The 275,353-nt window shown below is 38.4% G+C and overlaps 2 protein-coding genes across 6 annotated transcripts; one reads left to right on the plus strand and one right to left on the minus strand.

Annotated features, from left to right (window-relative positions):
• Nucleotides 1–22,655: 22,655 nt before the first annotated feature.
• col5a2a (collagen, type V, alpha 2a) lies at nucleotides 22,656–69,936 on the plus strand. Its single transcript, XM_042494419.2, has 54 exons — nucleotides 22,656–22,900; nucleotides 44,772–44,996; nucleotides 45,536–45,555; nucleotides 45,654–45,686; nucleotides 45,783–45,815; nucleotides 46,073–46,126; nucleotides 47,223–47,315; nucleotides 49,516–49,587; nucleotides 51,649–51,693; nucleotides 51,823–51,876; nucleotides 52,089–52,142; nucleotides 52,633–52,686; nucleotides 52,823–52,876; nucleotides 53,028–53,081; nucleotides 54,133–54,177; nucleotides 54,454–54,507; nucleotides 54,683–54,727; nucleotides 54,918–54,971; nucleotides 55,173–55,271; nucleotides 55,383–55,427; nucleotides 55,511–55,609; nucleotides 55,724–55,777; nucleotides 55,873–55,980; nucleotides 57,113–57,166; nucleotides 57,320–57,418; nucleotides 57,535–57,588; nucleotides 57,698–57,796; nucleotides 57,905–57,958; nucleotides 58,334–58,387; nucleotides 58,482–58,535; nucleotides 58,694–58,747; nucleotides 58,893–58,937; nucleotides 59,021–59,119; nucleotides 59,716–59,823; nucleotides 60,134–60,187; nucleotides 60,387–60,440; nucleotides 60,736–60,789; nucleotides 60,882–60,935; nucleotides 61,057–61,164; nucleotides 61,405–61,458; nucleotides 61,670–61,723; nucleotides 62,084–62,245; nucleotides 62,637–62,744; nucleotides 62,942–63,049; nucleotides 63,158–63,211; nucleotides 63,292–63,399; nucleotides 63,655–63,708; nucleotides 63,892–63,999; nucleotides 65,641–65,694; nucleotides 65,856–65,963; nucleotides 66,220–66,532; nucleotides 67,033–67,214; nucleotides 67,488–67,730; nucleotides 68,715–69,936. The coding sequence occupies exons 1-54, from the start codon at nucleotides 22,810–22,812 to the stop codon at nucleotides 68,859–68,861; spliced, it is 4,494 nt and encodes a 1,497-aa protein (XP_042350353.1). The 5' UTR covers nucleotides 22,656–22,809; the 3' UTR covers nucleotides 68,862–69,936.
• Nucleotides 69,937–71,359: 1,423 nt separating this feature from the next.
• On the minus strand, nucleotides 71,360–204,146 carry gulp1a (GULP PTB domain containing engulfment adaptor 1a). Of its 5 annotated transcripts, XM_088082964.1 has the most exons (14): nucleotides 203,936–204,145; nucleotides 150,315–150,402; nucleotides 128,394–128,485; nucleotides 120,243–120,323; nucleotides 101,935–101,996; nucleotides 95,930–96,001; nucleotides 91,704–91,802; nucleotides 91,428–91,565; nucleotides 91,138–91,254; nucleotides 89,838–89,924; nucleotides 88,561–88,791; nucleotides 88,241–88,379; nucleotides 87,321–87,415; nucleotides 71,360–72,173 (listed from the first exon to the last, which is right to left on the minus strand). In XM_088082964.1, the coding sequence occupies exons 4-14, from the start codon at nucleotides 120,268–120,270 to the stop codon at nucleotides 72,102–72,104; spliced, it is 1,140 nt and encodes a 379-aa protein (XP_087939090.1). In that variant the 5' UTR covers nucleotides 120,271–120,323; nucleotides 128,394–128,485; nucleotides 150,315–150,402; nucleotides 203,936–204,145; the 3' UTR covers nucleotides 71,360–72,101. The 5 variants fall into 5 exon arrangements, with proteins under 5 accessions (XP_087939090.1, XP_042350401.1, XP_087939091.1 ...); XM_042494467.2 differs by lacking the exon at nucleotides 128,394–128,485 and having other exon boundaries at nucleotides 203,936–204,144; XM_088082965.1 differs by lacking the exons at nucleotides 128,394–128,485; nucleotides 150,315–150,402 and having other exon boundaries at nucleotides 203,936–204,146.
• Nucleotides 204,147–275,353: the final 71,207 nt, after the last annotated feature.

Below are 275,353 nucleotides of genomic sequence, written 5' to 3' on the forward strand. Positions count from 1 at the left end.
ATAATTTAAAGTGTAAAAAGAAATATATATCATTGATCACCAATCAAATCATTAAAATAAATTAAACCATAATTAATTTTACTTGCATATTTACCTTGTATCAACTATTTTTTTTTATTTCTCAGCTGTTTGTTGTAAAGCCAATAGATGACATTTTTCTGTAGGCCAACGCAAATTTGCATTTCCTGGAATAGCAAAGGATTGACCTGCCTCTCCCTATTATTGGCCAGTACTCATTGTCTTCATTGGTTGGGGTAATTGGGTTTGGGTAAGAGGAGTGGGATTGGTTAGAGTTAGGATAAGAGTGTCAGGGTAGGGCAGAGTAAAACAGAGTAAGGCGGGCCACTCCTTCAACATGCTAACAAACCCAAATTCACTTCCTGTGGGTAGTAAAATAAAAATAAATTGAAAGCAAAAATAAATATGTCATATAAGTTCAAATTATTTTAAACCATTTAGTAGTAAAGGGACAAAATGCAATATTATTTATTTTCTTTTATTTAATGGTAGGGGTGGACACATTATTGACCTGGCCGATTATGACATTTGGCATTTTGCTGATTATCTGTATCAGTGTTTTATTTTAATGATTGCCGATAAAATGTATTCATTAAAAAGTGCAACGACAGTGTCAGCATGGATTGAACTTTTACTTTGTCAAACCTTAGGGAGCTATGTTTATCTATTAAGTTTTCAAATACATTTTTCACCTGACTTTATAAAATAAAACAGTTGCTGGGAACTTTCTGTATATGATGTTGAAAGATTCAGTACTGAATAAGTATTTCCCAAAGGCATTTAAACAAAGTTTTGTTATGAATATTCCAGATTCTGAATATTGACGGAAAGATTTTCAATTTTAATCCGTATCAGTCCTGAAAAAACAATATTGGCCGACCCCTATTAAATGGCTGAAGGTTAAAGACAAAATATAAAGCTTTAAATTTTTCTAACCTCTTCTGCCTTTTCTTGGTTTGTGGGGTTCTATGATTTTAATGCTGACTCTCTTTTTTACTCTTGCACCCAAAATTCATACGTTTCCTTAAATTGCTGATTGCATCTTTAAAGTATATCCTTATGGCAGTTCAAGCTTAACAAGAAACATTTGTTGACCTCAGTATATTTTATGAGTCAACCTAAATTGTAGGGGACATTGATGACAAACGCTGAATGTTACTTTAAAGTGCAACTTTTTCCCCACATGTGAGCCATACATCAAGGCGTCTGCTGCATCCTGACACTTTTTACTGGGCCGGCAGTATAAAGGCCTAACTCCTGCGTAAACACAAACCCAGACACTTCTCCATAGAGGAAAACATGGCCCGCTGCCAGAGAGGAACTCTGTAAACAGTGTCAAACTACTCCCTTGTCCGAATGATGTTGTGCACGGTGTGGCACAGCCTCATATATCTGCTCGGGCTAAACAAGGCTAAACAAGGAGTTGAATTACTGGCCGGTCTAGCAGCCAACAAACACTAAAAATCTTTTATTGTTGTGTGAATCTTCAGAAGTGCTGAAATTAATAATAATAAAAAACTGCAACATAGAGGCAGTTTTAAGAACATTTTCTTGCCATTGCACTTTTATTATGCTCCAAAAATTGATGTTATACCACATCCTGCACATGCAGCACGCTCCACACTAACCCCAAACACTTCAGCAACACATGTTGAAGTGCTCGCCATTCCTTTGTACTATCACCAACTCCAGGGACTGTGAGTCAGCAGCTAAACTACACTTTATAGGGGGTAAACTGATTCAACTTCACCATACTCAGGGAGTCCAGCCTAAGTCCCTGCATCTCCAGAAAATAAGGATAATTATCTCAGCCTTTCCAGTCTAATGTGGTGAACAGATCTGAGCTCTGAGGTCATCGTAGAGCAAGCGTTCATCTTGGAAAGGGGTCTTCCTCCCTCACTCTCAGTCCCTCCGCCCCTGCATGTGAGGATTCTGAATATTTTTTCAAAAGTTTTCACTGCGCAAACTCAAAGTGCTTAAAAAAATAAAAAGCAAGAGTGCTTGAGTTGAAATTTGATATTTTTACTAACACAAAAAACGGCAGCAGCACAATTTATACAAAAGACGGTTTCTGATGAAAGAGACACAATGCAATTAACTGAGGATAAAAAGACACAGTTTAAAAGATACAGTCATAGACCACTACTGGCAGAGTATAAAAAGGCTGTAGAAGGATAACACAACTCAGCTCCTCTATTTTAAAGAGAGGAACGCAAAAAAAGCATGTTAAAGTGTTTTAAACGTCCTCTGTGCCTTTAAAGAGAATACAGGAAATGTTGAAATAAAACGTAACTACAAATTACTCCAGGCAGACATTTTAAATTCATGGAAATAAGTATTACTTACATGTCCAGACCCCAAAAATGCAGATCAGAAAGACTGCGCTCAGACATAAATGAGGCGCACATATCAAAACAATTACGCAGAAGCAAGAAGGAATGATTCCAGTGCTAACTGGCCAGCTATTAGTCTTGCAAATCACAAATGATGCCTTAATTTCTGGTATATGATTTTAAGGTCTTCATAATATTAGTCACAGTGCACCCGTTTTTTTGGCATTAGAATCCAAAGTAATACAAAGTGTGAAATGTTCAACTAGTACTACTAAGTAACTAGTACTATTATCTGTTTTATGCCTAGGTCATAGGACAGTTGTAGATTGACAGGGAATGTGGGAGAGAGAGGGGGAATGGCATGCAGCAAAGGGCCACAGGCTGGAATCGAACCTGGGCCGCACATTATAGCAGGTGAGCTAGAGGCTGCCCTGCCTTCTTATTCTTTTGAACACGATATTTGAGGAACACCTTCAGGAGATTTTTTTTTCCAAATTTGGCACACATGACTAAACAATGACCTGATTAGATTTTGGTTGTCAAGGTCAAGGTCCATGTAACACACTGGTCTTATTCTCGTGACATGATATTTCATTAAGGCCTTTGGGGAGCTTCCTCAAATTTAGCACAAACATCCACATGGACTCAAGAACAGGGGTGTGGGGGTGGTGGTTTAGCGGTATCCACGATTTTTATAGCTAACTGGTTGCTTTCTTTTTATTAACCCATGACCTCACGTGCACACTATGCTCAGGAATGTCCCAACTGCAGCAAAATAAGGAGAAAATAAGGAAATAAGTCAGATGGCAGAATCTCTGCATATAATTACACCACCTAACACATTTAGTTTGTCATAAGTGATAATTAAGAGGCATTGCTTCTGTATAAGTCTATACATTGTTCTTTAGGAAAATCCTGCACCGTATACCTTTAAGGTTGTACTAAAGTATCTTATATCACACTGCAAGACAGTATCCCATAAATATTCTTTATGGCATTGCTCTAGTTCCTTATTAAATCCATATGATGTTTATACTGAGTCAAGCTCAAGACTGTGTTTTTTTTATGGCTATACCATTCAGTCAAAAAAATATTCTACATCTTTCCCAAAAAGACTGTCATATATGATATTTTTTGGAAACTTTAGTAAAAATAATACAATCCATTTGAAAAAAAACGTTGGCGGCACACCATGAGTTTGCACTGACTGTCCTGCTATCAAGGCAGTGGGATTAAAAATGATAAATTGGACTTAAATTTGTGTAGGGGCATGAATAATGGCTGACTTTTTTTTTGTTTTTGTTTTTTGCATAGACCCCACATATACGTGTGCATGTGTAGATGCACCAGCATGCATGGCTGCATGTGTGTATGTATTGTGGTTTGTGTGTGAATAAACCTGTAGATGTATGAAAAATGATAGGATATGGTTCAGATGGTGGCCCAATCACAACATATCATGCTTGCAAGCTGAAAAACATGGCTTCACTCAAAACGCATTTCCAACCAACAACTCAAATATGGGCTTACATCACAAATGGCAATAAAGCTAATTTAGCTGAAAATAATTATTCAATTATTTGTTGAGAACGTACTTTGACTTACATAATTTCACCCTAGCAGCATAGAGCTTATTAAAAAAGAGTTCCAATGTGAAAATTAAAACCATAAAAATGGTTATTTTTGAAGAGAAATAATATAAATAGAGAGAAAACAGATATATAAAGTTATAAATCAGATTGATCTACATAGATGATAAAACAACTTGCTGAACTTCTCTCTATCCTTTGAAGCTTTACAAGTTGGGACAGGATGAGGAAGGTGTACTCTGTGAATTATTGGCAAGGAAACTCAACACATCATCAATGCCTCACAGTAGAAAAAAAAAAAAATGACAAGAGACACATACAGATCTGTGCGTGCAGGGTCGAGGCAGGCAAACACTCCTTACCTGCACCGACTACAACCCGACACGGTTGAATAAATAACTTTTTGAAGAGCTGTCATTACTCAGCTGTCAGCTATTTGTAACACTACCTGCCCGAGGTTAGCTCGGCTTCTCCATCACTCAGCTCTGTAGCAAAGGTGAGTCACTCTGCTTTCAGGCTCCTGTATACATTAAGGAGAGTCTGCACAGGCATGCAGCAGGCATGTTACTAAGAACACATAAAGGCAGAAACAGATACTGTTGTCAGGAGTCCAAGGGGGATGAGGGGATAACTTTTGCACCACTGCTAATTAGGATAGCTTGATAGCTTTGATGATTTACCACCAGACTGAGGCTAAGAAGTGGTTTCAAGTTCCCATTTCCTGTTGATAGCAAATCAGATGAGTTACCTTTTGCATTAAAGAAACAGTGTGTGAGGTTTAGGGGGATTTAATGGCATTGAGCATTAAGGATTGCATATAGCAACCAGCTGAAAATTCTCCTGGTTAGAATTCCTACATTGTGTATTGTTAAGGAGGTTTTTATCATTTCACTATGTAGATTTAAGTCATCCATTTTGATAATATTTTGAAAGTCTGGAAGAGTTGCAAGATCACATTTTTTAGACCACCATTTAGGCTAGCGAAGCACTAAACCTGAAGTCAGTTACTCCATCGGCATAAGTTACCTTCTTGTGGGCCAGTGGATGGGCCTGGAATCTGGGAATTTTACACTTCTTTTTTTTGCTTCATGCGCCACTGAGCAGCTCTCATTGGAATGAACGGGGCCCCGCCCCCATGGCTGTACCCAGACTTCCCATGATACATTGATGCTATAAACAAGGACCTACTCCCTTTAAAGATATAAAAGTTTGTTCTAAGTCAATAAAAACACTATAATTCTCATTATCAGGTGATTAAAGGAAACAAACTTATTATATTGTCTCTCAATGCACATCCCCACTACATCCAACACATTGGACCTTATGGTATTTTTGTAGTATGAAGGTTTCTTTGTAAGTTTTCATTGTGAAACGCTTCACACAGATTTCCGAAACCATGGTGGGTTTTTTTCCTAAGAGAATTATACATCTTCTTTCCTCTTGACTCAGAGACCTCAGAGTGATAAATGACTCTGGTACATTCCAGTTTGGGTTGGAGGAGACCCCCACTCACCAGACACACAGGGGTGGTTTACCCATCTGTAGAAGAGACTGGAATATGATGGCCAGTTACTTTTTTCCCCCCTCGGCTGTGGAAAGAAAAGGCTCACGTCCTAATAAAAGTGTGACATCACCAGAGTGCACGCATTTGTTTTATACCCAGTCATTATCCCCGTGTTGCGGACTATAACTTTCTCATAGAAAATAGATTCCAGCTTCTTACCTCTCACTTCCCTTCGTTGGTTTCAGTTAGTAAAGGATCACAAATCAAACTCTATTATATTTATTTTAATGCTACCAGAGTTGCGCATTTATCAGGAAATTGTGTCGAAGAAGTTTACCGCAGTAAATGTATAGCACCATATTTCTTTGTTCCATACATTTGCTAACAGTGAGGGTTATAGTCATAAGTTGTAGCCCGAGGTGTTAGTTTTATTACAGAGAATTTCACATATTCACATTCCCGGGGACTATGAAGTTCATTCGACCTCATCTGCAGTGCATTGTAAGGAGAGATGATTTTACTGCCCGAGCTCCAAGAAGCCTGGAGGTTTTCTGCCTCCGTATGCAGAATTGCTCCCCAGCTTGTGGTCACAGGGGCTTGGATGAAAATTGCCCCTGCTATTACACCAAATACTCCTAATTTGACCAGGGTTCTGTGCATAGCATGGTTTATAATGGAAGTGAAAGGTTCAGATTGCTCATATTGCTGAGACGAAACTGGGTGTTCTGGTGGTGAAAAGGGTGGGACCCATCACTTAATGGGCACAAATTAGGCTCAAATGTGGGTGGACTACGTTTTTTTATTTACCTGATTATTGACTTGTGTTCATACATTTATACATTTTTGCATCAAAGCACTTAATGCAAACTTGATTCTGTCAAAATTCAGGGTAAACCAAGATTAGGTCTCGCTCAGTAGGTCAGCAGACAGAGATTGACAGAGTAGAGGAAGACAGGAGAATAATACATTTGTAAAAGCAACATGAAATGAAGCCAATGCACAAGTGCCAAAAACTTGGCAGCTCCCTTGATGGCCACTTGATGTAGGCTCTAAAACAGAATAAATCTCCTTAGACCCACATGTTAAAATGTCCAACTTTGCAGAAATCAACAAAAAAATGGTTTTGGTCTCTATAGCTAATTTCAACATTCAAGACAACTTTATGGTTGTGATTTTTATATAACTCACCGGTTTTGTTTTATTAAGGCCCAAAGTTGAGCATGTTTAAGGACAGGCCACTAGAGAGACAGGCTATCTGCCAATCGTTTCCTCAGGTTCTCAGTCAGATCCACCCCCTCACTCCTCCACAGCGCCAGCCCCTTGCCTTAATATGGTCACTTCTGGCTCCAACAAACCAAGATGGCCACGGCTGAAAAAGGTCGTCTACAAACCAATGGGTGATGTCACAGAAGCTACGCCCATTATTCATATAATCTATGGTCCTTGCTTCCATCTCTGTATCCTGAAACACATCAGGTGGGGCAACGTCCCCCCAGCTCCATATCCATGCAGTGATTGGCTTAGTGGAATGCATTAGCCAAAATAGGAAGAGCATAATAAGAAAATGCAGTAAAATATAAATGAAAACAGTCCTTAAACAGACATGCCAAAGAAATATGTAGAAGAAATGTGCTCCCAAAGTAGCATTCCAAAAATAGATGTTATTAAATAAAAAAAAACACAAGAAGGCATACAGACCACATGCTACAGCCTGACATTGCTTAAAACATTCTTCTCCAAAGATAATTAAAAAAATTCTGATCTAAATACCAAAATATTTTTCTGTATGTGGAGAGCCTCTGCAAAACATACTTTGGGGGCTTGAGGACACTTGAAATAAAGAGATGAGCATGGCTAACATAACAAGGGAACGGTCTTATGTGATAGCACGAGTGCCTCTCAGCATGAAAAAACAATGATGTGATGAAGTGCTTTGATGCGGCGTGAAGTCCCAGACTTTCCCTGATCCGTTGGTACTTTCACATCCATCAGTGTTGAAACTCTTCCCTGTATGACCAGTGCCCGCAGGCATGTGGCACACAGCGTGTCAGATTAGACTGGAAAGTAATGAACTGAAGCATTTCTTCACCTCTCAAAGTCAGGCCTGAGCCCCCATCAAACATCAGCACACGTATTGCTAACAGCCAAGAGTCCTGCCAGTTTCCAAACAGTTTGACAGCCGAGCTGCAGGCCCAGAGGACATGCAAAGTGCTTTAAGCCGATATAAAGCCTCCGCTGCACTCACAAACATGCAAGTTCAGTCCTGTTCCATGTGAAAGGCCTTTAGTGTGATGCTTTGGGTTGGAAAAGTTAAGGCTTTGCAATTTTTTATTTAGCTTTTGATAATGCTCAAGTGGAAATTTTGCAAGAGGGAAGATTGGGAGGTCATTAAAATATGTTATGATTATTTCTCTGGGATCAGAAAAATCCACTTAAAATCCAGCCCATTGTTTCCAAGATTCTTTATCTCAGATGTAAGGTCAAGACCATCTAAATGAATCATGCTCTCACAATCAAGAATAGGCCTATCTGTTGCAGCTGTCAAAATGCTATTCTCTGGACCAAGAGTTGGGCCTGCTAACCAATGATCATATGTTATCCATCACTAGCAGGACAAGTAGCCATGCAGCCATGAGCCTATACTGCTTTTAGCTCAAAATACACACTGTATTTTGAGCTAAATACTAATATCATCATACAAAGGTGCTTGCAGTAACTGTGTTGACATGCTGATGTTTTGTAGATAATATTGACACACTTTACCATCCTGGGTTAGCATATTAGCATGCTAATATTAGCAAATCAGCATTTAAAACAAATTAAGCCTATAAATTGCTGTAGGCTATGTTTTGCTAATTACAACTACCAGGTCTGTCACAGGATGCCCATAGATGTATTATAAAAAGTAGAAGCCAGACCCCAAGTTGACATCTATTCAGTCCATTGGAGTTGCTCATCTGACACATACACCAAAAAGTTTTCTAGCCTCTGGGTTTACTTAACATTGTTATAATGTCTTAGATTTTTAAATTGGTTTCCTCAGCTTGAGGAAACAAATTTTACAAATTCATTACATTCAATACATTTGTAAAACTCAAATTTTACAAAAAAAGTGAAGCAGTAATTACAGTCTCACACCTTTAGTAAAATCCATGGTTGAACAAAGAGGGCAAAGGCTTGGATATGGCCAAGGAGGGTCACTCACGCAGTGACACCAAGATTTGGAATTAATAGGCTGAGACCTATGTCAATCAAACAAATACATCTCAATCTTCCTTATGAGACAGGCTGGATGCTCATTCTCTTTGTTATTAACAGTTTAATGAACAATATGAAAAGTGTCACCATTTGGTGAGATGGATGCTCCTTTTAAAGTTGTCTAATGGCTGCTCACAGTGAGCAGTCTTCACATCTCACTAAAGAGCTGGATGAGCTCCTAAAAGGTAGTCATACTTTCCCCAGTCTGTTGCATCTTGACTTTCTTCTCGACAGACACTAAGATCCTCTGACTAGCCATGATCTCATGGGAACTCCATCCACAGAGGCAAACCACAGGTTAAGAAAAAGAAAAAGAATTAAGGATCATCGAGAACTGCCCACATCATAATTTTGTTAGAAATGAAGATACATGAGAAGCCATTTTTATACAGTCATGGCTTTGCTCATTGCACCAAAACTTTTCATTTATCATTAATGTGTATTCCTTATTGTCATTTATTGGAAAAACATGTGAACTTTATTAAGGCTGTCTTCATGTGATATGAAGTGAGTCCACCCCCAGCTGTTGAAGTGGGTGCAGGATTGCTACAGAGAACTCATCATCATATAATTTCTGTAACTGATTAACATGAGCTATTGCTGAAATCTGAATTAAAACACTCTGAAAGTGTAAATGAGTTTAAACATTAAGTGCAATGATAATGTGTGCAATCTGAGCAGTGCACATAGCTCATAGTGCTTCAAGGTTTAGTGTCCTCACATTTGAGGAAATCTTTCGATGTGGAAACATCATTTCAGTAAGCAGTTTAAATGCACGAATATTTGGTCCAAAACCAATGCTTGTAACACTGAAACGTGCTACGTGACGTTTCTGTCCACCATTTTCCCCTTCTTGTGCCTCTCAGCTCCTCTGTCTGGAAAGTAAACAAATGTCTGAGTCCGGCTCTCAAAAGCAGGACTTCCATCCCCCCTCAAAGATAGCTGGCCAATGACTCATGCTCAGTGGCCTCAGCCCTCCTCACATTTTCCACAAGGTGCAAATCATTTCCCCACAACCATGTAAAACCAAATGTACATGTGGTTAGGCATTAGGCCACAGTGAAAAAGCTTTATACCACTTATTTGCTCTGGTTGTTCCAGTCCTTTGGCTGTTCCTGCTAATATAAAGAAGCACTGAATAGCTGAAGCCATTTGGCACGAGTGCAGCCCACCATCCTGAATCTAGCTTTAGCAGAAGAACAAAGTAAGAAATCTTGGACCATAATAGATGTATAATTATTGTGTCCAGCCATATCAGGTCTAAACCAGGGCATACCCTAAGCGACTGCCATCTTGTTTTTACATTCAGATTAGTTCATTTTAAGCTTGGGGGGTAATATCTCGTATAGGGTATATACATGTATACAGTATCATGGTAGTAAACCCCCTACATACAAAATAATACACATTGGAAACCCTCAAAATCTTAAAAAAGTAATATTCTCATATTCTCGCACACATTTTCCTTATTAAACAGAAATACAACTGTACACCTTTTTAATTCAACTTTCTCGTAGTCAAGGGAGACTAAACTGCCTTGTTAAACCATTAGAAAACACTCGTCATTCAAACTCAACAGTAACAAAATAAAACTCACCCAAACAATCTTGGTTACTCTTGCTAGTAATCTAGTTAGTAAATCCAAATTATTGCTATGTTTTGGCCATTTGTCCACTAGAGTTTTGTATTATAGCAGGGTTCAGATAAGCCTTACGCTGATGGGTTTGTCTTGTACCAGTGTTGCGCGTGGTTGTTAGGGGCATGTGGTGTAGGTTTGGGCAGTATGCAATATTTCATACCTTCACAGCATCCCCAAATTACAGTAGATGATTGTATAAATGTGTGGCACTCACCCGCACTCAATAGAAGCAAATAAAAACTCACCAAAACATCTTAGTAACTCTTAATAGTAATCTAGTTAGTAGTCCACTGTTCCAACAATCACCAGCCCAGGTTTGGTTGAAATGAACCAACTTTATTCACCAAGATAGATGTAAAAGAAACATGCTGCTATTTGCCACGGTCTCACTCGGCCATTGCTAGCCACCGGCTGTTTACACTCCTGTAATTTATCCCACAACCACTAGGTGTTGCAGTGACCCTCAACTCAGCTGTCTGTTTCAACAGTAGAGACCAGAGACTAGGCTCTGGTTGTGCATACTGTGCAATACATACAAATAGTTTTATAGAAAGAGGAGTGCCTGTATTTATGATGGTATTGTACAGCATACCTTTGGGATTTCTAAATACCAAGGCATACCATAATACCCTGATGCTGCACAAGCTTAGTTAGATTAAACATCAAGAAGAGTCATCCTCATCCATTCTGCAGATAGAAGGCAGGTTTCTTCATTATCTCTTTATGTAACATCATAAATATGTGGCTGTAATGCAATGACGTGATATACACCCCTTTACAGACACACACTGGGGAATGGATGTCTTTCCATAATGCCCTTCACTGACATGAATTTATTTTTTGCCATAAATGAGATCTTCAGCTCACATCCCATGTTAGTCCTCCCACATTACCGAGGAAATCCCTTCCCCAGATCTGCTCGCTGTCCGCCCGGAGGAGCCTCTCTGAGACTGTGACTGATGACCGGTGTGCTATGGCTTCATTTTCTCATTTGTCACTCGACATTCCTATTGGTTGCTTTCTTTGCTTGGACTTGTTCTAATAGCTCCTTGACAATCTATTGAAGAGCATTCATTACCATTATGAAGTCAAAAGCATGCTTTCAGCCGACATGAGAAAAAGGCAGTGAAGAGAGAGGGTAAAATGGATACATATTTGGCTTTAGCCAGCTGAGAGGTCAGATCTCTTAAAATGGCCTAGGGGAGTTTGTTTTTGTAAACAAATAAAAGTTATGTTTATGTTCAGCATTACTCAATTTGTTTTGTGTATCCTTGGAGTCTAACAAATTAGTTGAATGCATTTTCTTCCAAATCATACGTGTATGTTTACTTGCTAGCCTCTGCTGTTGTATTGCTGTATATCCTGGTGCATTACAACCACTCGTATATCAGTGGAATAGTATGAAACCATTTGCAGAAATATGCAATGTGTGGAAAACCTTCTGGTCATGTCTCAGTTTTGTGGAGATGAGGAGAATTCAGTGACAAAAGAAAATATTCAGCAGCTATATGGATATGCCAATCAATATGCATGCTTATTCTGTAATGCCAGCATGGAGAGAAATCTGACAGCTTTGCTGTCTGTACTTATGACATGAGGGTGTGGAATCAATAAAAAACTCTTCAATTACTAGACTTAAAAGAAGAGGGAAGAAAAAAAAAGACTCAACAACCACGAAAAGGTCACTACATACATATTAATACAAAGTAGTTACACATCATAAAATGTCTGCTTGGATAATATCACATTTATCCCTTGTGGTTTAAGTGTGTGGACAACATCTTGCAAGTTAGTTTCCTTTCCGCAATAACATAACCTTATTAGGACACAAACCTAGTATTATACATGGCTACATGACTCATAATGTTTCGTGTTCACTAGAAGTGACTTCAAGATGCACTTTAACTTCTGCAAAACAATATCAAGTATTTATGCAGCAACGGCTTGATAAGTTGTGTTTTTACTTTGCAAACAACACTCTTCATCATGTATTTTCCAAGGTTAAATCACCTGCATGTGCATGCACACATACAGTATACTCACTAAAAAAACAAACAAACATGAATGCATCATAGACTGTATATCTGTTAGACAAGCTCTCCAAGAGTGAAGCCAGCCATGGGTGATCATTCTTTAGATTAACTGTTTAAGCTAGAGATGGAAGGTGATGGCTTTCAGTGAACAGAGAGTAGGAGCGATGATTAAAATATTTCAAAACTTTCCAAAAAGCAAGGAAAAGCTTTTTTTTATTCAACAAAACCCTTCTTTGATGAGGAAATAAATCATTTCCGCACTGTATTAGCAGACAGATTGGAGCAGAGGCACACTAATTGTGATGATTCACTCATTGCCAAGGATTTCCTTGGCCTCTTTTCTTCAGGATACGTTGCCCTTCCATCGAAAGTTCAGTCGGAAGACTGAGGAAACAATTCATTTCTCTTTGGGGTAAAGGAAGTTGACCCTAGGTTCACTGCAGCATGCGGTGTTCATATGTGGGCACTGAGCAGGGCCCCTGATGTAGGTTTCAAAGTTCCCTTCACTCCCTGCTTCCCGGAAATGTGTTTCAGGCTAAAAACAACAGTTCCCTGCTGTCCAGATGAGTTTTGAATTGCATGATCAAAGAAGCCAATTTGGTGAGAACACCATTTCATCCTCAACTACAGTGAGAAAACAAGAATTAAAGACCATGACATAATGATGTACATTTTTCAAAATGGTTTTAAACTCAGAAGATTCATACTAAAATATGTATTGCAAACCCTCGAACTGTAGTGACACAGCTTTTGTACTACAATATTTATTGAGTCTTTGTGGCTCATTAATCCCACTTGACAATAGAGGATAAGTACCATGAATCAAGAGGATAGATCTGTCCCAAAGTGGCTGATTGATATTATGAAAAAGGATATTATATCATTTCTGATGACAAGCCCATGGCTGTTGTTTCACCAGAACAGATTTACAGCTCACATTGTAGTAACAGAGGAAGAAAAAGGGCTTGATATTGTGAATGTTTGTGTTGGACATTTTGTACCTTCAACGTGCGTTTTGTTCTGTTAAGAAAATCAAATTTTCTTGTTTCAAGTTGTCTCCTGTTATTGTCTCCTGTTTTATTGGTCTCAAAAGTCTTCTGGGTTTGGAAGGCGGGGGGAGGGGCGGCTGGGGCGAGATGACTTGAGCAGATGAGCCAAGACCATGAAACTGCATGTTAGGAAAGAAGGGAAAGTCATCACAGCCTTGGCAGTCAGAGGCTCAGGCTTAGTTTGGAGTGGAGGGAGGATTGTTGAAGTACAAGTAGGAGATAGCACAGAGGAGTTTTTTTTCCACTGTAGGAAGTCCGTTCACAGCTTACATTGCCTGGGAGAATTCTGTCAAGTCTTTCTGCCTGTTTCTGCCTGTCCAATCAGCTCTTTCAGGAGTTTCACTTTCAGTACAACAAAACACAGGTTTTGTGTGATTTCATCCAACAACGGCATCATCTGGATCAAATTTAACAGACTCAAGGCCAAAATACAACGGCATTTCCAAAACAATCCTCAACGAGATCTTTCATATTTGTTAGAAAACTTAGAAAAGGTAATTTATGCCTAAATGTCATTTTGCCTAAACTACCTCCGGCTCTGTTTACCCTGGCATTACATGGAAAACACTCCTGTTTACAACAAGCCCAAAACATAGCAGCCAGGCTCTTAACAAACGGCAAGGATAGACAGGTTTCCAGCTGATTTTGGAATTAACTTGACACAATTTTACTAATCAAATATATAGCGGTTAATGGCTCAGCTTCAGCCTACATTTTGGACTCCTTGCGCTCTGGAATGTACCCTTAGGTCTGCCAATAAGTTTCTACTTGAGCTTCCCAAACATTCAAAGGCTAATCATGCGTTTGTGGTCAAAGACTCCAAACTGGAACAGTCTGTCCGAATCAGTACGAATTTGGTGTTTTACTTCTAAAGTAAGATTATCTTAACAGGCATTTTGTGCCTTTATTAGAAAGCCAATAGTACAGAGATGACAGGGAATTAGAGCAGGAAGAGATGGGGAATGACATGCAACAAAGGTCCCTAAAGAGATGTCAGCATGGAATGTTCTGTTTTATTTTTACAGCATACGGAAGTTGTCTATAATGTACAACCCCATTTCTAAAAAAGAAAAATGTGGGATGCTGCGCAAAACATAGATAAAAACAGAATGCAATGATATGCAAATCCTTTTTAACTGAAACAATATTCATAAAAGTACAAAGACAGATATTTGATTTCCACATTTGATGCCTGTGACACGTTCCAAAAAACATTGGGTCAGGGGGCGTGTTTACCACTGCGTGACATCACCTTTTCTTGTACACTCAGTAAATGTTTTGAAACTGAGGATACTAATTGTTAACGTTTGGAAAGTGAAATTATTTTCTATTCTTGCTTGATATATGACTTCAGTTGCTCAACAGTCTGGGTTCTCCATTGGCACATTTTGCACTTTATAATGTGACACTTATTAATGGGAGACAGGGCTTGACTGCAGGCAGGCCAGTCTACTCCCTGTACTCTTGTGCAGAATGTGGAGTGGCATTGTCTTGCTGGAATAAGCCACGACATCCCTGAAAAAGCATGTCTGGATGTCAGCAAATGTTGCTCCAAAACCTGTATTTACCTTTCAGCAATAATGGTCGCCACACAGATGTGCAGGTTATCCATGTTATTATCCGTTACATCTGCCCATACCATCACAAATGCTGACTTTTGAACTTTGAGCTGGTAAAAATCTGGATGGTCCTTTTCCTCTTTAGACAGAAGGATGCATTGATGATTTCCAAAAACTCTTTCACAGTCTTTTGTTGCTCTTATCCCAAATGTTTCGAACGTGTTGCTGGCATCAAATTCAGAATGAGTGTAGGTTGACAAAAAAAACAATTCATTTTATTAGTTTAAACATTAAATGTCTTCTTATTTTATCTTAATGAAATGAATAAAGGTCAGAAAGGATGTACAAATGATTGCATTCTGTTTTATTTACTTTTCACACAAGGTCCCAACTTTTTTTGCAATCGGGGTTGTACAATGGCAATGTATCCGTATTCTGGTCACTTGCAGAATTGTGTTCGTTTACTGATTCCTCTTATTTATGCGCTTTTATTTCATCTTTTAATAGTGATCTCTAAAGGAGTTCTTTGAAAAGTGCTACATAAATAAATATATCATTAAAATGAGTATTATAGTACAGCTGTGACAAATATTTACAAAAATGTAGGTCATCTGGAGGTCTTTCTTTTTTTTATCTCTGGGATCGTTTGACAGCGCCATATACTCTGATATACAACACGGAGGTCTGCATTTTACAATAGGCTCCATATGCATTCCATCTGCTCCAGCATTCTTCCTGTCCAATCCAATAGCTCCGTTTACAAGAAAGTAAAAGGAGTGAAATAACTCTGTCTTGCGGATTCAAATGTGATCTTTGAAAAGCCAAGGTGGAAACAATGTTAGTCCTTGGTTATGGAGGGTTGCGTCGTTCGAGGAATGGTAGGCTTGCTGATGGCGGTGTGAGCTGAGGCTGCAGAGTCTGTTTATTGCAATATTTTGGCAGCTGTAGCCTTGGAGACTTAGACACTGATAATTATTTCCATTCTCTGTTACAGTCCAAAGCTAAGGTAAAAAAAAAAAAAGCACCTCTATGTCTGTCAATATATCACCAGATCCATGTGAAACTAGGATGTCTGAGGAAGGTGCATAGCTGTTGCATGGTCCTTCTGCAACAGCGTGCAGAAAGCTTGCAACAGTCTGGAAACCAAAAAATAACATTTTAAAACATTTTTCAGAATTGCCAAACATGCGTGACTAAGCCTAAAGCCTTTAAAAACTATCAATTAAGTGTTCAACAGACGTTTTCAGTAACTGCTGCAGTCATCAATTTTAGCTCCAGAGACATTTTAATCATATTAGAGGAGGAGAATGTGTGAAGTATGCTGTGACGCGGTTTAGGCACAGTTACAAACCCAAAATAAACGACCAATAGGAGGAGTTTAATCGTCTGGGAGGTGATGGAGGAGTGAAATGGAGGATGGTGCCACTGCCAGTTGTACCATTGCAGGGTTTTTGTTAACTGCTTCGTTCTGTGAGTAGCTTTATAAAAAAGAGGACCTGGATCAGCAACAATTGCTATGCAATTGATTTCCCTGGAAACATACTGTATGCGAAGCAAAGTGGTGTAGAAGTTAAGTTGCATAAAATGTGTGTGAATGAATACATACATTAAAAACTAATGCTTTCTATATTTCAAACAATCTGTGCAGACGTACAGAATAACCTGCATGGAATATATCTGTGTGTGAATAGACAAGTCAGTGTTTTTTGAAGCAGATTGACTCATGTTGACTTTAAGGTGGGACTTCGTATGGAAAAGGACAGGCCACGGAAAAGAGGGCGAGGAGGTTGGTGTCAGTTTGTTTATAACTCTGAGAGGTTTTGTCAGTTGTTTACGAGTAAAGGTTGCAGCTGTAGGTGAAGATTAAAGACCCTTTAGTGATTAATTAGCTTACATAAAGTTCAGTCTTAAGTTAGCTATGAAAAACAGGCTGTGGAATCTTGCTAATGTTCGCTCGCTAGTGTAATCATTCCTTAAACAATTTGACAATGGTAAAATGTTTGAAGCTAACCTTACAGCAAACAGCTATTTTGCAAATTTAGCAATTTTTCTTGTGTTAACATTATTGTAATCTTTGTCGCAATATAATTTCACAATGTTGTGACTGACAACCATAAACTGTTCACCAAAGAAAAGAGAAGAAGCAGCACACAAGTATTAAGGTAGAGACCTGTTGGTTAATTTTAGCTAATGCTTATTTAAAGTTAAAATATTGAATAAATAAAGTTAGATGAAAAAAAGCACCCTCTGGATTCTTGGTAACTTAATTAATTAATGATTTTCTCATGTTTAAACACTTGAAGCTAATGTTACACCTTTACAGCTACTTTGCTAATAACACTGGCCTCCTAATTGTAATTTTTCCCGCGTTACATAATTTTGCAGTGTTGTGCCGGCAGCAGACCACAGAAAGGAGAAGAAACAGCAAAAAGGTGTTAAGGTAGGCAACAACTCACACCATTTCTGCTGTTGTCTTTCTCTCTTTAAAGTTTAACGCTTTTATTTTATCAGTCCCCATGTAAGTATATTTTGTGCCAAGGCAAAGTTAAGCTCTTAAATTACACGTAGTTTATGTGTTTTATTTTTGTTCATGATGTATGCAATTAAGCTTTAAAATGCAGAGATATTACATTACGTTTATAACTTGTCAGGGATAATTGACTCAAAATTATACCCCTTTCCCCCCAAAATTTAGTTAACATGGGGGTTTTTCAAACGGGGGTAAACCCACTAAATGTAGACTGCATTCCCACTACCAATGAACACACTCGAGTCAGCCTTTCTGTCAGCTTCTGTGTGTGTGTGTGTGTGTGTGTGTGTGTGTCTGTGTGTGTCTGTGTGTGTGTGTGTTGTTTTGTTGATGTGTCTGTGCGGTGTCACAGACAGGCAGGAATTATTCAATGTTTTAGCGCTGCTTAGGAGGAGACAGAGGGTAATTGCTGCCGGTTGAGGAGCAGAAATTACAGTGTGAACCCAGATGTTGTGTTCCCATCAATGCCGATTGGCGATAAAGACCCATGTCCGCTGCAGAGTGATTTGACGCGAGTGTGAACACCGATCGTTCGCATTCTCATTGCATTAAAAAGCCAGCTGTTAGCGGGTGTTTGCTGAGTTTTTGTGCATTGGGAATGAGGCTTTACAGAGTAAAAATTTGGTTATTAAATCAATGTGGATGAAGGCCCTAGGTCTTAACTGGGGGCCTAGGACCCCTGGTTGGTCCTCAGAGTTACTGCAGGGGGGCCGCCAAATTACTGCTTGATAAAAAATTATAATGTGTCTGACAATACACATAAATCTAACATATTAGCCTTTTAGTGAAGATAAACTGCTCTATTTATGAAACCTATTGCATTTACAGAAGCCTACACAGTATAAACGATAGGCCCTTTTGCAACCATGTTAGCTAAGTCACTGTTTTAGGCACCTTTTTTTTTAAAAAAAAATGTATTGTCTACTGTGTGGTACCTATCAATGACCAGGTAAACTAGTTAGCTAACAGTTATTATTGAAACATATTGGCCAAATAGCTGTATCATTGTTCCAAGTGTACAGACATTTTTGGGAGCCATAGTTGATTGTCTTGTAACTTTACGAGTAAGAGACTCTGACATGCTGTCCACCTCAGAAACCACCAACAAAAGTGCAGAGAGGGAGGCTAATGCCATACTCCAATTATTGCTGACTTAGCACCTCTCTGCAAACAAGTACAAAAGACCCAGAAATTTTCACTGAAATATCAAGTGCATTTTTTGCAAAAATAATGGACCCCTGATATAAGCTATATGCTCTGTAATTCACATAGGTAAATGCTGTGGAGGAGCACACAGTACCCAAAGGAAAGTAATTTTACTCATGCTCAGTCTCTGTCCCTTTGGCGACACCAATATTTATAACCCTGACCGAATATCTTGTAGCAAATCTGACCTGTAAGAATGGAGAGGATTTTTTTTTACAGTCCAGTCAAAGAAAAGCATTTGTGATGTATTAAGGCAGGAAGCAGAGCTGGATAATCATCTCCAAACCTACTGAAATTTGAATCGAAATATTCCGTCTCTCTTTTGAATAACTTTTCGTGATGACAGCATAATGTTTGTAACTGTGCCTTTATGTAAAAGGAAACCAGCAGCTGTAGACTGATTTGCTAGGGATCGCCCGAGAAGATATATATGCACACTGTACACACAAAGCCTTTGTGTTAGGAACATTTGATTTATTTTCATTTTCCCTGTTACATTAGTAGTAGCAGTGCTAATACTAACAGCACCATTTTGATCGTTTCGTTGGATTTGTTGACAAGAACAAAACCAGAATACCAACAGCCTTGTCATTTACAAAAATGTTGAACCGTAAATAGATTTAAAGGCTTCCTGACAGAAGTACAGCAGCCTTTGCACTAATAGCCAGGCGTGCTGGCTCTGCGTGCACTTACGTTGTTTACTTTCCAACAATCAGTTGCAAAGCTGGTTTGTTTACAGAGCAGCAGGGGACAAAACATAAATTGATTCCCAGAGCACCTTCCCTCCCTTTGGCAGCATGTTCTATAATGACAAAATCTTTGGCAAACAGGCGCCAACTGGCAGTATTTGCAGTGCACCAATGTTTCCTTTTTTCACCGTTTCCACTGAAAATACAACGGATGCTTCTTGAGAGTCTTGTTCAGAGGATCTGTGTGTTGGCTGACCTGGTTTGTGGGCAGGGCCAACAAGAAAACAGCTGTCTTTCTCATTAGCTTTGCTCTAGTGTCTTGAACCCCCCTCCTCCTTGCTACACACACACTCACACACATACGCTCACACACACCCTGTCTGATAGAAGGCCAATCACCTGATGCTTTTAGCGCCTTGTGAACATAGCACACAGCTGTTTCCTGCCACACACTTCAGGGTTAGATGTGGGTGGCAAAGCTTGGGCAAAAAATGTCATTTTAATGACTTGAATATGAATAATGTTTAAAATGAATTTGCTAAGAGATTTGATTGTGTATTTAAAAGGGACCAACAACCCATTTTTAAAATTCACTTTATTCCTCTGGTCTAAGGGAGTCCAAAAATTGTTCTGGGTACAGGTACATTTTTTTATTTCAGACTTGAGAACACTACCGTAGAGTAAAGCCCAGTTGTGTTTTAAAAAAAGAAAACCAACATTCTGTTGCACCACAAAATTGAGACCAATAATGTTGTCACGCTACAAGCGACAACGCAACAGTTTAACCAGCTACATTATCACAGAGTCGTGGTGGAGGTGTTGCTCAAGTGCTCATTACTGTTGTTATGTCGTCATGGGCTTATGCTACTTGCCACAAAAAACATACCTGATCTTCATTTAGAGTGCCCCAGGGATGATGATGTTTTTCTGTAAGCCAACATGGAAGGTAATATCTTCAAAAAGCCTGTGGGATTTTTCCCATGGATTTTGGATCATTGCAGAAAATAAGCTCTGAGGTAAATAAACTTTATGATACTTACACGTTTTTTTCAGCAAGGTATTCCTCTTTAAGGATTTCTGAAGCCTAAATGTAATCACGAGAAGTAAAAAGCCATTGCTAGGCATTCGCCACCGCTTCGAGACTGTAAAGACGTGTTTGGTGCAGTTTGGCGTGATGATGTTCTGTAGTATTAGTTAGCCACTTGTTAGCAACAATCTTTTTTAAGACACATAAAAGTTGCAAAGTTCACGAGTGGTATTTACTGACATATTTTATGTTGTAGAAAAAAACATTTAAGTCTATTAAGCTTGTTTAACCACAGACCTTATTTAAGGTTCCTAACCAAAAACCCATAAAAAATTAAGTAAAATGTTTTTGAGATGAGGAACTGGAGGTACTAAAATACTGTCATTTCCAGGTTTTATGTCCCTTTACGGGAGTTGTCGATATAGATTGTATTTATTCATAACATATCTGTGCTTTTGATCAATGTCTGAGTCCCATTTTAACATCACATTTTGCCACGCCATTGCATCCCTTTGTGCACCGCAATGCACATATAGCCAGCGTAATGTCAGCAGACTAAGAAAAATAACACAGCACCAGAGATGGAAACAAAAACATGATTGGTTTAAGCTTCACCGCGTCATTACAGCTCAACTTTCATTTATAGCGTCACGCCCATCAGCAGCGACAAATGTCGGGCTTCAGTTTGTCACTTTTTGTCTCCGGCTTCCATTGAAAATGACTTGCTGTGTCGCTCGTGGTGTGAACACAGAATTACTTCTTTGGCTTCTGCTCTGAGAGAGAGTAGCTCATGTTCACAAATGCTGATTCGGCTTCTCTAGGTCCTGAAAATAACATACTGGAAATCTTATTTCAGGTGATGTTCCCTTCTAAGGTTAGGTATTTATATAGATGTTTGACCAGTTTGATGAGCTATAATTTATAGCTAAGGAATAAGCTGTAAAACTTACTATATATCATCACATTACTTATGTGGTCCCTCTTTTGAGATTTTACAGTTGTTCAGATGGTAACATCATGTTTGCAACTAAAACCCTTTGTTCCCGAACATGACTTGCCACAACTGAATGAAATAGTGAAAAACTGCTCCGTGGAGAATCCCTCTGCTGGCTTTTTTAAAAAAAAAAAAAAAAAATCCTCCTCCTCCTAATTTTCCCATCGATGAATCAATGGTTTCCCTTTGACCAATTTCAGTGACCCAGAGAACTAAACAAGGGATTCCTTCATCTCTTTTGGGAGGAAAAGGGATGGCTCATTGCTCCAAGTAGTCTCACTTGGCAGAGGTGGAGTCAAATTAAGAGTTGAATCTATAAACTAATTTTGCACCATATTGGATTTGGGTTTACATGCGTCAACAATTTAAATGATCAGAGTGTGACGAGGTATATCTTATATTTTTGTACAATGCTATATTCCAGGGTCCTGATAAAAACTTAATAAATAGCCCCACTGAAGATAGACACTGACATTATATGATTCAGACAGTTTTGAAACAGCTAATATTGCTCTTATTGATCTAAAACATTGCACTCTGTGATTGGATGTCAAACTGGTATTAGCACTGTGGTCAGATTCCATGTTCTCACCGTAAGTCAAAAGGTGTTGACCCCAAATTTCTCTCTAAATTTACACTCCAGATTCCCCATCATGACCACCTACAATCACGACCACCCACAGTGACCGTCACACACAGTTTCACTTTGCTTTTTATCTCTTTTTCTGCACTTTAGACTAAGCACAGTGCAACTAAAGAGATTCAAGAAGCAAACAAGCGATGCCACATTTTCTTGACTTCAATATCTCATCAGAAAAGAGCAGTTATAAACTCTATTCTTACTTTTAACTGCCCAGTAAAAAGGGACTCCGAGCTTACTGTGTGTCTTGTTTGGTGCCTCAGAGACAGCAATAAAACCACACTTTTTATGATCTTGCTTAGCAACCACTTCTGAAGAGAGGCAAAACTCTGTGACACCTCCAAACAAGCAAATTCAGTTTTCCTTATCTGTTCCCTTGCATCTTTTACTGTAAGGCAAAGTTATTACATTGTGAGATGGCTATAGACGCAAAGAATCGCTGGAAAGTATGAGAACTTGTGAACATGGGTGTAGTTCTCCCACAGCCACAACAGCCTGTGAGAGGATGGTTATGGGAGAGGGCTGACAAAAGGGGGAGGAAAATTAGGCTGGCCAGCATTCTTCTCATTTAAAGCTGTAACTACACAAAAAAGCACTCACGCAGTCTGGGCTGGGTCTGCTTGCTGCTTACAAGGAGAGGTTACTCTTGTATTCATGGTGGTGCAGTGATAACCTGAGCATTTTTTTTCCCCTTTTCATCCTTTTTCCCCTGCAAGGAAGGCTCATGTCTTTTTTATAGACATGATGAGCTTTGTGCATTTAAGGACTTTCCTTTTTCTGGTAGTCTCCGTAGCCCAGGTTTTGATTGTAACATGTCAAGACGGGAGCAGTGGTAAGTGAACCCCTCTGCTGTTTGTTTTAACACCTAATCGCTGTTGAGAATAATGTTTGAAGGTGGCTGGTGGAATGGACTGATCTTAAGCTTTGGGTATTTTGTGCAAGTTTTACAAGTTTTTTTTTTGCTAGTGGTTTAAGTAACATAAGCTCCTTTATGTGCCCCCCTGATTGAGGGAGAAGTCACTTTTAATAAGAAAGAATGGTCAGATATTGTTAATTTCCTACATCCTGTGTTTGCATTTTTTTTGTGCCAAAGTGAATCCTCCTCGAACATGACAACTTCATTTGTTCTACCGCCTCCAAGGATTGATGGAGGATGATTAAAACAAACCTTTTGTGCTTATTGGAGACTAGATTAGAGAAGATTTAAAAGCGATGAGAGTAGCTCTAACGCAGATTATCTGAAATTGGCAAACAAGCCGTGTATGTCAGGAAACAGTCCTGAAGACATCTGTCAGTGATTGCAAGTGATGTCACCCTCAGGCACCGAAAATGTGCAGAGGAGGGAAATGAGCACCTTTGCGGTTTTGCACCACTTCAGCACTTTGGAACATTCATTACCGCAACCATTCTCTTCCCCTTCGGACTACATTGTACATCTGCAAAAAGAATTTCAGCACCAGGGCTCACGCGCCTCTGAGGGAACACAGACTGCAGCATGTTAATTCAGGCCAGATGTGAGGAGACATGAGATGCTGTTGGATTCTCTGAGTCACCCGGTGTACTGCGGGGCTGCTGATGTCTTCCGCTGGCAACCCCGAGAGCTGGAACACCTGAGTGTTCCTGTTTTACTTGAACTGTGCTTCCCCTTCTTTTTTTCTTCACCCAGAGTGTTTGATCTCTCGTGTCGTCACAGGGACTGTGTTGTCTCTACGTATGATGTCATGGGCCACACTGAGCACTGGAAAGTTCATTTGATGGGCCCCTGATGGTGTGTGGAGTTAAGCAGGGCAGCACAGACAGTACTGTTTATTATTTTAAAGCTGTCACTCCCTCTGGATAATTTAAGTTTTTCTTTCATTATGTCATTAACTAAAATGGGTTGGCTGTACTCCTTAAATTTCACATTAAGCAGAGACAGTTGAGTGATAGTGTGGCACCAGATAGTGCGCCATCCTGTGGTGAGTGCAGCATAGGGCCCCAAACAAGTCTCTGAGTGTTTGTTCACAGTTTAACCCTGCTGAAAAAATGATTGAACTCTAATACTGATGATGGCATTTTACTTATAGGACAAAACTGCAGTTGATCACTGAATTGATCAAGCTCAATGATGGATCTTTTATGCGACTGTGAAAGAAGATACAGCTTTACTCAAACACTTTTTTCTGATCTGACATAATCATCAATCAAAGATTTTATGTTACTGTGCGTTTGTCTTATGTTGTTTAAAAGTTATTCAAGGATGTGTTCCAATGAGCTTCTCCATCCTTGCTGGGGGAACTGTCTCTGTCCATATTTGTTCATGTGAAACAGCGCAGTGATCTCGCAGGCTTCTTTCCATGGAATAGTGGTGGGTGAGATGATTGCATTTTGACCGAATAAAAACAGTGGAAAGTTCATGGTTTTTGTAGACTAAGGGAAAATGTGGTTCACCAGCGCTTTGAGACAATGTACATGTGTGTGTGTGTGTGTGTGTGTGTGTGTGTGTGTGTGTGTGTGTGTGTGTGTGTATGTATGTGTGAGGGGCTTTCAAGACTTGTTTCAAGTAATGACCAGTTAGTATTCTATGGAAGGCCTTTTTTATGTGCAGATTTTTTTTTTTTTTTGCCATTTTATGTATGCAGACTCTGCATGCAGCGGGACAAGATTTCAGTATCGAAAGTATTCTAGTTTCTGATTTTAGTCAGTTTGTAGTCCATGTTATCTTGACCAGTCACATTTAATAGGTCATGTAAAAAATGTGGATCTACCAATATATTGGGCCAAGCCTCCAAAAACTTATCATCATCAGACCAATAGCCAATAGGTTTTGAGACTGCTTTTTGCTGAGCTAATGTGCTTAGACTGAATAGAAAATATGCTAACCACCAATAAGAGGCTGTGAGAACGACAGATGAATACCATGCTAAACCAAGAGCTCTGACACTGCTTAAAACAATGAGCAGCTCTGGGGTACTGCATATGCCCACAGCTACAATCACTAGTGTTTTATTGGGACTTTTATATGGAAAGTTGCACCATCTAATTGTGTGTGGTTAAATGTTGTTGAAGCTATGTCATTGCAAACAGTGTCAGTCTCTCAGCTAACTGCCAACACGATTCAAGTTTCTTCTGAAAAATCCAAAGAAGTCAGAAAAAGTCTGTAGAGGACCTTGAGGTTATTGGAAAGATATCAGAGCAAACAGACTTTTGTGGAATTTACAAAAATCAAACATGGTTCTTTGAAGACTGAAAACATGTTTAAAATGAATGTTGAGTTTTGCAGTCAATGTAGCTGTACAGCTAAGAATCAAAGTCATATGGCTGGCTGCACATGTGCGGAAAGTTTGCAGAGGAACATAAGTTGGCAAATGAGATCAAGGAGCAGACTTAAAGCTCACAATTGGAAATGGTGACGCCAGTATAGATTACCAGGATAAAAATACAGTATGGCCCTTATACAAAACCTGTATTGGAAAGAGCAGAAGTGTTCAAATAATATTTGGAGTAAGGTTTAGGGATGTGAACATGGAAAAAAGAAAAAAAAAAGAAATAGTTTAGCAACTCCAATAACAAAAAACAGGAGTCTGTGCCCACAGTTTTAGCCTGAGAAGAATTATGCCTCTACGTGTGTGTGTGTGTGTGTGTGTGTGTGTGTGTGTGTGTGTGTGTGTGTGTGTGTGTGTGTGTGTGTGTGTGTGTGTGTGAGTGTGAGAGTTTGAGCATTACTCCTCCCAGACGCTGACATAGCTGTAAAACATCCTCAAAGATGCCACTTAGCGCCTTACATCAAAGGGACCAAACACTCAGTCTTTGTGAAGCCAGTGGATTACTTGAGCTTCTTAACAGAGTTCCATTTGTCTCATCATCACCAGGGTTCTTGAGATTCATCAGAGCCAAAACGCAAATCAACTCAAAACGTTTTTCCCTCTTTCTGAGAGAAACGCTCAAGCAGAAAGCAAAAGAAAATCTGGTATTCCAAATCAACAAAACCTACATGAGGTCACTCTGTCTTCTAAATTGGTTCCAGTTGTTGTTGCCACATCACTGACATCGCAACAAATGGGCTGTTTTCTACCAAAGCTGAAACGTCCAAACATGTGAATTCAACCAGGTCCACAGACGGCTCTGATTAGAAACACATGCTGCATTTTTGAGCTATGACTTGATTACACGCCTCTTTTCTTCCACAGTTTAAGGGGGTCGGCCTCAGCAGATTGTACATTGTCTTGAGTTACACGTCCGAGAAGGGCAGTTTTAACAGTGTGTCTGGCGGTGAACCTGGGGGTGTCTTGGTGGCACAGACGATGGAGCTGATAGATTGTTAATGCAGATTGTGCCTGTGCGGACTGCTCCATGGGAACTGCTTATAAACCAAATTATTGCAGTCAGCAAATGGAGGCTTGGGGTGGGGGGATGACTTCCAGATGTTAAAATAGTTGCTTTGGCAGTGTTTGGAAAAAAATATTAAAGAAAAACATCTTAGCCTTTAGATATAGTTGGAAGGGGTGGACGTTAACTGACTAATGTAAGACATAATGTGTCAGTATTGCCATAGGGTGGCTTGAGCATTGAGAGATTTCAAAACTTTCTGGCTTCATGGTTTGCCTTGGTTCTTCCTTTTTTTCCCGCATCTTTACACTGGACACCTCCGCAGGTTCAAGTTAAAGTAACTGTTTGTTTAAAAGCCATGCAATTATGGCTCCCCCTGACAGGCTTCCTGGTCCTTGATTGGCACTTAGTCCCCAATCTGCCCTGTGATCCTCTCAGCCTGTCCGTGTGGGAGGATGACAGGACGGAGCGTAAACACACAACGGGCTGAGTCTCTTGAGTGTCTTAATTACCTTTATTTCATTATAATTAAGAATGTGCCAGAATTGCTTATACTGAAAAAGCATGGCCACTAAATCCACATATATGTGTGGCATTTGAATAAATAAAAATATTTCCAAGTTGATATTTGGGCTGTATTCTGTAAATGTTGAAAAAAAGTTAAAAATTAAAAGCACACTCCTCTTAACTTGTGCTTAAAACTTTCTTATTGTTAATGAAAAGGCTGTTTGAAAAAAGTGGGCATATTTGAGGCAAGGAGGGTCTGAAGAGAGATGATATCCTGTTGCATCATAGGAAATGTAGGACCCAGCATTTTTGTAGCTTGACCATAGAGTATATAAATAATGGACCTAGCTACTGTGACGTCGGCCATTGGTTTGTAGTATGTGGTTTTGAAGCCTCAAGTTTGGCATTTTGGCTATAGCTGTCTTGGCTTTTTAGAGCCAGAAGTGACCATATTTGGACAAGAGGAAGGAACTATGGAGTAGTGAGGGGCAGATCAGACTCATACACTCAAGCAGCCCCGTTTTTAAATATTTGTAATTTTGGGAGGTTGAGTTGAAAAATAAAATCATTCAACCCCTGTATAATTGTCATAAATGTTGAAATAGAGACCAAAACAGTGGTCTGTTTCAGGCTGTATACATGCTTATTTCTGCTGTAAAGTTGAGCATTTCAACATCGGGGTCTGTTGGGTGTGACTCTGTTTTGGAGCCACCCCCAAGTGGCCATTAGATGAGCTGCAGTTTTTGGCATTTCAGCATTTGCTTCATTTTTCAGCCACAGAGGTTACTGAGGACTAAAAGGCTATCTTGGCCCCTGCTTCTGAAATTTTAAACATTCTTTTTTAGTCTGACTCTTTTTCATCCGCCATCTTTATGAAAGTGCAATCCTAAATTGGCAGAGTACCTATTTAATTGTTCATTAAAGTAATTGTTGATAAAATAATGACAGGCGATTCTTAGCTGTGTAATTTAGGCAAACATTATCTCTCCTAACAATTAAAAAGTAATATTGTCCTTCCCCAGATGCCAGGAAAACAAACATAAACATCGTGTAAATGCTTTTGCGAAGGCCTGCTGTTGCTAGTTTGCCTGTACAGTGAGTGTTGATACAGCTGGTTGTAGTTTTTCCAGAGGATCAGGAGGACTTTTGCCCTCTGGTGCTTATCCTCGGTAGGTTGGCGGGTCTCAGTGTAATATAGCACTCCCTCTGAACATGTTCTCCGACCCTCCCCCGGTGACCATTTCAAAGGCTGCTGTAATTGCTTTAAATCTTCCAATTTCATGAGATGTTACGTCCCATCTGGGAACCCCTCTCTCTCAGTGGGGAAGCGCTGTTGACCAGGTAATGACTCAGCAAAATTAGATTAACGTTGCTGATGAGAGTGAATTTTCATATTAAGCAAAGAAGAGTGCCATTGTCAGTAATGAGCAGTGCTTCACTCACAATGCATTTCTTCTTGAGTAGCATACTTTGCTGAATTTGGCAACATTTAAATATAATTGACGCCCAGTGCTTCCCAGCAAACTATAAACTCAACAGTAGAATTGAGAATGTGGTTATATTGTTTACTTGAAGCTAAAGCTGAAATTGTACTGTAATGAAAATCTGTTAATAGACCAGGCAAGCAAAGTTGGGTTGATAGATTGTTGCAAAAAAAAAAAAAAATACAACACTTTTTTATAAGATTTGGGGCACATTCATTATCTGGAGGGGTAAGAAAGGCCTTGTGGTGAGTTACTGCTAAGTTTAATTTATGTTTGACTTTTGAGCAGCTTCGTTGTCAATAATTTTTGGATCATTTCTCTTTATTTTCACTGATTTCAGTGCCTTGTCCAGAAGTGCAACAGCAGAACGTACTTCATTACAGTCAAAGGGCCTTTATATGCTACATTTAAGGTTACTTTTTGGTATCTTTTATATTCATTGTCAAGTGTATGGTTTTTATTTTGTGAATTAAAAAAATCAATAGATATTTTATCAAATCAAAAGCTCGTCTTTTAGATATAACCTTATCTACATAAATTCTTAAAAATGTGATAAAATTGTCTGTCAAATCCTCAAGCACCGCTTGTTTTAACTACCACAACATGGTGACTGTCAGCCATAATTGCAGGTTGTGGTTCAACCTAAATTCTAAGTTGTAGCGAGGTTGTGTACATTACAGCTGCAGAGGGTGAACAAGTGGAGCTACATGGGTGACAAGGGTCAGAAATGTAGCATAAGTTATGTTTAGGCTCTTAACAGCTTGTTGGACAGCTGAGTGACTTGATGGTGAAATGCCTCATATAAGTGCGGCGAAATGCCTCAAGGTGGTTTTTGAATCCAGGTGGTCTAGTGAAGCTGAAGTGAGAACTATCTTACTGAAGTCTGTTAAAAGTAAGAATATTAGACTGCATGTTGTCTTACAAATGGTTAATTTCTCGTTAAGAAGCACTGTGCTGTATGTGATTAAATCCGGGTGTTGCATAATTATCAGCGAGCTCTGGCGTGCTCGGTTTCTCAGAAACAAGTCGAAGTCTTGGATCTCTTTGACTTTATGGTGATTGTGTTTGATGGATGCCCCCTGACTGAGTTGGACCGTGTATTTTGGGATTCCCCTGTTCACTGTCAAGACGTGTCTTGTGGAGGACATTTCTCTACCAGATCAATGGAGTACAGTCTTTAAAGGGAGTCTGCCTGGCAAAATGAATCATTGTAATGAATGTACAATGGCCCTCCATAGTACACAAAGAGATAATCTCCAAGAGGCTCATGTTCAGAGAGGAAAATTATTAGGTTTAGTACAGTTCCAACACACATACTGCTGGAGTCTTTACTGTGCAGAACTGCCAGGACTCAGCAGAGCGACCAGTGGATGATGTTTCGCAAAATGTCAAATACTATTAAATTCAAATGGAGCGCAAAGCAGATATACTTTGTGTTAGCTGAGAGCTGCAGTTCTGTGAAAGACAATCAGTTGTGCTGAGAAGGAGATTGGAAGTATTTAGAAAGCTTTTTTCCTATTGGATCATGGTCTGTTGCATCAAAATCGGCATCACTCAGACTTTGGACTGAAAAGATGTCCAGTGAAGACGTAAGTTATGCAGTGAAGAGAAGGGTACATTCTTTTAACACAATGTGAGTCTGTGCTGCCCCTTTACCCACTGGCCGCAACGTCCAGTCAGTGTTCCCGAACAAACACTTCTCACACAGAGCCAGACCAGCTAGATGTGGAAATGTCTGCTTGTAGTCGGTGACTCATGGCTACCATTAGGTGAAAAAAACTATTAAGCCGTTGGTGCAGAGAAGCGGCTGAAAGAGGTGAAGTTTTGGAGAATGACTGGCAAAGCTGTACTGTTTACATCAGCTGATTCAGTTCGCCTTCAAGTTGTCAGCGAGCTGGCTTTGCATACCAAGATGCTCCAGCTTTTAGTGTTTACAGTACGCAAAGAGTTAGAAACATTTCAACCAGAAGAACAACAATTCCAAATGCTGCCATGGTCATTTACAGTCGGCTTGCTTTCAAATTATATCCATGTGAATGACATTAAATACCAGTAGTTTGCATTTTTGTAAATATACTTGGAATTAAAGCAAAGCTGCATGGGTTTTCTTAAAGAAACAGTATCCTGCACGATAACCTTGTAATTGCTGTAGTGTGTATTAACATTTTCTCTCAGGCTTCACTTAATCAGCCACTCCGGTTCCACCCCGACAAATACACACAGCTGGAGCAGCGTTGTGCATCATGCCAGTCTTTATTTACCTGAGCTAAATTACAGCTCTTAAGTACAGGCTTTGAGTCTTGATTTCTGTTTAATCTCACGCTCCCTCTTGTTTCAAAGCCTTTCACTGATGTGGCCTGGTATTTAGGGGGTTAAGCTTTAAACAAGGGATACAAACGGAAAGGAGGGGACCTCATTTCATCATAATTTCATATCTATTAGCAGAGGGGGATTGAAGGGGATTGAAGGGGAAGAAAAGCACAGATGAGAGGGGAAAGAACAGAAGGCTGAAAGAGAAAGGAGGAGGAAGGGGACAGAGAGGAGTCAAGGCAGGGGAGGAGGATAAAAGCTGGAGTTTAGAATGGGGGAGCAAAATCAGAGAAAAAAGAGGGTGAGAATGTGAAAGGATGTGGGAGACACAGCAGCGAGGGAAGCCCGTGTTTGATACAAGTCCATCTCTAGAGTGTCATTCTCTATCCCTGTACATCGCAGTAAACTCATCCAACTGCAGCACAGGAAGTCGTGTTGAATTGGAATTTCCTCTGGAAAAGCACATGTTTCAGCTCTGCTTGTTGTTGTTAATGACTATTTTGATTCACGGTCAAGAGATAAGACAAAAATGAGGTCAAAACAGGTTGTTTTTTTTTAGATTGTTTGACATATTTGAGTATAAATGCCTGTGTTCCCCTTGTACCTATAAGCAATTAAAATAACAGCAGTAAATTTTATTATGGACAAAAGAAAGGAAAGTGTGCACTGTTACTAACGTAGAATGTAGAAGCAATTTAACTTTGCAAAAGGTCACTTTATTTATTTATCAAAAAATTAGGTCAGCTGGCAATTTTTTAGCTCTTCAGAATTGAAGACAACTAATATTACAGCCTTTTTCTGGTCAGAATTGGTCTTTTGGGAAGACATTTCCAAGGCTCACCCAGCTGTTGATGACATGTTGAATAAAGTATGCAGCTGTTCCAGATGGAAGGGAGGAGTTTCTGCAAACAAACTGCTGCAGATCTGCCAAGAAATAATCCTTCGCTTGGCACTGATGACACTGCAGGACCGCTCTCACGATGCCTGTAAAATAGTGCTTCATTGGTTGATGCAGTTTGGTATTTTGCCATAAAGTCACAAAGACATGGATGGGAATATTCCCCTCACGCTGACCTCATTAGGGAAATACAGGTCACTGTGTGCGTCTCTGAGTGTGTGGGTGATAGAGGGCATTTACTTATAGGTAGATTTAACTGCAATTTGGACAAAACACGAAATGTTGTTAAATATATGGTATTTTATCATATGATTAGGCTTTTCATAAGTCACAAAGAAAGCAGTACGGCAGATTCTGTCAGCTAGCTTCAACTGCACACTTACTCCATGCCACACAAGTTTATTAAAGACAATGTTTCGATCCTGCCTGGAATCCTCGTCTTTGACCTGACGAAGATCCAGGCAGGATCGAAGCATTGCCTTCAATAAACTTATGTGGCATGGAGTCAGTGTGCAGGCATTACCATGTTCCCACATGACATTTGTTCTTTATAGCCTTGCACAAGCGCGATGTGCGTATAACTATCCTTTTTTCAACTAAATTCAACTGGCAAGAAATGTTAACGTGATACATTGAGTCTGAAGTCCAGATTGTAGAACTTTCTCCTACACAGCAGCTCCTTCTACAGCTGTAGACTGGCTATATTAGTAACGAAGGGTATATCATATACTTTCATCATTTTTGAACAGATGAAGACAGTTTTTTTTACAGTGCTTTATTTGTAGTTTTGCCATTATTGCCATTGGTTATGATCATATTTTACTTACCACTGTTATTCCTGTCATTTGAAGACATTGTAACAGCCCTCTCAGCTTTAAAACCGAACCCACTAAGTCAGTGCAGTGACTGTGCAGCTGTTGGTGAAATTAATGAGTAACAGCACAGTTCCGTCAGCGTTATTGCAGGCAGATGGTCAAGACTGTGAAAATAAGTGTCATTATGTGAAACAACGTAACTATTGGTTTCAATGCAAATTGTGCTACATACTTTCATTTTCTTCTTTCTTGCATGCAAGATGCCTGTTGTAAATTCATTTTTATGAGTTTTGGAGTTTAACCTTTTGGAACCTGGAGTGACATCAGTTGTCTTGTGCTGTTTTCAGATGCTTTTCACAAGTATTTAAACCTTTTGACCTGGAGAAAATTAGTTCAGTTTCTTTCAAAACATGGAAAAAGAGCAATGAGCAACTCGGTAAAAAATGCTCCACAAATTGCAAGAAATTGGTAGATTTTGAAAATCATTTTTTTGAAAAGTGGGGGGAAAAAATAAAAAGTCAAGAAAAATGTCAAGGGAAAAAGTTAGGGAAAAATATGTATTATAATTTATCATAATTACACGTTCAAAATTATGTTACAGAATTATTATAATTTGTGAGTACTTTTTCCAACTTTTGTTTGCCTTTTTTTGTGTTTGTTTGTTTTTCCAAGTAATATTCTTGTACCGTTTTGTCTTGTACTAATTGCTTGCTATTTTTTGGGTCATTTTTTCCTTCGCTGCTCATTGCCTTCTCATGTTTTTAAAGAAATCATGCCAATTTGCTCAGGTTTCGAAGTCTTAAAGATGCTGATTTTCTGGATACTAATATCAGTATATATATATTTACATTAACATATAGTAAATATTGCACATTACATACATTTATTTGTCAATAGTCTTTTGTGACTCCTGGGGCACTGAGTGGTGATGGGGGCGACCTCTAGCTCACCTGGAAGAGTGTGCGCTCCATAGTGGTTTGATTCAGCCTGAGGCCCTTGGCTGTGTGTCGTCCCCCTTCTCTCTGCCACCTCTCCTGTCCTTCAGGGCAGCAGTAGCTCAGACCATAAGTGCATAGGTTTAAGTCCCCGTATAGGCCAAGTAAGGAGTGTGGACTGGTAACAGAAGAAGTTTGCACTGAGCAAAGAACCAAACCACCAATTGCTCTTCATCTCTCCATTTTAATGCTGTTTCCTGTTTGTGCATGTGTGTGTATTTCAAGCCTGTGTGTATGTAACATTAAACACCAGGGTGAAGAAATTGAATTTACCCCTGGGGATGAAAAAAGTATGCCTTCTTCTTTTTCTGGTGAGAGAGAGCAGACACTGTTTCTAAAATATCTCAAACATATGTTCAGCCTTTCTGTGTTGCAGTTTATTTTTATTAATCTGTCAACATATACACATAAACCTAAAAACCTGTGATTAGCATGGTGCAGGTTTCACAGATGCAGCTATTTCTGAAGAGATCCACGTGGCTATGGGCCTCAGTGACCTCCCTAAGCTAAAATGTCTTCTCACAGATCCCCTCTGACCTCATCACCTCTCTCTGTCTGTGTCTGCCTCCAGCATTTACAAAAACGCAGGCTGCAGCCGACTTCAAGGGCTCCATTTAGCAATAAAGAGAAAGTGATAAATTCTGTGTCGTGTCCCCCGGGGCCTCAGTGATGTCACCACAGTGAGGGGCCTCATTGTGCTGACCCCCTCCCTCTCAGGCTCTTTTCTTCTTTTCTTCAGTATTAACCACAGCTATCACTGGCTACTGGCCAGCAGAGCCACCACACTGTTTCTCTTTAAACACAACTAATGTCAGACCCAGGTGGTTTGTACCTGTGGAGAGATAATCAGTGGAAACTGCCCAAGCTGTTCTCCCTCCATGTTTTTAGTTAAACTCACACGTCTCGGTGCAATGTTTGAAAAGCTCGGGGAACAGTTGATGTAGTTCACCTGGAATTAAGTCATGGTTTCCATTTCACAGATGACACTGGGCGAACGCCAACTCAAGCATATCTCTAAATGTTTTGAGGAATCTTTGGCCTAAGCATCTGCTCAGACACTGTTTTCCTCACAGAGTCAGTCTGTGCTTCCAAAAGCCTCACCATAACACTGGCTTTGTGTTTGAGTTTTAGGGCTGCAACCCATTTGTTAAATTGCATTTCTGTAAATACAATCATGTCACATCACTTTTAAACAAGGATCTTCCAGCAGTGTTTTGGATGGATCTTGATGCAATTTTCTGCATTAAAAAAAAACCCAAAAAACTATTATTAAACCCTGCAGTTACTCCCCGGAATACTTCTGTTTTTTTTTCGTTAAACCCCTAATCCTATAAATGTCTAATTGAAACAATAATGTTTCATGACTCATGATTAACCCTTTGAAACCTGTAGAGACATCATGTTTCATTGTGTTCTAGGCACCATTAGTATTTAACACTTTAAACTCATGCTTCAAACTTCAAATTGGTGGGATTTGAATTTTTTCCTTGTCATGTCATTTTTGAATTTTTTTTTTCTTTTTAACGAATTTTTAGGTCATTTTCTTGTACTTTTCAGTAATTTCTAATTATTTTTATTATATCTAATTTTCGAGTCATTTCTTTTGTTTCTCATCGCTCTTTTTCCCATGTTTTAAAATAAAGCAAGGCTTTAAGTTCAACTTTCAAAGGGTTAGATGGACGACTCTTGGTTTACATGAGGTATGTGCAAATCTTAATAGATGATAAAGCCCTTTTTATTTAAGTTTTCCCAAGGGAAGTTGGTCCCATTGTGGTTACAATTGTTTAAAACGTGTTTTGAACTCGCAGTCTAACATAAATATAAATAATATTAAGCTTGTAACCTCACACTATGCAGCCCAGTTGAAAATATAAATATTTAAAGACGACATCCTTTGCCGAGGGGCTGCTGACATGATAGAGTGCTTGCCGGTGTCGTGCCCTAGCTGTTGCATCATTTCTCTGAGCTTTTAGAATAACAAACTGGAAAAGAAAAAAAAGAACAGAGCAGTGAAGGGGAAAAACAGAGGAGTGTGGAGGAAAAGTCCAAAAAGCAGACAGCGTGCTTTGATAGGGATAAGAGGAAAGGAAGGGAGATTGGAGAGCTTGACGGGGATATGAGAAAACACAGGCTAATGCGAAAGAAAAAGTGGGATTTAAAAAGGAGCCTGCGGCAGCCATTTGGTTTGTGGAGTGGATGCAGCATCCTTAAACTGCTGCAGCACTGAGGTCAGACAAAATGAGGGGGCAATAAATCCCTTTTGCCTTTGGGGTTGCTCCTCACCAGAAATATAGGGTGCCTCATGAAACAACTTAGAAACCTTCCAAACCTGAAAAACGGCTGAACATGAGTATTTTACAAAGTCAGCGTTTTGATCGTTGTGACCACATGTTGTGCTGTGTCGCCTGATGAGGGTGATTTCGCCGCTGTATTGATTTAGGGACTAAAGCCACAACACTGCACAGGGGAAATAGATGACAAGATGTGTTATGCAACCACCTGTGATTATGTTCCCGTACGAACATATTCAAAGTGAAATGTCAGAGAGGAGACGCTTTGCGCCAGCACCTCGGTCTGCGCTTGAAAAGGCAAACAGATGTGATGTGATGGGAGTTGCAGACAGTGGTTAACTGTGCAGACCATGAATTTTAATGCTTTTAACAGTTGGTTAAGCCAAATCATATAAAAAAAAACCCACACATTTTCTTATTTACCCCATTGTGTCTAACCATGCACACCGTTTCAGAATTATATGAAGTAAATGTCTTAAATTTCTGACGTTTGAAGAATTTTCCAGCAAAATGTCTATGATAATAAATCTACAGAACACACTGTCAGCAGTTTTCCAGGAACTGTTTCTAGCACAAATGAGAACTGTAAACACTGTTGAAGTCTGTGGATTATCAAGAATAACTCAGACTGTCTGTTGTCGTACTTTGTTTTTCGATTATTTCAGTAAGGGAAAAATGTACTAGTAATTAAATTCCATTTTATTTCGATGGCATCAGGTTTTTAAATACAGAACCTCAGGAAATGATCTACATAGCTACATAAAACTTGGGGTGGATTGTAGACCGAGTCATTTATAGACGAAGCTCCTGTGGTGTCACCCATTGGTTTGTCTGCTGCCATTTTGAAGATTCTGGTTTTGGCATTTCGGACTATCTCCTACTACATAAAATACATCAGTAAATACACCACTCGTGAACTTAGAGGCCTAATTTTTTGGGTTATTTTCACAGTCTTTTTTGGGTGTAAAAAAAGTGTTGAGTGATTGAGTGGCTTATCCGAACCTTTCACATCTCAATAAGATTAAGGGTATTAAGATTTAGGGTATATTTTTTGATACGTTTTGATAATCAAACATTTTTTACCCCCCAAGTTGGTTGTCAATAAATTCAAAAGTTGTGCTGAGCTCTTAGTGGAACAAAGATGAGAATGTGTAAAGAAGGCATGTACAGTGATGATAATAATGCTTCTACCATGTCACTCCAGATAAATCTACAGCATGTTGTGAAATGTTCTCTAGTCACATCTCTAGGTTATGATGTTCTCCTGCCATTTATTTTTTTTAATTCCCAAGGCCTGAAACATTTTGTCTGTATAGTATTTCACTGTGTTTCGGTCAGACAGCTCGGCATACTGTGCTGGAAACATCTTTCCTCTGAGTTTCTCTGTGAGCAGGGTCCACAGTTTATTCTTTCACATCTGGCTATGTGCTCAGTTGATGTAAAACACCGGGGCGCTCTGACCCCTTGTATATGTTAACGCTCTGCTCTGCAAAACTGGAATGTTTGACGTCATTCATTTTCCTTTGTTGTATACCTGCTTTATCTGCACATGGATTGGCCAAATGTGATATTGTTAATTGGTACACATCATTCATATTGATTGGAGCCTGCTTTTCCACCACGTTTTGTGCCACCAAATGTGGGTGTTTTATGCCAAAAGATGATCTTTTTCTAACCCTGTTTTTGTACCTTCATCGCAGGTACAAAAACGTAAAGAAACGTAAAGTTTCAACATGTACAAAATAATGCACAAATGCAACATATCTGTGGTTTGCAAAAATGTAAAATGCCAGCATTTTTTTCTGGCAATTGGGTTGAGAATTTTCAACTTTTGCAGTAAATTAAACTCCCTCTCTGTGTTAGTCGCGACAACAGGAAATGTCACAATGTTTTGTGTGTTTGATTAGATGTCAGATCTGATGGCCAAGCCGTCTACATTAACTGCCTCAGTGGATTATATATATGTGACTGCAAATATATTCGCTAGTTTTGGTCTAATAGGTACATCTCATACAGTAAGTGTTAGACAGGTGGTGCGGCACATTGTTCATATTTAGTTAAGTGTGTCAGTGTGTTTTTTTAGCTTGATCAATGTGCACTGGATCTGTCTTGAGAGGATATGAAAGCCACATGTTTGACAGTTCACCAGGACTTTGTGTAAGATTTGATTTCAAACAGCTCCACCTGGTAAAGTTGAATATTCATGGTGGTGCTTTGTTCTGCACAGAGATTTAAAAAAAAATAAAAATCTGTTGTCCACAGTTTCAGACAGTTAAGTCAGTTTAGTTTATTGTGTTGCAATTTGAAGATGCTATTTTTAAGGTAATCTGTGTGGCTAAATGTGAAATAGTTATCTTTGTGTAGAAGTATGAGTCTCTTTTAAGTCAGGCCGAACTGCTGAAAGTCATCAGACCATTAAGTGCGCTTTACTGAAGTCGATGAAGGTTTAAGAACTGGAACATAAAGAGGGACTGTGCAGTTTGATGGTTTAAACGCAAGTTTTTACATTCCACATTTGTTATTAGAAAGTACTGAACCTGCCTTCTATAGTCCCGTCTGCAACATGTTCGACGTAGAAAAGCAAAGAAAGCAAACATAAAGAATGTATGTGGTCACACAGTGACCTGAACACTATCAAACTTAAGCTACACAGAAACAAAGAGAGAGGGACACTGACTCTAAATATGTCCTGTTCTGTGGACCTCGTCTCCGCTGCTGTACAGACATTTTTGCGCAAAGTTTACTGTGAGTGCATTTCATGCCTGAACAAAAAAAGACTGCCCCGGTTTTGAACTTTGACCCTGACCTTGGTGATAACCTCCGGCTAAAGAGGCTCTAGTCTTTGCTGTTTGTCATTAAGAACATTCTCTGTTTGGTTGCTTGCATTTTAATTTCAATAGCTTGTGTTTTCTGATTCTCTAATTACACTAAATTACTCGTTTTACAGCACGCCATCTTTCGCACTGCATATTTATTTCATAATTTGCACATGCACATGCTGTAAATTGCATTTTCCATTTGGCATGGACACACAGAGATTGTTTGAGTCATACAAGCTAAGGACTTAAGGATCTCTCTTTTGTCACATTTCATGGCAGTGAAGGATGAGAATATGTAGCCAAATGCTTGTTTTTGACGTTTCCCCTCTCATAGCTATCTACTTTGAACTCAGAAAACAGTTATTTAGTAACTTTGAGATGCAGATTTAGACAATAACCAGTTCTGCTTTAATATATGCAGTCAGTAGATGGAGATGAATCAAATCCAAGGCAACAGAGAGCAAAGAGCCAGTCAGCCAAACAGATAAAGAGACAAGAAGGAGGGGGGGGGGTAATTTAGCAGGACCACAACCCTCCCAGGGTCGAACGTGGGATGGGAAAAGCTCGTAACTGTGGTTGCTTCTTTAAAGGAAGAGCCATCGGAGATGGGGGCCTGTTGATGGAAAAGCCTAGACATGTAATCAGCAAGCTACTTATTCATTTCAACTTTTCCTGGCCTGAGCTTCCTACCCCTCCCTCGAGATACTGAGCTTTGTTTGTGGAAGCCATGGTAAAGAGCGAGCATGTTCAAACTAGAGCGTTATTTCAAATTTCAAGGCCTGTTAACACAACACAGCAAATCCTGCATGCAGCGGATGATTAAACGGACAGGAGGCTTTTTTTACAAATTAAAATTCCTTTGTAAGTTATTCAGAAGAAGATTCACTTTGCAGCAAAACACTGTGTTGACATGTTTTTGACCCGTTACATCTCAGGCTTTGGGCCAATGTGGCAAAGACCTTGACTGATGTTTTAAGGACAGCTTCATCGGCGGACCAATCACAGGTTGAGCTTAAGGTCCTTTACAGAGGGAAGATTTATGTTTGGCCATGACACCAGGGGTTTCAGAGCAGGAAAGTGCAGCTGCTGCAGAGCCACCCCTCAGCAGCTGTAACTCATATGCATCTGGACAAGGAATCAGGCTGCGCTCCTCACGGCATTAACCATGTCAGTCACTGCACTGAAGAACGTGTTCACAGCGAGAGTGGAAACAAACGTCAGAAATGGCATGATTTTATAAACTCACCGTGCAGCGGGCACTATCTCTGAAAACGAGAGCACAGTGTGGCCATCAGTTTGCGGTTTGCATCTGGACCAAACTGCACGTTTTTTTCTAAAGGAAATGAGATTTCCAGCCCTCATGTGAGTCATTGTTTCCATCAGGTCATTTTCTAACCCCTCCACTTGTGGCGGCAGCAGATTCTCCCCAAACACCGTGTGTTATGAGTATTTCCATATTAGCCAAGGAAAATCCATAAACTATCCACTTTTTTTTCTTTTGTCTCCTCACATTTGCCTGCTACATCACATGTGCGGCAATGCAAGAGTAGGTTTCCCAGATTTTGTCTTCTTTTTCTGATGTGTGCCATGACACATGAGACAGAATTTTGGCTTCTTTGTTATCTGGCTGATGTGTGGTGAACTGTGCTAAATGATGGGTACAAGCAGACACATGAGTCATGCTGAGGAGCTCCAGACTCCCATGTTTTGAACTGGGAGAGGAAACCGTCTGCCCACTTAGCTGACTAGTGGAAAATCCAGATCAAGCAGTCGCCGTCGGAAGGCGGCATGCCTTTTCACCGTTGTCATGGTTAAACGGTGCTTTTACGGCGTCTGTGGAAAAGTGTGGAACCTGCAATGAATTAGCTGAGAGGAGGGGAAAAAGTGAACGTCCCTCTGCTCCTCCTCCTCAAGGCTTGCGGTGGGGTTTCTAAGACCGCTCTGAAGACCACACTTCTCTTCCAGTAAATTTCAAACTGTCCCGACACGCAGTGTTTGAGAACTCTCAGAACCCAACAGGAAAAATCACTTTCCGGGCCAGGCATCCCAGGTGGGACGCTTTTATGTCTCGGCAATAAAAGGGACTAAAGTTAGGCAGTTTGACTCCTGTAAAGATAATACTCACCTGAATGAGATCCCAATAAGAGATAATGAGGCGTGTTTGAGGCTGAAGACACACACAATGTAAGGACACGTTAAAGACGGTTCAAATCCAGTCAGTCCTGAATACCGAAGCATTTCTATGGGAACAGCTATGCTTGTTTTAGTGGAACAAAAAAAGAGAACGTTATAGTAGAAAAAGAGCTTACTTTCCAAAAATCAAGATTTATGGCTTAAGTGATTCCAAGCATTTCCACAAATGAAGAGAAATGCACTCTTGCGTTCCAGGAAGTGCTGGTTTTCATTTTGGAGTGGCCACAACTCAGACAGAGAGATGTTACTGGCTGTTAAAAAGCAGGAAATTTCACAGCTGAACCGCTGTTGTGTTTTTATTGTTGTCAAATACCTTTTGGCCGACAGCACAAGGATGGCTGAAAAAGTCTGTCTTGGGGGTTGCATTATCTGGCTGGAGTGTTGATCTTCTGTGCTTCTATACACAGATATGGCCTGTAGTCCACTGCAGCCCACACAGCTGGCTGCGAGATAAAGAGTCTGTGTTAAAGTCTGGCTGCTGTTGTGTGTCAAGGGGCCATTTACAGTTGTGGCCTTCTGTGTGGGTAAAGGTGACTGTGTGTTCTTACATATGTTAATGTGAGTCAGACCCCAATACCACAATGCTTTAAAATTCAATACATCCACATATTTTGAGGTGGACATGTCTCGTAGAAAAAATCTGATTTAAGTTCAAGTAGAAATGCCACTGTTAATTTTCATTTTTAGAAGTTTACTGTAGTACTATGTGAGCATTTTCCAATGATCAGTTATTTGATTCTGTTTTTTCATACTTTATCACAAGAGTGTGTAACATAGATTTACACTTGCTTGCATATGATAATTGATAATTCTATTCTTAAAATATTTGTAAGTTTTATTGTGTATGAGAAAAAATAGGAAAAGGGCAATAAATGAATAAACAAAAGTAGTAGGGAAAAAAAAGAGCAGAAAATACATTAAAGCAAGAAATACTTTATGCATAAACTGAAAAATAAAAAATCTTGACTCTGTATTTTAGTGTACAAGTATATTTTCCATGTCATTATCTCAGGTATTACCTAAATCAAAGCTACCTGTACTTGTGAGATTAGATGTAATGGGCTTAAGTGTCTGATTACATGGTGCATTTGTACAGCATCCAAACCTCGACTTCCTGTCATTTCACAGGTCCCAATTATGTCTTGAAAAATTTAAATGTTATTTATCACTCCTCAGTCTATCTATACTTTAGCTTTCTTTGATCTCCCACCAAGAGTCTCAATGTGTGCTAGCTAGAAGCTCTCTACTTATTTATATACAGAACCCATTATATTTATTGACTTAAAGATATGTATGTTCATAGTCATTTGCTCAATAAAGTAATGGAGTGTTTGAATCGGGGGGGTTGAGGGTGCTTTGCTGTTTGACACAGTGCATGTTTTGCTACAACCAAACATTTATTTCATTCATTTTCAGTTTGCAAAATGATGTCTTATATATTGTTACTATTGCTAATCTTTATAATCTTCTTTCTGTTTATAATCTAACCTGATCAGATTCCTGTCCATTCCAATGGACGTAACTTTTCTAAGATGTCTAGATCTATGAGTACTGTCCTCTGACTCCATAAATGCACAGACTTGCTAGATGGGATGTCTGTCAGCCAATCACAGCCTTCCACATCATCTTAAGTGACCTTCAGTAGAGCCAGACCCCCCATTTAAAACAAGTATGGCTGACGTTAGGCGAGGAGGAAGCACAAGGCATGTTACTGTCCATTAATCATTTTGTTAAAGTACTACAAGTATCACAGTAAGTGATTTATGTTTAAACAGTGGTTAAAGTTAACATGAGATGTCACATTCTACACATAAAAAATGTATTATGAAAGATTTCTTTTACTAATGAAAACTGAATAGGGGAAAAGGTGTTTAAACGTGATGTTTTCAACACTGTTTTCTGGAGATACTTCAAAAATTGATTATATTTTCTGTCAAGAGGACAAACGCAATGCAAAATATTTTTATAATGTGCATCACTTTATTCACTGATTTGTGTTAATCATTCATGAAAAACAAATAATTTAACATCTTTGGATGAGAAAAGGATTGTTGAGACCATTTATTTCATGTAGGGCACAAATCTACCATTACTGTGTTGTAATGTGTTGTTTTTTTTATGTGTGTGTGTGTGGAACTAAGTGGGTTCTGAATGGGTTAACAACCAAATTAGAGGTAAAAGTGTAGTTTGTTTTATGTGTTTATGTAAAAACAGAATATCAGGCACTTCTTGTTTTACTCTAAAGCGCTGACACTAGTGCCTGTAAAATGCAATTCTCATCAAGCGTTGACCTACACCACCGTGTTGTGCTACAGGTGAGCTGTATGCTGCCGCATATAAGCTCAGAACATTTGTTACACATCTGTATTCGTGTCTTTCCGTCCTTGGCAGTGTGTATACATTCCCAGGCTTGTCTAACACAAATGTAAATATGGGACTGAGCCATGTTAAAACATGTTGTCTGGTATCTTAAGCCCTCAGTATAAGTGGACCTGTATGTTTACCTGATTGTTCCTGCTCTTTGGCTCTGTTTCGGAATCATCCAGACCATACAGTGAGATAGATTTAAGTCAATGATGCATCTTCTCTTTGAATAATACTAGATGATAAAAACCTTTATATCAGCACTCAGGGCTCCTCTCTGCAACTGTGTTTTCCTGCAGCTGACTAACCTGACTTACCTGCAGTGTGAGGCTCAGAGCTGCCACCTGCTGTTTATATCAGGAACAGGTGAAGCCTTCAGAGGCTCCTCTGTGAGAGATGTCGGCTCAGATTACAGACTCTTTACAAACAGAATTCCTGTTGAAGCCAGGCACAACCCACAACAAGCCCTGGGGCCTCCCACTACACTCACATCTCTTATTTCATGACCGCATATTCTGAAGAGGATCAATTTCGTTATTCATACAGCAAATAGTTTCAGGGTTGTTGTGAGTACAGTTGTGTGTATAGCTGTCATTTGATAATTTACAGCAAGTGTAAGGTACTGCAGGCCACATTATTCTATGGTTAGTCATTTGTTAAACGCACATTAGTAATATAAAGTAATCTTTTAAAAGTGGATAATAATAATAATAATAAAGTTTGAGCAGCAGCTGCTTCACAGGAGGCTGCAGGTTTTCTCTTTTGAACTTGTGTCAAGTTTTTGAGACACTGCCTCTGGAGGAAATGATGTCATGTCTAACGACTGCAGACACAGAACTTTTGCTGTTTTTGTTCATAATGTGGTGGAAAGCCTTGTTTTATATCACTGTGAAATGCATTGAGCAGCATACAGACAGCATATGTTGTTTTTGTGAAGGAGAGCGCTGTATAAAGATGTGTTTGGCATGTTTTGGGGTTTTTTTTCTCTCCAATGCGACTTTTTTCGACTCTTTGTTTGGATTCATGGTTTACTTTAAGAGCAGATGTTGAACACTTCCACCTAAGATTAAAGTTGTATTAGCATTAAAAATGTATCACGACTTCTTAAGCAGTTACAATACCCTGTAGAGTTATCAAACAGGAACATAACTTAGAACTTCTCCTGCCTGTGGCAGCTGCTTAAAGGACCAATGCATAAATTTAATGCAGCATAGTTTTATGTTACCACATAGAAAGAAGATGTTCTCTGAGTTTGTGTTGACTTTTCTCCAAAGAATCGGGGTCAACCTTTTAACCCCGCAAACTTAATTTTGTGCAATGCATGCTGGGATAGACCTCAAACCCATAATTGCAAACATAAAAAAAGAGGAATGTATGTATGTTTTTCTGTTTGCTTGCTTGAATGCTTCAAGAATGTGTTTTTTTTCCTCAATATTTTGTATCTTCTCACATGAAGTTGTTTCTGTATGTTGACACAGTTTTCTTTTTTTTACCTTGGCTAAACACTTTCATGGAAGGTCCATTTTGTCTTTTTGTCCTGTCTTGGCAGTCTTTGGCTAAATGTCTCATAAGTATCGTAATAAAGAGCAGGTGTGTTTTGAAGTCTTTTAGTGGATAAACACAGGTTTGGCAAATCACAGTCCACATGTTGCTTTTGTTTTTAATTTGATTCCCACACAGTTGGTAAAATGTCCTCCACCTGTGTGCTGTGTGTTCCAGGAGATGATAAGAGCTGCACGGCGGACGGCCAGGTGTACACCAACAGGGACATCTGGAAGCCAGAGCCATGCCGGATCTGCGTTTGTGACAACGGTCAGGTCCTCTGCGATGAAATCCAGTGCGATGAGCTGAGTAACTGTGAGAAGCTGGTCATCCCTGATGGCGAGTGCTGCCCTGTTTGCCAAACCGACTCGTCGAGCAGCGGAGGGCAGGGCGCTTTTGGTGGTAAGCGGACAGCTGCTCTCAGTGATTCTTTGTTGGGTTAATTATTTTTAATTTGCTTATTTATAATTTATGTGGAGAGCACAATCACACACCCATGTTTAACACTGGTAAAAACCCTGGATAAGAGCCCCAGTGAAAAAGGAATAGTGTGCACATTGGAATCAATAATATTATATCATCACCTTAAAATATGTCTCAGTCTTGAGAGGTCTCAGTGTTGCCAATGAAATTATTTATTGATCTGTCACGAACAATCAGCAAATTACTGCCGCTGTCTAACTGTTGCACATTGTTAGCCTTGTGCAAAGGATGAGCTACATCAGGCTGATTGTGTTAATTGACTATGTTGCCTTTGTTTACCTTGACAAAACCTGTATAATGATGACAAATGAGTCCGTTTTAAACAGCTTCACTGTCCACTCAACATTCTGCACTTTCACACTGATGATTTATTGATGATTTTATGACTTATTCATGACATATTCACAATGCAGTTAAGATTATGTGAACATATAATGTGATGTTTTTCTTCATTGCAGGTGGGGAGAGGATCTATAAGGTGGGCCATGGTTTTGTGATGTTGCATAATTCATCTCATGTTATCACTGCCATGGGTATATGAGTTTGAAAGGTTTTGTCATTTATCTGTCTATTCAGGGTCAGAAGGGAGAACCCGGGGATGTCCCAGTTGTGAGTGTTAACCTTTTAAACAGGCTTACACTATTAGTCAAAAAGCCACTGTGTGAATACAGGTTGTAACTGGTGTGTTTGATGACATTCCTGCAGGTCACTGGTATCAGAGGCCGCCCTGGACCTATGGTGAGCATCTTTATTTTATCTTTTACCATTTTCCTCCTGTGCAAATGACATTCTTTGTGTGAATGTTCGGCTACCTGAACTGACACTAGATGGCATAAGAGGACAGTTACCTCGAGCGTAACATCGCCTTACAAGGACTGGTGCACAGCGGGAACAGTCCTCTAGTCGTCTGAGTCAGTGTGACATTTGAAGCACCCCTGTGACAGCTCTTGTTGTGATCAGATCTTTATCGGCTCTTTCTTTGTTTATCACAACAGGGACCTCCCGGCTCTCCAGGAGAAAGAGGATCTCGGGGAAACAAAGGAAGGCCTGTATGTCTCAAAAAAATCAGAACTTTAACATGACATTAAAACAGAAAATAGTGAGGACAAATGGAAATTTTACCCTCTCAGCTCTTGTTGCTTATTGTTATCAGATATATCAGGGAATAATGCAAACATCATATAGATTAATGCAAACACCATATAGATTTAATATTTTTTTGTGCTTTTAAGAGCTTATTTGGTGGTACACAACATAATAAGCTATAGCAGTGTTTTATGAGTTAAAGTATACATGAATGGGGGAGACACTTAGGGTCCAATGTTTTATTAGCTTAAATATACAGTACAGTGTTAGTCTTAATCTTTTTTCTTAGTCTTTATATGGACATTTCTGCAAATTTGCAGCAGTATTGTGGGATGGAGCCTCTCAGCCTTGTGGTGTCTTAGTTCAGACCGATACATGGATATTTGTTTTTATATACTTTTAAATAATCCAATAAAATGCTTTTAGATATAATTCCATGACAGCATAATCCATTTGAAGCTCACTCTGTGCTCTTAAAAATAGCATTCACATGACAACTTGACGTGACTTTATTCTTGCTGATGTCTCCTTATTCTGTCAAATGAGCCAAAGTCTTCAAAATAAAATGAAAATACTGCAGTATATATATATATATATATACATATTTTTTGGTGGTTCAAGGGCAAAGAACTTACAGTCAAAATATAGTGTAATGTGCCAAGTTGATGTATAATGTGCTCTGCAAGCAAAACTGTAGCAGGGTGATAAATGAATGTGCCGCTCTTGGTTGAGTTACAATCCATTGGAGGGCAGCAGCATTGTGAGGGTGATTTATTAGTACATAGCCAATACTGTCCACGCTTTACAGCCCATGGTTCATAAACAAACTGAATTAAACTGCATCATTTATATATTGTAGCAGAAACAGGTTCATCTCAGCTAAAGCAAAAGTATCTTAGCTTTACTGGTCATTTGATCAATCTATATTTCAGTTTATTGGGGAAAAACCCATCAGTGAAATCTGAATACACAAGTGTACCCAAGTGTTTTCACAGTCAAAAAATTAATAAATTAAACTGAATCAGTTTAAATCAGCACTTCTTTCTGTTTACTCCCTAGGGACTGCGGGGGCCTGCCGGTTATGATGGAGAGCCTGGTGTACCAGGTCAGCCCGGTGAACCAGGACCTTCAGGACAACAAACGCACCCAGGAGTGAGTTGCGCACTGAGGGCTTTCACATGCTGCAAACACACATATGCACATGTACATGCACACACACAGGAGCGATGACATCACAGGACAGTTGATGATCAGAATTATTGCTCAAACACCTTAGAAACACATGTTGCCATGTAGTAATCCTTATTCATCCTTCATATTGTCAAAACCTATTGCAGAGGTGTGGACTCGATTTAAATGACATGGACTTGAGTCAGACTCAAGTCACAAATGTGTTGACCTTAGACTTGTCAAATCAAAGCATTCACAAAAGACTTGCAACTTGACATGGACTTTAAAATCAGTGACTTGTGACTTCGCTTTGACTTGAGTCTTTTGACTCGAAAAAACAACTGATACCTTCATCGCAAACCCTAATGTGAAAATAGGATGTAAAAAGACTGCCATGAATCTATTAATTTTTCATCATAATGTGAATTATTTAGCATTAACACTATTAATTTGAAGCCACTCAACACTTATTTCCCAAAATGATCTCTTTTGATTGATTGAATCACACAGCATCTAATCAGTTGCAGGAAAGAGTCATTAGGAAATAATGTCAGGTGACTGAGTGCCAATTGGAAAAAAATAATAAAAATAATAATTTCAGTTTCATACAAAAAACTATGTAGTGGTCAACAAAAATGAATTGCAGTTTGCAGAAATGCAAAATGTATGGGTCAGAAATTACAGACGAAGACACAACAACTTCCAACAAACTTTCTTTATTAGATGAAAACATTTGTAAAGCATGCATGATTATATAAACTGAATTTATTATCACTCTGATGGTGAGGGTTTGGGTTAGGTTAGGATTTTTGGTAAGTCACATTTAAACAGAAACCTACACGAAGACTTCAGATTGGGTTATTAGTGCGTGGACAGAGGGCAGACTGTACACATGGGGCCATATTCATGCACAAAAGGACCAATAAAAACCCAGGGTCTCATTTATAAAACAGCGTGTAGAATTCATACTAGACGTGTAGATTTAATTGCAAGTTGATATACAAACAATCAACTTGCAACTGTCTGCATGTGGTTCAGCCTCATATCCCGCCCCCTACACAACTGCATTCAACCAGAAACGATCAATGCAAAGGAGCTCATGAATGTCAATGACCCAGCAGATTGATGAGGGATTGTTTCGTACCTTGCCAACTTATCCCCAACTCTGGGATATCATTTCAAAATGAAAGTGTGATAAATGAACACAGTTTAATTTTCGCACTTTTTTCACATTTATTTCCAGAGTTTATTCAGTTACACAGTCCATATGTGCAGGTGGTGAAGGTGTGTCGGGTGAAGTGACTGGAGAAGGCACGGTGTCTATGACAGCCACGGTGGTGTCTCCAGTGTCCTCTGTGTGTGCACATTTATGTGCACGGCAGCAGTTTTACACACAAAAACTATGTGAAAATAAAAGTTGTGCTTGGTGATATTCATCAACAGTATTAGACAATATTTAACGCTGTTGATTCTCTGATTTGCAGTTATTTAATGCAGTTGATGTGCGCTTTTCGCTTCCCAGCTGACCACGAGTGTCATCACTCAGTCCAGCTGTGTCATCTGTGCTCCAAGGATGAGGGAATGTGATGATGAGACAGTGCTAATGAAATAATAAGCGGAAGTCAGTTAGATTTGAATTGGCTTAAAATTTTTGCAACTGAAAAGCATAAATAGAACGGCTGGACAGATTCTTTAGGATAAAGTGGATCTATAAGTAATGTGTGATGTTACCAATTAAACCAATTAAATGCAAGATGCAGCATTATATGTATAATGAGTCGTGTCACATTTAATTTGTACAATCTGGTTTTTAATCGCTTCAAAATGTTTGTACACATATGTCAGAGTTTCTCTACAGGTGCACACATTCTCCCATCAAGTTCATTATAGATCACAACTTTTGCATGGGAAGTGGCGTATGCTTGTTTCAGGGCTTGTTTTTTGTTTACACAGTGTTTCATTTAAACATTGTGTAAACACAAAACGAGCCCTGAAACCCCTAGTACTTTGAAAAACTTAATTGATTATTTTCTTGAATTTTCATTTTTCAGCAATTTCAGAATTCAACCTATGTTTATGTTTGTATCGTTTGAACCAGATTTGCTTTTTTGCCATGATACATGTAAAATACAAACTGAATAAACCCAGTTAACCTAAATGAGGAGCTGTGCTTTACCTGCAGGGTCTGGGATCCCAGATGGCTGGAGTGTTTGATGGAAAACAAGGACCTCAAGCCATGTTGAGCGGCTCAAGGGTGAGAGGACGTTCTTAAACTTACCAGCTAAAAAGTAGAGTGATGCACTATTTCACTTAAAACTTAAAACAACTAAATTTTGTAGCTTGTAGCTGTGGCAGAGAACAGTGGCAAGTTAGCATTTAAGAACGGCCAACAGGAACAGCAATGTAAAATTTCAAACTGGTTTTCTAGTACTCTGTTAATACACTCAAAGCTTTAAGATAGAGCGTGTCTTATATTGCACATTTTGTAAAGCACTGTGAACAATTTAGTAATTTTGGACCATATATATTAAGTTGACTTGATCTGACTAGTTTTTCAGCTGTATAAACAAATCTGTAAAACAAACAGTTAGCTAATCTAAGGTCTGATGTTAAAATTTAAATAGTTTCAGTTTCTGATTGACCACATTTCTTCTTTCACTTAATCTGATTTTTTGTTTTTTTAGGGCAATATAGTATTATACTTCCATATCCAGATTCTTGAAATAGAGCTTAAGATATATATATCTATATATATATACACACACACACACACACACACACACACACACACACATATATATATATATATATATATATATATACATACACACACATATATACATATATATGCACACACACACACACACACACACACACACACACACACACACATATATATATGTATATATATATATATATTTCCCCTATAGTATAGCTTGATGCATCTTGATGCATATTTAATTTCCTGTCTAGCAAATCTTTACTAGGTCGGACGTGGATGCTGCCTCCAGACTACCAAATGTTACAGATGGCAACATTGTACAGATCGATAGACTCATTTAAAACAAACAGACAAAAAAATAAACTAAATTAAGTTTATATCTTTGCTCCTCCTTAGCGATAACATAAAACATCTTATTTAATAGCTTGTCAGCTACTGACTTCAGATTAAGACTTGTTTATTCTTGTGTTGTACATTATACATTACATACATTTTAGAAGGAAAACAACCACACCATTTTGGCAGACTTGAAATTGAACTCTCTTCAATTTAGTCAAAATGAAAATAATAGTGAGTAACAGTGAGCACTTGGTATAACAACAAGAAGAGATGAATATTCTGGCTGAACTTTTTTGAATGTTTTTAAACCCAGTCCAGTAAAAATCAATCACCTTGTCAGCATGTCCATATAGAATATTACAATGTGCTACAAGACATATCATGAGTGAAATTAGTAGTCAATGCCATGGCTAAGCATTTTCACCTCGGAACTGCAGTGTAGCGACCGTCTCAAAAAACACTGATTCAGACACTACGGCAAAACAAGGGGTACCAGAGGAAAAGCATGAGTAGCTAAATATTGGTACCTTGCAAGTTAAGTTTCACCTCTAAGAGCAAGCAATCAGGAACAAGGTGTATCTAACATTAGCAAAACATTATTAGCTGTTTGGTAAGTGAAGCTGAAGGCTCCTGTTATTGGTTTCCGTCTTTGAGCAGAGGTTTGTGTGTTTGATGAGCAGGGTACGCTGAACTTCAGGCGGCGCTAATTTGCATATTCATATTTTGTGCATACTAAATAAGGTAAAGGTGGAGAGTCACATCGAAGCCATTTTAAAGCAAGAAAGGAGGTTTTCATGGAAAAAAATTCTAATATTATTCAATTCCTGGAGAGGAACTTTAAACAAACAGTTAGACAATAAATATATTTCATATAACTGTCATTATGTTTTTAAATTTATTACTACTACAACTACTTTTACAATATACTCATAGTTTATGCTTGTATTCTGTGAAACTTGAAAAAAATATCTGATTAAGCAGAATATTTCCTTGGACATTCATCAGGTGGGAACATTAATTAAATGACTACTGTTTGTGCTTTGATAGGTTTTAGCACACGAGTCCTTAGAGTTTCTCCATTAAAAATGAAGCCACCCTTGCTCTACGTGTCTTAGAGACTGTAAATCAGTTGAATACTCCCCTGTATTATTCTCACGCTGGTGTTCTAACCCTAGGAAGGTCCAAGTATTTCTGGCCTTTTATACGTATTAGGCTGAATTCTAATCATTTGATCTTGCATACTGTTTATTTTAGGGAGAGGCTGGAGCAAGAGGACCTCCCGGACCAAATGGCTCACCTGTAAGTCTACATCTTCACCAAGCCCTGACACTCACTCTCTCACTGTGTAGAAAACCTTGATACTAGTAGCATTTTATTATTTAATTTTGCTCCCTGCTTAACTTTTAAATGTTCCCTCAATACTCTTAGGGTCAATCTGGACCCCAAGGACCTCCTGGAGAAGTTGGTGATCCAGGGCACATGGTATAACATCACTCCTCTTTACAGTTTGTGTATATCATCAAATCCCAGATACACTTGATCTTTGCATGATTTTAATGAGAAATCAGAACAGCACTACCACATCTACTGTATATACACAGCTGGGATGGACTGAATACAATTTAATTGACTGTGAAGGATTTCAGAGGGATGAGTTTTTTGTTGGATGTTTACAATATGACTGACTTTTTCAGGGTCCATCTGGGCAAAGGGGACCTGAGGGCCCTTCAGGGAAACCAGGTGAAGATGTAAGTCAGATCATCAACAAGATCACATTTTGTCTTAAACCAACACACTAGTTTTATGGCTAAGTTAACATCACAAGAGCATTTACTGGTACCTTTCTGTTAGACATGCTGTAATTCTAAGTTTTCTGCTAGAGTACTGTAATCAGTGGGAAAGTTGGCAAAAGGCTGATTAATCTGTAACCTGTAATCATAAGTGAGTCTCCCCTACAGTCAGCCAGGCCATGCTGCAGTCATACAGTAATAATTTGAGGAGGAAGATCCTGCAGATACTTGGTGATTATAAGCTGACAGATGGTATACTCACAAATGTTTACTGAGCCTTTAAAGTATCAGCAATCCCCCCTCCCCCTTTAATCAAAATACATTTTTAACTGTTTTTTAAACATTTTTTAGCACTTTATTATAAATCTGATGTGTGGTTTGTGTCATTTTTACATGTAAACTGCTAAACTTTTTGCAACCAAATAATGGGTAAATTTCATGTCCTCAGGGAGAACCAGGCAAATCAGGAAATACCGGAGAAGTTGGATTCCCTGGATCAGCGGTAAGTTTCCAGACTTCTAAAACTCCATCACTCACCTGCACACAATTTTTCCTTAAATCTGTCATTCACAGGAGAAAACACCATCATGTGTGTTGTCAGTACACCTAACAATGCTGTTCAATGTCAAATATTTCAGGGATCCAGAGGATTCCCAGGAACACCCGGGCCTCCTGGACTGAAGGGACACAGGGTGGGTAGAACTTCTGAATCATTAATGGACGTGTTACTGATGCTATATTGTGTCTAACTGGTCTCATTTTTCTGCTTTTCTACTCTGCTACATGCATGCCAAAAAATACATGTCAATGCAGGTGTTAACTGTTTTTCGTCTCCATTATCAGGGCCATGCTGGAATACTCGGCCAAAAAGGTGAAACTGGAGCTGTTGGATCCAAGGTATAAATGAATGAAAATAAAACTGTTTTCAGTCTGCCTGTCACTTTGTGTGGTTGGTTAGTTGAAAAGATGATTTCCTCTGTAGTTGGTGAAGGGAATCCTGTTGGATTTATACTGTATTAATCCCCTGCCTCGCTCGAAGGCCTGTGAAACATCTCGCCATGTGGTAGTGCTACCAATCTTCGAACCCATTAGATATTGGTCTAACAACAATTTAAGGAATAAACAAGGTAGTAGGGCACGCACATCCAATGGACTTGCACAGGTGCAGTATCAAAAATGAGACAAAGGTGAGAATCAAACAAAACAAACAAACAGCAATTTAACCTTAGTGGGCAACAGCCCAATATTTGGGGGGTTCCCATATAGCCAGTATATATCTGACCAAGATTTTCTCTTCCATGTGCTTTCCATTGTTTACAGTCCAATTAGCAAGTCATAAACAGTGTCGGGGTGCTATTTAAATATGCATCTGCATATGAATAGAGATACAATTTTTTGAAATAGAAGAAAAAAAATTTCTATTGCATTTTAGCCACTCATTCTGCCACTTTGTCTCTCCACATGGACTGTTTACCTGCATGGAACCGGAGCCTGATTAAACATGATTGGTCAATAGTACTCAGACTAAAATATTCTGCATTCATTTAATATTATGGGCGGCATGGTGGTGCAGTGGTTAGCACTCTGACCTCACAGCGAGAGGGTTCCGGGTTAAAATCCACCAATCAGCTGGGGAACCCCATCTGTTTGGAGTTTGCATGTTTTCCTTGCCTCAGTGTGGGATTTCTCCTAGTTCTCTGGCTTTCTCCCACAATCCAGAGACATTCAGGTTGGATAATTGGCAATGGACACTAGTTGCTCGTAGGTGTGAATGTGAGAGTGAATGGTTGTCCGTCTCTGTTTCAGCCCTATGATAGTCTGGCTTCCTGTCCACAGTGTGCCCTGCCTGATACCCAGTGTCACCTGGGATATGCGCCAACATGAACTAATGAATGTTTATAGGGATTGTCTTACATACTAAACAAGTACCTTTTCTGTGGTTTTGCAGGGTGCTACAGGGCCCCCAGGTCCCATGGGAGCACCTGGACCCATGGTATGTTAAATTCCAATGCTTTCTTTTTTAAGATTTCCATGAAGCCAATGAATCCCTCAGGGGGTCTGACACTTTGAGTTTCCTGGAACATCCTGTACACATTATACAGTTAATTATATGCAAGTGTATGTGGACTGCAGTAAACAGGCTGTTCTGAATATTCTGCCTGTTCTTTTCTTGAATGAGGCTACATCCAGTATATGTAAATAATCCAGACTTTAAACTTTTGAGTTGAATGGAGGAGAGCTTTAATTCATCGCTGTCTGTGTGTAACAGGGCCCTGCTGGGATGCCAGGGGAGAGAGGACGCTCTGGACCCGGAGGCATAGCAGTAAGGATAATATCACTGTGCATCGCAAACATCCACTACCAGGCCTTTTTCGCTCTCAAATAATGGGTGGTTTTATCGTACTAGTATATGTTTTGTTTCTTCAGTGGCAGCCGCCTGTAAACATCATTGTTTAATTATAATTTACAAGTCCAAGTGATATTGCTGTGTCTTTTAGGGTAAACGAGGGACACCTGGAAACATCGGAAAGCCCGGGCCAATGGTAAGTCAGATTTACCTTACCGTCCAGTGACCATCCTACATAGTTTAGCATGGATACTCATGTTATGGTGGGTGTGAATGGGTATTCTTGAATGATGTATATTTTATCCGCTATATCTGTGCGATTGTCATGTGGATGCACATTTCTAGCGTATATAGCTTTAGTCTTATGTCATTGTCATGTTTAACAGGGTCCCTTGGGTCTCAGCGGACCACCTGGATATCCTGGAACCCCAGGGATGAAGGTGCGAATAATAGAACACTCTTCCTTTGGCTATATGCTCATGCTAAATTGCTGTTTAAATAACTTTCTAATGGAATAAATAAATGGTTTCTATCAAAGCAATTATTCACCCTAAATTGTCATATTCACTGTTATTGCTCTATGATATTACTTATTAACATTGTCTGTTATATTTACTGTATTTGGTGATTGTCTTCCAAAGGGACAACCTGGTCCTACAGGAGTCCGGGGTCCAGAAGGCCCACAGGGACAGAGAGGAGAGACCGGTCATCAGGGCAGAGCTGGACCACTTGGCCTACCGGTATATATCCGACTTGACTCACACAAAATATACAACACATAAAGAAATTAGGTTAACATGTCAGCAGTGCACTGCTTTGATTCTCTAAGCAGAGACATGTCCTATTCACAGGGACCCCTGGGTGGGGATGGTGGCCCGGGTGCCAAAGGACCATTGGTACGTAAACAGTTATTTTAACAACATATTCTCTGTTTGTGATAAGGATACAGAAAGATCATATACAACATGATTCTTTGCAGGGTAATCTTGGTCCACAAGGTCCAGGCGGCCATCCTGGACCCCCTGGCCCACCAGGACCTCAGGGAAGCACTGGTCAGCCTGGAATCAAAGGACAACTGGTAAATTGGATTTACATTTCGAAGACTGCTTCAGAAATCCTTTTAAATACTGAATAAACACTGATAATTGCTTGACATGCATGAGACTCACATTTTTTGCATTTTGTGCTACAGGGAGATGTTGGTGTTCCAGGATTTAAAGGAGAGGCTGGACCTAAAGGAGAACCTGTAAGATTCTTGACAAGACCAAGCAATTTAATACAAAAATAAGATAAACTTGGCTTCATAGACTTTATTTTCTGGCTTGTATTTCAACTTTCTAGGGTCCTCCAGGCTCCCAGGGAGTGATTGGACCTCAGGGTGAAGAAGGAAAGCGAGGACCCCGTGGAGACTCTGGCTCTGTTGGCCCACCCGGTCCTGTGGGAGAGAGAGTGAGTCACATTCTGCCTCCCACTGTAACTTTGATCAGTCAGAGAGCTGCTCTTAAAGGACAGTGGTTATCTTCAGGAAACGAGATAAAGAAAAGTAATCACTCTTTGGGGGCGGTGGGATTAGGATATGCAATGAATCACTTTTGGTAAAATACATTGTGAAATTGGAAATGCTCCCATTTATGCAGGGATCATATTGGAATATATTGACTCATATGGATAACAGCAGTATGGATAACAGAGTTATAACCATTGGGCCACAGCAAGAATGTTTGAATCCCTGGCAGCTGTGTCTTTTCTGTATGGAGTCTGCATGTTCCTCCCTGTGTAGGTTTCCTCCTCTGGTTTCCTGCCACAGTCTGAAAATTAGGTGAACTGATGAATTTAAATTGCCCATAGAGTGGCGACTGCTCTCTAATGAACCTGCATGAAATAAAGCCAGTGAGGAAAAAGGATTAGCGGTGGGATCCTGTTTTATTTGAAGTTACTGAATTTCTAGAAATATATAGGTGTAACCTTTTTATGTTAAGAACTTCCCTAGGAGCATCCAGGCCCCCAGAAAAGCTTCTCAGCCTTGCCTCCATTTTTCCGGTGGCCACTTGCAGTATTGCAGTGACAAAATCGCTTGCAGCCCAAAAAACTTTTCCCATAGGACACCATTTTAAAACAGAATCTGTGAAGCCGTTGACAGAACACCTCAAACTGCAAATAAAGGCAGTTGTGACTCTCTCTTATGAATGTTTGATTCATGGAGGTTTTATATGATCAAACTCTCCTGGAGACGAGAAAAACGATTTAAAAATCTGTGATGTAAAGTGTGTAAATTGAGCGAAAAATCATGGACAGGGCCAGCAGGTGAAATAGTACTGCACATATTCAACGGGCTACATGGCAGAAGTAAACCTGGAAGTTAGAAACTTTTTTTTGGCTTATGCACCAGGCCAGCCACCCCATTGGAATGAATAGGTGTCATTTTGGATCCGGAATCTAGTTATTATTATACTATCTATGGGAGCATCACTAGAGAATTTGTTTGCCTTATTATCTGGTTATACACTGTTGTAACCCATCCTTTGTGTACAAATAAAAGTATTAACATGATGCAGAATTTAATTAATGATGTGTTTTTCAGGGATCGCCTGGTAACAGAGGATTCCCTGGTGCTGATGGGTTGCCAGGACCGAAGGTAAACTATTGTCTGCTGCAAAATACAGTAACGTTTTAATCAAATGTGGAGAGATATGTTAGTATTCCCACAGGAGCTGATATTAGTGGATTATACCCAGATGTTACCAGAGATTGTCAACTGAAAAAGTTCTCATCATTTGTCTTCCTAAAGGGTGCTCAAGGAGATCGTGGAACCTCTGGCCCACCAGGGCCAAAAGCTTCTGTAGGAGACCCTGGGCGTCCAGGAGAACCTGGTCTACCAGGTGCAAGGGTAACACTGAAGAGCTCGCTATTCCAGTTTTGAGCAACTATATTACTTCATTTACTTTGTTTATCTGTATCCTACATTTCCATTGCTCATATTTTCATTTTATCTCCTCATCAAAGGGTCTCACTGGTACCCCTGGAGTCCAGGGAGCAGAGGGCAAGCCAGGACCATTGGTAGGTTGAACTTCTCAAACATATTCACAATCAGACAATAGAGTTTGCCTCCAGCTTATGATAAATGATACGAAATGATGGAGTCAAAGTGTGTTTTTACTTTTTTAAGGGTGCCCCAGGTGAAGATGGTCGCCCAGGCCCTGCAGGGTCCATTGGAAACAGAGGGCCTGCAGGAATCATGGGAGGGCCAGGTCCCAAGGGCTTTAGTGTAAGGCTGCAGATTCCTTCCAAACTTTGCATAAATAGTCTGTCAGGCCAGTCTGTTCTTTTCCTTATGAACATTTAAAAATAATAAAAAATATTTTTACACTTGAAGGGTGACCCAGGAAAGACAGGTGAACAAGGATCTGCAGGAGTGCCAGGTCAAAGAGTGAGTACTGTTTATGTATGAGCAATTGTACAGTACACTATGTTTTGCCATCAGCATGGAATGGGAAGGCATAGATCAGACTCATGCAGGTGATTCATTGATCTGTCAGAGGGAAGCATAGCAAGAACACAGAACATATATGCATTATAAAGATACTGCCTCAATCAACAGCATGTTGTGTGTGTGTGTCTGCGTGTGTGTGTTCTATTGACTTCAATATGTGGTGCTTGATATTCTACAATGATCCACTTCATCGCACAATCATTAGTCAGTTTTTTAGTTATAGAAAAACCTCACACAGCCTCAGGGTATGAAGAAGCCCTTCACACGCCAGATTTGCAATGGACAGGTTGTTACTTGTCTCTTTGTCACAAGGGTCCCCCTGGAAAAGATGGAGAAGTTGGCCCTGCTGGTCCCCCCGGCCCCCTTGTAAGTTTCTGATTCCTGTTTTGTTGAATTCATTTGTTTACTTGTTTTTTACTGCTCTCACAAATGACTGAGACATAACTGTGTCCTCTCAAAGGGAGTCGCAGGAGACAGAGGAGAGCAGGGACCCCCAGGTGTGAATGGATTCCAGGTGAGTAATTGTTTTTGGTTGGTAGCAAGACACATGCAAAAATATTACTGAGTTTGAGACTGTAGGTGTGAAAATGTAGCAGTATTCAAAATGCTTAGGCTTTAGTCTATGCTGAGGAAATGCTCCATTGATCATGTTTGACTGTCTTGTGTTCATAGGGTTTACCTGGAAATCAAGGTCCTCCTGGAGAAGCTGGAAAACCAGGTGACCAAGTGAGTGTTACAGAAGTTAGACATCCTGTTTTTGGCTAAATGACTGAAGCATATCCTTCTCAAACATCTGATCTTATCTTTAATGACGCTCTCTGTCCTAACACATAGTCTGAAAATTAATAACACCAGTGTTTGTTTCTTTCAGGGTATTCCCGGAGAGCTCGGTTCTGTGGGTCAGATTGGACCAAGGGTAGGGGAATTTTACTCTGCTAAATGATTCAGGCGGGTGGTACAGTTGAACACCTGAAACTGATGATGCTTCTTCTTCTCCAGGGAGAGCGCGGCATTCCAGGCGAGAGAGGAGAGCTGGGTTCAACTGGTCTGCAGGGACCTAAGGGCATCCCTGGAGCACCTGGTCCAGATGGGCCAAAGGTATTTTCACAGAGGCCTCACCTGCATGTACAGCAAAAGATTTTTGACCATGTGATAGTTCAAGGAGATTAGGAATATTTAAATCATTGTCAAGAGAAGTAGTAACAGAGCTTGTTTAGTGTCGGGATAAAAAGGACAGCCGGTGCGACATTTTGACCGCATGTGATTTAAAAAGCAGTTAGCAGCTAACTCGAAGAAGAAGGACAGTGTTCGAAAATGTCTGCACGGAATGAATAGGAAACCATTTTTAAGTTTATACTGGAAACATGGGGCACCCAGCAGTTCAGCTGGTAGAGTGGGCGCCCCATGTACAGAGACTACGTCTTCGCCGCAGCGGTTGCAGGTTCAATTCCAACCTCGGCCCTTGGTGCATGTCATCCCCTCTCTTTCCCCCTTTCACGCTTCAGATATCCGAAGAATAATATTGGCAAAAAAAATAATCTTATACGTTTATACTGGAAACATGAATGTCAGCAGGCATCCCCACAATAAAATAATAATAATAAAGTATGTTTGGTTGATACTGATTTTAGGCTGTACTGATGCTGAATGTTGGTAAGTAAGAAGCTTGCTAACCTTGATGTTTGTCACTGAAGGGCAGTCCTGGTCCCCCTGGTGCACTCGGTGACGTTGGTCCTCCAGGTCTTCAGGGAATGCCAGGAGAGAGGGGCATCTCTGGCCCTTCTGGGCCGAAAGGTGACAGAGTAAGTCCTTAATTATTCTCTCTTTTTAGCTACCAATCCCTACATATAATGTAGGGATTGGTAGCTAAAATACAATATATGGTAGCTACATACAAATATATTGTGCCTGCAGAATGAGTTTACTTATGTGGGTGGAAAAATTATGATGATGATGATTTTTTTTTGAAGTTACAATTAAGACATCTGTCAGTCAAATCCATGTCTGAGTTCAATGGATGTCTCTTCAGGACATATTGACAGCTTGAGCACTGATGCCTGCCAATAACAGTAAATAAAGGAGCCTTTAACCTTTTCTTGCTCTTTTTTGTAGGGAGCAATTGGTGAGAAAGGATCCGAAGGTACACCTGGAAATGATGGTGCAAGAGTAAGTAAAATATCTGTCACTCAACCAAGGAAGAAAGTTTCACTAACACTCATGAGACTACAAAAGAAGAAAGCAGTGATTTATTAATGCGCATTCGAGACTTGTCACTGCTTGTTTGAAGAAATGTGTCCACTGACTTGACTGCACAAGTTGCTGTAATGAGCAGAGATCCCCAACCAGATCTGTCCTCTGTCAACAGGGAGCCCCCGGTCCTGTCGGCCCACTAGGATCTGCTGGACCCAGTGGTGAGAAGGTAAGAGTCTTCTTTTTATTTCTGACACACATAAGAAGGCTGCTGTTCACATCACACTGATTCAAAGTGATGACAAGTTGTTTTTAGGAAAGCGTCAGTTCCCAGGATGAGCACTATGCTCTTAATCCTGCTTTTATTTTCTTGGCTGCGTCTCACAGCATCCTCCAGTGAAGGACAGTCTTTGGCTTGTGTTGCCTGTTCAAACATAAAAAAAAACACTGAATTTATGGGGCTGCCCACGCTCAATGAGTGGTTGTAGTGATTGTTGTCAATAAACGTTCTGACATCTTTGCAGGGAGAACCTGGACCCAAAGGACCATCCGGACCCCCAGGATCCAGAGGAGTGCCAGTGAGTAGACCTGGCCAGTGTTTATAGTGGTGATACAGGATAGATGTCCATTATTCGAGCACCCCAATATAATAATCTCTCTCCTATGACAGGGAGCAAGAGGTGACCCTGGCCCCATTGGTGCAGTGGGATTTGCTGGACCTCCTGTAAGTAGTCACACGCGGCCATGTTGTCATATTTTATTTTTCCTAAAATGGCTCTTCGTGATGTTGTTTCCACTGAGATGAATTAAGAGTAAAGACAGATAATGTAACAAATGTTTTACAGGGTCCTGATGGACAACCTGGAGTCAAGGGAGAGCCTGGAGAGCCAGGCCAGAAAGGAGACGCTGGATCACCAGGACCTCAAGGCTTGTCTGGTGCTCACGGACCTCCTGTGAGTTTCAAAAATGCTGTTGAGAAATTAGTTTGAAAGTCGTTGCTGTGATGTATTTTTCTGCAGGCTACAGCTTGATGAGGCGTCCCAGTACTTTTATTTGGTCCACTGTGGAAGTTTTATTGAGTTGATTCCTGCAAAACGATTTATCATCAGTGTACTTTTTCTTCAAGGGTCCAGAGGTCTGCTTTGCAAATTTGATGCTGATAAATGCCTCTCTAATAAAGTGTTGTTTTTTAGGGGCCGGCTGGTGTTGCTGGATTGAAAGGCGGAAGAGGAACTCAGGGTGCACCAGTAAGATCATTTCATCTTTACAGAATTCTTAGGATAAGGGGAAATTCAAGATTTAATGAGAACAACAAGGGTGTCACTGCTATTAATACTTGATGTATTTAAATGATAACTTCAAACACGATATTCTCTTGTCAGCTTTTCAAACAGTAGATGTTGCCTCCTGTTGTTGTAAAGCAGTATCTGAGGACCTTGTATCATTTTCTGCTTCCAGGGTCCCACTGGTTTCCCTGGATCTGCAGGACGAGTCGGCCCACCTGGCCCAACTGTAAGTACGGCCCTGAATTTGTATGAACACACAGTTAGGGTAATAGGAAGAAATATTTGTCATACAAGCTTAAAATTATAATATAATATGATATAATTTAAAATCAGTGTGATGATCTAAAAACTGTGAAGATGACATTTCCACCTGATGAATTGTCTGTCACTGTAATGACCTGATGTTGACACAAAAAGAAACTTTATAGTAAAAGGGTAAATATGTTAATACCTTTTTAAATAGAACGAAGTCACAAAGACTCATTTGTTTTCTTGTGTAGAAGGGCAGCACATTGTATGAACATTTTTATTCAAAACACTTGAACATACAAGTGCATGCATCTATCTCATGTCCATTCCCTGCCAGGGTCCAGTCGGAGAACCCGGACCCATTGGACCTCCTGGGAAAGAGGGTCCTGGTGGTCTCCGTGGAGACCATGGATCCCCCGGAAGACAAGGAGAGCGAGGACCTGCAGGACCACCTGGCAGCCCAGGAGACAAAGGAGACTCTGGGGAAGACGGACCCACGGTAAACTGATGTTACTGTTGATGATGTTCCATTTTAGCTGCCAATTTCATCCAAATGAATGCAGAGATAAAACCAAAGATCACTGATATGCCAGTTCCTAGTTGTTAGTGTCTATTGCAATTACTGTAATAAAATTGAAATATTTGATTGAAAATAAGAATATTTGAACTGAAGAAACCCGCTGTGCCCTGTAGCTGCTGCGAGGAAACGGATTAAAGTTGTAATGGAAAAAGGAGAAAGTGCTTCAGTTAAACTTGTACTGCTTTTTATTGTTCCCCGCACACTTTTAAAATTTCAGAGTCACGTTATTGTCAGCGAGACACATTACGTCAAGGCTGAACACACACTGTCAGAGTCTCATCTAAGTGTTGTTTGGTGTTGTCTGCTTCAGGGTCCTGATGGTCCTCCAGGCCCAGATGGAACTACAGGACAGAGAGGCATTGTGGGTCTTCCTGGTCAGAGAGGAGAGCGTGGGATGCCAGGCCTTCCCGGCCCTGCGGTCTGTATCCTGCACATGAGAATCCGTCTTCATGTAGTCTGAACATGAATCATATTAATCCTGCGACTTGTTTCTAAATCACTGCGTGTTACTTTAGTGCTTGTGCACAGCACTGGAGCTGATCCTGTGACCAGTGTGTGTCATGTGAAATGGTCCTGTTTGTGCTGCCTTGTGAGTTGCCTGTTTCTTTTTTTTAGGGTCCACCAGGAAAACAGGGATCCACAGGAGCATCTGGAGATAAAGGCCCCCCAGGTCCAGTTGGTGTTCCCGGTGCTAACGGACCTCGTGGTGATCCTGGTCCTGATGTAAGCACAACTCCTCAACTGGTCCTGGTTCTGAAATGATATCACCAGAGTGTGTGTGTGTCTGTGAGATGTTTCCAGCTGTCCTAATGTTTCGTGTGTGCTCCTCAGGGCCCTGCAGGATCTGACGGCCCGCCAGGCAAAGATGGTGTTCTTGGACAAAGAGTAAGAGACAAAGAGATTACAAAGTTTGACCTGTGTTGTCTAGCATATTGCATAGTGTCTGACAAGTGTTTATTCTCCAGGGAGACCGAGGCGATCCTGGTCCAGAAGGTCTGATTGGCCCTCAGGGACATCCTGGCCCTCAAGGTCCTGTTGGTGTACCGGGTGATGCTGGAAGGAGAGGAGAGGCTGTAAGTGTCGCCCAGAAGTCTGCGTGTTAGTATGTCAGTCAGTTCATCAGGAAACAAGAGTGTAATAACAGATTTACACATGATTACATTCTGAGGGTGTTATGATGGAGGCCCTGAGGGCGTGTTGGAACATGTATGAACTTCATACTAAGTGATAGGAATGATGTGCTTGTTTATAATAAGCAAGCGAGAGTTTCAGTGCTGGCAGAGCTCTGCACTTCCTCAGGGCCTCCTAATGATTTGACTCATTTGCAGGGCTCCAGAGGACCCGTTGGCCCACCTGGCTCTGCTGGAAAGAGAGGATTAGTGGTGAGTCTTCAGCTGAGAACATCTGGTAGTCACAGAGTGCATGAACATACATCACATGCAATGTAGATTTTTATAAATGATAGACTTAGATAAACGTTACAGCTGATAAAAGCCCAAAACCACCATAAAAAAATCCCCAGTTCAAAATAAATATTATGAAAAATATCAATCTTTCTAATTTAGGGGCCCCAAGGACCAAGAGGAGATAAGGGTGACCTGGGAGATCACGGAGAGAGAGGACAGAAGGGACATCGAGGCTTCACTGGTTTGCAGGGTCTTCCTGGACCTCCGGTAAGTGAAAGCGCTGACTCACTTCACTGTGGATTCCTCTCCTGTGTGCACACGGTTTCTCCAGAGTTCAGAGCCACTTCTGCTAACTGCAGGGCAGTGATCAAAAGTTCACTTTTAATGGCTTCTAGTTCTGTCAACACAGTCCTCTACACTTTTCACACAGCTCTAATGCAGAGCCTCCAATACAAGTTCAGGCACCAGGTGATGCCTCCAGAGAGTCTCCTGCTGACGCTGCATTTCAGAAGAGGCTCCAAAACCCTATATTCACCCTTTCTTTTTTTTTATATAGATCTGAAAGTTTATAAAATGTATAAGGACAGATATCATGTCCAGGTAATTCTGACTGAGGACAGAACAGCAGTTCTGCCAGTTTTAGTGATCAGTGTTTTGATTGGAGGTGTCTGATAATAGATAAATGTTACAACAGGTGTGATGTGAATGTAAATCTACACCTTAAATGTAACCTAATATATATATATATATATATATATATATATATATATATATATATTAGGTTATATATATATATATATATATATATATATATATATATATATATATATATATATATATATATATATATATATATGTGTGTGTGTGTGTGTATTAAGTTGTGTTATTGGCTGAGGCAGGTCCAACTCTTGCCATTTGCTAAGTATTAAAATTCTACATATTGTGTGTAAATATTCATAGATTCTGCCCTCTAAAGGTTGAAACCTGCTATTGCACTTTAGTTTTGTTATTGGGGGGGTTAGTTCCTCTTCAATTTAAATGACAGAAACTGGAGGAGCAGTAACAGCTTGCCTATTTCAATTTGTTTTGCTGTTTGGAGTGGATAATTATTGCCATATATTTTTTCCCTTTTAAAGCCCCTTAAAGACAAATCTCAAAGCCTGAGTATTTGTATTCAAAATTAAATACTTCTGAGTAAATGATAACAATTACACTTAAAGTCAGTGGAAGATGCCAGAGGATGCCAAACATTTCTAGAGACCATTTCCAAACAAACAAAATATTCTGCTTCTTGATGACATTTTCACTGCGGTCCTAATCACTTGGTCTATATTTCTCATAATGCCAAGTTCTGGAGTGAGTCATTTTTAGTTTGTTTATTATGTTCATACATGCAAATGTCACATTTGTCAGAGTTTATAATCTGTCAGTTCAGAACCTGGTAGTTAATGTTCTTTGATACTGCAGTGGTTCTTTTAGTGATGAGGAAGGTGTGCTGTCATGCAACTTTTGAGCACATTTTAAATGTCTTGTTGACCAATCAGAATTTTGCACACCACTTTGTATAGAATGCATTTCTCTCCCAAAAACTAGAACATTGAAATTCAGCTGTTTTAGAAAACTGAACCTTTTGTTTCTAAAGTGCATCAGGATGTGCAATATTATACACTGTGTCATTTAGAAGCGAGAGAGGAGCAGAAAAACAGATTTGTTGTCATTACTTTATGAAGTGTTAACTAGTGTACGGTGCTGTTACAAACTTAGAGGTTCTCCAGCTTCAGAATCCTCCAGCAGGTCTTAGCCATCAAGAGCAGGAACTCTTGTTCATTGTGTGATTTCTGGGTACATTTTGAGATGTAATGTATAAATGTTTAAAGACACTAATTAATATTTATTTCTTGCCTTTAGGGTACAACAGGTGAGCAGGGAGCTCCAGGAATAGTTGGACCAAGTGGACCGAGGGTAAATGCTCCTCCTCCATTAGTTTCTCCTAAATCTTCTATGATAATATAACAAGTCTTAGTCTGTCTTAGAGCAAACACAATATATATTTTAGAGTTTGAAATCAAACTCCTGATTTGAAGACTAAAAACCCATCTGTGTTTGATCTGAATGTGATTCAGGGGCCTCCTGGACCTATCGGGCCTCCTGGAAAGGAAGGATACATGGGACAGTCAGGGCCGATGGGACCTCCTGGAACTCGTGGAATCAGTGGAGAGATTGGACCCGAGGTATTTACTCATTATTCAGAGTTGAGCTGTCGGTGAGCCGGACTAATAAAAAGACTGCAGCAAATGTATTTAAAAAGCAGCAGCCAGCTGTGAGGAGCGATCAGAGCGCCATTAAACTGTTGAACATGTTTTCAGCAGATGTTCAGTGAGCAGGGAGGAATAAGTGTCTTATTATTGTGTGTACAGAGTTCTGACCAGGAAATAAAAACTATACATACAAATCACAGTAAAAAAAATGTGTTTTCTTAATCCACAGGGCCCTCCAGGAGAGCCTGGACCCCCAGGCCTCCCTGGTCCCCCAGGACCTCCCATGGCTGCTATGGATGACCTCTTTGACGGCGGCCCTCAGGATTACGACTCAGGCCCCCCTCCCCCTCCCGAGTTCAGCGAGGATGAGGCACTGCCCAACAGCAACTCCTCCACCATAGTGCCCGTGGACCCCGGCGTTCAGGCCACCCTGAAGGCCCTCAGCAGCCAGATCGACAGCATGAAGAGCCCCGATGGCAGCAGGAAGCATCCTGCCAGGACCTGCGACGACCTCAAGAGATGCTACCCCGCAAAGAAGAGCGGTGCGTGTCAGTCACAATCACTGAGTGCGAGAGGAGATTTAAACTGCCCCTAAAAAAATAATATAAAAATTAACAGGAGGTCTATATTCTGTACCTATCATGTACAAAACTGAAATAAGAATAATGATAAACTTTCTTTTTATAGCACTGTGATAGCAAGTGCTTTCCAGGACAATATAAAATAGTATGTAGTAATAGGATAAAACAGTAACACAATGTGTAATACATACACCACATATACAAGTATAGACAGTTATATAGATATATGCACATACATACAGAAACGTATACTTATATACAAATTATACAGTCTTCTAGTTCATTATGCTCTTAGCTGTTAATTAAACATGTAAATGTAAGAATACTCTCAGGGCAAAAATGCCTCTGAACTGTAAAACAAACTTGCTTGTTGCAATACAACTGACATCTGTTACCATCACATCTGTAAAATAAATCAGCAAAGCCACACGTCCATAATTCCTGCTGGTTCTGTCGTGTAGGTGAGTACTGGGTGGATCCAAACCAAGGCAGTGTGGAGGACGCCATCCAAGTGCACTGCAACATGGACACCGGAGAGACCTGCATCTCTGCCAACCCATCCAGCGTACCTCGTAAAGTGTGGTGGAGCTCTTCCAGGAACAAACCTGTGTGGTTCGGAGCTGACATCAACGGTGGAACACATGTGAGCACTTAGATTTGGATGGTGGGGGAGAGAGGGAGGGGGGCGGGGCTGTGCACGGCGAACGCTCAGTGAAGTTGTGTTTGGATGCTATAGAGAAATGTATGATGTAAAGAATGTGTTTCTAAACGTTAAGAGCTACATGTGCTCAAAAAGCGCGTCATGCAACCACATTTTTGCAGAAACCAGTGAAACTCATGTTCTATCTGGGTGCATCTTGGCTCACGTATGGATTTCCGTGACTCTCCGTATTGATCGCTTTCTTTGTTTGTCTAGTTCTCGTACGGCAACAAGAATCAGCCAGCAAACTCCGTCACTGTTCAGATGACTTTCATCCGCCTGCTCTCCAAAGAAGCGTCTCAGACCATCACCTACCACTGCAAGAACTCTGTGGGCTACAAGGACGAGAAGATGGGCAACTATAAGAAAGCCGTCATCCTCAAAGGCTCCAACGATCTGGAGCTGAAAGCAGAGGGAAACAACCGCTTCAGATACACAGTGGTGGAGGACTCCTGCTCAGTGAGTGGCTGCTCTTTCGTTTTGAACTGTAGCAAACAACACTGTAATGAGACCATAACAGAGCGAGAATAGAAACTTTTTTTCTGTAGGCCGACGGGATTTTTTCATTGGATTATTACAGAAAATAAGCTCTGTGGCAAACTCAAAACATTTATGGCGTTTTCATGTTTTGTTCAGGAAGATAATCTTCACAAATGAATGCCACTTTTAGGATTTTTGAAGCCTAAATGCCAGAAGTAAAAAGGAAACGCTAGGCTAAAAACAAACAAGACTACAGTTGCACATCTTCACGTCCCAACACAACAAGACTGTAAAGCAGTGTATGACATGGTGATGCTTTGTAATCTCATTTTCTCATTGACTGTGAGACGAGGGAACCAGAGGTGCTAAAATGCTAACTGAACAGGTTTTAGGATTCTTTCCTGTGGTACTCTGAGAGTGAATTTTGTAATTTAGAAAATTTTAAGAGAAGTGAAGCATCTTTGAGAAGTGCATTTGTTAGGGACTACTTTTAGTCATAGACTAATACACATGTGGTGCTCCAAGGAGCATTTTTCGCAGCAGGATGCTGTATGTGACATTGAGTAAAACCAAACTACAGTATTGGTGTTCATGGTAATGAAGGAAAATATCATCCAGTGCAATAATTTCGCTAAGTGATATGTTTTTGATCATTTCTGGACAGCAGTGGAGCTCTGTGGCACAGAGGAATCAGATATATCAGATTTTGGATACACAGACAGTACGTTTTAGAAGCATCAATTCATTGCTGGTTTTGGTCTTTGATGTGTTGGCAATAAGAAAAATAACAAATACTGAGCATCTTTAGCTCATTTGCCCAGAAGAAATCAGTACAACACGGCAGCATCCAGCGACTGCAGAGCAAAGCCACTCGAATGTTTCGTGTTTCACTGAGATGGATTGCTCTCCTTGTAGAGATTTATTAAATTATTTACTGACCTTGTATTTGTTTATCTCTTACAGCAAGCAAATGGCAGATGGGGCAAGACAGTGTTTGAGTACAGGACACAGAAAACAGCAAGACTTCCTATAGTGGATATGGCCCCTGTGGACATTGGTGGCACAGATCAAGAGTTCGGCATCGACATCGGGCCCGTGTGCTTCTTGTAAAACCGTCAGCAGGGAGCGTCGAGGAGAATCCTGAGACTATTGAACTGACAGCTGACCCGATCAGCCACGTTGTACATACGAGTACTGAGGACTATTCTGGCCCTGTGGCAAGATATTTATTGTGCCTTTCGACCCAGTTCAAGACATCGAAGATTTGTAAGTTAGAATGAATGTTTGGAATTTTTTTTTTAAATTGGTGAAAAATCAGAATCATTCCTCTGTCTTCTTGTGTATGTTTGACTCCAAATGTGATTTCGAGGCTCACTATCGTGTAGTTTGCTCCAAAGATATCACCCTTTAATTTTATTTCAGAAAACATTGCCAAAGATTTATATGAAAGATATCAAAGAATATGAAAGCTTTAAAATTATAACTGCTGTTAATAGGCCCAGAAAAACCCCACTGAAGCTTCGTCAAATGTCCCTCCGCTCCTATTTTATACAGATTTGTCTATTCATTTTTTTGTTTAAAATGTGTGCATATACAACAACATTGTGGTGCTATTGAGGAAACAAATACGGCCTGTGATGCGTTCGCAGGCGTAGGTATTTTATCAAGACAGTTTTGATGAAACAATGTCTGTATCCAGTTGTTTGAAACTCTGTACTGACCACGGAGAACATTAAAAGACACATTCAGACTGTCCATTCCTCAGTGTTAGCTACCTCGTCACCGAAACTGAGAAACAATGACACTACATGTACTTTTTTTTCACAGGTGCTGTTTTGTAAGTAGTGTGATCCTTGTGCACTTCTCCCGGCTGCGCGGTTCAGGGCAGGGTGTGGGGATACCAATAAAGATCTTTCTGTCAACGACGGAGAGACCAATAAGGTGTCGTGTGAGTGGTGTGTGGTGATTTGTAACCTTTTTTCCCCCGTCGGTTTCAGTACCGTTCAGTAAAAGGTCGCACAGAATATTTTATTTTTATGCATGTCGGTTCCCCCTTTGCAGTATCTTGGACTTATATGCTCTTGAACTCCTTTTTTATAATCCGTTTTACAGAATAAGGTGGCTGTCTGCTTTGTATTTCTTTGCTCTGCAACAAATTAAACAATCTGCTTGTTAATCCCCCCAAGCTCTTGTCATATTACTTCAGGTGTAGTTAGGTCCTGTGTCGCTGTGCACACAAACCCATTTTTAGACAAAACTCTGTCGTTTAAAAAACAAAGTTTTGTATTTAACATGATGTTCGCAATTGTTCTTAATCTAAGCTGTTTGTTTTCAATTTTCATGAATGTGCCTTCAAGTAATTCTATTGTGACCATTTGGTTCATATTTGAGTATATTTATTAGAGATTTGTAACATTTGCGAGGTTAGACTGCCTGCTAAAACCCCAGAGGCAGAGAGGAAGTAGCAGATGAGGAGGAGGAGGAGGAGGAGGAGGATTGGGCTCTCCATGCTGGAAGCAGATGCAATTCATCCTTGAAAATAAATATTGAAAATATTTCTCTCTGCCTGTTCTTGTTTGAGAAGAGTTCATTTGGTCCTTTAGAAACGTATAACAGAAACACTTTAGCCTCAGGAGGGTTTGAAATCCTGAAGCAAAAAAGTAAAAAAAATGAAACAAATGAAAAAATGTGATGTTGGACCACAAAATGAACAGATGGAAGTGAAGAAGTAGGACAACAGCAGAGTGAGCAGCTCCTGAGACTTTGTCAGTATTAAAAATCACAGACGTTTCTATGGCAAGACTAACTGTAGTCACAATGGCCTGTATAAAAGAATGGGTGTAACCACTGTGACGTCAAATGATGGTTTGTGAGCTGCCGTTTTGAAACCTTGAATTAAACATTATGACAATTTTTGGATAAGAGAATGGAGCTGTGGAGGACAAAAGGCTGGATCTGACTCATAGACCGAAGCCTGTCACTCATATCAGCCACACCCTTTATTAAACGTAACTTTAAGCCTTAATTAAATGTAAAAAGCTGAGTTAGTAAAAATTAAACCCCATACAGTTGCCATAAATGTTGAAATTAGATGTAGAGATGTAGTTGCTTTTTAATGTTGCATTTGCGTCTAATGGGATCGACTCCCTCTTGGAGCCAGCCTCTTGTGGCCATTTGAGGAACTGCGCTTTTTGGCACTTCGGCGTTTGTGTTGTTTTTTCAGCCCTCTAAGTTTCAGCTAGACAGACATGCTAGTATTGTAAGGTTGTGCTTACAGCTAAGTGCTTACAGTGCTTTGAGCTAAATGCTAATGTCACTATGCTAACATGTTTTTTTTTGTTGGGTAATATTTGATCAGTTTGCAATCGTAGTTCAGTGACAGCATGCAAACATTTGCTGTGAGCACAAACACAAGTTAGGCCTATTGGAACAGAGTTTTAGCATACTACTGTTTGTATTTGGTCATAAAAGTAGCTGTTGTTCACGTTAGGTTCATCATCTGGTAACTATGAATGTCTGTACAACATTTTATGGCCCTATAGATACAGATTCAATTGCAAACATTTAAAACACAAAATCGAGTCATGTAAATAACATCAACGAGTAGCTTTTTTTGCAGTAAGATTTTCTTTAATATCTGTAACAGCAAAGTCAATGCAACCAAAAGTAAAATAAGGGAAGAGTACTGTGTATGGACAGAGACTGCCCCCCCAAAAAAGTGCCTTCTGGTGCAAGAAAAGAGGAGACTAAAATAATGACAAAGTAAAAAATATGACAAGTTAATACTGAAATGGCAAATCATACATGTGAAATGCAAATAAAAAACAGAAATCTCATGGAAAACAAAACGTGGAAAGGTCAATGAGGAAAAAAAAAAGATCCGACTGGATTATTAGCTACGTAACGTGTGACTTCGTGTAAAATAAGCGATGTGATGTTACTGGCAAGCAGAAAAGTTTGCATTAACGATACAGATTCCATTTAATTTCATCGCCAGCTTGTGTTTGGCATACAAACAGGAATGTGTTAACAATACAGAATTCAAATGGTGCATACACACAAACGTCTCATATGAAAAGTCTGCCACAGAGTGTACCATTGGACATATTCCACTATTTACATCTCTCATAGACTGTGCAAGCAAAAGTACTTCTTTTTTTTTTACAAAAATAGTTCTTTTCTATAATGGATCTGAGTTAACCTTGAAATATCGAAAAACCAATCTAAATGCAAATGCATATAAACCTCAAGATGAAAAGTGTGACATCTTGACTCAACCCTAGGAGTGGATTTTGGCACTTCTTCATACAAACGAGTTAAAAGTACGCGACAAAGAGCATCTTCTTGGCATCAGCAGCGGCTGTCGAGCGGGTCCAGAGAGAAGACAGTGCCCTCCAGGGTTAGTCCCATTTTGAACCCCTCCTGAAAAAAAAATAAATAAAAGTCAGAGAACAGCTGTGACCACACACACTGACACGCTCAGTCTGAGATTACATGTCCCAATTTAGGTGAAAACAGGAGGTTGTGTTCAGATTAGAAAGAGAAAAGGTTAATAAAGCTCTGAGGGAAACAGAGAATGAACTGCTGAACCAAACAGATTACAGCATTTGTTGTTCCGTCACGCTTAGCCATGCGTTATGTACAAGACCATAAACTCAGGCAGAGACAAAAAAAAGCATGCAACTAATGAAGAAACACTTGTGAAACTTATTTATGTCAAATAAAACAGTCAAAAGATTGTTTATATTGCAAAAATGTGATGTCTGTTGCAAAAGCTATAGTACACTTATTGGCTGAAAATCAACACTGCGGGTGATAAAAAAGTGTTTTCTTACATTAACTAATGAGCCAATCTGAGACAAGAACAGCTCATTAACTACAGAGCAAGAGAGCTGAGAAAACAAACTGCTAATTAAAGACAATGAGGCCCCGAGCTCAATATACCGAATCTCCAAGGAGAAAACGACGAACATTTCAGCGAAGGTGGACGAGGTAAATGAAATCGTGCGCTGTGTGGGAGCATGCAGCATGCAAAGACACAGCCACAGTCACAGGAGCAGAGCAAAGACTACGAACCATCTCTGACGCTACAGGTGGAAAAGAGATGCATTCAGAAAGAAGAAGGAAAGAGAGAAAAAGGTTAAACAAGTATGTCAGTGCAATACTGCCTCCTACTGACAATGTCCTGCAAAGACTAACAGCAGTTATATTGCAAAATTAATCACACAAGTTGCAGCTGATTTTTTAATTCCTAAAACCATTTATTTTCTATTCAGACAGACCGGGCTGACAACGACTGATTGCTGTGGATGTGGAAGAAACTGTGTTTCGAATGTATTTGTCTGATTTCATGTTAACTGAACCGTTGTCACCATTAACAATACTGAGAGATTATTTCCAACACACTATTTGGACATAGTTCTCAACATACTTTACTATGAGATTTTTTTTGACATACTAACCTGTGAATTTTTTTTTGACATACTGAACGACGACATGCTATATCACGTCCCTTGTAGTGATTTTTGGGGATATTATACTATGACGTCTTGTTGTGATTTTTGGACGACATACTATACTATGTCATTTATGATGCTATTTGGACAGCATACTATAGTATGTTGTTTTTGATGATTTTTGGAAGACATACTAAACTATGTCATTTTTGATTATTTTTAGATGACACTATACTTTGATGATTTTTTGATGGTTTTTGGACAACAAACATAACAAATCTGTATGTCTTATTATGGTTTTATATTTTAGTGCTCTGTAAAGTACTTTGAACTGCCCTGTTGTATGAAATGTTCTATGAAAGTGAAGCTGCCTTGCCTTGACTTTTTTCATTATTTTATGAACAACATACTATACTGTGACTTCTTTTCTGATTTTGTCATTTTTATGTCATTTTTTCAGGTTGCAGACTTGCCATGCCACAATGGAGCACTGATTCGTACTGACATCCCCCAAGTGTCCGTTTTTGTCTTCATGCAGTGTCTCATAAATGCCTAAATGCACACATACGCAGTACATCACTTTGATCGCAACTGAAACATATGAGCATCCTCTATACAGACTGTGGGGACATTTTTAATATACATACAGTACATGAGCCCCACAGGATGAATCATGATGATGCCACCATTAGGTTGAAATTTGTGGCTCTCACTGTTAAATAAAGTGAGAAAAAGAAAATAAATAAATAAATAACGCTGTCAATAGGAAGCAAGAAACTTCAATAGAAAAATGCCAGATGTCTCTACTGATATAGATTTATCTGTTCCAAGAAAATATAAGCTTATTTATCGGTCTGACCCAAATATCAGTCGTGCTTTTTGACAGACATCAGTGCTGATACAGAATTTTCGGTTTCAACACCATATGACCCTTATATCAGTAGAGCAGACAGATATGAGCAAATATTTCATTTTATTTATGCCATAAAATATCATTTGGCTTTAGATTAGATTATTGCAGAACAAATTAAGGCACGTAAAGTTGAGTGATATATCGTTTTGACTGATAAATCAGGTGAAGTTGTCCCGATACAGGTAAAACCAACATCGACAGATGCGTCTGTCGAAATCAAGGAATATCAGTTAAGAAATGTCAAAGTAACATCTGAGTTAATTTAAAAACTGTGATGTAATAACCAGTCATAATAATTAGTCCATGAGAGAGTACTGACATGTTTTAATATTCAAGTGTATGGTATTTTGTTTGTTTGTTTGTGTTTTTTGTGTTTATGTAAAAACTGAATAATAACATTTATTTTGTTACCAAACATATCAGTTAGGCTGTAAAAAAAAGAATAAATGCACTTTCCTCTGACTTCCATTTATTGCCATGAGGTACAGAAACATACATTTATTTTTAAAATGTATATAAATACAATGAATGTAACATATGACACACATATTGCATTTTATGCAAATTGTTGTAATTTTTTTTCTTATATTATAGTTTCATATTGTGAAGCACTTTTTAGCTCTGGTTTATAAAAGCGCCACAGAAATAAAATGTATTTATTTATTTATTATCATTATTATTATTATTCAGTTCTAAACTTTTTACTAACTAGTTTTATACATTATAATATAGCAGAATTAGATAAGAGAATAAGAGACATGGAATGATTTTTGGGTGACATAGTATACTATGTTGTTTTTGATAGTTTTTGGATGAGATACTGTGGGATGTGTTTTTTGACAAATTTTAGTCAACATACTGTACATACTTTTTTTTACAATACTTTTTTTGTAATTTTTAAAGGACATACTGTACTATGTGTTGTGTCGTGTCTCGACATGCTTTACTATGTGGTTTTCAGCTGTTTTTTGGACATGTCATATTTTGATTTTTATTTTAACTTACAATACCACGGAATTTTTGGTAATTTTTTAGACATGTCATATTATGATATTTTTTGACGTCTTTTTTTTTTTTTGAAATTATATACTTTGAATGTCTCCACATGCTATACTATGTGGTTTTTAATTGTTTTTTGGACACGCAATGTTTTGATTTGTTTTTCGGTCAATTTTTCCACCTGCAATATTACGATGTTTTTTTTTTTTTCAACATTTTATACTAGACATGTCTCAATATACAATTAAATTTGGTTTCCAGCAGTGTTTTGGGCATGTGATATATTGTCATATTTCGAGATACTATGACTATGACATATGATGTTTTTGGCCTTTTTGGGCCATTTTTTCCACTTTGTATATTGTCAATATCTCTACAAGCTATAATTTTGGGAAATTCTTTAGACATGCTAACTAATGACGTTTTAAGTCTGTTTTGGCATTTGTTTCAACATTGTATACGATCATGCATCTCTATAAGCTATAATAAGTCGTTATCAGCCACTTTTAGGACCTGTCAAAATTTGACGTTTTTCGACATACTATACTATGGCTTTTTGTGGCCATTTTTTCAACTTGCTGAATTATGATGTTTTTGGCCTTTACTTCAACTTTGTATACTTTCAGGCATCTGTAATAGCTATGAAAAATTGTTTTCAGACATTTTGAGGTAATGTCAAAGTTTTTGGACATTCAATACTATGGCTTTTTTGGCAATTTTTTCGACATGCTAAATTATGATGTATTTGGCCTTTATTCCCACTTTGTATACTATGACACACATTTACAAGCTATAATAAGTTGTTTTCAGCTATTTTTTGGACTTATCAACATTTGAGGTTTTTTGGCCTTTGTTTCCACTTTGTATATTATGACCTTTGTCTAAGGGCTACAATAAGTCATTCTAAGCTATTTTTAGGACATGTCACATTTTGACATTTTCGACATACTATACTATGGCTTTTTCTGCCATTTTTTTCAACATGCTAAATTATGACATTTTTGGCCTTTTTTGGCCTTTGTTTTCACTTTGTATATTGTGATACACCTTTAGAAGCTATGAAAAGTCCTTTTAAGCCATTTTTTGGAGATGTCAGAATTTGACATTTTTGACATACTATACTATGGCTGTTTTGGCAGTTATTTCGACATGCTAACATGTGAAGTTTTTGGCCTTTTTTGGCCTTTGTTTTCACTTTGTATATTATGACCCATTTATAAGGGCTACATAAGTGCTTTTCAGTAATTTTTTGAAGATGCCAGAATTTGAAATTTTCAACATACTACTATGGCTTTTTTGGAAATTTTTTCGACATGCTAAATTATGATGTTTTTGGCCTTTTTTGGCCTTTGTTTTCACTTTGTATATTGTAATACACCTTTACAAGCTATGAAAAGTCCTTTTAAGCCATTTTTTGGAGATGTCAAATTTTGACATTTTTGACATACTATACTATGGTTGTTTTGGCATTTTTTTCGACATGCTAACGTATGACATTTTTGGCCTTTTTTGGCCTTTGTTTTCACTTTGTATATTATGACCCATTTATAAGGGCTACAATAAGTGCTTTTCAGTAATTTTTTGAAGATGCCAGAATTTGAAATTTTCGACATACTATACTATGGCTTTTTTGGCAATTTTTTCGACATGCGAAATTGTGATGTTTTTGGCCTTTTCTGGCCTTTGTTTTAACTTTGTATGTTGTGATGCACCTTTACAAGCTATAAAAAGTAATTTAAGCCATTTTCAGGACATGTCAAATTTTGACATTTTCGACATACTATACTATGGCTGTTTTGACAGTTATTTCGACATGCTAACGTGAAGTTTTTGGCCTTTTTTGGCCTTTGTTTTCACTTTGTAAATTATGACCTTTGTCTAAGGGCTACAATAAGTCGTTTTCAGCCATTTTTTGGAGATGTCAGAATTTGGAATTTTCGACATACTATACTATGGCTTTTTCTGCCATTTTTTTGACATACTAAATTTTGACGTTTTTGGACTTTTTTGGCCTTTGTTTTCACTTTGTATATTATGACCCATTTATAAGGGCTACAATAAGTGCTTTTCAGTAATTTTTTGAAGATGCCAGAATTTGAAATGTTCGACATACTATACTATGGCTTTTTTGGCAATTTTGTTGACATGCTAAATTATGATGTGTTTGGCCGTTTTTAGCCTTTGTTTCCACTTTGTATATTGCGGTACACCTTTTTCAAGCTATAAAAACTCATTTTAAGATATTTTTAGGAGATGTCAAATTTTGACATTTTCGAGATACTATACTATGGCTTTTTCTGCCATTTTTTCGACATGCTAAATTAGTACATTTTTGGCCTTTTTTGGCCTTTGTTTTCACTTTGTATATTATGACCTTTGTCTAAGGGCTACAATAAGTCGTTTTCAGCCATTTTTTTGGAATGTCAGAATTTGACATTTTCGGCATACTATAGTATGGCTTTTTCTGCCATTTTTTTGACATACTAAATTTTGACTTTTTTGGCCTTTTTTGGCATTTGTTTTCACTTTTTATTATTATGACCCATTTATAAGGGCTACAATAAGTGCTTTTCAGTAATTTTTTGAAGATGCCAGAATTTGAAATTTTCGACATACTATACTATGGCTTTTTTGGCAATTTTTTCGACATGCGAAATTATGATGTTTTTGGCCTTTTTTGGCCTTTGTTTTAACTTTGTTTATTGTGATACACCTTTACAAGCTATAAAAAGTCATTTAAGCCATTTTTAGGATGTGAAATTTTGACGTTTTCGACATACTATACTATGGCTTTTTTGGCAATTTTTTCGACATGCTAAATTATGATGTATTTGGCCGTTTTTGGCCTTTGTTTTCACTTTGTATATTAATACCTTTGTCTAAGGGCTACAATAAGTCGTTTTCAGCCATTTTTTGGAGATGTCAGAATTTGACATTTTCGGCATACTATAGTATGGCTTTTTCTGCCATTTTTTTGACATACTAAATTTTGACTTTTTTGGACTTTTTTGGCCTTTGTTTTCACTTTGTATATTATGACCCATTTATAAGGGCTACAATAAGTGCTTTTCAGTAATTTTTTTAAGATGTCAGAATTTGAAATTTTCTACACACTATACTATGGCTTCTTTGGCAATTTTTTCGACATGCTAAATTATGATGTTTTTGGCCTTTTTTGGCCTTTTTTTCACTCTGTATATTGTGATACACCTTTACAAGCTATGAAAAGTCCTTTTAAGCCATTTTTTGGAGATGTCAAATTTTGACATTTTTGACATACTATACTATGGCTGTTTTGGCATTTTTTTTCGACATGCTAAAGTATGACATTTTTGGCCTTTTTTGGCCTTTGTTTTCACTTTGTATATTATGACCCATTTATAAGGGCTAAATAAGTGCTTTTCAGTAATTTTTTGGAGATGCCAGAATTTGAAATTTTCGACATACTATACTATGGCTTTTTTGGAAATTTTTTCGACATGCTAAATTATGATGTATTTGGCCTTTTTTGGCCTTTGCTTTAACTTTGTATACTATGACACACATTTACAAGCTATAATAAGTTGTTTTCAGCTATTTTTAGGACTTGTCAAAATTTGAGGTTTTCAACATGCTATACTATGGCTTTTTCTGCCATTTTTTCGACATGCTAAATTATGATGTTTTTGGCCTTTTTTGGCCTTTGATTTCACTTTGTGTATTATGACCTATTACTAAGGGCTACAATAAGTTGTTTTCAGCCATTTTTTGGAGATGTCAGAATTTGACATTTTCGACATACTATACTGTGGCTTTTTTGGCAATTTTTTCGTCATGCTAAATTATGATGTATTTGGCCGTTTTTGGCCTTTGTTTACACTTTGTAAATTATGACCTTTGTCTAAGGGCTACAATAAGTCGTTTTCAGACATTTTTTTGGAATGTCAGAATTTGACATTTTCGACATACTATACTATGGCTTTTTCTGCCATTTTTTTGACATACTAAATTTTGACGTTTTTGGACTTTTTTGGCATTTGTTTTCACTTTGTATATTATGACCCATTTATAAGGGCTACAATAAGTGCTTTTCAGTAATTTATTGGAGATGACAGAATTTGAAATTTTCGACATACTATACTATGGCTTTTTTGGAAATTTTTTCGACATGCTAAATTATGATGTATTTGGCCTTTATTGGCCTTTGTTTTCACTTTGTATACTATGACACACATTTACAAGCTATAATAAGTTGTTTTCAGCTATTTTTAGGACTTGTCAAAATTTGAGGTTTTCGACATGCTATACTATGGCTTTTTCTGCCATTTTTTCGACATGCTAAATTATGATGTTTTTGGCCTTTCTTCCAACTTTGTATACTACGACACACATTTACAAGCTATAATAAATTGTTTTCAGCTATTTTTAGGACTTGTCAAAATTTGAGGTTTTCAACATGCTATACTATGGCTTTTTCTGCCATTTTTTCGACATGCTAAATTATGATGTTTATGGCCTCTTTTGGCCTTTGATTTCACTTTGTATATAATGACCTTTGTCTAAGGGCTACAATAAGTCATTTTCAGCCATTTTTTGGAGATGTCAGAATTTGACATTTTCGGCATACTATAGTATGGCTTTTTCTGCTATTTTTTTGACATACTAAATTTTGACTTTTTTGGCCTTTTTTGGCCTTTGTTTTCACTTTGTATATTATGACCCATTTATAAGGGCTACAATAAGTGCTTTTCAGTAATTTTTTGAAGATGCCAGAATTTGAAATTTTCGACATACTATACTATGGCTGTTTTGGCAGTTTTTTCGACATGCTAAATTATGATGTTTTTGGCCTTTATTGGCCTTTGTTTTCACTTTGTATATTGTGATACACCTTTACAAGCTATGAAAAGTCCTTTTAAGCCATTTTTTGGAGATGTCAAATTTTGACATTTTTGACATACTATACTATGGTTGTTTTGGCATTTTTTTTCGACATGCTAAAGTATGACATTTTTGGCCTTTTTTGGCCTTTGTTTTCACTTTGTATATAATGACCTTTGTCTAAGGGCTACAATAAGTTGTTTTCAGCCATTTTTTGGACATGTCAAATTTTGAAATTTTCGACATACTATACTATGGCTTTTTTGGAAATTTTTTCGACATGCTAAATTATGATGTATTTGGCCTTTATTCCCACTTTGTATACTATGACACACATTTACAAGCTATAATAAGTTGTTTTCAGCTATTTTTAGGACTTGTCAAAATTTGAGGTTTTCAACATGCTATACTATGGCTTTTTCTGCCATTTTTTCAACATGCTAAATTATGATGTATTTGGCCCTTTTTGGTCTTTGTTTTCACTTTGTGTATTATGACCTATTTCTAAGGGCTACAATAAGTTGTTTTCAGCCATTGTTTGGAGATGTCAGAATTTGACATTTTCGACATACTATACTATGGCTTTTTTGGCAATTTTTTCGACATGCTAAATTATGATGTATTTGGCCGTTTTTGGCCTTTGTTTTCACTTTGTATATTATGACCTTTGTCTAAGGGCTACAATAAGTCGTTTTCAGCCATTTTTTGGAGATGTCAGAATTTGACATTTTCGACATACTATACTATGGCTTTTTCTGCCATTTTTTTGACATACTAAATTTTGACGTTTTTGGACTTTTTTGGCCTTTGTTTTCACTTTGTATATTATGACCCATTTATAAGGGCTAAATAAGTGCTTTTCAGTAATTTTTTGAAGATGCCAGAATTTGAAATTTTCGACATACTATACTATGGCTTTTTTGGCAATTTTTTCGACACGCTAAATTATGATGTTTTTGGCCTTTTTTGGCCTTTTTTCACTCTGTATATTGTGATACACCTTTACAAGCTATAAAAAGTCATTTCAAGCCATTTTTAGGATATGTCAAATTGTGACATTTTTGACATACTATACTATGGCTTTTTCTGCCATTTTTTCGACATGCCAAATTATGACGTTTTTTGCCGTTTTTTGGCCTTTGTTTTCACTTTGTATATTATGACACACATTTACAAGCTATAATAAGTTGTTTTCAGCTATTTTTAGGACTTGTCAAAATTTGAGGTTTTCAACATGCTATACTATGGCTTTTTCTGCCATTTTTTCGACATGCTAAATTATGATGTTTATGGCCTCTTTTGGCCTTTGATTTCACTTTGTATATAATGACCTTTGTCTAAGGGCTACAATAAGTCATTTTCAGCCATTTTTTGGAGATGTCAGAATTTGACATTTTCGGCATACTATACTATGGCTTTTTCTGCCATTTTTTTGACATACTAAATTTTGACGTTTTTGGACTTTTTTGGCCTTTGTTTTCACTTTGTATATTATGACCTATTTATAAGGGCTACAATAAGTGCTTTTCAGTAATTTTTTGAAGATGCCAGAATTTGAAATTTTCGACATACTATACTATGGCTTTTTTGGCAATTTTTTCGACATGCTAAATTATGATGTATTTGGCCGTTTTTGGCCTTTGTTTTCACTTTGTATGTTGTGATACACCTTTCCAAGCTATAAAAAGTCATTTTAAGCCATTTTTAGGATATGTCAAATTGTGACATTTTTGACATACTATACTATGGCTTTTTCTGCCATTTTTTCGACATGCCAAATTATGATGTTTTTGGCCTTTTTTGGCCTTTGATTTCACTTTGTGTATTATGACCTATTTCTAAGGGCTACAATAAGTTGTTTTCAGCCATTTTTTGGAGATGTCAGAATTTGACATTTTCAACATACTATACTATGGCTTTTTTGGCAATTTTTTCGTCATGCTAAATTATGATGTATTTGGCCGTTTTTGGCCTTTGTTTACACTTTGTAAATCATGACCTTTGTCTAAAGGCTACAATAAGTCGTTTTCAGCCATTTTTTTGGAGATGTCAGAATTTGACATTTTCGACATACTATACTATGGCTTTTTCTGCCATTTTTTTGACATACTAAATTTTGACATTTTTGGACTTTTTTGGCCTTTGTTTTCACTTTGTATATTATGACCCATTTATAAGGGCTAAATAAGTGCTTTTCAGTAATTTTTTGAAGATGCCAGAATTTGAAATTTTCGACATACTATACTATGGCTGTTTTGGCAGTTTTTTCGACATGCTAAATTATGATGTTTTTGGCCTTTTTTGGCCTTTGTTTTCACTTTGCATGTTGTGATACACCTTTCCAAGCTATAAAAAGTCATTTCAAGCCATTTTTAGGATATGTCAAATTGTGACATTTTCGACATACTATACTATGGCTGTTTTGGCAGTTATTTCAACATGGTAACATGTGAAGTTTTTGGCCTTTTTTGGCCTTTGTTTTCACTTTGTATATAATGACCTTTGTCTAAGGGCTACAATAAGTTGTTTTCAGCCATTTTTTGGACATGTCAAATTTTGAAATTTTCGACATACTATACTATGGCTTTTTTGGAAATTTTTTCGACATGCTAAATTATGATGTATTTGGCCTTTATTCCCACTTTGTATACTATGACACACATTTACAAGCTATAATAAGTTGTTTTCAGCTATTTTTAGGACTTGTCAAAATTTGAGGTTTTCAACATGCTATACTATGGCTTTTTCTGCCATTTTTTCGACATGCTAAATTATGATGTTTATGGCCTCTTTTGGCCTTTGATTTCACTTTGTGTATTATGACCCATTTCTAAGGGCTACAATAAGTTGTTTTCAGCCATTTTTGGAGATGTCAGAATTTGACGTTTTCGACATACTATACTATGGCTTTTTTGGCAGTTTTGTTGACATGCTAAATTATGATGTATTTGGCTGTTTTTGGCCTTTGTTTTCACTTTGTAAATTATGACCTATTTCTAAGGGCTACAATAAGTTGTTTTCAGCCATTTTTTGGAGATGTCAGAATTTGAAATGTTCGACATACTATACTATGGCTTTTTTGGCAATTTTGTTGACATGCTAAATTATGATGTATTTGGCTGTTTTTGGCCTTTGTTTCCACTTTGTATATTGTGACACACCTTTACAAGCTATAAAAACTCATTTTAAGCTATTTTTAGGACATGTCAAATTTTGACATTTTCGACATACTATACTATGGCTTTTTCTGCCATTTTTTTGACATACTAAATTTTGACATTTTTGGACTTTTTTGGCCTTTGTTTTCACTTTGTATATTGTGATACACCTTTACAAGCTATGAAAAGTCCTTTTAAGCCATTTTTTGGAGATGTCAGAATTTGAAATTTTCGACATACTATACTATGGCTTTTTTGGCAATTTTTTCGACATGCTAAATTATGATGTATTTGGCCTTTTTTGGCCTTTGTTTTCACTTTGTATGTTGTGATACACCTTTCCAAGCTATAAAAAGTCATTTTAAGCCATTTTTAGGATATGTCAAATTTTGACTTTTTTAACATACTATACTATGGCTTTTTCTGCCATTTTTTCGACATGCCAAATTATGACGTTTTTGGCTGTTTTTGGCCTTTGTTTTCACTTTGTAAATTATGACCTATTTCTAAGGGCTACAATAAGTTGTTTTCAGCCATTTTTTGGAGATGTCAGAATCTGAAATGTTCGACATACTATACTATGGCTTTTTTGGCAGTTTTGTTGACATACTAAATTAGTACATTTTTGGCCTTTTTTGGCCCTTGTTTTCACTTTGTATATTATGACCCATTTATAAGGGCTAAATAAGTGCTTTTCAATAATTTTTTGAAGATGCCAGAATTTGACATTTTCGACATACTATACTTTGGCTTTTTCTGCCATTTTTTCAACATGTTAAATTAGTACATTTTTGGCCTTTTTTGGCCTTTGTTTTCACTTTGTATATTATGACCTATTTGTAAGGGCTACAATAAGTCATTTTCAGCTATTTTTAGGACTTGTCAAAAACTGAGGTTTTCGACATGCTATACTATGGCTTTTTTGGCAATTTTTTCAACATGCTAAATTATGACGTTTTTGGCCATTTTTTGGCCTTTGTTTTCACTTTGTTTATTGTGACACACATTTACAAGCTATAAAACGTCATTTTAAGCCATTTTTAGGATATGTCAAATTTTATGATTTTCGACATGCTAAATTCTGATGTATTTGGCCTTTATTTCCACTTTGTATACTATGACATATCTTTAGATTTTAGGACAAATCAAAATTTTACAAAATTTGAAATTTTTCGACACACTATACTTTGGCTTTTTTGGCATTTTTTTCATCATGCTAAATTATGATGTTTTGGGCGTTTTTGGCCTTTATTTCCACTTTGTATACTATGACACATCTTTAAGTCAATTCAAGTCAATTTTATTTATTGAGCCCATTATCACAAAACATGGTTTGCCTCAGAGGGCGTTACAGTGTATGACATCCCTCTGCCCTTAGACCCTCACATCACCCAAGGAAAAACTCCCGGAGAAGAACCCCTGTAACAGGGGGGAAAAAAAAGGAAGAAACCTCAGTAAGAGTGGTAGAGGATGATAAGGGATCCCTCTTCTTGGACAGAAGAAGTCATGATAAGTTGTTTTCAGACATTTTTAGGATATATCAAAATTTGTCATTTTTTGATATCATGGCTTTCTTGGCCATTTTTTGCCACGCCAAATTATGACGTTTTTGGCCGTTTTTGGCCTCTTTTGGCCTTTTATTCCACTTTGTATACTATTACGCAACCTTGCAAGCTATAATATAATATAATATGTCGATTTCAATCATTTTAACGACATGTCAAAATTAGATTTTTTTGACATACTATAGTATGGCATCAGTCAGTCATTTTCTGTAACCCCTTGTCGTGGGGGGGCTGGAGTCAATCCCAGGTGTCATCGGGCGGAAGGCGGGGTACACCCTGGACAGTTTGCCAGTTCGCCCCTTCCAACCGGGTCTCGAACCAGGGACCTTCTAGCTGTGAGGCAACACAGCTAACCATGACGCCACTGCACCGCCCATAGTATGGGGTTTTTGGCCATTTTTCAGCTGCTAAATTATGACTTCTTTGGTCTTTTTTCCACTTTGTATTCTATGACGTGTCTCTCTTTGGACCAATTTGTACAACAATCTACACTAAGAACTCTGTGCGATTTTGGATGGCATACTATCCTATGACAATTTTGTGCAATTTTTGATGACATACTATACTAAGAGGCTTTTGTGTGTTGGGGCCTACACTACAGTTTTTTTTGGGCCATTTGGACAACATTTCATGATATGATGTTTTTGTGCGATTTTGGACGACATACTACACTAAGAGGCTTTTGTGTGTTGGGGCCATTTTGGATAACATTCTATACTATGCTATTTTTGCGAGATTTTGGACGATGTACTACACTATGATGTTTTTGTGCATTTTTGGGCCATTTTGGAAGACATACTTTACTATGACATTTTTGACAACACACTATATTATACTATACTATACATACTATATCTTTTTGATGTTTTTTTTTTTGTTTTTTTTTTCCATACTATATTATGACGTTTTTTTTGTGGTTTTTGGACGACATACTATACTATGTCTTTTTTGATGATTTTTTTGGATGATATGGTATGTGGTTTTTGACGATTTTTGGTCAACATACTGTTCTATATATTGTATATTATTTGTGATTTTTGGACAACATACTATACTATGACATTTTTTCTGATTGCTTTGACAACATACTTCACTTTTTCATTTTTGCTGATTTTTGGATGACATACTTATATGTTATATATGTTGTTTTTGATGATATTTCGAGGAAACACTTTGTCGTTTTTAGTGTTTTAGTATATTTTTTAATGATTTTTGGATGACATTCTATACTGTGTCATTTCTGGTGATATTTTGACAACATACTATACTTTTGGATGATTTTTGCATGACATAATATTCTGTGTTGATTTTACTGATTTAACATACTATTCTACAGCATTTTTTCTGATTTTTGAACGACATACTATATTATGTCATTTTTGAAGATATATTATGGTATGTGGTTTTTTGACAAGCTTTGGTCAACATACTATACTATGTCACCATAAGCTACTGATACTTTACTTACTACTGATACTTTTTTGTGATTTTTGAATGACAAATGATACTATGACTTTTTTTTCCTGTTTTTTTTACAGACATACTATACTATGATGTTATTTGTGATTTTTGGATGACATACTACACTTTGTTGTTTTTGGTGATGTTTTGGGGGCATACTATACTATGACATTTTTTTTAGATTGTTACTATACTATGGCGTTTATTCTGAGTTCTTATTTTGTTTTTGATGTTTTTTTGACATACTATGCTATGACTTTTTTTTTAAAAAATGATGACATACTATTCTATGTTTTTGTGATATTTTGACAAAAAACTATACTATGTCATTTTTTGTCCTTTTTGGACAACATGCTATACTGTGATGTCTTGGATGATTTTTGGAGGAAATACTACATTATGTCCTTTTTGGTAATTTTTTGACAACATACTATATTACGTTGTTTTTGATGTGTTTATTTTGACATACTATGCTATGACTTTTTTTTTAAAAAATTTTGATGACATACTATTCTAGGTCGATTTTGATTATTATTGGACAATATACTATACTATGTCATTTTTGGTGATGTTTTCACGACCAATGTGGGACGTTTTTGGGACTTTTGGATGACATGCGATTGTATGTGGTTGTTTTAATGATTTTTGGTCGGCATACTATACTTTGTTGTTTTTGATCATTTTTAGAAGACAAACTGTACTACATCATTTTTGGTGATTTTTTGACGACATACTCTATTATGAAGTTTTTTGTGATTTTTGGATGACATACTATACTATGTCGTTTTGATGATGGACAACATACTATACTATGACATTTTTGATGATGTTTTGACGACATGTCATATGTTTTTCATTATTTTTTGATGACATACTATACTATGTAGTTTTTCATGAATTTTGGACAACATTCTATACTATACTATACTATACTATACTATGTCGACCTGCTGTTATAGAGAGCTATTTCCCTTCACACAGCCAAAGAATGTACTTGCGAAAAGGCTGTTGGCTGTAGTCTTTGCGGTGTGCTCATTTGCAACATTTTGGCTAAGACACAGGTGGTGTGAGGCAACATAGCAATTTGCCTTCATCACGACTGGTTCTTTGATGTTGGGTTGGTGTGTATGAGCCTTCAATCACAAATCTTTACTCACCTGCATCTCATCCAGCTTTGATTGAATATCTGGAGGGAAGTCAGCTGAGCCGCAGGTGAACGGATCAAATGGCTCAGCCCCAAACAGGTCTTTCCCTACAAACCCAGACAGTAGATAAACATCACACTGACCGAAAAGCTTCAACAGATATATGCAATGCTCCAAATATTTAAAGTGAACAACCCTAATCCTTTAGTTCTACAAAATAGATCTTACAGGAGCTCGAGAACTAATCAAAACCTGTAAACCATGTGACTGGAAAGCTACGGAAGTATAGAAATGCCAGACGAGGTAAAAAAAAAAAAAGAAAAAAAATACTCATCAGTATCAGGTAATTACATGAATAGTTTTTTGTTAATATATGTTTTCATGTTTTAACAAGAGATCTTCATGTTATAACAAGATCGTTTCACCTTTTTACAAGATATTTTAATGTAATAGTAAGAAACTTTTTATAACAAGAACAACATACATTTTATAACAAGAAAACTTATTCGATACTTTTCACGTTTTTACAAGATGTTTTCAGGTTATACCATGAGACTTTTGTGTTATGACAATATACCTATTTATCTTGTTCTATCGAGAAACATTTAACTAAATGACTCTGGTAAAATGTCATAAAGTGAAATGTTTCATGTTATAACAAGATAATTTGGTATATTGTCGATTGTTATTACGTGGGTTTCCATTGCAGTTTTGCAAAATATGGCTTTTTGGAATTGCCTGAAATACGACCTCAAGTGAGTGTAAAAACGTTTTTGCGATAAATGTGAGATTTTTCAAAATTGTTGTGTTTCTATTCGGCGTATTTCACAATTTCAATTTGCACAGTTTGAAGGCTAATGAAAACCTGCCTCTTGTCACCTGATACTGATCAGTTTTTCTGGCCTCGAGAAAGTGACAAAGTAACCTCTCACTTATATCTGGTGGTAATGTGGTCGGTGGTGGTGGTGGGCAGCCGTTGCTGGCCAATGTGGGTACCAGTGGTGTCACAGGGGAGAAGGGAACCATGTCAAAAACATCCGTAGATTGTGGTTTCATGGAGATGCTCCCTGCCTGTATATGAAGTTTTGGAGACAGTTAAGCTGAGGTCAGACTTGAGTCAGCTCGCACACAGACAAACAAAGCCATTTTAATACAAAAGCGAGAGAAGAAGCAGAGAAAACAAAAGCAGGAGACGCTGAGGCCTCAAGGTCAGAGACAGAGCAGACAAAAAGAAAAAGCATAGGGTTTTTACGCGAGGCCGCGGGATGCTGAAACCCTCGGTAGGCTTAGGAGGAAGCAGAGCAGGTTTGGCAGGCGGAGGAGTTAGTAGCCCGCTGGACAAGTTAGACTCCGGCGAGCTCATAGGGGTGAGTGTGACAGAAGAGATCTCCAGACAGGAGAGCGACTTGATGCTGTGACACCAGAAGAGAGCGGAGGGCCTCTGCAGCATGTACGCTTCATTAGCTGCGTTTATGTGCAGCGGCTGAGAAAAGACGGCAGACAGACAATGAGCAGAGGCACAATATCATTCAGTCTTGTAGAGGGGGAGAGGTTTGGGTAATGCATTCGCAGGAGGCTGTCACAAGTACTGGCATTTGTCCCAGTTACATAGTGAATGTATCACATTCCTCATCAGACCAATCAGGTGTGTAATTGCTTTGCTTCAGACACAGCTTAGACCCCCGCAGTCTCCCTCCAGACTGCTTTGGTCAGTCCAAACCAGAGTCAGAGGCAAGGCATTTAATCACAGAGGCAATATCTAGAAAGCCAGCTGTCCTGAAAAACAATTTGAATACTTGCAAGCTTAAATTTGATAAACTTTTATAATTAAATGGTTGCCTACTTTTGGCTGATGTGGAACATTTGAATCCCAAACATTTTGAGAGTCACCTCACAATGAGTTAGTTTGTCTGCAGACGCTGCAGTTAAAATGCGACCTTATGACTTCTGAATTATGACATAACCAGATCTTTGTCCCACAATTATTTCTTTAATTGAGTGGTAAGTAAACTGGTAATGGTTGTTTGTGCACTAGTTATAACGAAATTTGGGAATTTGTTGAAATAATATATAAGTTAAAGGAAAAAAAGTGAGAAAGGGTTAGATATATATAAGTTATACTCCTACCTTATACACTGTACTTTTATTTTGTTTATTTATTATATGTCCTAATTTTGGTTCGAAATAAAGCCATACATATATTCAAAAATAAAGCCATATCCTGAATGCACCTTTGTTAAGTTCACTTTGCTCAGGGGTTTTGCAACCACAGCCTCACTTGGTCTGGTCTGATCAGTAGCTTATGGTGACTAATGTTAACTAATATTAGATATTGCTACATGGTAGACATAACATTGCTGACTTCATGACTCTACATGTGTTAATGTTTCTTTAAACACATAAAACTTTGCCTTAATTATGGCCACAAAGACTGCTGTTAAGATGACGTCACAAAGACTTGCTTTGATATGTTTCATTTTTTTAACTCTCTGAGCTGAAGATGTGTGTTTTTGAGTAGTTTGTTCTTACTGGTGGCACATGAGCGATCATCAGCTGCTCCTCAAGATCTTGAAGCTGTTGCTTTAGCTCCGAGTTTTCTGTTTCCAGTTCTTGAATCTGCAGGAGAACAACAGCCTTTCAGTACAGGTGGTGTGAGAAAGGAGGGTGATCGCTAAGCCATCACCCCTGCTGGAGAGTGACTCCCGACCCACGCGTGACCCTCTGACTGCAATGGAAAGCTCCTTCGGTGACACTGCTTTAGCAAAAGTGTGTGAAGGAGCGATTCTGCAGGTCCTACCTTCCTGCTGCTCTCACACTGTACAACGAGCAACGCCAATATTTAATGGTGATTTTTTTTTCTAATAATTTAGTAATTAATTTTACCTCTACACTTACACTCTACAAATAGAGGCCTGGGCAGAGACCTCACTCTCTTTGTCTGCAGAGGCCTGCTGTCACCTAGATGGAGAGTTGATGTTTGCCATGTGTATTTTGTTTCACCTACAAATGTGAGTGATCCTGTTTTATTGATTAGTTTAAGTTGCAATATTGATTTGATCATTATTGAAGTGTTTATGGCACTTTAAATTCGAAATATTGCACATAACTTAAGGCAAATTCATGTTTTGCTTTGTAGTCTTTGTAAATTTGTTTCTCTCTTGTTTTAGAACCATGGCAATTATCACATAATCCCTATCTTCATCATCGTGAAAATGAAGCATTTAAATTGAAGAAACCCATTTTTCTTGGTGCTTTGTGGCTCCAATCAGAACCTTTACACTCAACACTACAATAAAATAAAGCTAATTTGGGATTAAAAAAACCAGAACAAACATCCTGTGGGTTCACAAAATCAGACCCCTGTTCTTTGATTCCTTGGTCTTTCCCTTTGATTCATTTAATATGTTTTTAAAAGCTTTTTCCACGTATCTAAAGCACCAAAATGACAACCATTTGAGAAATCACTATAAATTAACCTTAAACTACAAATAAAATCTGTGCACAGCTACCACTTTTTGAACTTCATTAAATCAAGCCTTATACGAATGTTTTAATGAATCACCATTTAACCAAATACAGTGGGAGAGCTGCACACTTTGAGCAGGGTGCTGGGTCTGTAACAACACGGCTCATTGATATTCATTACTGACATTCTTCATCAACGCAGCTTAATTGTCCACACTGCATAATTGAAAGCAGTCAATAGAAACAAGCCTTGCATTAATTAACAAATATATCAATGTGTCAGCACAGTGGTACGAGTTTTTAAAGTGAATTACAGACCATGTGAGAGCAAACAAGCTAAAAATCAACAGGATGTGAGACGTACTCTTTTCTGTAGGCTTCCGATCTGTTTCCTGGTCTCCACATCTTTGCCTCCAGACTCCAGGAACTTCTTGTAGGCCAAGTCGAAGGCCTGGCCGATGGTAAGGGTTATCTCTTCCGCCTGCAGCAAGGGAGCAACAGACATGCTCATGATATTTACCTAAATGTCACTACAGCTTATAAAGAAATGAGGGCATAGTAACAAATCCAACACATGTACTATAATTCTAACCTTACGTCGATTGTGCTCTACATTTGTCTCACTGAGAAGACAAGGAAGCAGGAGGCACTTACACACTTTTCACTGTCAAACACGTAGCAGAGGTGTTTGTTGGACTCTGAGTCTTTGCAGATGAAAGTAAATATCCTTTTATCGGTTTTGTCATCCGCGCAGAAGGATATCCGGTGTAACTGACAGTTATGCTGCACATCCTGGGAAACAAAACAACACATTTATTATTTATTCACTTCATGTTGACTACAAACACCTTCTTTTCCCACAAGTGCATGGTGTATTTTTGACAGTGCAACTTCAGGTGATGAGACAACATCTCTAATCTTTGGACTTACTTTTGTCTTGGGGTCTAAGATCTTCACACCATAAATGGAGATCTGTAATTCCACTTTGGGGGTCTTCTGTCCCTCTGACTTCTTGATATGTCTCTGAAACTGCCGGTGAGACAAACCAGATTCAGCAAAAAATGGATTATTCTGTCCTGTTAGTGCTCTGATAATGCAAAAAATAAACGGTACAAGCAGAAGCCTTGTAACGAACCCTGTCAAAACATGACACCCACACCTTTAAAACTGCTGATTTCTTTGGCCACAAGGGAACCACAACAAGCTTAAATAAAAAAAAATATATGTCTCTCAGTGTTGCCAATTTAGGTACTTTCACTAGATTAGGCAACTTTAAAGAGTCCTCTAGTGACTTAAAAAAAAATGACTACCTCATAGTTGCTTGACCTTTAGCCACTGAAATTCTAAATAATTTTTTAATGTGTTTTTTATGCTTTTTTTTTAGCTCTGTTTTGATCTCCACCAGCTCCTGAGGGAAAGTATCTGGCTCTTCAGCTGCTAAATGCTTCACTATGTTCACGAGCTTACAGCTAAATTTGTCTATTTGCTGTTGGTGCTGAGCAGGTAATGTGCGGTGGGTTTATCAGAGCCTCATGCTGTAACACTGATATAATAAGCTAAAGGAAGATGTGACATTGTTTAGGACTTGGAGTGGCTGAGAGGGATGAAATTTCTCTGAAGGTTGGTCAGTATGAGTGTGTACTTTCAAATCACAACAGTCATTTGATCCATATCAAAGTAAAAATATAAAAGTGTGCAGCTTTAAAAGTGTCTCTTGCATTTTGCCCAACCTGAAAGTACTTCCATAAATTAAGAAAAAGCGCAGAACACCACAGACGTACTTGGAAATACAACTGCAGCATGTTCTCTTTAAAGGGCAATGGGGATATTATCATTAAGGTTAAGTGTTTTACAGAAGACTCCAGGGGGAATTAAAGGAATCTGTGAATCATGCTGTGGGTCACTCCTTCAAGCACTGCCAAAAAACAATTTGAGTCTTTCACGGTGATGTTGCCAACTGACATAAATACCAACAGGACTTGGCAGTGAGACTGGGTCAATAACCAATCAAAGTGTCAGTTAGAAGGGGAGTGAACACTGTCAGTTAAGGAGACAGTGTATCACTGTATATAAGGAAACCTGCAGGAGGATGATAATACCTTACAAACATTTCTATTTATTTATATCTATATATGTAAATGTTTAGGAAGTATCCACTATAGAAAATGTAAGAGGACTGAGTCTGTGGCTCTAACATTTGACTTTTCAATGTTATATATTTATGTGTATGTGTTTGTGTGTGTGTGTGTGTGTGTGTGTGTGTGTGTGTGTGTGTGTCTAACACGATGGGACTTCAAACTTATGGTAAAAATTCTGCTGTAATCAAGCTTTTTTTACGGCCTTGAGTCAAGCTTATATAATTTAAGACATTTACTTTTCAGGGCTTGCAGATATAAACATGAACAGACACACAGAGAGAACACTACTGTGAGTGTTTGTTTTAAAGAGATTTATCTTGCTGGAGTAAAAACACACATAATCTAACTGATATGAGATTCCAGTATTTGACCTAAACCGTATACACATGCCTTCAAGGGCTGTCCCTCCATTTTCCTCATGTGATCTCTGAAACAATAACTAAGCCTGTCCTGATTGCCAGTGTATCTGGGAGAGTAACCATGGAGCCTTGGTCTCCAAACAGGCTTTGGAGATCAAATGTAATGTAACAATAGAGGTACGGGTTTGGGAAAACAGTCCTCCCCTACAAGCGGCCTCACAGATTCAACTCTTGGCAGGAGAAGACAGAGGCGAGGCCAGCAGGCAGTGAGCACAGCCACATTACCAAGGAGCTGTGAGAAAGGAGAGTGTTTGCTGCACTTTAACCTTAATCCTTAAGGACATACCTCTGCTCTATGGTGACCAGGGACTACATTACACCCTGTCAAATTTCATTTCATTAAACACTGAAATATCCAGTATTTCTCAGACTTTGCTTTTTAACACTGTTCTGGTGTCAAACAATGATCTGTAACAAAAAACTAAAAAAATCTGATATTTTTCTCTTATAAGCCTAAAGAAGGTTTTAATTCACAGCATACTGAACGCAAGTGATTTTCTCCTGTTTGGCCACATGGTAGCACTGCTGTCTCACTGTTACTGTCAATAAATGTTTAAATTTTGGTGCTATACTATCTTACGTTCAATACTTAATCTGATATTGGAGAGTTTTAATGACGGTTTGGATATGAAGATGTGCATAAGGCTATGGATGAAGAGGAATTTACCTTAACCTGTCCAGCATCAAACAGCACACACTACCTGGTGAACACCGTGGAACATTTCGCTGCTAATGAGAGACATTTCTCAAGAGCTGGTGGAGACCAATCACAGAGCTAAAAGTGTCGTTGGGCTGTGACACACCAAGCTGACGGTAAGCCATTGTTCAATGTCAGGTTGTCAGTGAGACTTTGTTGCCTTTTTTCCAGCTGATTCAGCATGTTGATTTGGTGTTGCACCTCACTGAGCATGTTGATGAGTGACCTCTTTAGCAGAAATGTTTTTTAATAGCTTGTGTTATTGTTCGCTGGTGAACAGTAAATGTAATTTGGTCTTTCAAAATCAAGTTGCATTGTTAGTGTGCTAACTGGCTAACTGGCATTTTAAATTGTGACGGTCGCCTGGTTTCCCTTTTTTAATGATGGATACAGACTACTTTCACCTGCTCTCACTCAATTATTTCCTCTCATACAGGTCAGAAGTGTCAGGTCTTTTTTAAAGATAGATAGTCAAACCAAACCCACTAAAATAACTAAATGGATGGTTCTGATATGACCACAGGCACTCAATCTAAATTGTGGCATTCACATCACATTGTTTTTTTTGTTTTTTTGTTTGTTTTACAGCCAGATGTGCTCTATCCATCATTATGATCGAATCAACAAGAAGCACTCATACGGAAAATTAGATGTCGAGGGTACACAAGCTTTTTAATTCTCTCATAGCGAAGCTGGACGATATAAATACCAGTTTAGAAATGTACCCTGCAACTATTACACACGCCATAATTAGTTGTTTGTATATGATTGGAGACCAGATACACTGATGATGCATCAGGAATCCATCCTGTCGGTCTTTTGGTTTCCCTTTGGACTGTCGGACTATCGCTGCCTGCTGGTATAAAATAGTATTTCTTCTCATCCAGGCGCAGAAAATACATGCTAGTTGGCTATTTGCTGTAGTCTTTCTGGTGAGTTCAAGTGCAACATTTTGGCTGAGACAAAGGCGACATGAGGCAACGCAACAGTTGGCCAAAATTCTTTGATGTTGGGTGGTATGTCTGGGCTTTCACACATTTGCCATATCAATTTCAATGTTGTGTTTACAGTTTGTTTCACCAAAGTGGCCAAAAAGAATCATTTAATGCAGATTTGAAGCACAATTTAAAGCAAACAGCTGCCTATTTACATATGGAGCTGACAGAGCAGCATCAGCCTTCATTCATTCATTGGTGATAATTCTCTGTGGGAAGTTACCACAGCGACACCTTTCACATTATATAAAGTAATTTGAACCATTGTTAAAAGTGCCACTTAAATCAATGCATTAATCAGCAAATAATGTAGTGTACTTCTCTTACACAGGTGGAATTAACACAGTGTAACTTTATATTATAGGATTATATAGATCTAAAAAAAAAAGATCAATTCTTTCCCATTAATATGCAAATTTAGGCTCTCGGATCTAATTAGATCATTTATTCACACTCAGAATCAGTGGTGGGGAATATTAAGTGTCAAGAGTTTTTATGATGTGTCACTGAGTTCTGTAAGTGTGTTTTAAAGTACCCGTGCTTCAATAAAATTGGCTTATTAAGTCAAAGTGCTATGTTGGTATTTTAAGAAAAAGTTATGGTTGAGAGAATTCAGTTCAGGGTGAGAAACAACAGGTTCAATGGCATATAAATATCCCTTTTCTTGAATACTACTACATCTACCCAGGGAAGGTTGACTGAGCAAACTGCTGTGCTTATCCAGCAGTTATAGACATCCACACTTGCTGAAAAACTCCAAGGGCACCTTGCTGGTAACTGATGAGGGAGGGGAGCATTTGTCACTCACTCCCACCTCCCCTGCTCCGAGTCTCCTATCCAATCCGGTCACTCAAGAACAAACTCTCCTATCCTTCAGGCTACAGCTCACCCTGAGGACTGGCTTTACCTTTAGCTTTCTGACGGCATCCTTCACAACTTCTGTGCCTTTCGGGGCTTCAACCTCTGTGTTTCCAAGGAACTGGAAAGAGAACAGAAAAACATTTTATGATGTGACAACAAAGACATATAATATGTTGCATAAAAGCAGGTGTTTGGACCATAAAGGTCACAAAGAAATGATAAAAGGGACTTTAATAAGAAGTATGCTTTCATTAGACACGATAAACAGTGTTCACAAATCAAGCCAGTCAGAGTAAATTGTGAAATAGTGTTTTGGTCATAAAATGACAGAACTCTTAATTTACATACCAATCACTGATGACATTTCAGTCGATATTATCTGGTATTTTTTATTCAAAATTCAAATGTAGCTAACATTTTTATCAAAATTATTCATCCTCACATCCTTCAGAAACATCAATTTATCATTTTAGACAGACTTTTGAGGAATGTATGTCTGCAAATGCACAAACACGCACATATGCACACACTGGAGGAGCACTTCAGCTGCTCTCCAACAGATGGAGCCATTAACCTTTGTGCCTAAACATGGTGTTTTCCATCTGGCAGCAGCAACAGTAATTGTTCCAGTCAGACACACTGCTTCAGTGCCTCCTGAGCTTAATGTGTGGAGCCTGTTCCAATATCAGACTTCATAAACACTGGTGTCAGTCCCTTAAAGGTTGGAAAAAAAACAAAATAACAATGTCTCCCAATGGGGCTCAGCAAACAGCTCAGACTGACATGGATTGTCCGGATGACACAACAGAGTCTGTGTGAAGCTTTCCATGACTCGGCTTTGCTAATGTCCAGGTAGTCTTACAGCCTGGCTTGCACACAAATTATCATGTATATTATTTATATGGAATCATGCTATACTCTATAAGCAACGTCTGTTAAGGGCATTTAATGGACTTGGACATTAGCAAGAGTTTTATTCGGACATTTTGTGAAGCAGCATGTTCATGCCAGCATTAAACTAGAATTACAGCCTCACAGTTGTATGCCTCAGTGAACCAGTCAAGTTGCACTTACAGTTTACAGCCGTGTCTGTGAAAACATTGATGTTTCACACAGATCTTCCCCCCAGCAGCAAAGAACATCTATACAATCAGCACAGTTTGAGGTGTCACCAACACCAAAAGTCTTCGTCTCTATTCCTGAGTTATAATGTTGAATAATGGCCAGAAAAGTTGTTTTTTTTTTGCAGAACATTATAATGTCACAGAGATATTGACTTCTGACCTTTAGCCATAATAATGTCATCACGTCATTGTTATATCTTATTAAACATTTTTTGTGAAATTTTGTTATTATAAGCATATTATTGAGGTGAAAAAAAAGTTTTTTGAAGTCACAGTGACCTTGAACTTCGACCATCCAATTCCAAATTTGAGAAATCTTCCTCAAGGCCTTCTAGGATGACCTTCAAGGCCTTCTAGGATAGAAGGCCTTGAGGAGATTAATAATGAAGATTAATAATGCATACTATTGTTTATCTCAAATCACGACAGCTGACACAAAGGCATACAAGGCCTAAAACCCTTTGTGGGTCCATAATTTTAGACCTGACTGGGAACACAACTCCAAAAAGTCAACCCAAATTTTATGTCCACTGATTCATTTTCAAACTAAAATTTTACGACCTTGCAGTTGTATGCCTCTGTGGAACACTCAACTTGCCCCCCCCCCCCGAAATATGTCATGAGTAATGGCCAAAAAAGTGTTCTAATTAAATGAATTCTAATCCGTTCATCTGTTACTCAAAGTAGACTTTTGAGCCAAATTTGAAGAAATTCCCTGAGGTGTTCCTGAGATATCACATTGACGAGGAAGGCATGGACTTACAGAAGGACACATAAAAATGCTAATGTTATGTAAAAAAAAAACAACAAAAAAACAAAAGAATGTTTATAATGTTTAGCTTATTAAACCTGCTATATCTATTTCTAAAAATATTTGATAAATAACAGCCAATGTCAACACAAAACCTTCAACTTCTATCCATGTGTCTAAATGCGATGAGGCAGGAGAAACAACAGCACAATGGCAGTTATCAATAGAGCCAGGGAACAGATTGAGGCTTTATACGAAAGTGTCAGCACTCTGCGCCGGTGTGACAAATGCACTCCACACACTTAAGGACATGTCTGAGAGCACCACTGACAGATGCTCGGAATAGAAAGGAGGAGCACTCGTTCCTGACCAGCGAATTCTGAGCTTCGACTGGGGAGGTTTCGCGAAGGTAGACCAAACTCGGAAGCTCATCCATCAAGCGGTGCATGCAGCTGAAAGACGAACCACCCCTGACCCTCAGTCCCCATGGTGAGAATCAGGAGTTAGCTTAAAGGGAACTGTGCACAAAAAAAATAATCTAACAAAATATGCACACCCAGAAATTTCGACCCCGTGGCAGGTCTGAAAAGTTAATTGAGATGATACGACGAGGAGTGAAAACTGCACTCACTTCCACCTTCATTGTCTATGCACAGCTCACTCTTGAGTGAAAGGTTTGATCATTTTTTGGGACACAATTTTAGAAAGTGTGTCTGTGTCGTGCAATTTAAATGACTTTTGAATGTGATATGACTGTCGATGGCAGACATACTGAGCCCACCAGCTCAGGAATTCACCTCTCAATATTCTCCTTCCTCCTACAGTTCAGAGGTCAATGCCGATTACAGAAATCAGCAGGAACTCATCCAAAAACACCACAAGCAGATTTGCACAATAAATGCATGTGGACATGTTGAAAGAAGTGGCAGAGCACTGAGCTATAATCTAATCTCACCTCGTAAAATAAAACTAATCAAATTCAAAACAGTAAAATGGACTCGCAAACACTGATTGCTGCTAATGACAGGGTAAATATTTGGCAATATTTGTAGAGGCAGGTGGTGCTGGAAGGTCTCTTAATACACATGCGGTCCCTCACTATCAATTTGGGCAGCAACTAGCACATTTTTTTTTAATTAATCAATCTCATTATAATCCTGACTAATCATTTTGCCAATAAACCAATAACAAAAGCCTGTAATAATTCCTAGCAGCCCAAAGAAATGTATTTCAGTAGCTTATTTTATTAAACCAACAGCCCCAAACCCAAAGATATTACCTTTTTTTGTATATGACAAAGAAAGCAGAAGCAGCGAACAGTCACATTTAAAAAGCTGACACCAGATAATGTTTGGCGTTTTTGCTTGAAAAATGACTAAAATGATTTATTAGTTATCAAAAGTTTGCTGATTAATTTTCTGTCGCTTGACTAAACCATTAATCATATAATCATTGCAGTTCTGGTATCAATGTAGCATCACTGAGCACAGCAGAATACCTAATGTATTCTCTGTGAAAGAGGTGCTTTCAAGCAGGGCCGTAGCAAAGATTATTACATACTCAAGTTGTCCCAATGTGCCCTCAAATCTTATCCCTTCTAATTTCTTTATGTATTTATATGGATGCACTGAATTAGCAGCAGAATATTGGTATCAACTGATGTTCTTCTTGTTCACTGCCATCAGCCTGTCGACAAATAAGATGATATTCACTAATGGCTGTGGCAGATGTTTGTTGTCGTTGTCTCACATCATTTTTTTTGTCTAGGTTACATTATGATGTGTTCAAGCATAACTCAGTAAACACAAGTATTGAAAAAAAAGGTGTGTTTCACGTGAAAGGCTACTTTGAAGGTTGTTTAATAAATTTGTATGGCTGAATCTGTGCTCATTTAAAGATAGTGTAATGAAGGACTGGATAACTTTAAAAGCATTATTTTCTATAGTGTAGATTTCTGTGTTTCCCTTGCACAAAAGAGGAAACAACTAACAAAATACACAAGAATATATTAAAAAAAACATTGGTATCTGTATTGGTATCAGTATCAGCTATCAGCTACATTGTAGAAAAATCAGTATTGATATTGGCCATGAATTTCAAAACTGGTACTTCTTTACTTTACTTTTCTTTTTTTTTAAATCTAAAATGTATTTATTTTGCAAACTCATTACATTTTCACCACATTTTATTTCAAATAGAGCAGTTCTTTTAGGGCAATTTCAGCTTTTATAAACTCTGACTGCAGAGAAGTTTTTGAACTTTAGCTCTTATTTCCCTAAATAATTCCTGAAAGTCTACCAAAATTAAAAAATTCTTTCAATGAAACCTTTTTTTCAGAAAATAAGCAACCTGTTGAATGAGGCCTTTATAGATGAAACAATCATTTGATAGGGTGCCACAAAATGATGCCTCTTTTGTCAGTTACAGATAATTGGAAATTAAATATCTTTGGACTGTTGGTAAAAGAACACAGACGTCACCTTGGGTTTTGGAAAATTAGAATTTTTCACCTTTTTACCGACATTTTATAGACTAAACAACTAATTAATTAAATGAGAAAATGATTAATTAGTGAGTTACAAAAATAAAGTTACAGTCCTAAAAGCATAACTGTTATTTCCAAAAATGAGGATCTTAATGGTTTTTATGAATGACTCAATCCTTTACAAGTGTCTTTTTCTGTTTAATAGTAGTAGTCAAAGTTCAGACAAGTCTAAAGATATTAAAACTAACTTAAGAAATACAAAGTCTATGTTTCTAACTTTAAATTGAAAAACAGAGACAACATGACTTTAGTGTTCTCATTCGTAATTACACTCCTCATCTTAGTTTAAGAGAGCCTGGAGCAAAACCTCAAGGATCAAGAGAAAATGAAAACATTGCAGGTTGGTCGTGCCATAAAATCAAAAATGATTCAAGACACGATATTTTTATGACTTCTTTGAATCAGTGAATCAAATAATTTAAAAATTCAAGCTTTTCTGGGGGGGATCCTTCTCTATTTTAACTAGCCAGAAGACTGCAGTAAATTAATAACTAAGCTTATTTTCAACTATTCGGAGCACTTTAAAACCAGGGAGAACAGGCCACGCCGCCTCAGCACTTTGGCTGACTCATTCCCTCCAATTCCTCCAGTGATGAGTGGTGTACTCAGATCTCAGCAAATTTAGCCAGACAGGCAACTCATCAGCGAAAGCAGACAATATGCAGACAGTACGGGAACTGACAGTACTGCTTTGATTCTAGAGATGTGTCCTCTGCCAGTTCCGCCTGCTACTTTGCTGCATACAGTACCGCAGCTCCGGCAGTTTTGGGGGATACGGTAGTTCCATCATAACATTTCTGAAGCTCAGGATGCAGGCTGACAGATTCAGTGGCTCACAGGAGAGAAAACTCTTTGTGGAAATGAAGCAGAAAACCCATCTGACAGACAGGGAAGTGCTCCCTAAGTTCGACAGGCTTCCTTCAAGACATGTTTGTCTGAGATTTGAAAAAAAAAATCTTTTTAAAAGTGTTTTGTCACAGGCCGCTTTTGGAGCGCGCTGTTTCATTTCAAGCTCTCGTGGCAAGACCAGTTCAGGCTGGATCTGACAGAAGCGTGAGCTGCTTTTCATAAACACACCCAACACTCACGCTCTCATTAATAAATAAACAAATCAAGAAAACGGAGAGAGACTTTCAAATTAAAGTTTGACAAGTACGACTTTCTCCTGTCACAGCACCAAGGGAAAAACAGCTGCTCCATCTGATAAATACTAGAATATACATCAAAAGCAGTTCTTTCTGAAGGTGTGGTGGCATCCAAAGAAAAGTCATCTAACACTGAACATCCAAATATTTCTAAGTTCTTAAATAAAGTATTTTCCGAAATCAAATGATGTAATGGGTGTGTTCCAACAGACTTTGAGCTCCTGCTTCATTAAAAGGCCTGTTTATCTCGGGAAAAATGCATCATGGGACACCTGCACCTGCGACGTGTGGGTTCGGCAGGTCTGACAGAGCGTGAGCAAATGAACAGGAGAGTGGTAGCCACAAAAGGAGGGATTCTGTTTGGTTTCTGTCTTCCAGTTTAAACACTGTTATTAAAGCCCCTCAGTATTGTTTGGCTGCAAAAGCCCCTCTGCTGTTTCTGTGTGCAGTCACAAAGCTCTGCCACAGTCTGATGGAGGAACATACCTTGGCATTGTAGGGGATGTAATGCTTGGCCAGTGCTTCCGGGGTGTGCATCCATGATTTATCTGGAATGACACAAACAGCTCACTCAGTAAAGCACTCTGAATCAACAGTCTCTTTTGATATGGCAGAGGTACAATCAACATCAGTAGTTAAAGGGACAGTCTGGATTTTTTGAAGTAGGGTTGAGTGGGGTACTTATACATAGACAGTATGTTCAATGCAGTAGAAGTCAGTTGTCACGCCCCCAGTTTGTAGAAGCAGGCTGGAGTACTGACACTGAAGCTAAGCAATGTACTACTGTGGATGGGGGGCAGCAGAAAAACACATTTTAGCCACCTAAAAGACGTCCTACATTTAAAAATCTATATCTGTTTAATTATTCGCTCTACTGAGAATATTTTAATCACTTTACCTTTCCATCAGACAGCTCATTTCAATGGGAAAGTCATTAAAGGCTTCAATTTCCCATGTATGCTCTCAAAGCCACCAGACTCCACTGAGAAAAACAGTAATTTTAGCTCACTGAACACTGCTGGTCTACAGCTACTTCAGTCCATTTGTCAGTTTGTGTTATTCTGTGACTTTAGTGACTTCAAACTAATCTTTTTAAACACAAAAGTCATATAACAACACAAATGAAATAAGTGATCTAGGTCGCAGTAGATCAGCAGCTCCTGTGTTCAGCAATGTTAAATCGCTGTTATACTTAATGGAGTCCGGCTTTAAAGAGAGAGCAATATAACAGCTTCATTTTTGACAAACTAAAGAAGTGAAAATACCCCAAATATAGTGTACAGTTTAACTGAAATAATTTTTTTGGGGACTGTTTTTAGGTGGCTAAAATAGGTTTTGTTGCTGACCCGTCCACAGCAGTATATTGCCAAGCTTCTTACTCCTGCCTGCTTCTTTAAACTAGGGGATGCCAACTTACATCTATTATATGTAATACACTGTCATACATTATAGAACTCCACTTCAAATCATCTTACACAGGAAAATGTATTGAGAATGAATATCTACCAACAAAGCACGTCCCCACGACTTTAACATCACAGAAAAAAGGAAGAGTTGAAGTTAACAACAGAAATATGTATCAGGTAGCCAGCTTCCAGAACCAAAGAGAAAGATCAAAACTGGCTCTGATCAAAGCCTCTCTTTTTTAACAGATATCTTCTTTATTTTTTCAGTCTTTATTTAACCACGTCAAGCAGCACTGAAGGAAACTTCAGGGACAGCTTCACTCTCACACAGTAACGCACACTCACACCTGAAGGTTGCCCGGTGCAATCACGGTCTGATTTGTTGGTCACTGAACAGCTTCACTGCACAGTTGGGGGGTTATGGGACATTCTCAAGGGCACATTAAGAGTGGCAATTAGGCAAGGGGGAACACTGCTTTCATTTTTCCAGCCTCATTTGTCCCGCTGATATGGTAATTGAAGTCCACTTCTCAACTTCAGACACATTTATGGAGTAAATAGAGTACTGGGGCCTCATTACAGTCATCCTATCTGTTTAGGATCACTTTAGGTTTTTTGCTATTACAAAAATATGCCTAACTGGATTTAGAAAAAGACAGTTTAATTTTATAACTTAATTAGTTTTTGGATACCCCCAAGTTTGGTATCCTAAATTAAGTGGACATAGATCCTGCCCTAAATCCAAAACAACTTTCAACTAGAATATGCCTCCGCAAACCAGTCAGGCTGCGGTTTAAATCCATGTCTGTCTAGACTTGTATGTGGCCATGACAGTAAACAGTTGTTTACAGTTGGATGTTGCTGCAAAGAAGCTACATTTTTTTAAAACATGGATGCTTCACACACATCTTCACCCCGGCAACGCAGAAGATTGATAGAATCGGAACAGTTTCAGCACCCAAGTTAGTATCTGTCCAAATGTCTCCACTTTTGTTCCTGAGATCTGGCTTTGAGAAAAGTGTTTTTTGCAGAACATTATGACAGTGAAGATGACCTTTGCTGTTTTAGATCTAGACTGTCATCACTTCATCTTGTGTCCTATTAAACATTTGTGGGAAGTTTTGTCATAATTAGAATATGAATTCTTGAGGTAGGACCCAAAACATGTTTTATGAGTCAGTTACCTTCAATCACCAAAATTTAATCAGATCTTTCTTGTTTGTGCCAAATTTTAGGTAACCCTCAAGATTTAACACACAACTTTGACCTCTGACCACCAGAATCTATTCATGTTATCCTTGAATCCAAGTAGATGTTTGTGCAAAATTTGAAGAAATTCCCTCTACAAGTTATTAGCGTATGAATACTTGATTTATTGCCCAAAACAAGTGTTGTGAGATCACAGTGACCTTTAAACTTTGAACCACATCTAATCAGTTCATCCTTTAGTCCAAGTGGATGCTTGTGCCAAATCTGAGGCAATTCCCTCAAGGTGTTCTTGAGATACCATGTACACAAGAATTGGATGTACAGATGGATGACCAGACGGACAAATATAATGCCTCCGGCCAAAACTGTAACCAGCACTGAGGCATAGACATGGCAGCAGCACTGTGGTTGGGTCTGTACGAAGATGGGGAACAACATGAACACCATAAGTATATTGATTAAAAGGTTACCAAAACCATATGATGATGCTTTAAATTCCATGTTTTTGTTTCGACTGCAAAAACAATAATTCTGAATTTATATTGACTATTGATTATATTAAATTTTTATTATAATCAGTGCCTCATTTTCCTTGTTGCTAAAATGAAACAGACATTTCTTTTTCCCATGATATTAAGCTAACAAGCTTGTCTATCTCGGTTAGCCTGCTGGTACATTCTAATCATTACTATAGGATGAGTGCTGATGAAAGAATCAGTTTCAAAGTTATAGCTTGTATTTCTTCAATTAAGATAAGAAAGGAGGATTTGATAAGATAGGCAGTCTATCGGACACAGCCATGACTTTAGGAAATGCTGCTGTAATAGAAAGACAGAATTTGTGATGTGAACGGGCTCCATATAGTAAAAATAAGGGTAAGACAACATACATTGACAGTTGCTGGCAATTAGTAAAAATCAGACACTATACTAATACTAATACTACTACTACTAATAATAATATCAAATAAAACAAAATCAAAATTAAAATTAAGAAATTAAAAACATATTGAAAGAAGAAAATGTAATAAAATAATATGTATACTAAAATAAAAATAAAATGATACAATATTATCTCAACATAAATCTCATTCAACCCATGAGGAATGAGGGTGTTAAGCTGATGAATCCAGTAAGTCTCTTTTTAAAGAAGAACTGTATCTGTGTTTCCACCTCTCCGTGGTACCTTCATTGTTTTAGTTGCTGGCACTAACACACAAAGAAGTGTTGTAACAATCCAACAAAGGTAGTAAAAAACAAGACTGCAGGCTAATAAAAGTGGAGGTAAACATTGCATAATTTAAAATATATTTTTGAAAAAATAAACTTTGCATGTGTTTTCCAGGGGAGGAAATACACTGTTTGCCAGTTATGGGTTTTGGTGAAAAACACTGAATAAAAAAAAAGCACTTCAGTGAGAAATGTGTACTTGTAACCCAGACTGACAAAAGGAAAAAGAAGAGACACTGAAGATCACATCAACACGAAATGAGCAGTGGGTCAGAGGTCACTGCAGATCATTGAAGGTTTCCAGAATTTCTTAATCATCCCCTGATTAAGCATCCTTTTCTCACTTCATTTCCTTTTTCATAGACGGCTTATCGCCACGTTAATGAATCCTGTGACAAAAGACGCATGACTGTGACCTTGGGGGCACTCAACTCCTGTAGACTGATTGCGTTAATCAAGACTTTGCAAGGTGCAAACCATGTGAATCAACTTCGCAGTGTCCTCTGCGCAAGTATGCTAATGACTTTGTTTACATTGATGTTGTCGGCTAAGTGGCTTGATGAATTCAAAGTCTCTTCTAATTAGTGTTCATTTGGTGCCCCGCATTTGCTTAATTGTGATTGCTTATGTTTGCTAATCTCCCATATTACTTACAAGGAAACCAACAGGCTTAGTGAGCTGACTCGCAAAGGAAGTCGCGTATAATTCTTCCGGATATCAGTTTGATGGCAGGAAGCAAGGATGCAAAGGAAAACAACCAACTCGCAGAGAACTTTGTTTCACTTTTCAGACACTGCACGGTCAACTGGGAGCCTTTTTCCCCTACTTACATTGTCCTCCTTTTAAGTTTACTTAACAGCTGTGCAATGAGATTATCCCTGCTTGCACCTTGCAACAGTCTCCTCCAAAGTGCAATCAATTTCCTGCTGGGACTCTTGAATGAGAGTTGATAGAGGGATGAAGCATCTCCTCCTTTCTTGTGCAGCTAAGGAGGCTTATAAACTGTAAATTCCAAGAAAGAGGATAGAGGAAGTGTGGAGGAGAGTGGCGAGGGCTGACACAGCGGCATGGCAGGTAGGCTGACATTTTTTCAAGGCGTCAGCACACACTGTTCTGATTAAAAGGCAGGAGACTGAGGGGGGGAGGGAAGGGCGTACTTCTTTCTCTCACTTTGCTGCATAAAATGGAAACTCAAGTACGTCAAGAGCGGCAAAAGTTACAAGTGGTATTCCGGAGGTTGCCAAAAAAGGGAAGATGAACTGTCGGGGCGTGAGGATGAGTCGTGGCGTGTGAAGGTCACTGTGTGTGGTTGACTTGTCAGGTGTTGGATGAAGATGAGAGAAAATTGAAGAGATGACAGGCTGAAAAGTGTCGGTGGCTCTCTGTCACACTGTTGGTGTGCTGCATGCAGGTCTCCAGAGACAGACAGTGCAATGCTGCTCAGTGCTTTGCCGCTTCCTGCAGGACCAGTTAGGACGTGTGACAGTAAAAGGTCACACGTCCTTCATGCATGTTACACTCCAAGGATTTATAAAAGCTGCCTTCATCTTTCCTTCACAGCGTGGGATTGACTCTGTCTAAAAACCACTATTTTATCATTTTCCATCCGGTGATTACAAATCAGGGAGGTTCTAACCATACACAGTGGCTGCAGAAGTATTCACTCCCTCCTTGGCATTTTTCCTATTTTGTTGCACAACAGCCTGAAAATGGGTGAAGTGAAATGAAAAATAAATAAATAAATAAATAAAAAAAACTTAAATACAGGGCGGCACGGTGGCTTTGTGGTTAGCACTGTTGCCTCACAGCAAGAGGGTCCCTGGTTCGAATCCCGGTTGGAACGGGGTTCGGTCCGGGCGGGGGCCCCTCTGTGTGGAGTTTGCATGTTCTCCCCATGTCCGCGTGGGTTCTCTCCGGGGTCTCCGGCTTCCTCCCACGGTCCAAAGACATGCAGCTCAGGTTAATTGATGACTCTCAATTGCCCTTAGGTGTGATTGTGAGTGTGTATGGTCGTTCGTCTATATGTGTCGGCCCTGCGATAGTCTGGCGAACTGTCCAGGGTGTACCCCGCCTTCCGCCCGATGACAGCTGGGATTGGCTCCAGCCCCCCCGCGACCCTTACGAGGACAAGCGGTTACAGAAAATGACTGACTTAAATACAGAAAAATAAAATAATGAAAAATGGTGCATGCACAGGTATTCACCCATGCCTTTGCTGTGACACCCCCAGATAAGACCTGGAGCTACCAATCACCTTCAAAAGTCAAATAATTGGTTAAATAAAGTCAACCTGTGTGCACATGATCGTAGTTCTGTTATTCTCTGTAGATCCATTACAAAAAAAATCCCAACAGAAATCCCTTGAAATTACAGGCTGTAGTGCAACAAAATAGAAAAAATGCCAAGGGGCAGGGGGGGTATATTTTTGCAAGGCACTGCAGGGCTTTTTTGTTTTTCTCACTCCCCCTTCTTTATCTGTCTTGTTTAAATTCTTCCTGATGTATTGGCAGTCTGTGGACTCGAGCCTACAATGCTTCCCGCAGATACCCGCTCTAATTAAACAGAGCAGACGGATATAAATGGTTAGTCGTTTGGCATGGCAGAAAGAAAACAAAAGAAGGAATGTGTACCTTTAGTTAACAAGAGAAGCTCATTCCTTAGCAATGCAAATGAAAAAGGCTCTGGTGGCTCTTATCTGCCTCGGCTGCAGTAACACAAATGTTCCAGCGCATTACTGTATTACTGTATGTGTTGTGGTGAGCAGTTTGACTAAACTATGTATCAGACAATACTATTCCTTTTTAAACTAACATTTAAAATTCCCTACAGGCCTAACAAGCATTTGTATTGTAGTATGCACAAAAGTAAATAGACCAAAAGTCCAGCACATTTTGTGCATTTGTTGATGGTCTGATCTATTAGACCTTTATCTCCAACCATGTCTTCTTATCTGCAAGCTAACCGATGTATTTCCCTTTATCTCACATTCTGCTGTGAATTCAGGCAAAGGGTCTTTATAGTCAGTGAGATACACATCCAAACAAACCAAGAACTGCAGTTTTTCAAAGTCCTCCACAAAAAGAAGCAAAAAAAAAGTAATATGGATTATTACATATCATTCCTCACTTTTAAAGATACTGTAAGTAAGGTAATATCTCACTGAAAGAAAAGGTGAAACTATGAAACCGGTGCCAAAGATCAGCCAAAAAGAACCTTTCAAGGACGAGATGTAAGTTCAGGGGCTTTGCTTTTATCAGGGCTATATTCAAGGAAAATCTTGGTCAGCTGAATTCTACAAGCCCTTCAACACATCCATCAGTTGATGGAGGGAAAAAAAACTTTATATTTTTTCCAGATTAAACTTTTGCAACCTGGAGCCAACATCTTTTTTCTTTTGCTGCTTTTATATGCCTTTCGCTAGTATTTTAAGCTTTGAACCCTGAAGCAAATTGGTGCGATTTCTTTCAAAAACATGGGGGAAAAGGCGATGTGCAACTTAACTGGTAAGAAATGCTCCACAAATTGCAAGAAAATAGTAGATTTAGAAACTGATTTTAAAAGAAGCTAGAGAAAAATGTTGCGGGAAATGAAAAAAATATATGGAAAAATATTTTTTTAAAAATATATAGAATTATCATAATTACATGTTTAAAATAATGTTGCAGACAGAGTTATTTTAAACTTTTACACTCTATTTCCTTGTCATTTCCTTTTTTTTTTTAAACTAATTTTCAGGTAATTTATCTGTACTTTTTATCAAGTTCTGGCCATTTCTATTTGTATTGCTCATTGCTTTCTTCCCATGTTTTTGAAAGAAATCAATTTGATTAGCTTCAAAGGGTAAACTAATTCTCCATAGGTCACTGAGTGCACTCTACCTGGTAGCATTGCGTTTCCGCCAAAGTGGGGTTTTTTTTGTCCCCTCACAGGGTTCGAAATTAATGCTTGCCTCGGGCAAGTAAACTCAAGTGGAATACATTGAGTAAAAAATAAATGTGATCTCCACTGTATTGCTGAATATTTAAATGTAGGCAGCTTAAGTGACAGGCAGTCTGTGAGGCATTACTACAGTCTGTAAGTCAGATCCAGCCCTCACTCCTCCACAGCTCCACCCTCTGTTTAAACAAGGTCACTTCTGACAAGATGTCAAACTAAGAAAATAGGGGTCTTATCAACATCAGGAAAAGTTGTGTGGAGTTTGGACTGAACGCAGCAGACTGCGAGAGGATCCCCACAAATGGCATATGCTGAGCTGCCAGTCAAACCAGAGGAAAGAAACAAAACCGAAAGCGCCGCTTGATGAGAGGGAGGAGAGCCGGCATCAGGGCGAGGCTGACCCGACTTGGACCAAGAGCTGTTTCTCTACCAAGCCCTCTTTTGTCAAGTGTCCGGTCGAAGGAGAATTAAGTGGATGAAATGTGATTTTGGCTCACTCAGCAACAGGAGATCAGAGACTGCTCTGCGCACATCTTCACAGAGACATGGTTAACCCCTAACATCCCGGATCAAGCTATTGCACTGGATGGACTGACCTTGTTGGGAGCCATAAGCACAAAAGACTCTGATGCCAAAAAAAATGCCCTGCAGGAATTGAATGATACCACCAGGAGCAGCAGCATCATCAAGGAACCAGATGGAATCTTCATAGTAGCTGTTGATTTTAATCAACTCATTCTTCAACTCCAAAGATGTAACAGGATCAAGGACGAATAAATCTACCTTGTACCTTCTAAAAACCAATGGGTGACATCACAGTGGACTAAATCCATTATTTTATTTTGTCTATGATCTCCGCCAATGGCCAATACTTAAGTAAATTGGCCATCCCTTCGTAAAACAATATCTGCTCTAATACATATCAATAAGTGTTGTGGTCGCCCCTCTTTAACATTCTCCGTGTTCAGCTCTTACCCTTTAGAGCTTGAGTGCGGCGCTGTAAGTGCACAATTTTTCTATAGGGCCTCCAGAAGTGAGCAGGCAATAGCCTAATTCACTGCAGTGCTCAATCACTGACACACAGTGAATTTGCTGGGTATGCACAGTTCTCCATCATGCAGAAGACAACTTCAAGCAGAAAGGACCTGCACCGCACTCCCACTAAGGCCCAACAAGACAGTGCTACTCCATTTGAAACATCCATCTGCTTCCAAATGTTAACCACTATTTGACATAAAGAGTAAAATGCTGAATGTTGCGATGGCATAGAAACAGTGACAGTGTGTCCTTTGAGACAATCTCACTTGAGGTTTTGTCTGCAGCATATAGAGCAGATTACATTTGGGGGTAAAATATCACAAGTTCTCTGTGATTGAATTTATTACAACAACACTGCAATCTACTTGACAAATTGAACCTCTCTTGACAGTGAAAAGTGAATATTCTTAGATCCGTGCTGGTAGTACTTATTGCAGGGTTACTGTATTGGGTCAAATTACACTGTGCAAGCCTTCATGCTTTTGTGTCAGGCTCCTGTAAGTTCATCTAATGCCACTTCTCTGTTACGTTGAAAAGCTCTTGATAGGGTTCACTCAATTTAATGTGAAGCTCAAATGCAGAAGAAATTGCTGCAAAGGAGAAATTCAGGATCCATTCATGACTAATACGGATTACTTGGAGCCAAAAAGGGAAATGCTTAAGGATCATGGACATGGTCATATGGCTTTATAAGCCAGCGTGGTCAGAGCAGACATTCAGACAGTGACACATGCTGAAAAGCTCTGGGCTCTCCTTATACACCAGAGTGTCCTTCCAATCAGACATGTGTTAATTGCATTTGGGGGTTGGAGGAGAGTGGGGGGACACCATCAGTGTATCTGGTCTCCAATTATATACAAACAATTAATTATGGCTTGTGTAATAGTTGCAGGGTTTATTTCTAAACTGGTATTTATATTGTCCAACATGGCCATGAGGAAATTAAAAAGCTTGTTTATCTTGAACATCTAATTTTCTGTATGAGTGCATCTTGTTGATTCGATCATAATGATGGATAGAGGACATCTGGCTTTAATAATTTTCCAAAAATTGCTTAAAAATTATGTGAGTATCAAGATTCAGATGAATAAGTGCTAGTGATTTTATCAGAATGATCCATCCAATCATGTTAGTGGGTTTGACCAGCTGTCCTTTACTGAACCGCACTGAACTGACATCATGGAGATGGAGGGTGACTTTTGCCTCACTTTGCCTGTGTCTACGCCAAAAAGTTATACTTGAACACACCGTAAAGACTATAGCTAAAAGCCAGCTTGCACATTCATTCTAAGCCTGCTTCATCCAAGAAAGTTAATCTTATTTAACCAATAAGCACATGAGCACTACAACTCTATGCTGAAAGAACAAATAATCTTTACTTTGGGCTAGCAAACACTAACACAAACAATTATGAATGGAGCTCAATCTATTACACTAAAATTACTCCATCGCTGTTGTATGTCTCCACAAACCAGTTAAGTTGAAGCTCACAATCATGTCTGTGAAACATGGATGCTTCACACACATCTTCAACCTGGCAGCACACAAGATCTACACAATCAGCACAGTTTCAAGATTTTCTGGCCAAATGTCTCCCCTTATGTTCCTGAGTTATGACATTGAGTAACAGCCAAAAAAGTGTTTTTGCAGGACATTATGAGCTCACAGTGACTTTGACCTTCGGCCATCAAATTCTAATCAGTTTGTTTTTTGAGTCCAAGTGGACATTTGTGCCAAATGTGAAGAAATTCCCTCAAGGTGTTCTTGTGATATCACATTTAAGAGAATGAGAACAGTGTGAGGTCACAGTGGCCTATGACCACAAAAATCGAGTAAGTTTATTATTGAGTCTAAGTGGACGTTTGAGCCAAATGTGAAGAAATTCTCTCGAGATGTTCTTGAGTTTTCACATTCACAATAATGAGACAGAAGAGGTCACAGTAACCTGGACTTTTGACCTATGACCACCAAAATCTAAACACTTCATTGTTTCGTAATACAGGAGGTTTGTGCCAAATTTTAAGAAATTCCCACAGGGCCTTCTTGAGATTCATGACATTCATGAGAATGGGGCAGATGGACAGGTATGAGGCCAGAGGCAATATGTTGGTGCAGAAGCATGAAAATAATCTTAACAGTTATAATAAGTTTGTCATGATCTCACGCTCTTAACTAGCCTTTTGTTTGCATTTTTCACTTACATTTCTCTCTTAAACTAGTGCCACTTGTACGGGACACACTTCAAAAATTATGGCAAAGGACTCTCAGCAACGGCTTGATCAGCGTCTGACTGTCAGCTTGGTCTGTCAGGGCCCTTATATGTAGCTACTGACAACAGTTCTGAAATTGGTCACTGTTCAAGAGCGAATAAAACAAAAACATGTAAAATAAAATCAGTCTATTATTTTGTTCCAGCAGTTGAACAACGCACAATAAAAACAGATTCGCCATGACTGCATGCATGATTAGAAGAAAACTCGTGTCACAATAAAACAGAAGAAGCTCCAGCTACCGCTGCTGTAAGAGAATCTAGGGCAAAGGGTGCACTGTCCTTCTGTATGATCACAGCAGTGTGGGCCGTTATATTTAGGCTATTCTTTTACAATGACATGACTAATCTTCAGCGACCATCTGTTGGTGTGACAGAATTGTAAATTAAGTATTACTACAGTCAATCAGCTCAGATACGATGTAGCGCAGTACAGTGACCTGCAATGGAATTATACCAGATATCCACCAAACACGCTGTGGATTCAGTGCATGCTTCCAATTACTAACAGAGTGAATAAATCTGGAAGTTTCTTTATACATCAGCAGGACATTGTTACATTATTACAATTACGTGTTTTTTTTTAATCAACCTTTGCGGTGGCTCAGAAGAGCAAGCAAACTATTCTTTATACCAGCATTAACCATTGTATTATTGTTATACAGTATATATGAAGATATAATCCAAAATGTGCTTCTTGTTACTTCAATGTGCTGTTTGACCTTCACTGTGCAGAATGATGCATGTGCAGAGTCTTTTTTCATAATTCTCTGCTGAAGGTGGAAAGTTCATCTGTGCTCACCTTAAATCTCAACACATGAATGTATGAGATTTTATGACATCACAACTTGTTTAGAATCCAATCCTTCAATATGCAATCAGTGATGTGGAAACTTGAAGCATCCTGTGTGCATACAGAGAACCATCTTTCTGTAAGGTAAAAGGCATTTTGTGTAAAGTAGTACAAGTTTTGAAATGAACAATATATGCATATTCATAGATTCTGCATTGTTTCATGAGGGAGAAGGAGTAGGTGTAATTTCTTAGATTTTTTTTTAGTAGTTTTATTTTTTTTTTAGTTTTTAAGTAGGGAGCTGGGGGTTTTTTTGTGTGGGAAAAACATCAGCAGAAAAAAATATTTTTTTAACTGTCTTGAACCAGTTCTGATATTTACATTTCACAAATTCTGTTTTTCAGACTTAACAAATACAGGAAATATTGTGCAGCTTTTGCCAACTCAGCAAAAGCTAATTTATATAGAACCTACACATAATGCCTCTATGTGGTAAATCAGTACAGTATATTTGGTATTTGAGGCAAAGCAAGTACAGTGCTGCAGGTCAGTCAGAGGTAATGAATCACACTCAGTTGCCAGTTCATAGCTGAGAGAAATGCTGCCAAATACGTTTCAGATTTCTCCCCTCGTGAAGGTTATAGTGTCCCTGTCTATTCCTATCAATGAAGTTAGACTAAATCTCAGAGGCATCTGTTATATAGCTCAATACAATACAACAGCATCACAAACTACTCTGAAAAAGATCATTAAGTTGATAAAAACCTCATTAAAGAGCCAACAAAAAACTTTTTTATTCAGCTACAGCTATTCATTATGGTTCTCTGTGAATGTCAATATCTATGCAGAGGTCTGATTGATTGAATTTTCAGAATAAAGCCAAAAACAGATGTTTTTAGATGGATTTCATACTTAAAGTGACATATAAGTGACACATAATGAGTTTTATATTTACTTGGGAGCAAAAGAGGGTGCACAAATGTATCTAAAAAAGGCCAATTTAAAGATTTTGCATCAACGTGGAGCAGGAACTTTGAAAACCTCTCTAAATGTGTTCTGCATTGTTTTATTAGCATCTGGCCACGCAAAGGTAATATTCAGATGCTGTGATATGGTGTAGTAGAAGTTGTGTGCTGCAACTGCATAATTTCAAAGGGATATTCACTCTCAAAGTGTAAAGTTTTGTAAGGCAAATAAATCTTTCATTTATTCTCTCTTATTTCTTCATTTAATATGACCCAGTTGCATCTATACTGATGCTTATACCTCTACAGTAAATCTCCAGTATTAGAGAACAAAATTATTTATATAGACCATGTAGTTTTATTTTTAGGCAGGCAGAATTGCGTCATGAAAGCGAGGCTTATAGGGAACAAATACAGATGGCATTAATGTTGTAAAGCCATACCTTGTGTATTAACATTTACTTCAGAATGATCAGTTAAAGCAAAACATTTGTCTATTTCTTCTTTTGACTACAAAAAGTGAACATTATAAGAGTTATTCATGCCTGTTTTTTTCCTTCCTTTTTTCATTTCAGCTTGGTGCACGTAATAGATTGAATGTAGACATGATACAGTATTCACAAGGTCATCAGCTGCCAAGTCACGAAATCACTTTAAGAGGTCAGAGTAGGTTATGTTGCTGGTGCAGCGCATGACATAATAGATGAGTCCTGTTTTCATAACTGCTGCTCTGTGGCTCACCGGAAAGGTGCACACGAAATCTGTCCAACTACTCAGTGCAAGTCACGTCCTAGAGCATGGGGCAATAAACATGGGATATAAAAATGATCAAGATCCCCTTTGGCATTACCTGCTAGACGTGATCAAGTCCACAAAACACAGCCAGACCCAGAGATAAAGGGGGAGCTAAATCAGTGGAGTGGGCCTGCTGTCAGTGCCAGCTTCACTCTCTCACCCAGAGGGAGTCACAACGGGTACAAAACATTATAAATACATGAACCTTTGCTACACACGTTTGACCGTTCTTTGACTTTTTCAGATTTATGAGTAACTATTACACATTAAGAATACAAAGAAAACAACGACTTACAATCTGGAACCATTCTGAGCTTTCGTCCAGACTAGGGGTGGGCATGGGCACTCAAGTACTTGTCTGGGACATTGATTTTCATTCAACATGCAGAGTAATCGCTGCCCAATGTCCATCATGTAACCATTACTTTAACATCTGTTTTTTTACTATTTGAAATGGGTAAAATCATATTTTATTGTAGAGCTGCGAGCAGTGTCTTGCTATGCTTAGCATCTCCTTACCATGCTGTTGCTCTGTCTTTATCATGAGACTACTGCTGCAGGAGTGTGAGCTCAACACAGAGGAACAGTTGATAAGAGTCAGACTGCACACACACACACACACACCCACACACACATATACAATGTCAGGGCTAACTGTAGCATCACACAGCTAATGTTACCTAGTGGTTATTAACAGGACAGAGTGGAGCTGTTTTGGTGTCAGTTTGTAAGAACGTTGGGGCAGATGTTAAACTGACTTCGAGGAGAGTGGCTAGGTGACGAGCTGTCAGTGCTGCTCTGCCAGCCGGCTGAGAATAATAGTCAAGACATTTACAACACAAAACACAAAACTTTTACTACCTCTGAAAGGAGAGCCAATCACATTATAAAAGATCCCACTCACACTCTGCATAAGTCTTTCAGCTACTACCATCAGGCCGCCGCTATAAACTCCCCTTGGGCAAGAAGACACTTAAAAAACTCCTTTATTCCCATTACCACAAATATCTTAAATAAATGGTAATGATGCACACATCTACATGAACACTCATGTCATTTTGCACACAGTAGTTTATTGTAATTTTTCTATTGTCTAAATTATTAGTATTAGGTATTTAATCCGTTTTTGGAAAATAATGCTGTATGGTTATTGTCCGAGTTTGTTTTTGCACTTTATGTTGTATGTTGAGCTATGTCTAAGACAATTTTCTGTCACGAAGGACAATCAAGTTTTCTGAATCTGAATCTGTAAATGGAGAGTACTTTGAAACACACTGTTAAAGCTCACTGAGTCAGTGGAGTGCTGGACTAAAGGCAAATGCTGTTTTGTATTTCATGTCTGTTTTTGTTTTTGTTTTGTTTGTTTTTTCTTAAAAATTAGCGATTAGTTTCCAGTGAGTAGGTGTCAGCCTATTGAAAGCTAGTGTGTCTGAGTACTCGAGCACACTATAATAATTTAATGCAAGTACTTGAATATTTAAGTTACTTCAAATGCCCATCCCTAGTCCAAGCCATCCTTTTGGTATTAATGAATAAATAAATAAAAAATGTGCAAATGATAATGGAGGGGGGCAATGTTAACAGCATCAACAACACAAGGCAATGATCCTGTTTTATACCTATTAAGAGTTCAGCAGAGACTGAATCATTTACTCTAATGTGAAATCACTAGCAAATAAACCTCTATTCAGCCCATGTGGGAGGTTGTCAGCTGCAGAGCTGCATATCAGATGATATTTCCAATTAGGTTTCATCCACAACTGAAGTCAAATTTGGTCAGAAATTGAAAAAAAAAACTTTTCTAAGGAATCACATTGTTGCATAATGAGACCAGAAACAATCTAGCAGGCCCGTCTAAATCTATTCTAACACGATTCAGAGTCCTACCCAGACGAGTAATTGCACTGTGCATCTTCTTATCGTCCTCATCATAGGATTTTCATTAGGAACAGTTCGAGATACCAACTAATTCAAAACTTGTACAAAAGGCCTTGGTTCAGATTTTTATATTAAAGTGTCTGGAGGATAAACTCTGAAGTGACATTTAATCCATTCATCGACATTCACTTTGTTTGCTACAGGAAACTCAGAATACCGAGGTCCACTGAGCGTGCATGCCACTGGCTAAATATACCGTGCACACACATGAATGCCTCCAGATATTTTTGTATATTATGGTTCATGCTCTCAAATAAAAAAACATTTTATCTTTCAGGAAGGAAAAAGCTTTTTGTTATGCTATCTGTTGCAGACCTTTTGGCACCATTTGCTACAGACAGACTGTGACAACTGTTGCAGAAATTAAATCTAGAGAGAAGCCTAGGGGTCAGGCATCTGTTGGCGTTTAGATATAATAGTGCATGATGGAGGTCAGCGAAATGTTTTGGGTCTTTTGGTGAAAAGGCTTTAACACGCTTTTATGGCAGACGAGTGCATGGGTGCAGCTCCTCGCAGTTGCAAAAGAGAAGGACAGTGTGTGCTCGCCTGTCTGGAGGAATTTGTCGAGAGAACTGTTTACTGTCTTTTTAACCGTCCCTCCTTTTTTGAAGAGGCCCTCATTATCTTCTGCTGCCACTTTAAGATTGTGCCTTGTTTCAGCTATAATTTCCTTTTTTTCCCAACATGCCCCCACAATATAGCATGTGTGTAAATGTGCAAGCTGAGGTATCAGCTGAAATTCACTGACATGAAACGCTCGTTAAAATCAAAGCTATTTCCATTATACGCAGTCAAAGGGAAATTTAATGTGAGGTGAGTAGGGACGATCCTCCCTCCTTCCCTGATCACCATCTTTAGCTCCTAAAATAGAGGGCTTAATGGGAAAAAAGTGAATTATATCACCCAAACGTCATTAAAGCCCGATGCAACACCTGGGCCCCGGACACTTTCCTCAACACTGTCCAAGGCTCCTCCAGGTCTGTTGAGTCACAGCAGAGGGAGTGGGACAGATGGTGGTAAACACATCAAGCTGTTATGCAAACTGCACTCACAAATATCCTTTCCCGTGCATTTGGGCAGGGTCACCTCAAGACTCTGCTGTGCCGCACAACCACCTTCACTGTCTGACACTTACATGAATGCATGGAAGAATGCATGTTTTGTATTCTGTTTGTATTGACGGTTCTTTCATAGCTTTATGGGAATTAATGTCTTTCTCTTTGGGCTGTTTTATTACAACCAGTGTTGGGTAAACAACCTTTGAATTTTCCCGGAGTATATGATTTTTATCTAAATAATAAAGTCATTTCATCCGCCAAACTAATACAAACATCACACAGTTTTGTTTTCCATTTGGAGCCTCCGAGCAGGAAGACTTTTTAGTGTTGCCAATTTAATGAGCTGCACAGGGCTAAAATAAAAGATTAAAGGCCGGTCAAATCCACATGTTCAGACATGGTGGATTCATTTAATAGTTTTATCGCACAAGATTCACTAAATGTATTTCTATGAAAACCAGAGAAAGAGAAAACGAGCAAGCACCCTATTTCGTCCAAAAATTTGCTGTGGTGTGTACAGAAATTAAGTTTCTTTTTTAGAAGCTTGTGAGAAAAAATACAGAAGAATTGCTTCAAAAAAGGACCTTGAAGATTTAGAGACTCACAAGGGAGGAAGGTAGGGTTAGGAGTTAAAAATTATAGCAACAGTCCAAATAAAGCCCAGTGTGAAATGCCCAACTTAACAGCAGAAAATAAAGATGTTTATGGAGAGGGAAAAAACGTATTTGTCTCTGTAGCTAATTTCAACATAAATGAAAACGGTATAGGGGTAGTGAATTTTTATATAACTCAGTAGTTTGCATTTCATTAAGGCTTAAAGTTATGCAAAATGGCCACTTTGAGTGCCATCTGTTGACAAGTCGTTACCACAGGGACAACGTTGGTTTTGGTAACGTGACCAATGCCTTACCCCTGATGCACAGAGTAAAGGCTTAGCAGTAGCTGTCGCTATTGCGGTCTGTTTTTAGACCGCGAAAGTTAATTTAAACATTTCAGTCACCTTAAAGTCTTATATAGCGTTTGATACTAAAAGACCCTCGAAATACTCATTTTTGGTCAATCCAAGATACATATAGTGACACAGATGGAGACTTCATTTCATACTCTTTGCTCATTTTGTCTGTATTTGTGCATGTTTTTTTGAAAGCTTACAAATGAAATGGAGTGGTACCAGTGGAATTCTTGGTGGCAGCGTGTCATAGGTCAAGTAAGATTGACCACAGGAGACAATGAAGACGTTTAAAAAATGGGAGGACGGAAAAAATTGGTAATAAAGCAAAAACAATTCTCTGTCCACCTGTATCCCTGTACACTGCCTCTGTTAAAAGGTATATTAATACACCCCCATCCACCATTACACCATTTGAAACAGATCTATTTTTGTATGTGAGTATAAATCAACTCTAAAGAGTTAGATGTTTAGGTTTTCCAGGAATTACATTTTGTTTTAATGTTTTTAAGACAGTGAGAATCAGCATTATCACAGTGAACAGTACCTGTAAATGCACCATGCTAACCAAACCAGGCTTAGCTCAACCTTTTCATCCAAATATGGTCACTTCTGGCTCCAAAAATGTGGAGTCCACAAACAAACTGAGGAGGTCAGTGGCTAAATCCATTATTTATATAATTTCTGGCCAGAACACCACTGTAAGAATGTTCATCATTAGGTGAGTTTCCATTATCCCTCAACTTATGCAAATTTAAATTGCGAGTATAAAATAACCGTAATGGAAACAAGTAAATTTAGAAAAAACTCCCATTTATCACTTACGCTTTACGCTCGCATGAGGTGGTATTGCACAGGAAACACTTTTTTTTGCTACACCCACGTATAAGGGGCTTGCTTTTCCATTATCGCCCGCATATCAAGCCTATGATTGGAAATAATGACGGCTAGTGCGGTGGCTGCAATAGAAATAAAGCTGCTAATGTTTTAAACATCCAGGTTCCAGCAAAAAGTTGCATAAGTGATAAAATAACATATCATTTTTTGTTGCAACTTCCCATGAAAAAGCAAAATTTGCATTTGTCCAAACAGCAGTGTTCCTCTCTCATACATCTCAAAGAGTCAGTGTGCAGCCTGTGGCACTGCTGGAGCTAAAACAGGCTATGCTAAATTCCAGCAGCTAAATGAGCATCAGTTATTTCTGCTCACCTTTTTTCCTGTTGAAGGCGCGGTTCATAGTGGAAAATGTGCGTCTCCGAGGTCCCTCTGGAGTATCTGCCTATATTCCACCTGGAAAAGCAGCGGGGAGAAGGGAGTTAAAAATGGCTCTGACCTCAAGCCTTCACTAAAAGGCAGCAAGTCTGAAAACAAACCATCTGAAGTTTTTTTCCCAGCAAAAACTCCCCACCCTCTGAGAGTGAGGCAATGTTTAGCTGTCAGAATGTGTTCCCATTAAACTCCCAGACCATCTGCATTACAGTTGTTTACCGCTGGGCCACATCATACTCATCATCTGTGGAGGCTGTGGTTCTTATCTTGTGGTGATAATAAAGTGCTGTCATTATTGCACTACAGCGCAGAACACGTAGTATTGCACGGTACAATATAACATTGTTTACGATGATCCCCTGCTGCATTATTTTCTAATCTTTCCAACAGAACTAGGGCATATTTTTCTGTCAAGGTTCTCCGTGTTGAACTGCATCACTAACACACATCCAGCTACATACTCAGTGTAAGAGAACAAAACTAGAAATTGAGCTGTTGTTTAGTCATCACATAAAGTGTCAACATTGACCTTCAGTGTTTTCTTACTAATCATCTCAAGATTTGTGTCAGACAACGATCCCACAAAAAAACAGCATCATTATTATTCTTGTGCGAGTATTTTCTGGGTAAAGCACAAGATGGTGCATTGCAGGAAAAAGAGCAGCTTCTTTAACGAATGCAAAACGTCCACCTCCGCAGCACCTCTAAAATGTGACACCTTGCTGTTGACTGCTTTCAGGCCTTTGCATCAATTCCTCACGAGAGTTCAGCGATCAGGAGGACTGCAAGGGCAAACTGTCCAGGACAGAGGTAGCTGTCAGCCCGCCGCACAATCAATATTCTTTACTGTGGAAGAATATGCAAGGCCTGCTGCATAACAGCTATTTCAATCTTTGCCTTTGCAAACAAATTAACTTGTGCTCGGGCAATTTAGAAAATGAATTGAATTTTTCCATCTTTGGCATTTTCCATCTATCAAGGGAAGCCTGAGCTATTACAAGTTTTTAGAGAATGGAAAAGCAAATCCTGCTCGAGCCTCGGAACCAAAGGGCCAATATGTTGTATACTACGACAAACTGCTGCATATTTAGACACAAGGTTTAATGTATAAATACTGTGATAGCTCTGCAGTGGATCCATTGGATCCGGTTAGTCACACTGAAAAGAAATTATGGCAAAAGTGCATGAAATAAGTATATCTTTCTGCCTTATTTATACCTACAATGAAACTAGAATTTCAAATGTTATCATTTTGTCATTATATCATTTGACACCAAATTCCAAGTGAATGATTTGCCAAATTTGAGGAAACTCCCTTGAGGCTCTGTTGAGGTAATTCATTTCCGAGAATGAGATGGATGCAAAGTCAAATTGACCTTGACCTCAGACCCCAAATTCTGAACAGTTTATTGTTGAGTCCAAGTGGACGTTTGTACCAACTTTGAAGAATTCCCTCAAGGTGTCCTTATGATATCGGTTCACAAAAATGAGACAGACAAGGTCACGGTGAGCTTGAGCTTTGACCACCAAAATGTAATCAGTGTATTGTTGAGTCCAAGTGAATGACCCAAGGCCAGTCGGACTCCATTCAAACACACCTGAGGATAATTGAGGCTCAGTCCAACATGCATGGAAACTGAAACCAATCTCTCTCTCTCTCTCTCTCTCTCTCTCTCTCTCTCTCTCTCTCTCTCTCTCTCTCTCTCTCTCTCTCAGAGATCTGTCCAAGGTGTATTCCACCTTTTGCCCATTGTCAGCTTGGATAGGCTCCAGCCCCCCTGCAACCCTTAAGCTGATAAACAGTTACAGCTAGTAAATGAATGAATGCGTAACTTAATGCTCTCCAAAGACCATAAAAAAAACAAACACTTTTTTTCAGTGATGACTTTAACACACCACGTAATCACAGCTCAGATCTAGTCAGGTATTAAACATACTGATGCACACACCCAGAGCAACACAACTGGATCATAACAGACCAGACTGAACTCAACAGACTTTGGACCCAGGCCAACTCAGGGACCAGGTTGGGTCACAGTCACTATGTTGACCTCTAAAGGTTTTAATGATGGATTACACACGTTCCACTATTTGGATATTCAGTCATTAGTTTGGAATCTGGTTTTGGGATTCGGATATTATTTTTTCTTTCTTATTTTTTTAAAGAAATGACCAATAACAATCAATATAAATTATGTGTTTCACGTGAATTAATTTGGCAGCCTTATGAAATAGGTAAAATCTTACGTCCTTTTAGAGTTGAGCACAGTGTATTGATTTGCTCAGCCACTGCCCTTTCCTCCCTCTCTCTCTCTCTCTCTCTCTCTCTTGCTCTTCATCATGAGAGCTCCGCTCTGTGCCGGGAACAGTTGGTGAGTTCACCCGCACACACAGTGATAGGGTTGTCCATTAGCATTACATTGTAGGAAAAAATCAACACTGCATAGTATTGTAATATTTTGTGTGCTAATATTGTATCAACACAAAAGAAAAGTATAGTTTCCTTATTAATATTAAAAAATATATAAATGTAAATATTGTTTTTTACTAAAATACTAAACCCAATTACTTTTTTAGTCCACTAGATAAATTTTTTTCTGTAATAAAAATGACTGCAATTAGCAATGTTAACTTATTAGATGTTGACATTTCTTTTTCTTTGGGGAGATTATGTACAGTTGAAAAAAGGTAATATATTGCAATTTATGTTAACACAATACTTACTATCACAATGATATTGTATCCTGACAATGTGATAATTTCATATTGAGGTACTTCTTGAGATTCCCACCTGTTCATTCTGCTAGGTCTAAAAGTTTGCTTTCACTTACAAACATCTGCAAACAGCTCCTCTCATATAGTGATCCCGTGGGTGACAAACTGTTGCTGAGGAAAAAAAGTAATGGAGACTCTGCCTGCTGCACTCTGTTCACAGAACCGCAAAAATGCTAGGCTGTCTCTGAGCTTTTGTTTCAAAGCGTTGTCAGGCACTGTCTCAGATCCAGAACCTATTATTTTGAGGATTCATGTTCAACACCAGCTCCAGAGCCCAAAAATATGTATGTATTATGGACAGCCCAAGTGTACTGAAGTAAACTCTCCCTTAGCACCTTCTGCTTGTAGATATGTACTGTACCTGAACGCTTAATTGCCAAATGTACGGGGTTACAGTGGTCAAATGAAATGTACCAAATGAAACCACATTTTTGATGGTGAGTACTGTCGCCTTCCTCTCATTCTGCTGCTGCTTCCAACAATAAATCCTGCCTCGTTACATCACCTGCTACCACAACAAACTCTGAAAAAATTTATTCTGCGTTGTGCCTTTATGAGGCACAAACACCAATTACGAGTGTGACACAAATGATGCCATTCAGACAATGAGCCGTTATGTAAAAGACATTATCACCCCATAGTCCTTGGGGCTCAGATAAAACTGAAGTTTGTGAAAAACAACTCTGACTCTGACATGGGAGGTTAATGGGTCATTAGCTTAGACTGAATCTCTGTGAGGTGCCTCAGCAAAATGATGGAGCTGGTTATCGAGTCAAAAATCTTGCTGTATAATACTGCTGGGAAAAACTGGTGACAAACAAATAGACAACAAACCATCATTAAAAAAAGACACATCTATGACAGAGCTCCAATTATTTCTAAATTTGAATAAAACCGCTCTGCAAGATAAGCAACTGTCTACTCAAAAGGAAAAATGAAAAGCCCTTAGCTGCGGACTGCAGGCGCATAATGATATATGGCACATAATTGAGGAAAATGTAGCTCACAGATACAAATACAATGTATGTGGGTTCTTGCAGTAAGGGGATATTTTACTGCAACAGAGGCCCTGGAAAGGGCTGGAGAGAAGTTAAATGGAACAAGCTTCAGGGTGGGGACTAGGACATTCCTCAGTCTGCCAAAACAGAATATCTTTCCTGCTGAAAAAGACAACTTGCACTCCTTATTTACAGGTCCAACATGCTGTTGTTGACATTGCATGGGCAGATGAACGAGGACACAGCTATTGTTTACATTTCACCAAAGACAGGGAGGCTGGATTCTGCAGATCTCAGCACCAAACTACTCTGCAGCATCTGGAACTAAGACCTTGGGCAGTGGTGGCCTTAGTGGTGAACCTTTGTCTTAATTATGCTGCCTTATCTTTAAAGAACGTAAATATCATATGCCGCCAGATAAGGGGTTGACGGGAATTATCAATAGTCAGGGCAACATAAAGTACGTGTTGGTCAGCATGCCTAAGTTTTGAGAAGCAGGCTGGAGTCTGATGTGGAAACTAAGCAATGTACTGCTTTGGGTGGGGGCCAGCAATAAAATAATTTAACCACCTAAAAAAAAAAAACCCACCTGAAAGAATCAAGTATTAATTGTACACTATATTGGGAGTATTTTTGCAACTTCACCCTAATGTCTCACAGTGATATCCTACAGAAAAATTAAGCTCATATAACGCTTTTTTTCAAAGCCAGACTCCATTTAGAAAAACAGTGATTTAACATTGCTGAACACAGGAGCTTCTGGTCTACTGCTGCCTGGTTCAGTTAGCTTGTTTGTGTTTTTGTGCGTCTTTGGCTTTTAGAAGTGTAAGTTTAGATTCAACAGAGTCACACAATAACACAACCAAACTTACTGATAGAAGTAGCAGTTGATCAGCAGCTCCAGTGTTCAGCAAGCTAAAATTACTGTTGATCTAAATGAAGTCTGGTAGCTTTGACCACAGCATAGACGGGGAACTGAAGTAGTTTATGGCTTCACCGTCAAAATGTAATGTCTGAAGGATAGGTAAAACTCCTAAAATATTCTCAGTGTAGCATACACTCAAACTAATTTGGATTTTTATTTAGAAGCAGTTTATTTATGTTGCTAAAATACATTTTGTTGGTGGCCCCCATCCACAGCAGTAGACTGTTTAGCTACTGTTTCGGACTCTAGCTTGTTTCTCCAAACTGGGGGAGTACCAACCACCATCGTCCGGAAGTAATAAACTAACTACAGACACGTAACTCATACAATTCCACTTTTTAAAAAACCTGAACTATCACTTTAAGGGTTTGTGCAATTTTGTATAGTGGCATAATGTTTTATTTTTATAAAAATCTGGGGGGAGAGAGGCATCAGTGGGAATCTTTTGTGGCAGGAAGTATGGAGGGGATTCTAACTGTCGCTCCTCATTTCCATCATGAACATAAAAGTAGTATTTTTAACCAACTGCAGCACAGAGGTGTGGTGCACCTGAGAAATGCGGCTAAAATGGGCCCGCTCTTAAAACATTAAAATAACCTCCCACTGGAGCTCTGTCCCTGTGATTTAAAAAGGACACAGAAGACATTTGACAGCTGGCACTAAAGAGAAAAATTAGACACAACAAACAAATGTTTGGATATTGATGAAGCTTTTTATATGCAATACTGAATCACTTAAAAAAAATGCCCTAATTCGCCCCGATCCTGTGCATCAGCTTAGGACGCCCCTTAAAGTCACCATTAAGAGCTTTAAGTTCTTAAAGCAAAGAGTGGCCTCATTCTGGCATCCACTGCAGAGAGGTCTGGCAGCAGCCACAGCCTGGCTACCTTACTGTTTGTTTGTGACATACTGGGGTGTAATGCAATGCCTCGCCTCGACACCTGACTGTGATGTCACTCACTTTGATTGGCAGCCGCAGCATTCGGCCTGTTTTAATAGCTTCCTGTCTGGTGAATCAACAGCACCCCTTTGGGAGAGCTGTCGACCCTAAGACACACACACGCACAAACACACATGCACGCACACACACAGACTTAACACTGAGCTGTAAACTTCCTCAGTCTCCCTTTCGATGTTTGCCAGCTGCAGTGGAAGCACCAGGTTAGGTCTGCTCAATTCCTCACCGGAAGAGTGTGTTGTACATACGAGCACACATGGTACAACACACTCACACACTGCTGTACACATGAAATGCGCTCTGTGTCTCAACAGCCTGACTGATCATCACATTATGCTCCATTATCATTATGAGGCCTAATGAGAATCGTGAACAAGCACACAAACCAAATTTAACCCTTTTAAACCTCAGCAAATTGTTTTGACTTCACTCAAAAACATGGCCAAAAAAGATGCAGATTATTTTTACAGTAACTAGAAAATTACCTGAAAATAAGTAAAAAAAGAAAAACAACAAAATGACCCACAAAAATGCTTTAGAAAAGCCTTTTCACAAATTAGCAGGAAATTACTTTTTAAAAAGTAAGAAGAAAACTACCTGAAAATAAGCAAAAAAAAGAAAAGAAAAAAGAAGACCCACAATGATCGAGTCTGGGATTTAAAAAAAACCAAACATATTTTTTTCTGCAACATAATTTAAAAAAATATGGTTATAATAATTGCACATATATTTTTCTGTTTTTTTAAATCAATTTCAGGTCATTTTCTTGTCAACTTTTATTGATTTCTATAATTTGCTGGACATTTCTTGCCAAGTGGCTCATTGCCTTTTACCTCAGGTTTTCAGAGACATCCAACCAATTTGCTCAATAGCCGCTAAAGGTATCAAGAAAACTGATGCCGATCCAGGCTTCAAAGGAGTAAATGGTGATTTAAACCACATAATGCAGTAACAGTCTGTTAAGAGTAGTGGTGGGATGTAACTAAGTACATTTACACAAGTACTGTATTTTAGTACAAATCTGAGGTACAAGGATAATAAAAACAATTACTTTTCCAGTCCACAATAAAAAATACTAAAAAAGTCCCAACCTTATCGCGCAGCTAAAGTCACCTCATGGTTATTAACAGGTTTAACGACAGTCAAGTGTCGGACATTAGCTGCTGCTGTGTTAGATCGAATTTGAGCTACTTGTATTTGACCTTTTTTTTTTTTAAATGCCACTTTATAATTTTACTGCTCTAAAATATACATTGAAATATATGTTCTTTTTACTCAACAACAATTTATCTGTGCTGGTTACTTTACAATAGGACAACAGAGACTTTTTGTTAATTATTAGTCAGTTAATACATTTGCAGATTGAATAAGAATGAATTGGGGACTATTTTTGATCAACATTGAAGTTGTTTTCTAATTTGTTTTTAATATTTGTTTTTTTTTGGCTGTGTCCTGTATTGGGTACTTCAATTTTTAATGCTTTAATGCCATAATGCTCAAGATTATACTAAATTTTTACTTAGGTAACATTTTCAATGCAGGACTTTTACAATAAAGGACATGAATACTTCCTCCTGAACCATCTAAGACACTTAAACACAGTCTAAATATGACACTAAGAAATAAATATAAAAACAAAACAAAACATTTTGATATAAAACCCCTCACATACACACTTTTAGTAAAAACAGTGGAGCCAGCACTTTTCTAACTTGGAAAATCATCCTCCAAAAATCCCAGCAAAGGCATGTCTACAGTCTAACAATTCATCTTCAGTGACTCAAACATTTGGAATTTAGCTTGGGAAAGACTCTTTCTGGAAATGAGCGCGACCTACTTTGACCCTGTGGAGTCCACTCTCTCTCTCTCTCCTTCTCTGCAGCCCAAACAACAAGCTCCAAATGAAAACGCAGCCAAATGCACAAGTTTGACAAAAGTTAATGTTTAAAAAGGCTTATTAAAAAAAAAAAGGAAGAAAGCAAAGTTAATGTTTATAAAAGCCTCTCAGTCAGTCACTAATCTGAGCCATATGCACTAAAAAGGCAGCAGGCTTTTAACATGGAATAGATGCAGAGCATGCACTGTGGTCCCAACATAATGCCTCAGAAAAGAAAATCAACAAAGATCCTTTGTTTTCTTCACTTTGCTCTCACCCCGGCTCTGGAATCTCGCTGGCTAAGTGCGGCACATAAGGCATCGCAAACTCCAATCTGTTTATGAATTCAGTCCCAGAATTCCTCAGTCGAAACAACCGTGGTGTCCTGGTGTTTAAATCTAAAAGCCAGACTCTCACAGCCCAGTGCTTAAACTCCTGTGGATCAAATTCAGCACTCTGACACACTTTATCGCACTGCTGTTATATACAGGGAGGAGAAAAAAAGATCTATGGAGAGAAACATGCAAACAACAACAGAGCTGAGATAAAAGCTACTTACTTTGCCTTCAAACTGGGGAGGAATAGTGAGGAGGAAGTTCCAGCGGATCTTAATAGTTTTCAGCTGTGGGCCAGATGGTGGTACACTAAGAGCTGCAGCAAGGAGAAATGATGGGGTTTGCAAACTCAACAAGAAGCTTTTGCCTTGACACATGATACTTGACATTCAAACCCAACTTCCTCCGCCCACAGTTTGTCCAAAAGAATTCTTTGGGAGGTTTGCATGTGCACAAAAAGAGACCCCTTTCGACGGGAGCTGTTCCACCGAGACGCACTGTAGCGGAGCAGAGATGACCTATAAAAGCCAACATGCAAGAGGTTGCAGGCTGACCCTTTTGTTGCAGTATGTGATTCATCATCGCACAGTGTGCACTGGCAACAGCCTTAGGTCAACATCTTGGCATCAATTGAAACAGCAGTGTGGCCAAAGCATTATGAGGTAAAAGTCACAACACCTTTCCAACACAAAGCTTTTAAAAGCCTCCCTGTGAGATTATGTCAACTTAATAACACCCCTCTTTTTCTTTTCCACTGCACTGCAGAAAAACTTCAAGGCGCGAAAGTGTGTATCACAGCCCCTTATGACAAAACGTGACACTCGATTGTCCTTTTTATCAGATACAGATGAACTGTCAGGGAACTCTCAAAGTGAAGAGCAGAGGGCAGGCGGATCGCAAAAAGCACAAAATTGGAGCTGACAAACACCTGAAAGGGAAGCCCAATTATTCTGCTAACTGATAGAACAGCAAAGGGCTCCTCAGTTTTGTTTTGTTTTTTTAACTTCTGTCTGAAAGCTCATGCAAATGTTGCTTTCTTAGGGTATAATCAGGGAAACAATCTGTCCGACGCTGCATCCTTTACAGTGCCCTGATGAAGTACAACAACTTAAGGAAGGGCAACTGACCACTTTTATCAAGTGATTCTTAAAGTGTTCTTTCAACAAAGACACACAATACAGGGAAAAGGGGATAAAATTGTATTAAAGGCTGGTTTCCATTTCAGATTTGCACAAAACTAAAGTGATATTTTCAAAATGTCAATAAACATTTACTGTTTCTATTGAGTGATTTTTTGCACTTCTCTCCTCGAGATAAAATTCCAAGAAGCATAGCAAATGGCTGTTGAAAACAGGGTTAATGGAAACCTGCTTAATGTGGGAAGTATGTGTAAATGAATTGTTGTAACTGTAATTGCTGTCTAACCAGCACTCCTGCTCCTGTCTCTGCTCAGATCCATGAGATGATAAGTTTCGTGTCATTTGATGATTTTTTTGCTGGCTGTTGGGCTGTGGCTCAATCTACATATTGCACTTCAACATTTTTGTATGCCCAACACCACAGACACAAAGAACATAGAAATGGCTTTTTCTCTCTCTCAAACTCAGTCCAAATCAGAATGCCTGGTAAAACTAGACAGTGCTGATGAAATATGAACCTGATTCTGTCATTACTTTGCCTGTCTTTCCTAAATATCATCAAAAACACATTTTAGTGCACTGTTTGGCTTTAATATAAGAACTTGAAAAACTGGAATCAAATGATAAAACTAGGCAGTGCTGATTGAATATAAATCAAGGTTCTGTTACTGCAATATCTATCCCTTGCTGAAATATCTTCATAAACATATTTAGTGCCCTGTTTGGCTGTAATATGGGGTCTGATCAAGAAATGATCAACATACTGTTTCTTTTATTGTAAAAAAGGAGTCTTAAAATACTTGTGCGTAGTGTAGTGTAAACAGTAAAAGTAAGAATTGCTGATCAAAACAATACTCTGTTACTGTGTTGCTGATTTCTTGTATAAAAGTCTTCAAAAACATGTTTTAGTGCACTGTTTAGCTGAACAGGGAGACCATACTGTTTCCCGTACTGTAAAAATGGAGGTTGAAAAGATTTTGTTACTGTATTGCTTATTTCTTAAATAAAATGTCTTCAGAAACATATTTTAGTGCATTATTTAACTAACTGAATAGGTTTTGTGAACAAGAAGCGCGTGCCCAACTATTTCCAGCATAGTGAAAACAGAGGCTGAAAAAGCTGATATCAAACATTAACACTAAGAGGAGCTGATCAAATACAAACCGAGATTATGTTACGGCATTCCGGATTTTACCTAAGATGACGCACCAGTGGGTGCTTTAATTGGGCTGGTATGGTGCAGTGCATTCTGGTAGTTGTAGGTTTTCTGCCTTTTGAGCAGAGCAAACACCACAGCCCTTTACTTTGGTTTTCTCTGGTCATACAGAAGCAATTTCAAAAGGTAGTTGTCTTTCCAGACCCTTTTCCAGCAGTGAAATTCTTCTTTGAGAAAGGATGAAAAAGTTAATAAACTCTGATATACAAATGGCTCAAATATCTTCGGAAATATGTTGGAGATGCACAGCTGTCTGCGGTCAAGACACAAAGTGGAATTTGAAATATGGGGCTTTAGCTGGTTTCACAACAACGGAGGCATTAATCCAAATATAATGAGCATACTTTGAACCCAGATGATTTCAGGTCTATATTTGCATTGATGAGAATACATAAGTGTGTATTTTGCTTGATTTGTTTGGGTATATTAGTTAAAAAAAAAAAAAAGACATCAAAAGACAAGAAAGGTCACAAATACCAGCCAATCTACAAAGGTCATTCAAATCAGTGGCAGACAGGTCTTGTTCTTTAAATGGTATGTGGTTAGAGATTTAGCTTGGTCAGGGGCCTTGGGTGGTGGTTTGTTTTTGCTGGCCAGCACACTTTTGGTTTCTGCCTGAGAGAGCATTTATAACAGGGAGGGTCTCTGGGTTGGGGCTGTTCTGTTCACACTTTATTTTTCTAGGGTTTTTCTTTGCACTGCCCTGTATCATTTCATGTTTGTGTCTTGTATTAACAGCTGTGGTGGGGTAAGGGAAGTGGCTGGCCCAGACACTTTCCAGGAAAGTGGGGCCCTTCATGCTACACAGACGTGAATAAAACTGGGTAAAAAAAAACTCAAGGAAAAAATGTTCCGTTACATATGAGGTGGACAAATTTAAGCTATGATTGATGATATATGTTACACTTTCCACAAATTTGCCTTGGTACAAACATGTAGTTACCCTGCCTGTTTAACCCTTTAAAACCTTAGTGACTTGGCTCAGTTTCTTTGAAAAACCATGGGAAGACAGCAATAAGCAAATTCAGAAAAACAACAAGCCAAAAATTAGAACAATTAGTACAAAAAAGTACCAAAAACCCTTGAACATTACCAAAAAATAAAGAAAAAAGAAAAACTCAAATAAATAAACAAACAAAAAACCCTGGCGTAAAAAAAGAAAAAAAAAAGAAAGAAAAATCAAGCAGAAAAAAAAATAAAAAAGCTGCTTGAAAATTATAACAATTGTGTAAAGTTATTTTAAATATATAATAAGATGAATATTCTAGATATAGAGAGCTTCACTTGCTTTACTATAATTTTCCAAGTTACCATTTTTTTTAGATTTGCGAGACACGTCTTGCCAAGTTGCACATTAAGTTGCACTTTTTCCCATAATTTCAAATGATTTCAAAACCATTTGCTGCGGTTACAAAGGTTTTAATACTTGTGAAAGGTGCCTGAATGCACCACAAGAAAATCAATGTCGACCTAGGTTTTAAAGGGTTAATACAGCAGCAAAGAAACTCCACAGACAAAACAACTCAAATGCATCTAGGTCAACAGTTGAAAACAATACCAATGAGTCATCTGTTCAGACTTTGTTTAGTAACTAGGCTACAGCATCATACTTTGATTTTTATTTTTCATGTTGTGCAGCAAAATGTACAAGGAGTAAAAGTTGGACGACGATATGAGGAATAAATACACAGCAGATTTGAAGCAACTACATCTTGCTTCCAACTACTTCAGCAGTGTGTTTGCTGTCCTTATGGTTTACACATTTACACAAGTTCAGAGTCCAATTATTTCACTGCTCGCCTGGGATGTGTGTGTGTGTGTGTTTGTGGGAGTGTGGAGTGGGTGGAGAAGCAGGAATATGCATCTCAATGAGAAGCATCTCAGTGGATTTTCATTGAGATTTGCAGCCTCCACATGATTTGTGTTCCATCTAAGCAATAATGCAAAGTAGCAAAGCTGCTATGTATTTTCAGTTGGCGTGGCTAGTGATCGTCCCAGCACCTCCCACTGCACCAAAAATTATGATGATTATAGCCAAGAAGAAAGCAATCATTTCCATCCACTCCTACTGTACACTGAACACATCTCAACCACATTAACAAGCAAATACTAAGATGATATTATTTCTATCCAACATTCCCTTGATTCAAAACCTAATACAGCAGCCATGAAATGAGTTTGAATTTCTGGCTACACCGCAAAATGTTTTGAATGGCCAATTGCCTGAATTTAGCAGCTCATTTTTTATTTCATTTTATTTTTTATTTTTTGGCTCAAGTTTGTGAAGCCAGACTTCAGGGGTACTGTCCTCTTCCAGGAATCAATGTCAACACATGCTGCATGTTTTTGTAATAAGACAGCATCAAAAGACAAACAGTGTAATCCCCGGGTAAGTGGTCTCACACAGCTTGTTATCGAATCCTTCTGTCAACCTTGGAGTTTCAAACATAAAAGGAAGGATTTGTATGTAACTGCCAATCACATGCAACATAAACACAGAGTAATGTATTGAAGATTGGATCAAACCATATAGGATCAGCCCGTGAGGCCGTACTTATGTGGGACTTTGAGGGGAAAAAAAATTAAATGTCAATATGCTAACATGCTCACGATGACAGTGTTGATGTACTCATGTTTATGTATTGTTTTCTGTGGCTACCATTTTAATTTAGTGTTGGTCTCAAAAAGTCTGAATTGAAAAGTCTGGTTTTGTTTGCAACTTTTTATTTCTCAGTAATTGATGATGTACCTAAATTGGAATCGACTGTATTAATCTGTATAAAGAAATAACTTTTTTATAAAAAAAAAAAGAATTGAAATATCTTTGAGGCCCCTCCTACTGTTTACAGAAGCAAAATGGTTTAGTCCACCCCTACACTAGGATTTGTCCCCAATCTGACTTTCTAAAAAAAAAATCTAAACTAAAACTTGAGAAAAAATGAATCACGAATGAATCACAAAAGGAAGGGGAGGGGGCCACGAAGACTGCTTAAGCATGAGGCCCAGAATTTTGTGCTACACCCCTGCATATGGCGCTAGCATGGCTTAAGACGGAACCTAATACGTTCTTATGTCCATATGAGCAAAGCATTTCTGTAAATACCCATGAATAAATAGTTGCTGATAATGTCTATTTTGACTGTCATTTGTTTCAATTTATAATTTCTTTGTTATTCTATTTATGAAGTGTTTGTCCATTTTACACCAATTATGCAGGATTGCCACTAGCAACAGAAACAGGAAGCAGGAAGGAACAGATTTGCTCTATGTGTTCAAAAACTATAAGTACCCACCCAAAACCTTAACATAAATGAAAAGTTACTAAAAGACATACGGCAAGTATTTTCTACTTTAACTACCAACATGTTAAATCAATCAAGCTCCATTCTAACTATTTAGTGGTAAAAAAGCTATTTTTTTAGGATTGGGTCAGTAATTAGAGACTGCAACTGCAAAACTGTGATATAGGGCAATCTAATACATAATCTTATGGCTTTTAATGAGCATCAGTAGGAAAAATAATATACCAGTGCTCTACTTAATTTATTCAATCTCCAACGGTTTCACAAGACCTCTTCAGACTGTTTATTATGCCTCTGTTGAGGGAGTGGGAGGAGAGGTATACATCACAGGATTGCCAGCATGTCTAAAATCTGCACAGCACAGCACTTGTACACACGCCCACAATTCAGTTCAAGTTTAATATAAACTAGCGTACCCCCTAACCAGTTTTACTACATCCCACTCATTTGAATGCAGATATTATACTGCTCTATTTTACTGTAAATATATATATAGTATAATATAGAGAATGTGTTCATCAGATGGAATTGTACAAGGTACTACTCTAGGGAAATATAATCCCATCAGCTCCTTTAACTTGTGCAACTTTTCCCGCATCTTCTTACATTGATGGCTGCAGCTTTACAATTGTCCATGTTTGCGATGGTTCTGGTAATCCATGATTTCTGGTTTTGGAATGATTTAACTCTCCACACATCATGGCCTCAACAAGACAGCTTTCCCGAACAAAGGCAGCGCTTCTCAGGCGCCTCTGAATGGCATATAGCTGTCACTCACAGCAGGAACGTGATAGGACAGGAACAGCGCCTAGCAGGATGTAAGTTCGGCTGGTGACCATTCTTCTTCATCTTTTCCTTGATGTCTACAGACATTTAAAAACCTCAACCTGTTTAGCTAGTAGCTGGCTTGCTAAAAGGTCGGTCAGAAAGACAGCGAGTCACTCATCATCCGGATGAGTGACTTGCACAACCAGGCCACAACCATCCACAGCCAACCTCAGAAAGTAAAAAAGCATCACCAACACTTGCAAAATAGACACAAGAGCCTAAATTTTATACAAATTTAGTGGAGCTGACAGAGGCTACTGGAACCATATGTGCCTCCTACTAGTGGAACAGGCATCTGAGCTTAAGACACCTCAACACCTAGTGGTGGAGGGAGAAGTTACAGGTCTGTAAACAGCTGGTGGTCAGCAATGGCAGACAGTGTGGGGGGGGGAGGTGAATTACAGGTTTATTTTGACCAAACTGGAGCTGATGATTCTTGGAACAGTGGACTTACTAACTAGATTACTAGCATGAGTAACCAAGAGGGTCTGGGTGAGTTTTATCCTGTTTCAGTCTAATTTGAATTAGGTGTGTTTCATGGTAAACAAGTGGGACTCCCAAGGATATTGTTGGCTTTATTAAAGATGAAAGAAACTGGCTGGCTTCTCTAGAGCCTCCATGTCAGCTCCTGTTCACAGGTAAAATATATCGTCGCCTGGGGAGCAATCTATAGACTGGAGAGTGTGTTCTCTGTGTTCTCATCGTAAACTCTTGTCTTAAGCAGTTTAGCTGTTGGTAGGCAAAACGCATTACCATTTATTTAAAAAAAGGAACACATCACACTGAAATCAATTTGCCTCCTAACTGTACAACAGGAAAACTCAATAGGTCATGAACTGGCCTTTTTTGCTGAATCTACACAAGGAGGCTAATTAAAAGCGACAAGCCATGCAATATCATGAGGAGCAGGGTGGAAGCAGGAAGGTCTCGACTGCTAATGCTTGTCTTGTCACTGCAGAGCTACACACTTGCTCTAGACAGCTCCAAAGGTCATGTTGTGTCTGCTGTACTGTTATTATGAATACATTAACTTTGGTTTGTTTCATTCAACTGGTTTTTGTAATTTACTTTTAGTCCCTGTAATTCCCCTCCATGGTGATATCAGCAGAAAAAGACCCAGCAGCACTGGCTTTCAGAATTCTAAGGGAATTGTTACTCATTGTGGTTCTGTGCTGATCTATTCCGTATCATTAGCCACACAGGTGTGAAACCTGGAACAGATATGCCTGCTGAACAGTATTTTCAGGAAGATTAATGTCCACTATAAATAAATTACAGACTGTCTTGCTTTGTTCCCCTTTCCTTTTCTTTCTTCCTTTCTTTTATTTTTTAAGAGTACTGTTTGGCATTCCTGCTTTATTGATAGTAAGAGAAAGACAGAAACAGAAAAGGCAGGGGAGAGAGAGGGGTCCCTACCCCAAATCAAAAAGGACGTCCTTTTTGCTGTTCACCACCTTGGTTCTGTTGAACTGCACTACGCTAATCCCGTTGCTTGTCTGGAGCATCCCTGCTCCCTTGTTTCCTAGTTTTCCCGGATCCTGGCCGCAACCCTGGCTGTGCCTGACTGTGGTGATAGCTGTGCTGGTGCTGTGACCCTGCCTTTGGTTGTGCTCGTGCTGTGGCTGTACTGATACTGTATCCCTCGCTCGCCCTGATCGTGCTCTTGGTCCTGGTTGCGCCGATGCCGTGATCATGCCTTTGGACACCTCCATATACGCATGAGACTCTTATCAACACCCACAATATCATCATAAAGTGCATTTGATAATTTCGCACCTATCATTATTGTAATATGACATGCGTCTGATTCCATTATTGCTGTGCCTCTCTCCCCCTCTCCTCCCCCATCTTTCTTTCTCTTTCCTTTTTGCCATGATTGTATTTCATTTGTTATTTATGACATCTATTGCACGTCTGTCCATCCTGGACGAGGGATCCCTCATTATCCTCTGCTGTTCTTCCTGAGGTTTCTTCTTTTTTTTCCCCATTACAGGGGTTCTTTTTCGGGAGTTTTTCCTTGGGTGATGTGAGGATCTAAGGGCAGAGGGATGTCATACACAGTAAAGCCCTCTGAGGCAAACCATGTTTTGTGATAATGGGCTCTATAAATAAAATTGACTTGACTTGACTTTTCTGGGGTGTGAGAGCCACTTCATTACATAATTTATTAGGGATGCACCAATTTGTGGGTTGGTAATTTGTTAGTTGTCATACTAATCACTGTAAGTGCATTTTTGTAAGATATCATGCAGACCATTATATGAGGATATGTTAACACAGTGCAGCATTTAGCAGTTATAGAGCCAGCATTTCCTCAGGCATTGGTGGAGACCAAAACAGAGCTAAAAGAGAGTTCATACTGGGCCTACATTCATCAAGTGGCCAGAAACAACATTTCTGAATAAAAAGAAGTTTTTTTTAAAAAAATAAACAGATGGATATAAAGAGACAACATTTACAAAGTGTTGTGTTGTGATAATAAACTCCAGTTTCACAATTCTTACATTTCTACAGTGTCATTGCAACACTTATTGTGTTGCTGACCTCAAGCACAACAATACAAACAGCTAAAGATCTGATTACTGTAAAGTGAACCATAGCCTTGTGAAACACTTCGGCAGGTTTTTCTTGACATTAGTTGTAGACATTTCCCACAAGGACGAATACAAACATGTTTTCGTAGTCAGAGAAAACCTCTGTGTTGTGTTTTTCTTTGAAACATCGAGGTCCTATGAATTCACATCATCTTTTCTTCAACCCCTCTTCAACCCCTCGCACATTTCACCTCAACAGAAACTTGGAGGCATGTCAGATGGCGCAAGGCCCCTGCAGTCTGTCTGTTTTGTATGTTGTGTGGTTGAAATATGACAGCACCACTCAAACAAATCTTCTCACAAAATGTCCAACTTTTTTAATATCAATACTGTTTTCTTCACTGGGAAATCTTCTTTGGCCAAGTCTGTAGGCTAGACACATTGTCTTTGTGAGTTTAGCAAAAGGGTTTCAAGTTAACATTAAGGTTAGACCTGAGAAAATCTGTAGGCAGTGGTAGTTATTTCAGCTGATGTAACTGATGGTTAACAGCTTAAATGAGATTCCTACATGTGAGTGATACATATTATTTCTGAGGTATTTATGCAAGGCAGGGAGGAAGAGATTATTATGGATTTCATCTAAATCCTGTATACATATAACCAACTTACTTCAGTACATCATAGATCAGAAAGCCATTATGTGAAAGTCAAATCTGCAATTTCTACATTTGTACAAGAGCTCTCAATAAAAACAGGACTACCCATGAGTGCCTACTGTACGGCCATTTGTTTTGACCTTACTATTTCTCTACTCTCACAATGTCACATATTTTAATAGAGCACTGCAACATTTATCTATTTCTCACCAACCTTGAATTCCAACAATGACAAAATGTTCACTTCATAGTAGCACATGAAGTGTCAACATCTGTAGGCCAAACCACTCAGGAGAAAAGTGTATTTTATGTTAATCACACTTTTTAGTTACGTGGTATCAAACCCTGAAAGAATAATTGGTGTAATTGACTATCCATCCAAACTACATGAAATTGGACAAGTTATGATTACAAATTCTGACCTTTTCTCAAGGCATCTCTTTTAATCCCATTAGCTTATTTTCTAAGGAAGTTCAAAGATGCTTTATCCCTCCATTCTTTTTTTTTTTTTTAATCAGACCAGTAGTGACATAGATTTTAGTCAAGAGACAATAAGCATTTTTGGACAGGAGGAACTTCTCATTCTTAGAACTCCCATTTTGTTGTGTCAGCACCATCAAAACTAAGAATGAACTCTGTACATAGAATGCAGCTTTGAGGTACTTTTTAATCTCTGATTTTACTGTAGGAACTATAACTATATAATAAGTATAAACACAAGAAGAACCAGGTGCGCTAAGTGGTTGAACACAGCCAGCGCAGCAACAGCAACAGGCACTAATGTTTGGGTTAAATTTAAAGAAATTCCCTCAATGTCTTTTTGAGATATCACATTTGTGAGAATGAGACAGATGCAAGTTCACAGTGACCTTGAATCTTTGACCACCAAAATCGAATCAGTTCATCACTGACCCAAATGAACGTTTGTCCCAAATTTGAAGATATTCCCTTGAGGTGCTCTTGAGATTTCCTCAAGGTGTTCTGAGATATCGCATTTACAAAAATGAGATGGACAAGGTCCCACTAACCTTTACATTTGACCCGTAACCACCGACATCTAATCAGTTCATTGACTCCAAGAGGACGTTTGAGCCAAAGTTGAAGGAATTCCTTCACTGCATTCTTGAGATGTCACTTTCACAAGAATGGGACATATGGATGGCAGGATGGATGGACACCCTGACATGCGTCTGGTCTTGGTTATTGAGGAATAAAAAGGATTGCTTGAAGGTATGTAGTTCAGGGAGTCCCCCAAACTGTTTTGTTTTTGGGTAATATTAAATGGGTGGACAGCCAAAGCCAAAGTCCAAATTTTGTTTTACAATATATGTAAAATTGACTACATGCAGACATAGAGACGGGAGCAGACACATGGTTACATTTACGCACATTCAGGAAAACATGCACACATACAAATGATTCTCAGCACATTTTAAAATCCAGGTAAATTGAAGCGCAACTGGAGGTTAATACTACACTGAGAAGCTGTATATGAAATTTTATGAGTCCTGTTATTCCACACCTTTTCCGGGAAGATGAGGACCACCATTTGTGGTTCTGTTCCTCACTACACAGTTTGAGGCTATAATAATGTCAGAGAGTCTCAATGGGGAGCAGCAAAAGTCATGGAAAATTATATGGCTCTCAATAATTTACGCTTCTCTGTGTGAGATATGATACAATGTGAGCATTTTGTAGGTTGTCTCTATCCTTCAAGCTGAACAAATTGTCTTGTTTTTGCATCACTGCTTTCTCTGCCTAAGAAATATACTTTACTTTACTACTACTCTACTTTTAAAACATGGTTTTCTTTGTTTTCATTATTGTTGTTGTAAAAAAAAAATACTGTTATGAATGTTCAGGACTTAAAAAAAATCTTCACACACTTGCAAAGCATGCTAAAACTAAAGGTTTTGGAGAGAATAAAGGAGAACATTCTGCCACATCATGATGAAAAAAATGTTTATATGCTTCTTTAGTATATAGAGGGGAGGGAGGGAAGCAGGGTAGCACAAATTTAGTGAAACCAAATTTGCAGTTTGCAGCTGCTCAGCTGTATAATCCACTGTGAGTTCCCGGTGATGATGGCAGACGCTGCGAGGGCCCTGGCAGAGGCCCCGTTTCATTGCACTGACAGTTACACCTGACAATAGCCCTTTATACTGAAGTTGTTCTATTGGACTGTTTCAAAGTCCCTTCTTTATTCCACCTTTGCATTTCTGTACAGAACCAAACACAGGCGGCAACATGCCAACTTAGTGATTTTTTATGAATAACATGGAAACATACAGCACAAAACAAGTGACAAACAAACAATAAAAGTGCAATAAAAGTGACCGACATTAAAACAGACAGCAATTTGTGTTTGTGCACGAGTGTGTTTGTGTGTGTGAAATGGGGAGACAATAACTAGAGATTACTCACAAAATGAGGATTAAAAAGATAAAAGAGAGGTACTAGAAAGGGAAAGAAGAAAGAAGGTAAGGGGGAGGAGAAATTACTGAGCAGGGAAAAAATTAATTCAATTAATTTTTTTTTAAAAAAGCCATTTTATCTTGGGGCTTCTCTGGCAGGGTCTAAAGGGTGGATCTGAGGCTGGTCGAGACAGCCAAAGCAGGGAAATTAGTCTTTGCTGTTAAGTGTTTGCTTTATCCCCATTTTAGCTGTACTTTTAAAATATTTGGCTCATTCCTCCTTCTCCAGGTTCTTGTATTCTTAGTTCTTCGTTTGCTTTAGATCACCTCCGGACCCTTAGGAGCTGGCTGGCCTGTTGCGGTTCAGATCGTTTGTGGAACATTCCCCACCCCTCCAGGAAGGGTCTGATCCAATAAGTCTGAGGAGCAGCTTCAAGAAGGAGATTGCTTAGTTGGGATCAGACACCCTGATTAAAGCTGTCCCAGACCAGTCAAGTCACTCTCCAGACTCGAGGCACATTCTCAGGGGTCCATTTTTAGCTAAAAAGACATTTCAGCCTTTTCCTTTTTTTCTCTTCTGTCCTTTCTTCTTTGTTTTTCTTCCCCCTTTTTCTTTCCTGTTCCCATTCCCTTGCAGCAGCCCTTTCTAAACAAAAAAAAAATGGCATAACGAGGCAATAACAAGCCCTCCCCAATTTTACCAATTGATTGACATTTTCGGTTGCTGTTTATTTCTGAGTTTGCCACTGACTGCTGCTAGCTGCTTTTCAATGTTCTGCAGTGGGCTGCACGCATATACACCGACTATTCTGCTGTCTCACCTTTAATACAGAACTGCGAGGCAGCATAACGGAGCGATATTTCATACCTTGAACAGGTAGTGTAAAAGCGGCTATAAAGAAAAAAGAAAAACAAAACAACTCACTGAATCTCACAGATTTTTACTGAAATGTCACACACAGTAATACAGAACCCTGCTTTTCTGTTCTCTGAAACAGTTCCTAAATGTTGGGGCTCAGAAAGTGAACAAATAAATTAACATTATATGTAATGTAGTTTAGAAACTATTTACATTTCTTCCAAAAAAGTCCAAATGCTTTTTCTCACTTTCTGTGTGTGGCATTACTTATGTCTTTCTTTAAAGCAGTTTCTGTCTGCTATGAGACAGAGGACCACATCACAAGATTCATATTTCAGGAAGTGAACTGAGTGCCCTGGAGTGACCTCCCTGCAGGCACTCAGGAACATGTGACTGGTAGCATCATGCCTTACGAGAGTCACAGGGACCACTGATTGGTGTAAAGACTTCTGCAGGGTATCATGGAAAAACAAATATGGTCGTTAGCATTAAAGCTGGTAAAGATGAATGATTGATTATGGATAAAAAATTGACAAAAAGACAATCAATATTGGATCTCGCTGTATAGATTCACTGTACAAAGTCCTTGAAAAGAAGCACAAGTTCCATTCTGGACAGGAAAGCTTCTCTGAGGGCGACGTTCACGCTGAGAGCGGCACTGAGAAAGCACCGTTGCTAGCTTCCAGCAGAAAAAAAAAAGAGGGAGCTATGATTTATGGTTCAAAAAGTATTAAATTATTTATAAACTATGTGCATCTAAGAGTTAATAGGGTTTAGAGCTGTCAGTGCAATATGTGCCAATACGAGTGGCCATCAGGGTCCCCTTTACCCACATTCTTTTTAGGGGGGCCCCTAACATTTGCTAGTTTGCCTTTCCTGACAGCGTGCTCCTGAGAGTGCCCACAAGTGAGGACATTTTATGCTATCTTTAAGAGCACATTTTGCACAACAAGTTCCTCTTGAGGTTAGGTTTGAGAAAGTCAAGACATATCTGCTGAGACATGCATGTGGTACTCCACTGAGTAAACAGAGTTATGACACATGTGCTTACTGTTTGCAGATACAGCAGGTGGTGAAAGTCAGTTTAAACACACGCATCTGTGGCAATATCACACTGATGCCTCAAACGTCTGTGAGTGCAGCTCCCTGATATTCTCTGCTAAATGATACATCTCTTCAGGATAGAAAGTTTGAGAATTTCAAAGAAAGCAGTGCTTTAGTGAATCCTTCAGATGGCTCTCCAGATGGGAAGGATCAGGAGGTGTAAAAATAGTTTTTGAATGGTGTGTATGAAAAACGTTGCAGGCTGTTCTGCCTTAGACGTGTTTACAACTTTGGGTTGTCTATAAGAACTGATGCTTGTTTTAACCCTTTAAAAACTGAGCTAATTGGCTTGAATTCCTTCAAAAACATGGGTGGAAGACGACTTAAGAAGGAAATAAACCAGACGTAAGCAACAAATAGGTATTAAAAAAACAAGGGAGGGTACAAGAAAATTTCCTGAAAAACTCAAAACAAACATACAAGACATACAGGAAAGCAAAAAAAAAAAATAAAAAAAGGAAGGAAATTACCTGAAAAAAGTGCTTAAAATTATAATAATTTTGTAAAATAATTTCAAGTATGTAATTCTGATAATTCTAAATATAGTTCCCTTCACATTTTAACTAACCCTAACCCTCTAAAAAAACAATCCTTGCAGTTTGCCAGACATTTCTTGTCAAGTTGCTCACTACCTTTTTTCCCTGTGTTTTTGAAAGAAATCAATCGAATTCTCTCCGTGTTCGCAGGTTTAGAAACTTGTGAAAGGCGTGTGAACGCAGCTCAAGATAAGACGATCCAGGTTTCAAAGGGTTAAGGACTTTGTGGTGGTTAGCGAGTGATCAAAAGAGGTGCAACCTTACTTTTTTATCCAAGGAAAATTCCCCCATAGCCAGCATTTCTTCGTCAGTTTGATACCTTTAGATGATTTTCCTTCAGTTAATGTTTATAATTACATCTATACAGTGTGTGATGTACATCAGAATAACTCCAAGGAACTGTGCTGAAAGTCGTGCACTGAGGCTTAAAATAGTCCCAGTTGGATCAGACATCGAAACGGCCTCTAAAATTGATGGCACTCTAAACTGCCATCTGATAACACCCTTTAGTTCATCTTGATAGTGGTCATTAAGTTTATAGTCTTTGACAAAGCTACTTGATAATTTAATGATAAAAGTAAATCCAGGGTGACAAATCTTTTTTGAATTAAAAACATACATAATAAATTAAATTTATTTGTCTTACTCCTTATCAAAATCAGAGGCTAAAATGACTTCATAATGCTTTGATAAAGAAAAAAGAAATAATATTCCACCAGAAACCCCATTTAGATAAGTCCCTAAATTAAGAAAAATAAATATTAAGGAAATAAACGGGGGAAACCTGAAAATGGCTTAAAAAAAGAGAAATCCCATTCCAAATACTGCTAAAAAGACCTTCTCTGTGGTGCCATTTCCACTTTCAGAGCATCCCCAGTCTAATTGTCTTAGCTGTAATACCAAACTTTAATTGAACTTGGCAATTACATTACACAAGTTAACCATTTCCTGACATTTTTAACAATGTGTGTCCCCAGTTACTGCTATCATGGCTATGTTTCAGTGAAATGTGTTCTTTTAATCCTATGGCTTCTGTAACAGGATTTAGGTGAACTTCATTACATTTCTGAAGCTTAAAATTGAAGAACCGAAATGATCTACTTTTTGGCAAACAACAGTCTGTGTATAGCTTTCCAAAGTATTTTCGTCTCATTGATGTTGCCAGAATTGGTACCACTGTGCCTGCAAGGTTGAGAGATGTCTACAAATTACCATATGGCGATGCATGAGGTGGGTGGGAACAGACGCAGAAATATACGTTAATCAATCACCTGAACCAGACCCAAATGCATTACAGTAGTACTTCATTCAGTCCAGGACTGAAGACTGGGACAATCGAGACTGAACAGAGTGCTGCATCGCTCTTCAAGGTGTGTGTGTGTGGTTGACAGAGAGAGAGAGAGACAGTAGTCACCCTTACACAGAGGTTGCCCCCCCACACACCTTTACATCCCCCCTGCATTTTCACACAGAACCAAACTATGACGGCATCATTCTGCTCCGGTGTTTTCATACACTGAATCGTGGCATCCCGTAATTAAAGGAGTCATGACGGGTTTTAAGTTTAACAAACAAGTTTCCACCCATGACGCCCATGGTCACGTCTTTCCGGTTTTACGTTTTAGACGGAGCTGCGTGCTGTCACTACCTCTGTCCTTGCCTCAGAGGAGAGACCACTTTGTTCCCCCTTCCCATGATAGGGCATTATACTGTATATAGGACGGTGGAATGGCAGATCGGCGTGATATTGCCGTGTTGAACAGGAAGTGTAAATTCAGTGTGTGCAGTGTCTATAGGCCTTCGTATTAATAACTTAATTGAAACCCTGCTTTATCACTGTTAGGCTGGCCCTCGACTGCTGTTTGTCAAGAAATGGTTCAAAGATGTGATTCACCCAGTAACAAATGTCTGTTTTTGTACTGTGTAAATCGCCAATGGATATTTTAACTATGCACAGACCTGAGCTAGTTGTTTTCCCCTAGTTCCAGTCTTTGTCCTGATCGAGGCTCACCACATCTTGACTCCAGCTCTGTTCTTGAAGCACCGACTTGAGATTGACATCTTCACATCTCACTCTTAAAGCAATAAGCATGTTCCCAAATTGTGAAATTATTACTTTCACAATGGCAGTACTGAGCAGGGAGTCCAGTGATTACATTGGAATGATACAATTACAACATTTCATATCGGTTTTAGGAAAAACCAGTTTACTGAAGTTGATCAGGAAAATATGTAAGAGAAAGTGAAGTATTTTAAATATGGATGTTCACATGTCCAAATATGGAACCTGCAACTTCTGCAAAAGCCAACTGAGATGTTAACCTCCATGTCAGCTGTCAAACTTGAGTGTCATTTTATAAAACAGTCAGCGCCTCCCTTACTGTTTCCCCCGAAAAGAAAGCAACACAATATTTTATTTGTTATTTACCTAGTTTATGTGCACTTGTTTCATTTCAGCTCAATGTGGGAGTCTTTACTGCTTTTTGCTGTCATTTACAGGTGTGTTAGTTTCTCTCCTTTCATTTTATTTCAAATATGGCAGAGCTTTGCTCATGCATACACATTTGGAGCAGAGCACAGGAGAGAAGATACAGATAAAGTGAAAATTACTAAGAGTTCAAGACAATGAATATATGAACTGCTCTGTTTCAGCATTGTTGGGCTAACAAAAAGGGTTCAAGCAGGTAATAATGTAACTGTGTTACTTTGTCAGGAGATGAATCAGACAAAATATCAATAAGACATGCTGTTTGTTAACATATTGCATATTGGCTTGATGTCTTTCGGAAACACAGAAAGAAGGCAATGAGCAACTTAAGAAGAAATGACTCCAAAAAGCAGCAAGAAATTAGTGAAAAACAAGAAAAAAGCAAAAAAAAACAAAAAAAAACAAAAAGAAAGGTAAAGGAACAAAACAGGAAAAAAGTGTGTATATAAAGGCTTATTGTAAGCTTATTTTCAGATCATTTTCTTATGACGTTTCACTATTTTTTTTGCTGTTTGTGGGAAATTTCATACCAAGTTGCTACTTACACTTTTCCCCATGTTTCTTTAAAGAAATCAAACCAATTTGCTCATATTTCCAATGTTTAAATGCTTGCAGAAGTTTTTGAACGCAGCACAGAGAAAAACCAAAAACGTATGCAGGTTTCAAAGGCTTGAGCTATAAGTAAAAGGAAAAACAGCTGGTGGCCTTTTGGTAATGAAACTTGTGATTCCCCTCCCTCGCAGTTCATCACTGCATCGCTGACTTGGGTGCAAGACTCATCATTAGTGTCAGAGTAGTTTTTCCTCTTTATTAAGCTCCGATAGAGAAGTCTGCTTCTGAATTCCTGGGGAGAGGAAACAGCTGACCAAGCACAGCGCATCTGAAAGGGCACGACTGCTTCTTCAAAGTGTCTGGATAAACATTGCACAGATCTGTCAAGAGCCATCATCTAAAGCCACGATGAATGGATTCTCGCGCCGCATTCCAGAAGCAACAAGTGTGCCCGCCGCCTTCTCAAAACCACTTATTTCTGCATTATTTGCTCTTTAATCTCTCTGGAATAGAAAACCCTTTCTTACTCTCTATAACTCTTGAACTTAAAGGTGCTTTGAAGGTGTAAGGAAGGTCATTTCTGAGGGAAATCTTAGTCCCAGTGAGATAGAAACCAATACTGTGTAAAGCGGTGCATGATAGCAGGTAGCCATTACATTTGCTATTGCCTCAGGATTGCAGGACGTGTTTCATGGGAAATAAAAAAAGCTCCTTTAGCTGATGGAATGCGCTCATAAATCTTTAGGAAGGATTTCAATGGCCCATTTATGAGCCAAATCTACCTCGATAATTTACTTCTAATCTACACTCCTGTTTCTGCATGATAAGACATTCTCCGGCTTCGACGTAAAAATCCAGCCAAAGTCATTTATACGAGGCCATATTTTACTGTCAGAGACTCCAAGAGCCTGAAAAGCTCTTATTTCCAAACTAAACCTAAAAAAAGATTTTTTTAGGTCATGTTTACTCCCACTGTCACTCAAAATTGAAGTGCATGAGAAGTGGACTATAGGCACTCGATGCACGCCAAAAGGTCCACAGAAGCTCAGATGGCACCTAAATGATAAAAGACCTCCTGCGACTATGCAAACTGTGCTATTTCAAATGGTGAGAAAGGTGCTGCCAGAGGCACACCACTCATGGGAAGTGATGTGTGATCATATTTTCTACGTCGCTGCCGTTCTCAGCGCAAGAAAACATCAAAGCTTCAACTTTTATAGCATGCAGCTCTACTTTTTCCCGCCTCTTATCACTCTGTCCTCACCATGACACTGAAATAATGCCTCAAATCGAAGGAGACACGCAGCGCTGTGTAGTTTGGACTTTTTACCTGACAGAAGTCTGTGATGATGAAGTAGGCCACAAAAAGTATGACAGTCTGGTTGCAAGAGGGTCTGTGATTTGTTTCCTTGTCATCATTTATTTACTCGTCTAATCACTGAGCTTTGGTGCAGACAAGGACAGAGTATGAGTGTGATGTTCAACCACAGAGAAAGCCATCATTTTATTCAAGGTAATCATGCGTTTTATTTGTTTACTGCTTCTTTTCTGCTACAGTGCATATTTTTTCATAACTCTTTGTAACCCGGAATAACATTAGTTTGCTTGCACTGCATTCAGACTCCTTTTATAAGCATTTAACCCTTGAGCAAATTGGCTTGATTGAAACACGAGAAATATACAATTAAATGATATGTAATTAAACTGATAATATGTGACAAGGAAACAACCTGAAAATCAGCTTTTAAGAGGGAGAAAAAATTATTAGAAAAATATAGAAAAAGGGGAAAAAGCCATAGATCTATATTTATGATTATTGAAATCATATTTAATATTATGTCACACATAAAATACATATGTTAATTTTTTTTCATTTATTTTAGGATCTTTTTCAGGTACTTTCCCTGTACGTTAATGTTTTTTTTCTATTCTTGCTAATTTTCAGGTAATTTTCTTGTAACTATTGACTCTTTTTTTTTTTTTGAGTCATTTCTTGTGAAGTTGTTCATTGCCTTCTTCCCATTTTTGAAAGAAATTAATCCAATTTGCTTAGGCTTTAAAGGATTAAATGAATGCCACGTCACAACAATGTAATCCAGTAAAGACCTAATTTATTGATATGATATTGAGTATCAATCCGGCTTAATGTGTTACCATGACAAGTGGCTCACGCCAGCCACTGAGCTGACACATAATTTTAAAAACTACATAAACTGTCATGTAGTTGTATGCCTCCACACAAGGTAAACTTGCAGCTAACATCTGTAACTTTGTAACACAGCACAGAGGTGACTGTGAACTTGACCTTTGACCTCCAAACACCAAATCCTCAGTTCAGTCCAAGTGGATGCTGTGCCAAATTTGAAGAAACACCCTCAAGGCCTTCATATATTGCACTCACAAGAATGAGGAAGACGCAAGGTCACAGGGACTTTGACCACCGAATTCTAATAAGTTCATAAATTAGACTATGTGGATGTTTGTGTCAAATTAATAAAAAAAAATCACTTAAGGTGTTCTTGAGATATCACGTTTACAAGAAGTAGATAGATGAGGTCACCGTGACCTTGACCTTGACCTTTGACCACCAAATTTTGATAAGTTCATTCTCGACTCCAAGTGGATGTTTGTGCTTAATTTGAAGAAATTCCCTCAGGAGTTCTTGAGCTATTATGTTCACCAGAATGGGACAGGCAGATAGACAACCTTAAAACATAATGCATCCAGCCAGAGGCATAAAAACAGCTAAAACTAGTGAAAACAGCTCATGGTTGCCAGCTGTCATAAAACACTTTCTGACAGGTTTTCCAGCTGCACAGCAGTCAGGGCTAGTGACTGTCAGAGCAAGCGATGGAAAGATTTGTTATTATAAACAGAGCTCACATGAATGCTGAAACATCTTAGTCCCTGACACAGCCAGATACAACTGAACTTGAGCTGTCCTTGAGAGCTACTCATGGCTTTATATGAACAGGGGACAATGGATGCTTTTTGAGCTCAAGTTAGACAAAGCACTTCTGAAGCCTGCAAATACTGAATATTTCAAACAACTAAAAGAGGAGAGGAAAACAGAGTTAATGTGTAATGTTTTGTGTCCTTGAAAGCCAAAAATGGAAGCAATTGTTACTTCTGAGCAGAACAAAAGAAATACATGTCATCTATTTGGTATACTTACAGGGATAGTTAAGTTTCTTGAGGTGGGTTTCTATGGGGTAAGTATCCATTGATGGTATATCATTTATAATAATACTGTAGTGCTGTTGTATGGAAGAGGATAAGGACCAGACAGGAGAAATCATTTTGAGAGGAGGAAGATTTTTTTTTTCATTATTGACGTTGAGGAAAAAGTCTAAATGTCGAGAAAACAGTTGAAATGTCAAGAATTGTGTCGCAATAAAATTTGTGTTTTGACAGCATTTCATCCATGAGTTATTGATCCCTGAAGTTTGAATCTGTCAATATCTTCCCAACTGTACCAAAGTGTCAAACACACTCTTAGAAGGCTGACTTTATTCCAAAATTTCTGACTTTTTTTTTAACCTTTCAGCTTTTTTGTCGACATTATTTTTCAACATTATTCTCGACATTTCCACTTCAATGTTGTAATTTGGCCTTTTTTCTCAACGTGCATTATGAAAAAAAAATCTCCCCCCTCTCAAAATTATTTCTCCGGTCTGGCCCTAATCCTCTTCTGTAGTATTGACAGGATTTTCACTGCTCTACCTTAATGTCAGACAGTGACTTCTAACTGGAAAATTAAGCCATTCTCTTCACAACCAGTATCCACTGAAAAAAAACACTGATCTAACATAGCTCAGTGCCTCAAAAGGTTTGCTTGTTTATGTTATTGTGTGACTTTTAAAAGAGGTAGTTCTGAGTCACCAAAGTTTACCACTTAAAAATATTTTTAATCCATTTAAATTAAATCCATTGTTTAAATTTTAGAGTTAGAAAGTCTATATAATTTCATTTAATATACATATAATGTCATGTCATACATGGAATATGACATGTTAGGGAAGGGGGGTGTGTGGAGGCATGTTACGATGAAAACCAAATCAAAATGAAGGGATTTATCAAACGTTCGAAACCACTGACCGAGACAACAGAACAGCAGTGTTTTATCCTCTGCTTGATATTTACCAGAACTGTGCGAATATGAAAGCTGCTCCAGAAATGTCATCGCCAAACATAAATACATGTTCTAAGAAGATACGCTATCAAAATGTCACCTCATCCCTGTCTACTTTATATCGCAAAGCAAAGAGACCCTGACGAGAATATACACAGCGGAATAGGGTGTCAGAGCTGTATGTGCGAGTGCCACCATATGCCAGTGGCTGTCTTTTGTTCCCATAATCACACAGAGGATCACCGAACAATAAGCAGGTGCATGAGGATCTGTGCTGAGGGGGATTTGAAGAAAGAGGGGGTATGACTATGTAATAATAATAATATATAATGATAACTTCACAGACAGCTCTGGAGTGTGTGGGATAGCAGATATGGAGTCTTACTGTAACTGTGCAGACTGTTGATGTTCAGGTTTCTTTGTTGTGCTTCACTCATCTAAAGGCTGATGGGTGCTCATTAGTGCTGCATCTTCTGTAGGCAGGAAAAGACAAGAAAAAAACAACACTTAAGAATCAAGCTGTTAGAGATGAACGAGCGCCGCTGCGGGTCGACTCTGTGCTGATTACATTAAGCAATTTAAAACAATCTATATAGTTATTTATCCCTCTCAAAGCAATTTACTTACTTCACTCAGAGCGGGGACATTTATTTGTAGACTGAAAGAAATAACCGTTTGTGTTGTGTGTGTGTGTGTTTGGGTTGCAATTAAGGCTGCGACAGAAACATAACGAGGAGCTGATTTTTGTTTCTCTGTTTGCACCATCAAAGATACGCAGTTTTCGACACAACCCCTCAAAGGTCTGGAGTCACTTCTTACATGAATGTTTTTAAACAAAGGTAAAAACAGCACAACTAAGCAACACTATTGCCAGAGAAAGTGTTGGCATTGTACATTACATTGCACGTTATGGTTATTGTGTAGTAAGGTTGGGGGAAGAAAGCAATTATGGGTAGGAAATGATGATGTTTTGGCTCACACCATAGACTATATGAATAATTGATATCCATGGTGATGTCACCCATTGGTTTATGGACTGCCGTTATGAGTTTGGCATTTCAGCCATTGCCATCTTGCTTTTTTTTCCTTTTTTTTTTGGAGCTAGCATTGCCAATATTATTTTTTCAGCATCGGAGGTTACCGCTTGAATTGTGTTGAATTAATTTAAGATTCATATTTTCAACATGCATAAATGCAACAATTATAAGGTGTTTAACACTATAGATTGTCAGTATTTAAACCTCTGAACCCAAGGAAGACATCTGTATGATTTCTTCTGAAAAAGGCTATGATCAACTTTGCAAGAGATGTTCAGAAAACTGCAAAAAAAAAAAGAAAGTCATCTGAAGTTAGCTGTGGGGAGATTAGATAATATCAAAAAAACGAGAAAAAAAATCCAGAAAACTAAAGAATTCTTATATTTCTATATTCATGGAATATATAGTCATTTTCTTGGCTTTTTTTTTCTTTTTTCTTTTTTTCAGGTAATATTCTTCTAACATATTACCGATTTCTTGTTAAGTTGCTTGTTACCCTATTCCCATGTTTTTGAAAGAAATCAAGCCAATTTGCTCAGGCTCTAAGGATTAAACCACACTGGTGCAAAATAGGCTCTACATATTTAACCAGTCTGTTTTTCTTTGGGCCCTCTGCAGGGCAGTGCTTAGATTGAATAGTTTCAAACTGTGATTGTTAGTCCAAATGTTCAGCTGATATTCTCTGATCCAGTTCAAACAGTGCTAACCCTTGACGAACCTTCTATTTCTATTACTACTGCTGCTCAGAGGTCTCTTTGCCTGTTTCTGCCCTTTCAGTTGTCAGTCTGGTTGAACCAACACAAAGCGTTTTGTCCCCCCGGTACAAAACAAATCCTTCATACAAAATAACATCTATTAGTAAAGAGAACTTTCTGCAACCTAAAAGCATGAAAGACCATTCAATATTCTGACTAGTTCTCTCTGACATCTGACTGCAGCAAAGCTTTTGCTGCAGGCGATTGTAAACTTTTAAACAGTAGAGTACTGAATATCCAGCCTTCTGCCAAGTGGTTGAAGCCCAGATTTATAGGTTAACTTGCAATACACATTTCCTGACAATACGGAGTACAACTTCTAGGTTACATAACAGTATGATGACAGACAACATGAAGCACAAACAGGTTTGCATTGAAGAAAAAAAACCCCAATAAAAAAATACAATACAAGAATATATTCACCCACAGTTATTATTTTAGCATGTGTTTGATGACTGAGGTGCTGACAATGCGCTTTCCAATTTTTTTTTTTTATCCAAGCACCATAAGCTTGGTGCCTTCTGTCCAATACTATAAAGCATTTTTACTTATATACGCTATCAAATTTATAGCACTGTGTCAGCTATGGGGATTTGTGAGCTGTCAGTGTTTATTAATAGTTTAAAGAAAGCAAACAAACACATTGATCAATCACTCTCAAAAAGTTGAGTAGAAAGAGAAAAAAAATCGATGAAATGCTTCTCTGGCAAATCTGAAATCAAAACCCGTAAAACTGCCAGTCTCATTCACTTGAATCCTCCTTTTGTTTTTATTAGACCTGCAGTCTCTCAAGTTTCTTCCTGCGGGACTCTCGGTTCAACATTTTAGAATTGAGGAGAAGTTAGTTAATTAGTACTTAAAAAAGGACACACTCCTTTCAACATTAAAGTGGTTGCACTCGGTTGATAAATGAGGGCCAAAGTATTCCATTATGCGTTACCCTGCTGTATTGAGTAGTTATCATGAGGGTGCCTGAGGATTTTGTGGGAAATGACATTCAGAGATAGATGTAAAGGGCAGAGAGAGTGCATGGATGTTGAAGGCCTTTCATCAATGGGAGCTGAGTGAGTACTGTATGCAAGATAGTGGTGATATATACAGCTGCAGATCATTTGTCCAAACACCTGTTGAAATTTTAAGATGTGAGACATTGAGAGCGACACATATAGTGATAATCTAGACAAAGTTGGTGTTCCCAGAGATTTTGAGTTCATAATTAAGGGCCAAGCAGCCCTCTTGTTATTGCCAAAGTTCATCCTTCTCCTACGATGACATTTACCTTCCAATGCATGAAAATAAAGCCTAACTTTGCACAAAGGTACAGTCCTATGAAAACTTCCTAAACTAACAATTTTGGGCTAATAGTACTCATGGTTGTGTGACAGCAGCAATCTTAAGATTAAAAAATTAAAAATTCATAACGAATCTGTCATACATACTACAACTTTGCAACTTTCACCAGCCCCAACTTAGCCAAAATGTTCAAGTGCTTGGCCGTCGTGTGAATTACGAAGTCCATCACTTTGTTTTCTTTGCAAAAACCATAAAACTTTTGCACAATAGATGCCGGACTTGCAACAGAGCATCTTGAGACTGACCTACATAAAAAAAAACAAAAAACAAAAAAAAACATCTGTTCAGATTTTTGGAATATTAAAAATTAACCCATAGTGTGACAAAATGTTTTAAGTAAATTCCCACTGTTCATGAAAAAAAGGATAAACTTTTGATGCCATGGTAGAGGTAGTGTTGTATATTTCAGAATCTTAGTATCTCAGTTACTCTCAGTATCTCAAAAACTGAATTTGTGATAATATTGAATTCCATCCTTATGTAAACCGTTGCAGTCAATGGAGATAAGAGCATCTTTAAACATTAGTTTGTCACTATCTGAGCAATCAATCTTTGTAAAAAATAATTAAGTACCTACATCGCATTGTTGTCTACATGAAGCCCAACCCTGTTTAAAAATTAGTCAAGTTAACTGACTTTTAAACACTAGTTTGAAATCTAGCTTTACATGCAAATCTGATGACTGCCGAGGTCACAGGGTAAAGCCAATCTGTGGTTTCTCACAGAGCAGGTAGCTCAACAAGATAATGATTTATCCTTTGGTGTCTAAGGTTGAGTTTGATTCCTGAGTGATGCAGAACAAACATGCCTCTCCAACCAAGTGCCAATCCCTGAGACTGAAAAATATGGCCAATGCATAAGTACCAACAACTGCAGTTCATCAAATGGCCACTCGAGATTGGCTCCAGGGGCGATTCAATCCCATCAACCCATATGCTAGAATGCCCAACTGTGCAGATATTTTCAACATTGTACAAGGGGGGCGGGGGTCTTCATATTTAAGTGCCGGTGGAGTGCAGTGTCTCTTGAGTGACAGGTTGTCTGCAAGGCGTCACTACAGTGTTTGAGTCAGATCCACTCATGGTCCTTCACAGTTGCAACCCCGTGTCCATATATGGTCACTTCCAGGTCCAAAAACCCGATAGGGTGATGGCCAAAATATCAAACTCGTGGCTTAAAAACAGCAGTCCACAAACCAATAGGTGACGTCAATGTGGCCACGTCAGTTATTTATACAGTCTATGGTGCCTACTGAGCATTGTGTTTTGTGAATAAGAAATGCATGATTTCTAAGACATATTTTAAGTTTAAGATGTTTTAAATAGTTCTGGTCCAAGTAGATCTGTTGACCCCCCCCTCTCACCTGTTTCTCATTTGCGTCCTTCATCTGCCTCCTCTAAGCACCCTGACTCACCACTGCAAATTAGCTATAATAATTATTGCTTTGCCCTGCAAGTTCATGGTGCTGTTAATATAGCGCCTATATCTAATACATCAGCAAAAATCTGACATTGGCATCCACAGGAAGAAAATAAATTTATAGCCAGCAGTGGGAAGTTGCACTTGTCCAGCATGTCCAAAACTGCACAGAAAAAGGAGAAAAGGGAGTTTAGAAAAATAAAAATGACAGAGTGTTGAGTAACTCTGTTTAATTCAAGTCTGAGAGACTGAGCCTACTTTTATTATTTCTTGAGAACAAATGTCCTCGATAACTCAGTTCTTTTCCATCCCTATAATGTAATTTCCATCTCAGCAAAAACAAAGCTGACATGATAAAAATTTCTCCGGTCTATCTCCCGCTGAGGAATAAGGTAGAATAGATTTTCTTTGGCATTTCTCTCAGTGTTAGATGTGTTCAAGTAGCATCTCACAGTATACATTACACTGAATAATGTAGGAGAAAAGACGAGTAAACAACTGTCAATTTAATCACTCCTTCAGCAATGAGTTAAGGTTTCAGACATGTGGTTTTACATAAAACATACACACTTAAGTAGTTAGCAATTTGATTAATTTAATCAACAGTTGTATAAATGCTATAGAAAGTAAACTGTTTGGTGTGTAGCTGGTGGGCAGGCAATCAGCACTTCTTAAAAACGCTTAATGCTGCAATTCTTGTCCCTGTAATAATTGCACGTTGGGAAAACATGAAAGAAAATGGCAGAGGATCACAGCACCGTTCAGCTGAAACTGATTCACCCTGTTTCCCCTCATTAGTGGGAGCCAATCACCCAAAAATCATGATTAAGATACACTGGAAATGAGAAGCTTGAAGTCCTGGGGCCAGGGGTAGGTAACTTGTTATGAGGGAGGGAGGTCTACCGGATTAATTTTCTTAGGCAAGTTTTGACAGCTCGGCAGAAAGTCGACTCCAAAACAAACTCAAAGGAGCAGCCCTCGATAAAGTATTCCAAGTCATGTTTATTTGTACGGGCCAATATAAAATATGACTGGAGGATTTAGAGGCCCGAAACATGAACCGAGCTCAAGGTTTCCAAGACAACAGATAAAATAAAAAAATAAACAGGAGATGAAGGGGGGTTAATTACAAAGAAAGACAGAAAATTGGATTATAATCCAACAGGATTATAACAGGACAAGAGGATTATAACAGGTCTAATGTACTAAATCCAATAAAGTTATAAATATGTCTTGTAAAGGGAGTGATGTTTACTGTTCATATTGCAAGAGGTATAGTTCATTTTTGTCAAAAGCTATTTAGAAAATAGAAAGAAATATGTGCAAATAAATGACACTGTGTCAAGAGTTAGAAAGCTCATTTGTGGTGTACCCCAGGGATCAGTGATTGGGCCAAAACTTTTCATACTATACATAAACAATATTTGAACTGATGCTGCATTACCCCTGCAAAAGTTTAAAAGAACTTTTGTATGATCTTGCAAGGGACTTTCTTAAAATTTGATGATCAACAAATTGTCTCTCTATATTAAGAAAACTACAGTAATGGTTTTTGGAAATCACAAAGAAATCAAAATCAAATCAAAAAATCTGTGATACTGAGGTTGAAATTAAGTTTTTGAGATGGCATTTTAAGGGGATGTGACTGACCATAAATTAACATGGAAACAACATACTGCATTTAAAAGTTAAATTTTCAAAGGCAGTGGCACTCCTGCATAAATCTAGGGATACAAACTGAACTATAAGGCCTTTATATGATTTACTGTTCCTTTTATGTCTCATGGTGTGGAATTTAAAAAGACTACAAATTCTATAGCCATACATATTATTAATAAGTTTGGTTACTATGATCACACCGATGAAAATATTTTTTTTAAATCCCAAACTATTTTATGAATTTATATTTTAAAAAATAATGCAAAGAATGTTTTTGCAGGAGAACAAATATGATATGAGAGGTTTTGTAAGTTCACCATACCAAAAGCTAAAAAAAAAGACATTAAAGGAGATGCTGTTGTTCTGTTTATGGGGTTATACTGTGAAACAATTGCAATATAAACTTAAAAATGTATAATTTACTGTTGGATTTCAAAAGAATGGTTTACAACACTATTTTTGAGGATTACAAGTCAATGATTTCCATTAGTCTTGGAAGGCAGCTTAAATTGTTAAGAATGTAGGAAACAAGAATATAGATAAGATATAAGATAATATAAGATATATAAGATTTTGCTTCTGTCTGAGCCTTTTCAGTCACCACTGAATACACAGACTGTTGATTTTGTTTATACAGTTTGTATAAACTGTATAAATATTATGTGTGATGACACATTATGTGTGATGACCAAATAAAAAACTGTACTTTGCTCCAGGTGCAGGTAGGAGGAGGAGAGGTTGGAGCAGTTGTGGAGGGTGTGTTAAATGGATGAGGTCATGTAATAATCTCCATTAAAAATAAAGTTTTGCAGAGATCTTGAACCCCTTTCTTCCCTCTAGGCTCTAAAGCATGAGTTTCCTGATAAGAAAACACCATCATGCGGGTAGAAGCACAGATCCACAACGCAACATGCTGGAAGTGGTAGATAAGAGACGTGGGACACACAGATTGTGCCGGGCTGGCTCCGACCCATCTTACTTCCTGAGGGGCAGCACTGTGCCTGCACTGGGCAGATGTCAGGCGCTGTGTGTAGAGAGTACAAGCTTGCCAGTACGTCTCAAAACCTGCAGCGTCCTGACCTACACGGAGAAGCTACACATAGTCAGAATTCATCAGTTTTGAGACATTTGAAAAAGAGGGTTGCTCAAAATAACAAGCAGAGACTTTGAGACTCCTAGGCTTTCTAAATAGCTCATTCTTCATGGTACATTAGCGCTCTTACAGCATCAAAATGACAAAGGGGACAGATTATGTATATGTGCTTTAAATACACCACAGTGAATTGCACTGTATATCAAGAGCAGCTCTTGAGGAATTTTGTACTGGAGATTTTCAACCTAATAAAATTTCATTATATATGTAATTTTTTATAACCTGAATCTTGTTTCATTCCTTTTAAATCGATCTATTACTCATTTTGGTTATGACAACATTTTTCACTGGATTTATGACAGACATTTGGAGACACATTGGCTGGATGCACTTTCATTCAATGCACTTCGGAAGCAACTCCTGTGGAAGAAGCAATAGCAGCAGTCAGACTTTAAACTATGAGCCCTTATTTAAAATTAAAAACTGAGGTGACAAAAACTCAAAGGGCAGCAGCTGCTGTGAGTACAATAGGCCTGGGTTTTTTAAATGAATGGCACTTAAGAAATATTCTGCAAAGACCACAAGGTAGCTGCACTGGAGCTTTCAAACATGGACAACATGGAGAAATCCTTACAAGTGAACTGGTAGAAACGAAATCTCCGAAGCACTGTGACCTTGACCATGGATCTTGGACTACCAGATTCTCATTAGTTCATTCTTGAGTCCAAATGGACTTTTGTGCCAAAGTTGAGGAAACTTCCTCAAGTTTTTCTTGAGATATTGCATTCACAAGAATGACACAAATGCAAGGTCCTGGTGATCTTGACCTTTGACCATCAAAATCACCAAAATCTTGTCAGCTTAACCTAGAGTCAACTCAAACGTTTAAGCCACATTTAAAGAAACTCCTTCCAGGTGTTCTTGAGATATCACGTTCACAAGAATGTGCCAGACAGACAGACAGACAACACAAAAAACATAATACCTCCAGTATGTGCTTTTGCTGATGTGGAGGCATAAAAAGGACAAAGTTGTTTCCAAGACTTGATTTAGAATATTACAAGCAGTTCTTAAAATATATCTATAATCCAATGACAATTTAGCCATCTGAGGGAGATAGATATGAAGAGTTTGATAAAAAAGTATGCAGGGCTCTTGAAAAAGAAATGGACTTTCAGTCATCAGATTACAGAAGAAGGTAATGGAGCTGGAGCCAAAGATGAATGAGGCAAAGGAGGAGATGACACATGAAGGACCTGTGGGTCAGAAGAGAGACCCCAAGGAATGGATCCCCTGTCCCCCTGAGAGATGCGCACGAGCAGGCACCGCGCTCTGGTAACTCATGTCATATTCCAGCCTGTCTTTACTGTCATGGTCACAGTCTCAAAGGAGGCCACAATCAAGGTGTGAGACTATGAGGCCAGGGACTTTGAGCAAACCCTGGAGGGCCACACAGACTCCTTGCAGGACAGTTCCTTTGATCAGACAGGAAAGCTGATGGATTCATGTTCAGCTGGCATGAGTGTCAAACTTTGGGACTTGCAGGGGTTTAAGCACATCTGAAGAGTGCATGTCAACGGTCACAATTTGTTGTCCGTCGCCATCATGCGAAATGATGACCATGTTGTGTAATAATCACACAAACCATTGGGTGACATCACAATGTCAATTATTTTGTACAGTCGATAGCCACAAAGCATGGAATCTGGTACAGAATTGAGATATCGAAATCTGTTTTGGGATTTGGCCTGGTAGGTACTGATAGTATGGGAACCAGGTCCATAAAGGCAATGGATTTCAGTAACCGACCCTACTAAATGGACCTTCTGGTGGTGTTCTATACACTGTGCAGTTACGGCACTCATATGTGAGCATGTGTATGCTCAACAGCCATTTTCCATGTACAGCAATTATCTGCATGCATTACTCCATATAAATCTAAAATCCTACAGACATATATTATAAACATGCACCATATCCAAGACGTGGTCTGGGAGGAAACTCATGCATCAGAAACATGCTACGTCTATTGACTGACACATTTTTTTTTATTTTTTATTACTGCATTGGGATTTCAAATAATTTTTGTTTACTTTTATTTGTCCGTGTCCCCAGAGCCCAGCAATAAAGCCGTTGAGTAAAATATTCCCAGAAAGATTGCAAAAACTTCTAAAATGAGATCCTGGAGGTGAAAAACTATTTTTTCATCACCTTGGTTGGAGCTGCGAGGCAGGCGTCCCTCAGTGTATATGCACATAGGGAGGAGAAAATTGAGTTGGACATGTAATGAATAAAAGAAGGACTGAATAAATCTACTGAAAAGCTGAGGAATATAAGAGCTGCAAACACTGTTTGCGCTCATGTCATAGACAGCATCTTAGGAGATTTGAAACTTTGCCAGCAATACACACACACACACACACACACACACACACACACACACACACATACACTAAAGAGAATTTCAATGCAGCACAACTCTACTTTATCATCTTTTGTGTGCTTTAGAAGAAAAGTGAACTTAAAGCAGCTTTAATGTACAACCTGACCCAGTTCAAACACTAACTGATATTCCATGTCAACTTCAGTCAAGCTAAGTTGAACTGTGGCTCCATGCAAACGAAGCAGAATTAATCAGTTTCTCACCCCTGTGTGCACACAGCAAGACCATTCGCTGACAAGCAAATCCAACAAGGGGATTTGTATTATTGATAAAACATTACCAGTGCACCTTCTTGGAATAAATATAGAAGCACTCAACATCTCCGGTGCTGCTGAGCCAGGCTTACTGCGCACAATAAAACGTTTTTTTTTTTACTTCAAAGTGTGTAAGTGATTTCTATTGTTTTCTCATGTGGTTTAAGGGTTTCCACTGACAACACATACCCCCAGCTGAGCATTACACTCAAAGCTGAGGAGAGCTTTTCTCCCTTTGTCATAGTGTTGACACTTACTCTGGCAGCTACCTGAGCAGTCGAACCAGCAGACGAGGCTTTCAAGTCACAGTAGTTCTGGTGCAAAAACAAGCGTTTGTAAATGCTTCAACTGGCAGGTATTGCAAGTAAATGGTGAGATTGATAAAGAGTGGTTTCTGTGTGTCAGTGACCCTATGGCTGCCAGTTTACCCATGTGGACATAATAAACATTTTTAGCCAGTAATGTTGTTTAATGTTATCCCTTGGGACCCATAGCTGTTTTTTAGAGTTGGTTCTCAATTTTTTTAAATTTATTTTTTCCCCAAAATATGTTGTGTTAGATGTTATATGGTGACAATTACTGAAAAATTCATGTATTCTGAAAATTTGAATCTGAAAATAAAGCATTAAAGTCTCAAGTCTGAAAACTTTATTTTAAAAAGCCCTAAAATGTAAATGTATCTTTACATACTGGCTATGTATCTTGACCTTTGATCACCAAATTCTAAACATTCTGGAGTCCAGGTGGACATTTGTGCCAACTTAATTCCCTAAAGGCTATTTTGAGATATCGTGTTCACAAAATGGGACTCAGGGTCGACGTGACCTATGTATGACCTTTAACCCCTAAATTCTAATCAGTTCCTCCTTGACTCAAAGTGGATGTTTGTGCCAAATTTGAAGAAATTCCCTCAAGGTGTTCTTGAGATATCACATTCAGGAGAATGTGACAGATGCAAAGTCAAGGTGACCTTGATCGCTGACCTTTATCCACCAAAATCTGATCACTTTATCCTCGAGTCCAAGTTGGCGTTTGGACCAAATTCGAAAAAAAATCTTTAAAGGCATTCTTGAGCTATTGCATTCACAAAAAGCTGACAGAGGAGGTCACAATGACCTTGATTTGACCAAGGATCTTCACCTTAACCTTCATCATTGAGTCTAAGTGAACATTTGTTGCCATGGCTGTCACTGACATGGAGGCATAAAAAATTTAAATAAGCTATTGCACAAATTTAACACTTTAACATTTTGAGAGAGATGTTTATTCTCTTTCTCTCTGATAAGAGTTTTTATGTTTTCCTTTGACAAAATAATACTATGAAGAAAATAGGATCTCATCTTGCACTATTTAGAAAAAAGCAATTCCCCAGAATGACAAAACATTATCGGGTCATCATCTTTATGAGTCAATACAGCATCTACTGTCACCGCAGACATTGCAACCTAAGATAACTTCAATGTCTACAGTAATATCCTACATAATTGAGAATTTGGGTACATTTTTTGAAACCTAAAAATAAGGCTATTGTCTTCCGGTGATCCTTGGGGACCTCCGTGCTGTGCAGCGAACACTGCCGCCTTAGCACACAGAGCTTCAGAGAGCCGGGGATGTGTGCTCGTGGGTGGGTGACTCTCAGTGGTTTTTGTGATATAAGAGAAACTTTCAAAATAAGTTAAGTCACGCAACACTACTTTTTCTATGATTTCAGCACATTTGTAATTTACAGCATAGCATTATCAGGGAAAATAATAACAGTGAGTTGACTGTGTCCTTTCAGATTTTAAGACTCATTGCTGCTACAGCTAAGTGCATATATCCAGTGTATATTCAGAGCACAGAAACGTGACTCACTGCTGATTGGTTTAGGATATGGTTATTCTGTCTGATTATGAGGCTAATGAAATCCATCCAACTGCCCATAATGTTATTCTCCATGTAGGTGCTAACAGCTGAAGGCTCAGGCCTCTGTTGAGCTCCAGCTGGATTTTGAGACTTTAGCTGAGGCATTTTTGGGCAAGTTTCTTGAGTGAGCCCAGTTCTTATTCAGAAGACTGGCTGTAAGAAGTTTTAGTCCTCTTTTTGGTGCTTGCAAAGAAAACGTGAACATGCATTTATCTGGAGTAGATTAGATGACCGTGATGTCATCCCCGCTGCTCTTTTTTTTTTTAAGAGTGGGTGATGAGTTTATTCAGAATGCCACAGGCAGAGTTTAACAAAAAGGAAAAGTATATATTTCAGGATGTCAAACCTGGCTTCGGATGACTGCACTAGCTGCCAAGTAATTTTAGAATTAATAACTAAATTGGACCCAAAATTTTCCAAAAAGCCCTGCATGGCCTTGCATCACAGTAACAAAGAACTATTGATAGAAACACTAACCCCTTTGACCTTGTGGTACAGGACTGTTGGATGCTGCTTTTATCTTTTATGATCCTTGTTATTGGTATACTCTTCTAGATTTGATGTGTATGATATTCATTAAATGTGTGTAAATGTGCTCAAATTTAGTGTACAAAATTAGTGTAAAATCAACTAAAGCAGAACAAAACTTAACATTTTCTTTATTCTTCAAAACATTCCATTAACTTTGTTTTCTGCTGGATGTGCTATTTCATTCCGTTTGGTTGTTTTAATTAGCACAAAATAAAAAAAAATGCACGAGCACAGGATGTTCTTTTCTTTGCTTTTCTGTGCAGTGGTTTCCTTTAAACTAAATGTAGATAAAGATGTTCTTTTTAACTAAACAGATTGAAAGCAGCACACTTAGGCTGCTGCTAGACTTTGTCTGCTTTTTAGTCAAAATCTCTCTTTCCCCACACGTCTCCTGGGGCCCAGTTGCCAGTCCAGCACCACAGGGGTTCTACTCTGGTCATCCCCGCTTCCTGGCTGTGTAGCTAGTGTCCCGAAAAATACTCTCATCTAAACTCAGAGTATTCCTTTGCAGCACTCAGTCCCAGCCTTACATTTGTGATGTTATACTCACTACAGGTTTGTTCTGACAACCCCAACACCAAAAAAGATAGGATGCTGTGTAAAACATCATTAATATAAAGAATGCAATGACTTGCAATGCTTATTTGAACTGTATTCAGTTGAATACACTACAAAGACAATATTTTCAATGTTTAAACCGATAAACTTTGGTGTTTTTTCATAGATATCCAGACACTTATTTTGAATTGGATGCCTGCAACACGTTATAAAAAAGGTTGGAACAGGAGCAACAAAAGATTGTGAAAGTTGTGGGATACTTCAAAAAAGCACCTGTTTGGAACAGGGAAACAGGTTTTTGGTGCAGATGATAGTTTCGTGATTGGGTATGAAAGGTGCATTCTTGAAAGGCTCAGCTGTTTATGAACAAAGATGGTCACTGTGAAAACTATGAAGGCAAACAGTTCAGCAGTTTGAGAGCAGCCTTTCTCTACACACAACTGCAAGAATTTTTAAAAACTTTTTTAAGTTCTATCATTTTTTGAAATGATAAAAATGTAGGGATTTTTATCATTTACAATCCACAACATCATCAAAAGATTCAGAGAATCCAGTGGAATCTCTGCACATTAGGAGCAAGACTGGCAACGAATACTGAATGAATGCCTGTGACCTTTGACCCCTCAGGCAAAATTGCATTAAATCCCAACATGACTTTATAAAGCAGAGGTTCTCAAACTTAATATTCGAAGGTCCAAATTTAGTTTCTATTCAAGGCTAAAGGTCCGGAACGATTAGTGATAAGCAAATGACTTTTATTAAACTTGCTTTTATAACTGAATTTTCTCTGACATCTCCTGTATCTCCTTTCCCTCAAACAGAGACTCAATTACCTCATTTAAACACTGCCATCAGAAAAGGATTATTTTTTCGAAGACAGGCTTAAGTAGCTCTCTCTTACTGTGTCATTTCACAAACAACTTGTTTGATGATTTATAGGAAGATTTTAACTGTCGAAGTTTGGTTGTCCTCACCTCCGTATTCTGAGGATGTTGCTTTTCAAAATGTCTTTGCTTTGTGTCAGAGTGGCGTTTAACATTTCCACTCTTTACAACTCCAACTGTGCAAATCAAGCACATGGGCTTTGTGCTGGATCTCTGTCCACTCGTCTTAAAAAAACTCTGGTGTCTTGGTCAGCTTTTCTTTTCTTTCCACATTCGGAAAGTGACATCCTCAACGCATTGGCCATGTAATTCACACTGACAGAAAACGCTGAAGTCTCACTTTCTCGTGACTGCAGAACAAAATGTGAATATCCGTAAGCCGTTCACTAAATTGCTAATTTTGAACGGACGCCTGTTTGCCGACCCTTGAACTGTGATATGTGATGACTTTAATCTTGGGAAGGGATTTTTGAAATGATCTCCAAAGAGACTATATTGTACAAAACCAATAATTTATTAATAGTCGGAACCATTACATAACACTGTATTATTGCATTCCTTTCACAAGGTGTGGGCTGGGTCCAGATTGCCGTCTGGTCCCGATCTGGACCAGAGTCCAGACTTTGAGAACATCTGGTATAAAGGATACTCTTACATGGGCTCAGGAATACTTTGGAAAACTACTTTCATTAAACAATGCACCTGTTTGTCTGCGTCTGTCAGCTGCATGTACAAATGAAGGTTGAGACTCTACCATGCAAAGTGAAAGCCATATTTCAACAACACAAACAGTGCCCAGTAGTGCCTACATTTCCGGGCCAGTACACATCTGGCCTGACACAAAGTTGAAAAGAGGGCTGTCGTCTGACAAGTCCACAATTTACACTGTTATTGGAAATCATGGGCTAAAGAGGAAAAGGATGATCTATATCCAGGCTGAAGAGGAAAAGGACAATCTATATTGTTACCAACTCAAAGTTCAAAACCCAACATCCAGAATGGTATTAGGGTGCATCAATGTCCATGGCATTATAGGTAACTTTCACATCTGTGAAGGCACCATGAGTGTACACACACATTTTGAAGCAACATGCGCTGCCATCAAGACAATGTCTTGTTGCTGCTTATTTCAGCAAGACAACGACAAATTCCATTCTGCACATGTTAAAAAAGTGTGGCATTGCAGTTAAAGAGCAGGTACTTAAGTGGCTTGGCCTGTCTCTCTGATCTGTCTCCCTGACCTGAGTCTGAACTTGGTCAACTAAAGTCTCATATCAAGCAAGAGTAGGAAAGAATTTTCAAAACTTTAAAAATGAGTGTCCTCAGTTCCCAAATGCTTACAGAGAAAAGGAAAAGTAATGTAACACAATGATAAGCATGCCCCTCTCCCACCTTTTTTTGGTACATGATGCAGGCATCAAATTCAGAATGAGTGTACATTTTACAAAAAAAAACAATAAAGTTTAGCAGTTTGAAAATTAAATGTCTTGTCTTGTACTGTATTAAATTCAGTACAGGTAATAAAAAAAGACTTTAAAATAACAGCACTCTATATTTATTTATGTTTTACAAAAGGTAGCAACTTTTTGGGAAATGGAGTTATATTTTATTGGACAGATTTAACTGAAAAGAGTAATATGGTCCAGCTAGAGAGTCAGGCTTCTTTTATGGCTGCAGTGTCTAAATATTGTGCAGTATAAAAGAAGTATTTTTGATCAGTCCATTTCTTTAAAACATATGCAAGGATATTGATGCCAAAGTGAGGAGTCGTACATGCTTGCTTATGCCTTTGAGGAAGCCCTCCAGGAAAAATGAAGAAATTGTTTTAAACAGCCTTCATGTTGAGGTCACCGAAGCATAGATCACTAAAGTATATATATTCCTTATTTTCTCTTCAAGAAATCAAAAATGAGTTCTTTCAACTCCAGTGATATAAACTTGTCAGAAAAGTGAGAAATACACTTGAGGGAGTTGAATCAGCAAAGTGTCACAGAGAGGCTAAGCTGTATTTTTAACACCCTCACATTATTCACTCAGAAGATATCCACTGACACTTACTGGCTCTTCTTGAGGTAAAACTAAGCCGCGCCTTTTACTCCGAATGTTCTACATCTATTCTGGGAAAAGTTGACCTTTCAATCTGTTGACCTTTGGAAGTGTCAAGGCAGCTGTGATGTGTTGACAGCCGACTTCAGCTCTGATTTTGAATTTGATGGGAACATGTTAAACAACAGGTCTAAGACACTGTGACAGGGAATCATCAGTTTTCATTAACTTTATTGCCGACTGGGGGAGAGAGCAGGGCGGTTTTAAGTGTGCCGCTCTAAAGATAGATGACAATGGGAAACTATGCTGAGCAACCCCATTACTGTAAAATACAGAGGCGACTCAAGTGTTTGGAAACTCAAAAGTGGAACGAAGGAAGATGCTAAATTGGATTACAGTCACCTGAAAACAGAGCTTGATGATGGTGACACTGCCTGGAAGTAGGAGTGGGCGATTTAACCTGAAATCCATATCACAATTCATTGTTACATTGGAAAACCATTTCTTTTTATAGTTGTCTGTACAGTCAAGATTATTTGTCCTTTCAGTGTATAAAATCTTATTACAGAACATTAAAAAGGAAATCAATGACTATAACTGCAAGTAACAGTAGTCAGTAGTTAGGGAGCCCTTTAGACATTTGTATTCTATATTAATGCTGCTGTATACATACATCTCTGGTTTGTCATTGAAGTGTGTTTTACACACAGACTGGATTCTCAAAACAGGGTGAGGAGATGGCTTAATTATATTGTAACGTCCCTAAATAAACAGGCAGTGAGACGTGGTGACTGGTTAAAAGTATTTTCAGTGACTTACTGATTACCAGTTAATGCCTAACCAATGGACAATTTACCACTGAAAGAAAAAAAAGGGTGATGACGATCATGACCTCGGCCGAGCCCCGTGACTGCAGACTGCAGTGTAGTGTTGCAGTTACCGTCACTCCCCTATGTGATGAAACAAGGAGCAAATATAATGTCATTATAATAGGACTGTGATATGAGACTAGATATTACTTTCGATTTTGGATATCGTAATATTGTAACTGTGCCTTTTCCTGGTTTTAAAGGCTGCATTACAGTAAAGTGATTCTTCTAAACTTGACAGACTGTCAGTCATTGTTAGTCACACTTCGTCATTACATCTGTATTAGTCAAGTCAAACAAGTCAATTGTATTTATAAAGCCCATTATCACAAATTACAATTTGCCTCAAATGGCTTTACAGCATACGACATCCCTCTGTCCTAAGACCCTCACATCAACTAAGGAACCCCCCCCCCACAGCATCAGCACAACAATGACCACGATCCCAGCTTAGCCGCAGTCCAGCAAAGCCGCAGTCCAGAACACAGCATCAGTGCAACCATTATCGATGATTATCAAAAATCTTATTGTGTGAATTTGTGAAAGCACTAATAGTCAACCCTACAATACGGTCAAAATATTAATGTCAAGGTATTTGGTCAAAAATATAATGATATTTGATTTTCTTCATATCGCCCAACCTGTTGTATACTATATCGTAACAATATTCTAAAAAGTTCAATAACATATTTGTTGCTTCCATCATGTTATTCCATCAGGGGAAGGGAGAGGTTATGGAGCTCAATTCAACACTTAAGAAAGAGACTGCTGTCGTGGTTAACTGTGGAATTTTCTGCCTTAACTTTTGTCTTTTCCATGCACTTGAGATTCTATGTGACATGACAATGATTTATGAGATGGAACAAAATTGCCGGCATTTCCTCTTAAAACTGAATTTATCTTTAGACATCTAATTTAAGTCTTTTGTGTATTTTGTTCCTTGAACTCTGAATGTGTCTAACTCGGCACCTTTTTTCCCTTAAAACCACCCTGCAAATTCTTTGTCATTTAACTCGTTTTACTCTATTCGGGGTAGACTCGGCACTAAAGTCTAATTACACTTAACTGCTAGGGTGGAACAATGCAGACTCAACTTTTCTCTGAATGACCGCACACAAAAGAACAAGCAGACTTTGACTGACAGTGATGGTAGTGTTTACGTCACTGTACGTTCAGCTGCATTAAAATGGATGGCTAGCCTTTCTTAGAGAATTTACGACATCATTTAAATTGTGCTGTTGAGACATTCACATTATCAGCCTCAGTATATTTCAGCACAGTACTACATAAAAGACATATGAAGTGAACTTCACTGGAGTGGATTCCAGTCACACAAAGAAAGGCAGACCCCATGCCAACTTTAAAGTTCAATGCATGTGTGGGCCAGTGGCCAAAACAATCTGCCAAGGGGCTATCCTTCTCTGTCAGTGTACAGAGGAGTTGTGACAGGAAAAAGCCTTGAGGGTAACTAAGCAAGCGAGACACATCTTCAGACTTCTTCCAGCTCATCTTGATTTAGTAGTTCAACTCAGAGGTCAAGATTCCACAGCTCTCTGAGGAGGAGCTCAAACTCTCTGTGGGGCAGAATCTGAGCATTTAAACCAAATGAAAAACACGTTTTCCAATGCTGAACGAGTCATTAAGCTTTGGAAACAAATGTTATCTCTTGCATATAGATTATATGTCATGCATGCAAGTATTATCTGTGTGGGTCCACCACAGCACATAATTCATTATGATATATAGTATTTATCACTCTCCAGACAGGTTTGTACAGAACATCTGTCCCACTAAAAGTGCACAGTAGCTCTGATCAGAAAAACAAAAAACAAAAAAAAAAAGTGCCCTTGCACAACATGTAACCTCCCTGCTGGGCTGTTCAGGTGAGCAGCTACTTAAACGTGCTTGTCAATCAACACTTGACAACAAAAGCAGCAATATATTTTGTTTTTTGCACAAAATGTCATGGTATAATGAGAGAAATATTCAAGAAATCATCATAAAACAGGTCTGCATTTCATGAGGTGAGACACTCAGAGCCACAGCCCAGTTGTCAGAAGAACTTGAAGGGGATGGTGTGTAACCAAGGCCAGACCCCTGAAGACTACTGTTCAAGGCAAGCAAAAAACAAACCCAGTTGTGACTTTAACAATTCATTGCTGTTTTTCCAGCAAGGACAGTTCAACAAAAAGTGGTTGTTTTTTTACAGACATTAGTGCATTTATTGCAAGGATAGTAGGACGAAAAAGGGGTTGTTTTGTACAGAGACCCTGCTGCATTTCCTGCCAGGATAGTGGAACAAACTGCCACTTCTGGCATGATATCCGGTTGGGTTTTTTTTGAGAAACGATTACTGCATTTCTTGCTCAGACAGTGGCACAAAACGCGGCTATTTTTACAGACATTGCTACACTTCATGCTGGGACTGCTGCAGGAAACAGTTGGGGTTTTTTTGGCAAGAAACTGCTGCATTTCCAGCAGGGATTTTGCCCCCCAAACAGGGTACTTTAAGCCATGCACTAATCATAGCATTGTTAAGTTTCAGCACATCTGCTACATAACTAAAATTGTAACTAATCGGTGGTTTGCAAAAACATACTTTGCCAAAATGTTTCTGGGTATTGGGTTCAATGTCAACATGACTTCTTAATATCACATTGTTGGTAGGTATGTGGTAGATGAAAAATAACTGAATGTGTTTCAAATGAATAATTTACTTTGAGTTTTAAACTACCTCCTTTTTAAAAAATGGCAATGTCAAATATAAAACCGTCTTACCTTTGTTAGTCTACTACAGTGTTGTGCTCTTTGACAGTGCTACAATACATATTCATCCCTCATCATTTAGAGACCGAGATGAATAGGCCATTGGGATTTAAAAAAGGACAGATAACGGTGACACTTTTACAAGGATGGTGCTGTCTGAATCAATGCAAAGCTTTATGAAATAAGTTTCAGGTCAATACACTCCATTGCCTTTTAAACTCAGTTACCAACACCAGACTTAGTGAGCTCCAGATTTTTCAGCTCATAGCCTCTGATGAAAGACAAGATACTGTAACTGTGCCACAGTTCATAGACTGGCTTCACCACATTTCTACACTAAATATGTCATCGCTGACCCTAAGCCCAAACAAGGGCTCCAGGGAATGTGGCCTTGCTTTGTCCCAATGTGTGGGACATAATGACTGTGTACTTCAAATACCTCAATACCTCATTATCCACTGCAGACTTGTTAATGTTTGGGGGAATATTCAGATGAGTCTGGGTTCTGTTTAAATAAACAAAAGCAGATTTTTTTTAAAAAGAAATTAGTATGCTCTTTTGGTTCTGGCATGTGCTATTCATTTTGTGACTGTGTTGGGATTCTTATTTGGTATATTTTAAAGTGAATATATGTCAACAGCTCATATGATTAGTCAGGCTATTACATTAATTTTCCCAGCAAATATTTAGCAAATATTTCAGTTTGTTAATTTGTTAATCTGCTGCTTTTAACGTTTTATATGACAGTTAAATTAATATCTTTGTGTTTTTGGATTGTTGGTTGGGAAAAAATAAATAGAATTTGAAAACTTGGGCTTCAGGATTTTTTTTTCAGTTTTCTGGCATTTAAAGCAACTGAGAAAATAATCAGCAAATGAATTGGTAATAAAGTTTTTAGTCATTATATAATTTGGTTCACATGATAGGCAACCCCAAACAAATAAGGGTTGAAATCTGTGAATGGGACCATATCCAATGTTATCATGGATTGCAATACACTAGAATATCCACTTGTATGCCCTTCGTTAAAGAGTAAAGTTGTGCTTCACATTTATGTGTGTGAAAACAGGGATTCATACACATAAGTTCAGAATCTGACCAAATGTCTTCTCTTCTGTTCGTGAGATTTGAAGTCAAGTAATGGCCCAAAAAGTGTTTTTCCAGAATGTAATGATGTCGCAGTTAAATTGATCGATGACCTACATGATATTTTCATTATTTCATATTTTTATCCTATTAGACATTTGTGTTACATTTCCTTGTAATTAGTGTATAAATTCCTGAGTTATGGACAAAAACATGTTTTGTGAGGTCACAGTGACCCTAACATTTGACAACCAAATTCTAATCAGTTTATCTTTGTCTCACAGGGGACGTTTGTGCCATGTTTGAGGAAACTCCATCAAGGCTTTCTCAAGATATCGTGTTCACAAGAGTAAGATAAATGTAAGGTTATAGTGACCTTGAACTTTGACCACCAAATTCTAGTAAGTTCATTGTTAAGACTAACTGGACATTTGTGTCAAATTTGAAGAAGTTCCTTCAGGGTGTTGTTGGAATATTGCATTTATGAGTATGAGACAGATGAGGTCACAGTGACCTTGACATCTGAACACCAAAATCTAATCAGTTCATACTTGAGTCCAAGTAAACGTTGAGCCATATTTGAGAAAAGAAATCCCTCATGGTGTTCTTGAGTCATCAGGTTCATGAGAATAAGATGGATGCAAGGTCACAATCACCTTGACCTATGACCACCAAAATCTTATCACTTCATTGTCAATTCCAAGAGGACGTTTGTGCCAAATTTGAAAAAAATTGCCTCCGGCAATCTTGGAGGATCACATTCACAAAAATTAGACTTACGGATACAAAGCTGTCCAGACGGACGAACGGAAAACCTGAAAACATAATGCTTCCAGCCATTAACACATGCATTAAGTTTATTATGGTGATTGGTGATAATAGCAGCACCCAAAGAGACTGCTGGGCAACCAACAATAAAAGAGACTTTGCAAAAGTGGGCTGCATACCAGCTTTAAAGAAAGCAGAACACCTTAATCAAGCACTGGCATTTTTCATGTCAAAAGATACGATGCCATTTCAAATAGTTCAACAGCCTGGCTTTTAAAGATTGTTTGTTTTTATCAAAAAGTACTCATCTGTCTGTGATGTAGTGCAAAATTTGTTTTTTAACAAAATGTAAGGTCAAGTGATTCTAAAACTGTTTGTGCAATTATAAGAGTTTTACACATACTTTGATTATTAGCGTGACAATATCATGAACTGCAAACATTTGGCCAGGATAATCATGACATTAAATTTTCATATAGTCCCATGCCTCAAACTCACCACCATTTAGGACCATTCTTTGTCTTCAGGACTAAAAGAAAACGAACCCATTTGCCTTGGACTTAGCCACAACATGTTTTGTAAACATTTTTCCAAGTTTCTGGTAGACCATGGCAACTGGAGGCTTGATGTCCCTGAAATACAGACATGTGAGTAATTTTAATCAATATTTAATAACTTGAAATGTTTCCTGACAAAATAATTCAGCAGCTCATTACTGAAAATGCATTTCTGAATTCCAGCAGCAGCACTGCAGAGAAGCATTTATCACACACAACTCATTGTTTAGGAGTGTGAAACAAGCTTGTTCCTATTCGGTATTTGGCCGAAATGTAATAACAGCAAACCACAAGGTTTCTGAAGTACATTTACAGTACTGCAGAAAGCCCCTGTGAATGAGGGGTGGGGTGGTGACATCACATTTAATCAGCAGCCCAGAAATTTTTCAGGTGATTATTGTAACCAATAAACTACAGCAATAAACACAACAAAGCCATCAGTGCAAACAAACAGTACATGCGACCTGCAGAGATCAAAGTGGTTATTTTGAGGAAGCTTTACTTGGGAGACCTCGCCTGCGCCTCATCTTATCGCCAAGTAAATAAAATGGTTTGGAGCTACAAAAAGATCATATTGGATATTTTTGACTGTCTCCGACTCTGAAAAGTGTTTCATTTCCTGCACTTTATAAACACTTTATGAATAGGAGAGTAGATTAGAGGTTAGGGAGAGCTCACTTTGTATTTCACATCAGAGAGAAAGCAGGAAGAAAACAAGGCTTCTGCATTTTTAGTTTGAGGTAATGATTTCAGAAAAGGTAAAAATATACATACATTTGCAGTGTGTTTTACATAATTGATGTGTGCATCTTTCTTTACGTGAAGTACAATGAATATTGTAAAAGCTCAACAATGATGCAGTGACAAGGGTGTTAGAAATGAGGAGAGCAGCTCGTTTATTCAGGGGCTAGAAGAGGGAAGCCTGGGCTGAGCTTGTTGACTAGGCGGTGGGGTGGATGGGCACACAGGCAAAGTGATTAGCATCCATCACTGTCTGTTCCTCTCAGACAGCGAGAGGGCTGTGACAGATGAAGGAGGCACAATCAGGGGTGAAACAGCAAAGCATGGCAGAAGAAAGAAGGCTGGGGGGAAAGAGGATGAGCCGGGCCCGCTGAATGACAAAGTTGGGACATCAGCTTTTAAAGGTCAAGATAAGGATAGAAAAAAAAGCGTGCTTTGTGAAGATGACAGGGGTCTGAATACCTGTTGTTCGTGTGTGGGGAAAGCTAGACAAGGTGCATTAGTAAAACCTGAAAATTGTTCGCTGCAGGTAGAATTTTAATTTACACATTACTGTCAGTGAGGACAAACATCAGCCTGCAGGGTATTCCCACATCTTAACACAGGCTGCTATAATGCATCTTAAATTGACAGCACGACAGCATGGTCAGCAGTCATCAAAAAAATATGCCAATGCAAATGTAGGGTATTTGCACTTAAAGCAGGACTGCCTGCAGAGCATGACCATTCCCTCATATTTTGTTTTCCCCCAAGAAGTGACACTCCTTTGGTCACACTGGTGTGACTAAAGACCCTCGGCTAAGTGTATGAAATTTTGTGACTTCTAATTTTCCTCATGAGAAAGGTAGTTTCGGAGCAGTTTGGGGTTTAATGACAGTCCATTACAAAAAGAAAAAAACTGTAACAGCTCTATTATTTAGTGTTGATGCCTTTTGATTCTCTTTAGCAGACTAGTTAACCAGTGTATAATCAAACATGATCAAATCATCCTCTGGCTGCTATTCTTTAACTAAAGTTTATTTTTTCAACACATTCACAGAGATAAACCTCTGTCATCAGAATATTTCTTTCTTCACCATCTGCCATAAAGTGTATTTACTCTCATTCCAATGTGTCCAATCCAAAGTGTGTGGAGTTGCTTTACTGGGAATGTCATGCTCCCAAATGACAGTTAGTTTTCACCTCAAGCCAAGAATAAAATGACATTACATGGTTTCCACACATTCATTTATTTGTGGCAGCCCACCACTGTTAAAACATTTGCAATTACATATTGATTTTTTGATTTTGGAGCTGGAGTGTTGTTGGAATATATAACCTGTTTGGTTATTCATTGTACCACACTTTTGGAGTGCAGAGCGTACACTGTGCACAGACAGAGCAGCAGAGCACCACTTCAAGTGAAGCTTAAACTGTTCATTTTTCTGGGTCTAAAAGTTTGCAAAAGTTTTCAGCTGCTCCTCTAATCCATCGATCTGATCCGATCAGCTCTGACTAGATTGACAGATCAATGATCTACCCCATGACTTAAACACCACACACTGCCGCTGAGGAAAAAAAGGAGCTCATTAAGAGTTCCTCCTGCACAGCACTCAGAACCAGAAAGTATGCAATGCAATATGAACTTCATCAGTTGGTCACACCAGCCCATGATTTGGTAATGTCCTTTTTTACTTGATAGCTTTAATAGCAGAAAACAAAAAAAAAGAAATGTGCACTTCTTTAGCTTTGATGCAGCCCCTCTGCCTGCACTCAGCACTCTGTAGCATCACTCAATGTTGCGCCCACAGCACTATCTGACTGGTTACATGTCACAAGTAATAGCCTCATCAACACTGAGGGCTGCTGTGCCACAGAAGGGCAGAGATGTTGCAAACTGAAACTACATCACAGTCCTCCAAAGTTGCAAAATAACCCAGGTTTTTTCGCAGGTAACATTCTCACAATAAAATAGAACTTACTCTATGTAAGATCAGCTGTATGAGTTCAAGAACTATAAGGAGAAGAAAAGAAATTGCAATAGTGCCTGGATGTTGCATGAGATGTAACCAGGTTATCATAGATTAAAAAAACGCAGTGCAGTTATGATACCTTTTATACACCAGATATATGTAATGAGTAGAGACTGCACTGGCATGAATTTGATCAAGTAAAATTTTGCATTTTGTCTGCAGCCTAAAGCCCTGAGGCATATGCTAGAAAATTAACTAGTTGATTGTTCAGCTAAATCTTGTCAAAAGGCAAATGGGTTTACAACAAAGGCAGGGTGAAAAAGAAAGGTGATTGGATTTTGCAGAAACACAGACACAACATTTGTTCATGCACAACAGCTATTCTACCAAATCATTGATTCAATATTAATATGTTATATCTCTCGAAGTGTTATCCAAACTGGTGTTGAACTTTTAACCAACCAACTACCTCCTCAACTGCCCCAACTTAACTTTTTAAAGCTCTCTGGCCGTTCCTGAAACCTACAATGCTGAATATAGTTAATGAATTACTTATGTTCTGCCACTGTCCACACTAGCTTCAAGGCTGCTGTGGTTAAACATCTTCAAGAAAACACACCTTCACCCAGAGTGAATAATTATTCAAAAATAATTGAAATTGTTGTGTCTCAGCAACCTTCAGGTGCAGGAATTTAATAGCAATCTGAACCTTTTCAATCTGCATTCAGAGCCTGTCAATCCAGCGAAACTGCACTTACTGAAGTGGTTAACGATTTCTGCTTACTATGGATTCAGATTCCACCTCGGTGCTTCGATTACTGGATTTCAGTGCGGCTTTTGACACCATAGATCACTATGTGCTCCTGGAGCGACGAGAAAATCAATCGGGCTTCTCTGGCCTGGCTTTCGCATGGTTTAGCGTTACTTAACAGAAAGAACAGCGTACACCACATCAGAGTTTTAAATCTATCTGTAAATGTGTAATCCTGAATGTCTGTAGTGTAATTTTACTATCTTGTTCAACGTTTTCCTTATCTGTATTGAGGGTCTAAGGAGATATAGATAGAAAATATTGGCTGCTGTACAGATACTGAAACCCTGTGAGGCAAGTTTAGGATTTCTGATATTTTATATAAATAAAATTGACTTGACTATCCATCCAAGCTCACATCAAGTCTCTGAGGAGCCGCCCTCCAGGTCTGTATCTCTGTGCCTGCACAAAGAGGTAACCAAGACTGCTGTTAGAGCTGCAATTACACACTGGATTTCCTCACTGGCCTCATTTCTGGCCATACTGCCAAACAAGCTTTCCAAGCAAACACCAAACAAGCTGGTGAGCTGGATAGAGCAAAGAAACAACTGACAAAAGCCTCAAAACATTCTCAGAATTTTTTACATTTTGACAAGATATGTTTGAATCTGTGTGCCTTGTGACGTACCGACATAGAACACGGGTTAGGTTATGCATTATGGTAAAAAGTAGACTCTAACTATATATAGCCATATTAACTGGGCTCCATGGCTGAAACTAAATGAGGGGGTTCTTGACTCAGACCTGATTTTGGCATTGTGCGTAATGACACCAATTACGTCCAATCAAAATGTTTTCAATATTTATGGTTTTTCTTTGATTTGTATTAAATTATGCGTATGAATGGATTTTCGTGATTGGTGAGTTAATTGCCACTAATGAGGTAATGGGAGGTCATGCAGATTTAGTTTGTCACAGAGACTATACTGAGTTTTTGTTACCCATTTTCATCCATGTTGGCTACTGCTCCAATGTCAAAACCTTACCTGATCATTCCAAAACTTTAGAGAGGGATTGATTAAAGACCTGGCAGAACTCCCAACTGACAGTATCCTCATACCAAATCAACCCCAACTTGTTATGATATTAGAAAACTGTTCAAGTTATTCCTGGAAAGGTAGGGGATTACTACCAAAAGTAATAATTAGAAAAGGTCGAAGTAACACCCTGAATAACACTCACTTCTGAATTCTGAACTACAATACCTTACCTTCTGCAGCTACAGGGGTTAATATTATAGAGAAACTGTGTCTTGGCTGTCTGATGCCTCATACCTCTCTAATAAACTGTAGCTTTTCACCAGAACTTGTGACCTCAGTGGTAAGGTTAACCAGAATTATTGCATACTTTCTGAAAAATTCCATTGAAAGACCACAACCAGCAACGTATAATGGCTCAATTATGCTTCCTTTACATATGAAAATAGGTACAACCATTTCAAGTTATAAATGTCCCTGTCCTCATACTTCCATGCATCCTTTATATACAGAATAGTAATTTCCAAGGAAATAACTATATAAATTTGTAGTCATTACAAGGAAAATGTGTATTCCCCATAAAAATACAGCTGCATCCATATAAATATGTGTTAATTATTTATTTAATTGGAATAGGTTTACAAGAAGTAGGCCTATAAAACATGTTAATGGGAGCAAATTTTTTTTAAAAAAATGGTTGGATGTTGTAAGTATCTCAATTATATTTTGGCTCTTGAATCACAGATTTCATCCAAAATACCCAAATAGATAGTTGTTTTTTATTTTTCTTCTAGTAATTATTTTTTACCAAAAAAAGTACGACTGACAGACTGAGAAATTGTGCAAAAGTCTGCCATTGTAAGAAAGTCTTTGCTTTTGTGTGATGTCATCACAGTTTCTGTGAAGGAACCACAATAATGTCGGAAAGTGACTTACCTCAGACAGCCAAGTAAATGCCAAAGTGATAAAGAAGGTTTATGCTGCAGTCAACATCAAGCACAGACAACAGAACAACACTGAAATCCTGACTGTGTTTTGCACAGGGAGGCCGCATTGTAATGAGCCTAAATAAATCTAATTAGTTTTAATGTGAATGATCTTTATGGAGGAAGCTTCCAGGCTGATAGTGTGGAAGAATATAAATAATGTGCTTGAGAAGGATAAGTATTTACTCCAGACTGCAGCCTTGGCAAAACATCTACAACACATAAATAGCCATTCAGGCCTGCGAGGATGAGATATGCAGTATACTCCGAGAGAGAGAACAGAGAAATCAGCCTCCCAACTAAAGTGCTAAACAATATCAATAAAACACACATAACTCCTGCCAATTCATTACCAGAAGGAGGATAATGCAGTCATGTTGTCTCGAGCAGACAAAAAAACACCAGCTGCAAAGCACTGAGGCCTGCCCCTTGAAATTAATGGGACTCATCAAGGAATAAAAGAGCCATAAAAAGCGGTCTGTTTTCGCCCACGACGACTGACTTCTTGAATTAACTAGGGACGCTTTGGACAGACGTATGCCAATGATTTCTTTGGAGGTGTTGGATCAAGAAGACATGCGCTATAAAGCCTCAGCCAAATTGGAACACCAATGCAGTCAGTGTAAGTCTGTCTCCCTGTCTGATTTGCTCAGAGCCATCAGCTCTAAACGCTGTTTGTCAGCTCCGTAAATGCTCAACATGATCTGCGATGGCACGATGAAACGCAGATATCTGATGCCATCCTCTGCGCGGTGCTTTTCAGTAATGTGACTATAACAAGGGATGCAATGCAACACATGGAGAGGCCTGTTGTGCCAAATTGCAACATAGTTGCGATGCCCAGGCCGTATGCCCATCTGCTCCTCCATAAAACAGAAATGTCACAGTGTAATGTGCCTGTCACCTACAGTCAGTTCACCATGCCAGCATCTGCTTTTGCATTTTATTTTGATATGTAAATCAGGTCCAATGTTGAAAAATTGCAGAACATGTTCACATATTTTGATGTACATCACTTACATCATCCAGGGAGCAGATGTATAAACAATATGTAGGCACAAAAAACATGCGCACACAATATGCAAAACATAAACTGGGATCTATAAATGAGGAAATAAGGCTTGTGAATGTTGCCCAGTTCCATAATGAGTGAGATTTGAGAAACAAAATCACGCATACGTGCAGCTAAATCTGACAAAAACAATGTGTATGCATATTTCTGTCTGACTTTTAGTCAGACAGAAGAGTTAGAGTTTAGAGTTAAAAGTTGGTCATGAACCTCAGACACTAAAGTTACCGTTCTATAGACACTTAAAAAAGTACTTCACTGCTGGAAAGATGGTCTTTTCATTAGACTTTGCAGTAGAAAGACGTAGGAACTTCAGAAATTGGTGCTACATGACCAGAGATTTCAAAGAAAAATGACACACTGCACAATAGGTAGAAAAAATACAACTGCGAGTCGTTTTTTTTTCTTTGCTAGTCAGCATGCTGTGCAGTATACTACTGGGGACTAATTTGCTGTGGAGTGAGCAATCTCAACTTTCACGATACTCTTTGGTTCAGGCTGCAGCGGACGTGATGTAGCAGCACAGAGGAAGGCAGGCTTTGCACTATCAGGCTCTAAGATAACACTATCTTCTCTTTTCTGCTTAGAACTGGTCAATTTACAGCTTATAGCAACTGAATACGATACATTCTCTAGCTTTTGTTTGATATCTGGTGATGGCAAAAACTGTTGCACATCTCTTATCCAATGTTAGCGCAGCTAGCTTGTTTACTATACTGAGCGAATACTGCTGTCATATTAAACCTTCAACTGAGTCTGTTAAAACTTTAGAATATTCGTATTGAACATCCAAATCTGATTCTACCAACATAAGTCTGGATTGGGCACAGCCCTATGAGTTTTACAATTTGACCTCAGTTATTTTAGCCTTAGTTTTTACAAGGAAACATTATAGCCCCCACTTCCTGTTCACCAATTCTCATATTATAGCCAAACAGTGCACTAAAATATGTTTCTGAAGACATTTTAGGTGAGGAATAGACAAGACAAAATTGCCTTGTTTTAGAGTTTGGTCTGAGTATGAGAGAGAGAAAATACACACACACACACACACACACACACACACACACACACACACACACACACACACATACATGCGAACATGAATAATAGGGGACTATCTAAGTGTACTATCCAAGAGGAACCTTTTATTAGCAGTCATTTTAAAAATACAAAACTAGAATTGAAAATTTACTTTTGAGGTCTTCTTTCACAATATTACTGCAAATGTGATTTTTACAATTTTTAAAGAAATTGCCAAGAGGGGACCTGAAGCCTTGAGCGACGCCTGCATATCAAAGGGGACATCCATACTGCAGTCAAACTGGTTTATCCTGGTTCTCTCACCTATAGAGTGCTTCTTTTTCACTAAAACTTCATTTGTATCTTTAAAAATGGGTATGTAAACTTTATTGCTTGCAATATATCAACATCTTTTGTGATAATAAATATTACAGAAATAATACTTGCCAAAGCAAAGTATATCTTTTAAAGAAGGCTCCCATAATCCTGTGAATTCAGTTTTATCTTACTATTTACTGTTAATAACTTTATTGTTGTCTTTGTTTTATATATATATATATATATATATATATATATATATATATATATATATATATATATATATATATATATATATATATATATGTATATTTGACCAGACCAATTGTAACTACCAATGTATCGCAAAAATTCAGAAAAATAAATCTATAAACAGTAACATTATACATAAATGATCAGCAATATAATTACTTATTTTAATAAATAATGTATTTATTTTAATTAATTAATCACTATAAAATGATTTAACACAAGTTCAGACTAGACCTTAAAAGCTGTTTGCTTCCAAAAGAAAGAAATCAAACTGTGACATGACAGATGAGCTCAGGTCCAGAGAGTCAGTGGCGTTTCTGGATTTTGTTGAATCTGGCTTTCACTTAGCATAGTAGAGTCTTAAATTGCATTTATAGATGCAGTGATGAACTGTGTTCACTGTCAGTGGTTTTCAGTGTCCCCAAGCTCATTTTGTGATATCATGTTGGCATTTAATGCAGTGCAGCTTTATGGGTCAAAGGTCATGGCCATTCATTTTTGGTTTTTAGCCTTGTCCCTTTTATGCAGAGATTTCTCAAGGTTCTCTAAATCTTTTCATGCTATTATGGCAGATAGTTAATGGATTTGAACAGCAAATATCTTGTTTTGTAATGTATTCCTTTGTGTTCACAATAGTTTTTCAGTGATGGATGAAACACCTGTGTTTGTTAGTGTATTTTAGCATTATCTAATCTAGACCCCATTCAAAGATGTTTGTTTTTTAATGACTACAGTCTGTAACACATACTACACACACTGGCATGCAGCATTGTCACAGTGCACAGAGAGTGTGCGTGAAGTGAAAGGCACATAATAAATGTTAAATAAGTTCACAATGACACTCAGCTTTACAGGACTTTACATTCCAGTATTGTAAACTGAAACTTTTCTTTAGCACTTAAAGTTTAACTGGTATGTTAGTGTTTTTTGATGGGCATTGAAATGGTGATGAGCCACCAACAACTCATCTCAAAACCATCACAACAGGATACACATCTATGAATGGGCCTTCATAAGTCGACTTCTGTTTGTACTCTTTGAACTTTGCACTCTAAAAAGAAAAAAAAATGTCCACACTCCATTTCCTTTTGAAAGAAAACTAAAAAAGGAGTTTTAAATTAAAATTATGTAACATCAAACTTTGACTTGACCTTTAAAATTGTTCAATTTCCAAAATACTTACCTGACCAGTTTTCACAAGTAGTGAATGTCAATCAAGTTTTCAATATACTTGTGTTCTCAGTCATGTACTTAAAGAAATGCAATTGTTTGTTGGTGCACATTACAGAAGAAGGTCCACCCTTGAGTAGGATATAATGACATGAGTCCACTGTTGGCTGGTACATAATGTCACAAGTTCCTTCTAGATAGCAGATGACGTTCACACTCAACCATGTAAAGCACATACAAACATATTTAATAATACTTGTGAAAAAAAAAATCTCATCTGAATAATGTTACATTTCTTCTTCAAATATGATTTGTTAGTATGTTTGTGTAACAGAATATAAAGGCTCAACTTTAGTGGCTGGCTTAACCTTTTATGGCTTGATACTGTATTAATGGGAAATTATGCCCATTTCTAAAATACATACATATTATTTCTATGATCTAAGGCAGTCTAAAAACATTAGTAAACATGGGCAACTCGCCCCATATCCAAAAACTGGAGTGCTTGTGATGTCATGTGATATAAAGTGTAGAGTTGCTCACTGATATGAAATTGTGAAAAGATTTTCTAGATGACACTGAGAACAGCCAGAACAATGTTATAAGTATATAGGAACATTTTCTGTTACAGAACTGACAACACCAATATAATAAAGTTCATTTGGGTTTAAGGGATAACAAACATTCTGTTGGTCCCCAAAATTAGGCTCTCGATGAGCAGAAGGAGCAGCTCCAGACTTTATACTTCATGACATTGCAAGTCTGAGACTTCTTTCTCTAGTGTCTAGATCAGAGATATCACATACTGGCTGATCCTTGGCCATGGAAAAACATACTGGAATTCCTACTTTAGATGTTCACCTTTACAATGAAGGGTTTCCAGAAAGGACCAAACGATATAAAGGTCAGCAACAGTATTTGCTGATTAATCATAAAAAATAGATTTATTATCAGACTTTTACTGGAAATTCCCATTAAGAGTTATTACAAGCAGGATCTCTTTTACAATGTATATAAGGTGCTTTTCAATTTATATGCATGAATGCATTTTCTTTGTTGATCAACATTACAGAAAAAGGGCCACACATATAGAATAAGCGACGGTGGTCCCAAGTTGGCTGGTACATAATGACACAAGTTCCTTTTGGATAGGACAGAGTGATATTCACACTCCACCATAGATTAATGAAAAAGAAATAGAAAGGTGCATTTTGTAAAGAGAAAATATCTAATTCAAAGATGTATCTATTCAGTAAAGCTTCTCATTGTTTAGTAAATTGGCACCAGAAATGTTGCCATTGTAGCTTTTTAAAATAAAGGCTATAATGTGAACACAATTATAACTTGTCTTAATATTCACTGTGACGTGACAGATGAGCTCAGGTCCGGGGAAGTTGGCAGTGTTTCTGGATTTTGTTGATATCTGGCTTTCACTTTGCATAGTTAAGTCTTAATTTGCATTTATAGATACAGTGATAAACTGTGTCCACTGTCAGTGGTTTTTAGTGTCCCCAAGCTCATTTTGTGATATCCTTCAGTCATGTTGGTATTGAATGCAGTGCAGCTTTATGGGTCAAAGGTCATGGCCATTCATTTTTGGTTTTAGCCTTGTCTCTTTTATGTATTTCTCAAGGTTCTCTGAATCTTTTCATGCTATTATGATAGGTAATGGATTTGAACACCAAATATCTTGTTTTGTAATGTGTTCCATTGTGTTCAAAATGAATAGTTTTTAGTGATGGATGAAACACCTGTGTTTGTAAGTGTATTTTAGCATTATCTAATCTAGACCCCATTCAAAGATGTTTGTTTTTTAATGACTACAGTCTATAACATATACTACACACACTGGCATGCAGCATTGTCACAGTGCACAAAGAGTGTGCATGAAGTGAAAGGCACATAATAAATAATATAATAATACGATAAGTTCACAATGACAGCTTTACAGGACTTTAAATTTGTATTGTGAACTAAAACCTTTCTTTAGCACTTAAAGTTTAACTGGTATGTTAGTGTTTTGATGGGCATTGAAATGGTGATGAGCCACCAACACCTCATCTCAAAACCATCACAGCAGGATACACATCTATGAATGGGCCTTCACTAGTTATCTTCTGTTGACCCCATTCAAAGAGGTTTGTGCAACCCAGAACTAAGTTTTTATTATTGTTATATCTATTTTTTGGTTGTTTTTGATAACTATAGTTGGTAACACATAGAGTTGTAAATTAGTTGGCAAATACAGGGCTGGTATACAGCATTGTCACTGCGGCACAGAGAGTGTGCATGAAGGCATGTGAGATTGCTAAAATAAGTTTACATTGACACTCAGCTTTACAGGTGTTTACATTTCCAGTGTTGTCAACTGAAACAACTCTTTAGCACTTAAAGTTTAACTAATGTTAATGTGTTTCTGATGGCCAATGCGTTAAAAATTCAGACAAACAGAGCCACTGAGAGCCAAGATGCCCTACTGCTTTAGAGGGCCACTTAATAAATAATTACCTTTCAATTATTTCCAGTGATATTACATACATGTGGTTATTATGTCACTTCCAGCAGATGTTTCTTCATGTGAAAAACATGTTTAACTCCTTTTTGAATAGCTTGTAGTCAATTGTGCAATTGACGACAAATGTGGAATTCTGCTTGTATTTCTACTCTTTACAGTTTAACATTATCTTACCCAACATCCACTTGTTTAACACAGGAAAGAGGAAAAAGCCATGTTTCAGTCAGATACAACATCTAGGATATGAGAAGTAAGCAACCCTGAAGCCCAAAGTGTAACGTCCTCACGACCATAACGACCATCGTCAGCTAGAAGAAACCATCCCCCGCACTGCAGGGAATCAAGGCCTGACAGATTTTCACAGGCTGACTTGCAGAGAATCAAACCCCTCACCCACTGCAGGTCACTCACTTCTCAGTGGCAGCAGTCTCCACTGTTCAACACTCAAAGTTAGGGATCTGAGAATCATATGGTGCTGGTCACTCCACCTCTTCAGTGTAGAAGAAATTACATATTTTGTCCACTTCATCAACTGAAGGCCAGTAAATATAAAATATATCTATAAAACTGTGTGTGAATGTAATAAAGATAGATTGCTTTCAAAGAATGCACAAAAGCCACTGAATCAAATGTACATAGATCATACAGAGATGAATAACATTTTTTTCCACACATATGAATACTCGGCCTCTTTTAGGGATGCATCTTACTCCATAAATGTGATAATTTTACGTGTCGGTATCATCTTTCTGAAGCTGGCAATACTGTATTATAGGCATCATTAATAATTTGTTAACTGACTGTTAATTATACTTTTGTCAATACTCCTTGATAACCAATGAAAAAACAAAAAAAGTAAATCATACAATATAAATATCTCTTGGATAGATAGACCAAATATTTATAACACTTTGTTAACTATTAATAGTTGGTTTGAAAACTGTTTATAAACATTGTTTGGATGGTTTCTATAAAGTTGCAACTGCTAATGGTAATAAACTGTTAAACTGTTAACAAATACCATGGCAGATCTTGAAATACTATTTGGAAGACCATTATAAAGTTGCAGTTGCTATTTAAATCTTTTGAGTCACTTAATAAATAATGTCTTTCTAAGCACTTTGTAAAGTATACATACACGTTTGCTCTTCATTAAATTTTAATAGGTTACAATAATAACCCACTACATTTATCTTTGGCTCAAAGTTGCATGTCAACATTGACTTTCTGTTCATATATGTGTTTAAAATGATAATCACACAATCAGGACACAAACATGTACTCTTTATGTAGCTCACCTATAAAACATTTAAAAGGGCCAAATTAGTTTTACTCCATACAATCAATAACCATTGACAACATTTTAACTATCTAAATAATGTTTGTAGATGCTTTACAGAGTATCTAATTCTGTAGTATTGTTTTACCTCTTTAGTTAAAACAGAAACTTTTATTATAATTAGAATAATGAAATGTAAACTTGAGGCAATAACCTGTGCAACATCAAAATGGTATGTCATGAAATAACAGATGTAATCATTAGGTGACTGAATATGTTCAACTACTTAAATATCCATAATAGTACAAGTTTTGAAAAAAAAACCCAGTATTTAAAATGGGAATTAAAGTGGAGAATACCTACTCCAGACAATTTCAGGTGTTCTTCCCAATAATCCAGGATGTTGTACTAACCAAGATAAGCAGTGTGTGCTACTTGTTAAACCCAGGATGGGGGAATAAGCCACGTTTCAGTCAGGGGTCTAAATCAGATACAGCATCTTGGACATGAGAAGTTAGCAACCCCTTAGCTCAATGTGTCATGTGCTAACGACCATCGTCAGCTAGAAGAAACCATCCCCGCACTGCAGGGAATCAAGGCCTGACAGATTTTCACAGACTGACTTGCACAGAGTCAAACCCTCACTCACTGCAGGTCACTCACTTCTCAGTGGCAGCAGTCTCCACTGTTCAACATTCAAAGTTAGGATCTGAGAATCATATGGGTGCTGGTCACTCCACCTCTTCAGTGTAGAAGAAATTACATATTTTTGTCAGCTTCATCAACTGAAGGCTCATAAATCTAACAATATATCTATAACACCATGTGATTGCTTACTTAATAATGCAGAGCACCACTGAATCAAATGTTTAACATCTTAGAGAGATGAACAACAATTTTTTCACAAACAAATGAATATTTAACCTCCTTTAGGGATGCATTTCGCTCCATAAATGTGCTGGTAATTTTACATGTCAATGTCATCTTTCCTAAGCTGGCGGTTAACAGACTGTTAATTTCACTTTTGTCAATACTACTTGATAACTAATAAATAAATTGCAACTACTGATGGTACGCTGATACACTGATACACTACTGATGGTATATTGTTAAACTGTTAAAAAATACCATGTAGTGGATCTTGACATATTATTTGGAGGCCATTTTAAAGTTGCATTTGCTGTTTTAAATCTTACAGTCACTTAAAAAATGCTTTGTTTCTCAGCGCTGTATTAAGCATGCATAAACGTTTGCTCTTCATTAAATGTTTTATAGGTTAGAAAACTATTTATTTTTCATATATAAGTTCAAACTGATTTATGACCAAACCTTTTAAATTTATATCACTGCAGCTCAAATGAAAAGGGTTCAGGAGGTGAAAAATGGACTACATAAATTCAACATTACAGATCAATAACAAAACCTATGTTACAAAACTACAATAATCCACCATGTTTTTCTTTGGCTCAATGTTGCATTCTGACGACATTTTACTTCTGTTTCCTGAATATGTTTAACATGATGATCAGACGATCACTCTTACTCTTTAGTTTTGTTTTACTCCTATAGTTGAAACCAAACCTTTTATTATGATTAGAACAATTAAATGTTAACTTGGCACAATAAACTATGTAACATCACAATGGTTTGCCATGAAATTCATGTAATTATTAGGTGATTAAATATGTTCAAATATTTAACTATCCAGTAAAAAAAAAGTACAACTGTTGTATCAGTATTCAAGCTAGTGGGAATTTGAGTGGAGAATTATATGCCCAATCTGTAAACTTTTAGGATGTTCTTCAATAATCCAGAGATGTTGTACCAGCTAAAATAAGCACTGTGTGCCACTTGTTTAACCCAGGACAGGGGACAGACCCATGTCTCAGGCAGTCAGAGTTGGATGTAACATTCTAGCTAATATAAATTAGCATCTCTGAAGCTTAATGTGAATGGCCTATTGACCATCGTCAACAACAAAGAAACCAACCCCACACTGCAGAGAGAATCAAGGCCTGGCACAGAGCTGCACACTGACCCTCACCCTCCAAGTCACTCATTTCTCAGAGGCAACCTTAAAGGCACATGGGTGCTGGGACACTCCACTCAGTCAATGTGGAGGATTGTTTAATGCTTACATCATAAACTAAAACCTTTAAGGAATTTGAAATTCTTCATATAAACCAAAACTGTGTTGAATAATAATAAGTCCCTCTGGTCACTGCAGCATGCACACAGAGAGATGGCAAATCATTTAATCCAATACAAATAGTGAGTCAGCCTCTGTTAAAGACACAATCCATAAATGTGTGGTAATTTTGCATGCCAGTACACCCATTTAAAAACTCTCGTAGTTCCTCTCCTACAACAGAAGACTTTAAAGGTCGTATACAGCAGACAATCAATCCAAATCTCTCAAGCGTTATTTTTTTATTTTACTTGAAAGTGAATCCTATTTTGATCCTAGTTCTGCAGTTTTTGTATTGTTGGCTGTTTTTATATTTCTTTAGTTGTTTTAGTAGTTGTAGTTGTTTTGGTTTTCTTGAGATCTAGTAATGTGTATATACAATTTTGTCTGTCTAATGCAGATTTAAGATTAATTTAAAACATTGGAGAAAATATACAACAAAACAAAAACAAAACAAAACAAAAGTGTCATTTTGTACAGGCCAAGAGGGGACAACGTGTGGACTGACTTTCCTTTTTAGAATTTAAAGTTAAGTACAGCCAAAAGTACAGCCAAAACCTATAGAATTTGAAATAGTTCATCTCAGCAGTTGAACAGAGGGTTTCAGAGGTTAATCATTCCTCTAACTGACTTATCCTGTAACTGAGACAAACTGATTGTCACAAAACCTCCCATATTATAAATACCATTAAAGATTGCTCTCGTCATTTATATCATGATGGGTTGTCAATGTGTTTTCAACACAAGGTAAAAAGGAGCACAATCTTAAACAGCAACTAAAAAACTTATTCAGGTGCACGATTCCAAAAACAATGTACGAAAAACTAAAATGATATTTCTATCTCCAATTTCCTAAAAAATAAATAATTTTATTATTACATTTTGTAAAGATTATTTTCTTTGAACAATAATGCATCTAACTTCTTTTTCCTATTCTTTTGTCATTTATCCATGTTGAAATGGGAATGTCACTCTATACTATATATCTAAGATGGAACTTGTGTCATTATATACCAGCCAACAGTGGACTCATGTCACTTTATACAACTCAAGTGTCGACCTCTGTAATGTGGAGCGACAAATAAAATGGATTCCTATAGATGGGCACACATACATTGGATTTCAACCATAACAGTCAGTCAGTCATTTTCTGTAACCGCTTGTCCTCGTAAGGGTCGCGGGGGGGCTGGAGCCAATCCCAGCTGTCACCGGGCGGAAGGCGGGGTACACACTGGACAGTTCGCCAGACTATCGCAGGGGCCGACACATGATCTAACAACCACACACTCACAACCGCACTTTTAAGGGCAATTTAGAGTCATCAATTAACCTGAGCTGCATGTCTTTGGACCGTGGGAGGAAGCCGGAGACCCGGAGAGAACCCACGCTGACACGGGGAGAACATGCAAACTCCACAGAAGGGCCCCTCGGACCGAACCCGTTCCAACTGGGATTCGAACCAGGGACCCTCTTGCTGTGAGGCAACAGTGCTAACCACAAAGCCACCGTGCCGCCCTCAACCATAACAATAAATGCCAAATTCAGCTGATTCCTGTGAATTCTGGGAGACCCTGCAATTTTGTCAAATCACTGCAACTATACAGAATTCTTAACTATTTAAACCGGTTAAAATCTGATTTTCACTGTACGTCTGCCCACAACTAATCTACTCAGTTCCTCAGTTGCCCTCTAAGTCTTTCTGAGTGGCTCTGATGTTTTACAAAGAAGACTTTGGACCAGCAAAGCTATTTTTTAAATTATTTGCTTCATTTTATGCAAATATTGGCTCTGAAAAGGCATCATTCAATGATGATGAAACTTTATTCCTTTTTTTTAAAAAAATAATAACATTTTTGTTTTAATATTCTTTTCCCAATAGATAAATTAAATTTTAATCCTCAAAAATAAAACCTAAAAATTGAATGGCATTTTTTTTGCTTATAAAACTGTTAAATGGAAGTTTTTGAGTAAATCATCCATATTCTCAAGTGATGCTAATTACGCAAGATGTATGCAGATGTGCCTCGCTGTCTGGCTGTCTACTGACGATAATAACAATGCCAGCTGGCTCTGTCCGTTATGTTCTCATCTCACATCATCCTGCCATGATCCAGATTGATGCAGTATGTATGTATTTGAAAAGTTAACAATGAGAATGGACTGGGGTAGCCCCTTTTTAAACACAGTGTCAAGCTATAAAATGGTAAAGAACATCCACAACGGCTGAGCCTTTTATATTCAGTTACAAAAATACATACTTACAGATCCTTTTAGAAGCAAAAAAAAATTACATGATTTAGTTTAGATATATTTACAAGTAACTTGTGTCATTATGTACCAGCCAACTGTGGACCCCTGTTGCTTTATACTACACAAGTGTGGACCTCTTTTGCCTGTAGAGTAGATCAGCAACAAAATGCATTCCTGTGATTATAGAGAAACAAAACATATGTACATTGTAAGATTGACAGAAATCTAGTGCTTCTAGTGCATCTAAAAACTCAAAGGGAGTTTTGGAGGATTGAGCTAATCTCAAGGTTAAGTTAAATTCTGATAATAAACTAATTTAAGCAATTCATTAAAATTAGTAAAGATCTTGCTGGTATTTTCTCTCCACATTTTCTTCCTACCATTATTATTATTATTATTATTGTTGTTGTTATAGTTATTTCTCCTTTCTTTAGATTTTAAAATATTTCCTTGCCCTCTGGGGAAGCTTGTGATTGTAAAACAGTGTCAAGCTAGATGGATTAAGCCATCCACTAAAACTGAGCCTTTATAGTTTGTTATAAAATATTAGTTATAATTATAATAATCACAGTCATTGTAATCATAGTTGAGGAATAATTTTGAATTATTTAGGTGAGATTCTTTTATTGTGTAAGTCTTATCTATCTCATTTTATTTATTCTTTACATGGTGGAGTGTGAATCACTCCATGCTATCCAAGAGGGAACTAATTGTCATTATGTACCAGCCAACAGTGGACTCATGTTGCATTATCCTATGTTTGGACATGTTTTCTATAATGTGCACCCACAAACAAATTACATTTCTAAGGAGTACAGACTGAGAGTGTATATTGAAGTATATTGAAAAACTGATTGACATTCAGTGCTTGTGAAAACTGGTCAGGTCAGTATCGTCAGGGACTGAACAACTTTAAAGGTCTAGTCAAGGTCTGATGTTACATCATTTTACATAATTAAACCTAAAAAGAAAAAATCTTACTGCTGATCATTTTATGTAAAGGTTTATTCTGCTTGGATTATAGTTTTCTTGCTTTTTTTAAGGCTCTAAAATACTGATTTCTCTCCTGCCTTCTGGGTAGCCCTTTATTTTAATACAGTATAGAGCTTAAAACTTATGAAATCACCTAAAGCCAAGCCTTGAATTTTAATGCAAAGACTAATAACAAATCACGTTTCAGGAGACTGGTGTCTTTATTAACCCTATCATGCTATTTGTATCATATTTGATACATTACATTCTGTGGCCTTCATGTCACCCACATTAACATTACTAAAGCCTGTTTAACGGCCCATCTGCAGTCTGAAAGGCTGCTGGGGAGAGGAGTGTTAAAAGCGACGTGTGTGAATGGGTCGTTCAAATACCAGCTCCAACCAGGAGGGAGAGCTCTGAATATGGATATAAACACTCACACACACTTTGGTCCCCTCTTGGCAAAATCTGAAAAATTTCACCAGAGGCCATAACACATGATTTTATGATGATTTAGAGCATGTCCAAGTGGGGACTTAAAAATGTCCCTATTAGTTTTGCCGTTCCCTGTTGGTGACTGTGTAACGATGAGTATGTTCCCTGTTATATATATGCGCGAGTGCACACACACACACACACACACACACACACACACAAACCTGTGAATACGGGATGTTATACTTGCTTTTTTCCGCTTTAATCAAGTTTGCTAAGAAGTATGTAGACAAGAAAAATCATCTTTACATCTGACTATACATCTTGTGGTTGTCTTTGTCCAGCCCCTTAGTTTAAATTGGTTTAAATTACTCACTTGGCAGTGTAATTTGTTACAGCCAGTAGCAGGTGTTTCCACTGAATGTATAAGCACTGAAGTGAAGGAGTAAAGTTAGGCTTCCTTCTTTGAGTGGATAGCTTATTCTGCACTACAGTGAGAGTACTGTAAGGCATGAGTCAGATAAGCTGCCACAGGGTCGTGATCAGGCGCTGAGCTGTAGGAATACAAATGTACCCCTAAGCCAACAATATGCATCACCCTGTGGAAGCAGACTTTTGCAATCTTTTTGACCACCAATAGGCAGAACAGGGGAGCTTAACAAATTAAAGGTCATCTCCTTTAATGTCGAGGAGTTTGCTGTCAGTATAGGAATGAAGGTGTGTCAAATGATGCACAAATGATGCACAACCGCAATCGCAAACCAATTTAGCATTCAGTCCACATGTGCTGAAAGTTACCGTCACTATCAAATTTTGATAGCTTCGAGCCCTAATTGTGAGAGGCCATGTTTCTCATCCCATTACCTTATCTCTTACAAAGGCAGAAGCCACATTCATCAGGAAATTACATCGCATGGAGACTTTCATTAATCAAAATGTATAACCTTATCCATGCCTAAAGTATGCCAAGCAGTCCTCATTGACATTCCGCTGTGACCCATCCCTTCAATGACACAAAAACATGCACAAGTCGGAGGTTCTTTTTGCTAAATGTAAACACTTCATTGCATTAACAAAGGCGATCATCCGTTAAAATAACTGTCAAATATTGTCACTATACGAATAAAGCAAATATACAGCTGAAAGTCTGCAAATCTGTGACTAATTTCAGTTTTTCAGGGCATTCTAGCTGCAGGCACTGAATCCAGACAATAAGGGTGGGAAGGTAGGCAGAGAGAGACAGAACCAGCACCCAGCATGCAGTGCCGCACACAGAGCCAAAGATGTAGACCACATTAAATCAAATCAGCCGCTGTGATTTGCCTCAAATCAGAGGAGGTCTAGAGTCACGGTGTGAAAGCAATAATGTAATGAGGCTGATGGGAGCTTTCTTCTCATCAGCTCTCTCGCTCATTTTCCTCTGTTATTGCCCTCCCTTGTCTCAGTTGTGATTTACTTACAAGATCAATCTGACCCATCTTGGAGACAGTGAAAGACATTTCCTCCAAATGTCAATGGGCAACAGATGGCTATGAATACCAACACACCTTTTGCATTTGCTCACCTTTTCTACTCGGCCTTAGCAGCTAATGTTTAAAGATCTCTAGTAAGAGGTTAATGAAACTGACTCCAGTACTTTAAAAGAGCTGTACATGACTCAAACATTGCTGCAAAATACTGTCAACTAGGCTTGGGCAGTATCAAAGTATAACAGTATACCAAGGTAATTTAGAAATCCTGAAGGTACGTTTTTCAATAACGTCATAAATACAAGTGCTCCTCTTTCTATTAAACTCATTGTATGTAGCGTACAGCATGCACCACAGGGGCTCAGTTTTCCCCGTACACTTACACCAACATATTCCGTATACCCAAGTGAAATTTCTGAAAAGTATGAAAAATAAGATACTGCCCAAGCCCATTTTCAAATGACATGTTCAAAATACTCCTTTTAATATACTACATTAGGAGCTAAGGAGTTTAGGGCTGAAATGATGAGTCAACTTGCCGCAAGTGATGTTGCAGCATGCTGTGTTGAGCTGAACTTTTGCAAGACGCCCTGTTTTCATATATTCCTGTCGTTCGCTTTGAAAGCCCAAAAGTAGACGAGAAACGGCTGATTCAAAAAGTTGAAGTGAGGTGTCTTTAAAATACTTCCTCATTTCACAACAAATACCTAAGTAAGGTGGCAGCTGGCTCGAGGGAGATAACTAAGCAGCTGAAGTTTCTAGTAAACGGCCATAGCAGCACTGTTGGCTATAGTGTATATAATTTACAGTAAAAATCATAATATAAAAAATGTTTTCTGTTTTAAAGGTACAAAAATAGGTAGATAGCAAGAATTCGCCCATCTTTTAAGTAGTTCCCCTCCAGTATGATCTCAAGCATAGAGCTGATAAGTTTGCAATTGTTTACATCATATACCAGAAGTGATTTTTTTAAAAATATATGTTATTTTTGGAGCTTTTTGCATTTATTTGAGAGGACAGTTTAAGTTTTAAAGGGGGAGAGAGAGGGGATGACATGCAGCAAAGGGCCGACGGTGGAATCAAGCCTGCAACCATTGCGGAAAGGGCGTAGCCTCTGTACATGGGGCACCCGCTCTACCAACTGAGCTATTAGGGGCCCTGGAAGAGCATATTTGATGGATTCAGTGTGGGAAGTAAAGCTCACTTGTTTTTAGGACACCGTATTAAGCCTACATGGGGTAATTATTTTTGCCACACATAATGGCCTCAGACATTTAAATATGTCGGACCAAAACAGATATTCCTGGTCAGCAATCAATAATTACTGGATAATGGAAAACCTGAGCACAAAAGTGCTGACTTTAAAGCTGCTTTTGTGCCTGAATGAGAAACAGCGAGAGAGGGACAGAAAAGGTGGAAGGTGGACAACTGCAATATTCCTTAAAGTTTTTAATAACTTACTTGGAGTGCTGCTTGGTCACTTATTGACCGGCCTGCCCAAAGCCCCTAAACCCACAGTTCAACCAGCAGGACCCATGGGTCAACCCACACATCACAACAACAAACATTCTTTAGTTTTGCAGCATTTCTCTTTTTTATAATATTTGTAACTTCTTATTTTGGGGTTTTGGATTGTTGAAAAAGAAGCAACTTTACAAAATTGTAATCCATTGTCACAGTCATTCTAAATATAGTGAATTATTGGGTACATACCAATAACAGAGCCTGATAGGCACCACATTTTTGAGGCTAATATGACTGTTTATATATAGGTGTCAAAAAACAGATTTATAGAGGTTTGCGTTTTGTTTTTTTTTTCGGTTGAACAAAAATAATATGCAAAGAATGATATATCTGCGATGAGCTATATCAGCCTGATTTATTGGCTAAGCTCTTAACAACATTAGCACATTTGGTACCAGTAAAAGGAATACTGCACATGGGAGTGCTTTACAAACCCAAGATGAAAACTGAAGGCAATATTGCTGCTGTTCTACCTTGGTGAGTTTAATTCTTTCTGACGTTGTGTATCATGTATGTTTCACCTTGTAAATGGAGGGTGACAAGACTAAACCCAAGCCGACCTGTATTGGCTTTAGATGTTGTGTCGAGTTTTTGTTGCGAGGCTTCAGCATGATGATGTTTACCAGCATTTTCCCTCCACCCATAGGGAACAACAAACTCTATGGAAAGTGATTTCTTGTGTGACTGGGCACAGTTCATTAATATTATTACAGTACAATCCCACGGGTTTGGCAACAAGCCACACTTACACAGAGGCCTTGTCCAAACATCTTACAAATGAAATGGCTTAGAATGTTTGTGAAGACCAACGTCTTACTTAAAAAATATTAGTACTGCAGGGTTGTATGCAGTGTGTTGAAAAACATAAATAGATTACTGTTCAAGCTTATAGTAATATAACTGTGCAACAGTCTTTGATTAGGAGATGACTTTGACATTTCAAAAGCTAAATGTGTGTCATTACCAACTCTGTTAAAGCAATGAACAGAAATGTGTCCCTTTACATTACGCACAGAGAGAATATTCTTTATAAACCATATCTGGAGGCCTGGACACTTGATCAGTGGCAAAACACATCTGCACTGACTGACCTATTGTTTCCCATGGCACAGCAAGTTCTGCCGCCTACCTTTGTGTAAGCACTACCCTTGACAATTCAGTTTGCCGACCAGTGTATTTCAACTTTGACCATATTTACAGCTGACCTTTCAAAGCACCGCCAATGAGACTGAAGCTTTATATTGCACATACAGGCTCTGTGAATAGGGCAGTTCCCTCATCCTGTGTGTTTGTGGGTAAGATTTATCAGATGATAACACTGAAAACACATCATAACCTGTGCATGACATGACAGGCTGTCAAACTGCAAAGACTGAAGCAGTAAATGCTGATCCTCTATACACACACCTTAAGGCACAACTACAGGAAGTATTTTACAGAAAAGCCATTTCCATTCTGGGCTGTAATGTGGCATCCAAGGAGCAAGGCCAATAATATGGTTCATTTATCACGCTGAAAGTTTTCATTAGGGCCAGCACCTTGTTGCATTCACTTATTGGGCAGATTTATTTACCCTTGACTCATTCGGCCTTTTAAGGGAGCAGGTCCAAATGCAGTTAACACTGTGTTCAGACAGGAAAATGTCCATAATACAGGCTTGTTAAATTTTGCCTTTCTTTGCCCACTTTTCTGTTAGTGAACATGATTGTATTACATCAACCTCTACAAAACTATCCAGTCATGAGGCAGCGCTGTGATTCCAGATCAGTACAAGTTTTTAAAAAACTACAATGTAACTTTGGTAGAGAAAAGCAGAATGACTGTCTTAACAAGAGACAGCGAGTAAACGCAGCTGGTGTATTGATACTATGGGTATCGAAACTGTTTCAAATAATCAGAATTGGTATGTATTGATAAAGCAATGTTTTTAACAACACTAACTGTATTATTCGATTTACTGAAATAGAATTGGAACTACTGTCCAGTAGTATTTCATACTTTTTTTTTCAACCATCACTATCTTTTTGTGGGTCCTTTAAAATGATATATGCTGAAGAAAGTAGCAAGAAAGTGTTTTTTCAGCTCGTGCCTTGAACTTCAGCTAGATTACATTTTTTTCTTGCCTTGTGCATCTTAATATTCTTCCAGAATGACACATCGTATGAAAAAAAAAGGGAGATCCATTAGCGCTACAAAAGAGCCTCTATTTAACGGAACAATACCAGTCTCCTCCAAGAAAGAGCAGGACAAAAGAAACACGACACCAGTATGAAAAACAGGCAGTAGAATGCACACCCAGGGCTCCCTTGGCTGTCTCTTTGGCAAAAGCCAGTGATTAATTGAGATGTATAATAAATGGTGAAAGGATTAATTCAATCACGGAGATGTCGAGAACGAAGGCTGTGACATTTGTAAGAGTCAACACCTTGGCCCAGCAAGACAAAAAAATGTCAATTATCTCAGTCACTGGTGTGGTTTTGGCCTCCAAGAAGGATTTTGTTTTGACAAATACATGATGAGGATAAGAAAATTGAGCCAGTAATAAGCAGCCGTGTAATCTCCCAGCTCGCATTCGATTCCAGAGGTAACAGCGGCAATAGTCATAGTGGATGAAAAGCTGTTTGATGTTTCCGGCCGAGGATGAGGCTTTCTAGCAATCTGACAACAAACAGCTCTAGGTGGAAAGATGAACTTGTAATAGAGTTTGTTGGTGACAGTGAGGAATGGGGAGCATGGGCTGATAGTAATGATGTTATCCGTCACTGTGTGATCTTACGCTGATAGATGGAGCATCTGCTGAACCTTCTGAAGGCAGGCAGTGAGTGGTAAACATGAGTGCTGTCAACATTACAGAAGGAAAACGCAAATGTTCTTAATGAACTACTGAGATGTAGTCATTTCACAGATGTCATTTCTCAGATGTTATCAGTCAATAGAAGTGTAATCACAATCACCATATTCTGTATGATCAAAGTGTCTTTCTGATGTACTGACAGACAAGAGGCCCCCATAGCTGACTACACCCAAACATTTACATTAAGCACATGTCAAAAAGCAGCTTTATTCTTCGATGATGCAAACTTCTGCGTCAACACTTGATAATGTGTTGTTCACCTTGCATACCAAATATCCTGCAAATTTATAACGTAGACACACATACAAGTAATCTTACTTGTACTAAGTACTTTTTAATATTAGCTGGGCCTAGGGCTGTGCGATATGATGAAATGCACTGCCTGATGATAAACACATCTATCATTTCATAATTTGCCATATTTTTTTTATTTACATCATCTGATAACGCTTTGTGTCTGTCCCATAGACTGTATGTAAAGATGGACAACATGACAGTTCCCCCAAAGTGGAACTTTTCAGTCTGGATTGCCCCCTGGTGTCTGGCTGTAGTATAGCTCATAAAGCCCACTCCCCCATGTTAGTGAATGGGACATAGGCCAAACTAAACACTCAAAGTACACACCAACTACATTTTTCCCCAAACAAGGTAGTTCTCATCGCCTGATGTTTGTTCGACTAATAGTTTTCATGATAAGTTGTGCTCACATTCAGTGGTATTGCTCGCAATTGGACAGGTGTTTTGGGGGGAACTCCCCCACCATGGATACTGGGCAGACTCCAGCCCCTATTGACCTCACCAGCTCAAGATGATCCATATCTAGAATTGTTTATCTTCATTTAAGCACAGCGTCTTCCCTATTTAGGAAGTCTATGGTCCATCCATGTGGCCTTGGGGGCGTCTCCACAATGCACGGCACCATAACAAACAAACATGGAGGAGCTGATGAGTGATACTGAGCATGAGGATTCAGCACAAGAAATTTACACCAGTGTTTTGTTTTCCATCTCTCTCCTATGGCTCTCTGCCTCTAGACATACACACAAAAAGCAGGGCTTCTGCAGACCTCCAGACCGTAACTATGTATTCGCATTTTGCAACCATGGAGCACCACTATGACTTGCAGATACTGTTAATACATGAACCAGAGAGCTGTTAGTTTGTGTCCATCCCGAGTGGAGGAATCCTCATGCCACAGTTACAGTGTAACTTTCTGCTAACGCAAACATCCAACTGTTGACTGGACACTTCAAGTCCTCAGCCAAAACATCAACACTTCCAGCCAGAGCCAGTCTGGGTCCGTCAAAATTAAAGCTCCATGGGTTCTGCTTTGATTAATTTAATCAAAATAATACTCTATTTAACTTTATTAAGATAGTACTTTATTTAACTTTATACTCTACTTCATTGACATTATGACAGCATTTTATTCAACTTTATTATAACAGTAGTTTAAGTAACTTTATTTTATGGCAGTAGCTACTTTATTTATAACTGTGTTTCTTTTTTTTAATTTAACAGTTTACAAAAGTTTAGAGGAGATTTGAAAAAATATATATAATGTATCACAATACAGCCTAAAGATATTGAGATATTATTTTAAAGCCATATTGTCGAGCCCCAGCAAAGCCTCTTCTAAGCTGCAACCTTCAGAGCTTAAAAAAGATAAAGCCAATGTGGAAGTGCCAAAAACTGCAGCTCGTCTAATGGTCACTCAAGGCTTTCAATCACCGTAAAACCCTATGTTCCAAAAGCCCAACTTTACTGCAGAAATAAAGATGTTTTCAGGCTATATTTATTATAAAATTTGTTTATAAAATATCAAAAATTGTGCAAGTGGTGACTGTTCCTTTCGGTAAAAAAAAAAAAAAAAAAAGTAGGCTGACTAAGCTTCAGGGAAAATAAGCAGAGGGACTAAACAGCAAAGGCCACATGTTCAATGAGTGAGACTCAACTTTAAAACGTCATCTTGCACATACACTGATAGCGAGACATGTCAGGATATGTGTGATTTAGCTCAGCAGGTGATTGATTGCACTCACCACCTCCAATAACGTTTCCTGGCAGCAGTCCTGCTACAGGTAACTTAAAGTCAGTGTCTGTCCACGTGTGAGCCGGTGCTCAGTGTGATGCATCTAACCCTCTGAACCTGTTTCATGTTCAGCCCACACCCCTTCTTTTTAGAGTCAGAATTTGATCAAATTTAAATGCACAGATGTCATTCACCTACTACCAGTATCACACATTTCTTTCTTATTCGTATGCAGTACTCACTCTGATGTTCACCAAGTATAAAGTCCTTAAACTTGCTAAAAAAAATCCAATTAGAATCTGAATCATAAGTGATCCTGCTGATTGTAAGATTATGATTACATTGTTTCAATACAGAGAAGTATCAGCATGACTTTCCGAGATGCTGTGTGACCAAAATTTAAAGTTAGAGCAAAAAAAAAAAGGAAAATCTAAGTATTTACACAATCTAAAGCATATTTATTTCACAAGAACAAGCCAAAAGTAGGAATGACGAAAAAGAAAATTAGCTTTATGTGTATGTAATTTTTTACAGCAAAGGTATTGAACTAAAATTCAAAGTGGTCCAGTCACTAAAATGTCCTCCCGGCAAAGGTCAGAACCTCTTAATCTCAGAACTGTGTCCATAGACAACCCCTATGTCAAATACAAATAAAATCAACAACATGCATTTTCATCTTGAGGTGACCTATTGCTCAGGGCTGATTCTACCCATTCTCCATTGTTGTTTACCTGGATCTAAGGACACTGACCATGATATCCTCTTAGACCATTTTGAATTCTGGCTGGGTATCAATGGAACTAATCAGCAATGGTTTACATCCTACCTAAAAGATAGCAGTTTCTGTGTAGGTACTGCTGATACCACATCAGCTGCAACAGGTGTTCACCGTGGGGTGCCCCAAGGCTCAGTGCTGGGCCCAGTTCTCTTTTCAATTTACATATTCCCTCTTGGCGACCTCACAGTATCACCTCCTATTTTTATGCAGAGAATACTCATACTTATCTATTCTGTGACCCTGCATCAACTGCCAGGGCAGTGTCAACCAGCTAAACTGCCATAATGACATCCACAAGTAGATGTCTCAAGATTTTCTGAAGCTAAAAGCTGTTACAACAGATACATTGATGATAGGTCAAGATGTGAACACCACAGTATCAAACACTCTTGACTAACTGTCCAATTCAGTAACTCAGCATTGCAGAACTCTTCATGCCATTTTTTAAAATCAAAACCACAGCTTAGACAAACATGCCAAATCAATGGTTCAATCTTTCTTTCGTCATTTTAAAAATATTTTAAGGATCAGACCTTTTTTTCTTAAATCCAGAGCTCATTATCCACATCTTTATAACTAGTTGATTAGACTACTGTAACTCCTTGCTCTCTGGCATCAATAAAAGAGAAATCCCTCTCCTTTCTCTAGCTCATCCAAAACTTTGGACCACATTTAACCAATAATGGCCTCCTCACACTGGCTACCTGTTGCACTTAGAACTGATTGTAAGATATCACTGATGACTGACAATACCCTGAGAGGCATGGTGTTATATATCAGATCTCTCATTGCCCTGTGTCCCTTTCCACACCCCAAGATCCTGAGTTTCCAGTCTGAGCTCCTAGACTTTGGAATGACCTGAAGTGATCAGAGCTGCAAACTCTGCCTCATCTTTGAATCACTTTTAAAAACCTACTTTTTAGAGAATTTGCTATTTCATCTGTGTTTCATAACATTTCATTGTGCTTTAATCTCTTTTATTCATGTTTTAAAGGCCTTTCGTTTTAATTGAAAACATAATGCAACTGTGCTTTGAAAAGGTCTTATTTAAATTAGGTTTTTTGTTACTGCTGTAATAACAATAACAAGAGGAAGAAGAATTATTATCATCATCATCATTACTATTATTATTATTATTCAATTTGTGGTAGATGTACTTTATTTGAGTATTTCCATTTTCTGCTGTTTAATACTACAACTTTACTGCATTTTGGAAGCCAATATATTTACTTCACTACATTAAAGGGCTGCATCATTTGTAATTTTTTTCATATTCAAAGCTTTTATTGGGGTTTTTGAATGAAGCTTTGGATGTCAGTCATTATCAGCTCATCGCAATAAAAGAAAATTTAATATCCTTGAACAAAATCCTCAATTTGAATAAAGTGATTCATCAGAATCTGCCATTCATCTTTTCTAATAAACTTTCTTTAATGAATGTAAGGTATGGTACAGGAAAGCAACCACTTTTTTGACAGCAGTGAAAATGTTGTGTTTGAAAGGCTTAACAGTAACACGTACGGATAGAAGCAGAATATCTTGTTAGATAAAACTTGTCAGATAATACCATGTCATGAATTTTAGAAAGAATTACATATACTTTTGTTTTCAATAAATTTTTACTTTTGAACTTAACAAAAGATTTATTGGAAAATACTAAAAGATGAAAATTATTAGTGTTATCTAATATATACGCAGGGTTCCTTCACATTTTAATGGACAAAATTTTTTATTTCCTCATATCTGGTGTTTTTTAAACATCAGATAAAATTTTATTCAAACATAATTTCAGCTCGTGGGCATAGCCTTTATGAAGACAGAGAATGCAGCGAGAAAATGGAGAAACAAAACACTGTCACACATTGACGCATATTAAAGCCACATTAAGTTGTCAGCTCGAGAAAATAAATTTTCTGAACGTTTTTCTAGAAATTCCTTGACTCTTCCGTGCTTGGAAAATGTGATTTTGAAATTCCATGACTAAACAGGTTTTCCATGAACGTGGGAACCTTGCGTATCCTTGTATATCTTTTGTTATTTTGTTATTTTTTGCTATGTTTAGAAATACTACGTCAACACAGAATAAATAGACATGCAAGAAAAAAAGCTGTGTAGCATTGAATGTTGATTTTAAATTCAACTGTAAATGTAAAGAGCAAAGCTTTAAAGTTTATACGGTAAAGCCCCACAATATTTAATACTAGGTACTTTGCAGATTCAGATTAGTAATAAAAAATATTAGGGAAATAGGAAAATCAGTCCCAGAAAGTCTGTAGTCATAAAGAATTAGGGTAAATATCTTCATGCTGTCATCTCTCTAACAACTCTCTTACTCTTGTTCCAACGCCCCAAACAGTCAATTTGACTGGCTCAATTGAGTGAAGCTCCCCTGACACTGACACTCTCTTTCAATTTATATACACACTTTTTACCATGTGTTGAAAACCTGTGGATATGAGGCAAAACAAAAGAAGAAAATAAAATAAAATGTATCCAAAAAAGGAAAATTCAAATTGTGTGTACTATAAAATAACTCCAAAAATACATCTGCATCTGCTACGTCTGCTAATGATGTCACTGACAACTGAAAAAAAAAATGACATGCTAGTTAAAGTGTGTGGTTACAATGCAAAAAAGTCAAATAAAAGAAGAAGAAAAAAAGCAGAGTGCTCGAAGGGTTAAAAGTTACCCGACACCTGAGGGGCATGAGATGTATCTTGAAATATGTCATTTATCACTTACATGTACATCTGCAATTTCCTTTCAAAGTTTTGTGTCCGATGAGACCTAAATCAGTATTGTTTGTGTTTATCATTTCTGAAAAAAGACTTAATTTCAGGCCTTTTGCAGGGAGCTTTTCACAGCTTCTTTCCAGCTTTGCAACACTGCCAGTAATTCCTAATTTAGGATTACATGCACCATTCAGCTCAACAATAAATGACGAGGTGCATTATATTTAAAATACATGAGGATTTATTGCGTTTGGAGGAAGACTTGTTTACAAAAGACCATCACACTGCTGGTACATTCGTACTGCACTCGTGCTGTGGTTAATGTGCGGTGGGCACGAAACTCCAGCACAGTAAAACACAAGGTGGCAGCCAAGGCTGCTCCAGCTGAGTAAGACTTTGTCATTTAAATTACATGACCTTTATTTAACTCTGCTTGGAATCAGATCTCCATGCCCACCTTGCTCCTCTCCTGGCAATCCACTCAAAACATGAAAAACTGCTGTCCTGAATTGCAGTTTGTACAGAAGCCTCAAGGCTAACACATACTGATTCTCCCAGCATACAATGTGAGCCACTTGGGAAGCAGCTATTCAATTACCGCCACTGGTGACTGCAAAAAACAGCTCACAGCATGTTTACTGAATGTTACACCATCAACCTGCAAAAAGGCGCACAGATTTGTGAAACAATGGTTACTGCTGACTTCAACAAGTCTCCCAACAAACCTCGATTTCACAACCACAGAAAAACGGTGACTCCTCAGCTGTGAAATGAGAACTGTGGAACAGGAACCAGAACAAGTGAGATGCTTATCCATCATCAAAGTAATGGCTGTATCCATTACTTTAGTTATTAATATCACTCAATGGCAGGCAATTTACAAAGCTATTGTCATGTTGAATCCCTGCTGGAAACAACCATGTAGGCTGAAAATCTGACAAGTGGAGATGAAAGGTAAATGTCATTTAATAGATGCTCATTTTGGAGTGTCACTCCTCTCAGTGTGAATCTGCTATCTAAAAATAACAATGCTCTCTGCATCCCAAGCCCACATATGCATACCCCTTATGGAGGATGTACACTCACAGCAAATAGGAGCAAAACTCTCAGGAGATAGTTTATTCATCTGTGTCCTAGAATAGATGTGTTTGAGGCGCAGCAACTTAACCTGAGTGTGTTTTTTCGCCTTTTTCTGCAGGCAGTGTTAGACAGTTCTTAATGTGTTCCAGTACACCTCCATCATTAACGACACAAAACGTCGCCCTAAATAAAAGAAAAACACGCCAGTTTTGGCCACAAAAGACGAGCTGTTAATATCGGCGTCAAAATGTGGAGTTATTCGCCGTGCTAGTACTTAAAAGTGACAACTACGCGGAAAGATTGTCGACCAGGACAAACTCGTCGTTAGCTCAGAGAGAGTCCACCTTGCACGGACTTGCGCAACAAAGTTTCCCGTTAGGTAAGGACTGTTAAAACGGAAACACATTTGCAGCCTACACCGACTACGAGAACATGAGCTAACAAGTCCACAACAATAACTTCGACTTTTGATGGCTGACAACATATCGAAACGGTGAACGAGTTCGCAAACACGAAAGCTTGATCCCGGCAGTCGGGAAACTCGAGCTAACTCCAAACAGCAGTGGCGGAGTGTCAGCTCACACAGACAGACAGAGAGGGGAAACAGGACACTTACAGTGGAGAGACAAGAAGTCCGAACACGAGAAAAAAAAAAGCCCACGGTCCTCGGTGCTCCACAGCCAGAGAGCTCCACATCCAGCAGCCTCGGTCCCTCTCCTCCTCCTCCTCCTCCTCAGCTCCTCTACAGCTGCTGGATAAGTTTGCTGACGTCAACAAGCACTCAGTCTCAGCCGGCACAGCTCTTTGGTCGCAACTTGAATAATACATGGAAAAGGAGGGGAAAGACGCGACCGGAAAGAATCGGGGAGGCAGGCACCACAAAAGAGGCTCCCCTTTCACGACAATGGCTATATTCACTTGAGGGAAAAAAGAAAAATCAAAATCTGTTCTTTTGCTGTGAAAACATGAATAAAGTGGATATAATCTCTACATGCGAAATGACATTTTGAAACACATCAAATAGATTTCAGTGGGCTGCTACTGGCCTTGATAAAGAAAGATATGATGCTTCTAAAGAGCACATGATATCTGCTTCAGAATCTGATGACAAGGCGCATATCTGTTCCCCAGTTATGGTGTTTAATAATGGCAAGAAAGGTGTTTTTTATTTGTTTTGTTTTTTTCTTGTTTCTTTTTTCTTGTTGTTGTTGTTGTTTTTTTTTTTCAGAGCATTATGATGCCACAGTAGAGTTGACTTTTGACCTTTCCAAAACTAAATGCCATAAGTTCAGCATTTTATCCAGTTAGACATTTGCGTGAAATATCATAATTTGCTGATAACTTCTTTTGGTCAAAAATATGTTTTGAGGTCACAGTGGCCTTGACCTTTGACCACCATATTTTACCATGTTTATACCTGAGTTCAAGTGGATGTTTGTGCCAAATCTGAGGAAATTCCCTGAAGGTTTCTTAAAATGTTTCATTCATGGGAATAAAATTGACACAATGTCACAGTGACCTTGACCCTTGACAAACAAATTCTGATCAGTGTACTTTTGAGTCCAAGTCGATGTTTGAGCCAAATTTGCAGAAATTCCCTTAGAGTGTTCTTGAAATATCAAGAACAAGAACAAGAACAAAAGGGATGAAAGGTCAAAGTGACTTTGACCTTTGACCACCAAAATCTTAAATGTTCATTGTTTAGTCCAAGTGGATGTTTGTGCCAAATCTGAGGAAATTCCCTCCAGATGTTCCTGAAATTGTGTTCACAAGAATCAGATGAACAGATGTACAGACAGATTGACAGACTAACAGAAAAACATAACAGTTGTTATATGTGCAGAAGCATAAAAATGAAAATCTCCCTCACCAAAAGCGAAGACAGTGGAACAAACAACCAGCAACGCCATGCAGCTAAACTAAATTAATCTGAATTAAACAGCAAATCTAAAATTTGTAAGACTTATCACATCAAGTGAATTTAATTCAATGACTAGGCTAGTTTTAGAGTGTGAAGTTACATCACGCCATGTGGAGCAGTGGCTGTACCTTGTTAAGTGCTCTGTCATCTTCTACCTATGAAGGCTATACAAAGTCCAGAAACGCTGGTTTTCTAAATCCGGTTAATGTGAATGGAAATAGGTATTGCCTCACAGCCAGATGACAGGTTGTAAAAAGAAACTAGTTGTTTTAACTTATGAAAGTTGGTGTTTGGGGTGCCTGAAAATTTTAAGTTGACTGATCTGAAAAGACAAATTAAGATAATTTTGAAATGATTCAGTTTGACTTCTCAATTCAGTCAACTAAAAACATTGAGAAAGCCCATCAATCAATAAATAATACATTTAAAAATGTTTGGGGTTTTTTGGGTGTTTCTAAAATGTATGGAAATGTTAGGGAGCCCATAGTACTGTACCTAATTTTCCCAGGCTTGATACAGTTAAGCTAAATCCAACCATATAATCTAGGACGTCAAGTATAAGATCACCTTTAGCCATTTAAATAGTGAGAGCTAAAGCCCACTGCAGTGTGACAGAAAGATTATTATGATGAGTGGAGATGAAAGGAATAATTGTTGTGTCAGAATCAATGACTGTGTTGAAATAATTCTGCAACATTTCAGATATTTTGGTCCAGTACTCAAGTCAGTGGGGACATGATCCAAGCATGTGTATCTTGGGGGTTGTGGTGGGGGTGGAGGGGTTCTCGCATCTAATACAAGCATCATCATAATTAGGGAAACATTTTTGCTGATCTTTCACTGGTCTTATGCATTTCATTGCATTAAATTAAACCATTGCTCAATGACAGAAGAGAGCACTAAGTGGAGCATATGTTCCCATTTCTTATTTCCCCTTTTGGTGCCAAGTTCCTTTTTCCATAGAGAACTTGTATGAGAGTGCCCAAATCAAATGCATTGCATATAATGGAAATTCTATTCTATTCTATTCTATTCTATTCTATTCTATTCTATTCTATTCTATTCTATTCTATTCTATGTCCCTGGTATGGTTCAATCTGTCTAAAGGAAGACATCTGTATATATGTGCCAGACAGCAATACAGGCTGCTTTCCGTGGCTCTAAAGTCCCCATGGCTTTGGGAGTTTAGCCTATTGATTTATTTTCTAGAAAAGCACATGAAATGCATGTTTCAATGTCAGATCATCTTAAAGGAACACTGTGTCTCTAACTGTGCCCTTTTGAACTTCATCACTGTTCAGCACAAGAAAGCAGTTTCTAGGGAGGTATGCATATAGTCTGTAAAAGTAATACTATGAGAAGGAAATGTTATTTTGAAAGAGGCATGACCTTTATCTAACTTCATGAAAAAGAAAAAAAAAAACATCAGCTCTTGAGGGCATGATGGTGGCCTGTAAATTAAACAACACCCACAATAAGCTGTCTTTATTTTTGTCTCAGCTCATTAAACCCCATTCTGCCCCTCATGCTCTCTGTGATCACTCACTGTAAATGAATACCAATTGTTAAAATCACAGTCATTCTCAGCTGCATGAATGATCAGATCATTACTTTATGACTTCATCTTTCAAAATAAATTTACACATAAGTGACAGCTGTGCTTTTTTTAATTTACTACCACGCATTACCTGCCTGTGACTTGTGAGGCTATCAATGTCGTTTTGCTCCCCGAGCACACTGAAACAATAATTCACCTAGTTAGGAAATCTCTGTTTTTAAGACTGTGAACCAAAATGGAGAGAAAAATATACATTTTAAAGGAGGCCAGCTTAATGGAGATGGAGATGTGCTATGAGTTTTGAAAACTTCAACTCTTAATGTGTGACACGAATAAAAGTTGATCGACTGGTTATACTGATATATATATCTATATATATCAATATCTACATCTATCTGCATCTATCTACATCTATCTATCTATCTATCTATCTATAAATAAATGTCGAAAGTGATGCATAGGACATCTGTAAATGTCCACCAAAGGTCACTGAAATGGCCAGGAGCTCTTCCTAAATTCATTTTTGCTAGTGGTTGCTATTTTTATCAGTTAATGCAGCTTACATGAATACTATTTTATTAATGAACAAACTTTTGTACAAGAAAAATACCAATATTTTTAAGAAAAAAGGCCCGCTTAACAGAGTTGCACACGCATATCTATGATTTAGAGACTGAGCCAGGATTATCTTTAAAAAGTTCTTGGCACAGTTCTCATAGCTAGCATCTAATGGTGCAAACAGCGCAAACTGTTCATTAATTCATTCATTTTCCCTAACCACTTGTCCTCGTAAGGGTCGCAGGGGGGCTGGAGCCAATCCCAGCTGTCATCGGGCAGAAGGCGGGGTACACCCAGGACAGGTCGCCAGACTATCGCAGGGCCAACACATATAGACAGACAACCAAACACGCTCACAGTCACACCTACGGGCAATTTGGAGTCACCAATCAACCTGACATGCATGTCTTTGGGCTGGACCAACCGGGTTTTGAACCAGGGACCCTCTTGCTGTGAGGCAACAGTGCTAACCACAACGCCACCATGCCACCCTGTGTAAATTGTTATGCTTTCTAAAAACTGTCATTGCCCTTATCAGCGATAACAGACCCTCACCACTGTACGAGCACAGCGCAGAACGGTAGCGATTAGCTAGCCAGTGGGACAACTACACACAGAGGGAACCACTTGCACTTACATACATGCACAGCTGGACCATCTACCACAACAAACAACAGAGAAGCTCGGAATAGCCTACCACACTCATAGAGATAGCGTAACTTCATTATATATGGAATTTGGACCCCTGCATTGGCTACCAACAAAAATTCAGACAGATAATACTAGCATAAACTAACACTAGCTTTCCAATGATGTGTTTTTTTGTATGTGGCATAGCTATAAACAGCAATGTAAAAGAAAATTTAAAAAAACGACTACATTTACTTAAATGCTGCAGATTTTCAAAACTTTGAAAAGAATGTGGGGAATAGTCAGAAGGTCTCCACTATGACATTGAAAATGAAGAGGATGTAGCTGAGTATAAGCATGGTGGATGGTACAAGCAAAGTTGCTTTCCAATTAAGTAAAAAGGCACTGTCCCCCTGTCCCAACCAACCCCGCTCTCCCCTACCCTCAATAATACTGATTTATGATTCTACATGATTGATGTGATAGGTTTGGTTGAATACTTGATAATGACAATAATCAATAATTCCAGGCCCTGAGGAAAGCAAGAAGGCAACTTTCTGCAAGCATCAGTGACACATCACATTACACTGAAATATATAAATCCATGACTTAAGAGCTCAAAGAGAATAATTCTCAAAACAAATTCCAAATAGGTCAGTCGCTGTATCCATGATGGCAGAGAGATTGGCTGTGCACTTTGAAATGTAGTCTCTTGTTTAAAGCATTTACGAGAAAATTAAGTTTATTTCATGGCAGCCGAAGTCTGGCTTAGATATTTCACAGAGGATTATAGAGCCTGATCTCAAAGGAGCTGGCAGACAGTCAGCTTCAAATGACTTCCCCCTCGTCTACACTTTGCTAAAAATGTATCAATATCACAGGAGAATCACCCCTGGTGCTGTCACAGTATTTACAGTCTCAAGCACTCTGACCAACTTCAGAGACTCTTTTGATGACATTGCAGATACAGGATGTGCCTTGGCTTCTAGACTTCAGGTTAGAGCCGACACTGTTTCCCACAATGATGGATTAAACTGTCCCCAATGATAAATAATATGAATATCTGCATTTTATTTTATAGATAACCTGCCTTCTTTAATGAGCATCCCTGTCTTGTATAGTTTTCCCTATTATATCTATAGTCTTCCTCCAGCTGCACAGTCTGGATTTAATACTAGAGATAACACAAACCAATCCCCATAGCATTTATATACTAATTTATTTTGTCAATTTTTTTTCCCTCAAAACTAAATTGCTGTTTGGATTATGATAAGTGGCAACATATTCATTGTGTGAAGCTGGGCAACAAAGGGATTTTGACTAAAGGCTGATAGTGGTTATATTCTATATTTTTCTAATTGTAAAGAAATCTCATGAAAATAACAAAATCAACAGATAAATAACTGACAAAACCAAAGCCCATTGTTCTGTGCCAAAAAAGCTTAAATTTGTCCAAAAACTAATAAAAACATATCAGTAAGACATTGTTTTTGGACTGGGTGAAATGTTGAGCCCAGCCCCTGTAGTTTATTTTGAGTGAGTCACATATCCTGCTTCCTGAAATGCTCATTAGAGCACCAAATGTGTATTTTTAACCTGCTGCTGAAAATAGTTCCCAACAAAAGATTTTATTTGCTAGCTGCAGTACCATGATGTTTTAATTTATTGCTGGGACTTCTTTAAAAATGTAACTATTTACTTATACTATCTGTTTTGAAAGCTCAACATCCAGTGGCACCCCAAGGGGGGGCCAGGGGGAGCCATGGCCACCCTAAAAAATTTCCTTGTCCCACAATGACCCTCCCTGCTGAAACTTAATGGAAGCAGACATTGCTGTCTTAAAAAGGCTGTGGCAAGCTTTTGAATTTTTTAAAAAATCTAGCACAAAGGTAGTTTTATTTTGTGAAACTACGCTGAGTTCACACTGCACGCAGAAGCGCCTTAAAGCACGCATATGTGCAGCGCTGCCAGCTTTCTTATCGGACCGTGCTGGGCAATGGGGCTGTTAACACTTGACGCACAGCAGCCCCGAGCTCTGTGGCCTAGCGCTCTGTGGCCAGCTTGAAATCTGCAGCAAGCAAATTTGACGGAAAAACACAATAATAATCGTTCATGAATGATGTAAAGGCTGTATTATGTATGATATAAATGATCTGATAATGATAAATAATCAAATATGTATATAATGCTTTAATTGTCAGTTGTGTCTAAACAGAGAGCCAGAAAGATGAGCAGGCACACACAGACAGACACACACTCACACACACACACAGTGGCATTAAGCAGATAGCGTTTTTTGTGTGATTAGAACAGAGCAGAGGAGCAGAATCTCTTGCTGAGAAATGTGTTTCCGGTGTGAACGGTCAGATGACTGCTGGCTGGGTGCACTGACATATAGAGGCGCTCTGATGTCCAGTGTGAACATGACTTAAGGCATCTGTTGGTACTAATCATGTCAGCATTACTTTTCAGCAAGACGACTAAATAACACCCTGTCTCATGGAAGTCGGAAATTGTTGAGAGACTGGCTAACACCTTCTAAGTTTTGATCTTTCCAGGGGATTTGTTGATGATAAGAAAAACACAACATAAGAATTTCGGACATTGCCGGCTTTATGTTTTAAGGTCAGTTTGGGGGAACTGATTTTGATGTTCATAATGTCGAAGTAAATATGCTATGTCTTCACATCACTGCTGACTTTTCCAATATTCTATCGAGATCATGAACTTTCCCTTACGCATAACTTCTTGCTTTGAGGTCCTAAACAGAGCCATAAAAATGGCATGAGCAGATATTATTCCTTTGAAACCTGAGGAAGCTGGCTTGATTTCTTTAAAAAACATGGGAATAAGCTGATATATTCAGCAAGAACATTTTGCAACTTGGCAGATTCATTAAAACATTTCCTCTTTATGTTACTATATGTCATATTATCATGTTTAAAAAACAAAAACAAATTCAGACATCATTACATTTTTCTCAGGATGTATTTAGTAATGCTAATTAGTATTTGAAGGACGTTTCTGGGAGACTGCGTTGGATAACAAGCTTTAGTCCTTTCATCAAGATAAAGAATATGTTTTTTTCTTTGATGATTAGACAGTAATCACAAAACAGCAACTGAACAACAAGATCATTGCTTTCTTTATATTAGTCACTCTTCATTACCATGGTGGAAGTATCTTTGTCTGGCTGTGAGATGAAAAATCCTTCCTTTTGTATTTCACAATATATTCTTGGATCCAATCCCTGAGGCAGGAAAATATGGTCTACAATATTAGGCAAGTAAATTAAAGATCCTGTTTATTTATAAGTGTTAAAGGTTGGTTGCACTTGTGGCCATGTAATACACTGTTTGGCTAGAAAATACCTCTGCTGCTGATTTGCAGGGCAAAGCTACAAACAGCCCCATCCACTTCCTCCTAATTTACTGCTCTCACCATCAGCCAGCTTCTGGTTCACAGTGCACGGAACAGAAAAATACGCTTTTTCAAAGAGCTCCTTGCATTAGAGACACTCTCCCCTCTGAATAATCTCAAAGCCTGCTGATTCCAATTGCACGCAGAAGTCTGCCAGATGATTGTTTTTGACATGTTTTAGTGTATAGTCAGCACCACAGGCAAATATTAAAGATTCACACCCATCTCCACCCTGCAGATTAATTCTCATATAGAAATAGACACCAAAGTGGATTTTCCACTTGCACCGAGAGTCCTGCTTCATGCAGCTTTTTTGAGATACCTCTATTTCATTTTGTTATTTGCAATCCCATTCTCAGTCCATAACAGGGGATTTTTCCAGGAAAATAGGCATCATAAACAAATATATCTATTTCCATCTGGTGTGGTGAGGCTGCATATAAGGAGCAGAGCTAAAGACAGATCTACATATCAGCCATCGCTGTATTACAGCTTTGCGGGTTCTATTTCTGTCTCTGTGTAAAATGAGCATGCTTTGTTTACTGTCTCTATACTCTTTAGATCTTGAAACTTATATGCTTATTTTGAGAGACACTCTCATGGCTTCAAAGTTCCTTTTTAAGTCTTTCAAAGTATTTCACTTCTTCTGTTTTAATAGAAACGCTTCCATACACTCTAACAAATTTTCCTGTAAAATTAAGGTAAACTAAAGTTGTCACATATTGCTACTTTTCCACCGGGCTTTTGCATCTACATAAAGTACAGCACTCAAGGTATCCATCTACTTCTGCAATTAACGTTCTGGGATACCGCAACCAATGCTGGGATGTCAACAAAAACACAAGGTTAGGTTTAGGAAAAAACGTCCTGGTCTACAGCTCTACATTCAAACAGGGAAGCAAACACCAGCCTCCTGGATGAAAGTCCGCAGTTAGTTGGACCCATTCACCACCCATCCAGCCTGCCCTATAAGAACATTTGCTCTCTTGATATGTCAGCATTACCAGCAGCATTTCAACATGATGACACATCATAACACCCGAAAGGTAAGATAAAATAACCTTTTGTTTCACACGGGACACAAACAGTCTACAGACTACAATGGTCTACAAGGTGAAAGTCCTGTTTTACTCATTCATCTACCCCAACCTCATCACTATGCAGACTTTTGCGTCTTTTTAAGCTATACCTTCATAAATACTATGGCTGGCTATGATACTAACTGACACTGGCTTTAGGTGTCAGGGTCTTATGTTGAAATCAAATCAAAGCGGTGGTACGAGTACAGAATGAGAACAGGCTGGAATGTGAGGTTTACAGTGTAAAATTTACTCTGTTCTCACAAACTGTAATGCACAAAAAATTTGAATATATCACACACATTTTCAAAAGGCTGCGATGAACCTTGAGTAAAGCGAGTGAATAAGCCATTTTAAGGTGCATCCTTGCCATATTTCTTCTCCTAAACCTAACCACAGTGAACTTACTTGCCTTAACCTAAAAAGATGCAACTATTTTTACATTTTTTAATCTAATCTCTATGACTTTTATTGCCTAAACCTAACCTCTGTTACTGTACATTAATTACGCAACTGTACCTTAAGGACGTAATGTCACTTATGGGGTGCTAATTGTAGGATATGATACTTACAGTTGTACGTGCATCAAGATTAGGTGTTTTAGTGTTTTGAAAAAAAAAACTTTTTACAACTGTTAGAATTTGGCTGCATTATTTCAGTGATTTGTTTCAGTAAAGACATAGCAAAAAAAACAGTCATGCACAATTAAGAAATGTGCTGTATTATCCCCTTAAAATATGAAAAAATACAAATGTTTGCGCAGTGTATATGTATCTTCTCCAGAGGTACACTATGTCAACTCTGCAATTTATGCACATTTCAGATTCAGCTGTCCTGTGATCTGCTGCTGCAATAATTGGATTTGAAATCCATGCAGCAGCATTGTGAGCGAGTGGTTGTTTCAAAAGCACAGTGTTATACCCTGGATATCCAATCTCATGAGATGATGGGAGTATTGATGTCATATAAAACGGCCATTAGGGAGCTGTGCTTTGGCAGTCTTTAGCCACTTTGTGTGATGTTATTGGCAAAAAAAATTTCACCGTGATTGTATGCATTGTCATGCCTCACCCACATCAGTTACTCCCTCCTCTCTTTTCCCTCACTAGGTGTTCGGGATCCAGACAGAAGGGGTGAGCCTGAGAGCAAATCTTGATAAAAGAAGCATGAATTTGCATCTCTGAATATTCCCAGCATGGTAATTAGCAAAATATGTCTCAAAATATAAATAGATATCATTATTAAAAAAAGTGCTCTCGCTATGATTTGAATTTACATCATGCTGCCTGCCAGAGATACCTTTGCTGTAGAGCAGGCTGCAGGTAAGGCTTCACCCTGAGGTTTAAATTTGCTGATTGGAGTTATTATTAAAATTAGAGCTGGTAATATTATTCTCCATGTGTACAGCAGGACACGTGCCGAGCCACCAACCCGGCCTGGTGGCAAGATCCTAATAGCTTCACTCGGGGAAGAAATGGCCTCTCATGAATCATTGAAGAGTTGAGAGTTACAACTCAGTGGCAGCAGCTAGATAGAACAGTGCAGAGATTTGATGGAAGTAATACACTACATCAGGATAAATAAATCTCTACATTCAGCTAACAGGCTTCCTAAATTTGTGTCACAATCAGCCTCATTGCACAAAGTTGTAGCTGAGTGATGCAGTACTATCACGTGGTAAAGTCATCATCTTTATCAGCTATTTTCAGTTCTGTTTTTCTTCAGTGGCAGAAGAATTTCAGAAGACAAAGCTATGTAAGGCCGCCTTCTTCCAGTCTTAATTGTAGAAGTTGAATTACTTAAGGGCTGTGGGTGAGGAAAGCACAGGGACTATGCCACTCTAATGTTCACTTAATCAGTAGGACAACAGCTGAACCCACAGCAAGGTGATTCGTCACTTCAGATCTCTCATATCATTCCTCGATCTAAACCATCCTTGACCTTAAAGGAAAGGTGCACTACATTATGTAGTTCTGAATTTTAACTTCAAGGGAGCATACAATATAATGTATGAATTCACCATTACTGAAATTAACTTATTTGTATAAATAAATCAGAGAATAAGGTTAACCACTAAATAGAATAAATCCTCACAAAAATCTTACATTATCTCAGGTGAGGGAAGTGGGGGTGCTGAGGGTAAAGAGCCCACCCTCTCTCATGGAAACTTTGTTTATATGTACATTTATGCATATGCTTTAATACACACATGGAAGTGCTTCCTAAAATGTCACCACCAGTAGCAGGAGACAGAAAACAGCATATGTGACTTACATTGTGAAACTGTCGCAGTTTAATTCAGTTAAGGCTACAACAAAACTGCTTGGTTAGGGTTAGAAAAAGATTATTAATGCCTTTAGATGCTTAAACATAACCAGACATGGTAGTCTGACTACCTCCCTGCAGGTCTGATAAGGTACATAAATGTAATGGTTTATTCTCGTTAAAGGACAAAGTTAAAGGACAAAATATGTCATTTTTAAGTGAGTGACACAACGTTTTTCTTATGGTTTGGTTAGACCTGACTGTGATTAGAGAAAGATCATGGTTTGGTTTAAAATAACGACCATGGTTTAAAAGAAACCAATGCTAACTCAGAGAAGGAAAAATAAATTAAACTGTGGTCTGCCAAATGAACCTCATCCCTCTGCAGACTTTGTGGCTTTGTTAACAGCATGTCACACATATCCTGCTTTGCTCAAGGCGCACAGTCGTCATCATTCCTACGGCCGCTAGAGGGCTGTAACACTTAAACTTAAACATATGTCATTTTGGGGAACTTGCTGACGTAACTGATGCTGGCGGTTCTCTTGGGAGGACAGTCTCATGCTGCAGGCATTATAAACAATTTGTCAAAACTGGGACCAGTTTTAGACTTTTATTTTGATTTTCCATGTTGGCAAAATGTGTGGCCTGTTATTGTATCATTTCCTGTGGTGAGGTGACAGTTGTTGCACTGGTTGTAATGTGTCTGTTGTCAATCCATCCGATCCATCCATTTTCATCCACTTATCCATCGAGGGGGTGCTGGGGCTTCAGGTTGTGCAAGGTACTCCAGGTGTGCCTCTCCCCAGCAACGTTATCCAGCTCGTCCTGGGGGATCCTGAGGCATTCCCTGACCACACAAGATATAGAATCCCTCCAGTGTTTTTGGGTTTACCACGGGGCGTCCTACCAGTTGAACGTGCCCACAAAATGGGAGGCACCCAGGAGGCATCCTGATCAAATGCCTGAACCATCTCAACTGGCCCCTATCAGCAAGAAGAAGCAGCTGTTCTTTTCTGAGCCCCGTCCGGATGTCTGAGCTCCTCAGTTTATGTCTGAGCCTAGCCACTCTCAGTAGGAAACTCATAGATGGGCCTACAAATCAATAGCTTTGCCAGATGGATGCTGCATTTGCATGACTTCTCACGCTGTGGCCAACCACCTGCCCATCTCACGCTTCATTTTACCCTCACTTGTGAACAAGACCCTGACCCTGATACAGGAACTTTTTCGCTTGGGGCAGTAACCTTCTCTCAAACCAGAGGGGACAATCCACTGTTTTCCAGCAGAGAACCATGGACTTAGACTTGGAGGTACAAACTCTCATCCTGACTACTCGGGTGCCCCAGTGCATGTTGGAGGTCATGGTGTGATGAAGCCAACATAACTACATCATCTGCAAGGAGCAGAGATGCAATTTTGAGGTCCGCTTACTCCCACTAGCTGCACCTTGAGATACTGTCCATGAATATCACAAACAGAATCGGTGACAAGGAACTACCCTTGCAGAGGCCAATAATCACTGAAAATGTATTTGACTTAATGCTGAGTATTTGACCACAGCTCTTTGGAGATACAAGGACCAGATGGCTCTCCACAAAAAGTGTTTCAAGGGTCCCTGAATCGGACCATCCAAAGGACATGATTCCATTTCCACCATGTTCCATCTCTGATCATCTTCAGCCGCAACTCTTATGAAACAGATATATTAGTATAGTATAGTAGCTAATTAGCAAGAGATTGCAGTCCATAAGAAAATTTGGCATTTTAATTTGAATCACTGCCACCATGCTGTAATCAGACATAGGCCATTTTAATGGTATGTTTAATTTTTATAAAATGTGGTAACATGGTAATAATTCTATTAATTAATATACGTATAAATAAAATACAGCTGGGGTCTAAAGTAATTTTCAACAACTGTTTAATATTAAATTAAACTATCAAGTTATGGTAAGAATTCAAACTCACTTTTCCCCCTTTTCCATCAACATGAAACTGGTTCCGTTTTGGTTCCTGCAACACCTTCCACTGATGACACATCCTTGATTACAATAGTTCCACTGGAAATTGGCGGAAATTAGGGTTTGCTAGATCGCACAAAGATTGAAAGAATCCTGAACCGAACCTCTTTAAGAGCCACAGCTCATTTGGTGAAAAAGGGATAATCGTGAGTTTTTCTTTTTGCCCCAGCACTTGTATCCCTCTCCAGTGTACTACTTGGGGATCCTCTTTAGGTTGAGTTCACACTACAGACAAAAGTTTGTTGAGCTTTTACCTTGGTACAAGACCACAGCTGTTAGTATCTAATCAGTCTGAGCTGCATCAGTCTGTGCTGTGCTATATTTTGATCTCAGGCTCATCTCATCAAATTTGCAACATGCAGGCTGACATCTTAGAAATGAGTTCCCCCTTACTATTAATGACACATCTCATAAATAAATAGTAAACATTCTCCCCTGTGTGGTCGTGTGAAAAAATTGCTCTTGCTTTATGTATTTGATACATGTTATGTCAGTTAATAGAAATTTACAGCCAACCCAAACCCCAGTAAAACAACAAGAAAAAGAAAGATGTGAGAATTCATTTGGAATGGAGCATGAAAGCTTTGAGCGTGATTGCAGCCTCGGGCATCTCAGACCCAGAGGGCAGATACAAGTAAATCAAATCTCCATTACAGCGCTGAAGAGCCCATGTGCTGGAGATGTTATTACCCTCATTATCGGGCTCCTTGGTGGAACACAAAAGGAGCTGGTGCTTGCAGGCCTTATTTTCAGTCTGAGGCAATAGCCAAAGACGATGTATTAGATGCGGTAAACTTGTTTAAATGGGGGACTGAAAATTGCCAACTGTCCCAAAACGAACGTAGCTGTAAAACTCTCTAAGTTCAATTTAAAATCATGAGCAAAGGTCTTACCACCATTTTAATTTAACATTGTGTCTTTAGCTTTTGTTTGAGAAGAGATTTTTTTTTTTTTTTTAAAAGTCCCTGATCATATTTTCCAGCTTTTTATGGTAACGATATGCTTTGTTACACTAGATGACAGATTAGGTCTACACAAATGAGTCATCATCGCACATTCAGCAAGAGACATCAGTCAAATTACAAGCCCAGAGACTAATTTAGAACACCCATCCTTTTCATTTTAATCGACTGTCTTTTAAGACACTGCCAATTTGTGTTCTTGTTATCACGGGCCTGCAGGCTTCGAGAATTCCCTCCGCAAAAGTAAAAGCGTTCTCCGTCACTCAGTACGATAATCCTGGGAATAAAAGCCTGCATGTAATAAGCAAATCTTAGATCATCCCAAACATGCAATACATTTAGCGCAGAGATTATGTTGCTGAATGGGAAGCAGATTTACTCCCCACCTGTAATGGGGATGTAATGCTGGAAAGTCTGGAGGGAGCAAGAGGAGACAGACAGTTAAGTCGGAAGGCTGGCTATGAGACTTCTATATTTCATTATGTTATTTCTTCATATAAAGGCAGGAAATGCATTTTGTGACCTGCAGATTATTGCATAAAGTTTTTATAGCAGCAATACCAGACTTGCAGCCCATGGGCCAAATCTGGTCCCTGATAAGGTGCTAGGTGGCCCCAAACCATTTTCGAATTTACAATAAAAACAAAGTGATTAATGCTGGGTTGTTTTGGAACTTTTAGTATAAAAAAGGTGCCAGAGTGCATAAAACAGCATCAAAACAGAGCTTGTGTATTAAAAAAAGGGCCAGTGGGGGATCACCTGTACCCCTTGACAGAGTCCTAGTTAAGCCCCTAATGTACTAAAGTCCAAGAGATATCATAAAATCCTAGAAATGTCCTAAAATCCGAGAAATGTCCTAAAATCTGAGAAATTTCCTGAACTTCTAGAAATGTCCTAAAATCCAAGAAATGTCATAAAATCTGAGAAATGTCCTGAACTTCAAGAAACGTCCTAAAATGCTAGAAATGTGTCAAAATCCAAGAAATTATCAAAAATTCTAGAAACACCCTTATATCCGAAATGTGCTAAAATCTAAGAAATATCCTAAAATCCAAGAAATGTCCTGAAATTCTAGAAATGTCCTAAAATCTTTGTAATATGCTAAAATTCTAGAAATGTCCTAAAATTATTGAAATATCCAAAAATCAAAGAAACATCCTAAAATTCTGAAAATGTCCTAAAATTTAATAAATGTCCCCAAATCCAAGTTATGTCTTAAAATCCTTGGAACACGTATGGCTGCTGTGACGGGCCCCTGGCCTCCTGTCCTGTCAATTCACAAAAGTGTCCCCCCAAGCAAAGCAAATTAAGTGTCCCTGCTTTATAGTGAAGTGAAGACTGTGAACATAAACTTCTCTTTTCTTAATGCTTGAGTATCACAGAGAACTCCATAGAAAATATTAGCGATTTTATAGTAGTTTAATGCCACTAAAAATGGCTCACAAAGCTGTGTCTCATACACTGCTGTCTGCATATTCCTCTTTTATTATCACATTATGATAATAGGATGTTCTTCAAATTGTATTCTGTAGATTTCAGCCATTTGGCTACCGTGCCTGCTGAATCAGGTGTTCTGGCGAGCGGTGTACCTCTGCTAAATGCGGGCAACTTGCCTTCAGTAGAGGTGGATTAGAGCAGAGGATTAGAGGAGCTCACTGTCATTTTGCTTCAGTGCATGTACCAGGTTCTGTTCTTGATCCTGACAGCAACAGCTTTGAAACCTTGCAGCTCGACGTCGCCACGTGACGCCATTCTAGTGAAGAACTAAAGCTTCCAGCTGTGACCACAACCTTTAAGAGTTTGTTTGGAGAAACCTTTTAGCATAAGCTAGTCTCTGGAGCAATGTGGAGGAAAAAAGTGAGCTAATTGCCGGGGCCTAGAATTAAAAACACAGCAGCCAGGGAACTTGCATTGTCAAGCAAAATCCATAAAATCCCTGGAATGAAAAAGCGTGCTTTGCTCCAGTGTATTCTAAGTCAGCCCCCAATTTGATGTTGCTTTTCTTGATCTTTGTCTGACATGCTTTTGCTATTGACAGATAAAATGAATCCACTAATAACTTACCTGTCAGATTAGATTAAGCCTGTTTCTCTGACAAACTTAAACAATGGATATGGATATTAGATGCTGCAGAATGTTTAGGGGCTTTGCACAGCGCATCATAATAGTAACATCTAACATTAAAAAAAATTTCACTCCTGAAAAGAGGGCTTTTTGGGCAGAAAGACACAAATACTTATATACTTGAATACTATATACTTGAATACTTGAAATTCGTTGAACATGACCAGAGAAAACAGAGAAAAGGGCTGAGGCATTCACTTTTGCTCAAGAGGTAGAAAACCTACAACTACCAGAATGTGCTGTGCCGTACCAGACTTGGAAACTCTCCTGCTAGTGAGTGACAAAAAATCATCCATCTGACACAATGGCTGGTAACTAACTATCTTGTATTACAGGTAAATGGTAAGCAAAAAGAAACATGTTTCTGAATCTGAGAGCCAGTTTAACGTCACTACGGTCCCCTTATCAAAAAGCCTAAGGGATTTTTCCATTGGATTTTGGATTATGGCTGAAAATAAGATATGTGGCAAACAAATGTTTATGATAGTTACAGGGTTTTTTTCAGCAAGATAATCCTCAAAAATAAACCACTTTTATCATTTCTGAAGCCCAAATACAATCGCCAGAGGTTAAAAGCCAACGTCTAAAGGCTATAAACAATCTATGCTATGGTCGCACAATTTAAGGTTATTCCCACAATGAGGCTGTTAAGGCATGCTCAGTGCAGCTCAGCACAGTGTTTACAAAGATGAATATTATGTGAAAAAAGTGTGAAAGTCTCTTCAGCTGGTGTTAAATACAGACCTTATTTCAGTTATCTAACAAAAAAAACGGTTAAAAAAAAAAAACATTGACCGGATGTAGGACTCATTCCTGGGACAATGTGGACGCAGTGCCAATCCTGTGGGTGATTTTTTATGTGAAAGATAAACATTTTAGGCTTCATGTAACCAGGCAACCAAAAAAAAATAAATGAATAAAACTCGGCCCCACCTCTGAGGCTGTATCCAGTTCTCATTATTCAGTTGTACATGTTCTGGATCATTGTATCCTCATACTATGGTTTGTATGATATCCTTTGAATTAGCATCCGACATTATGTCCTGAACATTAAGGTACATAATTAATATAAAATTGCAGAAGTTAACTTTCCACAACTAAAGAGTTCACGTCTCCAATGTCAAGAGCAAAGTCTTCTGTTATGTGACCTATTCACCAACCCAACCTGCCTCCTAACTGGACCGCTCGAGACCAGTTTCTTCTTTGATGCTGTCAGTGCACTGACCATGTGATCTCCGCCTTCCGAAATACTTTAAGTTAAGCACAAATTAATGTCTGATCATTGTGTTGGATATTTGAATATTTGGTGCATTTCTTTTCATAGGAAAATCTAAAAAGAGTCTGATTATGTATCCAGACAGAGCAGCCTGTCTGGATACGTAAAGCACAGACACGATTGGTATGCTCATGCAGTTGTGGAAATGATGCTAATTATAGGAGTAAAACGGGGGTAAAATCTTTTGTACCTAACTTAAAAACATATATGAAATGCACAAGTGTATGTTAGTGTGTGTGTGTGTGTGTGTGTGTCCACACGTGTAGGTGGAGTGGGATTTTGCCTATTGATCTATATAGGTCTTGATTTTCCCGTCACTGGTTGCCTTCTCGTTACAGCCCGTCTCTTGTGATTTTCAGCAGTGAACTATGTTATTTCCTTTGATTCTCTGCGGTTAAACTCAGGATTCATGTTTGCTGGATAATAATTGCCATGACTACTGTCACATGCATCAAAATCAAACCTTTCTCATGAACTTGCGGAGGTTCAAGGTGGCTTTAACCACAACAAAGTCCTGGCTCATGAAGAAAGCATTTTGTAAAACCTGTCTAAATAGTTTCTTTTGTTTTTTCCCATACACATCCGTTTGGCTGCATCTGGCTGCGTACCAATTTTGCCTTTTCTTGCTTTAACATGGAAAAGATGAAAAACTTTAATATTGCTCTACCTCTATAGTGGTTTGCTATACTGTGCAGCTTTTCCATGGTATACTGCCCATTAAAGAGAATGAAGAGCTCCAGTGGGATCACCCTGAAGGGCATCATGGTTCATTGCCTTATGACAGCCTCTGAGTTTCCACAGTACTGCGCACTCTTTAAATATCCTCTTAGTGTCACCCATAGCATTACTCCCTAATGCACACAGTTATTTTAACACTGCAATGACCATGACTTTCTCAGTAAACTGAATTATCTCAACCATGATGTATAAAATGTCTTTCTGCATGGCTTGACTCCACTAACAAGGTCACATGTGGAGCCCAGTAATGACCTTGGAGATGATTTATACATATACAAAGTCACAGATCCTTCGGTCAAACGGTCAAATCTGACTTGTTTCAGCTGCCGCGGCTTGTTGCTTTCATATCGAAACCTTGCTTTGAAATAGAATTATTGAATCCATGCAGAGACGTATTATTCAGCACCGTTGTCGCTGATTCATTATCCAGCTCTGCGCACCAACAGGATGTAGAGAAAGGGGAGATCAAAGGCCACAAAGAGATGACTTTTCATCTTGGTAATGGTGAGGAGCTGCTACACATTCAATGCCCGTGTTTTTGTGTGTGTGTGTGCTGCTGACTCCTGCATGGTTTATTTTTGCCTTAGAAAGCCTTAAATAAAACATACGAGTGTGCAGTTTACAGTTGTAGGCAACCGTAGAATCAATGATTTAAGAAGCAACATTTAGCACTAAGGTCTAGGGTACACCACAGAGGAGGGGTTTATGTGTGTGTGTGTGTGTGTGTGTGTGTGTGTGTGTGTGTGTGTGTGTGTGTGTGTGTGTGTGTGTGTGTGTGTGCGATATATTACATTTCTAACTTTCATACAATTTGGTGGGACTTTTCCATCAGCACATTATACATTTAGTAATGGCTGTATTTTGACAGATAATAAACAAAATATCGCCGTCTTATTCAGGGGTGGACTCAGGCTGTTTGATGAGCAGGGGGAGACAAAAATAAAAAGGCCACCAGCTGCAGGCGGTGGGGTACGAGCATGCAGAAAGTTATGATGTATTTATGGTGAAAAGTTCCAAACTGTGGTTGAGATTAAACTTGTTTATTACATGACTCAGATTTAAAATATACAACTACTTTTCTCTAGCATGCAGGGCAGCCTATATTATACTGCATCACAGTTTTCTTTAACACGTCCTCATACCTAAAAGACAGTATAGGAAGTCTGTCAATGACTCCTCAAAAAACAAATAGCCTATGACCACTGGAGAGTACCACTGACAAGTGGTGGAAACTTTAGTTTTAGGGACCAAAACTAATTGGTGTGGTTTAGAAAAATATTATGACTTGGGTTAAAATAAGTAGGATTGTTACTAACGTAATGCAACGTAAGTATGCGACATAGGTTAACTTATGTGAGCAGGTTTAAATGAGCTGAGTATTGGACTTAGCTTCATCGTGTGATAAATGCTATGCTTGTCTGTGTCTACTGGGTGTGTAAATGCATAAAAGTGTTTGCTAGCATGTTGGCCAGAACAACTTTGTAAGTCATAACATGTCAGTGTTGTGTTCCAGCTTCTCCCCAAGGGGTCAAAGAAAAGATATCAGTGCTGCTTTAATGAAAAAAAGTGGAAGCAATGGTATGCATTTCAAGTTTGTTTATCTTTCTTTTTTTTTTATTTTTAATTTTGCATTTTGCAACTGGCAACAGACTTACGAAAAAAGGTTTGGGTAGGTTACGTATTGTTTTTTTTCTTTTACAGCAATAAACAAATTATTTCAAAAATGCACAATATATAAAGATACAAATTTGACAGTGGGATTACATGCATATATAGGCAGAAATACATCCTGACATACATCATCTACAAAAGCACAAAATTGGAAGATGACTAAATAAAAGGGGCCTCAAGGAATACCTGACACTGGCCATGTTTACTGTAATGACAAAATGTTACAGAATAATGATGAAATTTGTCAATATAGTAAAAAAAATATTGCCTCTACCTTGTGTAAATTTAAGTCATGACATGCATGATGTGTGTTTTATTTGTAACAAGCTATGATTTTACTCGTCCATCTTTGGCAGATTTGAAAATTTGCATTTTTAAATGTGACCTCTGTCAAAGAGGAATACATACTTGTGAGTAGGTGTCTATATTTGTGTTTTGGCTGGTTGTATATTTCCATATGCATACTGTAAATGATTGTGAATGTGTGGATAAGAGGCTGTTTTAAGTCTTAAATCTCTCTCTCTGTGGGCGCTGACCAAATGCGTTCACCACACAAGATGGAACCCGCATGTGGAGAACACGTGGAATTGGAAATAGCCGATAAGAGAGATGAGCACATAGCGCTCCAAGTGATTCCCAATTTCACACTTCAACATTTCTCTCCTTTCAGGGCCAGGATGGGTGCAGTGGGAAAGTGAGGGGAGCTGCATATGCAACACAACAAATTCTTTGCAGTTTGAAAACACACTGTGTGTGCTGAAACTCTGCTGAAAAATATTGCACCACAATAAAAATCTGCCAAGATTCATCCTCCTACTGTCTGGCTGCTGTTTCAAGAGTGTGATGTATAAAGTGGAAGCAGTTGGTTTATTCCTCCATCATCATTGTTCTTAACAAGCTGCCCAAACCACAGGATCACAGCCAGGAAACACCACTGTAGCCATAAATTGCTTTTTGCTGTGGTGTGGGTGATGCTGCCTGCTGTTTGGCTTGTGCTCTGCAGATGAGCTGTGAGCTGTATTATCTGTGATCTGAATGATGGTGGTTATGTAGTATTTTAATTCCTCGTTTCTGAAATATTTATGATACGTGGGTTTCTTTCCCTGGAAATGCATGTGCCTCATTTTTTAAGATTTACAGTTAAAGAATGTTTATGCAAATCCATAGATTAATTTTGGTCCATCGGCATGTAATGTCACATGGCCAGTACAGGCCAGTCAGGAACTCAACAAAATAATGAACATGAAACTCTACACATCGAGCAGACACACAGCAACATTAGCATTTATATGGAAGCACATTTCTCTCCACCTGATGAAGTCCAGTTTTCACTCTGCTTCTACAACATGGACTGCATAAAAGTTGGGACACTGTGCAAAACATCAACTTAAAACACTAATCTGCAAATTCTTTTGACCTATATCCAATTAAGTACAGTACAAAAAACATATATATATATATATATATATATATATATATATATATATATATATATTTTATATCAACACACTGAGGAGAGGGGCATGTTTACCACTGTGTTACACCACCTTTCCTTTCCTTACACCTTACCTTTCCTTTCCTAACAACACTCAAAGTGTTTGGAAACTGAGGACACAAAATGTTAAAGTTTTGAAACTGATTTTTTTCTTATTGTTGCTTGATATATGACTACATTTTCTCAAATGTATGTACCTTTCAGCATTCAGGGTGCTACAGGTGTTCACAGATGTGCAAGTTACCATGTCATGAACCCTTACATTGAGAAATACCATCATAGATGGTAGCTTTGAACTTTGAAAAATAACAGATGGTTATTTTCCTTTTTAGCATGAAAGACACAATGACCATGATTTCCAAAAACAGTTTGAAAAGGTACAGAAAAGTAGGCAGCATTTCTGGATGTTGTTGATATATGGCTTTTATTTTGCATGGTAGTGTCTGAACTTGCATTTGTAGATGCAGCAACAAACTGTTTATGGTTTTTCAAAATGTTCCTGAGCTCATGCAGTAATATCCTTTATAAAATCATGGTCATTTTTAATTCAGTACCACCAGTAGGGTCAAAGGTCACCGCCATTCAGTGTTGATTTTCTGCCTTTCTCATTACATGCAGAGATTTCTCTGGATTCTCTGAATCTTTCGATAATATTATGGATTGAAGATGTGAAATCTTAGACATAGTTTTTAACAAAGTAACCATCCTTGCTTGTGAATGACTGAGCCTTTGGATGTTCCCCTTTCATACCCTGACATGATACTTTAATCTCTTACTAATCTACCAGTTTACCTGTAGAATATTCAAACAGGTGCTTTTGAGCATTTCACAACTCTTTCAGTCTTGTGTTGCCCTTATACCTACAGTTTTTTAGAACATGTTGCAGGTATTAGATTCAGACTGACTGCATATTTACAAAATACAATAAAGCTTAAACAGTAAATATCTTGTCTTTGTTCAATTGAATAAAGGTCGAAAAAGATTTGCACTTCATTGCATTTTCTTTTTATTTATGTTTTACACAGCATCCCAACTTTTTGGGAATCAGAGTTGTACCTGTGGATTGGTCTTTGCCAACTCCAGAGGGAAATATAGCTGCTAAAAGCTCCAGTGGGTTTATCAGAGCTTTTGTTATGAAAAAATTGGCTGGCGGCTAGAAACAAAGTTTGATGAAAGCAGTGAGAGTGAGCCTTAACAGAAAAGTTGCAACCCTGAAACCAAAACAATGAGCCAAAAGACAATAAAATAAGCAGTGAAAATCATATGGTTATATTCACATTGACAACATATTAGCAACATTACACCTTTCACTGCAGTTTCAATGTCAACATGTCTGTAGAATATCTCACAGACAAGAAACAAATATGCACATTTTTGTTTTTTATGTGTCAAATTAAAAGCTCTTCATGGCATTTGGTGAACAAAATTGCTTCATTTTCAAACACAAGGCTTTTATTGTAAAATATTGATGCCTGCTATCAAAAGCAAACTCTTTTTAGAAAGACAGAGCTGGCAGGCAGTAGTGCCACAACTCTGTCTGTATGAACACCACCTGCGTGCAAGCTGCAGCAGTCCAGCGAGGTAGCTGTCACGCACAGGTATGTGAGGTGTAAGGTTAGAAGAAAGTTGTGTTCATGAGTCTGTCCTCAGCTATAATTAAATTTATATGTGTACGTGAATGAGTCGATGCTATGGAGTTGTATTGTTCTGGTGCGCTTGTTATGACCTGACCTGCTGGCAGTGAGCTTCATGTGTTTTCAGTCAAGCCCAGATGATTATCCAGGTGCATCTGTAGAGTTCGGCACGTATTTGGTGGCTCATCATGCCTGCTTCATTTTACAGAAAAGCCCAACATGAACTGAAATTTTTGCACTTGTGCACTCGGTGCACTTTTGCACATTCGTTCCCTTTCTGTGCAGCTTTGAAATGTAAATAGAGGTAAATCTAGCCTCTAGTCTGAATTTCTTTTGCTCTCTGTGTGCAAGTCCTCCCTTGATGCACCATACTCTTTCCCTGACTACCTCACCAGAGAAGAAGACAAAGACTTTTTTTTTTAAAGTTGCAGCTTAACCCCTGTGAACCACCTTCAGAAATGAGAGGAAATGTAACACATTAATGACTACAAATAAAAACTTGGAACATAAAGTAGAGATTTATTTAGATTAAGTAAAACGATGAAATTTTTTTGAGTATTATCTGCATTGCAATAAATCAGCCCAGTCTCAGAGAAACATGTAAATAGACATAACTCCTAACAACATGAGGTGGGCATGATAAAGTGTTTATTTACGTGCTGGTAACACAAAAACAATGCCAACTGAGGGGCAATGAGGATCTTTTGCCATGGTGGACACATAAATTAAGTATAAATAGTGAGCTAGTTGGTATGGGGTTTGTGGATGGGTCAAACAATTATGGACTTTCAACCAGGAGACCGCTGTTTGTGTCCTGTTTCAAACCAAAACTCTATGCAGTTATGTGACTTCATGTAAGTGTGGAAACTACTTTATACTGGTACTTTTAATACACAAAACTACGAGAAGTACTTTATATCAGCACTTTCCATATACACAGAGATGTAAGTTTACAGCATTTAAGTCCTGTATATAGTTATTTTAATCCTAATCCTAAACTTTGGCAAGTATTTCCTTCCCAAAATCCAAACTGAGAACATTTCATAACATTAACCATTTAAATAACATGAATAAAACTGCGACCGTTCATACTAGACTTTGCATTGTCATTGTTTTCATGTTGCCTGCACATCATTTTCACATATTTTCTCCTACCACCATGCAATGCATTATTAAAGGTATGTGGCAACTTCCTGTATTTCTTCGATACTGTGTTAAATAAATTTGCATGTGTCTCAAGAAGAAGAAAAAAGAAAAGTCATGAAAGGGTGTTGACATGTAAAAATGAGACAACCAAATTTTCTTTTTAGCTAAAGTAGGAAAAAGATTTCATGAAAAAAGAATTCTGGCAAGTCGAGTGATGGGCCAAAACTGTTATTGAATTTGATTGCTCAGCGCTGTAGGTAGTGTGCCCTGAATGAGCATTGGCTGCTTGCTCTTGGCTTTCAACACTGGCAGAGTCACGGTATGCACAAAACAGCTTGGGCGCTTTTATCACAACACAAAATTGTTGGGGAAACACACTTGATGACACCAGATTGAAGCTTTACTTAAACAGCACTTAAATAATATCTCAGAATACAAAAATGACCTTAAAAACACACTTTTTTAGTTTCCACATATGCCAAGGAAATTTCACTCAAATAAGGCTGCAGTAACAATCTGTCTTAGAAAAGGATGCATTCTTCTTGTCAGTTATGAAACTTTTTTTCTGCTCAACTGTAGAGGAAATGATGAATGGCACTGTAAGGAAAATTAATTTGTCCAGAGCCAAATCAGGAAGTAGTAGCCAGAGGGAGCATGCTGTATTGATAAGGATGTCATGGTGAGAGTGGTCTTTAAAGGGTGAATTATGGCTCATCCGTGAGAAGCGAAATTGTTTTCCAGCACATTATTTGGAGTCTCTCTCTACCCCTGCACAGTGGCAGTGCCAGTGCGCATGCTGCTGCAGGCCAATAGGAATTCATTACTTAGCTTAGCCATTGATTTTCCCCCTGCCTAGAAAGATGCGCCAGAGAAAATATGAACAGCTTTCAAGATAAATTGCCAGCATTCAGAGGGAACTTGAAGGACATTTTATCATGACAATGCTGTGCTCAGAGGCAAATAGAGTTGGCTCTCGCAAACACTGCTGGCCTTAATATGCTGCACTTCTGGTCTTTGCTTATTTCAAAAGAAGCTGAGAGCAAATGTTGTTTTGAGTGCATTAAGAATCATGGGATTTCTTTTTATAAAAAATCTCATAAATCACATGCAATTCTGCTGTTTGAGAATCTATCCACATTTAGCCATGACTAGGAATTACTATTTTTTTGCAGCTTAATCAATCAGAGACCTTAGAGCATTCAGAGGAGCCGTATCACCAGTCATATCGTGTCAAGGCTCCAGTTTTAGTGTGGTCTCAGACAAGGTGAGAGGCAATGTGGTCCACATTAGCACGCATTAACGCTATCATGAGCAAGATTTTACAGCAGGGTGCCGGCAGATTGGCTTATTAAGAGTAATCACACCGTATAAGACTTCATCAAAAAGAAATTTGCACTAGACCATTAAGATACCCTCTGGGGGGAAAGTGCACAAAAACACAAAGCAGATTTTCGATGAACACCGTTTACAGTGGGATCTGCTGGTCGTGCCTGCTGCCATTAGACATGCTTGACAGAAAATGAAATCAGCATAATAAAATCACATAATATTTCCCACCTGTCACCCAGTTTATGAAGTGTGATGAGGCAACCAAAATGTTTATTCCATGCATATTATTTCAGGTCAATGAGCATGCGACGTATGTGCGTGTGTGTGTGTGTTTGTGTTTGTTTGTGTGCGTGTGTGTGTGTGTGTGTGCGTGTGTAGAGACGAAATTCAGTTGAGCACATTTATAGGGATAGTTCAGAGTTTTTGAAGTGCGGTTGTATGGGGTACTTATCCATCGATAGAACACTGAAAACAGTACATGTCTGTCAGCACTCCCCCAGTTTGGAGAAGCAGGCTGGAGTTGGACATGGAGCCAAGCAATGTACTGCTCTGAATGGTGGTGAGCAATGAAACATATTTTAGCCACCTAAAGAATGTCCGACCTTTAAAAAAAAAGAGTTTAAGTATATGCTATATTAAGAGTATTTTCACTGCTTTACCTTAACAATCGTTTTATGGCTACCGGCAATACATTATTTTGGTGCTGGCCCCCATCCACAGCAGTAAATTGTTCAGCTCCCATGTGGGACTCCAGTCTGCCTCTCCAAACTGGGAGCATGCCAACTGAAAGCTACTGGATGTATGACACTGACCATGGATAAGTACCCCGTACAACACCACTTCAAAAAATCTGAAATGTCCCTTTAAAGCGCTGTCAGCAGAGAGAGGAGGACCGCCATGGTTGGATATCTCCTTTGCCAAATGTTGTTGAAATATAAGCACTTTGAAAAGTGGCTGAAGAATAACTGCTTTGTTGGCTACATAACACACTGGTCAGTCTGAGCTCTATTATAGTGACAACTCCATGACAGCTCATCAGGCTGTTGGAAAGCCAACCCAAGCTGTTCATTGTGTGTGGGAATGGCCGGCAGCAATATCACACTGGCCAGCACAAACTCGTTTTTGGGGGAATTAAATGACAATGTAGTGGGTGAAGAATGTATCCATAGATATTTTTCCAACATATTTCTTCACCAAGTGTTGTTCACCTTATGGCTATACTGGTAAAAAAAAATGGAAAAGTGGTGAACAAACAAGGAAAAAAAGCCACCTATCACTGCTGTCACTCATTCTTTCAGAGTCCTGCTGGATTTGGCCCTGTGCTTACCCACAGGTATGCCCTCAGTCCTAATGCATTTAGATTTTTTTATCAGGAAGCAAAGGCTGAGGCTAGTCTGGTGCCCAAAGGGGAATGGTCGATACCTGTCCGGTGTGGTAAGCTGCTAAGTGGAGCCCCTGTGGCAGCTATGGAGGTATATCACCATGGCTACCTAATTTCCCAGCCTCACTTAAGGGACCAACAAGGGCAATTTTCTGCTCTATCAACACTTCCTTCGTTTTTTTCGATGTGCTGAGACCACATCCCCTGGCCGAGGTGTCACACAGCGTGTTTGCTGCAGAGACAGGGAGAAAAAGCCTGAGAAAGACTGAGAGAGGCAAAAGAAGATAAAAGAGACAACAGAACAAATGTGCAAACCCCAAACAAAGCTGCTAATGTCCAAAAGAATATGCAAGAATGTGGATCAGGGCTTTAATGAATCTTGGCAATCCACCAGACGAGCATGTCCTCGGTGGAATGACCCACTAACGAAACAAAAGAGTGGTGATTTGTCCATTTCCTTCTCCCCAAAGCCAAATAGTCCAGTGCAGGGACTAGTTTTGAGGCCAGCGTGGTTCGGGTGAATGAAGCATTCAGGGTTTTAGCATGGGCCAGCAATCAGCCCCTCTCCACGCCTCAAGTGAAAAGCACAGTGCTTATTATCAGTGTGCACGGCTGGAAATGATACACAGTGCGAGCATTCTCAGCAAGGGCACAGTGGCGAGCTACTCATTAGGAGCTCTATGTCGAGATGAGATGCATCGCATGGCTTTGAAGGACATGATTAATGATTCAAATGCATATTCCATAATTCTTTTATTATCATGCTGCGTCTTTCAATCTAGGATTGCTCTTCAGTGCCATCAAAAAGGATGTCTTAATACATGGGGGTGGGGGGGTTTTGATTAGGTTTGTAAAAAAAGAATAAAATGTATACATTTGGTGATATGTTTTTTGCATAAAGGTAAACCACAAAATACTAAGCAACAATCTTTGGGGTTGAAAAATGAAGCCAAAGTGGAAGTTTGAAAAACTGCAATTCCTCTAATGGCCACTTGACTCCTAAAAGGAGGAATTCCCCATAGGATGCCCCAGGGATGACATTTGTAGTATCCCCCTGGTTGCCTTGTCAAAAAGTCGATGGGATTTTTCCATTGCATTTTTGAATTTTGCAAAACATGCTCTGTGGCAAACAAATGTTTATGATATGTCACTTCTGGTCTAAAAAAGCATAATGAGAATGTTTAAGACTTCAAAACAGGAGTCCACAAACCATTGGGTAACATCAAGGGCACTACACTGCGGTAAATACCCAAGCTAACTATTTTGTTGTGTTTTCAAAGCCAGATAGCTTATTTCTCTGTGTAATAGAGCTCTATTGACGTCCAAAAACTACTAAAAACACATTAATCAAGCTAAATTTTGCACTGTGCCATGTTCCTTCATCACCATGATCGTAGAGTTAATTTAAGTCCCCAGCAAATGCACAATTTTCTCTTGAGCTGTAATGTAGTGGTAGTCGATAGGGTAGATGCACTACTAGGTAGATGATTAGGTTACCATGGAGGAGTCGGGTAAACTCTTTTATTGAAAACAATGGCTTTTTGCCTGACAGATATACTTTGAAGTGTGAACAGAAATAAGTCATACCCCATATACCTGCATATACTCTCTACTACACCAATGCTCATGAGTAACCTACAGTTAAAACTACACCTACCACTACGACCACTACTACTACTACTGTCCAGCTGTTTTGAAATAGTTTAGCCTTATTTGAGAGTAAAAGCATATAGATGTGTGTGTTCAGTATGAATAAATCAGCAGAGTGCTTTGTGAACTGTTGGCCTCGGTGTGTTTTGGGGGATTTGTGATCAGTGACAAAACAAACATGATGCATTATGTTAATTATTTAAAGCTGAATTCTCTGGATCCTAAATATGCCTCAGAGCCAAAACTCTGCAGTATATTTGATTATTTAATTCATGCCATGATAATCTATTGTTTCCCCTTTTCTGTAAATCTCATTAACAATTTTAATACAGCAGAGAAAAAAAGAAAACATTTTACACTGAGAAGCAAACATGTAGTTGCATACAAGTTTGAAATAATGCTGTACTCTAAATCCTCTCACCACTGCCATATTTAAACAGACTAATGATACTAAATTGCCTTTATAATGCACAGATTTTGATGTATTTCATTATTTACAGGAGATTGTTTAATTGAATAAACAAATCATTTTTGATTAGAAAACTATGACAGAAATTACTGAAAATGTCCAGACTCTTGGCTATAGTATGTGCAGTAATGTATTCAGGAATATGTATCCTTTAATATATATTTTGCTATTTTTATGGGGTATTATTGCATTGTAATAAAATCTATCTCAACTTATGGACAAAAGTTTGGACTAGACTGCAGTCCAACTGATATCCTCCTCTGTAAAAAATATATATATTTCTATAAAACAAAACATCCCCATGCACACTTGTGCACAGTAGAAGAGCATCTGGTAAGATTTCCATGCCAAGTCTTTTTCTCCTCCTCTCCCCCCGAAGTCTCTATCTCGCCTTGGGCAGCAGGTATGTTGGCGTACTGTACTAAACACAGCAAGTATATGCAGTGACATCTACCATTGTTTGTCTGTGTGACAAGAGTGTATTGTATCCTGACGTGCAGGCATGGAAATTGTTCTTGCGAACCACTTGGGGCACACCCTGGTTCCAAACAGATTCATCAGAGGAAATAAGGTCTACTTTGTTGTTACCGACAAGCCCGAGACAGCAAAGACAGTGCAGCGTTTTTACTTGAGGAAACCTTTCCATGTAATGGTTTGGGACTTCAAAGACAAAGAGATGTGCACAATGCTGCCATGCAAAGGCAAAGACCCGTAACTGCATTTTGTGTGTTTTTAAAAAGGAAAATTATGACTCGGGTTTGGCTTTGTATTGTTATTGATGTGACGTACACAGAAGCTGCAGAGAAATGGCCTGAGTGTGAGAGCTGGCTGGACACATCAGGGTTTAATAATTGAACTGAGAGACTCTCTTGGCTGCATGAAGTGAGTGGTGATGCCATCATTTCTCTTTTCCTTTCAACACTCACACAGCACTACTGACAAAACAACAACACAAAGCAAAAAACACAACAACATTCACCCGCAGGCTGACTGTGCCAGCCAGCGATGTGTGTTGCTTTACAAAACAAGTGGACTGGCAGGATATGGAATTCCAGCCTGATAAATAATGGAGAAAATAAACAAAGGCGGTTGCTACAAAAACTGCAGATTAAAGCTAATGTTTTAAATTAATATTTGGTTAGAACAAATGGTGCATCAGTGGGTTTGAGTGTGGAAAAGTAATTCAAAATCCCAACTTCTTCTTCCCCCAATGATAAAAACACACTTGCAGAGATAATTCTAGAACTGGTAGCTTTAAGCAAATGTAACAGTTGCATTGGCACCTGGACTGGATTCACAAAGGTCATACTATATTCTTAGTCATCTTTGCAGTAGTGTGTATGGAATAGGAACTGTAGTTTCAAACTTTAACATGGTAAAGCATACCAAAAAATAAAAAAATGTTAACAGAAATAATAATGATTGTGGTCGCAGATAGCAAGCACTTTACATTGGTTAAGATGCACTTATGAAACATATTGTACCATTTAGGTTTAATCATCATATAAATATAATTTAAAAAGCAAAATGTGTTGCTGTTTCCACAGCAACACATTCTGCCAGCAGGACAATGATACCAGCTGTAATTGCTAGATGAGCTACACCACCAATGAGCCAACATATAGGTCCCAGCTGACCTGAGCGATTCAAAGAGCAGAGGGGCTGAGGAACCAGTGGAAACCAGACGCTGGGTAGTGGACAAGTGTCTGTCAGCAAAACCAACAGAAAATAAAAAAGGAGTCAACACATTGACATTACAAGACATAAAAATTTCAACACCTTTAAATAGACAGTGCTTTGACATGCAACGCTGAAGTTAACTGAGTCAGTGGAGTATAGTTTATATCTATTTTTACTGAATTATTAATTGGTTAGTTCATCAAAACTGACATCCTTGTCGTGAAATCCATCAAATTTGGATCACTCAAATCAAATACCCAATCACCTCTTTGACCTGCACACCCTGAATGTCTACAACATTATTTGAAGTTAAACCTGGGCCTGTCACTTTCTTTTATCGTGCATCATCCCATGTGTGGTCTGTCATTTGTTTTTTAAGACATCACGCTCATATTATGAAGCCATTTTGCACAATGTTATTAATGCTGCTCCCTGATCTGTTGCCTTGTTTTGTGATTTATAGCATTTAAAGTGCTAAATAGTTACACTGTGGCCATCTAAATGATATGCAACAGTGCACAGGCACCTCAAAGTCATTAATGACCAATGTTGCGTTCTGTCTGAGTCTCGTTTGCTGCTGTTACTTTAATAGTCAGTGAGAGCACGCTGCCAGCGGGCCCGTTATTGATGAGCCACAGTTCAGCCAAACATCTAGCAGGAGCCTTGAGGACAGGGCAGTTTGAGCAGCACTTTGTGCACTTTCTGAAAGGAATACTGTGAATTCATAATTATGGCTATTTAACCTCTCGTTAAGGTTTAATGTGCAAAGGAAAGAGATATAAAACAATATAATGGAGGATTATCCCCCAGCACGAGTAGATGAGAATATCAACACTAGAATATCGTTATGTCTAGTGTTGGGAAAGTTGCTTGAAATATTTATGCAGAAAGACTGTATAGAAGCAAATTTACTTTCTGACAGCTGGTAACTGCACGCAGCTCTGTAGAAATCTCATCCTCATCCTCAAGTTGCAGGTTCACACCCTCCCTCTCCACACTGCTGATTCCTCTATGGAGATTAACCAGTGTCCTGCCTGCTAAGAGCATATAATGTGCAGATCAAGATGACTTTGAAGTTACCGGCATGCTTATTTCCTATTTCTGGAAGACATTCTTTTCTTCTTTTGGTAGAGCTGAACCTCCTACTGCCTCTGCACCGAGCTAAGACATCCTGCAGCAGTCACTATCAGAACACAGAGAGACCAGACCGTTCTATTATGACAGCAAACTCCCAAAATGTCAAAGTAATAGAACCTTACTGGGATTACTGAACTTGAAATTGCAGTCCCTTAAAACTACTGATCACTGAAATAAGTATTTACCGTAAAACTTCAAATAATAGTCCAGGCAATTTGTTTTGAACATGCCTGTCACAAATTTTTTTATTTCATTTTTGGGGTTAAGGCCACTTGGCCTCCAGCAGGGCAATTTTTTTGAGGGCACAAAGGCCACATGCCAGGGCATCAAGGCCATAATTTTAGAACATAATTTTGAGTTTACTAAATAAATGAACCCATTCCGGAAAGCATTAGTGGGTTTTAAATAAACAGTGTAACACTTACAGAGAAAAGAAAATGCTGTTTTCATCATGATAATTTGTTTCAGAATGGTATTAAGATTTTTGAAAACAGATTTTATCATCTGCTAATTGCAGTCTCATAAGATATATAGATATGGTGAAGTGTATTTACATCACATCAAGCATTTATATATGAGACATACAGTATATAGACTGTAAGTGGTTGATATAGTTTGTCATATATTGTATTATACATTGGATAGTCCCCCTGAGAAATAGTTAAACATTAATTTAAAAAAAAAAACAAACATTAATAACATTCTGAATTAAAAACATATTTTTTTCCCCAAATATAAACAACTGAGCCTTTTTTTCTATTTTCTCATCTAGTTGCACATGAACAGAACTGATTGGCCTGTCAGAAACTTCAACATGAGAGCTCTTTCATGCTTGAATTTTTTATTAGAGTCATCACTTGTTGATTACAGGTGTGCTTGTAAATCCAATATGATGCTTTCCACTAAAATGAGAGCACTGTTGTCCAGGAAAATAAAGCATTCTATTTCTTTATACATAACTAAGCGTTCACTTTCACTTTCCCTGCACCTGATAAGCTGCTGCTCCGAAGGTGTGGTGCTCTGAATAACCGTAGAGTATATTTCATCGATGTACTCTGCTGTGACTATTTGCAAATGCTCCCGACCGTTGACTGATAAAGTACAAGGACCAACATTCTGTTGCTGGGGCGAAGTTTACAGGAGAGGACAGAGAGACACGGCAGGGAAAGAATAAAGCAAAACAGGCAGTGCGGGGCACAAAGGCCACAGTGGCCGATGGGCATTCAATTTTCTGAAGGGCATCGAGGTCAGAAAAAGGGGCACCGCTGTGGCCGCCGTGAAATTCCTGCCCTGCCGCTGTGTCAGCACCATCAGTCAGGAAACACATCTGCAGTGCTCACTGTAGCACTGAGTTGTAGCGGTCCATGCAAATTTGACCTTTCTGATGTTTACTATAATTGAGCGAATAGACATTTTATGTTCCTTATCGTGACCCTAATCTGTTACCGCATTTTTCGTTCTGAAGGTCAAATAGTGAGGGAGAGCGGGAGGGGAGAAAGCCGGTGAGTGATGGGGATACTTGTTTCACCAATTAAACCTCAAATCATTCATCATGCCTCATGACTTAAAAGAAGTGAGACTCTATCAAGGAAATGGATGAATAAGAATATCAATCAAACAGGAGCACTGAACTTTCTACCAGAGCGCCCCATAATCCCCTCGTCTGATTGGTCCGGTGCATGAAGCACGGTGTGCGTTGCAATTCATATCCAAACCTCCAGGGTGAGACAGAGCTGTGGTGCCCTACAGGACGTCTGTGTTTCATTTTCATTTGGCATCTTTTCATGTACTTCAGAGTTTACTCATTAAATATTCAAATAAAGTCATTTGAAATGAGTCATCCCCTGTTAAAATAAAGTTAGTGATTCTTAATATATTCATTTTCATCAAGTGATCCCATTAAAAGTCCAAAACCAGAAATGTATTTGTCCTACTAACAAGTATTACCTGTTTCCAAAGCATTACTTTGTATCATTTTTTAAAAATCAATTCCATGTAAACTGCCCTGTTTTAAATACTTTGCTTTAAATACTCACTTAAGGAGCGAATGAATGTGTGAATTGTGTTAAAATGGGTCTTTCAGTCACTCACAAAAGCAAAATAAATTGAGAATTGAAAAAATATGTCGACTTCATTTGGAGTGCGACTTGAGGCATCAACACTGTCAGGCTGTTACTTTTGAGCCACATCTATAGTTTCCCTTTTGCTCTTAATAAAACACTCAAATCTCTCTGAGGCGCAAAGTGAATGTTTCCTGAGGTCAAAGCACTTGACAGCTTCCACTCACATTGTTAAGTGGCAAGGTGTCTGAGAGAAGCAATATAGACTTAAACAGACTTCAAATTGCTCCAAATTACCTCTGCACTTGAGGGAGTATGGAGCCAATGGGAACTGAAACACAGGTTTGGGCGGATCAGCACGGAGACCGAGTGAGAGCAGGTGTGCGTCAGCAGCCCCGCTCCCGTGAGAGATTGTTAGTACGGGCGTACAGTAAGACTTGACCTGGGGTTTAACACTCAGCAGACCTTGTAGAGCTCACTGTAGCATGGTAGCATGTGTATATAATTGGAAAAAGCTTAGACATACTGAACTAGCAGCTGGAGCTGAGTGTTCAGGCTGGAAATTAAGTGTGCACTCTGTGGAGATTGGCTGCTGTGGATTAATGTCCACATCCGTTACCTGGTTACTCAATAACAAAGAATTTATCTTGTTGAAGGTATACGGGTATAGAAAATATAGAAAGCTAATAACAGCTTTTTCAAATTAAATCTGACAAGCACTCATTTTTCTTGCAGCTGAATCATCGGGTTGTTAAATGACTCAAACTCATGGATGGAGACATATTTGGCTTGTAGGTGTGCTGCTGAAGATATTATAAATCGAGATTGGTTCCTGAGAGTCTTCAGTACAGTATTATCACTTTGAACATGTTTTTACAGTGCACAATTTATGAACTAGAGCTCAGTTTAAGCATCATTTTAGGGCACAATTCCATACAGTACATAACATTAACCATACCTCAACCATGGTATATTTGTAGCTTTCCCTAACCTGAAGCATACCAGTATTGCATTTTTTATATGTGCATGCTATGTCTTAAGTTATAGTTTTCTTGTAAGAAAACTATTAAATGCATTTACCTCCCAGTCAAACATTTGCAAAGCTGATTTTTGCATCCCAGAGAGACTCAATTTTTTTTTTCTAGTAGTAGCCTACATCGTGAACAACATGTCCGTGTTGTGTGATATTTAGAGAGTAATAAAAACTACTGATACTACTAAATTGACTGATCAACTGGTGGGTCGCAGTCCCAAAGTGGGTGGTGGGTCCATTCTGAATGGAAGGTAAATTAATGTTTGTCAAAAACACGTAACATTGAAGTACAGTGAATTTCCAACACAGAGCTTTTATTTTGAAGGACTGTTTCAATTTATTCTTGCAATAAGTTTTATGTCTATGTGCTCCGGGCCACTGTATTGTTTACATTTTGTGAAATGAAATTGAATATGTGGTAGTTTATTATGTGTACGGACCTTGAACTAATGACTTCTGGACCCCGTGACTAGACCAGCTGGGAACCATTAATTTAATGAAAGACTTCTCATTTAATTTAAAGTCTTCATCTGGTGACAGCAGCAGCTTGTTGCATGCATCTTCATTATGTTATTAATTATTCATGACAATTTAGCAGCGCTCCAAAATACACAATATGTTCAGTGCAACATTTTCAATATAACTGTTTCACCCAGTCACAGCTCCTAAACATGTCGCCTTCAAGTCTATTTCTATTACTATAACGGTTCATTTTTTGGGACAAAGAAAACAGAATGCAGGATTCTGGACAGTTGCTTGTAATTTGAGACTATCCCAAATTTTTGTCTGGGCACCCTATCCGAAACCTTTTGCAGTAAAGTGTATTGCATCATCTACATGCAAACATGTGCAATTGTGACTGAAGGTGCATTCACAAGCTAAAGAAAACTCACCCGTAGAAAAACAGATCTGTAGTGCCAACAGGACAAAAAACATTATCTATTTTTTTTTTTTTTTTTACATTTGAGCATGGCTTCCCAGTGCTTCAATTATCAAGATGACATATTTATACAAGATATCACACTTTGGATATGTACAGCATTAAGGCATGAGAAATAGATGAGAAACCGAGTGCAAACAATGCTGCACTGTGAGTTATTTCTGAGAAATTGTGGAAAATTGAACTCAGATGGAAAGTAGATAACAGGTCCTGCTCCCCGCTTTGAGCTCATTATTATAGCGTTACAAAACACTTTTCATTTTCCCCATATTTACAAAGGGATGAAACAGCTGCATATAAAAATGATAGGAAGGCTCAGTTCTGATAGGACTTGTTAGCTGTGTTCTACATGACAATAAATAAGTGAAGAAAGACTGATCACATGCTTGCAGCAAAGAGGAGTTTGATATTTTTTTACTGGTAATCAGCACTATCTTTGGCCTCATGTTTGTTTTTCCAAATATGTCATTGAACATTAATAAGTATGTCTAGTTTTCAAGAAATCTGAGATTAAGTATGGTTTCTATTCAAGCTGAATGTATGTATGGATGCAGCCTTGCTGATCAACATTTGTTATCATTTCAGCAGCATATGAAGTGACATTTGAATAAACACTCACTCAATTTCGGTTGTGCAGGGCAGAGGTGAGGAAAACAACAAAACAGTCGGGGCTTGGCACCGTCAGGGGCTATAATGTTGATGTCACTGTTGGAGTGCTGAAGGGAATCTGGCTTTGTCAGCTTCAAGGTGCTCATCAACTTACATAGGACTTCACTGGAGACATCGATCTAGACAAAACGCTTTTTGACTGCTCGCTGCTGGTGGTGCCCTTAATCCCGGAGTACAGAGGCAAGCTCAGCCCCTGGAGGGCACATTTCAGGTCAGAAAAACTATGTGGCTTAAAATACAGACTATTCAGGTCTACATTTTGCTTTTTGCAACCCTGTGTTAAACCCTGACCTACAATAAATATTCTGCCACCCCAAAACCACCTAAGACAGTAACGTGCTGCCCTCTTTCCCGCTCCCATGAATGACCAATTATGTTGTTGACTGACTGACTGACTGACTGTCTCGACTCAACACCACGTTAGATACAAAAGAAGAACATTTATTTACAAAAAGACCAAAAAACAAGAAAATACTCACCCTGGCTTTTCAAGACTGAACTTAGTAAATAAACTATAGATAATTACAGTACACAGAAATTAATTGGGAATGATTTAAATTTTCTTTATTGGTTGATAGTATTGATGTCTAAATGTGCATAATTTTGGAGACAAACAACCACAAAAAGTGGTGCTGAAAAGTATTTCCAAGCAAAAACTAAACAGCATTGGATAGATTTTTAAATTCCTTTTAATATTATCTATCTTTGCTAATTGATCTTGTTTTTTTTCATGTAGTATTGTTCTGTTTTGCTTCGAGAAGTGCTAAATAAATAGTTATTGTTACTAATCCTCCCATGTACCAAAGTTCATATCTTTTTCCGAGCATTTTGACTCAGGAGGAAACACACGGCTGTAGCTAATGACATTAACGCAGACTGTGTTCCTGAGGTGTGCCTGTAAGCAGTGACAGTGAGCCAGCACAGCGCGGCCCTGACACTGGAACACATCATTAAGAGTGAACAAATTAAAGTCATTAGATACACCTGTGTTTGACAAGTCAGAATCTCCAAATATTTACAAGCTCCAAAAATGACATGGCATAAAGTTGCCTAATATCTGTCCACAAAAACACTATTTTTACAACTACGGCTTCAAGCTGTCAGTTGTCTTCACACAGGTGACAGACTCGCTGTCAGACCGGATCACACCGGAGCTGATGAGCGGCTGGGAGAGTGAACCTGTGGTAACAGTTGCCAATCAACAGGTGAAACTCTGCGATCACTCTGAATAGCCAATCACACACCTCCAACTGCAAGTCACCAGCCACACATGAGACACGAACACACACTCCAAGCAAGTGAAACAGAAATATGAACACAACCAATACAACACCATGTAAATATGCAATGATACCACACAGGGCATATATATGTATATATATATATATACATATATATATCATTTTCAGTCCACTGGATACATTTTTCTAAAATAAAAATGACAAAAGTGAGATGAACACACTGAAACTCTATTTGATCAGATAAAAAGCAGTTGTTGACAGTTATTTTCCCTTGATTCTGAGCCAAAAAAAGGTTATAAATTGCAATTTATTTCCATATATATCTTATAGCAATACTGGGCATATTGCAAAACCTTTAAAATTGCAATAGTAAGTAAGTACTGTGATAATATTGTACAGTGTTCCAAAGTGCTTCACATTTTACACAAAATAATACATCAAAACCCAAGAGTGGCTCAAAGAATATAACAAACAACAACAACAAACTTTATCAAAGAGAGTGAGGGAAAGGCGATTTATAAAAAAGAGTTTTCAGTAGTGATTTAAAAGAAGTTTTTTGAGCTTGCAAGATGGATTACAACAGGGAGACTGTTCCAAAGTTCTGGGGCCCTGAAAAACAAAACCACCAACCATGGATGTATTATAAGGAAGTCTGGATACAGCCGTGGGGGCGGGGCCTCATTCATTCCTATGAGAGCCGCTCAGTGGCGCATGAGCAGAGAAAACTCTTTTTCCGGGTTTAGAAAAGTGTAAAATACCCGGATCTACTGGCCCATAGAGTATGCGTGGAAGTGATTAACGACAGCCGAACGCGGCCGAGTGTACCCGAGCATTGACTCCGACTCACAGGCTCCCTCACGCAGATGACCCGAGTGCTCGAAGCGAACAGCACCGGTGCACGAGCATGTCTCTCGTAGTAGCTTAGCTTATTAGCAACAGGAGCTAATCGGCGGTATAACGACAGTGCTGTCGGTTTTAATATTTACGTGATTATCAGATAATGGTATATTTATCTCTCTCTCTCTGTACACACACACACACATATACATACAACTCATCAGGGAATCATATCGTAATCACGACCGGAGAAATCAAATTAACAGAATCGGAATGTGTCGTGCCCATAAAAAGGTAATAAAAGGTGCTGCTTGTAATATTGCCCTGTGTTTTATTACACAGCTCAACTTTAAAAAATACTACGTTCAGTACCTTTTAGTAACTGTCACTAATGCTCCGCGCTGCTCACTGATAACCGATAGCTTGAATACAGACCACAGACTGTATATTCAGTCTCTGATACAGACACAGTAAGACGTCCATATTACAGGCTTACAGCCAACAGCGTATGGATGTGATGTAAAATGGTAAAAATTATGAATTGTGATTGAAAAATGATGAATTACAGCAAAAATATCCATTACTACGGCCGGTACGAAGCCTGTGCTGTGTCAGAAACACTTAGAGTTGCATGCGCGCTGTCACGGTATGTGTGTTTATTTTATGTCTGGAGAAAGACTGAATTCCAAATCTTGACTCGGAGAATAGCGCATTTTAAGTCTTTAGGACTTAATGTTTTTAATAATGGCTATAAAAAAACGCGTTCTGAAAAGTCAACATGTCTCAAAAAAAATTATCCAGTGATTTAAGGAGGTCTCTTTCCCAATGTTAACAAATGGGGAAAAGTCTTTCTGGGCCAGTGTGCATCACGTGACGCTGTAGTTCCACTTTCGGCCACTATGTAAATTTTGCTTCAGAGGATGGCGCACTTCCTGGGGGCTTGCCACCAACTCCTTGAGTAGCAAGTCTCGATCGAGGGACTGTTAGTAGATTTTGAATGATCTGAGATTGCGTGCAGCTACACAGGGGCATAAAAGTTTACATGTGTATGCAGGTGCCTTAAAAGTAATGGCTAAAATATTAAAAATAAATCCTGAAGTTAACAGGAGGCCAAAGCAGGGCCGCTGAAATGGGGGTGATCTCTTTATAAATATATCTATATATATATACATATAGTATCTCATATAAAATGAAATACAAATGTATATTTTGCCACCCCCAAAAAAGTGTTGACTGCACGTTGTTCTGCCCGGAGTCATACATATGGAACAGTATTTCCATGCATACAGAGAGTGTTCTTTCCTCGGGGGGCACAGTGAGTTCAGGGTAGTGCTGTAGGTATAGGAAATCGATATGAGTGAGACGTTGCCTCATGCTAATGCATTGAAAAGGTCTCCATTTACGTACTGTATAAAGCTGTACAATCCTTGATGTGAACCATGCATCTCATGATTTCTTAATTTTAAAAAAATGTTGTATATCTATCAATTAATAAATAGCTCAATTTTTTTCTATTAATATATATCTATATATATATATATATATATATATATATATATATATATATATATATATATATTAAATCATGCAAATTATGCAGGTTCATTTTAGTAACTGCCAAATTAACTTGCAACCCCCATTTAAAAAAAAAAAAAGCCCAACTAATTGCATAGCTGTATTGCCCTCCGTTTGCACAGTGCTGTGATGCAGACTCCCCTCACACATGCTTTGAGAACCTCAGATGTGCGTGCAGCTTGGCCCTCTGTTTGAAAGGACGGCACAAATATGCCGTGACCCAGGAGATTTACATAATGAAGAGAAAGTCCTTTCAACAGTTGCCATCAACAATCATATGTATGGCAGGAAGCGAGTGAGTACTTGTTATTCAAAGGAAGTACACTATTGGACACAGATGTGAAACAGTCCTGCATCTGCCTGCCAAATCCAACACTCAGCATGACACTCAAAGCAACAAAAGGACCTTATTTTATTTACACACTGTCATGTGGTGTTGCAACATATCTGTGATGTTAAGAAGCAAGAAAAACTTTAAAGAATACTTCTTCCCCCAAATGATCATTTGTAGCTCAGTTATTCAGCCTGTGTTTCGTTATATTTGGGGGGGCAGGGGGGGGGTTGTCTTGCATTTCTCCAAGGTGAATGAAGAACCCAAAACCATAGGAAAAATATTTGATGGATTGGAGTAAAATGGGTCTGCACATCAAAACATCTGTTTACAAAGTATAAGTAAAATCCAAGTCTACTTTATTTAGTCATTCTACCTAAACACACACATTTTTGCCAAAACTGTAATATTTACAACACACTTAGTGTTGTGGTACCTGTGATAGATCTTGTCCTCAAGACAACCTCTGAAAGGTCTTATCTTGGATTTGACTGCTTTCTCACTGAGTCTTATCATTGTCTCAGACAAAAAGGACTCTGGATTTCATTTGAAGACAGGTCAAGACCACAACAGCAGGAATATCACCAAACTGCCAAAAAAAGGAGTGTTAAGTAACAATGGTTATGTTTATTTCATCTCCTTAGTGTTTGTATTTGTTTGTTCATAGATATTTTGATATTATATCAAAAGATGTGGTCTTGGTCTTGACCCTCAAAGTCTTGGTCTTGTCTTGGTTCCAACAGACTTTGGTTTTAGTCGTGACTTGGTCTTGGTTTAGGTGGTGTTGACCATAACACGGACATCTGCCAGGCAGGGTGATTCCAAAAAAATTGGGTTTTAGTTCGATATGAAGTCATAAAAGGGCCAGAATCACTAATATTAAAACCAGTGTTGATTTTTTTAATTAAAATCTGAATCCATGTCAAGAGCTGTGTGCCAATATTTATGAAGGATATAAACAGTCTTCTCAATTTACAGCTAATGATGGACCAATTAGTTTGAAAATATAACATGAACTGATAATCCAAACTGGCTAAAATCGAAGGATCTAAAGTCTGGATTTCATTTTGACTCCAAGTTCTCTCTTTTTTTTCTTTCATCTTTTGTTCAGCCATCAGTAAAATATGTGTTGGATTAAAGTAGTATATGCACTACATGTGCTCATGACAACAGAACAATGTTTACACAGACAGTTTTACTCCTTGAATGAGCAAAAGAAACAGATCCCTTTTTTTGGTATTGATCCTATTGACACTGAATTTAATATTCAACACAAAAACTTGGTAATTTTAGTATAGATATTCTTGCATTGATCCACCCACCTCTAACATCTGCCTTTTTTCTTGGATTCTTCATTCCCCATGGAAGCATGAGAAAAACAATGTTTCCTTGCCAAATTCAGTGAAACATGAGGTGAGTAATTGATCTACAAATGATTGTTTGGGTGGTTTAGTCTTCCTTTAAGCAATCAGAGTTAATTAATGTGAAGCATCTTCATTAAATGTTTAAAGCCTTGAAAAGCTTTTGGAGTCTACTGGTGGCGGCAGGGGTGGTGAGGAAGCACAAGTAGGTGAAAGATTAAACATTTCCAACGTGTTCTCATCCGAAGTCATCAGATATTTGCCACTTTGTGAGACTATCACCTCTATATATTATGTTCTAGGTATGCTACTGTGTTGCTACTGTGATGTCAACACAGGAACATGGTGGGACTAAACTGCAAGTGGTTGTGTTTAGAGACGAAAAGTGATTGGCAGCCAACGCTGGGACATCAAACAAACACGCTGGCACGGATGGTTAGGACTAGGGGAAGGAGGCATGTGGTAAGGTGTCGGAAAAAAAACCATCACATTCAGATAGGAAGCAAACACCAGACTCCTGCATGAAGGTCTGGGGTTTGTTGGATCCGTCCACCACCCGTCCCGCCTTCCTTACAGGGACCTTTGTGCTCCTTAAATGACTTCATTATTGGCCGTGTTTAAACCTGACACCGTCCAGCGGCGTATTATGCAGACACGATCGGTTCCACCTGGTTACGTTCTCAAATGATGCCGATAGTTTGCGTGTCATGCTGCTGTGGCAAGTGCAGTCTGGCTGTATATAATAACGCCATGAATGGTTCTGCTGTTCAGCGGCATATAATAAGAAGGGTGCGAAAGATGGCTTTTGCCTTCAGGATCTTACGCCGAAAGTGTTGCAAAAGTATTTGACAACTTTGGAATGAGAAGGGGCTGATATTTCCATCTATGAGTGCTATGTGAATAATACAAGTGCATCAAGATAAACAGCTGGTGCCATAAACCACTGCAGAAGGAGAGGGTGCAACAAGATGATGTAATTAAAACAGCAATCAAAGCTCAAAAAAATAGACACAATGTAGAAAACGTGATAGGAATATGGCAATAATGTTTCTGTTAATGGATTCATTGGAGGAAGGCAACAGTCTGCACAGATAAATGTTTTGATGCTCATAAAAACTGGAGAGCTGGTAACAAAGTGAATGAAATACCTGAGGCTAGACCCATAATTCTCATCTAATGAGAGCTTTTGATTCACCATCTCTTAAACTATTTTGAAAAACAGAGAGGAATATGATCTTCATGTGTTAATCACATGCACGGTCTCAGATGTTGTGGGTCAGACTTTGATGAAACCCATTGGACATGTTAGAGTCACTACTCTGGTCATTAGTTTGCTCATATAGGTCATCTGCATTTGGTCGGACCCCTTTGATTAAATTATAACAGGAACAAGAAGAGTGACACATCTCATGGTCACACTCCAGTGGTTCCACCAAAATAATAGAGACCAATAATGAGGACGATATCATTCATGGCCCACATGCACTCCTCTGCATTTTATTATTCAGATACTGTATTTCCTGGGTTAAAGAGGGAAGCAGAAGAAACCTCTTATGCAAGTATAGAAAGTAGTTAGTGGTTATTTGGATAACCTAACAAGCGTTACTGTGTTGTCTGTTTCTATTGCCAGCTCTCTCATTAGGGAACATGCAGGGTAAAACTGTAATTATGGCTACCATTTGTATATTTTTTGCTAGTGTATAAGTGGATGTATTTTGTGCCATCTCAGAAAAGACAACAATACTAAGTTTCACTGTCAGCTTATTCTTCATCCTGAGCTGTGGCTCATACTATAAAAGGATTATTCTGGCTCATTACAGGCTGGGTTTTATTTTCTTATTTTTTGCCTTGGCCATCATCACCAAACATAAGTTATACAGTTCTTACAAATGAAGAAAAATGGTAAAAATATTCCCCAAAATGTTGTTTGCTTTAGTCCAAACTGGTCTCACAGAAACAGTTGAAATAACTATTGTCTCTTAACACTGCATTACATGATGGTAGCATGTGATGTGTTCAAAATTATGAGCCAGAACCATGAAAACAATCCCTCAGAGGTACTATAAAGCAACACATTCTCATCCCAAGTCAATACATATTGCTGCTTTGTCAGTGGACTTCCACGTCTGCATATTACACACTGAATTTCCTCCTGTGTCAGCTGTTAGTGTAGTAATCTGGCAGTAGTTATTAGGACCCACAATGCACACACAAGAGGCAGATGGCAGTTTAAATGGTTCAGTGGCTGGACAGGCCTGTTGAGTTTGGCAGATCTGATGCACAGAGTAAAAGACAGGTTCAGGCAGGTTACCAAAAACAAGGAAGAATTTCTAGTAAAAATGATCAAGACAATACGTTACTACTGAAAGGTTCACAGTGAACTGACAAAGACTGGAGAGGAAGGCCGGTTTTCTATCAGATAGCTGGTAATCAGAGTATAGGATCTGCTGGTGTGTGAGGAGCAGCAGGTGTGTGAGGAGTTTGGCTGGAGAGCAGACTTTAGGTCAGCCACACCCGGCCGTAGACACAGACAGACAGGGGAGGCAAACTGGGGACAAGTGTTCAACAAGAAGGTAGGGGAAAAACCCTGGAGAAACAAGGGGAAATAAAGTACTGCAGAGCCTTACAGCTGAACAGAGAGTGTGTGTCTTTTAGTTCCGTTTTTTAAAAAAATGTTTATTTTTTAACTTATTCTTTCTATGGATGTCTGTTGTTGTTTTGTTTGTCCTGTTTTTTTCTGTCTTGTCTTTTCTTATTCGTTTTGCACTGCACAAACCCAAAAAACCCACAAAAACAAACACACAAAGAAAAAGTCACACGTTACAGGTTTTACTTTGACCTGCTGTACTTAGTGTAGTACTTTTCCTGCACAACAGGGATTTTTTTACCAACTGTTTAGGAGCAGTCAGTCTTAGATTTGCATGAAAATAAATTGGTTACAATTAATGGCTGAACTGACAGCATGCTTCTTACTGTAGTAATGTCTCTGCATTCAAAGATCTCAGCTGTTATGAGAACAATATTATCATTACCAACAGGAATGATGGCAGTACAAAACTAAGACTTAAAGTGTAATTAACCTGGAATTTTTCTTTAAATACACAGCAAGAAAACTGATTTGTCACTTAGAAATAGACACTTTTTAAATTCCCCACATTTGAGGTAATGACAAAATATGGCTACAAAGAAAAACCCTACCTACTGTGCAACTGCTGACAGAGATGTGAGATAAGAGCTGAAACAATTAATTTAATAGATTGACTCAAGACATTTTGTAGTTTCAGAAAAGCATTGCTTTGTGATTTTTCAATTTGCCCATGTCATTGTTCCTGGTTAACGAGGTTACACATCGAGCTTTTAATCTTTGTATCTTTTTATCATGCTGGCTAAAATGCAGTTTTAAATGTCATTCATTTAAAAATGTAAAAGCAAATGCCTGAAAATAAATTGCAGCTGTTGGGAACACAGTACTTGCATGCTGAGAGCGGCGTGACAATCCCTGGCAGATGACGCAGCGTTGTGCCACACAAAGGAACATGTGCATGTACTCCTCAGAGAGCTGTTAGACTCTTAAAGTGGTGGAGATTTAATGTGCTGTCAAACACTTTAATTACACACTGCCCACAAAATGTTCCAACCCCTCTAGCCTCAACATCTGGCTGTAATGTCTGGACGTGTGCAACTCAACAGCTGAGGGGAGCTTGTGTCAGAGTTGTCGGGAGGTTAACACACAGGCACTGGCCCTGCATTAATCACTGAAAGGTCAGTCAGGGAAAGGCCATACAGAGCAAATGACTCCTGGCAGGACTTCAGGTGATCTTGAATACCCACGAACTGAAAAAACACATCAATAATAAAGTGCAATCAGGTGGGTGAACAGTGTGATGCTATGCATGCATGAAATTGTTCATGCACTGACTTTATAACCTACAAATGATGTTATAGGTTTTTATATCTAAAGGATGCTCCCCTCACCAGATAAACAACAGCATCTGTCATTTGTTCAAACACTGAAGATGACTTACATATATTACAGCAACAAATCCGCCAGCATATGACACACGTCAAAACATCGAAAACAAACTCATAGTTTTCTATTGAAAGCCCCCACGTCTCTCGCCTTGCGACGCATATAGTAGAAATTATGCGCCTCGAACCTCTAGAGACAGCTCTGTCTGCTTTACATGAAGTTTATTTACATCTAATTTGCAACAGCAAATTCAAGTGCTACTTTCAACATAAAGTGGAAATGGAACGCCTCTGCTAAACTCTAAAAATGTTTAGATTTAATGTCTCTGCAACCCATTCATTGACAGCTGACAGGATTAAAAAAGTCAGTTTGGATTTGCATGATTTAAAGCATTTTGTTGGCTTAACCCTGAACTCAAACCCTCCAAAACAGAGTATCAGTCTTACTACAGCCCCATGCACCGTGCTTCATCATTTAACGAAATGTAAAGGTTTAAGGGGATGGGTTTTGAGGATATCCAGTTGATGCACATAAAGAGCTTAGTCAGCAGCATTATGCGTCAAACTATAGTGCTCCAGGTACAAATAACCTGTCTTTACAGGTAATGACGTTTTGCCACTAAAACTATTTTAGGTTAAGGCAACAACCAAAAGCTAGTTTAGGTTTAGACAACAAAACTATTTGGTTAGGTTTAGAAATATGATTATGGTTTGAATAAAAATAACTACATTTTGCTACAGGAACTTAATGACTGTCATGTGACAACTATGTCATGTGATCTACGCTAGTAACTTTGTTATATAGTTGAAAGGCTCAAGCTGACTTTTAGTTTGACATGGGACAGGAACACTGGTCTGCAGGGTGAAAGTCCAGTGTTTTTGAAGTTTGACCACCAAATTCTAGTCAGTTTATTCTTCGGTTCAAGTGTGCCAAATTTGAGAAAACTCCCTCAAGGACATCTTCATTGCGTTTCAAGAGTGAGATGGATGCACAGTCACAGTGTATTTGACCTTTATTCTACGACCGCCAAATCTAATCAGCTTGTCCTTGAGTCCAGATTGACCTTTGTACTAAATTTGAAGAGTTACCCGCAAGCTGTTCTTGAGATATTAAGTTCACAAGAATGGTATGAACTGATATACAGTATATACATACACACAGCCAGTGAACAACCCGAAATGCCTCCGGCCATGGCTATCACCTGCTTGGAGGCATTGAAATAAATAGTAGAAATGCTGGCTAAAGACTTCGTACCCGATGAGATCTGCTACCAGGCAATGCGCTCAGGACCATTAAGCTCAGTTTGCAAAGTAAGTCTCTGTTTAAATTTAGCCTGAAAGTGAAACTACAAAGAAAAACACCTGCTGTTAATTAAAAAAAAAACAAGATCTTATTAACAGGGGAAATGATTCTTCTGGGAAACAAAGCAGATGTGCTGATTAAGTCTCTAAATAAGAAACCTGAAATAACTTGTCCCTCTCAAAATTAACTTCACAAGCGTAGCTTTATCGAGCACTAAACCAGAGCAGGATGTGTTAGAAATACAAACTTTGAAACACAGTACATTCTCTACATTCTTAACTTTTCCATGGCAGCATGTTCTCAGCTTGGCTGCTCAAATAAGTCTTAAGGCATTTATGTTGCTTTGTCACCTGTTGTGAAATGCTGAACAAAAGATGGATATTAGGCAGGGTTTTTCTTTTATTATTTCAAAATGTCACATTCTTAGAGAAAATGATGAAAAACAACGTGTACGTGAGGATATTGCCACAAGGCTGAAAAAGTCCTTCCATACCAATCAGCGTAGACAAATGGAAACATTTAATGTGACAAAGGTTTCAGATTTGAAAGGTCCTTTAGAAATGACTATTCCCGACTAATATATTTAAATCAGTTCATTTCCATTTTGTTCTTTTTATATGCAAAGCTTTTGTGTGAGTATAAAAAAAAACATCTGCTATCTTGGGAGTCTGTGCAGGTTGCATCTGGATAGGACTTTGCTCAGTGCCACAGTGTTCAGCATGGCTCAGTGCACATTTATCTGAACATGAGTTTTACAAGAAAAGAAAAAGTCTCACCTGAATTCTCTCCACGTTGCTTTCACACTAAACTGATACAAGAAAAAGGCGTCGCTAATCATTCTGGACAGATGATACTATCTCTCGAAGTGCCTCACTGTCTGTTTGTGCGTCTTTATCTGTGTTTGTGTTTCGGGCCGTGTTCCCCTAAGGCTCATGTTTTTAAAAAAAATCTTGGATTTAAAGTGGCCCCTAACGCCGAGGAGGACATTAAACACAAGGCTCAGGTGTCAGATGAGACATCCCTTTCAGGAAGATAAATGGATTTTCGGCGACATCGAAGTTTTTCCTGTTTGTTCATATTATTGAATCTATGATCGGCTCAAGGACAGATCTTGAAATAAAGTGTGAGCTCACGAGGTGCCGGATCACATCAGAAAATTACTCTTTCATTTCATCCCGAGGTGACTGCTGTTTCTATTTAAGTTCTTATCGTTCATCTATAGGCTTTACAGCATCCAATAATCGCTGCTCTCCAGAGAACCTGTAATTTTCTTTGCCATAGCGGCCATTTGTTTGGTCTGTTTGTATGTGGGGCGCAAGCACAGCGTAGGTTTTCTTTTTCAACACATATTCAGCGTGGGATCAAGGGGTCCTCTCTCAGTAAGTTCTGAGCATCAGACACTTTAAAATCCTGCATTCTGGTTAATTGTTATGCACTAATTTATGAAATGTCTTTTTGTAAAGGAAAACACAAAAATCAGGTCCTCAATTGTGTCTTTTGTTTGGGAAAGTCTCTTTAAATGTGCATGTGGCACCTATTCACATCAATGGTGAATTAATTCATTTTAATTAATTTTTAAACCCCTGGACTTAAAAAGCTTGTGTGTGTTCCAGCAAGATGTTGTGCACATGTTCAAAACTTTCTGCACTTGTTCTCTGAGAAGTCACAATATTTCAAGAAAAAATCTGCCTGCCCTATAATCAGCATTAAGTTATTGCACTGCTAATGTGGTAGAGTCCCCTTCTAACATACCCATAAAAGGATTTAAATGATTAGTATAAGAATTAGTGCCCCATGGATAATGTTACGCCCTTAACATTGAGTTATACAGTTAACATAATGTTATAAAACACTGAAGGAAATCTAATTGGGACTTTAAACTCGGCACATGGAGTAAGTTTCAGCTGGTTGCAATCTGCAATTCTTGTCACTAGATGCCACTAAATCCCACACACTGCCCCTTTAAATTTCAAAGTTTGTAAATGTTTCATTGGAAAACATTTTATTTTTTTGTCATTTCTCCTTATTCTCAAAATTTATTCATACTCTTATGACATACTCTTACTTTTAAAACAATTTATGACTACCTTTAAAAGAAATATGTATACGGCAAACTCTTTGAACCCTCTGTGATAAAGGTTAAACCCATATGCAGTCTAGCCGTGACCTTTTCACCCTTCAACATGACATGTTGACAGCCTGTCAGCCGACCTCGAGGCATTAAATGTATGCACTCTTTCTGCTTTTAGCCACATTGGAAAGCTGCACCCACTGAATATATTTTTCATTCAACATGTTAGCAAAACTCTTACAAAACACCAGTCGTGGGCACCTTCTTAATGACGCAATCATAAGTTTGAGAGCTGGAAGACAGTTGCTATTTAAAGGACCCATCTTCCACAGGCTGCCATGCGAAGAACATTTATAAACATAATCCCCTGCTCTCTTCATGCTATTTAGCGCTGCTGATGTGTATGAGAGACAGGGTATTGAGAATCTCATTACATCCGCTGTCACTTCCCTCAGGTGTTGTGAGTAACGACGCCTCACCCACTGACACTGCAGAATCCATCGCTGCCGATTTAAAACCGGGCTGAGGAAGAAATTGATTCCTCAGCTCAAGTTTGAAGGCGATCTTGCTTTAATTGAGTTGCGGGGGGACGCATCAGTATTCTGCCTCGTGGCGTCACTGATACATGAACTGAAACGGCTCACTGAAGTTGAAACTTTTTCTCTCTTTCAGCAATAAGGGGCAGAGAGAGATCCGTCAGCCGGGGCATCATCAAGGTGAGGAGTTAATAATGTGAAGATGCACTGTTGTGGGGGAAAGGCGATATTAAGTTCCATAGCCTCATTAGATGAAAATGATTTTCTCACTGTGATCCATCGATATTAATTGACATTTTTTTTACACGTTTAATGCAGAAAAATAAAGACTGATTTTCTGGCCTGTTAATATGTGTGGGAAGGCAATTACTGTTAAGATATAGCAAATAAATTATGAAAAATTCAATTCCCTTGGAATGCTTGAAAAATGTAATAAGGTTTTTATGATTTGACGGTGATATTCTTTATGAGATGACACCAACAGTTCACTGCTGTTGTACCATTCATAGAACAGCAGTCCTTAACCTCTGAGAGGTCGACAAAGCAGCCTTCCAATTTTTCATTTATGACTGCTGATTGACCTTCTACACTATTTTGTCAGCTTTGTGGGTTAAAATTATGCAGTGGTTGATGAGGTAGTGAAAAGGAGTATGTAAACTCTCCTTTATATTCTGATGGCTTTTTTGGCTGGTTGGTGATATGCTGTGAACGGACAGAAAAAGAGTGGGTGTATCCCGTATTCCTGCATACACCCTCCACTGATAACTACACACAAAGACCATTCCTAACAACTGAGGCTAAAGCTACATGTGCCATGAAGACATGAAAATGATAATTATTATAATAATAGTTATAATAAACATTATACAGAAAACACAAAAGCACAAAAGCAAATTTTTGTTTCCTTTAAAAATTATAACTTCAAAGATCTCATTATTTTTAATCCTGTTAGCAGCATCTATGGTGATAAGCCGTAATTACAGGTGTGTTTGATGGCAGACTGAGGCTTGAGACCAGGCTGGTGAATTTATTTTTATCAGCTTATTTCATGAGCTCTGCAACTGACAAGATGAGCAGTTACCACAGCACAGCACTGGCAGTGTGTGTGCGTGTGTGTGTGTGTGTGTGTGTGTGTGTGTGCCAATGCACGTATGTTTCATATGTGAGAGCAATGATTTTTCTTCGGACTGTTGCCTTTGATGCTCAATTTGTAGTACTTGAAATATAAGGGCTTTCATGAGTGGGCCATAGACTCACTTATCTTCATGTAACCTCAGTCAGTGGTTACATGAACATAACTTGACATTTGTTCAAAGGAACATTTTTAAGATTATTAGTTTAAAATAACACAATTTGGATGCTAACAATAAAAAAATAAATAAATAAAAGAGAAAAACAACTATATCTTGGAGGATTTCGCCAATGTGGCTAGTGCACCTTGGGGGTGGGGGTGTGTGTGTGTGTGTGTGGGGGGTGTCAATACTGAGCAGGGGTGGACTTTAGGGTAGTAATGATGGCTGCTGAATCTACAGGAACTGTCTGTTTGTGTTGGACTGAAAGAAAAGTAAAAGGACCACTGCATGGTCACAATGAAAAAAACTGAAATGAAATTTGGCTGCTCAAGAACATATGGTGCTTCAACAACAAAAGAGATATTGATTGTAAATACAATTCTACAAGGTTAAAATTAAAGTCAAGTGCTCCGCAGAAAAGAAAATACACTGCTATGACAAATCAATGAATATTCCAAAGGTTTTTCACAGGAAGCAAAACGATCTCCACACTAAACCTTGAACGTGAATAAATATTTGAGTGAAATTTGTAAGCTCTTTTTTGTCCTCAACCTGATGTCACCCTGCTTTTGTTTGCCTGCTTGCCAGAGAGCAGTTTGGCTGGAGTACTGATTGCAGAGCAGAAGGGCTCGGGTTAATCCTCGGTGCCACTGGGAGAGTGTGAAGTGGGCACGAGCCAACAAACTGCAGGCCTGCTGCATCTTATACGGGATGCCAACCACTGGCCCCGTGAGCGGCGTTTCAACTCTCCACTCCAGCTTGTGCACAGCCGTCGACCTCGGGCGCAGATCCTCCTGTGTTGGTGTGTGTGTTTAATAGAGAGAGAAAGAGATTGGGAGGATGAAAAGTATGAAATATCATGTGTGCTGTCCTTGGGGATCTTGCTGTTTTACAAAGATGAAAAGAATTCCTTTGCAAATGGGCTTTTGCTTTTCAGTTAAATGTGTTTGCACAAGCGAAATGGGAAATTCAAATGATGATGTTGCATCATATTCTCAAGTTGCTACGAAATGTGAATAAATGTGATAATGCAGGGAATCCCAAGCAGTTAATTAGCAGGAACAAAAAGGCGAAAGCCAAAATTCAATCAACTTCACATTTTCCTCGGCTCTTTGATGTTAATACTTGACGGGCCGGGTGTGCTTCTCACGTCATTCTCCTTACAGGAACAAAAGTATCTGAAATGAAAATGTGCCTCTTTCATTTTCAACACAATCTGCTTAAAAGTCTAAATCTGTCTGCAAATACAAACAAAGGGATCAGTCACATCCCAAGTGCATAGAAGGTGAAGCCAAAAGTCAAATATTATGCAATTAAAGTGGATATTTTGTTTTCCCTACTCTGTTCATGTACCGTATCCAACTGAGGAGTCTTTTTGTATACAGCAATTAAACCGTTGAAAGTATCATGGAGTTTTGAGACTATAGCCCATTAAATGGATACATTGTTGATTTTCAACAGCTTTGCATCGTAACAATATTGAGAGTAAAAAATTAACTACGGTAAACTTCTCCCCATCTTACCAGCATCACGTAGTGCTAATCATCCAGGTCATTTTATAGCTACATATAAGGAATGAACAGGACTTTGCCTCTAGTGAAATATCCAGTTGTCTTTATACATCCATGCTCTGGGGCTGTTGTGCAAACTGCAGATTGTTCTTCTTCATTTTTTTATTGCCCGCAACCAATGCCACCACCATGGACACAAAGACAATACCTCTACCTCAAACATAGAACAAACTTCGATCACACGGTAAAGCTAGGAAGTGCTGATTGCATATAAATGAAGATTTACTACATTGCCTATTTCTCACCAAAAATGTTCTCAGAAACATATTTTAGTGCCCTGGTTAGCTGTAATAGCGAGAGTTTGTGAACAGGAAGTAGGCCCCTTAAAGGTTCCTAGATAATTAAAACAGAGGCTGAAAAAAGATATCAAACGGCTCAAATGTTTTCAAAAACATATTATAGCTTATATTTTTTACTGTAAAATTAGCTCATTTGCTACCAGCCTGCCACCATTGTGTCAAATGGATGGGTTTGCATTATTCTGCTACTAGTGGGAGCATTTCATTGGTCTGGTGTGTCAGAGGGCACTCTGGTAGTTGTAGTTTTGGTAGTTTTCTACCTCTTGAGCAAACGCCAATGCTACAGTCCTTAATGTGTGTTTTCTCTGGTCAAGTAGCACCAATTTCAAAAGGTTTTGCATCTGTCTACTGCATAGACAGTCCAGTTTTATAAAAAACACCTCTTTCCAGCAGTGATATGCTACGTTTAGCAACTTGAAAAATTATAATATAGTTAAAGGGGCTCTATGCATACTATAATGAATGTAAATAGGGTAAAAGTACAAATAGATTTTTATTTACAGGTTTATACATTTTTTTGCAATTCTTGTTTATTCTTCTCCTTTCTTTGTAGTGAATAAAAATAGCTAGCACATGGATTTTTAATGGGGTTTGTGTTGCAATTATCTTTGAACGTGATGTTCACCTGAATGGCTTTCGGGTCCAGGTCATTAAATGCCAAAGAAAATTGGTATTTGTATGTACTAGTGAATGATTATATAGAACTATGCATTTCATACTAAATGCATGTAATTATTTGCCCACTGCTGTATCGGGGAGGAACACATAATTAGATGACTCATGTCTGTGGCTCTATTCATTTTTTTCTGATGAAAGTTTCTATGTCTGTCTTTCATGTAGAAATACAGTGTTCACCTTCAGGGCAGACAGATTCTGTCTACTTGAATAAATTGGTCAGAGTTCTATATTTGAACATGTTGGGCTTTAACCCTTAAGAACCTGATCAAATTGGCTTAATTTCCTTCAAAAACATTGGGAAAAGCAATGAGCAAAGGAGGAGAAAATCACACCAAAATTAGCAAGAAATTAATAAAAAGTGGAAGAAAATTACCTGAAACATTTTTTTTAAAAAGGCAAAAAAGAAAGTTTAAAAAATATGGAAATGACCTTGAAAAAGTGCTTCAAAATTATAAGAATTATGTTGCATAATATTAAACATAAAATTAATATATATATTAATATGTTTTCCTCTAAACATCTTTCCTAGATTAAAAAAATATATATTTTATGAGTCTACTAATTCTTACAATTGGTGGAAAATGTCTTACCAAGTTGCTCATTGCCTTTTTTTTTGAAAGACATTTCACCAATGAGCTCAGGGTTCAAAGACTAAAATACTTATGAAAGGCATCTAAAAACAGCACAAGAAAAGTGATGTTGCTCCAGGTTGTAAACGGTTGAAAATAAGTAAAAAATAAGCAAAACCTAGACTGTGAATAATTGAAGGTTACTTGGTGTTGATACAAAAATGTCCCAACCGACCCCGCTCTCCCCTCTTTCATGTGTATCAGATCTCGTGTTGTTTATTTTTGCATGAAAATGATCAATTATTTCCATCAAGGTTTTGAATGAATCAATAAATCTACAGGATGATGAGTGCTTCCCCCCATGACCGTCTCCATCTGGATTAGATTACTTGTAGCAGTTGTGTTCATCCCTGAGCACAGTTTATCCTACGAGTGAGCTACAATGCATGCATTGCATTGATCATGAGTGCATTTCTCCCTCCTCTCCGGTGCTGCTATTTCTTGCTAATGCTACTTGATGAGGCTTGGCAGATGCATTAAGGAAGTGTAACCTCAAAATAGATCTCACAGCGGCTGAACGGCTTTTCATCTCGTTGAAAGGACAGGGGGAGAGGGGGACAGACAGAGTCTCAGAGAGGAGAAGAGATTTATTTATTTACTTCATTAGTCATGATGTTGAAGTCCCTGACAGGTAGCAGATGAGGGATGGAGCAGAGCATTGACAGCACATGTACATGAAGTTCTAATAGAATACAGCAGCAGTAAATACCAGAAACATTTCAATTGCAGCCCCAGATATACATGACTCATAGTGATACCATATACTGTGAGGGCTGCCCACACTTCCTAAGTAATAAAATCATAAATTAAAAATGATGTCCTGATAAATTATTTACTAAAGATGTTTGCCATCTGGTCTCTGTTTACATCATGTGTGTCATGTCCTTATACTGTCTAATCTCTTGAAAACGTTTTCTCCTCTGGCTTTCTGTGTGTTTATTTGTTTTGCGCCTCCCGCCGAGTGAACTGCACCCTGACGCAGGCAGCAGGAGCAGCAGTTATTACCCAGGCATTACCACATGTAGCTGCGTCACATCCAGCAACTGGATGTCTTGTTTGATTTAATAAAAGACAGCCCTCGCAGGCAAAGTCTACACCACTAAACTACGTAATGTTTCCTCCTGACCACTGGCCCCTCTTGAGAAAGGCATTATTGCGATACGAGCAGCCCTGCATATGAGCGCTCTCCATGCAATATGAGATTTTTCAGTAAGTTTCCCTACAAGGCTGGAGACAGACAAATGTTTGTTTGATTTGCTTTTTGCATGGTACCTTTGTCAAAAAGTAAGAGGAGAGAGAAAAGTATTGATCAAACAGGGCAACCTGACAGGGTCCAGATGCATTGAAACATCAGCTGTCTCTCCCAAACACTATTTGTCTCCTCTTAAAAACACGATGACAGAAGTTCATCATTCAATGTCTTAAAATCTACAGAATTTATTAATGTTATCATTAAGTCCTTTTGACACCTGAAGACTCACCATCTATCAAACGTTAGTGTATTATGTAGGTTTTTACTTTGACAACAGCCACTCAAATCAATGTGTTTTTGTCATTTATTTATCAACTGTTTATTTGTACAAGGATAAAAAAAAAAAAAAAGATTGGCATGGTACATCTCTGCAACTCATGGTCAGGTGAGGTTATATAATTTTTTTTTCTGTTGAAACTTTACATTAAAACAATGTTTTAATTAACATGTAGTCTGGTTTAGGCGTAAGAAACACTTGGTTATGATTAGGAAACGATCATGTTTTGGCTTAAGATGCTCAGTTTTGGGGGGAAACTGGCTGGCAACTCAGCTTTGTCTCTGTAAAAAACTTTTTGAGGGACTATCCCAGCTGTAAAAATAGTAATTGGTTGCTTAAAAAAACACATTTGGGGCTATTTTAGTGCACTTTTTAAGTCAAAATGACACTTCTCAGAGGCATAGTCACAACAAATAAAAGATGGATAATCAAAGACCTGAGTTGGTTTGCAAAGCAACTAAAGCATGACAGTAATAGAACTTATGGGGGCCGTCCTTTTTCACACACCAATCAAATCAGACATTGGATTCAACATTCCTGATTTTTAATCATTGCCTAAAATCATGAACATGTTTGTCCAATAAACAGAATTTTAGATGTCCTTGTTCCAGGATGAAGCCAGGATAACACAATTTATTACAGTGACCTAATGTGTTAATAACTTAGCTGAGTCATGCACAAGTTAAGACAAGAAATGAATGTAGCGTAGTGTGTGTGGTAAATGTGAAAATATGTAATCAATAATAACATAGCTATAAATTTCCACCACACTATAAAACCACAAGTAAAAAAGTGATGGGTCACTAAAAACACCTACATTTAGGGGTTTTGACCCTTTGAAATCTGAGCAAATTAGATTGCCTTCTTTCAAAAACATTGGAGGGAGGTGAGCAACTTAATGAGAAATGGCCAAAAAAAAAACTGCAAGAAATTAATAAGATGATACAAGAGCATTGCTGGAAAATAGGCTGCCAAAAAAACCTCAATAAAGTACCAAAAAATATATATATTTTTTTTCTGTAACATTGTTTTAAATTTATAACCAAGTGAATTGTAAATATAGTTTTTTTTTCAGTTTGAGGGATATTTCTTGCCAAGTTGCTCAATATGTTCTTCCTGTGCTTTACGAGAAATCAAACCAGGGTTAAAAGGTTAAAATGAGGTTAAAATGCTTGTGAAAGGCGTCTAAATGCAGCACAAAAAAAAAAGATGACAATCCGGGTGTTAAAGGGTTAAAAGCTGCTGGAAACACAACAAAGTCTCGCTTGTTGTTGTTTTTTTTTTTTTTTCATTTTGAACATTTGCCAATGTAACTTATTTGTGGTTTGAAAACATTTGTGAAACAAACATAACACCATAAAACTCACTGTCAAGCACCAGGCTGATCCATAGCTGATCCCACTTGAAAAGCTATTTCAACTTGAATTTAAAATGATTCCTCTTTCATTTTTCTGAGTAAAGAGCTCTGCATGTTGAACTGCTACAGCTGTCTGTACAAATGAGGATTTGCAAAAAGTGCATCTTACAGTTCCTTAGAGATACACACCATGTCAACAAACCAGAAACCCTGAGAGGTTTCACAAAGTCCCTGAGAAACTTAAGGAACCTGGTTTTGCTGGCATATGGATGATTTTAGTTTTATTCAATTGAAATGATCAAAACTCATCTTGGCTGAAGTGCCTCTACCCTGGAAAAAAAAGCCTCCAGAATATTAAAAAAAAAAAAAAAAAAAAAAAAAAGGTATATGGGCAGGGCTTGGAGAGAGGGCTAAAACACGGTCAAGGGCCAGAGCAATGTGGGCTCTTGAATCTCTTAAAAAGTTTTAATATTCATGTTTATATTAATGAAATTAGCCTCATCATTAATGCAAAATCTGCAAAAATTCCTCCATAACTCCTCTGAAAGAAATCAAATACATGACATGTGACCTGATTAGCTACTGGACTCATGAATTTCCCGATGGGGGATGGATAAAGTATCTATCTATCTATCTATCTATCTATCTATCTATCTATCTGGGTCTCCCTCACTGTCATTTTAAGTATAAGACAAGGAGAAATCAATCATGCTGGCACATGATAAATAAAGCTCTCAGTGGACACAAAGCTTTGTTTTGAACACTGACCTTGTGACCAGCAGCTGAAGTCAGACTGAGTTTATCCCTCCTCAGTCTGATGTACATGAAACGGGAGACATAATCCGTCTTTATCTATGGTGTTGTTTGAGGAAAATGATTTGACCTACAAATTCAGCACTTGTTATATACACATACATATAAAAGATGATTCCAAATGTACAGTGGCTTGTCCAAACTTTTTAATACCAACATTTAAGCATTGCACACTACTCTACTTTTTGTAAATGGTAACGCTTTAGTTCAGTTACTTTTCAACCCCTACAGGAAGTGGGGAGTTTTGTCTTCATGGATTGTTCTGACATTTCGAGACACCTCTGAGTTTGGAGAGCCCGTATGCAGTGACAATACTGTTCTCCAAGTCCTAATTGGCGAGGTGTGGTACACAGTTTGCCAAAGTTAGTAGTGCAGCTCTCACTGAAGTTTAAATCTATGCTGTCACTGTTAAGTGCCTTGCCTAAAAGACTGCAACCAAAGGATACGCTTTGCATAATAATATTGAAGTTATCATTTATGGTGTGAATCTATCCAGCTGATGGGTCACAGCCCATTTCATCTCCCGGCTTTTGGATCCACGCAGATGAAGCTCAGACGGTCAAGGAGAAGATGATTAAAATAGGTTTAGAAAGTTGGCTTTTGCATTTCTTGATGTGATTGCATCACCTCGAGGAAGCCTATTATTTGTGCAGTGGAGGAGAATAGCTTGCAGAGGGAAATCACTGCCATTTGGAAAAAATTTGTTGAGAGGATGGCTCTAATTTCAGCCTGTAATGTAATTATTTCAGCATAGCCTCCTCGGCATGTCCTCCGTGACTGAAAGGCAGCCTGGTTAATGTTCCCTCCCAGGCGCTCTCATGTGGACCGGCTGCATTCATCAAGTTTGTCATGCCTGAATCTGTGATATGATACAAGAAGGACTTAAGGAGCTGCTGACAGAGAAACAAAGTTTAGCCATTACACTTTCTTAAGGTTTTCATTTTCCGGCATGACAACCCATTTTGAGGGAAAATAAGTTTTAAATTTAAAGAAACACAGCTGAGTGCATTTTCCAATACATTGTTTTATGGGCCGCGATCATTGAATTGCCACTAAACCCCAGGATATTGGAAGCATACACTCAGCAGCTGTTGCAGACACCACATCAGGGAGACAATATAACCAAATCAACTGCAAACACAAAATAAAAAAAGTTATGAGGTTACTAAAAACACTGCTTGTTTTTACAACCATTTAACAGCCAGAACAAGTCGCCCATACAGAAAAATTAGTAAGAGGTAGGAGTGGAAGTCTCTAGGCACCTCTGCAATTTAGAGGCCTATGATGTGATTATAAAAGAATTATTGATGCATCAAAATGTTTGATTTGTATTGGCTACATGTTTTTTATCACTGTGACAACTTCCTACTGTTAAAACATTGCATATCTGCAATGATTCCTAATTAAAATATAAAAATTAATTTACTTCCGTTATCTTTTATTAGAATAAGCAGGGATGGATGAAGTACCGGAAAGTCATACTTGAGTAAAAGTACATGTTACCAGAAAATTACTTTAGCCGAAGTTAAAGTCACCTGTTAGAATATTACTGGAGTAAAAGTCTTAAAGTATCTGATATTTACTGTAGTTAAGTATTCAAAGTAAAAGTACAAGTAAATGCTGTTAACAGAAGAAGAACAAGGTCAGAATTCTGAGAATTATGACGTTTCCTTTTTTTGCAACACAAAGTATCATTACTTTGTTACATAACACCACTGAATACAACTGTAATAACATACAGATTTGCCAACTGGAGGGTTACATTTTGCAACACAATGCAGAGATCTTCCTCAGTTCTATCCCTTTTTCGCTCTGTGCTCCTCTAACAGTTGAGCAAGCTTGTTACGTGAAAGAAATTTGGCAAATTTTCCCCTTTCCTACTATACTTTAATATGCTATATGCTAGGTTTGTCTATGTTGGATTCATAAGTGGCTATCAGTCTTGATTTGAAGAACCTTTTCCACATTAGTCCCACACCGCACTGGCGTAAATGTCAAGTGAGCAAGAGATTTGCATCATTATGATATTACACATGTGCCAGTCCATTATCTACCAGGGTGTCATGTTTTTTTCTGGTGTGTCCTGTCAACACGAATGCACCAGAAAGCTGGGTTAGTAAACATTCAACGTAACCTCATACAACGGTTCATATAATGACTGAAAGGGCTTAAAAGAAATGTAATAAAGCAGGATGACAATAACTGTAATGTAATGCCCAGTGTTGTTGCTGCTTGTTGCTTTGTGCATAATGTACATGAAAAAAAGAAAGATAATTTTTGCAAGAGTGAAACATTGAGGTGGATCAGCTGCAGAGACTGAGTCAACCACATGCTGAGTGCGTGATTGAGACAGATCGAACACTGCCCAACTCATCAACAACACCATTACACACAGCCTAACAGCAATCCTATCACACTGAGAAGTGTGGGTGCTGTATCAGAGTGGCTTTTGGAATCAAAATAGCTGCAGTTCAGTTTGGTACAGTTCCCTCACAACAAAGAGCTCAGCCAGTATTCGAGTATCCAAAATATAGAACAATTAAAACAACATAACAGTAACAGTAAGAATTTCAGCACTCAAGATGCTCTCTTTTGTCGTAAGAGAGAAGGGGAGTGCGGGCACGGTTGTGACTGGGGAGAAATGGCCAACTTGGCACGCCAGTTTTGCAACGAGAGCTCCAAGGAAGTAGCATCTATTTGCATTTAGCATGCACTAGCAGATCGTATTGACCAGTGCGTCATTTCATGCTGCATTTTTATTGGTTGGTCCGTAGATGTAGGTCGTAACAACAGTCACACAGTGAGAGGCTCGTCTCAAATTTCTGACACCGTCAGAATTTGACTGTTGTTGATTGCACAACCCTGACAACACTGCCAGTCATTTAACTTCGCTATCATGAAGTTTCTGTCACAATGGTTATCTTGTTGTGTAAACTGGGTTTTAGAGAGCTTAATTAAGTTCAGACTAATATAGAAAGTGTTTCGCTCATATTGGGACCACGTACTGGTACATGTTATGGTCACTGTGGAGTCTGTGGTGCAGGGCCTTGGAGTCTGGAAGGCAGCAAGCCAAAGAGTGACCTCTGATTTTCCAATCTTCGGTACTCATCCTCTCTTGTATGGTACTGATCCTTTCCCAGAGACTCCTGTCTCCTGGCTCTGTTGACATCGGCATGCATGTTGCTGCAGCTCCATCTCCCAAAGTAGCTCTACTATGGTGGTAGTTACGGAAATTGCAAAAATTAGTATGACCACTGTGGTATCATGTTCACTGCCAACAAAATCAAACAGGGGGAAGCTCGGGGAGACGAAGCCTGGCTGACTGCCACCAGCTAATATATAATCCTGCAGCCAGCCCAGGTGAGCTCAATCTCCCTGATGACCCGACTCCCCCAGCCAGGCTCCTGCAGGCCTACTCAGAGAGTCATCATTAATTAACCCTTTGAAACCTGGATCAACATCAGTTTTTATGTGCTGTGTTCAGATGCCTTTTACAGGCATTTAAAACCTCTGAAACCTCAGCAAATTGGTTTGATGTCTTTCCAAAACATGCAGAAAGGAGAATCAGCAACCTGGCAAGAAATGGAATAGAAATTTAAAAAGGGTTACTAGAAATTAGATGACTATTAAAAAAATATGGAAAATGTCCAGAAAACTACATGTATTATCATTAGAATTCGATATCTTAAAGTACACGATTTTTAGTGCTTTTCATGTTATTTCCTTGTTTGGTTGTTTGACCTTTTTTTGTTATTATTCTTGTAACTCTTACTAATTTCTCGTTATTTTTTGGGGTCATTTCTTGTAAAGCTGTTAATGGGCTTCTTCTGTTCTTGAAAGAAATCAGGCCACTTTAGTCAGGTTTCAAAGGGTTAAAATAAAACAAATGTATTTAATCCATATAAAACTTTATTCCTTCTCTGCTTGCAGGAAGGAGAGAGAACCAGAACTGCCACATTCAGCTCTCTGTAGCAAATAGAGGGAGCAGTCAGAAGAGCTGAATTCAGGTGTAGCTCATCGTTCTGACACACCTGTTAATCTCACTGCCTCCTAAACAGGAACAGGGGAAACACACACACATACACACTCACACACATGCATAACCACAATGAGAAGGGTCATCACATTGTAGTGACTTTTTCAAGGGGGGCTTAAGTGTAGCAGGTCTTTGGACGAGTCAGATTACTAGAGGATCAGAAGGTGAAATGGGCTTTAAATGTCTGATTGACTTTCTGAGAAATAATAATTCTTAGATGCATCACAGTTCTCCTTTGATCGATTATATAACTAATACATGTACATGGATTTTTATTATCATTGCCCCAAGAAAATAAAAAATGCAAAGACGTCTGTTTCCCATCCTCTTTTATTTAGTGTGGATATTAAGAGGCTAAGGCTAATGAGGCTAAGGCTAATTTGGCCTGATTTATCTTTTTACTTTTTATCCCATAAAACACTATAATGAGGCAAAAACAATTTGCAACTTGCTCTTTTGTTTATCTTTCTGTGATCCCTGTCCACCACTGAACAACTCCTCAGACTACATCATACCATGATCCTCTCAAAGTCGGTGGGGTTTATGTTCCTCCCCAGGCAGCTCAGTGTGGGAAAGCTCTCACTGTTAGTCTGACCCTCTCAAGCTTAACCAGAGAATGATAAGCACATGTTTTGAACGGGAAACAACAATGCTTCTTTTTGTAACTCATCATAAATTGTGTCTTTTGTGGTTGCAGCAAATTGTCAATAAATTTCTGGGGCTGAAACAACACACAACCAATTTACCTAATAGGTAAACAAAAGAGTTTTTTCCAATGAGTTATCAAAACTCCAAAGGATTATTTTATCCACATTAACTGAGAGGTTTCTTGTCCGTACTTAACGCTGCAGCACCATTGTGATTAGATGGCCACTGAGCAGACCTGGAGTCAAAAGAAAATTAATTTTCTATTGTAGTCATAATGCACTTGTGGTTAATTATCGGCATTGCGAACAGAGTGTGAGGAAAGTCCAGTTTAATTTAAATATATTTCATGTTCCTCAAATGCAGCTTGATGTTTGATCTCAAATATGTCAGTAAGGTTATTCAGTCTCTCAGGATAAAAACAATAGCACACAGAAATCATTTTCTTCCCATCTATAGCATACGGAAACAGTGGTAGTTTGTGCGTGAGTGCGTGTGTGTGTGTGTGTGTGTGTGTGTGTGCGTGTGTGCAGGTGTGTGTGTATTCAGACTGATCTGTTCTAGTTTTTGATTGATTAGATCAAGGTGTGTATGGTGAGTATTGGGGCAGAAATTGGGGAGATTCCTATATAAAAATGAACTTTTTGATGAAACTGAAAAAAGGGGATAGGTATTCACTTCCTCCTACTCCTTTTCAGACATGCAATACTTATGTTTTTGTACTGAATACGCCCAATGGGCATTCTGGTGGTGTTTTTCTTGCTTTTATTTTACGTTGTTTTCCTATTATATTTGGCATGTTCAAAATAAAGATCTAAAGATCTAACCAACCAGCCCAAAGCACACCTGTGTAGTAATGAAGCAGTTTAATCAGCTTCTTGATATGCTACACCTGTCAGGTGTCTTGAAAAAGGTCTTTCAAAGTGCTTTCTAACATGGTTTTAACAAATCTGTGACCACAATGTTTTGTTTTGTTTGCAACTTTAATTTAAACCTGTGAAAAATGGAATCAAAACAAGACACAAACAGCATTAATCTTGAGCACTCGAATGGTGCACAATCATCAGATAGCTACTTAAAACAAACATTTCACACTGGGACAAAAATCAGTGTGATAAGATACTATTACCTAAAACATTATCAGATGTGTACTTTGAGTTTTTAGTTTTTTTAGTTTATCCCATATCCCATCTACTAGCATGGAGGGGGAGGGGTCTATGACCTATACTGAAGCCACCAGGGGATGTTCAAGGTGTTTTGGCTTCACTTTTTGGGAGCTGTCCTGTAGTCTGTAGTCTAGTCGGATAAACATAACAAGCTAAAAGTCATAGATAACCATAAGTAGCTTCAGGTATAAACACAACCAGCTAGTGGATAAACAGTTGAAAAATATTATTAAAGATAATGGATGTATAAGTCTCAGCTTGTTCCAAGTGGTAACAGCATTCAAACTTAAACAATGATAATCCATGTGTATTCCATTTTAATGACCATATCTATACTTTTATAGTGTTGCTTAGTATTTACACTTTAATTAAATTTAAATGAACACCTTTTGATGGTGTCAGTTAAAAGGGCGACTGGTGAGGTACCCTATGCCAAATAAAAAAGGTTGGAAACCACTAATTTAGAGAGAGAAACAGCTTTTAGTTTTCAAGGACAAATTCGTAGACTTGATCTTAAATGTTATATTGTTTGGGGGTTTTCAATTACTTGTCCAATAAGCCTTTTCAAGCTATTTTTCAATGATGCTCCTTTACAAGATACTGGGTGCTTTAACATGACTGTGATATTTGATGGTAGTGAGGATGTTAAACTTAACGATGTTTGATTTTCCTTGTTTTCTTAAATGTTAATTGCACAGAGGAAAGAAAATCCAATTAACAGGCACTTATCTATCAATGCAGTTTAATCTGGTACTTCCCCAGCTTGTGACATTAAATTCAGCTGGCATCATCAGCTTTTTCATACATTAAAGAGTATAAATTATAGTATTGTCTTTCTTTTGGTGTAATATTAGACACTCGTGGAGATGCAATTAAAGCATCTCAACTGAGACTTGAGGTTAATGCAAGCTGGTTCAGATGGTGCACAGGAAATAACTTTAAACAGTATGTATAGTGTTTTGTTATTTCATCTTGATATCCGAGCAACAGCTGCTTTTATATAAGCCCCAGGTGAGAAAGCTTTTATCCACCCCTCCCTCTGTCAGTGTTGACAACCGATTCCAAGTTTCAAACATATCAGTCGGCTGAAAGAATGAACTGCTCGGACATTTTGTAACGCTTTGGTAGGTGATATAAATAGCTTCGACCGTAACCACAGCACCATGCTAAATCAAAGAGAACTGCTTATTCACTGGCCTCTGAGAACGTACAAAGATTATATTGCGACAGACAATGAAGTGCACCAGGTGGTTACAGAAGCCGGCAGGGGAGTTTCACATTAAAGCCAGCAGGTGTTGCAGCTGTGATTCATGCTCTGTACCTTGATTTATAAGTGTCCACACTCAGTATTTCCACCCCCTCTGCAAGCTTGTGCTAAAGTATCTGCTCTCTTATCCACCACGAACAGAAACATCCTTTGTCAAACTCTACTGAGTCATTAAATTAATTATTGATCTAACTCACTGTTTTGTAAATCATTGGCTGCCTTGTGTTGCTTTATAAAGGAGCAGAAGTTGAACTTTTATGAATGGGATGGAAATATTGACAAAATAAAATGCGTGAAAAGAACTTGGTTCATAACAATAAGCGTCATTACCGGCCTTGCTAAATCACTCATACAGAGTTGTCCCACCAACATCATTTTACTATTTTTAAACTTCTTTCCATTTTAACTTGAGTCATGTCTGGCTGCTGAGGATTTCTAATGGAGCCAAAGCACTGCAAGAGTTATCTGAGCCAAACAGGGTATGACAGAATGAAGTGGTCTTGAGCAGGGCTTAATCCAAGTCTTTTTTTTGGGGGGGGGGTGCTGCAATGGGACAGAATGATGGCTTTGAAGACCGAGACTTCAACCCATCGAAAACCTACAGACGCAGAGCAACTGGGTGTAATTCTGTTAGTAGAGTCACATCTATGTGTGGAATGGGGAAATATACTTTATTTACTCTCAGGTTCAAGTTTGATTTATTTTCGCCTAGGGGAAATTTGGCTGCAGACAGGTATAAAAAATACATTCAATACATCAGATAGAACAACGTAAAAGACGAAATACCTCACAGAACACAGAGACCATAAGATAAAATAAAATCAGATCACCATGGATGGCCAAAGTGTGTTGTGCATGGTGTAATCAACTGTGCAAATCCATCCTTCTTACTGCAGTGCAGACAAATGATTCTCTATATCTTTTAGTCCTTTGAGAAGGGACTATATCTTCTACTTGAATTTAGAAACTCAAACTGCCTCTGCAGGGTGTTTTCATTACAGCCTAATATGGCATGGGTTTTCCTTATGACCTGCCGATTATAAAAGTCCACCTGACAAACGACCAGAAAATACGGCGCTATCCAAGGTTGGATATATTAGATGCAGACAATATCCAGAAGAATACACATTGCATCTTTGACGGATCCTATCTTGACATATCTCCGTAAACGGACAAAATTGGACCCTGAAAAATCCGGAATCAAGATACCAGTCCATGAAATATGCATAAAATATCCTACAATGTATGTCTCCTTAAGATCTATGTGTTGTATCTTTTCATATATTACCAGCATGTTTGACATATCCTCTTAAAGATATCAGCTATAAAGGGCCTGATACCCGACAGATATAATTTCATATGTTAGTATGGGTATTGGAATGCACAGACAGCTTATGGTAAAAACCAAAAAGAACCGAGGCTCTAATTGAATCACTCACTATGTAGCAGGTCCATCTCTCTGACATCACTCTACAATTATTGACATGCCTTCAGGTCCTGTGTGTCAATATGTGTATTTTCTGTGTATGAAAGGATTATAAGAGTGAAAAAACTGAATTTCCCCATTGAGGGATTATAATAAAAATTATTTTATTGTATCAATATTGATTCAAGCTAAAAAATATGTAAGCATAACAGACCGTTATGGCACGGCGGCCATACAAGATCATTTCAAGAGATAAGTCGGCACGGCGGCCAACCAAAAACACAACACAAACATGAAAAATAAAAAATGGCACTTACTTTTTGTAGATCTTGCTGGGTGGCGATAGCTCAGTCTGCAGGGACTTGACGTGGAAACTGGAGGATGGGGCCCTTGAGCAAGGCACTGAAGCTCTAACTGCTTGGAGCTCTGAGTATGTGTCAGCTCCATCAGTCTAACATCTCTCTGACAATAATGCATGTCTATAGGTCATGTGTGTGCATGTGTGCGTGTAATAAATAATAATACAGTGTAATATTCACTTTCGACAATTATTGTTACATATTGCTCTAAACTAATAGATCCAAGCAGACAGACAACAGACGGTTTCAGATAATGGAACCGACCAAACACAACACAAATCGCCACCTCAGCATTATGAGGTTCAATCTGACATTTTTTTTCAAGTTATTATTCTCATTCTGTGACAACATGTTAACATTATGTGAGGTGTTTCATAAAAGTTATATGTATTTTTGGACTTTTTATTTAGAAAAAATAGAATTTCTTGAAATTTTTGCTATATGAAATGCACAATTTTGAAGCTCAATGGCTCAAAACCACTAAGAACACAGATAGAAACTGCTAATTCTAAGGTAGCAAAATGTAAATGACAGTTAGAGGAGATATAGAGAGATAGTCAGGGCACAGCAGCCATATATAGATGAAGAGGGATAAGGAGTAGAGATAGACAGAGAGATAGAGAGGTAATACGAGAGGTAAGGGATAGTTACAGAGATGAGAGATGGATAGTCATGGCATGGTGGCCATGATTGATAAACAAACTGATGGCACAGCAACCAACCAAAACCACAACTCAGACTTAAAAAAAATAAAAAATTGCCCTTACTATGCGTCGATCTAGTTTGGCAGCGGTAGCTCAGTTTAGTGTGGGAACCAGAGGGTGCTGGGTTGGAGTCCAGAAGTCCAGTGTGGACCATGTTACAGAGTGTGGACTGGTAGAAAGACAAAGAATAAGGAGATATAGAGGGATAGTCATGGCACAGCAGCCAAAAACACAACACACACATAAGGCCCATTCGCACAGGACTGTTATTACCTCGGGATCTCATCACATGACAAAATTACCCTCCCTTCATCTGTGTTTTATGGAGCGTATTCACAAAAGCGACAAGCGACAGCTGTATTTTACCCAAATTTACTGATAAAAAGATACTAAATTTGTAACACAGTGAATGTATATCATAAACTGATGGTTGATAATGAGGTTGGGGTTTCTCTCGAAATGAGACAACTGATAAAGAAGTGCTTATAAAACATTTATTGATAACTAACACAATATGTCTATTTAAAACTATGTACAATAAAAAAAAGTGTCTCCCCCACCACATCAGCTGAACACAAAAACAAAAGAGGGGGAATATCAACTAAATAAATATCTAAAAAAAATAAATAACTTAAAACACAATTTAAAAAAAAACAACAAAAAAAACATAAAACATATTCCATTACTTATTTTCTGGGTAGTAGCCTCCATTGCCAGACCATCCTCGAGCAGGTTACAGGTGAGCTGCTACTGTATGGGAAAGATTTTTTAAAGAGATTTTATTACCAATTAAGGCCTTATTTTTAGATGAATTAATCCAATGCCTTTTAAGACCTTTTTTTTCATGGCACACAGTGGCAATATGTGCGTTCATGAGCTGGTTTTAGTTTTTCTTCCATCATGTTATACAGTGTCCTGAATATGATTTTACCCTTAAAATATGTAATCTGTTATGATAATTTGAACTATGTTATTAGTTGTTTTTTTTTACTTTAATGGAAAAATTCTTTATCCATAAACAAAAGATTTTAGGTTCACACCCCTCTTTAAATCTTTACTGGATTGATTTAAACTCAACACTTTACTCTCTTGCTTTTACAAATTAAAAAAAAAGCTACAGATTTTTATACTGTTACAAAATTTTATCTGGTGAAGCCCTATGATGTTAGTGTGAATTTTTTTGTTTGTTTGTTTGTTTGTTTGCTTCTGTCAGTGTCCATTATTTATTTATTTATTATTTTGTTGTAAGACTTTTATTGATTTGTGTATAGATATTATGATTATTCATTTATTCCTCAGCCTTCTTGCTCACTAAAATAACCTCTGTTAGCTAATGTTATATAATTACTCAGCCTGCAATGTAATTTGCAAAAGCTTCTTTAACATAATATTCATAATATCTTCATGACTGGGCTTATTCCCCTACCACCTTAAAAGTACTGATGAAAATAGCTAACGTTAGCTAACTGTTGAGAAGCTAACTTTACACTGACAGGTTTCATTTGGAAACAAAGGCTTGGTAGCATTTACGATAAATTAGTTACTTAAATCATAAAACCCCAACATCAGTTTGTCACCAATTTTTAGTGAACCTCACCTTATCAATAAATGTTTAATTTACAAATGAGTGTATGGAAGTTGAGAGTGATTCTGGTTTGTTAGCATGGTAACAGTAGCCTGCCTTGTAGAGGACCTTCTGTTCTTTGTGAATATATGATCATAAAAATTACAAAATCATATCTATCTGATGTTACAGTTGGGCATGAGATCTCCTTTAAGTTTATTAATGAAGTTAAGGTATATATCAAGTTCACAAACAACTTTTTAGGTTATGGCTTGTGAGTTTAACTTACAAGTAAGGAGAGGCTCTCAACACCAGCTAACCGTGGACGTCCTGGATGAAACCCCACGTTTTGTTTCATTAGCTAATGCTACTTTAAAGTTACATTAGCTTGTTAGCTAGCTATCTACCGTTAGCTTAACCATGATGCAGCAACACATCAAGCACACTCATGTTAGTGGTAGTGAAGTAAGTACTAAAAATAGATTCAAACTGTCTGAAATATAGTAGTTTTCCAATCACAGAAAAACAAGTTTCACCACAGTATAACGTTATAGCTTCAAATAAATCAGTAATACATCTAAAAGATGTATTAAATAATAGCCTAGCATACTGCCTACTTTTTTAACCACCACTATGGCACTGACAATGATAGAAGATTTCTGAAATACTCCAAGTAAGAAGGATTCCTTTAAAATGTTAGTGGTCCAGAAATTTCCAGAAAGTTAATGGTCAGAACGTTCAAAATCTGGCGGTCCATGGCATGCGCCTGACGCTATCCCTCTCTCATTGATGCTCAGTTGGCGCGGCCAGTCTGAGTTACTGGGCAGTTTACATTTGTCTCATTAAAAACACACACACACACACACACACACACACACACACACACACACACACACCTGGATATAAATGTATAACATTGGAATTGACCTGAACAGAGCTATAGTGGTCATCCAAAGAATGTCCATAAGCAGTGTGCAGTGTTTCCCATTAATAACAAAGACTATGGTGGTCGCCATGGAGCTGAACTGTTAATTAAGAGCCTTATTAAAACAGCGTTGGGTTATTTATAGTGCAGTAGAGGCAGAGACAAGCAGCAGAACCGTTCATTCTGCTGGGCCTAAAACTGTCTTTCACCTACAAAAATCTGTAAATACCTCCTCTCATCCATGATCCTATCAGTTGTGAACGTATGAACAGATCAATCATCTGCCTCACCTGTTACAGTGACACCACAGACAGTGGTGTCACTGTTTTCAATATGTTTTTTGTGGGCTAAATAAAGACAAAAACAGACAGTCTACACATAGACTAATTTTCAATGCCTTTTTTTCGGCTAAATTAGGGAAAAGTCAGACCAATTTTCAACGTCTTTTTTTGGGCTTAATTAGGATCAAGTATCAAAGTATTGGAATTTGTTGTATTACTTGAAATTGATTGTATTCCCTTCTGTGAGGATTTCTATAAGCCCAGCTGAGTTTTCTAACTTTTTTGTAATAGTGCAAAAAAATAAATAAAAGTCTTTTTGGGGGCTAAATTAAGCCAATCAGATTTAGCCAAGAAGAAAACGTCTAAATGACAATATCTCAAATATTAGCCTCCACTTAGCTGAAAAGATATTATGTAGCTACATGTTTTGCTGATGTAGCATACCAGCATAATATACTTGCTGTCGCAGAGTAAAAGATGGAGAAAATATTCAATTACTATGCAGCATTGCGTCTTACTAACTAGTTGATAACATAGTCCAGCTTAGACCACATTACAGAGTGTGGACTGGTAGCTGGAGAGGTGCCAGGTGACTGGACACTGCTGAGGTGCCGTTGGGCAAAGCTCTAAAAAAAGGGCTCTAACTGCTTGGAGCTCTGACTATGTGTCAGCTCCATCACTGTGACATCGCTTTGCAACTAACGCATATAGGTCTATAAGTCCTGTGTGTGCACGCATGTGTGTACACACGCACACAAAGCTGTAAACAGGATTGGACCCTGAAAAATACGGAATCATGACATCCATCCGTGCAATATTCATGACGTATATATACAGTATGACTATCTCATAGGATATGTATATGGACAATATCCAGAAACATATGCAACAGATGAGATATTTTCCAGATATCTATGGATATGTGAAAGATAAAATTGTATAGCACTGGATCTTTCAGGTGAGCTGTAAGCTCCTTTGTCTTTGATTTTTGGGGTAAGGCAAACCTAACCTTGCATTTCTAACAGATTATACTGTAGATAAATATTACAACATTAGCATCTCTGACAAATTAGTTTAATATTAAACATGTAGTCCCTAACATTTTTGTGTAAATATCTGTACTCAACCATAGATGATCCGATTTTTTGGCCAGCTGAGACAGTATTCCAGGTCAGTATATACATATGTCAGTCAGATTTCTTTGTATCTGCAGTTGCCTGAAAATCTGTTGATGGTATTTTTTCAGCTCTGCGATCTTTGTGATATACAAATCTGGTATCCTAATGAATATGTCACAGATCCAAAAACTTGTATACTGTTGGATCTTTTCAGATACAGGTTCTTTTCCTCCAGTGCGTCTCTCAATCATTTTGCTGGCTGCTCTGACCAGCCAACCAAGCCTATTTTTATTGGCAACATT

The sequence above is a fragment of the Plectropomus leopardus genome, chromosome 10, assembly GCF_026936395.1.
Source record: "Plectropomus leopardus strain MGB_pleo_1.0 chromosome 10, ASM2693639v1, whole genome shotgun sequence".
In the NCBI taxonomy this organism is placed as follows: domain Eukaryota; kingdom Metazoa; phylum Chordata; class Actinopteri; order Perciformes; family Serranidae; genus Plectropomus; species Plectropomus leopardus.

Bases quoted from the DNA above. Each gene is read 5' to 3' on its own strand.
- col5a2a (XM_042494419.2), top strand. From the start codon at position 22,810: ATGATGAGCTTTGTGCATTTAAGGACTTTCCTTTTTCTGGTAGTCTCC. The intron at 51,694-51,822 runs GTAAGTCTACAT...CAATACTCTTAG, and splicing joins CCGGACCAAATGGCTCACCT to GGTCAATCTGGACCCCAAGG. The intron at 59,120-59,715 runs GTATTTTCACAG...TTGTCACTGAAG, and splicing joins CTGGTCCAGATGGGCCAAAG to GGCAGTCCTGGTCCCCCTGG.
- gulp1a (XM_088082965.1), bottom strand. From the start codon at position 120,270: ATGAACCGCGCCTTCAACAGGAAAAAAG. The intron at 96,002-101,934 runs GTATGTTCCTCC...TTCTCTTTCCAG, and splicing joins ACATCCCCTACAATGCCAAG to TTCCTTGGAAACACAGAGGT. The intron at 72,174-87,320 runs GTGAGTAAAGAT...TTTTTTTTTCAG, and splicing joins CAAAGCTGGATGAGATGCAG to GAGGGGTTCAAAATGGGACT.